Source organism: Delphinus delphis, chromosome 20, assembly GCF_949987515.2.
Source record: "Delphinus delphis chromosome 20, mDelDel1.2, whole genome shotgun sequence".
Classification (NCBI taxonomy): Eukaryota; Metazoa; Chordata; class Mammalia; order Artiodactyla; family Delphinidae; genus Delphinus; species Delphinus delphis.
Genome location: NC_082702.1, coordinates 6,903,622 through 7,139,379, shown reverse-complemented (window position 1 = coordinate 7,139,379; position 235,758 = coordinate 6,903,622). Strand labels below are relative to the sequence as shown.

The 235,758-nt window shown below is 51.0% G+C and overlaps 11 protein-coding genes across 36 annotated transcripts; 5 read left to right on the top strand and 6 right to left on the bottom strand.

Annotated features, from left to right (window-relative positions):
• Positions 1-8,605: 8,605 nt before the first annotated feature.
• On the top strand, positions 8,606-17,593 carry PTOV1 (PTOV1 extended AT-hook containing adaptor protein). 2 transcript variants are annotated; one of them, XM_060000042.1, is made up of 13 exons: positions 8,606-8,891; positions 11,799-11,936; positions 12,073-12,155; positions 12,224-12,281; positions 12,363-12,470; positions 13,976-14,131; positions 14,638-14,724; positions 14,809-14,882; positions 14,960-15,017; positions 15,178-15,282; positions 16,828-17,025; positions 17,112-17,182; positions 17,465-17,593. In XM_060000042.1, exons 1-12 carry the CDS (start codon positions 8,721-8,723, stop codon positions 17,121-17,123), a joined length of 1,248 nt encoding a protein of 415 aa, XP_059856025.1. In that variant the 5' UTR covers positions 8,606-8,720; the 3' UTR covers positions 17,124-17,182; positions 17,465-17,593. The 2 variants fall into 2 exon arrangements, with proteins under 2 accessions (XP_059856025.1, XP_059856026.1); XM_060000043.1 differs by lacking the exon at positions 15,178-15,282.
• A 131-nt stretch (positions 17,594-17,724) lies between these two features.
• PNKP (polynucleotide kinase 3'-phosphatase) lies at positions 17,725-24,277 on the bottom strand. 6 transcript variants are annotated; one of them, XM_060000040.1, is made up of 17 exons: positions 24,187-24,277; positions 23,768-23,931; positions 23,082-23,128; positions 22,432-22,743; positions 21,936-22,015; positions 21,799-21,856; positions 21,599-21,706; positions 21,118-21,189; positions 20,049-20,097; positions 19,862-19,932; positions 19,686-19,778; positions 19,502-19,598; positions 19,364-19,425; positions 19,000-19,109; positions 18,833-18,866; positions 18,684-18,745; positions 18,393-18,602 (listed from the first exon to the last, which is right to left on the bottom strand). In XM_060000040.1, exons 2-17 carry the CDS (start codon positions 23,916-23,918, stop codon positions 18,485-18,487), a joined length of 1,524 nt encoding a protein of 507 aa, XP_059856023.1. In that variant the 5' UTR covers positions 23,919-23,931; positions 24,187-24,277; the 3' UTR covers positions 18,393-18,484. The 6 variants fall into 6 exon arrangements, with proteins under 6 accessions (XP_059856019.1, XP_059856020.1, XP_059856022.1 ...); XM_060000038.1 differs by having other exon boundaries at positions 18,395-18,602; positions 18,833-18,920; XM_060000037.1 differs by having other exon boundaries at positions 18,298-18,602; positions 18,833-19,109.
• Positions 24,278-25,028: 751 nt separating this feature from the next.
• Positions 25,029-33,446, bottom strand: AKT1S1 (AKT1 substrate 1). 4 transcript variants are annotated; one of them, XM_060000357.1, is made up of 5 exons: positions 33,309-33,446; positions 29,042-29,427; positions 27,862-27,939; positions 27,595-27,764; positions 25,107-26,181 (listed from the first exon to the last, which is right to left on the bottom strand). In XM_060000357.1, exons 2-5 carry the CDS (start codon positions 29,418-29,420, stop codon positions 26,038-26,040), a joined length of 771 nt encoding a protein of 256 aa, XP_059856340.1. In that variant the 5' UTR covers positions 29,421-29,427; positions 33,309-33,446; the 3' UTR covers positions 25,107-26,037. The 4 variants fall into 4 exon arrangements, with proteins under 4 accessions (XP_059856337.1, XP_059856340.1, XP_059856338.1 ...); XM_060000355.2 differs by lacking the exon at positions 33,309-33,446 and adding an exon at positions 32,667-32,853; XM_060000356.1 differs by lacking the exon at positions 33,309-33,446 and adding an exon at positions 31,737-32,643.
• Positions 33,447-33,647: 201 nt separating this feature from the next.
• Positions 33,648-46,947, top strand: TBC1D17 (TBC1 domain family member 17). 4 transcript variants are annotated; one of them, XM_060000334.1, is made up of 17 exons: positions 33,649-33,806; positions 34,249-34,347; positions 34,554-34,628; positions 39,112-39,235; positions 40,019-40,226; positions 40,697-40,823; positions 40,927-41,085; positions 41,451-41,579; positions 41,656-41,759; positions 42,279-42,373; positions 42,830-42,946; positions 43,041-43,141; positions 43,220-43,319; positions 45,127-45,224; positions 45,391-45,507; positions 46,053-46,139; positions 46,221-46,947. In XM_060000334.1, the coding sequence occupies exons 1-17, from the start codon at positions 33,786-33,788 to the stop codon at positions 46,431-46,433; spliced, it is 1,974 nt and encodes a 657-aa protein (XP_059856317.1). In that variant the 5' UTR covers positions 33,649-33,785; the 3' UTR covers positions 46,434-46,947. The 4 variants fall into 4 exon arrangements, with proteins under 4 accessions (XP_059856319.1, XP_059856317.1, XP_059856318.1 ...); XM_060000335.1 differs by having other exon boundaries at positions 33,652-33,806; positions 40,712-40,823; XM_060000336.1 differs by lacking the exon at positions 41,451-41,579 and having other exon boundaries at positions 33,648-33,806.
• Positions 46,948-47,214: 267 nt separating this feature from the next.
• IL4I1 (interleukin 4 induced 1) lies at positions 47,215-86,853 on the bottom strand. Of its 3 annotated transcripts, XM_060000339.1 has the most exons (8): positions 53,513-53,555; positions 53,159-53,193; positions 52,831-53,069; positions 52,030-52,142; positions 51,216-51,417; positions 49,073-49,141; positions 48,594-48,730; positions 47,215-48,166 (listed from the first exon to the last, which is right to left on the bottom strand). In XM_060000339.1, the coding sequence occupies exons 2-8, from the start codon at positions 53,169-53,171 to the stop codon at positions 47,239-47,241; spliced, it is 1,701 nt and encodes a 566-aa protein (XP_059856322.1). In that variant the 5' UTR covers positions 53,172-53,193; positions 53,513-53,555; the 3' UTR covers positions 47,215-47,238. The 3 variants fall into 3 exon arrangements, with proteins under 3 accessions (XP_059856322.1, XP_059856321.1, XP_059856323.1); XM_060000338.1 differs by lacking the exons at positions 53,159-53,193; positions 53,513-53,555 and adding an exon at positions 86,239-86,853; XM_060000340.1 differs by lacking the exons at positions 53,159-53,193; positions 53,513-53,555 and adding an exon at positions 56,871-57,136.
• On the bottom strand, positions 61,016-86,375 carry NUP62 (nucleoporin 62). 2 transcript variants are annotated; one of them, XM_060000342.1, is made up of 2 exons: positions 86,239-86,375; positions 61,016-63,730 (listed from the first exon to the last, which is right to left on the bottom strand). In XM_060000342.1, exon 2 carries the CDS (start codon positions 63,664-63,666, stop codon positions 62,116-62,118), a length of 1,551 nt encoding a protein of 516 aa, XP_059856325.1. In that variant the 5' UTR covers positions 63,667-63,730; positions 86,239-86,375; the 3' UTR covers positions 61,016-62,115. The 2 variants fall into 2 exon arrangements, with proteins under 2 accessions (XP_059856325.1, XP_059856324.1); XM_060000341.1 differs by lacking the exon at positions 86,239-86,375 and adding an exon at positions 72,065-73,009.
• Positions 86,044-90,366, top strand: ATF5 (activating transcription factor 5). The gene is made up of 3 exons (XM_060000358.1): positions 86,044-86,289; positions 87,633-87,929; positions 89,162-90,366. Exons 2-3 carry the CDS (start codon positions 87,752-87,754, stop codon positions 89,821-89,823), a joined length of 840 nt encoding a protein of 279 aa, XP_059856341.1. The 5' UTR covers positions 86,044-86,289; positions 87,633-87,751; the 3' UTR covers positions 89,824-90,366.
• On the bottom strand, positions 87,941-157,809 carry VRK3 (VRK serine/threonine kinase 3). Of its 11 annotated transcripts, none has more exons than XM_060000343.1 (16): positions 157,759-157,779; positions 157,354-157,503; positions 156,763-156,863; positions 156,182-156,247; positions 151,040-151,176; positions 146,000-146,113; positions 144,403-144,597; positions 136,701-136,765; positions 135,314-135,380; positions 133,937-134,021; positions 133,555-133,660; positions 131,835-131,927; positions 129,215-129,347; positions 127,900-128,020; positions 121,475-121,533; positions 87,941-88,642 (listed from the first exon to the last, which is right to left on the bottom strand). In XM_060000343.1, exons 5-16 carry the CDS (start codon positions 151,173-151,175, stop codon positions 88,353-88,355), a joined length of 1,464 nt encoding a protein of 487 aa, XP_059856326.1. In that variant the 5' UTR covers position 151,176; positions 156,182-156,247; positions 156,763-156,863; positions 157,354-157,503; positions 157,759-157,779; the 3' UTR covers positions 87,941-88,352. The 11 variants fall into 11 exon arrangements, with proteins under 11 accessions (XP_059856326.1, XP_059856327.1, XP_059856329.1 ...); XM_060000350.1 differs by lacking the exon at positions 157,759-157,779 and adding an exon at positions 118,369-118,517 and having other exon boundaries at positions 88,517-88,642; positions 157,354-157,745; XM_060000351.1 differs by lacking the exons at positions 87,941-88,642; positions 157,759-157,779 and adding exons at positions 99,633-99,742; positions 118,369-118,517 and having other exon boundaries at positions 157,354-157,745.
• On the top strand, positions 102,162-111,513 carry SIGLEC11 (sialic acid binding Ig like lectin 11). Its single transcript, XM_060000359.1, has 9 exons — positions 102,162-102,269; positions 102,357-102,740; positions 102,859-103,188; positions 103,388-103,435; positions 106,543-106,800; positions 106,890-107,174; positions 107,413-107,509; positions 108,011-108,077; positions 109,814-111,513. The coding sequence occupies exons 1-9, from the start codon at positions 102,227-102,229 to the stop codon at positions 110,003-110,005; spliced, it is 1,704 nt and encodes a 567-aa protein (XP_059856342.1). The 5' UTR covers positions 102,162-102,226; the 3' UTR covers positions 110,006-111,513.
• A 458-nt stretch (positions 157,810-158,267) lies between the features above and the next one.
• On the top strand, positions 158,268-171,101 carry ZNF473 (zinc finger protein 473). The gene is made up of 5 exons (XM_059999261.1): positions 158,268-158,389; positions 161,719-161,874; positions 163,612-163,738; positions 166,810-166,899; positions 168,181-171,101. Exons 2-5 carry the CDS (start codon positions 161,833-161,835, stop codon positions 170,742-170,744), a joined length of 2,823 nt encoding a protein of 940 aa, XP_059855244.1. The 5' UTR covers positions 158,268-158,389; positions 161,719-161,832; the 3' UTR covers positions 170,745-171,101.
• Positions 171,102-183,815: 12,714 nt separating this feature from the next.
• On the bottom strand, positions 183,816-200,034 carry LOC132416382 (zinc finger protein 665-like). The gene is made up of 5 exons (XM_059999737.2): positions 199,952-200,034; positions 192,669-192,757; positions 191,591-191,717; positions 188,781-188,882; positions 183,816-185,662 (listed from the first exon to the last, which is right to left on the bottom strand). Exons 2-5 carry the CDS (start codon positions 192,699-192,701, stop codon positions 183,816-183,818), a joined length of 2,109 nt encoding a protein of 702 aa, XP_059855720.2. The 5' UTR covers positions 192,702-192,757; positions 199,952-200,034.
• Between the last annotated feature and the right edge of the window lie 35,724 nt (positions 200,035-235,758).

The window sequence follows — 235,758 nt, the reverse complement described above, 5'->3', positions numbered from 1 at the left end:
TTGCGATACACAGGATTCTAGTTTCATAAAGGTGAAAAACCACTGAAATGTGTAGAATAAGAAGTGAAGTACCCTTTCACATCTCATTCTCCCCTCTCACCCCAAACACTGAGCGAAGCAGCATCCTCCCCAGAGGCAGATACGTCAGTTTGGCGTTGGGTGTACATGCATGCGGTTGTAGACACGTTTATAGTTTCTTAAATGTTTTATGTAAATGAGGTCAGTTTCTATATGTTCTTTATCTTGCTTTTCTTTCACTTGAGTCATGACCATTTGTCCACATCATTCGTTACATGAGGCTTTATGTCCTGTTATTAAATGGTTGCTTTCCCTAGTCCATTAAGTGGACAAATTCCAATCCCACAGACCATCCCGGCGGCATAAGCTGTCTGTCTGTTGATATGTAACATCACTCAGTGGCTTAAAACAATAAGCGTTTATTGTCCTGCAGTTGCTCTGGGTCAGGAACCCAGGCCCAGCTTAGCTCGGGCCTCTGGCCCAAGGTCTCTCAAGGTTGCTGTCAAGTGGGCTGGGGCTGTGGTCTCATCTGAAGGCTCCACTGGGAGAAGGCCCACTTCCAAGGTCATTCACATGCCTGCTGGCCAGATCTGGTTCCTTGCAGGTGCCTGGACACAGAGCCTCAGTTCCTTGCTTGCTCTTGGCTGGAGGTCTCCCTTGGTTTCTCGCCATGTGGGCCTCTTCATAGGGCACCCAAGATGGAACCCACAGTCTTTTTGTAACTCAGTGGTGGAAGTGATGGCCTGTCGCTTTTGCCGTATTCTGTTCATTACAGCTATCGCTAGGTCCAGCCCACACTGAGGCTGAGAGGGTAATACAAGGATTATAATACCAGGAGGTGGGGGTCACGGGGGCCGTCTTTGGGTAACTGTGTAGTTTTCCACTATTATCAAAAATGCCGCAGAGAATCAGCATATACGTACATCTTTAACCCCTCATTTGTGCAGGGATTCCTGTGTGATACAGTCCCAGCTGGAAAATTTCAAAATTGAGGCGTATGCCAGTTCTGTTTATTTGCCTTTTTAAAGATTGAACTTATTTTTTGCATAAAAAAACCTTCTATGGTTCACACTTGTAGAGGTTCCAAAATCAACCCAATGCATGGTCTCTCCCAGCCCCCTCTGGAGACCAGTAACCAATCTCTTGTGTGTTCTTTCAGAGATCTGAACGAGCAGGTAGAAGCAAACAGAGAAGTATATTCATTTTCTGGCTCTTCTATCCAGTGGCAGCCTGCTTTATATTTTTGTAAACAGCTTTACTGAGGTATGATTGAGTTTGGATATATGTATACACTCACGAAAGCATCACTACAATTAAGGTAGTCGGCATCCATCACCTCCAAAAGTTTCCTTGTGTCCCTTTGTTTTGTGTGTGTTTGTGGGGGGTGGGTAGTAAGGACACTTAACAGATTTATCCTCTTAAATTTAAGTGCACAGTAGAGTGTCAGTAATTATGGGCACTTTGTTCTACAGAAGATCTCTAGAACTTAGTCTGCTTTATTCTGTAGATTACTTTTTTCATCTGACAGAGTATCTTGCAGGTTATACCCGGGCAAAAAGCCCTCTGTCCCTTTTATTTGGCCATGCCCTACGGCATGTGGGATCTTAGTTCCCCGATCAGGGATCGAACCCACGCCCACTGCATTGGAAGTGAGGAGTCAACCACTGGACCACCAGGCAAGTCCCCCTCTGTCCATTTTCATGGCCGCATGGTATTCCCCCTTGGAATACCACAGTTTTCTCAAATCAGTCCCCTATTGTTGGCCATGTAGAATGTTTCTGACCTTTTGGGGTGCCCATTTTATTTATTTTTTAGTGGGGTGCCCGTCTTAAACTGCAACAGAACTGCCCAGTTGCTCCCTCCAAAAAATGCCTGGCACACCAGTGATTGTACCAACTCGTATCTTGCCAGTTAACCAGTGTGGATCATACTGTACTGGAAGAGGCTGGGCAGGACACGGCCATCTCAAGGCACCTTGCCTCTGAAGGCGAGGAGACAGGCCTCTGGGCTTAGAGGTGGGTGAGGTCCGGGTTTTTCCAGTCTGGGAGTGTTTGGAACAGTACATGTTGCGGAGGTAGGTGGTGGCTGAGAGGCAGACGTGAGAGGTGTCCCAGTGACGAGGACGGGAGGGTCCCAGCCCCTAGTTGATGGCCCTGGGTGGGCCTTGGGCAGGAGCGACAGAAAGTTAAGGTGTTCACGCCTAATGCCCCTCAGTTTTTCCACCAACTAGGGACCAAGGGCTTCTGCTGAGATTAAGGACGAACCTGGGGGACTTCCCTGGCAGTCCGGTGGTTAAGACTTTGCCTTCCAATGCAGGGAGTGCAGGTTTGATCCCTGGTCGGGGAGCTAAGATCCCACATGCCTCACAGCCAAAAAACCAAAACACAAAACAGAAACAATATTGTAACAAATTCAGTAAAGACTTTTAAAATGGTCCACATCCAAAAAATCTTAAAAAAAAAAAAGAACAAACCTGGGCTTGTGATCTCTCTCTGCCTCTCCTCGGCCTGTGACCTCAGGCTCCTGCCTCACTGGTCCTTGGTTTCCCTGTCTGTAGAATGGGATAATAAGATTGTCACCCTCATGGCCTGGTGTGTAAGTCTTCGGTGAGCTCAGACATGAAGTGCTTAGCAGTGTCTAAGACATGTTTATTATTATTGCTTTTCCAAGAGTGATATATTTTTATTTATTTATTTTTAATTTTATTTTTTTGGCCTCACTGCGTGGCTTGCGGGATCTTAGTTCCCTGACCAGGGATAGAACCCACGCCCCCTGCAGTGGAAGTGCAGAGTCTTAACCACTGGACCGCCAGGGAAGTCCCTCCAAGAATTATATGTTTTTAAATTAAGTGATACAGGCTGGCACCAGCTCTGACAACCAGTCTGACCCACTCTGGTGTGTATGGCTGAGGATCAACCAAACTCTAGGAGGTAATCAAGGAACTTTATACAATGCCAGGCAGGAAGCAGGGGCCAGTTGACATTGGAGGTCGAAAATTTGCAGTTCATTTGTTTGGGAAATACTTACTGGATGCCTGGTAGGGGTTAGGGCTGTGGCAGGGAAAAGGTGTGGTCCCTGCCTTCCTGTAGTTGGCAGGAAGAAATCAGGGAGCTCACCTTGCAGACCCTGTTCTCTCATATCTGTAAGTTGAGGCTCTCATAAGCCAACCTTGAAGGGTCCTTGTGGGAATTGAATGAGAACTCCCGGTTTCATGCTTAATGAAAAGTACATGCTATTATGGGTCATCCTTTGATAGGTACAACTAAAGGGAAGGGCACAGTAGGTAGAGGGGACAGTGTAAACGAAGGCCTGGAGACTACAGACTACAGAGCACATGTGGTGGGTAGACAAATAGGATTAAAGAGCCCTGTGTGTGTGTGTGTGTGGTCAGATCAGACTATGTTATGTTAACAAATCCTTAAATCTCACTGGTTTAACAGAGGGTTTACCTCCCTCCGGCACTGCCCCACCATGATAGCCTGGGTCAGGCTGTTCCCTCTGGCGGCTCTTCTCCAACAGTGACTCGGGGGTCCTGCTGCTTCCATTCAATAACCAAACCCTCCTTAGTCTCCAACACTGGAAAGAGCAATAGAGCAAGGGCACGGGGAGCGAACACTGGCTCTTACCGGCCTGGGACCGGAAGTGACGCTCGCTCATGACGTCATGATGCTCATGCATACGCTCCCACAGGTGAGAACTCAATCTTCCCCTCCTACTGCAGGGAAAGCTGGGACAGGTGGCTTCCTGGTGCGCCCCGGAAGGGGAAACGGGAGAGTAAACACATTACATAACCTCTCTAGAGGTGTGGAGGGTGTTCTAGGGGGTTGTACACTTAGACCCAGAGAGCTGTGTGCTGGGTTCTTGGAATATAGCTGTGAATACGCCAGACATGGTCTTTGTCCTTAAGAAGCTCCCAGTCAAATGTGGGAGACACAGATAATTACAAATCATGATGAGAAAGCTTAAGGAAGAATGTATAGAGCTTGAAGAGTATGTATCAGGCAGACCCTTAATTTTTAAGAACATTATTTTGTAATTGCAAAAACAAACAAAAGAGAAACTTCAAGATGGAGATCACCTTACTCCCACTTTGTAGTATAAAGTGTTATTTGTCCATGTTGTCTTCATGTCCTTGTCTGTGCCACATACATACCTATTTGTACTCCCAGCTTGCCCTTTCAGTAAAAGCAATCAGATTGGTTAAACAGGATTATTTGAAAAGGACATTTCTATGTCAGGATAGGCTGGGTTATGCTGCAATAACAAACAACCCCCAAACTGCAGCGGCTTGAAATAGAAAAGGTGGATATTCTCACTCTCGCTACACCGAGGATCAGCTTGGAGCCCATGCTGAGAGATCTTAAACATTGCCAAGTGGCATGGGAAAGGCATAGAGTTCTCTGGTCTGGCACCAGTAATTAAATGCTCCAGACTGAATTCACATGTGTCATTTTTGCCCATACCTCGTTAGCCAGAATTAATTACATGGCCCCACTCAAATGTAGTGGGGTCAGGAAGTGCAATCCTTTCAATTGCTGGGCCAGTGGGGAGTTAGAAGAATATGGCAGATAGCATTAATGAACGTCTAAACACTTTAAATGTTTTATTTTCATCAAGAACATTTTAGAAAGACATTCATCTCTTCCCTCTATGTAGAACCAAGACCTTTTTGTTGTTGTTGTTTTTTCGCTGCACTGGGTCTTCGTTGCTGTGTGTGGGCTTTCTCTAGTTGCGGCCAGTGGGGGCTACTCTTTGTTGAGGTGTGCGGGCTTCTCATTGCGGTGGCTTCTCTTGTTGCGGAGCACAGGCTCTAGGTGCGTGGGCTTCAGTAGTTGCAGCACGCAGGCTCAGTAGTTGCGGCACACGGGCCCTAGAGCGCGCGGGCTTTAGTAGTTGTGGCACATGGGCTCAGTAGTTGTGGCGCACGGGCTTAGTTGCTCCGCGGCATGTGGGATCTTCCCGGACCAGGGCTCGAACCCGTGTCCCCTGCATTGGCAGGCAGATTCTTAACCACTGTGCCACCAGGGAAGTCCCCAAGACCTTTTCTTTAAGTATACGTCTCCCAGTTCTCATACAACGTCACATGCTTGTATAAACTGCACCCATAAACCACAAAGTCATTTATCATTTCCAGTTCTTTTTAAAAAGTGACCTGAGAGGGACTTCCCTGGTGGTGCAGTAGTTAAGAATCCACCTGCCAATGCAGGGGACAAGGGTTCGATCCCTGGTCCAGGAAGATCCTATATGCCGCGGAGCAACTAAGCCCGTGCACCACAACTACTGAGCCCGCGTGCCTAGAGCCCGAGCTCTGCAATAAGAGAAGCCACCACAATGAGAAGCCTGCGCAATGCAACGAAGAGCAGCCCCCGCTCGCCGCAGCTAGAGAAAGGCCATGCACTGCCACGAAGACCCAGCGCAGCCAAAAATAAATAAATTTATTTAAAATAAAAAGTGACTTGAGAACCTAAAGACACTTATCAAGCAAACTGCAGGCTGGACCTTCCTAGGTTTTTATGAGCTTTTCCGTTTAATCATTTACGGTTGCTTTGCTTGCATCTAATTTGGCAGCATTTTATTTTTTTTTTTAAGTAGCTCACTTTTATTCTTTCTAATGCAGGCAACCTGCTTTGCATACAAACAACTCTCTTGCATTAATATTTCATTTATCTGATAGGGTTAAGTTATTAACTTAAACATGGCTGGCATAAACAGGTTTGGTAACAGCTACTCCTCAGGAAGTGTACAGCTTAACAGATGGGAGCAGAATTGCTTTGTCATAATAGTAGCCAGCTAGGCTGGGTAGGTTTTACAGATAAATGAACAGTGGCTTGCAAACTGGCAAATTGGGTAAGCTAGATGGTTTCAGAGAGCTGTACTGTAATATTACTAATAGAATTTCAGCCTGTGTTTTCATTTCACATTCTGACATGTTGCCATTTTGCTCATGCTGGAGTGTATCCTGGCACACCTTTCTCCATGCTTAGACAATCCTAGGAATTCATACCAACACATGTGTCCTGATGGGATCTGAGGGACGGGAAGGCATCAACTAGGTGGAGGACAGAAAGGGCACAGAAGAGATCAGCCTGAAGAGAGCAGTAGGGGTCCCACCATGCAGGGCTTTAGAGAAAGAGTTTGTATTTAATTTTAAGGGCATTGGGAAGCCATTGGAGTGTTTTGATTAGCGGAATGAGAGTCAAGGTGGCAAGAATTAGGAGGCTGTTACCTAGGCAAGAGATCACAATGGCTTGGACCGCTAAGAATGGTGAGAACTGAGGATTTAGGGAGATTAAGGAAGAGAAGGAGGCTTCTGCCCCTACAGTTCTTTCTCCTTCCGGCTGCCAGCGGTGGGGTGTCCTGACATTGTCAGGGCTCTGGAGGTAACTGTTGATATCAAACTTGCAGTCTGGGTCCAGTGAGCACTGGTTCCCTATTTGGCCACAATCCAGGCCAGATTTGGGGCTCAGGTTGGGGCACCATCAGCCCTGGGAAACCCTTGGGCAAGCAGCTTAGTGGGTCAGGCAAGCAAGGATGAGAAATATGACCTTGCCTGGGGCTTCTCCTCAAATTTCATGTGTCTGTCCTCTCATTTGCTAGTTGGCCCTCATAGATCTGACCTCTGAAGGGATGGAGTGTCCCAGTCTTTGTCCACACACACCTCCTCGTGATCTCTCATTCATTCTCATCAATTCCAACACTGAAGGCTCCCGAAATTATATCTCCAGACTCCCCTATCCAAATTGTTCAGTCAACATCTTAAATGTACCTCATAGAAACAAGTGATATTTCCATCCCCCCCCCTCCCATAGTCATTTCCCTTTCACAAAATGACACTTCTGTACAAGCAAAAACCTTGGCATCTCTTCACCCCTCTCTTTCATTCACTCTCTGCACAAGTCCTTTCGGCTCCAGCTTGAAAATAAATTGTGAAAGTGACCACTTCTACTGCGGCCACCCTGCCTGCGATCCAGCCCACCTGTGCCTCTCACCTGGATTATTGCCATAGTCTCTTCTCTGCCCTCCTGCTCCACTATCCCCTATAATCTTATATTCAACACAGCCAGAGGGATCCTTAAAAAAAGATGTTAATATATCAACAATTATTTTTCAATAGGCAACATTTGTATATGGGAAGAATTCCAAATAGTCTAAAAGAATAAACTGAGTCTCCTTTCCACTCCTGTGACCCTTCCCCACTCCATCTGCTGCCTTCTCTCCTCAGAGGTGACTCTGGATCCCAGCTTCTTCTGTAGACTTGTAGTGACATTGTGTGCATAACTCTATGCATCCTGTGAATGATTTGTTTAAAATGTAAATGAGACTATGTCCCTTCGTTGGTAAAAAACCTTTTGCTGGTTCCCCAGCAAAGTGAGACTAAAATCCAAATTCCATCCCAAGGCTATAGGACCCTGCTTGTGGCACCTGGCCACTCTACACTTCCACAGCTCTCCTCCACTGTCACTCTGCTCCAGCCATACTGGCCCCCCTTGTTTTCCTTCCACTTTCAGGGTTTGTGCCCTGGCTGTTCCCTCATCTTAGCACACTCTTCCAGCCTATGTGGAGTTGCAGGCTGCCTAAAGGTCACTTTCCTGACTTCTCATGGTCACCATCCCACCCTTCTGTGCATTTTCTCTATAACACTTATCACAAACTGCGATTATTTATTTTCTCCAGTGGACCTGGTCTGTTTGGTCACCACGGTATACTCGTTGCCCAGCACAGAACTGGAAATGGTACTAATAATGATTTTAAAAGGAGAAAAACTACAATTTAGGTCGTTACTGTGCCAGATACCGATCCTAATACTTTATTAACTCATATGATCCTCATAACTATCTTAGGGTTAGCTATTATCCACATTTAAGAAACAAGGAAATTGAAGCAGTAAATCTTACACAACTACTAGTAAGTGAACACGCAGTCCTTTAATCGCTGAGTGAATGAGCGAATCAATGAATGGCCCCGAGAGGCGAGTGGCAAGGAGATGCAGAGGGAGGCAGGCGGAGCCTAGGGCCCGGGGACCAATGGGCACGCAGCTGTGACCGGCGGCGTCTCCTGGGGTTTCTGGCTCCGCCCACGCCGCCCGGCGGCCGCTGGGAGTTGTGGTCCCCTGCCCACCTAGCCACGTCACTGTCTTCAAACCCTAAGTCCTCTCCTTAGGCCTTGTACGACCCGTATTCCCGAACTTCTAGGTAGGTTCCCTGGCCCCTAGGCCTATTATTCCTCCTTTTCCTTACATGTCTTGATGCTCCCGGCTCCGCAGGTCTGGGTCTCGGGGCACGGTCTCCCCTGCCACCCCCCCCCAGCCCACTTGGTATCACCCTCTACGTTCATCTCCTCCGGTCACCCTTCGGTCTGTGTTTCCAGCCGCGCCCCCCTGAAGTGGTTTCTCTCACGTCCTCTCAGTTCCTCCCCTCCGTGCTCGAGCGACCCATAGTATCTTCCAATTGCCGTATTCCCCGCCCCACACACCCTTTTCCCGGGGCTCCCCCAGCCCTATTTTGGTACACCCCGGCCACGCCCCCTTGCGGACGCTATTGGTACGCGCCGCACTCCCCTGCTCGCCGCAGTGGTTTGGCCACAGCGACCGTCTCCGGCGGTGCGTCCCCCACGCTTGGTACAGCCCAGCCTGTCTCCCCCTAAGCCGCGCGCCCGCGCCTCTCAGTCGGTGGAGCCCCCAGCTCGCTCGGCCTGCACCAGCCATGGTCCGTCCGCGCCGTGCCCCACACCGCTCCGGCGCTGGGGGCCCCCTCGGGGGTCGCGGCCGCCCCCTGCGGCACCTCACGGTGCGCGCCGCCCGCTCGCGCTCCTGGCCGGCCAGCCCCCGGGGCCCGCAGCCGCCGCGGATCCGGGCTCGCTCGGCCCCTCCCATGGTGAGCCCCCCGCCCTTTTTCCAGAGCTTTCCACAGCCCCGCCCCCGCCGGCCCCTTTCCCGGACTGGCGTCTTTGTCCGCGGCCTCCCCCCTCGGGGGTTTCTCCGGTGACCCGAAGGGTGGTCCCGCCTGGGGCCGGCTTCCCTGTGAACCCCCCTGGGTGGTACGCGCCGGGCTCTCCCCTTTGTTTCGCATTCGGGATGGGGTGGCGAGGGTGGGGTACGGGGGCGGGAAGGGCTCAAATTACTGCTGACTCCGCGACCCGATTTAAACGCGGGGTGGGGGGCGGGCGGACGGCCGGCGTGCGTTGTTGTTTTTCCAATTGGAAAGTTGCTCGCTTTCCGGGCAGGAAATCTGGAAATGGGGGAGGGGGCTGGGGGGGACGGCGGCGAGAGGGCCCCGCGTCTCGCACTGGCGCGCCCAGGTGTTGCCCCCGGGGGCGTTCTCCCCGGGCCCGCACGCGTCTGTACGGCGCCCGTGGCGTGTGCGCCCAGGGTTTATTTGCACGCTCGCCCAGATGTTGGATGCCCTTACTGATGGCAGTAGGCCAAGTAAGTCCAGATCTTAAACATAAACATCCAGCTTTGCAGGTACGCGAAGTTACACATGCTTCCCGAGACCTAAAAGATGCACATACTTGTCAAAACTCTTAAGGTTTTTCTGGAGCTGTAAATCTACATATCCCGACGTTTCACGCACAGCCAAGCCGTGATACGCTTGCCCAGATGCGCGTTTTACCCTAACCTGGCGCTCAAGCTTCCTTCTTAAATATCCTGCCCCAACATTGTGCGTATCGGGGAGCTGTGGCAGCTCCACACTAGCCTTAAACAGGTTTTCTCGGATCTTATATTCAGGTACCCGGACTCGGAACACCTCCCTAAACTTAAACATCATCCTTCACTCCATTGCCTTCTCCGTTCCTTAGCGTTCATGTCTGCTTGTTCAGAAGCGCCTCCTGGGTCCTTAAACGTACATCTTAAAGCTTTCATTCTTCTTCCAGGTACTAAATAGGCTTCCTATGCAGTGAGCACCAGAACAGGTGTGGGAGGCATTTTACACACACCTGCCCAGATGTGAGATTTCCTTTAGGATTGCACGTAGGTCTAGCCCTTAAACGTGGTCCTCCACCTTGACACGCATCCTGCTTTCGGGGAGACCTGAGCTTAAGCATCGCTGGTTTTTACACCCCGGTTAAAACGTAGTCAGACTGGCCTCCAGACACAAGCAGAGTTTAAACAGGTGTCCCTGGTGCACACATTATCTGGGCCCTAAAGTGAGTTCACCTGGATCCCAAAGTCTCCTCCAGGTGTGTGATTTAACTGGTTTTCTCAGAGGTTATGGGCTCTGGCTGTGGTAACCTACACGCCCAGGGCTACAACAGTCTTTCTCCGTCTCGGACGCTCCGACCGTGTTCTTACACCAGGATGCTCTCTGCTCTTCTTCCTGATCTCTCACGGTTGCCTGAATCCCAGAGTCTCCTGCCCAGGGGGAGAGTGTGCTTGCTCAGGTTTTTATTTTGCTTTTTAAGCCCCTACAAAATACAGTTTTTCCTGCCTGTTGTTATTCTGGGGCAGAAGACACCTGTGTGCTTTATAGGAAATTTGGAAAATACTGATTAGTAATGAAATGAAAAGTAACAACCATTTTTTTTCTGCTGCCTGGAGGCACCTATTAGGAGGGTTTTCACCGGTTTCCTGCTGTCAGGCTGTTTCAAAGCCTTCCCTTGTTTGCTTTGAGATGTTTTGGGTTGAAAAAAAAGATAACTGGAGAGTGCCTTGTGAGTAAATTGTGTAGCTTTCCTTGGCTTTATTGCTGGGACTTCTGGTGTTTTGCAGATGCTCTCAAGACGTTGTGTTTGAGAGACCCTTCCAGGTGTTGTCAGGCTCTCTGTTGTAAATGTGTCCCCACCTCCCTGGAGAGTTCTGGTTCCTTCCCGCCTCCCCGTGGTCAGCCTGATGTGGCTGCAGCCTGGGCTGCGCTAGGGGAGGCGGGCAACTGGCTGGGGAGGTTGGCGGGAGCCAGAGAGGAGAGTCTGGATTTTCTCTCTCCTTTTTTGATTTTTTTAAAAAATTAATTAAATTACTTATTTATTTTTACGGCTGCACCGGATCTTAGTCACAGCACGCGGGGTATTTTGTTGCGGCACGCGGGCTTCTCTAGTTGTGCACGGGCTCCAGAGCGCATGGGCTCTGTAGTTTGAGGCACGCGTGCGCAGCAGTTGTGGCACGCGGGTTTAGTTGCCCCGCAGCATGTGGGATCTTAGTTCGCCGACCAGGGGTCGAACCCGCGTCCCCTGCATTGGAAGGCAGATTCTTTACCACGGGACCACCAGGGGAGTCCCTGGATTTTCTCTTGAGGGCCTGGGGAAGCTTTGGAAGGGTTTTGAGCTTGGATGGGATGGGGCAAACCAGTGTGCCAGACAGACAGACACAGCCCAGGCTGGCTTGTGTGTCGTGGGGGGAGCTTCAGGGAGGCTCTGGACCCCCAGAGAGCTGCTTCTGAGTTATCTCAATAGAGGAATCAAAAATTGATCAGCACTGGGAGGATGAGTGGGGAGCATCTCCTGAGGAACGTGGGGGGGGGGATGGCCCGCTAGGATGAGAGCACAGCTGGAGCAAAGGCTGGAAGGGGAAGCAACTGGTAGCTTTCAGGGACCCTGCATGGGCCAGTGTTGAGGTGACAAGTAGCCTTGGGGCGGGGAAGCGTCCTGGGGTGGCAGCAGGAAAAGGACACGGGGGGTCAGCCACTCAGGGTCTCAACCCTGGGAGAAAGGGGTTGGAGATGGCCCTGGGGGTTTCGCAGCTGGGGATCGGGGTCTCAATGTTGGGATGTCCCTTCTGGGGTATGTGGGGGACAGCTCCCCTAGCGGGCCCCTCAGCCTCAGTTTCCCTACCCCCTCTGCCACAGCAAGGTGCTCGGGTCTTTGGGGCCCTGGGTCCCATCGGGCCCTCCTCGCCCGGGCTCGCCCTCGGGGGCCTGGCCGTGGGTGAACACCGGCTCAGCAACAAGCTGCTGGCCTGGAGCGGCGTCCTCGAGTGGCAGGAGGTGAGCGTCCACGTCAGGTCCTCTTGTGAGTCTGCGGGGGGCTGGGGGCTGGCCCCGGGGTCCCTTCTGCCCCTGCAGGTGGGGGCAGGCCTGGGCACCCGGGCTGTGTCCAGTGACCCCTCCGCTCCCACCACAGAAGCGCAGGCCCTACTCGGACTCCACGGCGAAGCTGAAGCGGGCCCTCCCCTGCCAGGCCTACGTGAACCAGGGCGAGAACCTGTGAGTGGCGGGCAGGGGGCGGGCGGGCGGGTGGCAGGGCCGCTCCCCTGACCCTCTTCTTCCCGCAGGGAGACCGACCAGTGGCCGCAGAAGCTGATCATGCAGCTGATCCCGCAGCAACTGCTGGTGAGGCCCCACCCTCTGCTGCCCGCCCTGGCCCCAGAGCACCCGCCTGGCCCTGACCCAGCTGTCCCCTGTCGCCCCCAGACCACCCTGGGCCCCCTGTTCCGCAACTCCCAGCTGGCGCAGTTCCACTTCACCAACAGAGACTGCGACTCTCTCAAGGGCCTCTGCCGCGTCATGGGCAACGGCTTTGTGAGTGGGGCGGGGGTGCTGGGGGCAGATGGGCGGGGACAGGGCGAGAAGGGCCCCTTGGAAGCACCGTGGTGACCAAGTACGGCGGGAGGCAGAGCTCTGCTGGGACAACCCCAAGGCAGGTGGCAGGGTCCGGGTGACCTCTCCTGGGGGCATCCCTGTCCCTGGAGAGCAGAGGAGCCCAGCCAGCCTCCCGGACAAGCTGGAGCCACCCCCGGGCACGGGAGCGAAGGGAGAGGCCTGGGCCAGCCCTCCTGGGACCCAGGAGCTTGTTGGGGCCATAGCACATGGCAGGGACTTGGCATTTCGGGGTGGCCTGGAGGAAAGAGGGAGCCAGCAGTGGAGATGGTCTGCTGGGACTCAGTTTCCTCATCTGCGGTCCTGGGGCCACTGGGAGGAGTGAGTAAAGCACTTGAGGCGGTGACTTGAGGGCGTTGCGAGTGCTCAGGAAGTGCAAGCTGGAGAGATTGTTAAATTGGGGATTCAGACACAGGACATGGTAGGCGTGGTCCCTGCAAGCCTCTCAGGTCTGGGCCCAGGCTTCAGCCGCTGCCCCCACCCCCCAGGGCTCCGGCTGTGGGACGGTAGGTACTGGGAAAGGGTTGGGTTGAGGTGGGAGTAGGTTGTTGGCCTATGACTCAGCTCTGGGGTCCTCTCCCTTTCCTGGTCCCCTTTGGGACAGACCACCCTCCAGCTCCTGGCTGCTGCCTCCGGGGGGCGCTGTGTGCTGCCCTTCAGTGCCTGGGCGATCCCCTTTTCTTCTGGGTTGTGACTGGTGTGGGGTCTCTTGCCTGCCCGGTCACCCCTTCATTCAGCACCGTTTGCTTGGAGCCTGGGGCTCGCAGGCTGCAGGGAAGGTGGACCTCAGCACGCGCCCTCCATGGCCTGTCCGGTTATGCTCCGGGAGGGCCGACCGCACGTGGGTCCAGGAAGGCCAGGGGTGGGGTCCCTGAGCCAGCGGACCCTGGGGCTGAGAACGCGCATGCCCCACTGTCTAGACACCCCAGGTGGGGACGTCTGTGAGGCTCAGGCTCTCCCGCAGTCCCACCAAGGAGGCAGTAGCATCTTGTGTAATGAGCGTTTATGTGGCGCTTACTCTGTGCGCCGTTGTTGTGCTGTTTTACACGTGGGGAAACTGAGGTCCAGGGGTGACCTGCCTTAGGTCACACAGCTAGGAGGTAGCAGAGCCAGGGTTACTCCCAGGCAGTCTGGTCCTGCGTTTGTGCTCTTAACCCCCGGGCCTGGTGGCCTCTGTCAGCGGGGCCCAGCAGCAAACTCGGCAGGACAGGGATGACCTCGGGGCACGTGGGCGGCAGGTGGAGCCCTCTCAGGACCCTCACCCGGCACATGACCCCAGAGTCACGGTGCGGGGGGACACCAGGGTGCACGTTCACAGGCCCCCAGAACGACATGTTCTGGCTACACACCAGTCATTTAGGGTCCTGGTGTTAACCTTGAGGATTTCTGTCCCGTGATGATCGTTCCCTCCCCACCCCCGCCCACAGGCGGGCTGCATGCTCTTCCCCCACATCTCCCCCTGCGAGGTGCGCGTGCTCATGCTCCTGTACTCGTCCAAGAAGAAGATCTTCATGGGCCTCATCCCCTACGACCAGAGCGGCTTCGTCAATGCCATCCGGCAGGTCATCACCACCCGCAAACAGGTGTGCCCTTGGGCCCGGCCGCCACACGTGTCTGAGGCTTTGAAGGGTGAGGGGGTCGAGGGGTCTGACAGGGTGGTTCCCGGCAGGGGGGGTGCCCATGGGGAGCAGGGAGGCGGATGGGCAGGCGGGCACACTCGTGGCAGGAGGGTGACCTCAAATCCTGGCTCACACCTTACCAGCTCTTCAGTGACCCCTTCACCCAAAAGTGTCCCAGTTTGTGTGGCAAGTTATACAGCCGCCCAGTTCTTAGAGGCAGACCCTGTGAGCCATGTCCCCCAGGCTGATGGCGGGGGCTTGGCCCAGGGCATGGGGTGTGCTGGGAGGGGCAGGGCCCGCTCTGGGGAATCCTCTGGGCCTGTGGGCAGACTAGAGGCCGGCCGGGCCAGGCTGGGCCCTGGGGGCAGCAGGTAGATAAGCTTGGGACTGACGGACTGGGGGCGTGGAGGGGTCTGGGCAGCGTTCTTTGGGGAACTCCTGGGGCACCAGCCCACCTGTCTCCTCCCCAGGCAGTGGGACCTGGTGGCGTCGCGGGCCCTGTCCAGATGGTCAACAACAAGTTCCTGGCATGGAGTGGAGTCATGGAGTGGCAGGAGGTGAGCCCTGGGCGGGCCTGGGTGACCTCAGGACCAGGGCATCCTCCCACTCCTGACGGCTCCCCTCTTCTTACCCCCCAAAAGCCCAGGCCTGAGCCTAACAGTCGGTCTAAGAGGTGGCTGCCGTCGCACATCTACGTGAACCAAGGGGAGATCCTGTGAGTGTCGGGCAGGGGGTGGGGGCGGCGTCTCGGTGCGGCCTGGCCTCCTGACCCTCGTCCCCGCATCCCTGCAGGAGGACCGAGCAGTGGCCGCGGAAGCTGTACATGCAGCTCATCCCGCAGCAGCTGCTGGTGAGTGGGGGAGGGGCACTCGGCTTGCCGCGACCTTGGGGCCCTGGGGGGGCTGCCTGTCCAGCAAGCGGCGGTAGGCGGGGCGGGGCCTGCCGACGTGTGGCCATGAGGGGCTGGGGGCCCTGGCGCCTGGCCCAGCCACCTCGGGGCCTCCCTGCAGACCACCCTGGTGCCGCTCTTCCGGAACTCCCGCCTGGTGCAGTTCCACTTCACCAAGGACCTGGAGACGCTGAAGAGCCTGTGCCGGATCATGGACAACGGCTTTGTGAGTGGGCTGGTGGGGCCCAGGGCCGGGCTGATGGTGGGACAGACAGAGCCAGAGCCGCTTGGTGTTTAAAAACTGAAATGAGATTAAGAGCGGACGATTCCCCAAAACTGGCCGGGTGTGATGGTAGCCGTGGGGAAGGCGTGTTGGCTCTGTGCCTGGACATTGGCTCCCCTGGGGCTCTGGGCCATCCTGACCCCATTTTACAGATGGGGAAACTGAGGCTCGGAGGCTGTGCTGGCAAGTGCTGGGCGGGAACTTGGACCAAGTCTGGTTTGGGCCCCCGGGGCTGTCCCACCCTGCTCTGTCTGGGTTTACTCAGCTGAGGCTGACATCACCCCACGCGTCGACTCTGCTCCCAGGTTCTTACCTGCCGCCTTCCTCTTGCTCCTTTCCCCTGGGACAGGGTGGAAAACCTGAGGCTCCCAAGGCCCTCACCAGGCAGGGCATCTGCCTGCCTCCAGCCGGAGCGAGCTCTGAAAGCCCCTGGTGCTCACCTGCTGGTGGGCCTTGGCCAGTTCTCCCCTCTCTGCGGGCCTCGGTCTCTCCATCTGTGAAGTGAGGAGCTTGGGCCTCGTGCTTCTGAAGCCACAGCTGTCTGTGTCCGCTTTGTGGGTGTTTGCTGTACCAGGTCATAGCTGTCCTCGAATTAGCGTAATGTTTCTAAGTCAGCCGAAGTCATCATGGCTGTGCCACTGTGCATTTGAGGGGCTGGTTATTTAAGAGTTTAAAAGCAGGATTCCCTCAGGGAAACTAAGGCCTCGAGGACATGGCCGGTGCTCCCTCGGCGCACTCGGGCTTCCCTCGGCTGTTGGCTCGGGGGTGCTGTGAGGGGCTTCCTCCTCGATGCCTGTCAGCACTGGCCCCTGCAGTGGCACACAGGCCCGAGGGCAGGCATAACCCCTTCTGGCTCTGGGGGCCTGCGAGTCCCCAAGCTCTCAGCCTGGGTTTGCTCACCTGTAAGATGGGGACGGTGACCCCTGGGCCCTGGAGAGAGGATCCTGTGAAAGGCGTCAGGGAGCGATTGGTGCCTGTCGGCACTGCGGTCGCTGTGACGCTGAGCCATGTCCCAAGCCGCGGTGACGGCGGCATCGCAGTGGATCAGCGCCGCCCAGCTTCCCCGCCCTCAGCTGGCCCGGGGGTCGCAGAGTGGACGGAGCCCTGGTGCCCGGCCTCCTGGGGCCAGATTGGCCCCTGGTGTTTCTCCCCCGCCGCGGCCTTCCTGCGTGGTCGCGGTCACGGCCGTGGCTGGTCCCGTGGGCACCCTGGGTACTGGCTGGCCGGCGTGGGGGCCACAGTCTCGCTGGAGCTCGTCGGGCAGCCTCCTGGGCTCAGCTGTAGAGCCCACTCACTGGTCCTTGCGCAGGCACCTCTGGTGTCCTGTGGGAGTGTTGACAGGGCTGAGGACGGCAGCTGGGAAGGCCCAGCGTGCTCCGTGGTGCCCGTCTGCCAGGGCGCTGACCCGTGCGGTTTGCGCCCGTGTCTCAATGGGGAGGAGCGTCTGCGCTGAGGGCCCGCCCGTGACACTGTGCTCCACACCGCCAGGCCGGCTGCGTGCACTTTTCCTACAAGGCCTCGTGCGAGATCCGCGTGCTCATGCTCCTGTACTCCTCTGAGAAGAAGATCTTCATCGGCCTCATCCCCCACGACCAGAGCAACTTCGTCAACGGCATCCGGCGCGTCATCGCCAATCAGCAGCAGGTCCTGCAGCGGAACCTGGAGCAGGAGCAGCAGCAGCGTGGGGTGAGCGAGCGCCGCTGCCGGGGCCTCGGTCCCCTCCCCCCCCACCCCACCCCGCGCTGACTCCTCCCTGGCTTCCTCTCGCACAGATGGGGGGGTAGGGGCCACCCCGCCGGGCTGGGCCTCTCCAGGAGCCACGGACGAGGCCCCGCCGAGACTGGTGAGTGGAAGCTGGGCCAAGGACAGGATGGACCCTGGGAACTGCCTGGGGTTCGGGAAGTAGTGTGACCCTAGCCTTGAGAAGACCAGAGCAGAGAGGGAGGCACGCACATCACCCATGGTCCCAGGCCTCCTGGGAAACTCCAGCCCCGCTCCCCACCAGGCGGCGACAGGAGCAGGAGTTTCCAGTCAGGGGCAGGGAGGGCAGGGAGAGGCTCTTCTTGTGCCCGGGGCCCTGGAGCCTCACCTGTCCAGTCCCTCCCACTATGCCCCCTGCCCCCAGGTCAGATGCTTCTGAGCAGAGGCCTGTGGGGACTGCAACTGCCCAGTGAGATGGAGGACAGCGTCCTGAGATATCTCCAAGGACAGTCCCCACCCTTGTACGTTTCCCCAATAAAACCTTTTAAAAGCCCTTTGGCCACTGTGCTCTGTCCAGGCACCCTGGCTCGGGAGAGGCCAGGCCCCTCCCAACAGCAGCTGTCCTCAGACCCGAGTGCCGTCCCCGGGGGCTGATGGCTGGGCCCACCCCCGAGTGTTGACACGGCTGAGGCCTGGGAGTGTGCATTTCTACCATTCTCAGGAGAGGGGTCACCTCTGAGATCACTGTCACCTGAGCCAGGAGGGGAAGCTGCAGTTCACGGAGCTGCCAGGTCTGCAAGGTGCTTGCTGGGCCGTGCCGTCCAGAGTCTTTCCACAGCTGGCCGGCTGCTCCTGGGGTCCATCCCCCGACTCCCGGCGTTGCCAGGCTGCCCTCCTTGTCCTGCGGGTTCCACAAGCCTCACTTAGCTGGAAGCAAACACAAGGCAATGCCAGGCCGGTTCCAGTCCTCTGGCACTGGTGGCACGCGGCAGGCCTGGCCGGGCTCTCAGGCGCCCCTCGCTGCTGCAGGTCCAGGCCATAGCCCTGGGGTTCAAGTCCAGCATGCAGAGCACCTCATTTCTCACGGAATCGGAGCTCCAGCTCTTGGCCCCGGGTCAGTCTTGCTAAAACTCCGGGCTTGCTCTGCAGCTGGCAGCTGCGTGCAGCGAACTCCACTCGGGCCCTGCCAGCCAGGATGCCCTGGCGCCCATCTGGAGCGCCAGCAGCCGCAGGCTGGAGAAGCCGAAACCCCCGTCCGCGAGATGCAGTTGTCCCCAAGGTGGGCTGAGGGTTTAGTTTGAGGCAAAGTTGCCAGCAGTGCCTTCCTGGGAGACCAGGCCGGTGGGTCTGTGCTCCCAGCCCGGCTGGGAGCAAAATGCTGGTCAAACATGAAGAAAAACAGCATTTATTGTGGGGTGGGGAGCAGGTGGGGGTGGGCGTTGGCTCAGCCCTCTGAGAACTGGCGGTACAGCCGCTCGAGCTGCGGCGCCACGTGGATCCGGAACGGGATCTCCAGGATGGCGGAGAAGCCTTCGGCCAGCGTGGGGGCCTCGAGCTGCTTCCTGGCGGCAGAGGGTGGTGGGTGGAGGTGAGGCCCAACGTACAGGCTCAACCTGGCGTCCCTCCCCGCCCGCGGCGCCTACCTGTAGCCGTAAATGACGATGTCGGTCACGGGGATGTGAGAGGAGTCCGTCATGTCCCGGAACTGCGGGGGGCGGAGGTCAGGCTGGGGCGAGGGGGTGGGGGGCGGGCGGGATGTTGTGGGGGGCTGGGGAGGCGGAGGCCGGCTCACCCGGTTGTTGTGGCGTGCCTGCTCCAGGGTGGTGCTGAAGAGGAAGCAGCGGCAGGGGACGCCTGCGTCTCGGGCACACTTGATGTACCTGTGGGGGCCGGGGAAGTGGGGGGCTGGCAAAGGGCCCGGGGCCCACCCTACAGAGGCCGCCCCTGGGACCCCGGTACCTGGCTCGGCTCTGGATGTCCGGGTTCGTGTTGTCAATCACGACCCGTTTCCTTTGCTTCAGGGCCGCCTCGCACGTGGTCACGCAGCGCTGCCATGAGCCCAGAGTGTCCTGGGGGACCCAGAAAGAGGTCACGGATGGGGGCCAGGAGACCCAGGGGGACAGAGAACCAGAGAGGAAGACCCAGAGACAGAGGGGTTAGGGATCCAGGGTAGCGGGGAAAGGCAGGGAGAGGGGGGCAGGGACCTGGAGAGAGGACCTGGGGGCAGGGGGCAGAGCCAGAAAGAGAAGGACAGATGCGAGGGGAGCAGAGACCTAGAGGACAGCTCTCGGGGGTGGGGGCGGAGGGGCTGCGGATGTCCTACCCTGTTCACGTGGACGTATCCGGCCGACACGAGATGCTCCTGGAGGAAGGTGGACTTCCCAGCTGTGAAGGGCGCAGCATTAGTGGGGGCCTGAGAAGTCGGAGCAGAGCTGGGGCTTTTGAGGGGCAGGAGTCTCACCCCCAGGAAATCCCACGGCGACAACCACCTCGGGGTCTGAGCTTAAGAGGGAGCTGGACTCGGGGAGGCAGAGAGGCCCAGAGCAGGAGACGGTCCTCTGGGAGGGGCAGACATGATGAGCGAGACGCCCTCCCCATCCCTGCATGTCCCCCACTCTGCCCCCAGCCCGCCCCGCGGGCCTCACCGGGTCAAAGGCTGGGAGCTCGAAGCGGGCCATGGGCCATTTCAGAAAGAACTCCTCTGGCGTGGCGAAAGGCAGGCCCAGGTTGAGGGCAAACTGGGGGCAAGGGCACACATCAGACTGGGTAGTGGCTGGGCTGGGGGGTGGGGTGGGCAGGGACAGGGTAGAGCGAGCCTCACCAGGCGGTCAGCGCAAGAGAAGTCTTTCTTCTTGCGCCCAGGGGCCCAGTTGGCTGGGCGTCCAGCTGCATCTGGAACACATGGAGGATACAAACCCGTCTCCACCAGGAACCTTGGGGACAGGGGTCCCCAGCCTACCTGCATCAGCCCTGCGGACCCACACATTTCCCCACCCCCAGGCCCTTACCTCCCACAAAGACGCTGTCCCCGATGGAGATGGGCACGCCCTCGTTGGCCTGGGGAGGGACAGGTGATAGACAACTGGCAGTAAAGAACCTATTCACACATCTGTCCCCCCAGGGCACTAACGGGGCCTGCCGGATGCTCAGCTTGGTCTGTGCCCCACAGAAGGCCTATCTCTAACCTCTTATGCTCCACACCCAATCCATCAGTGAATCCTGTCGGCCCCGCCCTCCGGCCACTTCTCACCCCCTTTGCCGGCACCACCAACTCGATCCTGGCCAGCAGCACGTCTCTAGAATATTCGGTCACTCCTTCCGGGTCTCCCGGCTTCCACTTTCGCCGGTCTGTTCCCCAAACGGCCGCCAGAGGGCGCAAGTTCCCACTTACCGCGGCTCCGGACGCTCTCCTCCCAATCCTCCCGGTGGCCACCTCACTGTGGCCCACGAAGCCTGAGAGCCTGACCCCTGCTCTCTGACCTCATACCCCTCACTTTCCCCCTCACCCGCTCAGGTACAGCCACACGGGCCTCCTCACTGCCCATGAGCACACCAGGCTCGGTCCCACCTCAGGACCCTTGCACTTGGCGTTACTCCTACCTGGACCACTCTTCCCTCAGATACACACATGGCTCCCTCCCTCAGCAGCTTTGTATCTTTACTCAAGGGCACCTCAGAGAGGATTTCGCTGAGCTCCGTAGATAAAGCAACACCCTGCCTTATCCGCACTCTGCTATTCCACATATCTGTCAATGCACCTTCCCTGATCTGGCAGCAGGCAGGTTTGTCTTGTTCACTAATATTTTCAGCTCAAGAAGCTGCTGAACTTCAGAACAAACGCACACCCAAACGAATGAATGGATCCATGAGCGACTTCTCTCTCCACCACTGTTTTTGACAGTTTGTGAGCACCGGCCTCACATATCAACACTAGGACACGACAGCAAAGGAACTGAGAAGGCCAGGCTAGGGTAGGGGATGAGAGGAAGGTCATGCACCAGAGACCCAGAGTGGGGAGGCAGGGCAGAGAGCAAGGGGCCGCAGAGGGAGGAGAGCCACTGGGAGTCCGAAGCTCACCTGCCCCTGCAGGTGGTCCCACATGCCGATCACCGGCTTCCGGTACAAGCCTGCGTGCGTGGCCACCAAGACCTGTGGGTGGGGCAGAGGTTAGACACCATCCTTGGCTCCTCCTCCAGCACCCAGAGTCCTTCAAGGGCACATGGGTCCCAAGGATGCTACCCAGAACCTCACCAATCCAAGGAGAGCGCCCAGTGCCCTGGAACTTGCCACTTACAATGGGTTTGTCAGCATAACCCCACCTGGGGCCCACACCCCACTCACCCAGGGTCTCTGTTCCCCCCACCTCTCCAACTGGCTCACCATGTCATACCTTCTCCCTGGGTCTCTGTTCCCTCCTCTGTCCCATCTCACTGTCTCTGTTCCCCTCTCTCTGGGTCCCTGTGCCTGGCCCCCTCACCTACCAGGTTCCCCCCCCACCGCCCCCATCTCAGAGTCTCTGTCCCTCCACATAGCCCTTCAGCCTCCCTTACAGCCATACCTGAAAGGGGACCCCCAGCTTCTCCACCACAGCCTCCACCTTGGCCTTGAACAACTCCGCTGGCAGCTTCCCGCGTCCAATGCCCATCTGGTTGGTGAAGATCACCAGCTGGGAAGCGGACAGGTGTCAGCCGGCGCCCTCCTCATCAGGCCCGGACCTGCCCTGTGAACCCGCCACCACGCGCGCACGCGCACACACACCTTGTAACCCTCGGCAGCCAGTTCCCGGAGCTTCTGTGGAATCTCTCGGTACAAGATCCTAGGGCGGGCGTGGAAGAGCAACGTGACGTGGGGCCCGGAGTGCACCTCACCCACCCCTTCCTCTTGTCTCTTATCACCTCCAGTCACTGGGGCCAGTGGGAAAGACCTTCCCAGAACGTGTGGTGATGAGGGTCCCATCCAGATCAAAACTGGCCACCTGGCGTTACCCAGAAAAGAGGAAGAACGGCACTGTTACACCTCTGATCCCCCTCACTCACAGGCTGGTTCACATCAACCCTGCAAGCTGGGGACTATTACCACCCACCCCTTACAGATGGAGAAACTGAGTCACAGCGGGCCTACACATCTTAGGTAAGGACAAGGCACAGCAAAGATGTATCTCGGACACTGAGTTCAGACAGTGAAATCTTCACTCTACTATCTCCTATTCCTCCGGAGCCCCTCAGTATTCCAATCTTTAAAATGGGTTTCATATCCGACCCAGCCTCTTCCCCTGGCCTTTTTCACCTCGGACGGCAAGAGCCAGGAAAATCCAAACAGGAGCTAAGTTTTGTTTGGGTGTTAACTGCATATAAGGGGCTGTGCTCCCTCAGCGCTCAGCTTGGGCCTCACCTTGCCCCGGGGCTTCACACCAGGTGCCGTGAACACTAGCAGCTTCTGGAAGCTCTCCCAGCCAGGGGATGACTTCCTTATCCGCTTTTTCTGCTGTTCATCCTCCTCCTCCTCCTCCTCCTCCTCCTCCGGGGCCACAGGAGGGGTGCCTGGTGGAGTGTCTGGCTGGGATTCTGGCGTGTGAGCCTCTTCCCAGCGCAGGGTCAGCGGGTGGAGGCCATTGACCAAATACAGCGTGTCCCCCACCCCCAGAGAACCCTCCAACCCTGTTCTCAGCTCCTGAGTCCCGGCAGTTGAGGGGTTAACTCCCAGCTGTAGAGAGAGAGGGAGGACTGGAACTGGCTCCACCCCCAGCGGCAACCTCCTCCAATCAAATAACCCGGAAAAAGACTCGCCTTTCTCCACCAGCCAATCAGACCCCTAAGTCCCGCCTCCTCACCCTGTACCACCAATCAGGGCTCTGGGAAGGTTATAAGCATCCAGTCTTACCCAATTTAAATGGGTATGGATGTTTACCCCACTGAAACAGGCACACCTGTTCCCCTCCCAGAATCAGATTTTCCCAGTTGGGCCTGTTCCCCGCTGGGTAGCGATTCTCCACACCCCCCACCCCCACTCCACCCCCAGGCCCCTTGCTAACGAACTGGTACCTGTTTCACTGCCACCGTCCGAGTCTCAGGGTCAGCGACCAGCTCCACTGAGGATTGAGGGGGTGGAGTCAGGATTTGAATCCTTGTATGACTGCTTCCCTCCTTACTGGGGAGCATGGCCAGCTTCAAATCACAGTATGGGGCTACAGCACCCATCCGGCAGGAGGAATCAGTTTATTTCTAAGTAGAATTGGCTCACTCCTTGACATGCAGTACCCAGATAAAGGCCTTAACGACTGCCTGTGTCACTGGTCCTCGCCTAGGGGCAGGGCAGGTATTTTTCCGTATAGAATTGGCTTCTCCTTGACAACGCAGACCTTGGCAAGATGCAGGTTCTGGGCTTGGCCCTCTACCACCCATCTCTGCTTAGCAATATGCACTTTTCTCCGTAGGATCGGCTCTCTCCTTGACAAGGGTCGTGGCCTGATTCAAGCCTTCCCGGTGGCCTGTGAGTATCCTCTGCCCAGTGACAAAGTGTCTCGGGATTGACTCCATCCGCTCCCGCCCAAGGTGTCTGGCTAGTTCCAGGTCAGGCACAACCTTTTTCTTCCTGTGCTCCCCACATGCCACCTACCAACTTCAGGACTGGTTGCACCACGCAATTCCTGGACTACCTTTCCCATTGACTGTGTTCCCGCTCCTGAAGCGGACCACACCCCCTCCAGCTCAGGCTCCTCCCTGCCCACCTTGGTTTCTGGAGCACTTCCGGTCGGTAACCTGCGTCAAGGGTCCTCGGCCCAGCACCAGGGCTTGCCCACCCAAGGGCAGGAAGATGGGAGGCGCTCCCCCAGGGGGGCTCTCCAGCCACAGGCGGCCCTGGGCCTCCACCCTGGCCATCCTGGGAGCCGGCCTAAAGGAAAGTAGGTAAATAGGTTTGAGTGGCAGCCCTCAGTTGCTAAAGGAAGTCCCGCCTCCTCTCGCACTCTACACCAGAAATTCCCTTCATCAGCTAAAGGCTCCGGAAATCCCACCCACTCGTTGGCCTGGGGCTCGCGCCGTTTCCCAGGCGATAACGCCCCACTCCTTCCCTCCGGGACCCCGGACTCCAACTTCCCACGGCAAAGGCCGAGAAACTCTCGCGCACTCGCTTCGGCCGCACGCTCACCCTTGCCCGCCGCTTGGCTCACTCGCCGGTTCCGACCAGGGAGGGCCTGCCGGAGGCGCTCTGCTCGCAACTCGGCCGGCTGCTGCCTCTGTTTCTCCGCGGACGGAAATGGCTCGTCCTATCAAAGTGGGCGGGGCATTTGGCTCCGCCTGCCGTAAGCCCCGCCCTTTCCCAGATACAGTGCTCCTAAGGTCCCTCCGCTGGTCTGACCTTCGTCTCTCCTGATGCAGTATGAGACGCAGGCCAGTAGGGGGGGTAGATTCCCTGTTCACACATTTTTTCCTCTTTCCACGTTGAACTCTAATTTTCATTCCCTTTGCCGGAGACAGTTATAGCGGGAGGAGATTCTCGTTACTATTATTGTCAGTCGAAGAAACCCCGCCCCGACAGCAACCCTACCCTGGATGCTGCAGTTTTCTCATCTACAGTGTGGGGATAATCGTTTCCACTTTGTGGGGTTACTAGGAAGATTAAATGAGGTAGTACATGTAAATAACTTATAAAAGTGTCTAGGTGATAGTTTGCCCTAAGTTTTGTCTGTTGTTAGCATTCCATTGGTGGTGGTCTGATGGGACATGGGGATTCCGCGTTTACATCTTCGGACCAGGAGCCATTTGTTCTCTAACCTCCAGCTGTCATACGTTAGTCAGAAAACTCCCGGCCTCAGCTGGAGGTTCCTGGCTTTCCTGGGCACTATGTGGGCTCAGGAGACTGACTCATTAAACTATTCCGATCCCAACACTCAAAGCCCTGAAGATTGGGACTCCACGATCATACGAGGAAGGAATGGAATCCTTCCTCCCACCCCATGAACCTCTCTTTTCTTGTTCGTAAAATGGGGACGAGTCCAATTTCCAGCGTTGCACTGAGAAGCAATGAGACGCTGCTAATTTGGCTTCAGAAAATGTTAAATGAATACCCACAACACACCTCAGACTCATTTGTCAGAGGTAAAACTCTTTAATCTCAGAGCGCCCCTCCCAACTCCCGATCCCGACCCCCCACTCTCTCCCCCACACCAGGGCCGGAGAGTGAGGCCCCCTGCCCCCCACCTTGGGTGGACGAGGGCCCTTTAAGGCACCTGTGGGGGTGGGGGGAGAGGGGCGGGAGCTGGTAACGTCCTGGATGCAAGGACGGGTTTGATTGGCAGGCTGTTGTGGGATGGAACCAATGAGAGGGTGTCAAACGCAGGAACAGGATCGGGCCATCCCTGAGGGGGCCAGAGGGACAATTGTCAGGACTTCGGCAAAAGACGACCCCAGCCCCAGTAGTGTAAAGAACGTAAATTTAAGGCCACAGGCCAATCCTGGGCACAGGAAGAGGGTTGGCCACGCCCCCAGAAGTGGAACCAATCAGGCGGGGGAACTCAGGAAGGGTGATGGCTCTCTCGGGAGATTGGTCAAGCCCTTTACAGTGTTCGAGCCAATCAAGTGAAGGAGCTGCCCATTCACCGTGCTGAAGTCGAGGGCCACTACCCAATCCTGGAGCTTGACTGTGCTCTTTCAGGAATGGAGCCAATGCCGTGCGAGCAAAGCCCTTGTTGCTAGGCGGAAAACGACGAAGTTGGCCAACTAGCCACGTCCCGATCGGGGAGCGAGACAATCCCTTAATAGAAAGAATCTGTCGCTGGGCAGAGAGAAAACAGACCCAATCGGGAAACTGCACAGGCATCGCTCATCCGCGCGGGAGCGGTCGTGGGCTGGAAGGGCGGCGGGGGTTGGCAGGGGCTGGTCAATCCTGGTGGCCCGGGAGGCCGGTCCCGGATCTGACTCGGATTGGCGGGCCCCGGGGGCGGGGCAGGGGTGTAGTGTGGGGGTGGGGCGGACGCCGGGCCGGGAAGCTCCCTGGACCTCAGTATTTCCGCTTCAGCTTCTGGAAGTCGCTGGTGTTGAGCCGTGGCCGCGGCAGGTCCCCGAAGACCTGAGTGTCCTCGGCCTCCCGCAACACCAGCGCGCGCATGCTCGCCGCGATACGGTCCAGGTCCGGCGAGGAGGGCTGCGGGAACGGCGATACGGCCGGGGTCAGAGCCTACACCCTGGGCTCCAGGTCCTCTCCTAGCACTTTTGCCCCTGCGATGCCTACGGCCAGGAAGGCCCTTCACCCTGTCCTGCTCCATTTAGGGCTCTGCCACCCAACTCAAAACACCACCTCCTCAAAGAGCCTTCCTGCCCCTCTCCTCCCCCCCATTCTCCGCCTCCTATGTGCACACACAAAGGCCTGTCTCACCGCCGTCCTTCCACATAGTGGAAGTGCTGCCTGTCTGCTGACCATCACGGCTGTGTGCACCCAGAGGGTCTCACGTCTAAGGATCCGGGTTCGGGATTCAGTCAGGTTCTAATCAGGCTTCTGCCACCCACTAGCTGTCAACAGGGATTTTACCTCCTTAGGTTTCAGTCTCCCCTCGGAAAAACGGGGCTGATAACAGGCTCTGAGATAATCAGCACAGTGATTGCTAAAGAAGGGTGAACGACCATGTCACCAGCGCTGTAGAGAAAGGAGCCCTCTCACTGTCAGTCTCCACTGAGGAAGGGTCCTGTCATTCTGCCTGCAGCCCCAGCCCTAGCACTACCTCCCTTAAGGCCCCTGTCACCCTGAGCTGGGCCTAACGCCCAGCGGAATGGGAGAGGCCACGAACAGAAGCTGGACCCGGGCCCTCTCAGAGGCCAGCCCAGGACCCAGCACTCAGGCCTCAAAGGTTCAGTTAATTAACTGTGTTTCCACCAGTGATAAACAAGGACAGCAGCAGCTGATGGACCCTGCTAGTCTATAAATGAGGACACTGTGAGGTGTCATAGGGAGGGGGAACCATGGGATGCAAGGCCTCCTCCCTGCAAGTCCATAGCTCTTTTCCAGAAGTAAGCTAGGTTCCAATCCCAGCGCTGCCCCTTATGGGCTGAGTCTCAGGAAGTCATGTGTATTCTCAGTGCCTCAGTTTCCCCTCTGCTTCAGGGAGCTTTAGTGATGGGAGATAAGGACCCACCCAGGCCAGCCCAGGAACTCCATGTGTAGGACAGTGTGGGAGGGAGGAACAGAGGACAAGGGAGGTGGCACAAATTCCAGGAGGGGCCAGCAATATGTGGGGTGAGGGTGGAAGGTGATCTGACCCCTCTGAGCCTCAGTTTCCCAATCTGGAGGGGATACTAAAATACTTGTGCCCTGCGCAGACCACGTATTCTATAAACGGTACTGTTCCCGGAAATTAGAGGCTGCTTTCTCTACAAGGCACTGGGGCACATTACAAGGCTGTGATAGTTAAAACTGCAGCGCTCTAGCCCAAGAGCCAGCCTTATGAGTAGGAGGGGAGGATCAATCCTGAAAAACGTGGCATCCACGTCCAAGGGCTTCCTGGAGGAGAGAGCTCTGAGCCCTTCCTGACACCCTCCTCCCCACCTCCCATTTGCCCCTCACCGGCCCGTTCTCCTCATCAGATGACCGAGCTTCTGTCCTCTTCTCCTTGAAGGCCCAGACGGGCACGGACACGGGCAGGGACTTGGCGTACTGCTGTGTGGGCAGGGCTGAGGCTGGGGGCACTGAGTAGGCTGGGGGCCCAGCGGGGGTCTCCTCGCTCAGGCTGCCATCTGGGAGAGAAGGTGGACTTCAGCCTCTGTCTTCAGCTGCCTTCCTCCCAGCTCCCCACCCCCCTCTCCAGGGATGGGGACAGCCTGTGACACTCACCGTCCGTGCTCTCAGGGTCTGACTCGCAGAAGGGGGGCAGGTCCTGGAGCGTGGTATCCTCATCCATCACAAAGAGTCCTGTGGATGGCATTAGAGGCCCGGACCAGTTGAGTCCCGCTGGACTCCATGCGCTCGAGACTCCGGCCACTGCCACCGCCTCTCCGTTCCCCACACTGACCAAGCCCTTGCAAGCCTCGGGGCTTCTGGAATAATTATTCCCTCTGCCACGAACACCTTTCCCCTGGTTATCTGACTGGCCTTCGGCAGAAATAAATCCAGTTTCTCTCTATCTGGTACATCCCCAGGTGAAAGCAACTGGCTGGACGAACATGAAATCTGTAAGATCTGTTTGGGATGAACCGACTCAAAATACAGGCTGAGAGAAATATGAGATGATTATGATCCCTGTTTGACAAACGGGGACCTGGAGGCACAGAGAGATTAACTCACTTGCGCTTAGTCCCAAATCTAGTAAGTGGTGTCACCAGGATTTGAACCCAGGCCACCTGGCTCGAGTCTGTGCCCTTAATCCTATGAGGGTTTCTCCAGCAACAGTGAGGAAGTCAGCCGTTGGTAGTAACAGTAACAAATGAGTAACTACTTATTGAGTCCCCCACCCACCCACTGCCGGAGAACTCCTACTCACTCTTCAAAGCCCTAATGTTACAGCGCAGTCTCTGGGAAGCATCCAACCTCCACGTTTCCCCCAATGCAGCCAGTTGCTTCTTCAGCTGTTGCTTGTACCCCTGACTCCTCTTTAACTCCTGTCTTTGCTCTCACAGGCATTAGGCACCCCAGATTTGGAAACAATTCTGTTCTACTCATGCTCCTGGCTCAGGAGGCTCCCTCCCCCGCCATGGCCTCCACAGGGCACTGCTTCATGTCAGGACTCCAATTCCTTGGCCAGACCCAGAGTCCCTAGAGAAAAGACCCCAAGTTGGCTTTCTCTGTGCCCAGCGTCTCCCAGCACAGAGCTGGCTCTCAGACACGATGGAAGGAAACTGAAGCTCAGAGAAGAGAAATGACTTGCTCAAGGTCACAGAGTGAGTCACAGGCAAGCCTGCAGCTTACATGAACATTAGGGCTCAGAGACAGGCCAGCTGTACCCCTCCAGAAAAACCCACTGAGGAGGCAACTTACCAGGACCCCCCCCCCCGGCCCCTGCCCCTGTCCTTCTCACCTCCATTATCGCTGACACCCAGCCGCTCCCCAGAGGTCTCTGTCTCCGTTGGCTCGTCCTCATCCTCCTCATCTTCCTCCCTGTTCAGGGTAGGCCGAGGTGGGCTCCGTGCAGGGCTGGGCGGCTGCGGTGCTGGTGGGGGCATGGGGGGCCGGGCGGTGGCGGCTGCCCGGTGGGCCAGGGCGATGTCGTGGAGGCAGCGGCGGGCAGCCTCGGCCAGGGCCCCTCGACCGTGGGCTGCATAGGCGCAGGGGCCCGGACGGGGGGGCGGGGGGGGCGCAGCCGTCAGCAGCACCAGCTCCGTGCCCGTCCGGGCCCGGAAGCGCTCGGCAGCCCCCACCACGGCCTCCCACAGCTCCTCGGGGCGCCCCGACGCCATCCGCGCCCTGCGGGGCAGAGCACGACACAGTGGGCTGAGGCTTCGCTGACTTCGCCGTCCACACCCAGCCCCGTGTGTCCACCAGTCCCTGGACTCCACCCCCACCTCTCCTCTCCACCTGATCCCAGCTGAGCTCCGCATCTTCCCCCCAGCCCCATCCCTCATCCCCGCAGCCCAGCTCTCTCCTCTTGGCCCTGCCCTGTCCAACATGGAAGCCATCAGCTACACGTGACTAGGGAGCACTTGAGCTGTAACTGATCCAAAGTGAGAGGTGCCACGAGTGTGAAATCCACACGGGGTTTGCAAGACTTAGCACAAAAAGGTAGGATGTAAGATATCTCATGAGCAATCTGAAGTTGATTAAATGTTGAAATGATCACATTTATTTATGCTGACTAAATAAAATATAGGGTGAAAGTGAATGTCATCTGTTTTCTTTCCACTTTTTTAATGTGGCTCATACAAGATTTGAAATTATACAGGTGGCTCAGATCATATTTCTGATGGACGGTGCTGCCCTGGACCATTGCCCCAGCCTCCAGTCCAGCTGGCACACAGCCCCCCAGGGGGTCCTTCTACCCCTGCAGCTGCCTCTGCTCCTCCCCCGCATCCCCAGGACAAGGTCACAGCCCCTTAGCCCGGCGCTGGAGGGCCTGCCCCCGGCCTCATATCCTTACACGCTCCTTCAGTCAAGGTGGACCCCCTCTACCGGGACCACTTGTCCTCCATGTACTTGTCACTCCTGCACTCACCCAGAGCTCAGGTTGGCCCCTCCCCACCTGTGAGCTCCCACAATGTCTGAGTGACCCCCGTTCTAGCACATATCCCTCTGGGGAGCACTGCCTGGATCCACATCCATTTCCCCAGCCAGTGTGGGCGTCAGATTCATCTCTGAGACACCAGCCTTGCCCAGCACATGGTAGGTCTCAGAGAGCGGGGGTCGAGCAGAAAATGGGGTGCCAGCTGTCCTCTGCCCACAAAGCTCTCGCACTTCCTACAAGACTGTTCCGGCAGGTCCTCTGGAAGTCTTCCCTGACCCGCAGTAGGGATCAGATGCCTTCCCTAGACCCACAATGCCCTGGGCTACCTCCACTATAGCTCATGTCACACGAGCTTGTGACAGCTGTACCTCTGGCTGCCTCCTCCATCAGAATATGAGCAACCCAAGGTCAGTGATCTGTGGCCCCAGGACAGGTCAGCCCTAAGCAGACAGTCTGCTTGGATCCATCTCCTTACAAGGTGAGAGGAACAAGGGACAAGGGGCCTGGCTTCCTGCCCTGATGGCTGTGTGACCTTGCACCACTGAATGGCCTTCTCTGTGCCTGTCTTCTCCCTGTAAACCAGTGGTTGAGCTGGGCCTGCTGGGCCGCTGAGGAGCCTCCGCAGAGAGGCAGCAAGCTCCCCGTCACTGCAGGGATTCAAGCAGGGCTGTGATCTAGCCCTCTAGGGTCACAGAAGTTTGATTTCGATTCGCAGGCCCTTTGTGACTCAAGATCATAGAAACCAGTGTTTCCTAAGCACCTACTCTGTGCAGGGGCTCTGCACCTGTCATCTCCCCTCCTACCTGACCCACAAAGGTGGGAGCTGTTACCTTACATATGAGACAGTTGAAGCTCACCGAGTACAAAGCCCTTGCAGTGAGGCACAACCAGTACCAGTCCTGACAGACCCTGAAGCAGGTTTATACCACACCTCCCACAGGCTAGGCAGGGACCCGAGGGTGTCATCAACAATCTCATTCCACCCTCCCACCACCCCTGTGAGGGAGGAGCTATGATCACCCCACTTTACAGTTGCAAATGGAGGCCTGGGGAGATTCAGTATCTTGCCCGGGGTCATTTAGCTAGAGAGATGGACAGCTGGGACCTGGATCTGGCAACCTGCTCTTAATCCCAAATGCCATCCTGCCTACCTTATGGGGAAAGATTTATGATCTCCTAGTCCAGATGGGAAAAATGAGGCTCAGAGAGCTTAAGGCACTGACCAGAAGGCACACAGCTAGAAAGGGCAGAAGTGGGTGAGACTGCTGTCTGCCTGACTCCAAAAGCCAACAGAATTGGGAGCTGCACAGGGTCTCACAGCCACTCCTTGGGTCAGCCCCATCTGATGGAGGAAACTGAGGCTCAGGGCAGGGAAATGACTGGTCCAATGTCACAAAGCCTTGTAGTGCTAGGCCAGGGGGCTCTCACTCCCTTGGGACACCAAGATTCAACTCCTTTCTTAGACAACATCTCTAAGAGTAGATCAAACTCCTATAGCTTAGAATAGCTGAAAAGAGTGAAGTGGGGGTGAGTGGGTCATGAGGGTCCCACACACCTCAAAGAGGAGAAGGGTGACTCACGCAGCTCTCTCTGCCAAGGCTTGGGAGCTCTCTGGCGTCGGTTACCCAACAGGAGAGTTGCCAGGACCAACAGGAGAGTAGCCAAGCCAAGTACCCCACAGGAGAGTCTCCCACTCCTTCAGCTTCCGGAGGAAGTTCTGTATCTTCCAAGGAGCTTAGAGATGGAAGATCCTCCCTCCCCCCAAATGGAGGTGTTTAAGATTAGGGAGAGAGGGAGGTAAGACCTGTCCTCCACAGGAGGAGGAAGGGACAGGTAAGGTGATTGGCCTTTTAGGATGAGGTGAGGAGATGAAGTGAGGAAAGTGACTCCAGGAAGAGATGAGGAAAGAGGAAAAGCCCCCCAAGGAATGAGGGATGCTAGCGAAGTCCCCTCCCACCACCTGTCAAACTGGAAGTGAACCCCTCCCCCGCCCCAAGGTGGGAGGAACTCGAGGATGCACCCAGTGGCCGGGGGCAGGTGAATGTCCGGGGTCTTTCTCTACCGCTCAGAATCCCCATTTCGCCAGGGGGTCCAGGGAAAGACCCACTTCTCTAGGAAGAAAACAGGAAAGCCCGCCCAGGTGGGGGCCAGGACCGGAAGTCCCGCCTTTGGACGGGTGAGGGGCGCCCCGAAGCCCCACCGAGTAACCCCCCGACCCTGTGGACATGGTCCACGGCCAAAGTAAAGATCCTAGTGGGTCTAGAGACCGGAGGATAAGGCTGTCTAAGCGTTGCCTCGGGTCAGACACGACGGTTCCCGCGGGCGACACCTTTCCAGCGCTCAGCGTAGGGTCTCTGGGCGATTTCTGCCCTCTGACCTACGCTGGCTATACTCCTCCCGCGAGCGGCTCGCCCTCCCAGCACCCCTCTCCTCCGGACGGCCAAATTCTCCCCACACCGCGGTTCACAACGCCGCCTCCACTCACGTGCCCGTAGCCAGCATGGCCGGCCCGGCACCGTCGCCGCCCTCAAAAGACATGGCGGTGCCTTGCGTCACTTCCGCATGATTGGCCCGCCTCCACTCTGCACACTCCGCCTCCCTTATCTCGGCTGCCCGAGACCAACATGGCGGCCACGGGGGCTTCGCCGGATCACAGTGGAGCAATGGCGACAGCAGGGTGCCCATAAGAAAGATGGTGAAAAAAAAGCTTCAGCTTGCTCGGAAACATTTCCCCAAGAAATATGGGGAAAATGCACACGCACACTCAGGACCACAGTATACTAATGCAAGCGACCTAACGTCCCTCCCCCATAATAACCTCTTCCACAGAACTGGTGGAAAGCAGGGCCCGTTAATGACTTGGCAACCAGCCTGGCATCATTTGCCCATAAGGTATATATGGGCTCTCTCTCCAACCTAGCCCCCTCAGCACCAAGGCTGGCAAAGATCCAACATGGCATCCTTTCTTGCTTCGGTTTGCCCAGCTTCAATATGGCGGCTCAGAACGCTTTCTCTCGACGGTGACTCAGGAATTCGTCTGGGACCGCTTCGTCCCCGGGGATACTGACGGCTTCATCCCGTTAACCCGAGTCCTTCGGGGCCTCGTGTGATGTACAGCTCCTCTCACCTTTTTCTTTAACCGTTTCTCTCTTCTAGGACCTTGCTTTCGCGCCCCGCAGAGAGATGGGACTGCCCCGCATTAACATGGCCGCAGCTGACCGGCCTTGCCCGTGCCCTCGAGCAAAATGGCATCTCTTTGGCTTCGATGCCAGTACACAATATGGAGAAAGGAGTAGGCCTTTCCAAGCCAGTTTGAGCGAGGGGGTGGAGCTCTTGGACCCGCCCCCTTGTTTACTTCTACGTTAGGACTGTTTTGCTGCGCCTGCGCACTGGCCGCTCCACCTTTAGCGTCTGTGACGTGACTTGATACCTCGTGGTTCAAGTTTAACCACCCCATTCTGAAAAATGGTTACACCCATTCTTATTCTAGAACAGATGGGGACGCCACCACTGTCTGGGCTTGAGGGGAGTCTCCTATCCGGATGTGACAGCACGCTGACCCGGAAAAGGAGGGAGCCGGGGCAGTGAAGTCTCGGCCGCGGCTATGGAGGGCGCCGGTTACAGGGTAAGCACTGAAGACGCGTTGTTTCGCTTCCGTCTATGCGAAACGCCGCCCTCCGGTGGTCTGCTTCTTTCTCAGGACTTGCAGGGACTCTGGGAGCCCAGCACCTCCTTAACAAGCACACCATTCCCTTAATAAACACGCTGTCACCCTTCCTTCCACTGCCCTAGGGAGACCCATATCGTTTAGCCCCGCCCCCTGCGGCTCACCCAGTTTGGAATGCACTCCCCCTTTCTCCCCTCCCCATCCTCCGGAGTGCCAGAGAAGCCTGGCGCTATACAGGCTTCACTCCGGGCCCCATCCTCTAGGTAAATGTACCCTGGGCCCCGCCCCCAAGGTGAATAGCTCTTCCCCCGGATCTGCTCCCATTGGCTCTCTTTTGAGCCCCGCCCCCTGAGTGTCTTCCCACGCTTGGGCCCCGCCCCTCAATGGTTCCCGTTCCTAGGTGGTATTTGAGAAAGGAGGCGTGTACCTGCACACCAGTGCCAAGAAGCACCAAGACCCGGATTCCCTCATCGCCGGCGTCATCCGTGTTGTGGAGAAGGTAGGCCGGGAGAGAGCAGGGCTCGGGCAGGCCTAGAGCGGGAGGGAGGCGGCGTCTGTAGGAGTATAGTGTGGAGGTCAGCAACGGGAGGTTAAGAAGGAGAGGTGGCTTTCTAAGGCTGAGGGTCCAGAACTGGGAGGAAGTTTGGAAATATGGTTTGGGGAGTTTGGAGTGAAGCACTCCCAACCCCTCCTTTTTTCCCTCAGGACAATGACGTCCTCCTGCACTGGGCTCCTGTAGAGGAGGCTGGAGATTCCACCCAAATCTTCTTCTCCAAGAAGGTAGGCTACCTTTGCTTCCCCTTTCTCCACTTACTTTTTTTCTAGGTCGGGGCAGTGGAAAGCATTTGAAGGACTTGAATACAATTCCAGACCTACCCTAGGAGCATGTGTGGTCCTGGTTGGGACCTAAGTTCTCTCTGTCACTCACTGTTGTCTCCTCTGTGAAATGGGGCTGAAGATGCCCATTCACGGAAAGAGAGTAGACACTATGAGATTTGTGGCCATGGGGGTAGCTGCCTGCCTCCTCACCCCCTTTGCTTCTTGGGAGAGCTCTGCCAGGGTGCAAGAGGACAACTCAGCCTGTGGATTCAGGTTCCACGGGCTCTCAGCCCATAAGGACTTGACAGAGTGTGGCATTTTTTCTTGGGCAGTCTTGCCATCGTGTCCAGAGAGGGAACAAGACCTGACAGAGGCTACTCATCCACTTCGCCAGGATTCCTTCCTTCCCCGGGTACAACACCTCGCCCTTCTCATTTCCAGATGTCTCCTTGTCAGGCCCTTGTGCTGGATGGTGCTGGGACCCAGAGATGAATCCAACCCAGACACTGCCTAAGTCCTCCCTCACCCCTCATTCTGTTTTTGAGAAATTGAGGCACGATGAGAGGAAACCTCATCCTCTTAATCCTCTCCTGAGGTCAGAAAAGCTAGGAAGTATTGGAACTTGGATTTGAACCCACACATACTGACTCCAGAGCACGTCTCCTTCTGGGGAGCAGACATTTGGGCTAGGACTCTAGAGATGAGAAGCAGGCAAGAATATATTTCAGTGGGGACTTCTCTGGTGGTCTAGTGGTTAAGACTCTGCACTTCTACTGCATGGGGCATGGGTTCAATCCCTGGTTGGGGAACTGAGATCCCACATGCCACACAGCACGGCCAAAAAAAACCCCCCAAAAAACAATATATTTCAGGGACAGGAGGAAGAAGGGTGTTTCAGGGCAGAACGGAACGTGGGATATCTCTGTAGAGGGTTTTGCTGGAAAGATAGTTGGGCCTGAAATGCCAGGCTGAGAAGCTTGGACCCTGTCCTGGGGGCCAAGGTTAGCCTTGGGAGGGGAAAGGTATGGGTATGGAAAGCCCCATCTGTGGGATCATGTGGGAGATGGATGGAAGGACCAAATGGAGGGAGATTGGGGGCTGGGAGGTCGGGGAGGAGGCCAGTGTGACGGGCCAGGAAGAGAGGATGAAGCCTCAGCTGGGGCCATGGGGTTTCAAACGGAGATTCCAGAGCCTCCCCTATGGAAGTTGAAGTAGCAGCAACCAGGATTTTGCATTTTCACCAACCTCACAGGCAGTCTGAGTGCCTTTCTTAAGAATATTGCTGTCCTCTTTGGCGCTCTTATTTTCAAATAACAGAAACCCACTGAGACAGGCATCAATGGGAAGGACACATATAAATTCAGGATACATTCAGCTCCAAGGAACACAAAACTGAGCTGACAACACAGTGAGCAAACAAGTTTGTTTCTTTCACCTCACAAGACTCCAAATGGTATGAGGCTGCTGTCCTTGGCTAGTGACATCAAGGCTTGGATTGCTGAGAACCTACTGTGCTTGCTCTAGTGGTGTTTAAATGACCACTTCAGCTGCAGCCATTGCATCTGCCTTTTAAGGCAGGAAAAAGGGGCCAGCAGGGTACCAATCATATCTGTCCTTTTTATCAGTGAAAACAAGAGGTTTTCCAGAAAGCTTTGCGTCAGTTAGGAGTTGCATTTGGTTGTATGTAATAGAAACAGGAATACCAGCGACCTAAACAAGATAACAGCTCATTTCTCTCTTTTTACAAAGCCCAGAAGTCAGCAGTATAGGTTCGTATGTTATCAATGACTCAGCTTCCTTCCAACATTGCTCTGTAATCCTCAACATGTGGCATCTGTTCTTAAGGCTGCCTTCTGGTCCAGAAGGGCTGCTGGAGCTCCAGCCTTTTTAACTGTTTTTGTTCACTCTACATGTGTATCTCAGGTTGGCAAAAGAGCTCTGCTCATCATGATTACTCAAGGAAGCATGCTGCTAGAGCAGCCAGCATCTTAAAGGTCTCATTCCTTGTGGCAGAGGGAAAGAGATCTCTAGAAGTTTTTCCCTGGCAGTTAAACAGTCCATCTTGGAAGTGATATATCCCAGCCGTTTGGCCAGAACGAGTTGCATGTCTCCACTCAGCCAGTAGAGTTCAATGAGCTGTAATCCTACTGTATGCCCGAGGGGTGGAGAGCTGCAAACATTTGACAGACAACACACTAATTATCATTATTTTGTGTAAACACTGGCAAAATTATCAAATTCTTCATGTCACAAAACAGGGAGGGCACAGATGGCTTTGCCAGGGGCTGGTTTGGCAGCTTGTGGACAGTTGTCCCTGCCATTCCTTGGTCTTCTTTTCATGGCCCTGGTTGGCTGCCACAGTTCCAAACACCATGTCCTCCCTTGACAGCACATAGAGGCTAACCTGAATAGGGTGTTCACTCCTGTAGGTGCCTTTTTATCAGGAATTCCCTTCTTCAGACTCCCCGCGGATGTACCCTCAGCTTCCACTGGGCAGAGTTGGGTCCCTAGGCCATTCAGAAATGCAGGGAAGGCTGGGAAAGTGGATATTGGGATATTTCAGCTTCTGTTGTGGGAGTGGCTTGTCAGTCTGGAATATCCAGCAGAAATGGCTGTGGGGTAGACCCACAGTCTGAGTCCTTCTAATCATGCAGGGTTTTACTGCAAGAGTCACAAAACACTCCAGTTACTTTAAGCAGCAAGGGGTTAAATGCAGAGACGTGGAGGCTTACAGAATTTTTACAGAAGCTAGAGGAATAGGACTGACACTGCAGAACTGACCTGCCAGGGGAGCTGCGATCCAGTGAGGGCAGGGCTGTAGGGAATGGGACTGTCATTGGAGTTGTCAAGTTCGAGAATACTACCATCAGAGCTGCTAATCGGCCCCACTGCTGCCCCAGTTACCGCTCTGTGTGCAGGAAGATGAAGACAGAGATGAGACTCCTCCTTTTTCCTTGTCAGCCAAACACCAGCCAGAGTGGCAGGAAGTTGCCCTTATCCAATTTCCACTTTGTAGATCTGAGTGCATCTGATTGGTAGGCTCTTGTGCCTGGAACGCAACTTCAGGGGAGCCTGGGAAATGTTTTACCTTTCTAGCCGTTCCCATAGAGGAAGAAGACACACGAGCTGTGAATTCTCTCCCAGTTGCTGCAATCCTCACACATTTTGTCCCCTCCCTGCCCTCCTCCACGGCTCATGGCCAGCGTCATCGGCTTTTACTGCACTCTGACCCTCAGCATGGCCCTGCTCTGCATGGTTTCCCTGAATCTGCCCAACAGGCCCCTGAGCTCATGTCAATAAAAGCAGCCACCAGCTGGCCCCATGCTGGGCACTTCATGTTACTTTCATAACAAAATACGAGCCACCTATTTTTTTCTTTCATTCAGATAGAATTCACTTACCATCAGACTCAAAAAAATTCAAGCTTTATGAAAACTTAAAATTGTCAAAGTGCATAATTCAGTGGTTTTTAGTATTCACACACGTTTGCAACCATCACCACCGTGTAATTCCGGAACATTTCATCATCCCCGAAAGAAACCCTGTACCTGTACTCCCCTCCTCCAGCTCCTGGCAACCACTAACCTGCTTTCTGTCTCTATAAATTTGCCTTTTCTGGATATTTCATACAAATGGAATCATACTCTATGTGGTTCTTCGTGACTGGCTTTTTTTATTTAGGTTACTTTCAAGGTTCATCCATATTGTAGCATCTATCGGAACGTCCTTCCTTTTTATTGCTGAATAAAATTCTATCGTATGGATCTACCCATTTTGTTAATTCATCAGTTCGATGGACAGTGGGTTGTTTCCACTTCTTGGCAGTCACGAATATGCTGCTGTGAACGTTCACGTGTAGGTCTTTGTGTGGGTGTTCATGTTTATTTCTCTGGGGTGTATACCTAGGAGCAGAATTGCTGGGTCATATGGTAATTCCACGTTTAACCTTTTGAGGACCTGCCAGACTGTTTTCTACAGTGGCTGCACCATCTTACAATCCTACCAGCAGTGTAAGAGGTTCCAGTTTCTCCACATTCTCACCAACACTTGCTATTGCCTGTCTTTTTTTATTCTAGCCATTCTAGTGGGTGTGAAGTCGTATCTGATTGTGGTCCTGATTTGAGTTACTCTAGTAACTCCTACCTACTTATTTTAAGCACAGTGACCTCTGGCAGTCTGACTGCAAAGCACCCCAGCCCCTGCCTAGCTGTCTGCTTTTTATGTGGGGGTGCTTTGGTTAGAGCCACCGTGAGACTTGGCTTCAAATCCTGGCCCATTCCCTGGCCGCATTGGGTGACCGACCCTGAGAGCAAGCGCTGTGCCCTCTTTGTGCCTCAGTTTCCCTCTTTGTTCAATGGGGCTACCTCCCAGGGTGGCCTCGAGGCTCAGATCTGGAAACTCTGAATCCACAGTCCCTCAGTCTCTTTTCCTGTCTTCCCCCAAGGACACCAGTGGGGGAGACTCCTGCACCTCTGAGGAGGAACCAACCTTTGACCCCGGCTATGAACCCGACTGGGCCGTCATCAGCACCGTGCGGCCACGGCACCGCCACTCAGAGCCCACGAGAGGTAGACTAAACTGTTGCCCCTGGGTGGGGGCAGGCGGAGACACGACTTACCCTCAGTGGTCATGGCTCCATGGGCTGTGCTGCCCACAGTCAAGATGGCCACCCACAGTGGCCTCCAGTCCCAGGTGAGTGGGTGGGGGGTGCAGGGCGGTCCCCAGCCCAGGTCCAGCGTGGCCAGCGTCCCTGAGGTTTGCAGCCTTGCTCATCAGGCCGGGCTCCCTGATTGGCTGTGGGCACCTCCACGTAAGTCCTGCCCATGGAATTTCCAGGCTGTGGCGGTGATGGTTGCAGGGTGACAGGGTAATTCGGGCCATCCTGGAGTCGCACAGGGTGCTGGGGGCACCAGAGGAGGTATCTAACCCCGTAGGGGGCAGAGGAGTCTTCCAGGAACGGGTGGTGCCACAGCCTAGCTCTGAAGGATGCTTGAGAGTTTTCTCTCCCTGCAGAGAGAGCAGCGGGGGTAAGGCCAGAGGTGTGGGGCACTGGGTGTGTTTAGGAAACCACAGCCTTTTTGCTGTGGCTTGAGAGGTCTAGAGTGAAGAGAGGGTTGGAGGTGAGACAGGCAGGGTTGGGGGGGGGGGCAGGGGACAGACATGGGGAGCCTGGGGAGATTTGGGGGGCAGGCACGCATCCCCCAGGCTCCCCTCCAGTTTTACTGGGTTCCTTTCCCAGAGGGCCTGGGGCTGGCTCGCAGTGGGCTCTCAGGAGATGCCTGAGCCGCCTCTGGCTCCACACGCCCCCGCCTCCCGACCCCCACCTGCTCCCGACGCTGCTGTCCCCCTAGGTGCAGAGCCCAGCTCCCCCCGGGGCTCCTGGGCCTTCTCCGTGAGTCTGGGGGAGCTCAAGTCCATCCGCCGTTCCAAGCCGGGCCTCAGCTGGGCATACCTGGTTCTGGTCACGCAGGCCGGAGGCTCCCTGCCCGCCCTGCACTTCCACCGCGGGGGCACCCGCGCCCTGCTCCGTGTCCTCAGCCGTTACCTACTGTTGGCCAGGTGAGCCTTGTCCCAGGCCCCACCCCTCCAGGGATGCAGCCTGACTCTCTCAGGGCTGTGAAAGTAATACAACCCAGACTGATTTAAAGGCAGGAAAAAGAGACTTGAGTGGCTCGTGTAACTGCAACATCAAAGGGCAGTTTGACATCAGGCGGGACCCGGGTCCCAGAGTGCAGAAAGAGTTGCTCTTTTTCTTTCTGAGTTTGCTGTCATTCTCTGGGGGCCCCGGTGGGTAGAAAGCACCTCTTTCCCACATTCCAGCAGCATCTTGGGGCTGCTTCTCGTTGGCCTATCCCTGAGGCAGTCACCCTGGCCAGGGAGGTGGAAGGCCCTCGTTGACCAGCCCTGGGGCCTGTGCCATCCCTGGGGTCCAGCTGGGGTCTCAGGCCTGAGATGAGGGATTCCCCATGGGCAGTCGGGACACTGAGAAAAAAAGGAAAAAGCGGGCACCCTGCCTGTGTGTCACCCAGATGCCCTGCCCGCAGCTCCCCGCAGGACTCCCGCCTCTACCTTGTCTTCCCCCATGACTCCTCGGCCCTCTCCAACTCCTTCCACCACCTCCAGCTGTTTGACCAGGACAGCTCCAACGTGGTGTCTGTGAGTCCCCAGCGCCAGGCTGGCCGGTGTGGGCAGGGAAGGGCGGGCCGTGAAGGCCAGGCAGGGAGGGTGGACGGTGACCGCCCCTCGGCCCTGTCCCCAGCGCTTCTTCCAGGACCCCTACTCCACCACCTTCAGCAGCTTCTCCCGTGTGACCAACTTCTTCCGCGGAGCCCTGCAGCCGCACCAGGAGGGGGCCTCCTCTGACCTGCCTCCAGCCCCCGATGACGAACCCGAGCCCGGGTTTGAGGTCATTTCCTGTGTGAGTATCAGGGTGGACGCTGCTGCTCTTTGGCGGTCACCGTGGGCATGGGACTGCATTTCCCTGGGCCTCTGTTTCCCCAGTGAGATGGGGATGATAACAGCATCGCCCTCATCGGGTTTCATGAGTGACTTGCTGGAAGGTGCTTGTAGCCTGTGCACCTGGTGCCTACTATTACTGGGGGGGCTTTCCTGACTTGGGGGGTGACTTTTTCACTGACCCAGCCAAGGAGATGCTTCCTGCCCCAGACGTTCTGTCCGTCCGTGCAACTTAGAAGGGCTCTGAGCTGACTCGGAGTGGCCCACGGTGGGCTGGGGAACGCTGTTGGGCCGAGGCCCTGGGCTCACTCGTCCTGTGTCCCCCAGGTGGAGCTAGGGCCGAGGCCGGCTGTGGAGCGGGCGCCTCCGGTCACGGAGGAGGAGTGGGCCCGCCGCATGGGCCCCGAGGGCCGCCTGCAGCAGGTCCCTGAGCTGAAAGCCCGCATCTTCTCAGGGGTGAGGAGCCGAGTGGGTGGGCAGGGTCGGCGGGCAGCCAAGGGGAGGCCCGTCTGAGCTGCCCTCTGCCCTCCAGGGTCTGAGCCCCAGCCTGCGACGCGAGGCCTGGAAGTTCCTCCTCGGGTACCTGAGCTGGGAGGGCTCAGCCGAGGAGCACAAGGCCCACGTGCGCAAGAAAACGTGAGTGAGACGCTGTGGCTCCTGCCCTGCTGCGCTGCAGCCTCTGGCCTCCTGAGTCGACTGGAGGTTTTTGATCAACAGCATATCCCAGTGGGCGGCCCGGCACCGGCGCGCTACGCGTGCACAGACGGGCCGTCGACCTGAGCACAGCGGGGACAGAGGCAGTGGGCCAGGCCCTGCCCCTGTAGGGCCCAGAGCCCATCCCCGATGCCGTTTTCATTCTGGCGCCGTGCCGTTTCAGTGGTCACCGCTTTGCAGCGGGCTTCCTAACCCCATGGGGCCACCTCTCGTCGTTCCTGGTATATCTTGTGCCTCTGCCGTGTGTCCCGGTCCTGCCCCTGCTGCTCTCTGTCCAATGGGGGTGACAGACTTTGAACAACAACAAAAAAACCCCCCAAGGGTGTTGTGTGTCATGAGAGATGTGGGGAAGGGGAAGCACAGGGGCGGTGAGCTAGGCTGAGCCCTGTAGGATGAGGCGGCGGGGGGTGTCCCTACATCTCACTCCTCCGCTCCCCTCAGGGACGAGTATTTCCGAATGAAGCTGCAGTGGAAATCTGTGAGCCCGGAGCAGGAGCGGAGGAACTCACTGCTGCACGGATACCGCAGCCTCATTGGTTGGTGGGGGGCAAGGGTGGGATGGTGAGACCAGAAACAGCTGGGAGGGGCCCGAGGGAGCCCCCTGTCTCCCTAAGAGCAGGAGCAAGGCCATCTGTAGGGATGGAGGGGAGTGAGACGGGTGTGAGCAGGGGTGAGTGGCCCTGGGGTCGGGGATGGGGGAGCACGGGAGGGGAGCCAGGCTCCGTGGGTTCAAATCTACCACCTACTCACTGTGAGATCTTGGCAAGTGATCCTACCTCCCTGGGCCGCAGTCTCCCCATCTGTTGACGGTTTAGTAACTGTCAGCTGCTGGGAGGGTGTGGCGAGCTGGTGAGCGTGAAGCACAGTACCTCACGTGAGAGCGTTCAAGATGGTCTCTGGATGACCCACACCTGCCTAGGTGTGCTGGCGGCCGGCCGGCAGGGACAGGGCTCACCTTTCACGCCTTTGCGCTTTGCCCCCTGTCCCCACAGAGAGAGATGTGAGCCGCACCGATAGGAACAACAAGTTCTACGAGGGCCCCGAGAACCCGGGGCTGGGCCTGCTGAACGACATCCTCCTTACCTACTGCATGTACCACTTTGACCTCGGTGCGGCACAGCCCGGGGGCAGTTGCTGGGGGCTGGCCTTGCAGGGGGAGCGCGCTGCAGGCCTCGGCTGGGCCCTGACCCCATGTCCCCACAGGCTACGTCCAGGGCATGAGTGACCTTCTCTCCCCGATCCTCTACGTCACTCAGAACGAGGTGGATGCCTTCTGGTGTTTCTGTGGCTTCATGGAGCTCGTGGTGAGGCTCGGCAGGGCTGGGAGACAGGCCCCCTCAAAAGCTGGGGTCTGGCTCCTCACGTGGCCCTCCCTCCCACAGCATGGGAACTTTGAGGAGAGTCAGGAGACGATGAAGCGGCAACTCGGGCAACTCCTGCTCCTCTTGAGGGTGCTGGACCCTCCGCTCTGCGACTTCCTGGGTACGTGTCTTGGCGGGTAGGCAGGGGATGGTGGTGGGCCCACACACCTTGCTGCAGAGTCTCTGGGAGTGGCCACAGACAATGTCCAGGATGTTTGGACGTGGTGCAAGCAAGAGAAACATCCCCACAGAACCCAGAATTGATATGTAAAAGCAGGACTGTGGTTTGGAGCAAAACCTCAACGAATGCAGACGTGGGCCCCCTACCCCTGCCAAACGCGCCCCCGCTGCCTGCTGAGGTGGCTCCTTCGTGTGCTGTCAGGCTTTTCAGACGAAGGACCTGGGCGCAGCTCCTCACACTCCTCATCTCCAACCAGCTCTCATCTCCAGTCACCCCTGAGCCTGGATTGGAAACTGGTTCTCTGGGCTGCTGGGGCGGGGACTGCTGCATTTCGGCTTTTAAATTTGACTGCATTGCTTGTTCAATATAAAAAATGCAGGGAATTCACGTAAAGAAAAGAAAGTTAAAGTTGCTGTTGCTCGTACTATTTTTTTGAATGCAGATGATGATAAGCTAATTTATTTATTTTTTAATTTTTGGCTGTGTTGGGTCTTCGTTGCTGTGCGCGGGCTTTCTCTAGTTGTGGCGAATGGGGGCCACTCTTTTTTTTTTAACAGTTTTTTTTAAATTAATTGATTTATTTTTTGGCTGTGTTGGGTCTTCGTTTCTGTGCGAGAGCTTTCTGTAGTTGCGGCAAGCGGGGGCCACTCATCGCGGTGCGCAGCCGCTCACTGTCGCGGCCTCTCTTGTTGCGGAGCCCAGGCTCCAGACGCGCAGGCTCAGTAGCTGTGGCTCACGGGTACAGTTGCTCCGCGGCATGTGGGATCTTCCCAGACCAGGGCTCGAACCTGTGTCCCCTGCACTGGCAGGCAGATTCTCAACCACTGCGCCACCAGGGAAGCCCCTGGGGGCTACTCTTCATTGTGGTGCGCGGGCTTCTCATTGCGGTGGCTTCTCTTGTTGCAGAGCACGGGCTCTAGGTGCGTGGGCTTCAGTAGTTGTGGCACGCAGGCTCAGTAGTTGTGGCATGTGGGTTCTAGAGTGCAGGCTCAGTAGTTGTGGCGCACGGGCTTAGTTGTTCCGCGGCATGTGGGATCTTTCTGGACCAGGGCTCGAACCCGTGTCCCCTGGCATGTCCCCTGCATTGGCAGGCAGGTTCCCAACGACTGAGCCACCAGGGAAGCCCTACATTATCAGTCTTATCGACTACATGGTGTTCTGTCCATCTTAATGATGTATAAAAATAGATTTAACCTGACCTGCTGGACTTTCAGGTTATTTGTAGCTTTTCACCGTGATGAGTCTATATTCGTGGGTTATTTTTTTAGGTTAAATTCCAAGAAGTGATATTGTATCCAGTGAAGTACACATTTTTATATCTTTTGAAACATTTGTCTTCATCACTGCTTTCCCAGAAAGTTCTACCAGCTTACGTTTTTGCTAGCAGTGTACACGAGGGCCAGTTTCCTCACACCTCCCCCAGCTTTGGATGTTGAATAGATTTTTTCCCTGAGTGGACTGATCTTACTGCCTCCCTTCCACATGAGAGCGGAGACCACGGGGCTAGCTCACCTCATCTGGAGCCCGGAAGGCAGGATGGGAAGGTTCCTGCTGGCGCTGAGCGTCCCTGTCCCCGCTCTGAAGCTGTCCCTCCACTTGCGTAGACTCGTGCGGGTTCTTACAGCCAGGGTGACTTCTTAGAGTCCAGTCCGACCACCGGGCGCCCTGTGAATTAGAGCAGGATTGGAGTTGATTTTGAGCTTGCTCTGAGCTGAGTGCCGCCTCTCCCACCGCTGTCCTCCCCTAGACTCCCAGGACTCTGGCTCTCTCTGCTTCTGCTTCCGGTGGCTGCTCATCTGGTTCAAGAGGGAATTCCCCTTCCCGGATGTCCTTCGGCTGTGGGAGGTGAGCCAGCCAGTTGGGGTGGGAGGGCCGAGAAGGAGAAATGGATTGGCTGTACTGCCAGTGGATGGGGTAGGGAGGTTGGTGGGAGGTGGGCAGGGCGTGGGGCAGACCTGGGTGGGACCTGAGGCAGAGGCTTTGCAGTGACCCCTCCCCTGGGCACTGCTAGGTGCTGTGGACGGGGCTCCCTGGCCCCAATCTGCACCTGCTGGTGGCCTGCGCCATCCTGGACATGGAGCGGGACACCCTCATGCTTTCAGGCTTCGGGTCCAATGAGATCCTCAAGGTGAGACCGTGGCTCCCTCCCAGTCCCCTCCCTCCCCCTGCCCGTCCTGACCTGTGTGGAGAAGACACATCATCTGGGTGTGAACTCCGTGGAGGCTGGCCCTGCCCCTGTGCCACAGTACCTTTCGGTAGTAGGTACTCAAAATAGGATTGTGGAAAGTACGATTGGCTAAGCTGTGAGCACGGTGGCCAGGAGACGGGGTCTGTCTGTCTCCTACCCCATTATCCCTGGCTCCCTGCAGTGTCCTCACAGAGCATGTGGCCCATGCATGAGTGGGCCACCTGCCCCTGCCCCAGTGCATTAATGTGGGGCGGGGCCGTGGCGGTGGGGCTCGGTGCCCTTTTCCTTCCCTGAATGCTGCACCTGGCAAGCAGCCGGAGAGAACATGACCTCTCCTGATCCCCCAGCTCCACTGTGAGCCCCAAGAGGGCCAGCCCGGTCTGTCTTCCCTCAGTTGTACCCCAGCACGAGGCACAGAGTAGGTGCTGGGGCGGTGGTGGCTGGGTGCTTGCAGGCAGGCAGGCCTGACCCACCCCCGCCCGCAGCACATCAACGAGCTGACCATGAAGCTGAGCGTGGAGGACGTGCTGACGCGGGCCGAGGCCCTCTACCGGCAGCTGACCGCCTGCCGGGTGAGTCCCTGACCCCTCCCGATAGCCCCCCAACCCCCAGCAAACCTCTGACTTCTCGCTCCCTACCCGCCAACCCGCCAGGAGCTGCCCCACAACGTGCAGGAGATCCTAGGCCTGGCGCCCCCCGCAGAGCCCCAGAGCCCATCGCCACCTGCCTCCCCACTGCCGCTGTCGCCCACCCGCGCCCCACCGGCTCCGCCGCCCCCCGTGGACACAGTCCCGCAGCCTGACAGCAGCCTGGAAATCCTGCCGGAGGAGGAGGAGGAGGAGGAGGAGGAATGTGCGGACTCTTAACCGTGCTGGGCGAGGCGGCCTGCTCAGCACCAGACACTTTATCCAGCTCCCCCCCACGACCCCGCCCCTCCCGGAGGCTGGGGAGGGGAGGCGCAAAGAGGGGCGGGGCTCTCCACCAGGCCTCCCTTCTCTTAGCTGGTTTCTTGAAACTGACACTTTCCTATCTGGTTGGCCTCGAGTAGGTGGAGCGGGGAGGCCACCACACCGGCTTGGCTCTGGATCGAGAGGGGGTGGTGACTCGTGGTCTCCTCTGACCACTCTGCAGAGTCGATGTCTGACCACTGTGACCCTGACCCGGCCAGTGAGGCCTAAGACGAGGCCCCTTGCGGGTGAGTGGTGGCGGTTTGTGGAGGCAGGGCTCCCTTACCTGCTTGAGTCTGGGGCTTTTGGAGGAGTGAGGATGGGGTGCAGGGGCACATCCCGGACATAACCGAGATGGAAGGGCCTGCGGGGCTGCTCCCTCTGGGGCCCTACTTACCAGCTTCTTGTTATGAGAAAAATAAACTCGTGTTTAACCCAGTGTCGGCTGGGCTTTTTGTTACTTGCTTAAGGTTCCCACTGTGTCGTGACAGCCGTTGTGGGGCACTGTGATTAACGTTTACCGGTGGCGCAAAGCAGTGTCCATCCTGTACCTCCTACTCCCCCAAACGGAGCCCGCGGCCCAGGAAGAAGTAGGACAGCTTCTGGGGCTCCAGGATAGGCGCAGCCCCTTCTACCGCGAGGGCTAATGGTTTTGCTCCTGCAAATTGGGGAAGCGACTGAGCCAGGGAGGGGGCGGGACCACACTGCTGTTTCCAAAAATACTTTAATATTCGGTCCTCTTTTGGGTCGTGTGCGGAGCGGTGACGGCATGTAAGGCTGGAGAGTGGGTGCCCCGCCCCCTTTCGAGGCTGCGCGGGTGGTGGTGGGCGGGCGCCACGTGCACATGCCCCATGCTGTTGATGGTCCGGGGGTCGTTCCAGCTGCTGGTCCGGCCGTTGATCAAGACCGCGGCCCGCAGTGCCGACTTGACGGCCGTCTCCACCCAGCCGTGCGGGTAGGCCGTGTGCTCGCCGGCGAAGTAAATGCGGCCGTGGGGGACCGCCCAATCGTACTCCTGATCCTCGTCCTTGTCGGTTCGCCAGAGCATCGGGGGCTGCACCACGAAGCCGCCCTGGCTGTGCGGGTCCTCCGCCCAGCGCTTGACGATGCCGCTGCCGTCCCAGAGCCGGTACACGATGGGCCCGTGAAGCGCCGCCACGTCGTCGAGCGCCAAGCGCAGGGCTTCGGACAGGCTCAGGCCAGCGAACGTGGCAGCCGCGTCCGACCACGTGTACGAGGCGAGCAGCAGCGCGCCCTCGCCAGGCGGCGGATAGAATATCACGCGCGACGGTCGGTCGGTGTTCGAGTGGCCGCCTTCGATATGCTCGTCGTGCCAGAAGGGCCGGCGGAAGCTCAGGAACACCTTGGTGGCCGGCATGTAATGCAGCGCGCGCACTGCCTCCTGCCACTTGAGCGTCAGCGGCGGCGTGAAGGTGATGCGCTGCAGCGCGGGCCCGCTCACCGTCAGCAGCACCACGTCGGCCGTCAAGGACTTCTGATTCCGGGCCCGGCGCGAGGGCTCGAAGTACACGCTCACCTCGTGCGTCCCCTGCTTAATCGCCACGACGGGCGTGTGCAGCAGCACAGGCCCCGACAGCGAGCTCAGCAGCGCGCGCGGCAACAGGTCCCAGCCGCCCGCGATACGGCTGTACCTGCGGCGGGGCGGGTGCGTGACGGGCTCTCGGGCCCTGCATCTCCGCAGCGGCCCCTCCCCAGACACTCCCCGCTCCCCGCTCCAGTTCTCACTTGCCGCTTGCCTCTAATCCCACCCCTTCATCTACCCCGCCCTCGTCAGTCCCCGATGGCCCCCCGAGGCCCGGGAGCTGAGCGGTGTGACCCGGGAACCCCGCCTCGTCCCCTCAGGGCCACGCCACTCGCCAGGTACCTTTCTTCCCCTGGAGGAACCGGGATGCGGGGGCGAGTGTGGCGGGACCCAGCGCGCCTCTCTCCGCCCCCTGGGCCCCTGCCCCCATATCTACAGGCCGCGCCCACCCCGCCAGCCCCGCCCACTCCGTACTCGCCCCATCGCCCCCCGCCCCCCCCCCCCCCCCCCGGCGTCTGTCCAGCCCGCCGCCTCACCGGAGCCGGTCGCTGAGGCAGCTGTGAGCCCGCAGGGCCTCGGCGAAGTTGAGATAGAAGAAGCCGTCCTTGGACATCACGTCTCCCAGGAGCCGAACGGCAGGCTGGCTCAGGTTCCCCTCCCCGAGGAGGTATTCCTGGGGGATGGCGTGGCCCACCCAGGTCAGGGCCCAGGCAGGCTGCACCTGCCGGCTCCGTACCCCCTCCCACGGGGCCGCTCCCTGCGGAGCCTCTTACTTAGTTCAGTGACACAGCCGTGCTTAGTGCGGTTCCCTGGACCTCAGCGATACGGCCCCCCCCACCTTGGGACAGATGAGGGAAACCGAAGCCCCAAGAGGGGCGTGTCCAGCCCCGTCAGGCAGGGAGGAGGTGGCAGGCCCGGGGTCCCAGTTTCCTGCCTTCTGACTCCCCGCCCAAGGCCCCATGGACACCCTCCTTGTCGTCGTTTCTCAGACAGCGACACCGAGGCCCTCACTCACCAGGAGCGTGTGCCTTTCAAACTTCATCATTGCCTTTCTGCAGCCCAGTGTCCTGAGATCTTCGATGGCCTGTGGAGGGACAAGCAGTGGCGCTGAGCTGTGGGGACAGGACCGGGGAGGCCCCACCTGGGGTCCAAACCTGGCTTCTCTTCCTGCTCCTGCCCACGGCCAGCCATTTACCTCTCTTGTTCAAGCTGCCAGGATGTTGCCCGTGCTCGGCCCGCAGCCTTGCCCTCCACCGCAACTATGTCACCACCCTGGGAAGTCCTCCTGAGTCATTGCTACCCCTCATTCCCCGGGCGTTCGGTCCACCGGACAATGTCACACTCATCCTGGTTGGGTGTTATTTTGTCTGCCTCTGTCCCAGCCTGTGCGCTCCATGCGCTGTGTCCTTATGGACAGTAATTATTTGTCTCAGTCAGCGCTGTGTCCTTATGGACGGTAATTATCTGTCGCCTGGATCTTTGTGGGCACAGACGGAAGTGGAGTCCCTTCTGCCACCCACCCATCAGCCCTGACAGGGCATGACTGCTCACGGGGGTTTGTTCGCGGCGCCTCGCCTGCCCACAGCCTTCTGTGGCTCCCCAGTGCCTGGAGCTGCAGAGTTCCAGCCCTCAGCCTGCCGTTCAAGGCCCCTGCCAGCCCCTCGGTCACCATCTTTTAGGGCATCTTCAGGTCTACAGCACAGTGTCCAGTGCTCAGACCACCCTCGGGTCTCCCCCACCTCCACGCCCCTGCACTTGCTCACCCCCCTCATCTTTGCCGGGCACCCAACTGGTCATCATTCACCACTTTGTTCAAGCCTCATCCCCTCCCGGAAGCCTCGCTGCCCTCTGTTTTCAGCCCTCTCCTTTGTCCACCTGGCTTCTCTCTTGTGGCCAGGGAACTCCCCAAAGGAGGTGTCCCTTCACTCACTCACTCACTCACTCACTCACTCACTCACTCACCCTTCCCCTCACATTTCCCTAGGCTCCTTAAACTGGGCACTGCCAGGGCACAGAAATGGCCTGGACTAAGTGCCCACCCTGGTCCACGAGAGGAGATGGACAATTAGGAGCTCCCATAGGAGGCTTAGGCTGGCTCCTCCCTGAGGGCATCAGGGAAGGCTGCCTGGAGGAGGGGACACTGGAGCTGGTTCTTGAGGGATGAAAAGGGTTCCCTGGGTGGGAAAAGGAAAAGGCCTTCCAGGCAGGGTCAGTGGCATGGGTGTGGGACGGTGGACAAGCATAGTGCAAACGAAGGAGTACAGAGCTGAAGGTGTTTGGGCCACCATGAGAGTTTGGGGTGGGCAATAAAAATTTCTTGGAGAGAAGATGGGGCTAAAGGAGTGGGAGAGACCAGACTGCTCAGGGCTTCAAACTGAGGCTGAGGTGCTAGGGAGCACAGGGGGCTGTGAGCAGGGTGGGCCAGGGTGAGGCTGCAGGGAGAGGTCCAGGCCTGAGCTGGGGCTGGAGCTGGGGGGACAGAGAGGTAGGAACAGTGTGAGGCGGTTGAGGGCAGGACGGATGGAGCTGGGGCCTGACAGGGAAGGCAGGAAGCGAGGATGGCCCCTGGAGCTCTGCTTCGTGACTGGGGGTGGTGATGATGGCACTGTTGTGAGATGGGGAACCCAGGAATCCGAGTGGGTTCAGGGAAGCTGCCGCCGAGCTCAGTGGGAGCTGGAGGGTCCTGGGGGATGGCCAGGGGGAGACAGACATAGGTCTGGGTCTCAGGAGATAGACTTGGAAAACAAGCCCACAGATCATAGTTTAAACCAAAGGTGTAGCGGGACTTCCCTGGCGGTCCAGTGGTTAAGACTCTGAGCTCCCAATGCAGGGGGCATGGATTCAATCCCTAGTTGGGGAACTAAGATCCCACATCCCATGGGCCGAATGACGCAGCCTAAAAAAAACCAAAACAAACCAAAAAAACCCCAAAGGTGTAGAAAGGTGAGGTTGTTCTGGCCAGTGTGTGAGTGAGAAGGGGATGGGAGATGGGGATCATCAGGCCTTATGGGGAAACTAAAGATGGAAGAGCCAGTGATGGGAAACCAGAAGGAATGGGAAAAGGAAAGCTAGGCCAGGAGGAGGAAAGGGCATGGGACACCACAGCGTGGAGGACAGGGGCAGGGGGACAGGGCTGCAGGGCTCGCGGACGCGCCTACCCTGTTGAGAGCCATCTGGTAGATTTCTTCGGGCGAGTGGCCCTTCTCCTTGGGATGCAGCTTGTAGCCCAGCTTCTCAGGCATCTTCTCCACCACGTAGTTCCGCAGCTTCACCTCATGCACCTCTGTCCACGTGTTCTCGTCGTACTGGGTGAATTTGGTCAGATTGAGTCCCAGGCTCTTGCAGAGCGCATGGAGGATCCTGAGGGAGTGGGAGCCGCTGGTGAGGGTCGGGCGGGGGAGGTGAGGGCCCCTCTCCCCAGTGGGGCTTGGAGAAAGGAAGGGGGTGGGTGGGGCAGCTGGAGACGGGGCTTGGGGCTGGGCATGAGGCTGGAGCCGGGCTAGACTGGGGGTCCTCAGTGCCAGGGACAGGAATGAAAGGGGAACAAGGCTGGAAGGCTGAGGGCGGCGCACTTCAGGACTGGGTTTGGAGGGGGAGGTGGCTTTCACTGGGGATCAAGTAGGAATGGGGACAGAGCTGTGTTGGATGGGGGTGGGAGCTGGGGATGGGGAAAGGACCAGGGTCGGGGAAGATAGAGCTGGGGGTCTGGAAGGGCTGGACGCAGTGGCCTGAGCACTTCAGGGGTTCAGTGGTGGGGCTGGAGCCGGGAGGCCCGGAAGTGTCAGTCAGGAAAAGGACAGAGCTGGAGGTTGGGTCTAGGCCTGACTTTACTGGGGTGCCAGGTTTGGGGTCAGAGTTGAGGTTCGTGCTGGCACTGGAGCAGTGATTGAGTTGGGAATCTGGTTGAGACTGGGCTCAGAGGTAGGGGCTGGGGTGGCCCTGCGCCTGCCTGGCCCCCAGGTCAGGCCCCACCTGTGTGAGCTGGGCATGCGCATGGCTCCCAGCTCCCCAATCCAGCCGGTCTTCCGGTCCCGGTAGGTGAAGATTCGGCCCCCGATCCTGTTGTCTGCCTCCAGGATGGTGACCTGAGGGACGATGGGCAGCAAGCAGGTGCTTTAGCTCCTCCCACTGACTCCCCATCTCCACCCTGTCGCAGCCCCCACCCCACACCCACCCAATCTTCCATCCCCACAGCAGCACGGATGGAGATGAAAGAAGGATCTTTTTTTTTATGGGGAGGTGGGAGGGGCTGGTGGGAGAACGGAAAGTCATAGTGAACATGTACAATGTGACAATTTCCAGACTGCAGCAGGAAGGCCGCTGGCCAGATTTCAGAGGGACTTCCCAGCTCAGGGAGTGGGGAGATTTCTTCTGTGTACTGAAGCCACTGGCCTGGCCCATACTCATTCTTGGATTTCAGTGGGAGGGACAGTGGTTAGACTTCAGGGGGCACTCCCCCTTGTGCGGAGTTTCCATCTCCACCAACACAAATTCCCCCCAGGAAGTTGGAAGAGGTTTCAAGGGACTTTCCTCCAGGATGAGAGTGGGGCAGGGAAAGTCAAAGCCCTCAGCACAGACACATGTTCCCTCTGGGTTTCATGTTAGAGCAGAGGGTTCCAGGCCTCGCTCCCCTGACCACAAGGAAAGCATAGCTCCCTCTCTCCGCCTCCCATCACCCCCACCCCTCAACAGGGACGTGGCCAGGTCCCTGTACCCGGGACTCCCAGCCGCAGCAGGAAAGACTCAAGGTAGACAGCAAGCAGCACTTCTCACCTTGTGTCCAGCATCGCTGAGCACCTTGGCGGCCAACAACCCAGCCACGCCTGCACCAACCACAGTCACCCTCTGGGGCTTCGAGGTCCGATTGAGGCCCAAGGTCAGGACTCTGAGCAGCTGCTCATAGTCGGGGTCTCGCATACATTTCTCGAAGGGGTCGCGGCTCTGGGCAGTTTGCCAGTCCAGGGAGGCCGCCAGGCTGAGGAGGATGGGGACCAGGGCGAGGAGGCGCCAGGCTGGGGGGAAGAAGGACAGGGTCAGCGGGCAGCTCAGCGGGTATGTGGGGAGAGAAAAGCGGCTTCTGCTCCCTCCGCTGCTTACTTACCCAAGGAGTCCATGTCTCTCTGGGGGAGATGTTGTCTGGGTTGGAGGGGAAGCAGGGCCACTGTGACAGGAGCCTGTGTCCCCCCCAGCCTGGCCCACTGTGGGCTGCCCCGCGCCCACCTCAGCCCTCCCCACTATGGCCCTGGTCTCTCTACACGTGTGTGTCCCCTGTTCCCGGGCTAGCCGGCTCCTGGTCTCTGCTCACCTGTCTGCCCTCCTCTCCTGTCTCTCTTCTCTGTCCCGCCTTTCTCTCACCTCCTCTGGGTCTCCCTGTTTCTCCCTTATCTGCCCTGCTCAGCCCTGTCTCCCCCGTCTGTTTCTGTGGGGCCCAGTCTCTCTGCAGCCTCCTCGCTACCTCGGCCTCCGCAGGCATTAGCACCTCCTCTCTCCTCTGTCCCCTCCGCCTGTCTGCCGAGTCCCCCGTCTCGGCCCTTAAACTGAGCCGAACCCCACCCTCCCCTCCCTCTTGGGAAATCGAGCTGTGGGAAATGAAACTCCTTTCCTTGGGGGCGGGTCAGATGCTCAGAGTCTAGTTGAGGCTGGAGGGGGCGCGGCAGCGGGGGAAGGGGTTGGGAGGAAGCAAATCAGTCTGGCCTGCCCGAGCCCTTGGTCCCCCTGATCTGATCGCAGGGCCCCTGTGTCTGCCCTCTTCTCTGCCCTCTCTGCCTCTTTCATTCTCAGAGCAGGGGGAGAGGCGGCCTCTGGCCTTGGGACTGCGTGTGCCCTGCGACAGCCTCTGAGTCCTTCTCTGTGTCAGCCGTCCCTGTGCTCTGGAGGGCCCTCGCTGGCCCCCGCCACATGGCCGCTCTGAGCTCAGTGAAACGGGCACAGCAGGGGACTCACAGGCAGCAGCTCGTGGTCGGTGGCACGAGCTCTGGGCCAGCCTGCCTGGGTCCTGAGTCTGGCACCTGCCAGGGGGGACTTGGAGCAGGCCTTCCCCTCTCTTTGGCTCCGGTGTCATCTGTCAAGGTGGGGGCCGCTCCTGTGCTGGTGGGAGTAGGCAGTGAGTCCAGGTCGGGGCCCTGGGAACAGTAGCCGGGTCAGTACTAGAAGCTGCTTCTTAGGAAATGCCAGCTGCTGCCGCAGCGGGGGGTGCTAGAGGGATTCAGTGAAGGCCCCCTCAACCCCAGCCCTGCACAAGGAGCCCGTCCCCCCTGCGCTGAGAACCACTGTGACGCTCGGCTCAGGCTAGGGCTTCGGCGGGGGGCACCTCGGAGAAAGCGTCGAGTGCTTCTGTCTCTCTCCCTGGCTTTGGCCATCGCCACCCACTGTCCGTGGGCCCTTTTCTCCTCAGGGGCGAGGGGCAGGCAGTGGGAACAGGGTGACCCGGCTCCAAGGAGCCCCTGCGGGGCTCATGGCTTCGGGACTTCAGCCAAGGGGACCTATGGTGGGTCCCTTGAAGGGGGTGGGCAGAGGCAATCTTGGGGATTTTTCTGGGGGTTGGAGGAGAGAGCACCAGGCGAGTGGTAAGAAGGAAAGCCAGAGGGCAGCAGGTGCTCTGCAGCAACGAGTTGGGAAAATCCAAACAGTAAATCAAAGAGGGATGTGGTTTGATGGAGGTACGGGGTTGGAGGGGGTGCATACCAGTGAGTCAGAAAACATCTGATGTGGGTGGGAAGGCGGTGGCCAAGAAGGAAACACAATCAGTGAGCTGGACACTAAGAGAAAGCCAAGGGCGCGAGTCAGCAAAAACCAGCAGCGAGAGGGTTGCCGCTCTCTGAGGTGGCCTGCGCTCAGAGCTCTGCCCTGGGTAGAGGAGGAATCTGAGGCTCAGAGGTGGCCAGGGGCTGGGCAGGGGCGGACCCCAGGACTTGCACAGGCCTCAGAGCTGGCAGGCCTTCCCATCGCAGACCCCGCCTGCTTTATTCACAATGACGTAGAGGGTTGGCGTGCCATCGCGTCAGGACCTTACACACCTTGTGAGGGAGGGGAGCCTGGCCCGCGGCGGGGAAGGCACTTGCCCGGGGTCCCACAGTGGGAAACAGCAGAGCTGGGAGTCCACCTGATCCCAGGTCCCTGCCCCCACCCCGTCCCCTTCCCAGAGGCCCCTCTGCTCTACGGCCTCATGGCAATGTCCCACACAGAGAAAGGGAGCAGCAAGAACATGGAAGCAGAAAGGGATGGAGGCAGCAGAGCCAAGGGGCTCCCAGGGCATGTCTGGGCAAGGAGTGTTGGTCCGCAGAGCATCTAGGGGGGCCCTCCTGGGGTCCCTGGGTTGACCCCCTGGTCTCTCCTGCACAGGGTCTCTGTTCACAGTCCCCCCGGCTCCGGGCGCACCCCCAGTTCACCCCCTGGACTCTGTGGAAGGCGTGCAGCCTTACCCCAGAGACCCCATGCAAGGAGTCAGGTGGGGAGGCGAGCAGGACTCTCGGAGGCTACGAGGGCAAGGCCTGCTCGGCCTCCTGGATGCTGATAAGGTGACGGTGGGTCCTGCTGAGTACCGCGTGCCCGACACGCTACACGTTCTACTTTATTGACTCCAGTGACAACTCTGACAGGGTGGGTTGAGCTGTCCCCATTTTACAGTGGAGAAAACTGGGGCCCAGATCAGGCACCAGCTAAGGGGCAGAACCTGTGTTTGATCCCAGCAGCCAGGCTCCAGGATGGCTAACACTTGGTTAGCTCAGGCCCATGGACCGGGGATGGCGCCCGGGTAGGGGCTCTCCGTGTCGGTGCTATGCAGTTGGGACCGTTTTTGTGAGGAAGGTCCTGTGCATTGTAGGACGTTGAGTAGCATCACTGGCCTCTACCCACTAGATGCCAGTAGCGCTTGCCCCTCCAGGCTTAACAGCTACAAATGTCTCTAGACATCGCCAACCATTCCCAGAGGAGGGGGAGGCAGAATCGCCCCGGCTTAGGGTTTGGTTGATGCTGGGTGGAACACCCAAGAGCGGCCAGATACGGTCCACAGTCCAGTTGGCAGGAAGAGACATGCTGGAAGGCCGTACACCAAAGGTTGTTTTGGGGTCAAGAGATTATGAGTAATTTGGGGGTTGCTTTGGTAGAAATGACTGGATCTTCCAGACTCATTCCTGATAAAATCAGAGATTGGTGTTAGGGCTGAATTTACGGTATTAGGGTATGAATTAGGGTCAAAGAGTGGTTTGGATTAGGTTAGGTTTCCTAAGCTTGTGAGTAGGAGACACAGGACACACAGTGAGAACTGAGGGTGGAGGCAGATGGTGGGAAAGACCTGGGGCTTTTTCAACCCTTTCAGGTAAAAATTGTCTCTAGGGAGAAAACCCTACCTTATTTGGCTGGCTTCTAGAACCACAATGACAGTTCTAACGGGGTTAGGTCACATCCGAAGCAGCCAGAGACCTGGCCCCGCTCCCGCCCCCCCCGGGGGGCCCTCTGTGGCCCCTCAGGGCAGCTACTAGTGATGGTGGCCACAGAGATGGGCAACAGACAGGACTAGTGCCTTATATATATTCTTTCCTCTGAGTCAGTCCAAAGACCCTGAGTGGTCAGTATTAAAACTTTCCCCGAGTCTCAGAGGAGGGCAGGGCCTACCCAGGGGATGCCAAGGGCCCCAGACAGAAGTCGGAGGTCCAGACCTGGATGGGGAGGGGTGCAGAGGGCAGAGGACAGACCTACTTGAGGCCCTGATCCCTGGCCTGACCCCTAGACAGGGGCCCCCTTCCCTCAGAGCCCCCTTGCTCCTCCTTCCCCAGTTTCCAGAACCCCAGGGCTCTGATGGGGGGGGCACTCACAGCATGGCTGGCTCTGGCGGGCTCTCTCAGCGCCCATGGCCTTTCTGGTTAGCCCGGGACAGAAGTCATCGTTGGGCATATGTGAAACCAGGCTGAGTAGTGCTGGCTCTGTCCTGATTCCCTTGTTAGACCAGAGATGCCAGGGTCCTGGTGTGGGATCAGAGCAGTTGGGAGGCTGTGGAGCGCAGATGCCCCCTTCTCGAAAGTTTTTTATTACGGAAAATTTCAAACATATATAAAAACAGACTAGGATGATGAAGCCAGGTGTATTCATCGCCTCATAGCCTATCTTGTTTCATTTACACTTTCTCCGTCCCCCGCTGATTATTTTACAGCAAACCCCAGACATATTATCATTTTTGTAGGTGAATACTTGAGGATGTTTCTGTAAGACAGAAGTTGGCAAACTTTTTCTATAAACATCTGAGACTTTTGGGGCCACGTGGTCTCCACCTCGCCTACTCAACTCTGTCCTCCTAGCAGTCACAGCACGTAAATGGATGGGTGTGGCTGTGTTCCAGTAAAACTTTACTTACAAAAACGGGAAGTGGGGTCACAGTTTGCCAACTTCTGCGCTAAAAGAACAGAACTTGGTGGGAGGGATAAATTGGGAGTTTGGGACTGACATATATACATTGCTATATATAAAATAGATAACTAATAAGGACCTACTGTATGGACCAGGGAACTCAGTACTCTGTAATGACATATGTGAATAGAATCTAAAAGAGTGGATTTATGTATATGTAAAACTGATTCACTTTGCTGTATAGCAGAAAATAACACAACATTGTAAATCAACTATACTCCAATAAAAATTAATTAAAAAAAGATAAGAACTTATTTGCCTTTTCAAAAATAAAACTCCAATACCATTATCATATTTAAAAATGATATTAAATCAATGCTTACACTTCCCTGATTATCTCAAAACGTGTTTTTTTTTTTCTTTGGGCCACGCCATGCGGCATGCAGGATCTTAGTTCCCCGACCAGGGATCGAACCTGTGTCCCCTGCACTGGTAGCACGTAGTCTCAACCACTGGACCACCAGAGAAGTCCCATCAAAACTTTTTTTTCTTTTAACAGTTGGTTTGAATCAACATTCACAGAGCCCACACTGCACCTGAGTGATACTGAGTATCTTTGACAGGAAGTGTCACTTTCAGTTCAGTGGATTTGGGGGTCTATGTTCTTATAACCCAGGGTGGGGTCTGATGTGGCCCCATGGCCCCAGGCTAGGCCTGAGCCTAGCAGAGCAGCACACCTGGGCTCTGCCTCGGGGAAATCTCAGCAGGTCATGGGGTTGAACCAGGATGGTGTCTGGAGGTAAGGTGTGGGTAGCGCCCAGGTGGGTCTCTGGAGTGTGAAGTGACCAGTGCCAAGGTGTGTGAGGGCTGTGGGAGAGGCCCAGGGGCGGCTCAGGACAGTTATGTCTGGCTGGGGGTTGGCTGGTGTCCACAAGCAGACCTGACTTCTGAGAGTGAGGGATTTTGTTCCTGGGAAGTTCTGCAGAGAGCTGCTGGTCTGAGGGCAGACTTTTAAAGCACCAAGGCAATTTTGAGGTCGATTGAAAACCCTGGGAGCAGTGGTGTGCTGGAGCTGGCTCACACCTATTCACGAGAGCCGACCATTTAATTTTCGGATCTCTTTTTTGGTTTTGCTTTGCAAGCCATTATTAAAATATTTACAATTAATTTTATTTACTCAAAATTCATCCCTTAATTATCTGATTATCTTTTACTATTACATATATACTCTTGAGGTGAATTAGTTGCATCTACACAGTGTGTGTCAATTTCCCAAATTTGTGTTTGGTGACTTCATCTTGGTGGCTTGAAATCAGCCATAGTGGGAGAATTTACACCATGGGAATGGGCATATGCTATCGGTCAGGGCTTTCCCTGACCCTGGAGGGCTGACTGCTACCAGCACACCACTGCTTGAGACTCATTTGTTTCAACTTCCCTTTGGAGATCAAGGCTGCTCGACCTCTGGAAATCTCTGGTTGTTTCAAACATCTGACTCTTTTTTTTTTTTTTTTTTGAGGTACGCGGGCCTCTCACTGTTGTGGCCTCTCCTGTTGCGGAGCACAGGCTCCGGACATGCAGGCTCAGTGGCCATGGCTCACCGGCCCAGCCGCTCCACGGCATGTGGGATCTTCCCGGACTGGGGCACGAACCCGTGTCCCCTGGATCGGCAGGCGGACTCTCAACCACTGCGCCACCAGGGAAGCCCCAACATCTGACTCTTTGATCCCCACCTGTGCCAGATGAGGCAGGGGCATCATCCTGGGGAAAGGGCCAGGCCATAACGGAGGCAGTTGTTTGAGGGTGTCTTGGAGATGAAAAGCGAGCCGTAACCATAACCCCACAGTCGCCACTCTTACCCCTAAACAGGGAGAAGAAATGCCGTAACAGCTTACTGAGGGAGAGATTCACCTTTAAAAGCCTCTGACTGCGAATTTAGCCACCACGCTTGTCTTCATGTTAATTAATGAAGAGGAACTTAAGGAGAGGCCATTTGTCTGGACTGACAAGGAAATGCATCTGTTTTCTTCCTAGAAAGGGAAACTGCAATTACAATGAAGCCAGCATCCGCAGGGTGGTACCCAGTCAGCTGCTGACCCTATTGCAATCTTGGGAACGCCCCTGGCTCCCCCAGGAAGACACTGGAGCCATTCCCCCCATGGTGCCCAAGCACGGGAGCCCCCACTCTGGCACAGCTGTTGTGTCGAATTATTATAATCGCTTGTGTTCTTCAAAGTGGGGTGCCGAGATCCCTTGGGGTGTGGGAGGAAAATATTAGAACTTCAATTTGTTTTTATTTAAAAAAATACAACTATAAGAAAGCAATTAAGCTCCACTAATGTTTAATATGCAAAGTAACAGGTATATGCATTGGCAATGCAAGCTCAAGGAATTTTTTTTTTCTTATCGAGATTGTGTGGCCGCTGCCAGTGACCTCATGCGCAGAGAATTATCGTTCCATTTTTTTTTTTTTTGGCAGTATGCGGGCCTCTCACTGTTGTGGCCTCTCCCGTTGCGGAGCACAGGCTCTGGACGCGCAGGCTCAGCGGCCATGGCTCACGGGCCCAGCCGCTCCGTGGCATGTGGGATCCTCCCAGACCGGGGCACGAACCCGTGTCCCCTGCATCGGCAGGCGGACTCTCAACCACTGCGCCACCAGGGAAGCCCTGTCGTTCCATTTTTGAAACCCCAATGCTAGATCAGGATCTGGTAGGTAGTAGGTGCTCCAAAGATGGATGCTGAATGAATACATGTAGGTAAAACACTACTTCCTACTTTCTAAGGGGACTCAAGGCCTCCCTATCTCTCCTCAGCTTAGGTGAGGGAGTCAGATACGGGTCCCGGATGAAGTCACGGCTCACAGATGGCACAAAGGGCCACTGTTGCAGGGGCCGGAGCCTTCGGAGAGAAGCAACTGGGGTTGCCGGGGTCTCCCTCCTCTAGCTCGTTCCCCTCCCTCTTCCATGGCTTCTGCTGGGATGGGACAGTGGTTCTTAGAAGCCCAAGATGGCCTGAGGAAATGACTCATGATCATGACTTTGGGAAACTGGCCCATACATGTCCAGTGTCCTTGGGCCCTCCTTAGCCAAAACACGGCTTAGTGTGGCACAGGCTGAGGGAGGCTGGAGGGCAGACTTCCAACGCCCTGAACCAGGAGCAAGATCTGAGCGCTCGGCATCACTAGCGCCTACAGGGGCCAGGGTCAGAGGGAGAACGTCAGGCCAGTATCTGGAAATCACCCGATACAAAGCTGCAGCCCAGCTTTACCTGTTGCCCACTGTTGAAGCACAACTAGAACCCTCCGGCCAGCCCCAGGTAACAGGGAGAGGAGTGCCGCTGATGACACGCCTTGGGGATGGTGACAGATGACTGAGTATTTCCATGTACTGGCAGATATGACCCAGCTATAACGGGTTTCCCCCCCTGCTCCTCTCCTGCCATCAGCACCAGAGGAAGCCACGTTGTGAACACGTGTATGTGTGTGTGTACGTGTGTGCACGCCTCGGCAGTGCATGTAGGTTTGCTTGCTTCTGAATTTCAGACAAATGGCATCCCACTTGATCTGGAACCTGCTCTTTTCCCAACCTTCTTCTAAGTTATCCACATTAACAGCAGCTTTTTTATTCCACTATAAACTTTATTTTATTTAGAAACGCAACAGACAGCCGTAGGTATTTCAGTGCAGCAGAGTGTACAGACAAATACAAAAGACACCTGGGATACAGCTGGCGGGCTTCTGCCTTCTGCACACCGTGGGTCTATCTCACTGCAGCTGACTAGGTTTGCTTTGGCTTTGGGAGGTTCAGAATCAAGTCTGTGGCCACCTCTGGCACCCTGGCCACTTAACAGGCATCCTGTGGACTAATGTTTTATGCTGGTTTCATCTCTACTGTTCACCTGTTTGACAAGTGTGACAGGAATTGTGCCGAGGACACAAGGGGAACAAGAAACAGTCCCTGCCCCCAGGGGCTCACAACCTACTGGCAAGGCAGAGAAGTAAACAGTCGGCACAATACAGTGTGACGAGTGTAACCAAAGATGTGAGCAACCAAAGATGTGAGCTCGCAAGCTCAGTGTGGTGTGGGGCCCGCAGGATGCAGGGCGGCCACCTGACCCAGCTTCAGGGTGGCTGAGAGGGCTTCCCGGAGGAGAAGCCTGAGACAAGGAGACGAGGACGAGGAGGTGTGTCAGCCAGGCAAGGTGAGACCTCTTTTCTCAACACCTCATTCAAGTCCCTCATCTGACCTATCTCTCCTCCTTTGAAATTCTAGGTCCCACTGTCCGTTCCATTCACAAGTCACTTCTCTATACTGGTTACACTTATACCAGGCTGCTGGCTCCTTGAGGATGGAGATTCTTCAACCGTAGTCTTTTCTCCCTGCACCTACGACTGTGTGTTGGACAGGGTGGCCACGTGGCACCCCGGCTGGGAGACAAGTGGTTCTCAGGCAGCTCAGTGCTTCTCCAGCTCTTGGAGGTGGGTGGTTGTAGTAGATGGAGAGAGTCTAGGACACACAAACACCACACCTGTGAGGCTGCTGCCTGGACCGGCGCTCTGAGAATCCTTTCTATTCGCTAAGGTGGAAAGTCTAACCACAGAACAGTTCTCTCAACAGCACGACTGTTTGAAAGAAAGAAACATGTATTTCACTGCAACCCCAAATGGGACAGTAACTGCATGTCCCCAGTCCCGCTGTGCACCCTCGGGGCAGTGGCTCAGTCGAAGGTGATGCGGAAGCTGCGCTCCTGCTCCTTGCGGCGGCCCTCGCACACCTTGGTCACCTCCTCCACCTTCCTCTGCAGCAGGGCCGAGTTCTGGTCGATCCACTGCAGCGAGTCCATGTGCGCGTTGAGGATCTTGCAGATCTGCTGCAGCGGGTCGCTGGTGTCGGCGGGGCCCCCTGACGTGTTCAGATGCTCGATGATGTCCTTGAGGTCCTGGGCCATGCGCTTCAGCTGTGCATCGATGTTCTCGGCCAGCTTGTAGGTCTTCTCTCGCTCCTCGTCGGCGTGCTGCAGGTACACCGTCCCGCTCTGCTCCTTGACTGACTCCTCCAGCGGGCTCAGCAGGTCCTCCAGCTCCTTCTGCTGAGACAGGATGAAGTCAAGCTCCTGGTCCAGCCTCTTCTGGTCCAGCTTCACCTTCTCGACCTCGCGGTGGAGGGTGGTGATCTTCTCCCCGTTCTCGATCAGTGTGCGGTCCCAGGCGTTGACCTGCGTGGCCTGCTGTAAGAAGTGCCGTTCCTGGTCCTCCAGCTCCAGGCTCCACTTGTTGATCAGACTCTCCAGCTGGGCGTAGGTCATCGCGGGGCTGGCGGACACCCCGGTGGCTGCACTGGGGCCGGCTGGGGTGGTCCCGGAGGCCGCTGTGTTGCTGGGGATCCCAGCTGGAGCCAGTGGTTTTATATTCAAGGAGAAGCCGGTGGTGGCAGTGGTGGCGGTGGTGGTCGTTGCCGTGGAGGTGGTGGAAGCTGCTCCAGGGGCCTTCAGGCTGAAGCCCAACGTCCCCACTCCAGGCGTCCCTGCCGTGGTGGCTGGGGCACAAAGGGAGAGCCCGGTGGCAGCAGACGAGGCTGGAGCGTTTGCCAGCGAGGCAAAGAGCGAGGGCCCAGCACTGGCGGTCGTGGCGGTGGGTGCGGAAGCAGCCGGCTGTGTGGCCCCTGCTCCAGTGGCCACTGGCGTGGCCGGTGTGAAGGGCAGCCCGGTGAGGGCCGTGGGCTGGGCCGAACTCCCCATGGAGCCAATGTTGAAGCCGGAGGTCCCGGTCTGGGACGTGCCTCCACCCGTGAACGAGAAGCCCCCAGGTGTGGTGGACGGAGCAGCAGACGTGGTGGTAGGACCAAACACAAAGCCGGTGGGCGCCGTGCCCTGGGCTGACGTGACGGCGCTCGAGATGGCATTGGTGAGGGTGCTGCCGCCGAGCCCAAAGCCGCTGGGCTGCGTCGTGGCTGGGGTGGCAGCTGTGCCGCTCAAGTTTAGCTTTGGGCTGTTGATCCCTAAGGAAAATCCGGTTGCTCCTGCTGTAGGAGTTGTGGTTCCAAAACTGAATCCTGGGGTCTGTGTCGCCGGAGCCTGGGTGGTGAGTGAGAACAGGCTGGTGGAAGGGGTGCTCGCAGCTGGCTGGGAGGGAGTCCCAAAATTAAACCCGCCGGTGCCAGACGTGGAGAAAGAAAACCCCGTAGCAGGCGTGGTTGTTGCTGTCTTTGCAGCGCCAAAGGTGAACCCGCCTGTGGGGGCCCCAGTGCCTCCAAAATTAAACCCGCTCATGGCTCCAGACTCTGGTGGCAGCAGCTACTCCGGCTCCCAAAGCAAATCCACCGGTGTCTGCAACCTTGGAAAGATTTTTCAAAGCAGAGGAAGTGACATGATCAGATGACAGTTTTGGAAAGGCAGCCTCAGCGGTATGACGGATCCGTCTGCAGGGTGGCAGGACTCGATAGTTCTGATTAAGCAGCCACCCACCCTCTTCTCAATGTGTGGCCTAACCAGGCCCTGCTGAGCTAGTAAAGAAGGATCGGGATGCACAGCCCGTCCCGGGGGTCAGGCACTAGGAGCTGGAGGTGCTTGGGCCGCTCATGGCCACAGCCAGCACCAGCGGGAGCCCTGCTGCCAAGGAGGGGAAGGCCGAAGAGCGGGCGCCTGAACCGACCTCAGCCCCTGAGGAGGAGGTCGGATTCGAGGCGCTTCTGGCGAGCGGGGCTAGAGGCACACAAGCGCCTTTGGGACCTGCTCCGCAGGCCTCCCTGCTGACTGCAAGTGGGTGGGGGTAGGCTGATTAGGCACAGTGCCACCCCCCACGTGCCCTTCTGGACCTCACAGAGAGACGGGCCCCGGGAAGCTGAGCCGTACGCCAGGGCCTTGGGTGCCAAAGCCCCTCCCTGCGCATACCCCACACCATTTAGGAGGATGCAGGGCATGTTGGCACAGTCCCTCGCCCTCCTTCTAACTCAGGGGTGGGCACGAGACCCGAGTGCTCAATCAGTGCGCTTGCTGTCCCCGGCCGCAGAGACTGGTTCAAGGGGACATGGAGACACGAGTCGGCCAAGAGATCTCCCCCGGGTTTCTCTCCAGGTGCTACAGAGGGGCCTCCTCCACCTGCAGGTGCAGGGCACAGAGGATGAGCACCGGGAGGTGATGAGCTGCCACCAGAGAGAGCACAGGAGGGAGGGAGGGAGGGAGGGGAGAGAGCGCGAGACCCAGAAAATCCAGTCCTGCTCAGCAGCCCCACTCTGTCTTCCTCAGAAGTGCCACGAGCCAGCACGCCCTGTTCAGTTTAAGCTGACTGAGTTCTGTAATTTCTAACTGAAAAAGCTCTGAGCAGAGCCATCTGTTAGCTGGAAAGTCAAAGGTGACTTGGAGAGGAAAAGGTCAGTGGGCCTGAGTGATCACACGCTGAGCACCAACCGTCAGGCGGGATGCTCAGGGACACGATTTCTCACTACTGTCTGGCGGGAGGGGTTATGTCCCCACGTCCAAGATGAGGAAACTGGGCTCAGAGGGCTGCGGTGACCTATCAGGAGCTGACCCCAGGCCATGGGCCTGATCCACGAAGCTCCTCACCCAGCGCGGGCAGCAGATGACAGGGCGTTTCCCTGCACAGAATTAAGGGATCAATTAGGTATCAGATATAAGGGAAGATCTGCATTATACCCACTGACACGGCCTCTAACTATATTAAAGAAACGCAGGAAATGACAACAAAGGGAAGCAGAATGCAAATTTACTACTGCAGTGTGATCTTAGCTGTGGAAAAACAGAACTACTCTGACAAAGAGGGTTGGAAAGAAATACACCGACATGTGACTGGGGGCTGTCTTTGGCTGGTGGGAGTACAGGTGGATGGTCTCCTTGCTAATTTGCAGTAGCTTCCAAATGTTCATTCCATCTGTATGATAGACACATAATTGATAAGCTTGGTTTTTGAAAGAGACCTTCATATTACAGGGTGTAAATATACTCTGAAGAACCAGCGAACTTGTGTAGCCAGATTCTAGAATCACAGTGCGAGTGGGACAGATAGGGTGACTGAATTAAACAAACCTCCCCTAGGCTGGTGCTCAATCACACCTTGTCTTGCCCCAAAGGTGACTTGGGTGTGGGGAGGGGATGTACACCACAGGCTGGGCTAAAGGAAGCAGGGGAGTCGGCATGTGTAAATAACACCATGCCAGGTCAGGACCAAAGATGTGGTCCTCTAAAGACACCCATGTCAGACTTCCCTGGTGGCACAGTGGTTAAGAATCCGCCTGCCAATGCAGGGAACACGGGTTCGAGTCCTGGTCTGGGAAGATCCCACATGCTGCAGAGCAACTAAGCCCGTGCGCCACAACTACTGAGCCTGCACTCTAGAGTCCACAAGCCACAACTACTGAGCCCATGTGCCACAATTACTGAAGCTCGCGCACCTAGAGCCCGTGCTCCGCAACAAGAGAAGCCACCGCAATGAGAAGCCCGCGCACCACAACGAAGAGTAGCCCCCGCTCGCCGCAACTAGAGAAAGCCTGTGCGCAGCAACAAAGACCCAACGCGGCCACAAACAAATAAATAAATTTATATCTATCTATCTATATATATATATATATATATAAATAATATAAAGACACCCATGTCCTACTCCCTGGAACCCGGGAATATACTACCGTATGCGGCAGAAGGAATTTTCAGATGTGATTAAATTAAGGATCTTGAAATGGGGAGATAATCCTGGGTTAAACAGTGGGCCCTAAATGTCACCATGAGTGTCCTTATAAAATTGAGGCAGAAAGAGATTTGACTAGAGAAGAGACCATCTGAAGATGGAAGCAGAGACTGGAGTAACGCATTTTTAACTTGGAGATAGAGGAAGGGGCCATAAGCCAAGGAATGCAGGTGGCCTTTAGAAGCTGGAAAAGGCAAGGAAAAGGAATCTCCCCTGGAGTCTCCAGTAGGAACCAGCTCTCCTTGATTTCAGCCCAGTGAGAATGATTTTGGACTCTGATGTCCGTAAATACAGAGAATAAATGTGCATTGTTTTAAGCTGCTAATAAGTTTGTGATAATTTGTGCGAACAGCCATATAAGACACGAATACAGTTGGGGAGTAGAAAGTGTCTGACGGATATGAAGGGGGACCCCGTGACTCCCCAGGGCTCCCTGAGACTCAGCTCCCTCATCAGGGAAGTGCGAGTGGCCCCCACGACACTGAAGTATGGCCGAGTCGGGAAGGAGGTGGGTATGGTGTTAATGACCTCGGTCGCTGCACACAGGCACACGCTGCACCGTCACTCTGGGGCGAGCCCCTGGAAGCTGGTGAGGAAGGGAGGGAGGCCGGGGGTGGGTGTGAAACCAGCTGTGAAGTGCTTAGGAAAAAGACCTGGAGGTTGTGGCTGACCTCAAGTTTAACACGAACTCACGGTCAGCTGCCACTCTTCAGCGGGCCTCAGGCTGCATGATCCATTCCAGCGTCAAAATGAGAGTGGTGCTGGGGCAGCCCCGACAGCACTGTGATACGTACCCCCTCCTCAGCCAACTTCACACCTGTCCTACGAGGTCCTCGGGATGATGGCCACAGCGCACAGATGGGGGAGGAGAGGCTCAGACGGAAGTCACCCACAGTGGGCCCTAGAGCCCCGCCCCTGCACTGAAAAGCCCTCTTCATCTCTATTTCATCAAATGGGCACCCCCCACCATCCTGGCTACAGGGCAAGCAGCCCTGCTTTGGGGGCATGGCGGCTGTTCTGCACCCAGCTTCCACCCCACACCCTCATGTGCTTATTTTCCTTCCATTTAAAAGCAGCTGCAAGACAGCTCCCTGTTTCCAGACACGAAGTTGGTCTCCGAGCACGAAGAAAAGACCTGGGCTTGAACTCTGCTCCTGCTACTCACTAGCTGTGGGGCCCGGCGCAGGTGTCTCCTGAACCGCTCTGTGCCTCAGTTTTCCCACCTGTAATGAGGATACTCCCCTCACACGTTGAAGAATAAACACGGTCATGACAGGGGCTGCATGCCTGGCCCAGAGAAGGCATCCGCCAGTCCTGTCTCCTCTTCCCTCTGCGTAGGTAGCTGCCCCTCCACCTTCCACCGCAGACCCCTGGTTTTGTTCGGCCTCCTCCACACAGCCATGTGCTTCTGGGGAGAGGGGCCCGGGGCCGCCCGCCCTCCCAGTGCGCCTGCCTGGTCTGAGCCAGCAGACCTCAACTGGCTGCCTCCGACCCACCACCTCCTGGGACATACACTCAAAATGTAAGCTGATCAGACCACCAACATCAGTCTCTCTCCAGGGGCGGGATCATGACCTTGGCCTTTTTACAAAGCTCTTCTGGGGGCTTCTGACAAAGGCCTCTCTTCACTCTCGCCACAGCAAGTGCCTTAGCCTCTGGGACCACCGGCGCCCGGCCCTGCACCAGTTCCCTTCTTGCTCGAGAGACGCTCACACCCCCCGGCTCACTGCAGAGCCACCTCGAGCTGGGTCTGCTACCAGCAGCCAGAAGCATCTGAACTGTTACACCCACGTGTCTCAGTTCTCAAGACCTCACTCGAGAGAGCTTCTGCTATTTATAAGCTGCAGCTAAAATTTTTCAGAAAAGCATTTATAGAAAGTTCTTTGCTTTTTATACCACAAGAAAAACAATCTCCCATGGGGCCTTGTCTGGTTTAACGGTTCTATATTTATTAAACGCCTCATCTGTTTCCAACACGTTGGATGCCAGGGACCTACTAAGGAGTGGTGAACACGTCCTGATCCAGCCCACCCTGTGTGTCACGGCTCACTTATTCCTGACAGCAGGTCCATCTGACGAACGAGGAGAGTGAGGCCCAGCGAGATGACCTAAACCCTGAAGGCAGCCAGAGACGCGGCAAACGTCGGGTTTTCAGTACCAGGGCTGCAGGCAGGGGCAAGGCTGGGTCACAGGTAGTGGGAGCGGATGCCTGAGCTGAGCGTTGAAGGACGAGGGGTCAGCCCGGAGACAGGGAGGAGGGTCTGGGTGGAGGCAGAGAGAGGCTGACCAGCAGGTGTGGCTCTGGGGCCTGAGTACGCTGTCGGCATGGGCTGGAGGGAGAATGTGCGCGGGGCAGGGCTGAACCCTGCACATTCCAAAGAAAGGACTGGCCCTTGCCCGGCTCTGGGGAGGGACCCTCCAAGCCCTTGGAGCATCCTGCCTGACAGAGTGTCTCTAAGGTGGGCCTTGGGCCACACGGCATCAGCTTGCCCTGTGAGGGGGCTAGAGGCTGAATAACGAAGGTGACACGGTGCCTGCATGACTGTAGCTAAACCCACCCTGGACAGCAAGGCTTCCCTGGTGGGCAACGTCCCATGTGTGCTCACATTGCTGCTGGAGGAAGGATTAAGCCCTGTCTGTGTGACTCCCCTGGGAGAAGACAACTGGAAGCTTCCACCTGGTCTCTCCTGGACTCTGCCCCGAATACCTTCTCCCCTTACTGATTTTACCCTGTTTTGGTTTTGCTGTAATAAACCATAACTATAACAGCTTTGCTGAGTTGTGATCTGTCCTTCCAGCAAATCACAGACGCTGAGGGTGGTCTTGGGGACCTGTGACCACATTCATGTATGGTGCCATGTGACGTGATGGGAGAAGCTGGCAGAGCCACCGATGTCACGTGAATGGCCAGACCTTATCCTGAGGGAGCCACAGAGGGACTTTAAGGCAGGGGGAGGGGGGACTAACATGGTGGGGGATGGACTGGAGCAGTAGAGGCTGGAGGTGGGGCAGCTGGGAGGAGGCTGGGGGACGGTCTAGGCCAAGAGCCCAAGGCCTGAGCCAGGACCCTGGGGATGGAGAAGAGAGAATCCCAGGTTGGGACATGTATACATTTGCACCAAAATGAAACAAAGTGATAGTTCTGCAGGGTCTGTCCCGGTTAACAAAGCCACTGAAGACCAGAACTTTGGGTGTTTCTCATAAAACATGGCTGAACAAATACACACTATTGTGAAATAGTGTGAAAGAAAAGAGAAGGAGCTGTGAAAAAAAAGAGAAGGAAAAAAAGCCCTCTGCCCTCTGTGAGGGCTTTTCTACTTTTACCAAAGGGGTGAGCTTTCCTAACAGAGAAGCTGACGCTGCTTGGGGGCAAGCGGGGAGGCACAAAAACTGAAGTGGTGCCTTTTCCTGGGAAGAGGGGAGGGTGTGCCGGGGCCAGCTGCTCGGAACTGGGCAGCCGCGGCCGGGGTAGTTGGTCCACGTAGGACCCAGGCCCCGAGTGAAAGGGGCTGCCTTGAGATCACTGAGGGTGTTACTGGCAGAGCCACCAGCCCCGCATTTGCCCTCATTTTCCAAACCACATCCGGCCACCTGCATGGCCCCGGGGCGCCTGGGATTCCCACCTACAGACACAACTCACCCCCAGCTTCAAGGACCAGGGTTCTCTGCCATCACCTCCACCTTCGCTCAGGTCCACCAACCTTTAGTTTTCTGCCTCTCCAAACCTGAACTTCATCTACTTTATTCACTCTAGCATTTACTCAGCCCTACCCTGTGTACAGTGATGACAACACAGAGAGGAAAAATGGTCCGTCCCCCGAGGGGGGAGTCACAGAGAGCACACAAATTCTTTGCAGTACAACAGTCATTCATACAACTGGTTTTTTTGGTTTTTTTTTTGCGGTACGTGGGCCTCTCACTGTTGTGGCCTCTCCTGTTGCGGAGCACAGGCTCCGGACACGCAGGCTCATTGGCCATGGCTCACGGGCCCAGCCGCTCCGCGGCATGTGGGATCATCCCGGACCGGGGCACGAACCCGCGTCCCCTGCATCGGCAGGCGGACTCTCAACCACTGCACCACCAGGGAAGCCCCAACAGGTATTTTTGATCACCTGCTATGTACAGACGCTATTCAAGGCCCCGAAAATACGGCTGTAGATGAGACAGAGGAGTCTCTGCTCTTGTGGAGCTACATTCCAGCGGGGGAGACAGACAGGAAAACAAGACACAACAGAGAAATTACATGGCATGTTAGAAGAGGCTCAGCGTCACGGAGAAAAGACCAAGTGGGGCAAGGGAAGGGGAAGAGGGGACTCCGCACAGGGGTGAGGGGATTAACAGAGGCCGCCAGAGGGAAGTGCATCTGAGACCAGAGGGAGGAGCCAGAACAAAGTCCTGGGGTGGGACCAGGACAGCAGGAGGCAGGCAGGCGGCACTGTTACTGAGCCCTGGGCTCTCCTTTCCCTCCCTCCCTACCACAGCCCCTTTTCTTAGACACCAGGAACAGGGGTGTTTGGGAATGAATATGGGGGGACCTCAGCCTTGGACCAAGAGGAAAAGAAAGATTAAGAAGGGTATGGGGGAGGGGTTGTGTGTGGTGGACAGAATAACAGCCCTAAGACAAGTCCACACCGTAATCGCAGAACCTGTGAATATGTGACCTCACATGGCAAAAAGGGACTTCATAGATGTGATTAAGGATCCTGAGATGGGGAAATGATCCTGGATTATCTGCATGGGCTTTCAATGTAATCACCAGGGCTCTTATTGGAATCAGGAGGCAGAAGAGGACAGCCAGAGGGACCGTGACCATGGAAGAACGTTCCGAGAGCTGCTACACTGCTGCTCTGAAGACAGAGGAAGGGGCCATGAGCCAAGGAAAGCAGGTGGCCTCTAGGAGCTGGAAAAGGAAAAACCCAGAGTCTCCCCCAGTGTCCAGAAGGAACACAGCCCTGTGCACCCATTTCAGACTTCTGACCTCCAGAACTGTAAGAGGAAATATTTGTGTTGTCTTAAACGGCTAAGTTCGTGGTAACCTGTTACAACAGCAATGGGAAACTAATACAGGGGTGGGGGACAAAGAAAGAACAGGACGGAACTCAATACAGAGAAATGGATGGGAAACACATCCTGGAGTTGGGGTTGAGAAAGGGGCAGGAGTGAGGGGCGATGGGGCCAGGGCAGGCCTGCCTCTGTGCGTCGGGGCGTGATCGCAGGACCCTAGCAGCTGCGGAGCTACTGGGGAAAGAACAGCTGTGATCCTGAAAATCCAGACATCCCCAGCCACTGGGGTGACCTCATCGGGGTGTGGATGTGTGTGACACCCAGCAACAACAGGCCGTGTATGATGGAGGGGAGGGACAGGGTGGCCTGGGAGCACCAAGGAGGGCTTGTGGTTGTGATGGTGTCAGCCCCACAGGGCAGGACTTCCCTGTTTTGTTAATGGCTGTACCCCCAGCACGCAGAGCAGTGCCTGGCATGCAGCAGGCGCCCAATAAATATCTGTGGCTGACCGACGGCCTGAGAACCGATACTAACTACATTTACTGAGTGCCACCTATGTAAGCGGTACCCGGCCAGGAGCACTAGGGAGCAAGCGGCACACTAAACCCTTCCTGGATGGGAAACAAGCTCAGAGAGTTAATGTGACTTCTTCAAGGTCACACAGCAGCGAACACTAGTCCCAAGAAAGGAATCGAGCTCCTTCTGGGGCAGCGGAGGGGGAGATGTCAGAATTAAGTCTTAATGGAGGAGTGGGGTGCTCTGGGCCGACATGTGGCTGAGCAGCCGAGGGAGTGACACACCTCCAGGGCAGCTTCTGCACAGCTACGGCTGGAGCAGCAGGCTGACGGGGAGTGGGGTCGAGGGCCGGGTCACAGAAGCAGACTGGCAGCCAGTCCACCCACCGGACACAAAGCCGGGACCCCGCTTCCCTCCCATCCCCACCACGGCCCTTCACCTTCTCACCTCAGAAGTGACTCTCCCACCACGAGGCTCATCCCCCGGGGCAGAGGCAGCTGCCCCACATCCACCCGCTTCCTTCATAACAGAAACTCTGTTTCATTTGGGGCAGCAACGAATCCAGCCAAAGGACTCCATGTCCCACAGCTCCTTAATGGGGCCCAGGTCTGTCTAGTCCACTGATGGGCCGGGAGGAGGGCAGCAGGCCTGCAGCGGTCACGAGAAGTCCAGCCCATGCACTTCCGTGAGCTCTGCGGACAGAGGACTTTGCCCAACCTCTTCTGCCAGTCGCCCGGCAGGACACAGCCCAGCAACGAGAAGTGGGCGCTGCAGCCTGTCAGCCCGAGCGCCCACTCCTCCACTCCTAGCCCTGGGATCTTAGTTCTAAATTCATCCCCCGGGCCTCAGTTTCCTCATCTGAAAAAAGGGGATGACGGCTCCAGAATCATATGGTCTCTGTGAAGATAAAATGGTCTAATCCGTGTCAAGCACTTAGCACCGTGTCTGGTGTATTCTCGGGACCCAGGAAATGTTAACTTATTAATGCGGTTCTGGGAAGTGATGGGAGCAACCGCTCCCAGCATTCTGCCCACAGCCACCTGGTGGCTGCCAACAACGCTGAGCCCCGACAGCACCCAGGAAGGACAGGAGCTGTCTGTACCAACTACGTTTTCCCTTTGGAATTAGCTATTTATTTAAGACTTGGAGGAAGTGTGGCCACGGGCTCAGAGAGACCAGAGGAGGGGAGAAGACATGGGAGAGACAAGGCAGGAAATCAGAGACTGAGGGAACCGCTGCCCCTGGTCGTCATCAGCCCAGCCCAGCGCTGCTGAACGCGGCCCTGCCTGGGGAAATGTGATGCCCGTTGAGGCTCAAAGGTCCATCCTGGCCCGGCCCAGCCGGTACCTTTGCTGTGTCAGTGCAGGAACCCCCTGTCCCCTGCCCCCCACCATCATCTCCTCTAGGTTGTCTCACCAACATGTGAGACCCTGACTCTTGCTTCTTAAATCTCTCTTGAATCGGATCCCCTACTCTCCTTTGAGTCAAAGAAAACCCCTCTAAACCTCAGGGAACGGATAAGCCCAGAGAGCCTGCCCTTCAAGAATGGAAATCAGGGCTTCCCTGGTGGTGCAGTGGTTGAGAGTCCGCCTGCCGATGCAGGGGACACGGGTTCGTGCCCCGGTCTGAGAAGATCCCACATGCCGCAGAGCGGCTGGGCCCGTGAGCCATGTCCGCTGAGCCTGCGTGTCCAGAGCCTGTGCACCTCAACGGGAGAGGCCACAAGAGTGAGAGGCCCACGTACCGCAAAAAAAAAAAGAATGGAAATCAGCTGATCAGCGACGAGCAGCTTGCCAACCAGACCTTAGACAAGGCAAAGTCTCAGGCTCCAGAGCAGCGAGGAGGCCAGTGTGGCCAGACCAGTGTGCGGTGTGAAGCCACGATAGAGTTCTGAAGTTCCAGGATCTGATTTACGTTTTGAAAGACTCGCCCAGGTTGCTGGGAGGTGGGGTGGGGCAAGACGCCAGCAGTCGCCTGGCGGGGGCTGGTGGTGACCTGGGCCACTCTGTCTGGCTCTTACACAACTACCCTGCCTGGTGGGCCCGGCCAACCCCAGGTGCAGGAAACGGAGCCCCAGAGAGGGGCAGAGAGGCTTTTCTAAGCCAGTCTGCAGCAGGGAAACCTCAGTGCTCCCGTCCATGTAAAGGCCATCTCTCTCCCACAGCACAAGGCATCCCCAACTGGGAGGGTGGGACAGAGACCAGGTAGATGCAGTTTTCAACTGCCCTCTCACCTCCTTAAGCTGCCTGGGGTTCTGGTCCTAATTTCCTCGGGCCTGTTCCTCCCTGTGGACGGGCACACTACAGGCTTCTCACCTTCCCAGGTATCAATATAACGAACCCATATTAAGCATTAGAGACCTGTCTGGACAGACAAACAGGAGGCGTGTCTGTCTGTCTGCTGTGGGGAGGGGAAAGGATATGGAAAGCCTCACTGCCTGTCCTGGTCACATGAACTGATCCCTAAATGTCCCTGCATACTAACTGCCCAAGAGACAGTGTCACACGTGTTCCATTTCCCAACCCACCCAATGACATACTGGTCATTTTTTAAGATGAAAATTAAATTCTTTTTGTGAAAAGATAGTTTGTTCACATGGTTCTGTTCCAAAGGTACAAGAGGGAATTCCACGGTCTCTGTGATCCTCCCCTGCTCCGCACAGCTATCTTTCTTAAACTGGAGACAAGCTTTTAAGTTTCTTGTGCCTCTTTCCAGAGATTTTCTTTTTTTCTTTTTAAAAATAAATAAATAAATAAATAAATTTATTTTTTGGCTGTGTTGGGTCTTCATTGCTGCGCGTGGGTTTTCTCTAGTTGCGGTGAGCTGGGACTACTCTCCGTTGCGGTGCGTGGGCTTTTCATTGCTGTGGCTTCTCTTGTTGCAGAGCAAGGGCGCACAGGCTCAGTAGTTGTGGCTCGCAGCCTCTAGAGCGCAGGCTCAGTAGCTGTGGCACGTGGGCTTAGTAGCTCCGCGGCCTGTGGGATCTTCCCAGACCAGGGCTTGAACCCGTGTCCCCTGCACTGGTAGGCGGATTCTTAACCACTGTGCCACCGGGGAAGTCCCTTTCCAGAGATTTTTTTTTTTTTTTTTCAATGCGTTTAAGTAAATGCAGTTTGCAATCTCCCCATTGTACACAAAAGGCTGCATGTGCCAGAAGCACTATTCTGCACTCTTCTTTCTTCACTGACTATACTGTAGAAGTCATTTTAAGTACGCTTATTGTCCTCATTGGATGGAGGAGGAAATACTCTCACAGGGGAACTGCCATGCACCCCTCAGCTGTTTGCTCCTCGGGGTTGCCTCCAGCTAGTACCTAAATATTTCTTGGACTCACGAGGTTCTCAGCCATCCCTCTTCTTCCTTCCTTCACTGGAAAATACTCTCTCTACCCCAAGAACTCACCTCACGGCTAACGAGCAATTACATTCTCCTTCTCACTCCTGAGGCCCAAACCTGCACCTGAAGGAGCTCAGGTGGTGGGACAAACAGCAAATTTCCCCATGGGGAAAACGAATCAGGTTAGACGTGTGTGGAAAAGTCAGGAAACAACCAGAGGAGTAGATTTTTAAGGAAGATTCTAGAACCACTCTTAATATAAAATAATAGGACTGGACGAGCTCTGAGGATTACTCAGGTACTGGATCCCTTACCTTTTTTGCCAAAAACTGTTTTGTTTCCTTCTCTTGTGCTGAAAGATATTTTTCCCCCCTCTACCTAACCGCATTTTTTGTGTGTGTGTGTGTGGCCGTGCTGCATGTGGGATCTTAGTTCTCTGACCAGGGATGGAACCCGTGCCCCCTGCAGTGAAAGCGCAGCAGAGTCTTTTCCACTGGACCACCAAGGAAGTCCCCCAACTGCATTTTTAACATTTAAATTTTAACTACACAATCAATACATCAGTCCTCTCTTTAAAATATTGTTTTGGCCACCACCAACAAAGCTAAGCACCCCCTGATCACTATCCTTGATCCTGGTCCCCACACCCATGAGGTAGCCCGGTTAAAAGTCACTGTGTATCTGTTATCTACGTGCTCATGTGTACGTTCATAGCCAGAGGAAATGACTTTATACATATGTTTTCTCTACTACACAGGGGATCACACTGCATGTGTCACTCCACAATTTGTAGCGTTTCCAACAGGTTTCCCTCTCCTTCTGGCTGCTGTAAACCAGTCCGCAGTGTGGCTAGACCACATTTTATTTATCCGTGCCTCTACTGACGGACATTTAGAATGCTCCTGATTTTTTCTTTATTATAAACAATACTGCAACAAGCATACTCACTCATGCTTTCTCGGGCACAGGCACAGACACTCTTCCAGGGCAGATCCCAGAAGAACTGCTGGCCACAGGTACTTGCATTCTGGTTTTGCTAGGGACAACCAAACTGCCCTCCAACTTGCCTGTATGTGCTTTTATTCTAACTGGTGGTGCCTGAGACAACCATTTCCCTACAACCTGCCAGCACCTGAAATTAGGAAAGTATTGCCAACCTGATATATGAACTGCATTAAAAAAAAATAATGATAAAAGCACCAACCATTCAGCGCCACTGTATGCCAGCACGTGTTGGGTAATTCACAAACATACCTCATTCATTCAGTCAACAAACATCACTGAGACTTAGGACAGGACAGGCCTTGGGCTGGGCAAACAAAGACAATATGGCATGGCCACCCATCCTCAAAAACCCAGTGTTATAAATGTGATGAAGGAAAAGCTACCAGAATTGAAAACAGGTAGTCAGACAAAAACTTGTGCACAAACATTCACAGCAGCATTATTCCCAATAGCCAAAAGATGCCCCCATCTCTAACCACCCTTTGCCTCCATCACTCCACTCCAGCCCTACAGGCCTTCCTGCTGTTCTGCACACACGCCTAAAGCACTCCTGTCTCAAGGTCTTTGCACTTGCTGTTTTCTCTCTCTGGAACACTCTGATGGCCCCATAGCTCACTCCCTTACCTCCTTCAGGTCTTTGCTAAAATGTCACCTACTCAGTGAGGTCTTCCCCAGCTATCCTTAGGACCCAGCATCATCTGAAATACAATATATTCCATTTACAGACCTCGTTTGTTGTCTGTCTCCCCATTAGAACAACAGTTCCATGAAGGGCAGGATTTTGGTCCGTGATCTCCACTGCTGTACCCCAATATCTGTGACAGTTGCTGGTCACTGGGGGCACTCAGCAAATGCTTGTTAACCCAAAAAACAGATCCAGGTTGCTTTGTGCCAGGTACTATTCTACATGCTTTCCATGTACTAACTGGTTTAGTTCTCACTGCTTCTACCACAGGGTAGGTACCATTAGCATCTCCCTTTTAGAGTTAAGTAACTTGCTCAATGTCAACATAAATGTCAAAGTCAGGATATGACAAGGTTCCTGTCCTTAAATAATTCAGAGTTTACTGAGGGTAACAAAGAGATAAATTGTTGGACAACAGGTAGACACTGTTAAAAGAGCTTTGGTTAGAACCTACTGGAAGCCCAGGGGAGGGGCAAGGACACTGTCCTAGAGAAGGAAGGGATGTTTAAGCCTGTTTTGAAGGATGTGGAGGAGTTAGTCAAGGTGGGAAGGGGTTAGAGCAATGGCTCATTCCAGGCAAAAGCTCAGATGGGCAAGGGCTGCCTTGAAGAACAGTGTTAAATGCCCTGTGTGAAAACCACAAGATGCCAAAGAAGATACACAAATGGGTGATAAGCATGGGAAAAGCACTGTTAGCTGTTGGGAAATGCAAATCAAAACCAAAATGAGATACCAGTTTACTGGTGCCACTAGGATTACAATAACAAAAAAGGTGGACAATATCAAGCGTTGGTTAGGATGTGGAGAAACTCGAACCCTCATCGCTAGTGGGAATGTAAGATAGTGCAGCCACTTTCGAAAACAGTACAGCAGTTCCTCAAAAGGTTAAACACAGTTATCCAATGATCCAGCAATTCTACTCCTAGGTATCTCCCAAGAGAAATGAAAACATTTGTCCATACAAAACTAGTACACACATATTCCATAACAGCCAAAAAGTAGAAACAACCCAAACGTCCATCAATTGATGAATGGATAAAATGAAATGTTATGCAGCTTTAAAAAGGAATAAAGTATTGACATATGCTACAAAACAGATGAACCTAGAAAACTAGACACAAAGGGCCACCTATTGTACGATTCCACTCATATGAAATGTCCAGAATAGGCAAATCTACAGAGAGAGAAAGCAGGTTGGTGGTTGCCGAGGGATGGGAGCATGGAGAATGACCACTAAGAGGTATGGGGTTTCTCTCTGGAGTGATAAATATGTTCTAAAATTAGACTGTGGTAATGAGTACACAACTCTGAATGTATAAAAATCACTGAATTGTACACTTGAATAAATGGATGTGAATCATGCTTTTTTTTTTTTTTGCAGTATTTCAATAAAGCCATTAAACAAACCAACCAAGCATGGGATGCCAGGGAGGGGCTGAGAAGGCAGGGGCTGGGCAGAGCTATTTCTAAAGATAGGATCACACTTTCTTGTGGGGATGAGTACAGCTGATTGAGAATGGGCTGGGGAGGAGACTGTAGTTGAAATGCTCCAGTCAGCTGAGGCCAACAAGGGGCTCCAGTAGAAATGCAGCTTGGCACAGATACACCACAGATACAAGACTCAGTGAGGGGCTAAAGCACCAGGGCCAAGGGACTTTAAGACCACCACAGGTGGACACGTGTGAGAGAGAGAGAGAGAGAGAGAGAGAGAGAGAGAGAGAGAGAAAGAGAGAGAGAGAGAGAGAGAGAGAGACAGAGAGGGAGAGAGAGGGAGAGAGAGGGAGAGAGAGGGAGAGAGAGGGAGAGAGAGGGAGAGAGAGAGAGAGTGTGTGTGTAGACAGAACCACACACACCTGTGCTCCCTCCCCAGCCTCTCTTGCAATCAACACCAGTGTCCCAGTGGAGAGGCAGTGATGTCAGTGGGGGAGGGAGGCAAAGGTCCAGGTTGTGGCAGAGGCAGTTGCCATGGAGATGGTTTCTCTGGGAACCAGGTGAAAACCACCAGAGGTGGGGGGCAGGGTGGCTTTGATTCTGAGATTAGAACCAATCACAGCCCATACCTATCCCTGGGTATCAACCACCACACTAACACTTCTGGACATTTATTATGTGCTGTGCCCTGTTTGTAGTGCTTTACCTGTACTGACTACAACCCAAAGAGGCAGGAACTACCAGTGTTCCCATTTTACAGATGAGCAAACTGAAGCCAAGAGAACTTCAGTAACTTGCCCAAAGTCGCCCCGGTGGTTAGGACTGACCGAGGCTGTCTGGCCCCAGAGCTAAGCTGGGGCATCAGGAGCCTCTCCAGTGTGACCCTTTTCACCACTACACCCCCCCATTGCGTGCCATGTCCAGCACCCCCTTCCTGTTCCCTAATGACATCCCAGGTCACCTCTGTCACCTTCCAGACTAGTTTAGTGGTTCAGGTTTCACTCTCAAATCCAACTCAGTGCCGTCTGCTTTCCCTCACTGCAGGCTAGACTCCTGACGGCTTGGAGTGAAGCGGGGGCCTCAGATGCCCTTTCCTGCCCTGCGTCCCCCCGGCCCCCGCCGGAATCTGTTCCTGCTCTGGGTGGGGGCGGGCAGGAGAAGAAGGGCAAAGGGCTACTGAACAAACCTAACAGCTCTGAGGTCTAGGGCCCTGCTGGCTGCTGGCCCTCAAAGTCCCCCCTGGGGCAGTCCTGGGGGACCTCTCAGGCCTGTCAGGTGTTCCTGTTATGGTCCCCTGCCTCTGCCTCAAACCCCCTCTCTCTTGCTCCCTTGGCTCCCCCTATGACTGGCCATCCCAGTGGGTGCCAACTGCGTTCATTCAGGCCTTGCTACTTTCCTTTGTGCCCAAGCAAACCTGGGGGTATGGTGCATCCAAGCCCACCTCAAGGCAGGGGTACAGGCTGCGCTGCAGCTGCCCTCCACCTGCCATCCCCCATCGGGCACGAGGAGCAGGTTTGCTGTGAGAAAGGGAAGAGTGGCCCTGTACTCTCCTGCTGGGCATAAACAACTGAACAGAACACATCAGGCAAGGCCACCTGATTGTGATGGATCTTGACACGTCTCAACACAGACAGAAACACACTGTCTGAAGCACAAAAATGACCAACCATCACTCTCCTGGCTCAGAGCTGACGGCTGCTTCTTAACTAAGCACAGCGTCAGCTCCACTGACAAAGGACGCTGGTCACGGCCTTGCCCCTGCTCCCTGCTGGCCTCCAATCCAGAGCAAAACCCCTCTTCCCTGAACCCTCCCCAGTCACCTAACCCAGCCCAGCCCCTAAAAGTCCCCTCTGACACCCCCTTCCTGAGATGCCCCACGGGCCCCCAAGGTGGGTGGCCCCACAGCTGCGACAAGTAAGAAACCCAAATGGTTTGACTACATGTACTGGTGGTCCTGGGGGCATGGATGGCTGATGAAGGACACCAGCCCCCCTTCAGCAGGAACCCAACCTTCCCGGATGATTCCCTAGAGACCCCCTTCCCTGCTCCCCACAAACAATGCCCTCCCCAACCGCGCATAGGCTGGGCAGCTAAGTGAGACCGGCACCCTTTCAAGCTGGGTCAGTCCGGCGGGGGGTGGGGGGAACAGCTCAGGGGTATGTGTGGCCCCTGCACCGAGGAGTCCTCAGTTCCTTTAGTTCTCTGCTCTGGGCAGAGGATGACAGATGTGGGGTTGGGAGCAGCGGGGTAGGAATCACCGCACACAAAGGTCAGGGAGGGCCCTCGGCCCCAGCCTATCCACACTCGAGGTTTGTTGAGGTTTCCCTGAGTGACTCACCAACCTTTTAAAACTTGGATCTCATGGAGAAGTCTGGATTTCTCACTTCTATGAAACCCGAAGCTCTGCGCTGCCAGGCCGGCACTGTTGCAGGGCACATGGGCCGACCCTGAGCAGCACCGTGCCTGCAGGGACAGCTCGCTGGCGGAGCCAGGCGTCGTTCTAGGCCTTTTCATACGTTATCTCTGGTCTTCACCACTGCCCTCTGCTATTGTCCCTGCTCTTCTGATGTAGCACGTGGGGGCACAGCACCTTGCTGAAGGCCACACGGTGATAAGTGATGTGTCCTGAGCTCCAGGACACCATGCTGTCAATTACCTTCAGTTTACCCTGTCCACTCCCTATGGGCATATGAGGGACGGGTATGCCAGGGCTGGTGCTAGCCTTTAGCTCCCAGATGAGGAAACGGAGGTCCCGAGAGGGGAGGCGTGGCAGGATGGATGACGCTCCCAAACACGTCCACATCCTAGTGCTCAGAATCTGTGAACGCTACCCTATAGGCAAAAGGGACTTTACAGATGTTGTTAAATTAAGGATCTTGAGATGGAGACACTATACTGGATTTTTGGGGTGTGCCCTACCATAATCACAAGGGTCTTTATAAGAGGGAGGGCAAGAGTATCAAAGGAGGAGATAGGGGACATGATAATGGAAGCAGAGGTAGAAGTGATTCAAGGAAGGGGCCACGAGCCAAGGAATGCAGGCAGCCTCTCGAAGCTGGAAAAGGCCAGGGAATGGATTCTCCCCTAGAGCCTCGAGAAGGACCCCTTTTAGACTTCTCGTCTCCAGAACTGAAAGGGAATAAGTGCATGTTGTTTTAAGCCACTAAGTCTGTGGCAATTTGTTACAGTGGCCACAGGAAATGAAAACAGAAGATGACCATCGAGGGTGCTGGAGCTGGTGCAGCAGTATGGGGCCTCGCCAGGCTCTGAGAGCTGTGGCTGCCTCTGCTGAGGAAGATGTAGCAGGAGGAAGGGGAGGGAAGGGACTCTGGAGGACTCTGAGCCACTGGGCCACGTGGCAGACCTGTGTTCTGTGTGCCTGGCCCCTGCACTGCCCTTTCCCCAGCTGAACTGGCCTTGGCCTTCCTGCCCTTGTTTGCCAAGACACCCACCCCCAACCTCTGCCCTCCTGGCCTGCATGATGCAGACACCTGCCCTAGTGCCCCTTCAGAGGCCAAAGGACTGAATTCCCCAGTCTCTGTGCCTGAGCAACTCATTTAAAAATAAACTGATGCGGGACTTCCCTGGTGGCCCAGCAGTTGGGACTCTGTGCTTCCACTCCACGGGTTTGATCCCTGGTCGGGGAATTGAGATCCCCGCATGCCCCACAGCACAGGGCTGGGGGCTGTGAGGAATGATTCTTGGGAATGAGGAGGGTCCTGACTTACCCTCTAAGTGCTCGGGGAAACAGTCACACACACAGACATCTGCCTTCGAGGCGGCTCTGAAAGCAGAACAAAGTGGGGTACGAATACGAAGAGAAACAAACATGGGTTGACCTTGAGCTCCTAGTAAGTGCTGGGCTTTACCTACGTCATTTCATATAATCCCCTCAGCACCTAAGCCTTAAAGAGAAATAATTAATGCTCATAATTAGGCAGGCTCTGTTCTAGGAATTTTACATACATTGACCTATTTAATCCTCACAATAATCCTAGGAGGTGGGTCATCTTATCCCCATTTTATGGATGAGAAAACTGAATCACAGAGAGAAGATGTCACTTGCCGAGGGTCAAATAAGTGGTGTTGGGATGTGAACCCAGCAGGCTGGCTCCAGAGTCAAGGCTCTGAGCCACTTTTCACTTGATCTTAGCCAAAAGGTTGAGAAGCGATCTGAGCCACTTTTCAGAAGGCAGCTGAGGCCAAGGCAGGGTAAGGGCCTCGTGTGCACCCTTGGCCAGGACTAGGTGGTATGGGCTTGGGATTGAAACCTGGGTCCATCTGATGGAAAACTCGGTGCCTCTTCCATCACTGCAGGCCCGTCACCTTGACTGGGAGACCAGTTCGGGGTTCTGCGATAGGACAGGTGAGGAGGGCCTCCTCTGGGACAGGGGATGGGGAGGGTCAGGTCACAATCAACAGAATTTGGCAATTGTGAGCAGCAGCAGACCCGAGGTGAAGGTCCAGGCTTGGTGCCTCCCAGCAGGCTACATCCTGAGCTGGGGGTCAGGGACCCCACACATCTGAGAGAGGACATGCTCTCCCTGGGACCAGCAGGACCTTGGAAGCTATATGGCGGATGCCCAGGCTCTAACCAGCAGTGTGACTGTACACGACACCTTGCCCCCTGCAAGCTGAGCGGGTCAGCCTCTGTGATCTGAGTCTGTTCTTGGTAGTTCTTGGCATTGAGCCTGATTCTCAGGGTTCTGCACAGGTTGCTCTCCCTCCCCCTCCCCAAACCCCTCCCTTGCTGTGCTGGAGCCTCTCTCCAATCCAGGGCTTCACTAACCAGGAATGGTTGCCAGGTGCACAGGGCGGCCCCCAGAGAATCCCCCACTCCCCCGCCCTGTCAAACAGCCAGGGTGATGCAACCTGGCTGCAATTGCCACCTCACTCCCCAAGCCTGGCTCCTCCGCACTGAAAAAGAGTCCCCAGCAGCCCCACCCACGCTCCTAACCCCAGCTCAGGAGTTGAAGGGCCTGGGGCACCTGGACCCCAGAGGACTTTGTGAAGTTGGGGGAGGCCCAGGCATCTGAGTCCTGGATGGGCAACAGGTCCAGAGGTGGGTGTGGGGAGAGGGCTCAGGGTGCCAAGACCTGGGCTCACAGGCACCACTGATGACCCACCGCCCATAAATTCGAATATGCCCTGAAGGGCTGGGAGCTCAGTGTGCAAGCTGGCACCAGCAGAACTCAACTCTATGGGACCCATCAGATGGAGAGAGAAAAAGGCACAAGGGGCTGGGACAGGGGGACCAGGGTCTTCTCAGTCAGCAAACGCCGCAATCTACAAGCAGCAAGATTCCCACACTAAGTTCATTCCCAGGTATTAAAAAATATCCTACCTGGTCGTCCTCTCAAAACCCCACAATCCCCGTCTATGAGACAAAACCAAATGGAGGGACATTCCATAGAATATCCAACCAGCACTCTTCAAAACTGTCAGGGTTGTGAGAGACAAGGAAAGTCTAAAAAGCCTTTGCAGAGCAGAGGTGGCTACAGAGACGGACGACTAAAGTGTAAGACGGCATCCTGGAGGGGATCCTGGAACAAAGGAAGGGCGTTAGCGAACAACTGGTGAAATTAGAAGACAAGGTGGAGTCTAGGTAATAGGAACGTACTGATGTTGGCTCCTGAGCTGTGACAAGTGTACGAGCGAGCGTAATGCAAGATGTCCAGTGACAGAGACTGGAAGAGGGGTATAAGGGGACTCTGCACTGTCTTTGCAGTACATCTACAATTATTCCAAAATAAGTTATTTAAAGAAAAATACTCTACCTAGTCCACCTGTTATAATCTAGAAGGTCTTTTCGAAGAAGACTGGGGAGTGATTGTGCCCCCTCACTGCCAGCGGCCTGTCCAACAGACTCCCCTAATCCCACCTGCTATCGCTCAAATATCTACACTGAGGAGTGGAAGTCGGTCCTTCTTACTTAGAAGAACTTTAAAAGCACTACTGCTTAGCAATGGAGATAAAACATATCCAACTCAATAAAAGTAATAATTAAACCCCCTTATGTAGCACCTACTGTGTGCCAGGCACTAGTCTAAGCACACTTGACCTGGATTAACTCATTTAATCCTCAAAACAGTACTAAGAAGCAGGTACTATTAACGGCCACGTACCTCAGTCCGTTTCTATTAACTCAACTCCATGCTTTATTCTGGCACTGTTAATGGTAACCGAGGCACAGGGAAGGGAAATTGCCAGTAAGCTAGTAAGTGGGGTGTACTCAGCGTTTGAACCCAACAACTTGGCTCCAGAGACTGTACTCTTAACCACTACTCTATGCTGCCTTGGTAATAACATAGCCCCTATAGGGCAAGAGTTGGCAGAGTGGACAGTTAAGTATCATAAGGAAACATGGTCAGATCCCAAGAAAGACTTCCTGTATGCAACAGCAGCCCGTACGAGGGATATAATGTACAATACGATAAATATAATTAACTCTGCTATATGTTGTATATGAAAGTTGTTAAGAGTATAAATCCTAAAGTTCTCATCACAAGGAAAAACGTATGTGTTTTTTCTATTTCTTTAGTGTTGGAATTGTAGGAGGTGATGGATGTTCACTAAACTTACTGTGGTAATCAATTCACCAGGTGTGTAAGCCAAATCATTATGTTGTACACCTTAAACTTATACAGTGCTACATGTCAATTATATCTCAATAAAGCCGGGAGAAAAAAAGAGCACATGCATTTGGAAGGAAAAGAAAAAAAGCCTGTGTGTATTCACTCCCAGCTAACTCTCAAGATCAGGGTCCCCCACCTTCTTTGGATCTTGATTCAGTCTCATAAGCATGTGGATGAATGCAGGGTGGGAAAAGGAGGGGTTTCTGCTGCACAGGAAAGACCCACATCCACTTGGGGCTGGTGGAGGGTCCAGTGCAGGGGGAGGGGATGGCTAGGAAGCCTGATCTCTTTTAGTGATGCAAGTACAGATCTCCCTCTTTCTGGCAGAGTGTGAAGACTGATCTAGTGGGGGGGGGGGGCGCAGCCGAGGTAGAGGATCCTTCGAAAGGAAGTCTAGGGGAGGGGCAGGGACAGAAGAATGAACCAACGGGCCTGAAAGGAGTGCTAAGGATAAGGGCTGAGGAGAGGTGAGCAGGGAATGGAGAAAAGATAAGACTGAGGGCGATGACCGACTCCCTGCACCAAGATGGGGCTGAGCGTCCATATTTGAATGGGAGAGGGCAGGGATGGCTGGAAATCACCTTGGAGGAGTGAAGGAAACACAAGAACGACCTATTAGCAAGTGTTGCATGGTTAAGTGTCTGGGGCTCCGGCCACGGGGGTCGGAAGGGTTGACGCGAGACTCAGAGTTCCCTCCTACTGATCATAAAAGACGCTGAGCGAGCATGTAGGAGGTGGGATCTGGGTTTCACAGGAATGGACTTATTTCTCACAAACGACCCCACCAGGTACACTTGATTATTCTCCTTACTTTACAAATAATCCCCTATCTGAGAGACTAGAGAATTTACTTGTCCAAGGCCACCCTCGCCGGTCTCTGATTTGAACGGAGCGTGCTCAGTGACTCACGCCAGACTCTAAGCCACAAGAAGTGTTCTCCGAGTGGGACGGCAATTAAGGATAAAGAGATCAACATGTGGCTGACCGGAAATTCGCGAAGCAGGGGAGAAGAAAGGCGAAATGAACTAGTGCGGGTCTCAGGGAAGAGGAAGGGCCGAGTCACCAAATCAGAGGGAGCAGAGAGCCGGACCGCGGACCACGGACCACAAGGAGGAGGGGGCCGGACCCCAGAGTCAGAGGGAAAGAAGGGTCGGCACCCCCGAGGCTGGGAGGAAAGCGGGGCTAGATCTACAGGTCAGAGAAAGGAGAGGCCTGAATTCCCGGGGTGGGAAGGATGAGGGGGCCGGATCCCGGGATCCCCGAGGGCGGGCGGTCAGGCCCGCCTCACGGTTGAGGCCGCGCGGGGCGGGGCGCGGAAGGATCCGGGCAGGCCGTGCTGCGCCACCTCCGGTATATCTGTCCCCAGTCCACGGGGTCACCTCATTCCCCAGCCTCAGATCATGATTTCTCCTCACACTACCGCGACGCCACCTCAGCCCGCGTAGCCCCGGCCATGGCTCTGTAGCCGCGACCGCTCTGTGCCCGCGGCCAGTCTCCGCGCTCACCGCGCCTGCGCTCTCCGTTCCTACCTTCTTTCTTCAGCCGAGGCCGCCGCCGCCTCTCCTTTGCGCAGCCATGGAGTGAGTAACCGCTCGCCTCTCCCTCTCCAACGGCCTTTCCCGCCCTTTCGAAGCTCGCGGCCCTCACGACCGAGTCTGGGGCGTAGGGAGACGAGACTGAGGAATCACGGTCGCGCAGGCGCAGAAGAGGGAAGACGGGTCGTTCGCGCGCGCGGTCGAGCATGCGCACTCGGCCCGATGGGGGGAGGGTGCGTTCTTCCAGACAACGTTGGTGTTTAGACAGCACATGTGCGTTTGCGCCTGCGCACTAGTTCCCAGAGAGGGTGGTGGTTCCCCCCCGCCCTGAATGAGTCTGCGAGCGATTGCTCATGCGCATCTGTCCACCAGCGGTAGTATTTCTATGCAAAGGGCGGGCAGTAAGCAGCCGCACGTGCGCACTGACCCCCAGGAGGGCGGAGGCCTGAGGGAGCAATGGGGCCGCTACGGCGGTGGAGCATGCGCTTTAGCCCTCGGCGAGAGAGCCGCGTGTGCATGGCGGAGAGTGAGGAGCTGTTCTCCGCCTGCAGCCTCCACCCGCCCGCCTCCACTTTGCTCAGGCGCAAAGCACATCTTCCCTCCGTTTCATTCAGGCACCTCCGGGGAGCGGGGGGGGGGGGGGGGGGGCTGGTTTAGATTGACAGGGGAGAAGGCGGGACTTAGAAACGACCCGTTTAAGGGGATGGAGCTAGGATAAGAGGCGTCACGGGGGGTGGGGCTTGGGGGGGGTAACCCACGGTGAGAAGGGGCGGGACTAAGAAAACCGTTAGCTGAGGGGATGGTGTTTCTATCCGAGAAAGAGGCGAGGCCTCTGGGGAATCGTCGAGGAGGGGTGGAGCTAAAATAAACCGTGGGAGCGGGATTTGGAGGGACAGTGGCAATCACCGCAAAATTCAAAGGGAAGGGTGGGATTCGAACGGATGACATTGATGAAGGGGCGGCACAGGGGGGAATTCCCCTGGGAAGAGATTTGAGATGGACTCTAGGGAGGAGGTGGGGCCTAAAGAATGTATTTTAGAGGAAGAGGTGTGGCTGCAAGAAAATTCTCCTGGGATTGAGTGTTTTTTTTTAGTGAAACGGAATATTATGCGGTAGGTGGGAGGGACTTAAGGAAATTCCCCTGGGAGACCATAGGTTTGTGTATTGGAAGGATTGGGTCTGGGGAATTCTGAAGAAAAGCAAGTCGGGCGTAAAGAGAATTCCCTTGGGAATGGGTGGGGCTCAGATTTGGGGAAGAAAAGGGCAGATTTAGAATTCTGAAAGGGCAAGGAATCCCGGGGCCCTGGGGGTATGGCTTGGTTTCCCCGTGGCTTTGGCAGTAGGTGAGGCTGGCCCCTGACCCACTCACTTTTGTGTCACACTCGTAGGTACTCCGCTTTTGCCTTGGTGCCTGTCTTCGTCCAGCTGAGTAACCGCCAGAGCCTCCTGCCACTTGTTGGTGCAGCCTTCTCCATTGCCATCCGTGCCCAACGCCCGTGCTGCAGCCATGTCACTCCTGGCGACCCTGGGGCTGGAGCTGGACAGGACCCTGCTCCCAGCTAGCGGGCTGGGCTGGCTCGTAGACTATGGGAAACTCCCCCTGGCCCCTGCCCCCCTGGGCCCCTATGAGGTCCTTGGGGGAGCCCTAGAGGGCGGGCTTCCAGCGGGGGGAGAGCCCCTGGCAGGTAAGGGCAGGCAAAGAATGGAGGTGGGGTGAGCTGGGCTGTGGGGGGCAGGGGAGAAGAATTCATTCATTCACTTTTCACTCATTCAATAAGTATTTATTGAGCATGTATAATAAGTCAGGCACTGTCTTAGGTGCTGGGGATACAGCTGGAAACAAGACTGACATGATCCCTGCCCTCTTGGAGCTCACACTTTACTGGGGAGACAGACAAGAGACATATTAAACCATGATGCATGGGGATAAGTGGGAAACACTTAGTAGCTGAGCTTAAAAATGACAAGGGGGATTTTCCTGGTGGCGCAGGGGTTAAGACTCCCAATGCAGGGGGCCCAGGTTCGATCCCTGGTCAGGGAACTAGATCCCACACGCATGCCGCAACTAAGAGTCCACATGCTGCAACTAAGGAGCCTGCCTGCCTCAACTAAGACCCAGCGCAACTAAATAAATAAAAATAAATAAATATATAAATAAATATATTTTTTAAAAATGACAACAAGGACACGTTTAGAGCGGGGAGCCAGGAAACCCTCTCCAAGTCAGTAACATTTTGGCTGAGACCTAAAGAATGGTAAGGAATGAGCCATGAAAAGGGAAGAACTGGGCTTCCCTGGTGGTGCAGTGGTTGAGAGTCCGCCTGCCGATGCAGGGGACACGGGTTCGTGCCCCGGTCCGGGAAGATCTCACATGCCGTGGAGCGGCTCGGCCCGTGTACTGCAAAAAAAAAAAAAAAAAAAGGGAAGAGCTTTTCAGGTGGAGGAAACAGCATAGGCAGAGCTCTTGAGGCAGGAAGTGTTTTATTCATTAGTGTATCCCAAATGCTTGGTACATAGTGGGTTTTCAGTAATTAAAGATGAAACAGGGTGTGTTTATGTGTGATTTAGTTTGCCGTTTACGAGTAAACTAGAGGGTAAATCAAGAAACCACAGATGCAGGCTAATCGGTAAAGAGGATGTTAGAATGGTTGCAGAAATGGCTGGTTGACTGTTTTGTTGTTTGGGTCATTGGTTGGTTGACTGGTTCATTGATTCTTTGGCTAATTGGTCGGTTAGTTGGCTGGTCTGTTGGTCTGTTGACTGGTTTGATGATTCCTTGATTGGTTGGTTGACTGATTGGCTGGTTGGTGGTTTTACTCAACGAATGGGACGAATGAAGTAGTCGTGAGTGGGACCTGGTTGGGTGGAGGCTTAGGAACTCAAGGAGCTTTCTGTCCCTCCCTCTCCAATCCTCCAGGCGACGGCTTCTCCGACTGGATGACCGAGAGGGTGGACTTTACAGCCCTCCTCCCTCTGGAGCCCCCCTTGCCCTCAGGTGCCCTCTCCCCACCTTCCCCACCCCCACCTGACCTGGAAGCTATGGCCTCCCTCCTCAAGAAGGAGCTGGAGCAGATGGAAGACTTCCTTGATGCCCCACTCCTCCCACCATCCTCCCCACCTCCGACACAGCCAGCACCGGCACCCGCCCTCTCCCTTCCCCTCCCCCTGCCCACCTTTGACCTCCCCCCGACCCCGGCCCCGGACACCCTCGACTTGCTGGCCATCTACTGCCGCAGTGAGGCCGAGCAGGGGGACTCGGGGTTGGCGCCCCTGTGCCCCCCACAGCAACCCCCTTCTCCTCCCCCTCAACCCTCCCGCCCCACCCCCTACCCCAATCCTGCCGCCACCCGAGGGGACCGCAAGCAAAAGAAGAGAGACCAGAACAAGTCAGCAGCTCTGAGGTACCGCCAGAGGAAGCGTGCAGAGGGCGAGGCCCTGGAGGGCGAGTGCCAGGGGCTGGAGGCCCGGAACCGGGAGCTGAGGGAGAGGGCTGAGTCGGTGGAGCGGGAGATCCAGTACGTCAAGGATCTGCTCATCGAAGTGTACAAGGCTCGAAGCCAGAGGACCCGGCCCAGCTAGCTGGGCCGGGTCTTCAGGCCATAGCGGGCATGCTGCTCTTCGGCTGTGGCTCACTTCTGTTTCTGGGGCTGAGCTGGGAGGTCCCCCATCATCCCCCTGCCTCTAGCTGCCGTCCAAACTTCCCCTCCCCTCCCCCTCCCCTTTTATCCTTGCCTCCTTTCCTGTCCATTCTGAATTTGCTCCCCTCCTCCCTCCCCAGAATCATGGAATGTTTGGCCTTAGTCAACATCTATACCCTTCAACTAACAGCTGAGGAACAGAGGCCCATGGGAAATTGGGGGGGCAGGGGAGAGCTTGGAAACCTGGTCTCTCAAGCAGGGAAGTGAGGCCAGGAATCTCTGCAGAACGTCTATGCAAAGGAGGACAGGGAAGCCATCTGGAGACTAAGTCAGGGAGGGCTTTAAGAAAGCTGCCCGTAGAATACAAGCAAAATAAGCCAAGTGACCTTGGGGAACTACATTTGGGGGTGGAACCAAAAGGTGGCCCAGTTCACAGAGCAGGTGGATAAGTGGGCAGCTGGGGAGGTGGGTGGGTGGGTGGGAATGGCCATAATGGGTGACTGGGTGTTCCTTTTAGGTCTGGGAGGAAATCAGTGTTTTGTGAAGGTGTTGGGGGAGGGGCTGCCTCTAGGTGAGGGAGGGCGGGGACTGATCCTTTCTGGAGGTTGTGAGTGGAAATAAAATGAAGAATTTCCTCTGGCTGTGCGTCTTGTCTTTGAGAGGAGAAGTTGCTGGGAGGGCAGTCTTAGACCAAAGACGATAATGATAATAATGGAAATAACATAATACTTACGGTCAAGCACACACACCGACACACAGTCAAGGCCAAGGTGGGACTGATTGAACTGGTAAATGTACAAGACCCACTTTAGCTTCCATTTGTTACTTACGTAGACAGGGAAAAAAGAGAATAGCCAAAGGTGCGAGCTCCACGTGGGCCTTGTCACCAAAAAGGGTGACACCAAAAGGGGCTGGATGGCTGCAGCACAGTTGTGGGGTACCCTGTGATGAAGAGCCAGCCGTCTGAGCAAAGCTTCCCAGGGGAAGTCGGGAGGAAGTGGGAGGTGGCCTGGTAGCCATGGCGGAGACATTCGGCTACATCTGTTTTTTGAAGGCTTACTGTGTACCGAGTGCTCTTTTAAGCATTTTGCATGATTATTTCAGTCAACCACAAAGGAAGGTATTGTTAGGTTTTGGATGAATAACCGCAAACACTCATTCCATCTGTGTGGGCTCTGCCGGGCGCTGGCTGGGAGAGGAAGGGCTGGTCACATAGTGGTGAACAAAGTCATGTTTTCTGCCACTGTGGAACCTACATTCCGGTTGGGGAGACAGAGGTGATATAACTTGACCAAGTGTATTAGTTATAAATGCTTTTGGCTGCAAGTAACAGCAGACCTGCCCATCAGTGTTGTGCACGTAAGTTTTTTCCCACAGAAGTCTAGAGGAGAGGCTGCTGCTGTTAACTGAAGTCTCTCTGATTCTCTTGGCTTTTACATCATGGTCACAGGATGGAGGCCACAGCTCCAGGCATTGTATCTAAATTTGAGACAGGAGGTCAAATCTTTCTTAGCTGGCTCTGGTAGATTTCTGCTTACATCTCATTGTCTAGAGCTATGTTACATGGGTACTCCTAGCTGTAGGAATGGAATATGATTCAGCCTTAAAAAGGAAGGAAATTTTAACACATGCTACAACATGGATGAACCTTGAGGACATTATGCTAAGTGAAATAAGGCAGTCACAAAAGATAGTGTATGATTCCACTTATATGAGGTACTATTCAAGGTCCTCAAGTTTCAACCAGAAGTAGAATTGATGAATCAAATGGTAATTCTATTTTTAATTTTTTGAGGAAATGCCCAGCTGTGTTCCACAGCGGCGGCACCATTTTACGTTCCCACCACCAGTACACAAGGGTTCCAGTTTCCCCAATCTTTGCCAACTTAGTCTTTTCCTTTTTTTAAAAAAATTTTTTTTGTTTAATATTGAGTTGGCCAGGGCTTCCCTGGTGGTACAGTGGTTGAGAGTCCGCCTGACGATGCAGAGGATGCGGGTCCGTGCCCCGGTCCGGGAAGATCCCACGTGCCGCGGAGCAGCTGGGCCCGTGAGCCATGGCCGCTGAGCCTGCGCGTCCGGAGCCTGTGCTCCGCAACGGGAGAGGCCACAATGGTGAGAGGCCCGCGTACCGCAAAAAAAGAAAAAAAAATTGAGTTGGCCAAAAGGTTCATTATGGAAAAAACCCAAACGAACTTTTTGGCCAACCCGATAGTAACCATTTCTGATGGTTGTGTGGTGTATGCCTAAAATTTTTAATTCAAGAAGAATCAAGGAGTGTATTTAAATATACTGTCGATTAAGGCATCGATTTACCAAAGACCACATAACAGAGGCTTTAGTGAGATGGATTGATTTTCTCATGTAAATATCCACACTGGTAGGTGGGGCAGGGAGTAGGTCGGCCCTACCTGCTGAGGTGATCCATGGACCCAGTTTCCTTCTACCTTGTTGCTCCACATCTCCCAGCTCTGGTCCTCAAACTTGATTGTGCATCAGAATCCCCTGGACGGTTTTTGGAAACACAGTCCTGGGCCCCATGCCCCAGAGTTTCTGATTCAGCAGGTCTTGGATGGGGCCTGAGAATTTGCCTCTCTCACAAAGCCCCAGGTGCCACTGCTGCAGCTACAGCTGGTCTGGGGACCACAATTTGGGAACCATTCTCCTAAAGTGTCAGCCTTTTCAAGACAGTTGAAGCCAAGTCATCATTGCTATAACTTTGTTACGGAAAGCAGGAAAGGGCAAAGAGATACTGGAGAGCAAGCAGCCTCCTTTTAAGGACCCTCCTTTTAAGGATGTGAGCTGGGAGTTTTCCACATCTTTTCTGCTCCCTTCCTTTGGCTGAAATTTGTCACGTGGGAACACCCACCTGCAAAGTAGCCTGGGAAATATAGTCTCTAGATGGGTGGTCATTTTCTCAGCCAGAGCCTAGGTGGTCCTATTACCAAAAGGAAAAGGGGAAACTGGATGTTAGGGAGTCTGGTCATTAAGATAGAACTAAGAGAGTCAGCCAGGGTCAGGAATAAATACAGGGATGCAGGGGTTTCTAGGCCAGCAGTTCCCAATGTTGTCTGGGGACCTCAGGGTCCCCAAGGCACTTTCAGGTATTTTACAAAGTTAAAACTATTTTCATAGTAATAGTAAGATGTTGTTTGCCTCCCTCTCTCCCTCTCCCTCTCCCTCTCCCTCTCTCTCTCTCTCTGGAATTTTCCAGAGGTTATGTGATGTATGACATCGTTACTCTGACGGCTAATGGAATATGTGTTTGTGTATTCTCAATTTAAAAGTTTTGTAATTTTAATTGCTAAAACTGAAACAGGAAGGAAAGGGACAGGGCACAACCTTTAAAAGAATGACATAACCATAGGACATGACAAAAACTGGTTAGAACTAACTAGGTCCGAGATGTCAGAAGATTTGACTTCCAGTGGACCTTGAGCCTCATTTTAATACATTAGCATATGCTAAATGACACACCCACCAGCGCCATGACAGTTCAGAGGCTAACCATAAAAGGCCAAAAAGTGGGCAGTGGCCCAATTCCTGGAAATCTCCACCTCTTACCCCAAATAGTTGGAATAATCCTGCCACTCATTAGCCTGTGAAATTACCCAGCCCATAAAAACTAACCACTCCATTCTTCAGGGCTTCTTGCCTTCTGAGATGGCCCACATTTTGTTGGTGGAGTGTGTTTCTCTCTAAATAAATCCACTTCTTACCTATCACTTTGTCTCTCACTGAATTTTTTCTGAAGCGAGACATCAAGAAACTGAGCTTCATTAAGTCCTGAGACCAGGTGTGTGATCTCAATTAAAAGACTGTGGATTCAAGTCCCAATCTGGGTTCTGGCTGGGTTTGAGCCCTGGCACGTGGGACTATAAATATTGATAGATATAACCCATGCAAACAAAAGTTCTTTGGGGTCTCTTATTTATTTAAGAGTGCAAAGGGGTCTCTGAGACCAAAAAGCGTGAGAACTGCTATGTTCGTATTTATTTCTACTTAAATTCAAGTCTCGACACTTGGGCCAGCCAGGTGTTGTGAATTGGGGCTGAAATTCCACCTGAGGGCTGACCTAGCCAAAGGGGCAGGTTTTGCCCTTCTCCACTCGACAGTAAAACATATTTATTTGTGACAGTGCTGACATTTACCTGAGCCAAAGTTATGAAGCACCCAGTATCAAATACTGATTTTCAGACAACTGCCCACCCGCTATCAACTCCCTTTCAAAGCTGCCGATTCAACCACACCCAAAGCAAACGTTCCTGGTCTCTCGGCGTCTCTGTCTTAGCAGGACTCCGCCGCCAGGTGGCGCTGTGCCCCGCTGTGAGTGGGTTAACCTCCAACCTTGACTCAGCCCTAGCCCGTGATTTCCTTGGGGTCTCCTCTCGCCCCGAGGATCCGGTTTACTGGGACTAGAAGCCCTGACCACGAATAGAATTCCCAGAACAGAAAGCGACAGGAGGGTGCAGGCGGTCACGAAGGGATGTGGCCATCCTAAAATATCCACTCATTCCTTCATTCCACAGTGTTCATTAAATGCCTCTGTGCACCTCCCAGAGCTCACATCCCTGTATGGGAGGACGGACGAGACCTCAAATTCACCACCCTGCCGGTACAGGAAGGCCTCCCAGCCTAGTCTGGCGCGAGACAACCCGGGGTGGAATCCAGGCGGCTGTGTGACCTTGGGCAGCTCGCTTAGCCTCTCTGTGCCTCAGTTTCCTCTGCTCTAAAATGGGACTAATAGCACCTGCTTGATAGGGCTGTCTGAGCATTAAGTGAGTTAATAGTTGTAAATCACTTTGAAGGGCCTGATGTATTTGTTAAACCAATTGCTAAAAATTCCCACTTTACAGAAGAGAAAACTGAGGATCACAGTAGGGGAGTGAATCACCAAAGCCACATTTCCCCACCTAGGGAGATCTCTGAGTTGAGTCCAGTGACCTTGATTCCATGACCAGAGTTTTTCCTCGGCATTGTGCTTGCGGTAGAAGTAAACCCAGTTCCCTTGGCGTAGTTGGCGGGGGGCGGGGAGCTGCCAAAGCCAGTGAAATACTGCAAAGGAGCCCAGGGTCCAACTAGACAACAATTAGTACTGGAGCCACAGCTGAATCTAGCGTGGGGCCCTGTCTCTGGGTCAGTGGAATAGCCAGACAAGTAAATAAATCATTTTCTTACAATGAGCGACATCCAGATTGCAGTAAAGGCATAAAGAGAAAGTAATGTGAGCTGGTCAGTAAGTGTTATGGAGCTATACTGCCTCTTCAGTACTGAACTGTGATGAATTATGAAGTAAGCTTGGGCGTGGCATTAAGCCTCCTTCAGGAGAAGGGATCTAACAGGGCCAGATGGCAAAGGCCAGTTACATTAACAGGTCCCGAGATTCCTGTATCACCTACGTATGCTGCTCTGTGGTCTTGCCCTGAATGTTCAACCGTGTTCAAGTTCCACCTGGAGTTCCCAATGACCATCTGACCAAGTGTACTGGGTTGGATAGTGTCTCCTCCACATTTATGTTCTTCCCAGAGCCCCAGAATGTGACTTTGTTTGGAAATAGTGTCATTGCAGATGTAATTGGTTAAGATGAGGTCACATTACAGTAGGGTGGGTCATTCATCCCATATAACTGATGTCCTTACAAGAAGAAAAGAAACACAGAGACAGACATGCAGGGAGAAGGCCAGGTGAAGACAGAGGCAGGGATGCATCCACAAGCCAAGGGATGCCAGAGATTGCCAGCAGCCACCAGAAGCTGGAAGAGGCAAGGAAGGGTCCTTCCCTAGAGACTTCGGAGAGAGGAGAGCCCTGCCAACACCATGATTTTGGACTTCTAGCCTCCAGAACTGTGAGAAAATACATTTCTGTTAATTTAAGCACCACATTTGTGGTGCTTTATTACGGTAGTGCTAGGAAAATAATCCACCAGGGGGTAAATGACTCAGTCCTGTTTCATAGCTGGTTTGTGTTACTATGTTGATAATAGCCAGAAATGTGCTGTTTCTGTATTAGTGGCCCTGAGGACTTAAAAAAATTGTGTTAAAAATACAAAATATATAGCAGCACTGTTTACAGTAGCAAGACAGGGAAGCAACCTAAATTTCCATCGACAGAAGAATGGGTAAAGAAGATGTGATATATATATATACACACACACAATGGAATATTACTCATCCACAAAAAAGAATGAAATAATGCCATTTGCAGCAACATGGATGGACCTAGAGATGATCATACTAAGTAAGTCAGACAAAGAAAGATATCATATGATAGCGCTTATTTGTAGAATCTAAAAAAATGATACAAATGACCTTATTTACAAACCAGAAATAGACTCACAGACATGGAAAACAAACTTATGCTTACCAAAGGGGAAAGTGGGGTAGGGATAAATTTGGAATTGGTAATTAGCAGATATACACTACTATATATAAAGTAGGACCTACTGTATAGCACAGGGAACTATATTCAATATCTTGTAGTAACCTATAATGGAAAAGAATCTGATAAAGGATAGATATATATGTATAACTGAATCACTTTGCTGTATACCTGACACTAACACAACATTGTAAATCAACTATACTTCAATAAAAACATACATAACATGACATTTACCATTTTAACCATCTTAAACTGTATAATTCAGTGGCGTTTAGCACGTTCACAGTGTTGTGCAACCATCACCACTATCTCGCTCCAGAACTGTTTCATCCCCTCCCCCACCCCCAAACAGGAAGCCTGGACCCGTTAAGCAATCACCCCCAAAACCCCTCTCCCCCCAGCTCCTGGAAACCATCCGTCTGCTTTCTGTCCCTGTGGTTTTGCCCAGTCCGAATACTTCATATAAAAGGAATCATGCAATATTTATGTGCAAGAACAGAGCCCTCAAAGACATCCAGTTCGTAATCTTTGGAAACCTGTGAATGTTAATTTCTATGGCAGAAATGACTTAGCCTATGTGATTAAATCAAGCATTTTGAGATGGGGCGATTATCCCGGATTCTCTGCATTGGCCCTAAATGGAACCACAAGCATTCTCCTAAGAGGGAGGTGGAGGGAGATTTGAACACAGAAGAGAAGCCCGTGTGATGGAAAAGCAGATGAAAGCAGAGGCAGACAGAGAAGGTGCTACGCCATTGGCTTTGCAGATGGCGGAAGGGGCCTTGAGGCAAGGGGATGGATTCTCCTCTAGAGCCTCTCAAGGGAGTAGGGCTTCCACTTCAACTTAAAACAACCCAAATGCATTCTCTTACGGTTCTGGAGTCTAAAAGTCCAAACAGAGTCTCAGGGAGATAAATCAAGGTGTCAGCAGGGTTGGTTCCTCCTGGAGGATCTCAAAGGTGAATCTCTTTCTTGCTTCTTGCAGGTTCTGGCGATGGCATCACTACCATCTCTTTGATCATCGTCTATCATTTACCTCTGCTGTGGTCCATGCTCCCTCTGCCTCTGTCTTATAAACTTGTGATCACAACGAGGCTCCACCTGGAGAATCTCTCCACGCCCACACCCCCCCCCCCCCACCAAGAGCTTTAATGTGATCACACCTGCAAAGGTCTTTTGCCCTGCAAGGTAACACGTATTCACACGTTCCGGGGATTAAGACGGGGATGTCTCTGGGGGCCATTATTCAGCCGATCACATACACTGTCTTCTGGAACCCTCCACCTGGAATGGGACCTAGGAAGTGGCCAAATTGGGCAGGTTTTATGCTTTTTAGGCAAAGAAACAAAACTGTGAGGAATTGACAGGACAAAGAGACTTGGGCTTTGGGTGCCCAATTAGTGAAGAATCTAGTGAGAATTTAGCCTTGGGGTAGTAAATTAAAGAAGTAACGAGGTTTGTTCACACAGGCTTCTCGCCTCGAATTCCCTAGGTCTGCTGATAAGGGTGTCCTTCTCCCTCCAGATGTGGGGAGGGCACCTTTCACTTGAGAGATTTATGTCCTGCTCTCAGGGAAGCAGAAAGGAGGGTCAGAGTGTCCTCTTGAGTTGCTCGTTTCTATTTATTTATTTATTTTTATTTATTTATGGCTGTGCTGGGTCTTTGTTGCTGCGCATGGGCTTTCTCTAGTTGTGGGGAGCGGGGGCTACTCTTTGCTGTGGTGCGCGGGCTTCTCACTGCGGAGGCTTCTCTTGTTGCGGGGCACAGGCTCTAGGTGCGTGGGCTTCAGTAGTTGTGGTATGCGGGCTCAGTAGTTACGGCTCGCGGGCTGTACAGCGCAAGCTCAGTAGTTGTGATGCACAGGCTTAGTTGTTCCATTTTTCCCGGAACAGGGCTGGAACCCGTGTCCCCTGCATTGGCAGGCAGATTCTTAACCACTGCACCACCAGGGAAGTCCTGGCAGTTTCTTGAGTAACTATAATGCAAAATAATCAATATGCCATTGAAGCACATTTTGAGATGGCCTGCTCTGGGCCCCAAACACACTTGCACACGTACACAAGCTGACACACACCCATTTGGGTGTTATTCATTGTGAGTCCTGGGGTAAACTCTCCACCCTACTATTTCTCCCGGGAATGGTGGAGCTCTATATCCAGGCAACTGGACCTAGTTTTCAGGCCAAGGAGGCCCAGAGGCAATGACATCTCCCATGGAAGAGAAAGAATAGTGCTCCTGACTTTGGGTGACAGCTTGGTCCTCAGCACTGTGTCCATACCATGTGGTCCTGAGTCTCCCAGAAATCCTACCAGTGGCTGACCTCCCCACCCCCATTCTTTCTGACCATCTATTGGAAAAGCAATGAATAGCCTACTTGATTTGAAAGAAGGGAAGTTTTCGGGGCCTGTTTTGCAATTCTGTAGAAATTGGAAAACTGACTCCAACCAAGACAAGGCAGAGCGATCGAGTCAGAGACAGAGATCCTGGTTTCCCTTCTCCTCAGAGCCTGCCCCCAAGGCCTGCTCTGCATGGGGTCCAGGCCGGGCTGTAGACGACATTGTAGCAAGTGCAAGAGGAGGGATGGGCACCTTGGTACCAGCTGGGACCATTTAGTTAAAAGTGATGTTGCCTCCAGGGACGTCCATGTTGGTCCAGTGGCTAAGACTCTGTACTCCCAGTGCAGGGGGCCCTGGTTTGATCCCTGGTCAGGAAGTTGGATCCCATATGCTTCAACTAGGAGTTCACATCTTGCAACTAAAACCAAACCAAACCAAAACAAAAACGTCGCAAGGAAGATCGAAGATCCTGCCTGCCTCAATTAAAAACGAAACAAAACAAAAACATGTTGCAACAAAGATCGAAGATCCGTGTACCACAACTAAGACCCCACACAGCCAAATAAAAAAAAATGAATATTAAAAAAAAAAAGTGATGTTGCCTCCTGTTTGAGAGACAAGCGATAGGGAAGTAAAGTGAGAAACTGGTTGTAGATGAAGAGGAACTGAGGATTTCCTCTGTGCATTTTCTGTGCTTTTCAGGCTGCATTTATCCCATTTCCTTTTTATGTATTTGTGATAAACTCAGCAATTTTCCCGGTCAGCAACTTCCCATCCTAGACAAGTTCTGGGCTCTTTGAGAGCTGACCACTGCAGGTCCACCAGAGGGCGCTCGAAAAGGCGAGCGCTGGTCCCCAGGATGGGCAGACCCAGGCAGGTGGGCACCGTCGCCCCCACTTAGGTAAACGGTGGCTTTCTGCACCACAGTCTGAGGAGGAGGAGGGAAACAGACTGTTCTGGGGATCCCCAAGACCACCCTGAAGTTTGATGATTCATTGGAAGGACTTAAAGAATTCAGAGAAACTGTTATACTCAGGATTTGTTACAACAAAAGGACACAGGTTACAATTTGCCAAGGAAGGAATTCCCTGGCCATCCAGTGGTTAGGATTCCGCACTCTCACTGCTGGGGCCCCGGCTTCCATCCCTGGTGGAGGAACAAAGATCCTGTAAGTCACGCTGCACGGCCAAAGAAAAAAATTTAGAATAGAACAGAATAAAATAAAATCTGCAAAGTTCACACGACAGGGTCCAGGGGAGGCCAGGCACAAGGTTCCGGTGGTCTCTCCCAGTGAAGTCATGTGGACAGTGCTTAATTGTCCGAGTGCTATGGACTGAATCCCCCCATCCCCAATTCATATGTTGAAGCCCTAACCCCCTCAATGTGACTGTATTTGGAGATAGAAACAAGGGGGTAATTAAGGTTAAATGAGGTCATAAGGGTGGGACCCTTATGCAATAGGATTAGTGCCCTTATAGGAAGAGACACAGAGACACCACAGTTCTCTCTCTCTCCCTCTCTCTGTCTCTGACATGTGAGGGCACAGTGAGAAGGCAGCTATCTGCCAGCCAGGAAGCAGACCCTCGCCAAGCTAACACCTGGATCTTGGACTTCTGGCCTCCAGAACTGTGAGAAAGTGTTGATACATTTCTGTTGTTTAAGCTGCCCAGTGTGTGGTATCTTATGGCAACTCAAAGCTGACCAATACACCCAGCAACGATGTGTGACAGCATTTGTGGAGTATAAACCTTGGTGTCCAGCGTTTTTACTGGGGGTCTGTTATGGGTTGAATTGTGTCCCTCCAAAAAAGATGTTCAAGACCTAACCCCCAGTACCTGTGAATGTGAACTTATTTGGAAACAGGGTCTTTGCAGGTGATCAAGTTAAGGTGAGGTCATTAGGGTGGGCCTAATCCGATATGACCAGTATTCTTATTAAAAAATAAAAAGGAAATGTGGACACCGAGACACACATGCCAAGGGCTTAGGATTCCCTCCCAGGAGCTGGGTAAAGCCCACGCCTCTCTTTGGATGAGGTTAATTCTTTACTACATGTATTGCCAGTCACTTGAGAAGTTGGGTTAGATGCCAGCAGAGTGGTCCCAGATATGTGTCCTTCATTCCTATGTTGTCCCGACCCTCAGGAGAGGGACAGATGCTCATCAACCCAGCCTCTGGGCAGTGCTGACCACGCTCTCCTCTTAGGGCAGGTCTGAGTCTGGAAGCTTCTTACAAGTGCTGCCTAAATCTTTTGCAGGCCCCTGAGCAAAATGAAAATGTGAGGTCCCTTTGACAAAAAAAAAAAGCAGGAAAAACCTTTTTCCTTTTTTCCATGGACAGTCTATCAGTCATGTTTTGTTTTTCTCTTAACATTAAAAAAAATTGTCTTAAAATACCCATAACATAAAATTTACCATTTTAACCATTTTTAAAATAGATTTATTATTTATTTATTTTTGGCTGCAATGGGTCTTAGTTGTGGCATGCGGGATCTTTCGTTGTAGTGCACGCGTTTCTCTCTCGTTGTGGCGTGGGCTCCAGAGCGCGTGGGTTCTGTAGTTGCAGCACTTGGGCTCTCTAGTTGCAGTGCACGAGCTTAGTTGCCCCATGGCACATGGGATCTTAGTTCCCCAACCAGGGATTGAACTGGCATCCCCTGCATCGCAAGATGGATTCTTAACCACTGGGCCACCAGGGAAGTCCCTGTTCATAGTGTTTATATTTGCTAGTTAACGTCCAATCCCTTGGGCTTGACTTGGGGGATGGGCAGTGCAGACACTCACAGGCACCCACTCAACTCAGCACACTCCAGACCCTCTCTGTGCCCAAGTGGTGGGATGGGGGTGCGAGGGTGGGCCCAGAAGCTGTCTCCAGATCCAGGACGTCCCCGGATTGACCGCGTGTGATTCAAATTTCCAATCCCCCCGGCGTGCACTCCTTATCCATTAGACTTCACTTACAAAATGCAAACTCAAAGATAAAATTATTAAGAATTTCAAGATGGCAACCTCAGAGCATCAAACCCCAGGCGGGAAGCCCTTCTGAGCATGAAGCCGTGTGCAAATGTTCCACTTCGTACTGTGGAGCTGGGATCCTTGTGTGGACACATACACGGCCCCAAGACAGGCAGGGAGGTGAGTAGACTTTGGAGAGCCTGGGTGGGGGCACTGGGTTTGGGGTCACGCAAAAGTGAGGCAGGATTTGTGAGGTCATACCCTCCACTGCCTGCAGCCCCTGCGTGCAGTAGCTGTTTGCCTGGCAAATGAATGAATGAATGAATGAATGAATCCCTGCTTCCAGCACCTCACCTGGAGCCTTTCCCCGCCTGTTTCCTGGGAGAGCCCCGCTCCTGGCACCGCCCTCCCCCTAGGCTGACCCAGGGTGGCTGCTTCCTGGGGTCAGGGTTTAGAGCAGCCCCGTATCCTCTCTCTGCTCTGGTGCTTCCGTCTACGAAAGCAGAAGTCAGAAGAGATGTCTTCCAGACATTTGCAGTTCCGAGCTTCCTCTTTCACTCATCTGTGGATGGTAACTGCGCCCCTCTCCCCCAGAAGCTTCCTGTTGGGGCTTCCTCCCCGGACAGACAGGCAGGTCCAGAAACTGGACAGTCCTGGAAACTCCTGGCCCCTTGGACATGGACAGGTTGCTGCTGCTGCTGCTGCCCCTGCTACGGGAGGGTGAGTGCGTGGATAGTGGGGAGAGCAGGGTCCCGGCCGGGACAGGGCTGGGGCTGGAGCTGCAGCTGAGCCTCTGTGTCCCCCCAGGGTCCCTGCAGCAGGATCCGTGGTACCAGCTGCAAGTGCAGGAATCGGTGACAGTGCAGGAGGGTTTGTGTGTCCTTGTGCCCTGCACCGTCTCCTATCCCTTGCTTGGCCAGACCGACTCTACACCCATTTATGGTGAATGGTTCCGGAAAGTGGATAGACCATCCCAAATGGACCTTCCCATGGCCACAAACAACCCGGGCAGGGGAGTAAAAAAGAAGAGAAAAATCCCATTCCACCTCCTCGGGGACCCTGGGGCGAACAACTGCTCCCTGGGCATCACAGACGCCCGGAAGGGGGACAGTGGAAACTATTATTTTCAGCTGATGAGAGGTGATGTGAAACATAGTTACAAAAATAACCTGCTCATTGTGAACGTGACAGGTACGGAAGGGTCCCCAGGAACAGATAACAGGGATGGGGGGGAAGGACGGACCCCCCTGTCCCTCCACCTCTAAGGGGGACATTGGCGCATGGTCACATCAGGGCTGGGCACACACAGGGGTCCCCTCTGCGGTCTGGCTTCTCCCTCTCTGCTCTCCAGCGCTGACACGGACCCCCGATATCTACATCAAGGAGCCCCTGGAGTCCGGCTCTAGCAGCCACGTGACGTGCTCCGTGCCAGGGGCCTGTGACCGGGCCACGCCGCCCACCATCTCCTGGACCGGGGCTGCCCTCCGCCCCCCGGGACTGGACTCGAAGGGGGCCTATAACTCCTCGGAGATCCTGCTCACCCCCGGCCCGCAGGACCACGGCACCAACCTCACCTGCCGGGTGACCTTCCACAGGGCTGGCGTGAGCACGGAGAGGACCGTCATGCTCAACGTGTCCTGTGAGCGCGGAATCAGGATGGCGGGGTGTTCGCGGGGCGGGGAATCGGCGCCGGTGACCCGCAGGCCAGGGGCTGGGAGGGTCTGCCGGAAGGATGTAGGCCCTGTTCTGCTGTGCTTCCAGTTCTGTGCCTCCTGGGGTGTGGGGGGCGCGGAAGGGTCAGCTCTGACTCTCTTCCTCACTGCGTCTCTCTGCCCTAGACGCCCCCCAGAACCTGACCATCAGCATCTCCCGAGGAAATGGCACAGGTAGGAAGGGAGGGCTGTGGGGATACAGTGGGGATGGGAGAGACGGGAGAGCCCCCATTCACTCCTAGACAGATTGTTTTTTATTTACTATTCATTTCGTGCGAAGATGATTTGTCAAACATATGCAAATTATGAGGAAACACCATAAAAGGAAGACCCGGGGCTTCCCTGGTGGCGCAGTGGTTGAGAGTCCGCCTGCCGATGCAGGGGACACGGGTTCGTGCCCCGATCTGGGAAGATCCCACATGCCGCGGGGCGGCTGGGCCCGTGAGCCATGGCCGCTGAGCCTGCGCATCCGGAGCCTGTGCTCCGCGACGGGAGAGGCCACAGCAGTGAGAGGACCGTGTACTACAAAAAAAAAAAAAAAAAAGGAAGACCCGGGTGGTACTTACCACCCTGGGTAAGAACTGGAAGATCATCTCCACCTTTGGAGCACCCGATTTTAGCCCCTCCCTTCTGGCCTCGGAGAAAGCCACTACACTGAATTTTGTGTGATTCTTCTTTTTATTGATTTCATTTTACTTTATTTATTTAAAAAATATGTATTTCTTTATTTTTGGCTGCCTTGGGTCTTTGCTGCTGCACGCGGGCTTTCTCTAGTTGTGGCGAGAGGGGCCTGCTCTTCGTCTCGGTGCGCGGGCTTCTCTTGCTGCGGAGCACGGGCTCTAGGCGCGCGGGCTTCAGTAGTTGTGGCACGTGGGCTCAGTAATTGTGGCTGGCGTGCTCTAGAGCGCAGGCTTGCTAGTTGCGGCGCATGGGCTTAGTTGCTCCATGGTACTTGGGATCTTCCTGGACCAGGGCTTGAACCCGTGTCCCCTGCATTGGCAGGCGGATTCTTAACCACTGTCCACATTAGGACATTCACAATGTGGTGCAACTACCCAGCTCAACCTAATTCCAAAACTTTCCCATCACCCAGAAAGAAAGCCCTGTACCTGTTAAGTACTCAAGTCCTCTTCTCCCCTCTCTCCAGCCCCAGGCAACTACTCATCTACTTTCTGTCTCTGTGAATTTGCTATGAATTCTGGACATTTACAGAAATGGAATTATACCATATGTGGACTTTTGTGTCTGGCTTCTTTCACTTAATGTGATGTTTTCAAGGTTCATCCGCATTGTAGCGTTGATCAGAACTTCCCTCCTTTTTATGGCTGAATAATATTCCACTGTGTGGATGGACCACCATCTGTTTCTCCATCCATCTGCTGATGGGCATTTGGGTTGTTTCTACCTTGTGGCCGTTGTGAATGGTGCTTCTCTGAACATTCCTGGACAAGTAACTGTTTGAGTCCCTGATGTCAATTCTTTTGAGTCTGTACCTGGGAGTGGATTTTCTGTGGCAGAGCTGCCTTGACTTTGGTGTGGCAACATCTCATGATCTTGACTTTCACCCACAGTGCTTGGACCTGTAATGACCATGTCTCCTTGTCGACAGACCATTCCACTGCGGAACTTAGTTTTCCATTCCATTTTTGTTTTTGTTTTTCTCTTTTCCGTTTTACTTTTTTTTTTTTTTTTTGCAGTACGCGGGCCTCTCACTGTTGTGGCCTCTCCCGTTGCAGAGCACAGGCTCTGGACGCGCAGGCTCAGCGGCCATGGCCCACGGGCCCAGCTGCTCCACGGCATGTGGGATCTTCCCGGACCGGGGTACGAACCCGTGTCCCCTGCATCGGCAGGCGGACTCTCAACCACTGTGCCACCAGGGAAGCCCTATCCATTCTACTTTTGACAAGCGTTTGAGTTCACTGATTTTAGTTTTCCTGGGAATGTCCCTTCAAACATTCCCCATTCCCTGGGCGAACAGAATAGCCTTTCTTTTGGGCAATCCTTCTAAAGCTTGATTGAGCACACACATTTCTCAATGATCTTGTGACAATGAAGATTCTTACCCTGGAGGCCCAGCAAGGCCTGCAAATCTGCATTTCTAACCAGCTCCTGAAGGGTGCTGATCTCCTGGGTCACAGTCCCTACTCTGAGTTATGAGATTATAAGCCTTAGGGCCAGGAGCATAATTGTGGGGCCTCAGGGATGTATATATATATAATTTTTAAATTAATTAATTAATTTGGCTGTGCTGGGTCTTAGCTGTGGCATGCAGGATCTTTTTTTTTTTTTTTTTTAGTCATGGCATGCGGGCTCTAGTTCCCTGACCACGGATCAAACCTGGGCCCCCTGCCTTGGGAGCACGGAGTCTTAACCGCTGGACCACCAGGGAGGTCCCTCAGGGATGTCTATTATCGATGCCACTAGATGAGGCTATGACAGAATAGCTCTGGAGTGGCCACATGTTGCCTGGGACAAGAGGAATTTGTCACTTGGGGAGTCAGTGTGGGAGGGACTTCATCCTGGACACCTCTTCCTTCCTCTGTGAATTTTAGAATGCGAGATGTGAACGCCCTATTTATCCTGAGATAACCGGGGCAAAGGAGGTGAGGAGGTAGAGACCAGGTCCTGAAGAGCCTTGAAGGATCTGGGACTTGAATTTTGGATACTTGAATGGCTAATGGTGAGCAGTTTAGGAAGGAAGGAGAGAAACGTGGATGAGGGCAAATGCCTCAGAGAAGTTAAGGGGCAACCCGTGTCCATGCACAGATGGACAGATGAACAAAACATGGTCTATTCGGACAATGGATGGGATTCAGCCATGAAAAGGAATGAGGCACTGATACACGTAGATGACCCTTGGAAACATCATGCTGAGGGGAAGAAGCTGGATATTTACACGCCATGGCCGGAAGAGACAAATCCATCGAGACAGAAATTAGTGGCTGCGTAGGGCTGGGGTGATGGGAGGATTGCGGGTGGTGGCTAAGGGGTGCAGAGTGTCGTGGGGGGTCATGAAAATGTTCTAAAATTGATTGCGGTGATAGTTATCGCATGACTTTTAGGTGATATGTAAATGGAGTTGCATGGTATGTGAATTATATCTCAATAAAGCTGCTTAAAAAACTACTTGTGGGATTCCTTCCCAACTTAAAAAAAAAAGTAGAAAGGAGAGAGACATAGAAACAGGGCTTCATAGCCTGGGCTCAGCTCTCTCTTTCTCTCTGTCTGTCTCTCTCTGTGTCTCTGTCTCTGTCTTTGTCTCTGTCTCTCTCTCTCTCCAGAGCTGAATTACCTGGGGAACGGCTCATCTCTTCCTGTCCTGGAAGGAGAATCTCTGCGCCTGGCCTGTGTCACCGACAGCAACCCCCCAGCCACACTGAGCTGGTCCCGGGGGAGCCGGACCCTGAGCCCCTCACATCCCTCGAACCCCGGGGTCCTGCAGGTGCCCCGGGTGGTGTCGGGCCATGAAGGCGAATTCACCTGCCTAGCTCAGCATCCTCAGGGCTCCCTGCGGACCTCCGTGCGTCTCTCCGTGCAGAGTGAGCTGGGAGGAGGGAGAACACCCAGGGAGAGGACACTCAGGTCCGGGGGAGGGGAGGGGCACGCTGATACTTCTCCTTCCCCACAGACGCCCCGCAGCTGCTGGGACCCTCTTGCTCCCAGGAGGAGGAGGGTCTGCACTGCGACTGTTCCTCCCGAGCCCAGCCGGCCCCCTCCCTGCGCTGGCGGCTGGGGGAGGGGCTGCTGGAGGGGAACTTCAGCAACGCCTCCTTCAAGGTCACCTCCAACTCGGCTGGGCCCTGGGCCAACAGCTCCCTGAGCCTCCGCGAGGGGCTCAGCTCTGGCCTCAGACTCGGCTGCGAGGCCCAGAACGTCCACGGGGCCCAGAGCGCCACTGTCCTGCTGCTGCCAGGTCAGGGGGCCTGTTGAGGGCAGAGGCTTAGGGGGAAAGGAGTCTCCATCCTTTGCAGATGGAGCTTGTGGGGAGAGGGGCCTGGACGGGAGGGGAGGAGAGACAGGGGTGGGAGCAGAGTTCTGTTCTTTGGCTGGTTGGGGGCTGCAGAAGAGGAGAGCTCAAATTCTGTGGGAGGAAGGGGCACGAGGGTCCTGGGGCTTGGAGGGGAGTCACCCTACACCCCGATCATCTGCAGGGAAGCCCAAGCTTGGAGGAGAATTCATTCTGGGGGCCGTCAAAGGAGCTGGCATCGCTGGCCTGCTCAGTCTCTGTTCCTGCCTCATCTTCTTCACGTGAGTGTCATCTCTTGGGGGAGGGAGGCGAGTGCAGGGGGCGGGAAGGGGTCTGAGCCCTGGAGTCCCAGGCAGCCCCCCCTGGAGGAATCTGGGTGGTGCAGGGTTTTGGAGAACTGGGCCTTGAGTCAGGGAATCAGAGCAGGGTCTGTCCCCACCCCTCCATCCCAGCCATCCGTGAAGGGCGCCCGTTCTCATTATGAAGGTCAATAAGGTGAGGCGCACCCCCTACCCCCTGGCCTCGGTCAGCCCTTCTAGCCTCTTTTTTTGTTTTTTTAAAAAAATTTTTCTTATTTTTGGGCCACACCGTGTGGCACTTGGGATCTTAGTTCCCTGACCAGGGATCGAACCCATGCCCCCTGCAGTGGAAGCTTGGGGTCTTAACCACTGGGCTGCCAGGGAAGTCCCAGCCCTTCTAGCCTCTTAAGCAGGGAGGACAGTAGTCGCCCCCCAAGCTCTGAGCCAGCTGGGCTGCTGAAAGGTCCTGGCTTCCCCTTTCAGAGTGAAGACCTTCAGGAAGGCCCCCGGTGAGAAGGATGCGCCCTCCATGCTGGGTCCCACCTCCCAGGTGAGTGACGGGCGCTCTGTCCCTCGGGATTCCATCTGGCTATCTCCCCAGCATGGCCATGGCTGCAGTCCTCTCGATGACTTAAGACGCTCATCATGACCCACACAGGCTTTTCCTCTTGGACCCTATCAACACAGTCACCCAGCCCAGTGACCTGGGAGTCACCCTTCCCTCTGCTCTCTGTCTCCTCTCTCAGAGCCAAGGACCACCCAGCCATCTTACTGATTGTACTCAGTTCCAACTGGGCCCTCCCGACCCCTACCTCCTCCTTTCTCTCTGGACCGCTGACCCACTTTCCCCCCACTTCCTACCTCACCTCCCCAAGACAGGATGCCACAAGGCTCTCCCCAAAATAATTATTATCTACTATCAAGTTTGGGGGTCCCCAAGACAAGCTCAATTTCAATAACTCACCAGAAGGACTCACAAAACTCACTGAAAGCTTTTATACTCATGGTTATAGTATATCACAGGACAAGGATAGAGATTAAAATCAGCTAAGGAAAAAGGCACATGGGGCAGAGTCCGGGGTAGACCAGGCATGAGTACCCAGTTGCCTCTTTCAAGTGGAATTGTGCAGAAAGTGCTTAATTCTCCCAGCAATGATGTGTGATAACATGTATGGGCTACTGCCAGACAGGGAAGCACACCTGAGCCTTCACATCCAGAGTGTTTTTTCTTTTTTTTTTTGGCCACACTGAGCAGCTTGTGGGATCTCAGTTCCCCGACCAGGCATCAAACTCATGTCCTTGCAGTGGAAATAAGGAGGCCTAACCACTGGACGGCCAAGAAATTCTCCCATACCCAGCATTTTTATTGGGAGTTGGTTACGTTGGCATGGCTGACTGCCCACATGGCTTAGTGTCCAGTGTCTGCAGAGGTGTGATACTGTGGGACCCAAAGCCCCCACCATCTGTCACATTGTTATACCATCGAGTGTGGGCCAAGACCCGGGTGAACACAGACACTCTCATCAGTCAGGATATTTCAAGGGCTTAGAGGTTCCCTCCCAGGGGCTGGGGCAAAGGGTCACATTTTCTTTGGGCAAGGTTAACCCTTTCTGGCACAACAAGATCCTTTGATTTTAGGGTTCATAATGCAATTGGGTGATTGTGTTTGCCTGAACCTCTGAAATGCTGAGTGGTCCCTGAAGGGCCATCCAGGTCTGAGCAAATCCCTGTCCTCACACCATCCATCCCATTTTTGTCCCATCTTAATTTGCAATTATATAGTAATATAATTGACTACTGCTTTAATGCCTGCTCCCCGCCATCCCCCCACCCCCACCCCAGCAAGTTGCAGGAGGTCAGGAATGGTGTCTTCTTTGTTCCTCACTGAATATTCAGAGCCTGGCACCAGGGGAGCTCTTCCATAAGGCAGCACTGGAGTCAGAAAGATCTAACATACACCTTGGCCTTACCAATGACTAAATGTGTGATTTGGGGATATTTACTTAGCTTTGATTTCTCCACCTGATACATGGGGATAATAGTGTCTCCCAAGTAGACTGTTGTGAGGAATCCAGGAGACTGGCAACTAATTACTAAGGGCCAGGCATTATTACTCTCAAGCATTTGTTGAATGAATGAATGAATGAATGAATGGGGGCCTCAGCCAATGTCTGGAATGAATAGATGAAAGACTGAATGTTCAGTTTTCAGGTTTACTTATGGACCCCACTTGCTCTCTTCCAGCCCTGTTATCCTAGTATGACCCCCTTCTTTCCCTCCACTCAGGGTTACCAGCATGAGTGTCCTCCAGGCAGCCCCCGGGACCTCCCCCTACCAGTGGTGGCCGCCCCCACTTCTGGGGTGGAACGGGAGCTCCATTACGCCTCCCTCAGTTTCTACATGCTGAGGCCCTGGGAGCCTCAGGACCAGGAGGCCGCCAGCACCACCGAATATGCTGAGATCAAGATCCATAAATGAGGACCCCCAGCTCTGGAGACCTCCCCCGACCAGAGCTCCCCAAAGACTCTCGGCTGGGCTGTCGTTGGGCTGCATCGCATCCCTCTGCCCCACCTGCCCCTCCCCCTCCCCCTCCCCTCCACAGGGACCCACCCCTGGGGCACTTCCTCCTCCCCACACATTGTATACTGGCCTCTCTCTGAGCCTGCTTCCTGGAAACTCAATTTGTGTATTTTCTCAGACAAAAAAAAGTCATTCGCTGATTATCTGAAATCAATGATTCAAGGGTACCTCTTGAATTTTGTGTCCTTGATATTTTGGTTCTCCTTAAGTTTCTGGTTTTGCAGAATCTGCTTATAAAATTCCTTGCACTTCCAGTCTGTGTCCCTTTACATTGTAATATAGTTTTTACGGGGGTCACATCCAACTGATTTTGTTCTTTTTTCCATTGAGTGTCCATTTAATTTTTTCCATTGTTTCCATTCATGAGGAAACATGCCCAACAAGAGCATTATGGGCCAAGATAGGGAATGTGTTTTGGGCATAAAGTTAATAACTTCATGCTGATGACTGTTCTTCAAATTGGAGGTGTTGAAGCATGTAATTCCATCTTTCATACCGGATTTTGCTTTGCCATTTTTCAGGGTCATGTTGCATCTCTTGATCAATGACCTTTAAAAATGGTGTCCACCGACAAAACAAGAGCATGGTTGCCACTTTTTACCCCTTTCCTCAACATGACACAAGATGGTTCCATGTGCTCTCATGCTGGCAGAGTATTTGGTAACATCTGTGTAAGAGGATCACATTCTCCAAGACATGTAGTCTTTTTGAAAATATCATCGTGGGAATGCCACAGTAATTACCCACTTCAAGTCAGAATTTCTTCTCACAGATGTTGAAAACAAACAGATGGTTACCAAAGAGGAAAGGAGGCAGGGAGGGATAAATTAGGAGTTTGGGCTGAACAGATACACACTACTATATATAAAAGAGATAAACAACAAGGACCTACTGCATAGCTCAGGGAACCATATTCATTATCTTGTAATAACTAATAAGGGAAAAAAATCTGAAAAAGAATCTATATGTATATATGTATAACTGAATTACTTTGCTGTACACCTGAAACTAACACAACATTGTAAATCAACTATACTTCAAATTAAAAAAAAAATTTCTTTTCCTGTTCTAAGTCATGTCTCTTTTAAGAATAGCCTTGACACTTCAAGAAATTTTCCATCAATTCTTTAAACAACAGAGCACTTAACATTGTTTTCTGTTCTTTTTATATATTGATTTTTGGCTGCCTTGGGTCTTGGTTGCTGCGCGCAGGCTTTCTCTAGTTGCGGCGAGCGGGGGCTACTCTTCATTGCGGTGCGACAGCTTCTCATTGCGGTAGCTTCTCCTGTTGTGGAGCACGGGCTCTAGATGCGCGGGCTTCAGTAGTTGTGGCATGCGGGCTCAGTAGTTTTGGCTTGCGTGCTCTAGAGCACAGGCTCAGTAGTTGTGGTGCACGGGCTTAGTTGCTTCGCGGCATGTGGGATCTTCCTGGGCCAGGGCTCGAACCCGTGTCCCCTGCATTGGCAGGCGGATTCTTAACCACTGCGCCACCAGGGAAGTCCTCTGTTCTTTTAATTTGCATAATTCTATGGCTAAACAAACCCTGGAAATTATAAGTAAGCAATGAAACATGCTTACCCCCATGGATTATTTCATTATTTTTATTTTGGCCGTGCCGTGTGGCTTGTGGGATCTTAGTTTCCCAACCAGGGATTGAACCCGCACTCTCAACAGTGAAAGCACCGATTCCTAACCACTGGACTGCCAGGGAATTCCCATGGATTATTATTATCTTCTTCTATAAATTTTATTTATTTATTTATTTATTTATTACTTTTGGCTGCACTGGGTCTTTGTTGCTGCGCACAGGCTTTATTTAGTTGCGGCGAGCGGGGGCTACTCTTTGCTGCGGTGTGCGGGCTGCTCATTGCGGTGGCTCCTCTTGTTGCGGAGCACGGGCTCTAGGCGCGGGGGCTTCAGTAGTTGCAGCACGCGGGCTGCAACTAGAGAAAGCCCACCCAGCAATGAAGACCCAACGCAGCCAAAAATAAATAAAATAAGTTAAAAAAATAAATAAACTAATAGCAATTCAGTTTAAAAAATATATCATCTACGTTTCACAACGTAGATGTGAAACATCTACATCTCACAACGTAGATGTGAAACATTTCACAAACACCGAACATAATTTGCATTTGTAGACTCTCCACCAAAGCAGTAAAAATTTCCCCATTAACTTCCAACTGGGTGTTAAAAATAAGACAACAGGCCCAAAATGGAGTTGCTTATGCTAAGCCCCACGTCACCAAACAGAGACTCCATGACAGTGTTGGCTCTTCCAGAAATGGCATCTTAAACCATCAATCAGGAATCATCTGATCAGAATTAGTTAAGCAATGTGCCTGACAGACCCCTGCAGTCCCCTGAAGAAAAGCAAGTTTGCAATAAGCAACCTGCTTTTTTTGCCTAGTAGAACTTTCTTTCTTTCTTTTTTTTTTGTGCGGTACGCGGGCCTCTCACTGCTGCAGCCTCTCCCGCCGCAGAGCACAGGCTCCGGACGCGCATGTTCAGTGGCCATGGCCCACGGGCCCAGCTGCTCCGCAGCACATGGGATCCTCCCAGACCGGGGCATGAACCTGCGTCCCCTGCATCGGCAGGCGGACTCTCAACCACTGCGCCACCAGGGAAGCCCAGCAGAACTTTCTTGTTCCTGCTTCCTTCTGCCTCTAAAAAGTCTTTCAACATCTGTTCTATCTGCTCGACAGGATGCTGCTCAGTTCAGGAATCACTGAACAGAGCCGATTAGATCTGTAAAAGGTACTCAGCTGAATTTTAACATCCATAAGGAAGTCTCTGCAAACACTTGCCATCGTTTCTGAGGTCTCATCCGGAAGGAATTTTACTTGCAATAGCCTTAGAAGCAATCCTTTTTCATAAGAAAAATATTTCACAAGGGAAGGGAAGTGATTTGTCCTTCCCAGCTGCCTACTGGGCGGCCCCTCTTGGAGATGAAACCCCACACCTTGTTAGGGAACCACTGACCGAAACTGCCCGCCTTTGCTAAGCACAATAATAACCGCTTGCATGAGTTGTCTCATGACAGGAGGTCCTGATAAACAACACGGTGCTTGCGGGAGAATTCAGGAGGGGCCAAAACGAGGGAGGAGACACCAGTCGGTAATATGTCCTGCCAACCTCCCACAAATCCTCATGCTAGAATCCATCTTGGCGGAGAGATGCGTGCACCACCAGGAAGGACCCTGAATCAGCCCAAATATGGGCACAAGCAAGATGCTTGGCCAGAAACAACCCGGAAACTAACCCCATCACCATAAACCTTGAGACCGCGAGCCACGTGGCAGAGCCGTTCTCCGGGGTTCCCTTACCCTGCTGCTCTCCGCCGGGGCGCCCCTTCCCAATGAAGTCTCTTGCTTTGTCAGCACACGTGTCTCCTTGGACAATTCATTTCTGAGTGTTAGACCTCACTCTCGGGCCCTGGAAGGGGACCCCTTCCGGTAACAACTTGAGTTTACTGAAGGCTCAGAGGTGCCCTGCAGTAAAAATTATTTTAAAACGCACACCCCCAGCACCACAAATGTCTCATTAACCTTGAGCCAGGGTTTCATTTTGGGGCAGAGGTGGGAGGGAGGGGACAGAGGACAGGTTCCAGCCACTGTCGGCCACATGGTGGCCTGTGAGTCACTTCCACTCCCCTGGGCCCTGTGATTCTCATCTAATGCCGATGACCACACTCTCCTCTTTCAGAGGTTGGGGGATGAGCTACCAAAACCTGGGCTCTGGAGACAGATTAAAGCGGGCTCATTGACAGGGAGGGAAATTGCCCACCTTCTCGCTGCTCTGCCACGATGGACATGGGACTCTCCCATTGTCTGAGCAGCGCTGGGTCTCGCTGCCTTTGCTCGCTCGGAGAGAAGGGTGGAGGACAGGGGGCTGCCGGACTTTGATGCTGGACTGGCCAAGTGCACCGAGGGCAGGATGACGGGAGGGGCAGGTGTTGACTATGACCGTCCCTCTTGCCTGATCTGGGGCCCTGAAGGGTGGCTGACGTCTCTTTTGTGGACTCATAAACACAGAGGGGCTGTAAGTAGGAGATTTTCTGATGGGTTTTCTCTCTCCTTAAGGACTACCTCCTTCTGGAAAGGATTATACACACTTCCTTTCAGCCAGGAAACGATCATCAGTCTGCCAATCTCCTTTCCTCTCCTGAGCAGGGAGAGAATCAGGGCGTCTCAGAGCAGTTTCTTCCCCCATCCAGCCTCTGATTCTCCCCATCTCAAAGCAGGGTGGATGGTGTAAGATATCCAAGGTCCAATTCGGGGAGGCGGGTTTATCCCCTCCTCCTCCTTAGCCTCTCCCAGTCTAATCATTGGCCACGTGCTGCCGGCCAGCCTGCCTCTGACATCTCTCCCCAGGCCCTCCTTTCCTCTAACTACCCTCCCACAGCTTCCTCCCTGGTCCCTCTGAGTCCAGGCTCCCCCCAAAGGTGCCCTCCTGTCCCGAGGCCTCTCCCTCTCCATCACAGCCCGAGCTTTGTCTTCAGAGTGCCAATCACCACGTGAAGTCGCCTCCTTGAACACCGTCTCCTCCCGCTTGACTGTAGGCTCCGTCAGCTCAAGGACCTTGGCAGGTGTGTTTGGTTCATCTGGATCCTCTGTGCAGCATGATGCATGTCATTCAGCATGTGCTCAAGAAACGCCTGCTGAATATTTCTCGAATGAAAGGAAGGGTGAATGTATGGAAGAGAAGAAGGGTAAGTGGATGGGAGAATGAGTAGTAAATGAATGGATGGATGAAAGGGTGAGTGGATGGAGGGATGGATGGACAAGTATATGGAGGGATGGATGGAGGGATGGATGGAGGGATGGATGGAGGGATGGATAGATAAGTGAAAGAATGGATGGATGAGTGTCTGCCTGAAAGTGTGAATAGATGTATGAAAGAGTAGATGGCTGGGTGAAAGCTTGAAGGGATGGGTGGGTGGGAGAAAAAAAAATGAGCTAAAGTTTTCCAAAAGGAACTTCTTTTGCAGACACTCAACCCTCCAAGCTCCAATGAAACCATTTATTGCTACAGCATAGTGGTGCCAATGGCAGCGTCCTTACTGAGAGGACCAGCCCAACCCCCGTCTGTGAACTGGGGGTCTTCTCGGTCCAAAACGCCAGTGGCTGGTGGGAGACAACGGCTGAAGGGAGGGATGGTCAAAGGAGGGAGTTCACAGTATCTGAGCCTAATTTCCGGGTTCCCTGAGGCTGATCTAGACGGATGATCTAAAGAAGTGGCAGGAATGCACATTCGAGGGATCTTTCTAGAAGCTTGTCTGTGATTCTATAGCAGTCCTTGAGTCACATATCTTCTTTTTTTTTTTCTATTTCAAACTGCAGGCTGAAAGTTCTAGAAGACGATAAAAATGGCTGTCAGTGTCATTCATTCAAAGAGCACCCTTTAAGCCCCTACTGTGTGATAGGGGCTTTCTACTTTCTGGGGATGCGAGATACCACCACGAACAAGAGGAACAAGAAGACTTTGCTGGGCTTACAATCTGGAGGAGAAGCGTGGAGACACGACAGATTAAACACGTTTCCCTCCAGAAGGCGACAAGGGGAGGCCTCGGGATCTGAGAGGCAGTGATGAGAAGGAGCCGGTCATGCAAACCGAAGGGGAGGGGCTTCCCTGGTGGCGCAGTGGTTAAGAATCCACCTGCCAGTGCAGGGGACACGGGTTTGAGCGCTGGTCTCGGAAGATCCCACATGCTGCGGAGCAACTAAGCCCGTGCACCACAACTACTGAGCCTGCGCTCTACAGTCCGCAACACAACTACTGAGCCCGTGTGCCACAACTACTGAAGCCTGCGCTCTACAGCCCGCGTGCCACAACTGAGCCTGTGAGCCACAACTACTGAAGCCCGTGTGCCTAGAGCCCGTGCTCCGCAACAAGAGAAGCCACCGCAATGAGAAGCCCGCACACCGCAAGGAAGAGTAGCCCCCGCTCTCCACAACTAGAGAACGCGCACAGCAACGAAGACCCAACGCAGCCAAAAATAATAAATAAATTAATTAATTAAAAAAGAAGGGGAAAATCGTCACAGACCATGCGAATGGCAAGTGCAAAGGTCCTGAGGTAGGATTGAGCTTGGCCTGGCCTAGAATCTGAGGGGTGGTTGGGCGCTCGGGCCAAGGCAGAGGCAAGATGATCCTCAAGTTACTCCAAAGTCCCCGGGCTCCTTAAGGAGCATCTCTTCATTAAGTTCCTAACCAAGGGACAAACTTGGCAGTGAGTAAGTGGTCCCCAGAGAGTGAGCTGTAGTGATCCTGAAAGGGGCTGTTCGGTCTTTAGCTTTTAAATTTCCATGGTACTGGGGGTGGGGGACAGGGAGGTACTGTAAGACAGGCCAGCACTGACGGGAAGGCTGGACTCACCCACTCGGTAAATATGGGTGGAATATTTATGAGCCAGGCCAGTGATGTGAGTGGGAAGCACAGAGATGCAGAAACAGACGTGACCCGGCCCTCCCGGAGCTCACCGCCAGCAGGTGACCAAACTCTGGGGGGTCCGGGCAGAGGCAGAGCCCCGGAGGAGAGGGCTAGAAGAGACTTAGCAGCCGCCTGCAGGGACAGGGCTGGGGGCAGAGAGGGGTGTGGGAGGACCCAGAGGTCTCTCAGGACAGCTGGGGGTTGGGGGGACAGAGACCGGGAGGGTGGCAAGCTGGGTGGAGGTCGCGCCTTCACTTTTGGAGAGTGTCTGTGACTAAGGCAGGGAGCCTGCTAGGTTACTGAGCAAACAAACAACCTGGCATTTTTGGAGTGCTCTGCACCCAGGCACTGTGTGAAGAGCCGGACACACGTGTTACCTCGTGGTTTCAGCTCTGGGATGTGAGGAAGGGTTGCAGGGCTGAAGAAGCACCTGTCGTCAAGGTGGCAAGAGAAGACCACACTGTGGGAGCCAGGCTGCCACCCACAAGGATGCTCCTCGAGACGCACGCGGGCCTGCTTCCTCGGCCACGGCGCTGCTGGTAGCAGGCGGCCTGTGTGTCGCACAACAGGGGGCAGCATCCCCGGCCTTGACCCCTGAGATGCCAGCAGCACCTCTCCTCAGGCGTGAGCACCAAAAACGTCTCCAGACACTGCCAAATGGCCCCCGGGGGAACACTGCCTCTGTCTGAGAACCGCTGAGTTGGACAGACACTGAGCTTTGAATCCAGACAGACATGTGAGAGAAATGACAACCCCACGGACAGGGGAGGGCCCTGGGGAAGCTGCTCCTCAGAACCCATCCATGCTGCCTCACCAAAATGAACCGTCAAGGGAACTGAGTTTATAATTTTGACCTTCCACAGATTCCCGTACGCTCTCACGCAGTGCTAAGGGGAGTGTAAATGAGTGAGCACAGCCCCCGGGGAAGAGCAATCTGCTTATCTCCTTTGAAAGAAATCCATCCTCAGGCCTGTGTGCACACGGGTGTTCAAGGTGTTTTGTCTGGAAAACAAAACCCTGGCAAAGCAAGCCAACACCCAGCCACTGGCGTTACAAAGAGCATCCTTCATCGCCACCATCGAGGAGCTGCAAGACTGTGGGGGAAGGAACCAAGCAGTATGAACTGCCCTTCCCCATTATCCCAAGGAATGGCCATGTGGGCTCAGTGGAACCACAACGAAAAAGGCAAAAGGACCAACACAGCCCCTTTTATAAAGATGTGGAATGTTTTGTCAGTGTGCTCGTCCACGTGTTGCACTGTGTGGCTTTTCTACTTCCTGGGCGTTAGCTCCCCTACTTCCCTATGTGTGTGCTTACTGTAGTCAAACGTTAGAGTCGTCACACACACACACACACACACACACACACACACGAGCAAGGTGAGGCACTGGACACAGAGCCAGGGGTTTTGGTGGGGGACAGATGGGGTTTTTTGGGGGGTGACCCAAAGGAAAGCAGAGACTGCAGGTGGATGGGTAGAGGGATGGAGGGATGAGAAAAGGGACAGAGAAAGACAGAGAGACTGACAACATCTCGGTGCTAACTTCCAGGCCCCGAATCCAGTCACACCTAAAGCTTCCCCCTCGGAACATTCTAGTGACAAGGGCCAATCAATTGCCCTTTTCCTTAAAGCCAGTTTGAGTCGAGTTCCTGCTACTTGTGCTACTTGTGATGCCCGGGGGCTGGAAGGTTCAAGAATCCTGTGGAAAAAGGCAGCAGCTCACTGGGAAGTTGGCCCCTGGAGTATAAACATCAAATGGCATCGGTGGAAACAGCGGTGGGAGCTGGGGAGAGGGTTAAGCCTCACAAACTCTTCCCACTGGAACGCACCTAGGGTACCACCTGGAGGTCCAAGGGGTCGTAGGCCGACACCCGCAGATCCTGAAGCAGGGCTTTCAGATTGTTCCTCAGGGCGGTGTAGGGCGGCTTCTCCTCGTACTTGAGGGCCATCACCACCTTCAGGTACTTCTGCAGGGTCTCTGTGGTCAAGACACGGGAGGAGCCTGAGAGGGGTACCCAACCCAGAGCCTGAGGGGCTCTGCCTAGAGGGTCTCAGCCGTGGTGCCCATTTGCTCAGTGCTTCCTCTGTGCCCGGCACTGCCACGACCACTTAGATTTGAATTGTTTTTTGGGGAAAACATCAAACATAAGCAACAGGAGAGCGGTACCATGAACGGCAGCGTATCCGTCACCCCGTCTCGTCAGCTGTCAACTCATGCCCATCTTGTTTCATCAAAACCCCTACCCTTCCCCGTCCCGTATTGTTTTAAAGCAAACCCAGGCTGATTATACAATTTTATCTCCGACTATTTGGTGGGTATCTAGATGGGAGCCAGCAAGCTTGTACGCCGGGAATCTCTGTGGCCAGGACCCAGCTCAGCTGTTCTCCCACAAAAGGCCCACGGAAGGCAGGAAGCCGATGGGCGCAGCTGTGCACCAAGACTGCTTTATTTATGGACTCTGCAGCTTGAACGTCAGACAGGTTTCACGTGTCACAAAGTCTTCTCTTGACTTTTTTCCCCAGCCATTTCAAACTGTAAAACAATTCTTAGGGGACTTCCCTTGCAGTCCTGTGGTTATGACTCCGCGCTTCCACTGCAGGGGGCACGGGTTGGATCCCTGGTCAGGGAACTAAGATCCCGCAAGTCAGGGTATGAGGCCAAAAAAACCCCACAAAAACTTAGTTCACTGGCTTACAAAACCAGGCTGGCTGCCCCAGGGACGGAGTTTAAAAGATAGAGGCTGTTTTAAAAGATAAAGCCTTTTTGTTGTTTGTTTTCCCTAAATAGCACAATGCCATTATTACACTTTTTAAAAGTGCCAATTACGAAACCAATACAGTAATCGTAATAGCTCCCACTTGAGCAAAGTCTGTCTCAGGCTGGCCCTGAGCACGTTTAATTAGGGCTGCAGCAGAAGCTAAGGCAGCACCCCTGGGCCCAGCTCTACACTAAATTCTCGGGACAACCCTCGGGAGGTGAGGGCTATTATTGGCCCCATTTTACACGTGGGGAAGCGGAGGCTCAGAGAGGCTGGTAAACCTGGGGCTGAACTTCCTTCTGGCCCCGCCCACCCCAAGCCCGGCCCCACCAGCCCCACTGGCGCCACCAGCTCCACTTCCCCGTGACTGCCTTAGCGTCAGCAGAGCTGCAATAAACTAACCGTGGGGCTCCTTGTCGTTGTTGTTGTTGTTGTTTTTTGGTCATGCTGGCGCAGCTTGCATAATCTCAGTTCCCCGACCAGGGATTGAACCTGGCCGGGCCCTCGGCAGTAAAAGCCTGGCATCCTAACCACTAGACCACCAGGGAACTGCCAATGGGGCTCATTCTTACGGAGCAAGAGCCCGAGGCTGGAGGGGAGAGTGACCTGAGCAGCACAGACATGATCTGAATCCAGGGATTTCAGGTAATTTAAAAATGAGTCCTGGGCTTCCCTGGTGGCGTAGTGGTTGAGAGTCCGCCTGCCGATGCAAGGGACACGGGTTCGTGCCCCGGTCCGGGAAGATCCCACACGCCGCGGAGCGGCTGGGCCCGTGAGCCATGGCCGCTGAGCCTGCGTGTCCGGAGCCTGTGCTTCGCAACGGGAGAGGCCACAACAGTGAGAGGCCCGCATACCGCAAAAGAGTCCTTACAGACTGGAGCGGATAAACTATCCTTTTCCGGCTGTCTTTCCGCCTCATGTTTAGAGAGCAATGTAGACGTCCTACAGCAGGGACGCTGGAAAAAACCACTCCCCCAAACGAAACAAAAACAGCCTCAGTCTCCAGTAAGAGGGATTGGCTTTAAAAATGACGGTTTACATGAAAAGATGCTCAACAGCGCTAATCATTAGAGAAGTGCAAATCGAAACTACAGTGAGGTTATCACCTCACTCCGGTCAGAATGGCCCTCAGCGAAAAGTCTACAAACCATAAATGCTGCAGAGGGTGTGGAGAAAAGGGAGCCCTCCTACACTGTGGGTGGGAAGGTAAAGTGGTGCAGCCACTATGGAGAACAGGATGGAGGTTCCTCAGAAAACTAAAAATAGAGCTACCATATAAACCAGCAATCCCACTTCTGGGCATATACCCATAGAAACCTCTAATTCATAATCATACACACACCCCAGTATTCATAGCATCACTATTTAAAGGAGGCAAGACAGGGGAGCAACAATGGAATGTTACTTAGCCAGAAAGAGAATGAGATAATGCCATTTGCAGCAACATGGATCATCAAGCTAAGTGAAGTAAGCCAGACAGAGAAAGACAAATATCATATGATATTGCTTATATGTGGAATCTAGAAACAAACAAATGAAATTATAAATAAGACAGAAATAGAGATATAATTAGAAATACATTTTATAATATAAAATATAAATATAAGATGTATTTCTAATTATAACCAATCACTCACATACATATATATGAGTATAGATATGTATCACTGAAGATATAGCATTTCCTTAACTTCTGTAAAGCATTCGTAGTTTTCTGTTTTTAAATTTTTAAAAATCCTGTTTTTGACCCGTTAAACGGATTTCAGGACTAATGAGTCAGAACTGTAGTTTTAACTGACGTTAAGTGTATTATACCACAATTTTTAAAAAATACCCATAAAATTCTACAAGTATTGACACAGAAATCTCTAAGGTATCATCTTCTTAAATGAAAAAGTAAGTCAGAGACCAATATACGTAATATGATTCCATTAAAAACCCCCACACATTAAGTGTGTGTGGTTGCATGTGTGTGTGTGTTGCTGTTATTATTGTTCAGACACACTTCTGAAATTTGGGGGAAGATTTCTGTTTTTCTACAAGGGGCACAAATACATGTGTGATTTGGAAAACTCAAAGAAGGAAAATAGACTGGTGTAAAGAGAGGCATCCCCGGGATGGGCCTGAGCCCCGGTCCCTCCAAGGCCCCCGCCTGCTCCCTCCCCTAGGGACATACCTGAGGTATTGATCCAGCGACTGCGCTGTCTCACGAGGCCTTCTGGGTTGTCAAGAAACCTGAGAGGACAGAGGTACATGTGAAAGGCCTTTTAGGGAAGGAGAGCAACGTTCTGAAACAGGATGTCTGGTAGATGTGCCCTAGTTCTCGTTATTCACGGTAGTCAGGCCTTGGACACTGAAGGAGCAAATTCTGAGCCAGGAGTTTACCAGAAGCACAGTTTCCAATCGCAACATCTTTACCAACTGATCAATACATCACCTGGTTTTACCTGTGTGCCTAAAGACATCTTATTTAATATAATGTTGATCCATTCACATGGATCTCTGGTCCAACAGCACTGAAGGATGCTCATCTCACACATGTATTTCCTTGCGCTTAGCACTTCATCACTATGCTTGGGGCCATTTTAAACAGCAAAATCCCCCCCCAAAAGCATAAAAGTGTGGAAAATGTGGCACTAAACAGACCACATGAAGGACACTTGTGAGCTGAAACAAGAAGGCAGAGTGTCGCCTTGTTCAGCCTCGGCTAGGATCACGTGCGTCGGGCAACTCAATTTTCTCCACTCTGCGTGTCTGAGAATGACTTTGAAAGCCATTCAAAGTATTGATTTTGGGGTTACAAATACATTTTAGTGAAGAGGTCAATTCACAAATACAGAATCTGTGAATAATGAGGATCAACTATCTATCTGTCTATCCACACACATATTTGTATACATACACATGTATAAACACACAGACACACACACACACCCTCTTGGACCACTCAAGAAAAATGAAAGTTGCGGGGGAGGGATAAACTAGGAGGTTGGGATTAATATATACACACTACTATATATAAAATAGATAACCAACAAGGACCTACTGTACAGCACAGGAAACTCTACTCAATATTTTGTAATAATCTATAAGGGAAAAGAATCTGAAATAGAATATAAATATGTTCATGTATATATTCATATACATATCCATATACATATAACTGAATTACTGTGCTGTATAATGAAACTAACATGCTGGGGACCTTCCTGGTGGCGCAGCGGTTAAGAACCTGCCTGCCAATGCAGGAGACACGGGTTCGAGCCCCGGTCCGGGAAGATCTCACATGCTGCGGAGCAACTAAGCCCGTGCACCACAACTACTGAGCCTGCGCTCTAGAGCCTGTGAGCCACGACAGCTGAGCCCTCGTGCCACAACTACTGAAGCCCGCGCACCTAGAGCCTGTGCTCCGCAACAAGAGAAGCCACCGCAATGAGAAGCCCGCACACCGCAACGAGGAGTAGCCCTGCTCTCCGCAACTAGAGAAAGCCTGCATGCGGCCACAAAGACCCAACGCAGTCAAAAGTAAATAAATAAAATAAATTTATTAAAAAAAAAAACTAACATGCTATTGTAAACCTACCTCAATTAAAAAAAAAAAAGCAAGAAAGAGAAATGAAAGTTCATCCACTTCCTTGGCTCCATCCTCAGAGTCCTGGCCTCCTGTATCCTCCTCTGGCCTGGACCACCGGGCTGGCTCCCCACTGTCCACCCAGGCATGGGGTGCTGTCCTCCCCTTCCCCGCCCCACAGCCCACAAGTCCCCAAGCCCCACCTTCCTGCTCCCTAGCACTCTCTGCCCCATCCCCCGCTCTGTCCATGGCTCTAAGCCCAGCTCAGGCCTCACCCTTTCTCCCTGGACCCCAGCCTCCTCCCCAGCTTTCCATGCACCCCCCCCCCCCCACAGCCCCAGAGAGTCTTTCTATGCCCAGAGTGGACTCTGCCCCTCCCTGCTCGCAGCCTTCCTGTGGTTCCCCAGTGCCCTGTTGGGAAACCTCTGGCAGCAAAGCCACCAGCCCCTGTGGCTTTGCCTCCCTGGCTTCCTCTCCCTCCATCTCATACTCCAGTCACACCAAACTCCTTCTAGCCCAACCAGGTCACACATCCACCCACATCCCCTGGCCTCTGTACATAGCTCCTCTGCCTTTGGCAGCCTTTCCCCACCTTGACCCCAGTGAGTGGCTGCTCTCCCTTCTGGACATGGCTTGAGGGCTGGTACCCTGGAAGCTTCCCCTGGACCCCTGCAGGTTGAGGAAACAGATCCCTGCCGAGCGTCTGCACACCCTGCGCATAGGTCCACGGGTCTCCTACAGCAACTCTCATATGTGCACAAGAAGGGCTGGGTCTGACCCTTGTCTCTCCCCAGCAGCCTCAGGATGTATGTGGTAAATGATTGAGCGAGCGAGTGATGGCAGAAATGGGCTGTGCCAGCCTCAGGACACTGTAAATTGTGTGAGCAATTCTCCCATCACAGGCTGTCACTGTGTTCGCGGGACCTCCCCGCCCAGTGGCAGCCTTGAGAGCAGGGACCAACTCCGACCGGAGTCTGTGCTTTCCCTGCTGGGGGCCTTGTACAACAGAAAGCCATGGGGAATCAAATTGCCTCTCCTCTTTCTTTTATTCATTAATTCTGTCATGAACTAGAACTTTCAAAAAAATGAATACATATTTGCTGAGTTAATGGAAAAAAGCCACGCACACCAGTAAGACGTCGGAGAGGACAGGTTAGGGCTCCGGAAAACGTGCATGTGTCAACACTGCCCCCTTGTGGGCCCTTTGGTTACTGCCTCAAGTCAACCGACAGAGGCTGGGTTGGGGGTGTTTAGAATGAGTCCCACATCACCACTGATGCTCCCTGTGGAGTATCTTCATGTTCCCCGCCCTCCCTCTGTGATCGTGGCTGGGATCTGGGGTTCTGGAATCTTACTTATTCTGAAGTCATTGATATGAAAGTGATTACTAAGACCTATTTTATTTACTCTGCGTCCGACTTGGCAAGGGCGGAGTCTCTTAGTGAAGCATGTCACAGTCACATTTGTTTAACTCCTGTGAAGGGGAAGGTGGGAGAGCGGTGAAAAGGGAGATACGACTGTTCTTAGGAGTTAGAGGAGGTAGGGGGAGGGAGGATCCAACCCAGTGGAGCCTCAGGAAGCAGGTTCAGAATGCACGAATGAACGAACAGAGAGTTCACACATGTGACATGCTGTCTATCCAGAAATCTTGCCTCGCCTTTGTCTGCCTGGGAAACTCCTCGGCAGACCGGGTCAGGCGTCTCTTGGGTAAGGGCTCCCAGGGGCCCGAGGCCAGGTCACGTGGCTCCCCTCTGCTCCCAAAATGCCCCGGGGCTGCCTCCACCCTCACAGGCACCAATCACTTCCTGCCTGCGTGTCTCCTCCCGGCCCGGGAACCTCCAAGGCTGGGGCTGCCTCTGCCTGACCCGTGTGCCCACACGGAAGCCCAGGCCTGGGTGTGCAGAAGGTTCACGCCTTCTTTCCTTAGTCGTTCATCCATCCTGCAACTATCTCATGAGCACCCACAACGTGCCAAGCGCTGTACTGCGAACAACACAGTGACGAGAGAGCTGACGCGGTCCCTGCCTTCAGAGAAATCCGACTAAAGGGGGCACTGCGGAGGAGTCCGCTACCTGGCGCCCAGTGTCACTTCTCCCCTGTGATGGCAGAATCCCAGGGGTCCGCAGCCACAGGCTGGAGACATTTCCCAGCCCCCACTGCAGCTCGGGGTGGCCACGTGACCAAGAGGCATGTCATTTCTGGTCCTGCCCTCTAAAAGCAACGGGTGTCAGTGGCACTAGAGCTCGCACCCAGTATGAGGGGGGCCGAGGTACCCCACAACCCTTGGTCTCCTACCTTGGGGCTGTCAGTGAGAAGGAAGTAAAGATCTACCTCGTTTGGGCCGCAGTCTTTCGGGGTCTCCTCGTAAGAGCAACTCAGCCTCGTCACTAACACAGCAGAGCGCTTCAAGGAGCAGCTCACAACTTCAGCCTCACTCAACCGCTTTAGCGGCTGGGCTGTGGGCTCCGGCTACCTGTGTTGCTAATTCTGTGACTCGTTTTCACCTGGCTTCGATGCAAAAATGGAAAACTACTGGAAAACCAGAAAATAAGTGCAGAAAGAAACGAAGAAAGCAGGGAAATGGGCTCATGTTCTGGCAGGTTCTGATGCAGAGGAAACCTGGGAGCTGAAGGTTGCTCTTTCTCTGTCTCTTCGTCCTTCAGCAGAGATGTTGGGGCATATTAGCACCGAAGTGGGACCTCCTACTTGCCTCACTGCCTTTCTGGAGGTGATTCATCTGTCACCACTGCCATGAGACCTGCCCTGGCCTTTAAATCTGAAAGAGCAGGCATGCCCACACCCTGACAGCCCCCCGATGGCTACCCAGGGTTCCGACCTGATGGCCCCCACCGTCTGACCTCTGCCTTGCTGTGTGTTTCACTATCTCTGTACTGTCTATCTCCCCCATTAGAGTGTGAGTTCCCTGAGGGCAGGGATGTTTGTCCTTAGTTACTCCTGTATCCCCAGGCCCTGGAATAGAGCCTGGTGCATGGGAGGTGCTCACTGAGTATTTGGTGAGTGGAGGATGGTAACAACCAAACACCACCAATCCACGTGCGATGGGCCTCCCATACTTGGGAGACACTAGCTTCCAGGTGAAAGGGCCTCCTCTGGAGTCAAATGACCTGGGAGCAACTCTAATCAGCTGTGTGACCTGGGCTGATTACCTAAGCTCTCTGTGCTTTCAGATCACGAGAGCACTTACCTCAGAGCTGCTCTGAGGATGACACAGGGGAGCATTGGGCGCACTGCCCGGCACAGGAAAGTATACAATAAAGGTCAGCCTTGAACAGGTCATTACAGGCAGGCCAATGTGACAGGCGTCCCTTCCTCTGAGCGTGAACAAGCAGGAGACCTGATGCAGTGGGGGCGAGGGAAGGGCTCCCCGGGGACTGACGACTAAGCTGAAACCTGAAGGAGGGTGAGATTTGGGGCATGGCATCTGGGTGTGCGTTCGATCAGCATAAATCAAACATAACACATTTCAAACACAACATATTTTTCAAGGACACAGCTACACCTAAAATTAATTGAGGAGAAGCACTGCGCTTCTTTAACAATGTAAAGTTTAAAAAATATAGCAGTGAGTGAAAGAAAGAGAATGAAATTTAGAGCACAGTACCATTTATGCAAGTTAAATACACTCATCATATGTTGTTTAAAGACATAGACGTGTCTATACAAACTTATTTGAAAGCAGTAGTCAGAAGCAGTAAACTTGATGCACGTGTAATGATGGGGTTAAAGTGTTGAGTGAAAAAAGCCAGAAACAGGTGAGATTCAGAACAGAATACCATTTATGCAAGTCAGATACACACAGTGCCACCACTGTCATGCAAGCTTAAGGATACAAGTACATTTACGCAAGCATGTAGGTACGACATATATTCATCAAGTATGTGTGTCCACAGTTGAGAGAAGGAAGTTGGGGGATAATAAAGGGGGCAAAATAAAATGAGACAGAGGCTCAACAGGAACCAACACCACAGCATGCTGAGGACTGAAAAGTACGACAGACTCAATGCTGTTCACTAGAGAGTTTTCCCTCTTCCCACTCTGCACACTTTTCCTGGATAATCTCTCATCCTCTCCCAGGGCTTCTGCTGACAATTCCTGAGACACTGCTGGGGTCTAAGGCTCCGTTTGGACTTCATTCCTGCACTTCAGATGGGAGAGCCAACCATCTCCTGGATGGCCCCTCCTGGATGACTCCTCTTGGGGCAACTCTCATGCCCCAAGCCTACACCAGATCTTGAATCCCAACGTGTGGACCTGCAGAGCTTCCCTGTATCTAGCCGTCTACTGTCCTTGGTGCTGAAGACCAAAGCCCGGTGCTTGCTTCCCTCTGGGCCCAGCTGCCCTCTGTCCTTGGTGCTGAACCGCGCACTCAGCAGCACCTCCCTTGGCACCGAGGTGCCCTCTGTCCTTGGTGCTGACCGCGCACTCAGCAGCACCTCCTTTGGCACCGAGGTGCCCTCTGTCCTTGGTGCTGAGCATCTAACACAGAATCAGCAGGACCCGGCGCTTTTACATGCAGAGGTGAGGGAAGCATGTAAGAGGCTAGTGCTGCCAGATGCCGAGGCAGGGCCCAGGCCAAAGTGTTCAGGTTGCCTGTGGGTCCCCGTGGGAGCGAATGACTCATGGTGTCCTGTACACTGTGAGCATTTTCTACAGGCCAGGCTCTGTGCTGAGTGCTGCGTACCTGACTCCCCCGAATCCTTCCACAGCCCCCTGAGGTGGGTGCTAACAGGATCCCACCTGAGGGAGGACACTGAGGCTTGTGGAGGTTAAGCTGCTCACCCGACACCCTGCAGCAGTGGGGCTGGAGTCTGACCCCAGGCAGTGTGGTTCCAGAGCCCACGCGCCTGTCTGCTGCGATGGACGGTAGAGCAGATTCCCGAGAACTGCAGAGGCCTTGACTCTGCCAGATGCTGCCTCCCCCTCTTTTCTGTTCCCTATTGGGTTCTGAGCTTCAGTCCCCCCTGCAGGGGTGCTCGGCAGTGATGGGCTCTGCTGACCCCCAGACTCACTTCTGTTTCAGCTTCATGATATCCTCGGTGTTGGGAAGGCAGTTCGTCCATGGCAGGGTCCCATAGAGCCACTTCAGCAGACAGTAGCCCAGGGTCTGGAGGTCACCGCGGCGGGAGGGCCCTGGGGAGGGAGGGGAGGAGGTGGCGGCTCAGTCCAGATGTCCTGCTCACTGACACGCCCCCCCTTCCTTTCTCTCACGGACTCAAGCATGGGCTCACACACTCAGCCACCCAAACATACAGGATCTCGTCTGTTCATTCACTTCTCACTCACCTACTCTCAGTCCCTCATGGGTCTCTCGATTACTCATTCACTCCCTCAGCCATCCCTTCATCTCCGCTTTCACTAGCTCACTCCCTCATCTACTTGTCTTTCATTCATGCACCTATTTATTCAATGAGTCCTCAGAGCCCTGTGTGCCAGGCCCCTTCCCACATTCTTAAAACACAGATAAGAGTTTGGTAGGGTCCCAACCCTTGACAGTCCAGTGGAGAGACAGTTATAGCGTGGGATCATCTGGGTTATAGAGGAGACAGAGCAGCGCATGAGGGAACGCAGAAGGATGGGCACTGAACTCAGCCTCCCTCAGTAGGGGAGGGCAAAGGAGACAGCAGGGTTTGATTTTTCTTCTGCTTCCTGAACCACATGATGTAGACAACACTCCACATAAGCACTCAACGAACACTGAGAGTTGACTCTGCCAGACCTTCGCCCTCTGGTGCTGGAGGCACAGGCACCATCGCTTCCCTGGGGGAGCTTAGTGTAGTGGGAGGATGCAGGCAGGCACATGGATGGTCATATCAAGGGGTTTGGGAAGGAGAGGCCGAGACCTCCTCAAGGAATCTTCTTCTCAAAGTGCTCTCTTCTCTCCCCATACACCTTCCTTGGATAATTTCATTCCCATCCCTGGGCTTCAACTGACAACTCCTGAGATACTGCTGACATCTGAGTCTCCATCCAGACCCCGCTCCTGTGCTGCTGACGTGGACAGCCAACTGCTTACTCAACAGCCCCTCCTAGATGACTCCTGGGCAACTCTCACGTTCCAAGTCTAGAGAGATCCTGAACGTGAACCTCTGGAGCCGCAGGGCTTCCTTGCAGTCAACTGCTCACTGCCCTTGGCGCTGGACTACTGCCCCACAATGCCCTCATGTGTGTGGGCGCTATCCATGGTCCTGAATCCCTACCGTGGCTCCCTGGCTCAGTCTGACTCCTGTGTTTGGCCATCTGCTGTCCGTGGCTGTGAAAACCTACAACTGCCCTTGTCCGAGAAGCATGTCTCCATGGTCCCGAATCCCTTCTCTGGCCTCTTACCACATCCCTTGTGCAGGTCCATGCTAATGAACTCAAGGTCCCCCTCATGTGGAGTCCTGCTGCCTTCGTTGTAATCCACGTGTCTGCCACCTGGCGAATAGCGGAAGGTGAAGCCGTAGCCTGCCAGGGTCACCTGTGTGGACGTGGGGAGAAGCCATACAGTTTGAAGGTTAGGAGCTTGGATTCTGGAGTCAGAGATTTCAATCGTGGGTGCAATTTGAAACATAATGCCAAACAGTACACAAGGGTGTGCAAAAACACAAACCAACTGTCCCCATCACTGCTCAGCCCCCCTAAACCCACTGTCCAGAAGTAACCATTAATATAGATTCTTACGTGTTATTTCAAATCATTTTCTTTCAATAATCAGTAAACACATGTGGTCCGGGAGGGGGCTCTAGTTTCCCACACGTGGATCACACTCTACCTCCTGCTGGACACACAGCTTACTGCACTTCAACAGTGTATTAACTCTAGAGCCAGACAGACCAGGTTCCAATGCCAGCTTGGCCCTTTAGTGGCCATACAACTTTGGGCAAATTATGAAACTTCTCTGTGCTTTGATTTCTCCATTTGTAAAATGAAGATATGACAGTCCTCACCTTGCAGGGCTGTTAGGAGGCTTAACTGAGTTTAAAACAAAAAGCCCTTATCTACTAGACACACACAGTTAGCCACATCAGCTTTTTAATGGCTGCATTTAAAAAAAATTTAATTAATTAACTAATGTCTGTGTTGGGTCTTCGTTGCTGCGCGCGGGCTTTCTCTAGTTGTGGCGAGCGGGGGCTACTCTTCACTGCAGCGCACGGCTTCTCATTGCAGTGGCTTGTCTTGTTGCAGAGCACGGGCTCTAGGCACGCAGGCTCAGTAGTTGTGGCGCACGGGCTTAATTGCTCCACAGCATGTGGGATCTTCCTGGACCAGGGCTCAAACCCGTGTCCCCTGCATTGGCAGGTGGATTCTTAACCACTGCGCCACCAGGGAAGTCCCTAATGGCTGCATCTTATTCTGCCGAATGGAGAGTAGAAAACTGTTGGCTTTGTCCATGTGAGACCTACATCTTTTTCTTCTGGTCACAGTTTGTGATGGTTAACTTTATATGTCAGCCTGACTGGGCCACAGGGTACCCAGACATGTAGCCAAAGGTTATTCTGGGTGTGTCTGTGAGGGTGTAGCTGGATGAGATGAATATTTAAATCAGTAGGCTGAATAAAACAGACTGCCCTCTCTAGTGTGCACGGGCCTCACCCAATCAGTTGAATAGAACACAAAGGCTGAGTGAAAGGGAATGAATGCCTCCTGCCCGACCACATGAGCCGAACATCAGCCTTTTCTTGCCTTTAGATTTGAACAGAAATATTGGCTCTTCTTGAGTCTCGGGGCTGCCAGCTTTCAGACTGGAAATCACACGATCACCTCTTCTAGTTTCCAGGCCTTTGGATCTGATGAGACACATTATCAGCTCTTCTGGTCTCCAGGCTGCCGATTGCAGATCGAGGTCCCTAGATCAGCTTCCATAATTGTTTGAGGCAGCTCCTTATCATAAATCTCTCTCTCTCCCTTATATACATACGCACACACACACACATTCTATTGGTTCTGTTTCTTTAGAGAGCTCTGACTAATATGGTTCCAGGGTTTTTCTCTGGGATCACCCCTCTCCAGTTCTCAGTCCATGTGTCTGAGGTGGGGCTCACCTGATCTATTTCCACTGGGGTTGCTCAACTGAGGGGATCTGAGCCTCGTTTGCTGGTGGTTATTTTGTCACCACAGGGAAGACAGTTTGCCTGATTATGAGCAATGCAAACACAAGAAGAGCCCAGAAAGGGAAGCGCCAGCTTCCCAATGACTGGGTCTGAGTCCTTAGATTCAGCCACGCTTGAAGCCAGTGAAGTCCTAGATTTTTCCACTCCATGGAGCAATAAATTGCACTTGGCCCTTTTTAAACTTTTTTTCCTTTTCCTTTTTTGCTTAAGGCATGTTAAATTGGGTTTCTGTCATTAGCAGGGGTAATTAGAATTTACTTTAAAATACTAATTAGTACTCTACTGGGAGTATAAATTTGAGGTTTTCCAATTTTACTGTCACAATCAACGTTGTCAGGAACATTTTGTACATGTATCTTCGAATATATGGACAAGATACGTTCCTAAAAGAGGACCCGGTGGATCAAAAAACATATGCATTTGAATTTTGACTGCTATATTCAAATTACCTTCCAAAAAGTTGCCCATTTCATACTTCCAATAGTATGTAAAGAATTCCTAGTTCCTTACATCCTTATCAGCAGGAGATACTATTTTTCTTTTTAATTTTGTCCACCCAAAGGGTAAAAATAGTGTATTTTAAGAGTAATTGCTATGACTATTAGGGAGGTTAAGCATCTTTTCATACATTTAACTAACCTGTGGATTTCTTTTTCTACGAACTGCTTTTTCTATCCTTGTCTATTTTTCTACTAAGTCACTTATCTCTTCTTATTTATTTGAAGGAACTCTTTATACATGACGGATAGCAATTCTTTGTCTGCAATAAGCATTGTGAAATAAACGCAGGTTTTGAGACAGGTGAGATCCTGAGCCCAGAGAGCCCCCAGGATGGAGGAGGACCTGGCTATTACCTGGCACAAGTCCTCTGGATTCACAAAGATATTCTCAGCTGTCACATTGCCGTGAACATACTCATTCTCATGGAGGAACTCCAGGGCATCCAGCTGGGGGGAAGCAAGCAAGCATCTCCTGAGCAGCAGGCTGACACAAAGAGGCTCTGATGCAAAGCTCCGGAGGGAACCCCCACTGTTGGGCCTGGGGTCACGTGTTGCTGCTTGTGAGGGGGTGGTGGTGGCGGTGGTCCAAGCCTGACTACTCCTAAGTGAAGCATCAGCACACCTAAGCATGTCTTCTAATTAGGTTTTTGAAAAATTCAGCATTAAAGCCGATATTTGGTTTTCCACTGACCTCTTATGTCTATCTCTTGGCTGATCTCAGGAGGGGAAGAAGCTGGTTACTTATTGACCCCCCGCAAGAAAGAAAACCCAGCACTCATGTACATCAAAGAGGTTTTTTCTCATTTGCCCTAGGAAGCAGAAATACATTTAGCTAAGTAATTTATATTCTGATCTCTAGCTCTGACTTTTCCATTGAGCTCATACATTGAACTGCCCAGGTACTCCTTACATCTTGATTACAACCCAAGCCCCCGTCGACTCCAAGGCTCTACTGCCCACCAAGTTCTGCTTGTTCAATCTCTCCATCCCCACAGCCCAGCTCCTCCTCAGGCCTGGTCCTCTCTGTGCTGACCTCACCCAGCCTCCATCTCACCCCTCCGGCCCGTCCCCACACGGCCCACAGGGTCTTTCTACACCCAGAGCTGACCCTGCCTTCCCCTATTCCCAATCCTCGCGTGGCTCCCAAGCGCCCTCGGGACAGAGTCCCGGTTCCCCAGGTTGGTGTTCAAGGTCCTGCGTGATCTGGTCACTGCTGAGCTCCCACACCACCCTCAGCTGTTACCTTTCCCCTCTACACGTCCCACTGCAGACACTCTGAGCGTAATGACCTTCAGGACTCACCTGATGTGTCACTCCCTTGCCACTTCCATCCCTCCAGCAATTTACACTGGGTCCTCTTATTCTCCATCACTTCTAGTCAAAGCACTTTCCACAATTTGTGCAACTGTGATTTAATATCATCCTCTCCCACTAGGCATAAAAACCATGACTGTGCTGCCCCCCATGGTACTCCCAGCCCCTGGGACAGTGTCTGATTCCCAGCAGGGACCTGATAAATATTTAATGAAACGATGGATGAAGGAAGGAATGAATGAACAAAAGTCTTGTGCTCTCTCTCCCACACCAGCCTTTGCCTAAGCTATATCCTTGGCCTGGAATGTTCTCCCATGCATCTCCACTCCTACTCTACCCAGCACCTTGCTATTTCCCACTCTTGACTTAGAAATGACCTCTACCAGGAAGTTCAACTGAACCCCTCAATTTAGGCTGGGACCCTTCCTCCAACTGCTACGGTCTCCTGACAATACTTATCACTCTGTTTTTTTTTTCTGGCCGCGTTGCACGGCATGCAGGATCTTAGTGCCCCAACCAGGGATTGAACCCGCGCCCCCTGCACTGGAAGTGCAGAGTCTTAACCACTGGACCGCCAGGGAAGTCCCACTTATCACTCTGGTTCTAACAGCCTGGTGTTCAGCTGTGTTGGTCACCGTGCTCGCCCCAGTGCCCAGCAGAGGGAGGTGCGGGCTGAACGTGTCAATGAGCAAACAGACGGATAAACTAGGACCTGGGGGGCCATCCTCTGGATGGGAGCCTGCAACTCTCAGGGACTTACCAGCCGGCAGGCCATCTGGAACACAGACCTCACTGACATCACATGCTTCGGGTAGTCATCCAGGATCGACTGAAGGCTCCTCCCCAGGATGGGGAACACCAAGAACCTGGAAGACATGAATGTCCCAGCAAGTGGGAGAGATGACCAGGGGAGGGGATGGAATACAAGCCACCAAGGATGCGGTGTGGCTGGGGGCTACCAGATCCCGGTCCTGGGTGAGATGAAGGTTTCGGATTGGTAGGGGACCAGCCTGGCTCAAGGCTGGGGGAAGGAAGGAAGCAACTATCTGGCCAATGGCTCCAGGGTCCCAGCCATGCCTGGGCATGTGACAGGGAGAGAAAGGAAGGGGCCAGTGAGGCGAGTGGCAAGTGAAGTGACTCACCTGTACTTGTTCTGGTGAATGCCAAAACCGACGCAGGTGGGGATGGCCAGCTGGGGGGTCGAGTGCAGCTTTTTCCACTTGTTCACTGTGGGAGGCAGGGGCCTGAGAGGTTAGGGCCCACCTGGCCCTGCACCCACAATGAACAGCAGCCTGTTCCCAGACCAGAAGCAGAGCGCGCCCGAGCCCAGGCCACACACTGGGTCTCCTGGTTGGTGATGTCGCCTCTGTGGGTGCATGACAGCGAGGGGGGTGACGATAGGGGGTGTGAACATGGGAGAAAGCACTGACAAATCTGGAGTGAGTGGAAAAGGTAAGAGCGACAGCGTAACCTCTGAATTCCCATGTAGAGCTAATGAGATCGGGGAGTGTCTAAACTGGTCAAGGTGTCACTACATGTCCGCCCACCTTCCAGGATCTCAGTTGGATGGTATGGATCCAGCGGTGTGCTGATAAAAGTTTAACAGCTGGTTGTCTGGGGAAAGATAGCCTTGATCTGTCGTGTTTGCTGATTTCTGTGGTGTAAATACTTCCCAGTATGGCCAATTTCAAGCTACCAATGTGGTAGCATGGAAGACTGAGGTAGAAAGAGGCAGTAGCGTGCCCTTACATGGTATTTCCACCACACAGATACAGTGAATGTAAACAACCTCAATATAGATAGTAGGGACTTCCCTGGCGGTCCAGTGGTTAGGACTCTGCGCTTCCGCTGCAGGGGGCATGGGTTCAATTCCTGGTCGGGGAACTAAGATCCCACACGCCAAGAGGCGTGGCCAAAAAAAAAAAAGTCTAGATGATAGAAAATGTAGACAAATAATTAGGAAGGGATGGACTTTGAGTATTTATTATCCTTGCTCCTAATTTGACTGTAAATTGATAAAATTAATTTATGATGACTATGTTTTATTTATTTATTTAAGATGGCTATGACTGAAAGCTTGCAGGGCAATTTTATTATTTTAAAATTTATTTATTTATTTATTTGGCTGTGCTGGGTCTTAGTTGCAGCACGCAGGATCTTCGTTGTGGCATGCGGGATCTAGTTCTCTGACCAGGGACTGAACCCAGGCCCCCTGCATTGGGAGCACGGAGTTTTAACCACTGGACCACCAGGGAAGTCCGATGGCTATGTTTTAATAACTGGCTTGCAGTATTTGTGAAAATTTAATACTTGGCGCTCAAGAGCTGGTATGACAAGCCAGCCTCAGCCCATTGTCCGCTGTCTGTCCTCTGGGGCTTGAGGCCCGAGGGGTGATGGGAGCAAACCTGGGCCTTTAATTTAATCCCCACCCTGCCCACACCTTCAGGGAGAAGCCAGTTGTTTTGACCAAGCCGGTACCCCCAACTCTTCCCCCACTTGCCCACTTCCCTGAGGAATACCTTGCAAAGGCTTGGCGGCCCGCTGGAAGAAGTTCTGCTCATTGAACAAGCGCCCATCCTTGGCATCCTAGTGGAGGAGGAGAGGGGAAAAGGCTGTCACACTGGAATCTCTTAGGCAAGGGCTCCAAGGTCATCACTGGCCATGGATTACCCCAGGGTAATGCCAGCAATAACCCAGGTTCCCCAAGTCCTGCACATCAGAACCAAATTCCCTAGGGTGCTCCATGTGAACATATATCAGAGACTTTGAGTCACTGCCCAGGTTCCTTTTCTTTTACAATAGGATCTACAAGTTTTCCCTAGACACATGCCCTTCAGCTAAAAACTACATTTCCCAGTCTCCCTTGCAGTGAGGAATGCCCACATGACCAAGTTCTGGCCAATGGGGACGTGAGCAGAAGAGACACGGGCAACTTCCAGGTTATGCCCTTAAAGGGCTAGGGCAGGCACTCCCCTTCCTCTTTTCCTGTTCCAATTGGCTGGAATGCAGATGAGATGGTAGGAGGTGGAGCAGCCATCTCAGCCCATGAGATGAACGTTATAGATTGAGGGGCCTGGAGCAACAAGAGAGAAGGAAAGTAAGCCCCTGGTTTATGGAACTATCATATCAGCCCTGGACCACTGCCCCCAGACTGTTAAATGGAAAAGCAATAAAATATACTTGTTTAAGCCATAACTAACATTGGGTCATTTTTTCCAAGCAAACCAAATATTTTAATTAAACACAACTAGTACAGCTGGGTTCTTCAGGGCACAGGGTCAAAGAGAACTGGGTTCAAATCTCAGCTCTGCCATTCACTCATTCTTTCTATAAAGCACCTATTATGTGCCTAGTATTGTTCTGGGCATTGTCAATACAGCAGTGAACAAAGCAATTTTCATAATGGGCGTCCCTGGGCAAGCGACCGAGCCTTTATTTCCTCATCTGTTAAATGGGAAACACAGTAACCACCCCACAGGTTTGATTATGAAACTCTTAGCCCAGGGTTGGGCGCAGGACAGGCTCTCAGCAAGCAGGTGCTATCACTCATCTGCGAGCCTGGTTCAGGAGCACCGGCTCTGAACCACTCACACGGCTTCCATCTAGGGCCAAGGGAGGGCACCCAACCCAGCCGTCCCAGGTTTCGGGCGCTTGCCCAGACACACAGCCAGAAAGCATCAGAGCCAGGGCTCATGGGTGGACCCGACTGCGGTTTCTGAGGGGCCCCATGTAGAAGAACCCAAGGCCCAGAGGGAAACGTGCCCCACCCAAGGTCCCACTGCTCCTTGAAGGCCAAGGCTGTGCTCTCTGGCTTGCCCAGCCCACAGAGGGGCTTGGAGGTCAGTGGTGCATTTGCTAAAGCCCCAGGCCAGCCCCTCAGTGCTGCTCCCCCCCGGGGCCACTCACTAGTTTAAGTGAGAATCTTTGTTTTCCGAGACTTGACTCGCAGGCAAAGGTGGAGTCGGGCTCAGCTGTGGATGGACGAAAGGAGCAAGGTTATCATCTAGAGGGAAGGTCAGGGTCAGTGTCCTGAGTAACGAGCAGCAGCTGTGGTTAACGGATTCCCACAGGGTCAAGTGCATTCTCGACTTTCATGACCTGCTCCTTCCTATTTTCAACAGCTTCTTTCTCTCTCTCTGTTAATACACAGCTGTGCACAAAGGGTAATTAAACATGAGACTGCTCTCCTCCGAAAGGCCTGCGTGCAAGGCTGAACCTCGGCTGGTGTCTGCGAATCAGCTGGGAAGGTTCTAGGATTCCTAACCAATAAAAGGGGCTCCCGGTGCCCAAACCATTATGCTGAACACCTGCTTTCCTTCTGAGAGTAGAATTTTGGTACCTGCCAGGCAGAGAGTGCCTGTGGGACCAGCATCCAACAATAATCCTGGGCACTGAGTCTCTAATGATCATTCCTCTAATGAGCGTTTCATGTGTGACGTCACAGCTTGTTATAAATCCCGTGTGACTCTAAGGGGAGGGGACTCCGGAAGCTGGCGCTGGTTCCCCCGGACTTACCCCATGTGCTTTATCCCTTTGGTGACTGTGCTGTATCCTTCTGCTATAATAAATTATGACTATAGGCTGAGGCCTGTGGGTCCCCCCAGTGAATCACTGAACCCAGGGGTGGTTCTGGGGCCCCTGACTCAGCAGCTGTATGCATTTGTCTGCATATATGGGTGTGTGGCTGAACCACACCGACTCCATCTTGTCAGGGTCACCTTAGGCCCACTGTCCTACCCCCTCCCCTTTCTGCATGACAGAGCTCTAGCCTACGCATGAGGAACGCACCCAAGCCAGATAAGTTCCTGATTAACTTTAAGCCTTCCTCTGAAAACTGGAAGAATGACTTTTGCTGACACAGATGGTTCACGGTCCACGAGGAATAATGGTTATGAGACCCCCCAGGGGAAGCAAAAACCCAGCTCCTGTTGGCGCAGACGTGCTTCCCCCTTAGAAGTCAGATTCTATCTTTAGCTTTGGCCCCTTTAAATCCCCTGTACCCCTTCTGGCAGCACAGAGTGCAGCTGCAAATGCTTCCAGATCGCTGTCCGCAGGATCCTACCCGTATGTAAGGTACCCACAATAAACTTCGTAACTGTACTTTATGGAGCTGTACACTTCGTTTTCTTCGATCTCAAAGTTCCTTCTCAGCTCAGGGGATACTATTCAATATCCCCGTCTTTGAACAATGCATAAGTACCGTGTGATGGACGCAGATCCCCTTGGAGGAGGACCTGTTCCCCTAGCCCCACGCAACCTGGAGAGGCCACTGCAGCAGCCTTCAGTCCCTCAGGGATGCCCTCAGCTGCAAGTCCCAGGGCGGCCTATAGCCAAAAGCTGATGGAGGGGGATATAAAGGCCCAGCCGTGCTGGCCTAACTCAGAACCACACTGAAGGACTGCTTCTGCTCCAGAGCCCCCATGGGGCCAGCCGCGGCGATCCCTGGGCTGCTCCAGCGCTCTATGTCTCCCCCCTGCCCCACCACTTCCTCCCCCTCCCCTCTGCAGGTGCTGATCCCTGGGGCACTTCCTCATAAACACCTGCATGCTTGCCCCATTCTGCTTAATTACAAACCCTGCAAAGTCTACTGCCCCATGCTAAGTGTGGGCTTTACGCACATTGTTTCCTCTAATGCTCAGAACGGCCCTAGGAAGGTCTAATACAATGTTATTGTTATTACTATTACGGTGGCTGTCATCGTTAGCTCCATTTTTTTTTTAAGAGACAAATGGAAAATTTTATTTGAGCCAAATTTGAGGATTATAACCTGGGAAAAGCATCTCAGAAAGCTCTAAGAACTGTTCCCTGTTAGCTCCACTTGACGGACGAGACGAGAAAGCCGAAGCTTACTGAGGCCAAGTGACACGGGAGGCTTTGTGCCACGTAGATCCGGGCTCAAGCCCAGCCCCTCCGTCAACTCTGTGACTTGGTGTGAGGTGCTAATCCTCTCTGGGCCTCCGCCCCATGTCAGTAAAGTAGGACTAATGAAGCCCACCCCTGAGACTGGATGCAAGGATTCAGAGGGTCGGCAGGAATAACAACAGTACCAGCTGAGCAGGAATCATAGCCAGCTTCACCCGTTTTTGGTTTTGGCCATGCCGCGTGGCTTGTGGGATCTTAGTTCCCTGACCAGTGACCGAACCTGGGCCCTTGGCAGTGAAAGCATGGAGTCCTAACCACTGGACCGCCAGGGAACAACCCCAGCTTCACCCTTTGTATGAGCTGCTCAATGATGCCCCCACCACAGCCCAGCATCACACTGGGCACGCCGGGAGCGCTCAGCGTGTGGCAGCTTTTAAAATATAATCAGCCGAGGGCCCACAGCTGGTAGGCGGCAGAGCGGCACTGGCCTAGGTCTAGCTCACCCCCAGGAGCTCATGAACCGAACCATCGCCATCCATCCCAGCTGGCTCTCTGCATCGTCCTCCCTTTTCTCTCTTCTTTCCCACCCTTCCTAACCATCCAGGCTGGTGTTGTCTGAGACACTGAGCTAAGGGGCAGGGAGGTGACAAAGTTACCTAGAAGCCACCCTTGCCTTCAAGAAGCTCCAGCTGGAGCCGGGCAGGAACCAGGGCTTACAGATTTAAGGCCAAAGGTGACCTGAGCCCAGCCTAAAGGAGGGAAATGTGGAAAGATCATGGATCTTGGGGGAGAGAGGCGTCCTTCCCACCTGTGCGGAGGGGGTTTGGGGGGGATCTTTGAGGGGCATGCTGGAAATGGCCGGGGCACCTCTCAGGCATAAAAACAGTACCTGCCTCAGAGTTACCTCAGGGTCCGAGGAAAAGCACCAGTCAACGAACCACATGCCTGGCACTCGGAAGCAGGCAGAACAGCTGGTAATTTAAATATGCTTTTCCTGCACTGCTCTGCAGATTATGAAGGGCTTTTCCCCTCCACTCTTCTCACTGGCCCTCCCGCCGACGCCGGGGAGTCAGCTGGGCAATTCCCATTACACAGAGGAAGCGACGGAGGAGGAAGGGCAGTGGGCTTGGCCGAGGGCCTCAGCAGAGCCGGGCTGTAAACCTGGCTCCAGACCCTGCGACCTGGGAGACCCCTGCTTGATGCAAACTTGATACGTGTATGGAAAGTCCCTACGTGTGACAAATGCAGACAGGGGTGTGGCAGGCAGGCAGGTGGGAGCCTCTGATGGCCAAGAGACAGGCGACATTGAACTTGGAGCAACAATGCTGCGCTGGGATCCATCATAACCAGAATAACAACAGGAAGCGTTTATACGGTGCTTTTGCTATTTTCCTGCTCATCGTTCTACTCATTTAACTCTCTTAACGACAACCCCGTGAGGTCGGTGTTATTACACTCTCCATTTGGCAGGTGAGGAAACTGAGGCGCAAGGTCATGACATCCCTCGAGGAAGATCAGACAACGACCTGCCGGCAGAGGCAGAAGGCTAACTCAACCGGTCTGCCTATGCTTTCCCGCCTCCCCAAACCTGGATGGGGACTCCGGGCATCCCAGGCCCCACCGTCAGCAACACCAGGATCCTGACGCTTCCTGCGTGGGTTTCCAGCCTCTGAGTCTTTGCCTGTGCCGTGCCTCTGCCTGGCCTGCCCTTCTCTGGCCCAACCTTTGTTGTGGGCACAGCTGAAAGGCGCTTAATAAAAGAATAGTGATTCCACCCGACAGTTACCAGCTGACAGGGTCTCTCTGTCTTTGGAGGGCACGTCCGGGACGGCCTGACTCAGTGGTTCTCAACCGTGGGCGGTTCTGCCCCCCAGCGGGCATCTGGCCATGTCTGGAGACAGTTTTGGTTGTCACGACTGGGAGAGGGGATGGGTGAAGGTCGAGGATGCTGCCAAACACCCTATCGTGCACAGGACAGCCCCCACAATGAATGCCAAGGGTGCCAGGGCTGAGTTAACTGTGTACTTAAAACAAGCCCTAAAGGACCCCTGGGGAACCGCTCGAAAAGGGAGGCAACCATTCTCCCAGAGCAGCTGAAACTGAGGACCAGGGAGAGGCTCAGGGCAGCCACTGGGAGAGATACGTCGTGTTAAGGGGCTGCAGGTAGAGAGAACCAATGGCGAGTCTTTGTAGGTGTGATTAAATTAAGGGTCCTGTGCTGTGGGGACTGACTGTCCTGGATGATCCAGGGGGCCCTAACGTAATCCTACAAGGGTCCTTATAAAGAGGGAGGCAGAGGGAGATTTGACCACAGAAGAGGAGAAGGCGATGTGATGGTAGAAGCAGAGCCTGGGGTGATGTGCTTTGAGGATGGAGGAAGGGGCCACAAGCCGAGGGATGCAGACGGCCTCTGGGAGCTGAACAGGCAAGCAAACGGATTTGCCTCTGGAGCCTCTTGGAAGGACTAGCCCTACCCATATCTCTTTTTTTTTTTAATTTTTTTTGGCCGTGCCACGCGGCATGCAGGTTCTTAGTTCCCTGACCAGGGATCGAACCCGTGCCCCCTGCAGTGGAAGTGCGGAGTCTTAACCACTGGACCACCAGGGAAGTCCCTTCACCAGTATCTTAACTTTAGCTCCGTTAGACTGATTTCAGTCTTGTGACCTCCACAACTAGAAGAGAATAAATGTGTGCTGTCTTCAGCCACTAAGTTTATGGTGATTTGTGATGGTGGCCACAGGAAATGAATACAAGCCCCGAACCTCCATCCACAGGGGGGCAGGCCGAGACTTGAATCCCAGTTGCTTCTCAGAAACAATTCTCCACGCATACCGCAGCTGCAGGGATTTACATGGTTGCCTCGGTGACAGGTCTCCCAAACTGGGCCAGGGAGACCAGGGAGGATGACGTTATAATTCAGTGTTTCACAAAGTAAGAGCGCGTGCCAGCTCACAGGGCTGCTATGGGAATCAGGTGAGCTAACAGACATAGAGAACTTAGCGGGGGTGGGGGCGCAGAGCGGGCTGGAAGCATCAGCTCAGCTGCTATAATAAAAATCACCACTCTGGTTGCTGCTGCTGTTGTACTCTCACTGTTTTCAACTACATCTTCCCAACTGGTGCAAACTGGCAGAAGCCAAAGGCAACCTGTCCTGGGGGAACGCCGCCCTGAGGCACATCTACACGCAGCCCCCTCCCCACTGTGCCCGAGCCAGCACCCCGACCTCGCACCGGGCTGGGAAGGGGTCTGATCAAACAACCCGAGACACAAAAGGTGAAGACACACGGCCCAGAGCATTTCCTTCCTAACCTTCCACTGTGGGTTTCTGATGTGAGGACACAGCTGGTTTTTTTTTCCTTCAGATGCCTCCTGCCTTGTTTGTCTTTCTTCTCCCTCTTCCTTCCCGGTCCTCTGGGCCTCTCCCCATCCTCTCTCCCCAGCCTTTCTTGTTGTTGGTTCTGCCCCTCTATCCTTTCTCTTCCTCTCATTCCTTCTCACCCCGATTCCCTCCTCCTCCCTCCCTCCCTCCCTCTCTTGTGGTGTAATGGTTACGAATTACACCTAGGTTCAAATCCCAGCTCTGTCACTTTGAGGCTGTGTGACCTTGGGCGAGTGGCTTCCCCTCTCTGTGCTCCAGCTGTAAGATGAAGTAACATGAGTGTCTCCCTCCTAGCGTGGCTGGGAGCATTAAATGGGCCCCAGAACAGTGCCTGGCATGGAGTGAGCGCTCCCTAGTGTCCCTTTATGCTCTCCTCTCTCCCTCCCTCACCCTCTGTCCCTCCATGACTAATGCTACCTACCTCCGCCTGAGAAGATCCCTTTACCGTTTTCCAAGCTCATTGCCTCTGTCCCTTCTCACCATTTGGGACCAACAGCCCCAGGAGGTGGGCAGGACACCACCTCTCACTTTCCCAACTGGGACATCAAGGCAGAGCTGCTCGCCCAGGCTCACTCAGTGTGCCAGAGCCCAGTCACGACTCCACCTGGGTCCGTTTTTTCTTTTTTTTGGCCTTACCGCACGGCACGTGGGATCTTACCTCCCTGACCAGGGATCGAACCCAGGTCCTCTGCAGTGGAAGCCACTGGACCACCAGGAAGTCCCCACCTGGGTCTGTCTCAAATGTGGCTGCCCTGCCCTCCTGCCCAGGCTCTAAGGCAGGATGGCCAACCTGAGGCTCGAAATTGCCGGCACCCGTGTCTGGCCGGCCGGTGCTTCCAAATCAGAGATTTCCTCTCAAAATCCCGATCTCTGGCTTTTCCTGCAAGCTTGGAAGCTCTCTGGAGCCAGATCTCTGTCTAGTCATTAACACCCCTGGGCTTCATTTTCCTTATCTAGAAAATGGGGATAATGACCTTGCTGACGTCATGAGGCTGTCGTGAGAATTAAACGGGTTAAGAAGTATAAAGCAAACATATGTCCACGTGAAAACCTGTACACGCACGATCACAGCAGCGTTATTCATCATGGCCCGAAGTGGACACAGTCCAAACATCCACCAACTGATAAATGGATCAACCAGATGTGATATATACACACCCTGCAATCTTACTCGGCCATAAAACAGAAGGAAGTTCTGACAAAGGCGACAACATGGTTGGACCTTGAAAGCATCGTGCTGAGGGGAAGAAGCCAGACAAAAAAGGCCACAGAGAGTATCGCTCCATTTACCTGAAATGTCCAGAATAGGCAAATCCAGAGACATAAAGTAGATTAGTGGTTGCCAGGGGCTGGGGGGGGAGGAGGAGAGTAACTGGTAAAGGTACAGGGTTTCCTCTTGGGGTGACAGAAATACTCTGGAACTAGATGGTGGTGATGGATGCGCACCATCGTGAATCTACTAAAACCCACTGAACTGTAGACTTTAAAATGGTGAATCTTACATGAATTTTATCTCAATTTTTAAAAATGCAAAAAAACCTCATAAAACCACATAAAGTGCTTAGAACAAGGCCTGGCCTGGAGTAAGCACTCAGTTAATGCTAGGTTGATTAATACTAACATTTCCAGTGCAGTTATCTTTTCCTTCATTGTAACAAGTTGTCTTGCTGCATTTTTTGTTTAACTGTTGTTTTGTTTAACTTTAAAGCCCAGCCCTGCTTCTTCCCGTCCCACTGATAAGAAAGCCTGGAGCTCCCTCTTTTGGTGATGGCAGAGATTCAAACCACATGAGGCCCTGGCCCGGGCAGAACCCTCACCCCAGCCCTGCCCCTTAACCACAGTAAAAACCGGGGCTAGGTGCTCTTCCTTGTTCTCACAGAGCTTCTACCCCCACCAGAGATCTCAATTACACAAGCAGTAAACCTTTCATATCCTCATCGGTCTCAACATTCAAACCAAATTTGGAGGGAGGGTCCATCCTATCTCTGCAGGACAGACAGACAGTGATCACTGTCCTTATCTTCCGGCCACACTGGGCCTGCACTCCCACGTGACAACAGTAGGTGGCGGTGGAGAAGAGTGTCTTTATCCAGGGCACATGCGCTTTGGTTGGCCACAGTCCCCACCACTCCCAATCGCCTGACTCCCAGCCTCCTGCACTCATTTACTCTACCTTCCCAGCCGCTGTAGGTGCATAGGTTTGCAGTCCCAGCTCTAAGAGAAAGCTGCCTCGAGGCAGGTCTGCAGCTGGGATACAGCTCCATCTCCATTCTCAGAAAGTGGTTCCCTCCCCTTTGCCTTGGCTCCAAGATGGCCCGACCCAGCCCAGCCCAGCCCAGCACCTGCCCACCTGTGGACAGAGTGTACCTTCATAGAGAATGCCCTGGCCATCCCTGCTCTGGAGGCAGCTCAGCTTCCAGTGCTGCCCACTCTTGTCTATCAGCACCGTCCTCTCTGGCAAAGCCTTGAGCGAGGTGGTCACCCGGCTCCGCTTCAGTGCCTGAGGGCTCTGCCTGGTTGTCTGAGGGCTGCTCTGGGAGGTTGGGGATCTGCTCCAGCACCCTGCAGGAGGATGGTGAGAATAAAGAAAAGGCGGCATCCGGGAGAGAAAAGTTGGGTGGGTAATCAGACGGCACTCATAATACTGTTCATTTATTCATTTGTCCATTCAACAAAAGCTTCCTCAGACCTTCCACGGATCCTGTGTGCTGAAGCTGGGGACCCGGACGTGAGTTGGATCTGGACCCTTCCCTTGGGAGCCTCTAATTTGGTGGGGGAGACTGACCTGGACACAGCTGGTCAGAACTGAGTCTGAGACAGGGCAGTACAGAGGAATATGAGAAAGAGACTGACAGTGCCTGCAAAAGTCAGGGGAGGCTTCATGGAGGAGGGGACATTTGAGTTGGGTCCTATTGGACGAGTAGAAGTTTGCCAGGGAGGAAAAAAAAACCATTCCAGACATTCAACCCAAAACATCCTAAAACAGGACCTGGTTTTGTGCTGAGCATGAAGAGGGACAAGACATTTGTTAGACTGAGGCTGTGCCTTTGAGGGGCTCCTAGACTGGCAAGACAATGCGGGCGGTGTGGTGAGATAGGGACACAGGAAAAGATATTCCCTGCTCCACTCCTCCCAGCCGCCATCCACCCAAGGCACAGATGGGATGAGGCCGTGGGGCCCAGAGATAACAAGGGAGAAAGAGGAGACACCGAAGGGCTGTGACTTGAGATCCGAAGACCCAGTGGGAAGGAGACGGGCATATGGTCCTCACCCTTCCCTGCTCACTGGCTGGCACAGGGAATACACAAATGAGTCCACCCGGTCCCTGTCCACGAGGGACTCTCAGTCCAGCAAGCGAGGCAGAAAGGGACATAGAGCCTGGAGGAGACATGAACTCAAATGAGGACATCACTGGCACTGTGGGAGCCCAGACAAAGAGGACAGAGAGGCTATGGAGGGAGATGAGGTGGACTTGATCCAGCCTATGGCATTCAGGAAAGGCTTCCTAGAGATCTGACCCTGAGTGCTGGAAAGAGGAGAGGCCCTAGGGCTGAAGGAACAGACTTAGCCAAGACCAGAAGCTGAAAACCCTAAAAAGTATTTCCAAAAGTGAGTTTTCTGTGTACAGGGTTGTGGTGAGAGCTAAAGGAGGAACCAGACCATCGTCTCAGAGGTCAGGCTGAAGAGCCCAGACAGTGGGGCGATGGGGACGGTAGGGGGCTGTGAGCAGGGACCGGTGAGGTCACCTCTGGCCATGTAGGGATGGACTGGAGGGGGAACCTGTGGGCTGGAAGGTGGGGGAGGATCCTGGGAGGAGGGTCCAAGCAGGCGTATGTGATGCCTGAGCAGAGGCATGATGCCTCAAACATTGTCAGATGACCCTCCTTTCCCCCATATTGAGCAGAACTCTCATCTTTGGGTTTCTCACAGGTACTGAAGGTATCTTCAGATTCAGAACTCTCACCTTCTGAGAGAAGGGATGATGGGGGAGAGGAAGCGCAGCTGGGCCATTTCACTTTCTTGGGAGATATTTCAGAACTGGTGTTCCTCCTTTTCTTTGAGCCTAGAGAAAGGAAGACTGAATGCAGACTGGAGTTACAGAAGTCCTTTCCAGGAACCATTAAACCAGAAACCTGAGGTCATATTCAACACTCTCTTCCCTTTGACCCTCACAGCCAAGTTTTACTACTATCACCTAAATAATCTAAACAAACTTTCCTTTGTTTTAGTTATTCTTTCCTGAGAGAGGCTTAGCCTCTCTTTTATATCCTCAAGCACTTTATCACAGTGTGGTCTCCTTTAGGTAATTTCTTCAGATCTGTCTTCCAGTTCACTGTTCTCCTTCAGAGTGTCTAGTCTGGAGTTTAAATCATCCAATGAGTTTCTGATTGCCATGATGATATTTATTTTTATCATCAGAGATTTTATTTGGTTCTTTTAAAATCTGCCTAATCAATCCTAACTAGCTTTCGTTCCTTCACTGTACCTTCAATTACTTCTTTTATTTCTGTAAACATAATAAATGTGCTTTGTACATATTCTCGTCTGTTAATTCCAAGGTCTCTGGTCATTGTAGGTCTGATTCTATAGTTTGTGTTTCTCCTGGCAGTGGCTTGTTTCCTGGTATCTTTGTTAATTGGTTGGGAGCTGATGTGCCTGTTGGAAGTCTAAGGTCTGTCTTCAAAAGATGTTCCACAAGAAAAGATTTGGCTCTGCTGGGGCGGAGGGCACCCACCACTCATCACTTTATACTAACTTTTCTGCTTGTATTTTTTGGGGGCCACACAGATCAGTATGAATTCTGGCCCCAAACTGGTTAAGGATGTGAGTTCTTGGTTAGGAGTTCTCAGAGAGGACATTTTTCACTCACAATCAAGGCTGAGACAGACAAATGTCTCCACATGTTTTCTCTGTGGAGCAATTTTTTTTACCACTGAAAAGTCCCAGATTTTAGAGGAGGTTTCCAATCGCACCCCTGTGCTGCTCAGGCCCTATGCTTTGTCTCCTGTACCCCATAATGACCAGCACACAGCCCAGGACCAATACCCCCCATAGCATTTGCTCAGCCCTGTGGGTCTGTGTTTTCTTTCTTTTCTTTTTTCTTTTCTTCCTTCCTTCTTTTCTTTCTTTTTCTTTTCATTCTTTCTTCCTTTTCTTTCTTCCTTCCTTTCTTCCTTTTCTTCCTTCCTTCCTTCCTTCTTTCTTTCCTTTCTCTGTCTCTGTCTCTGTCTCTGTCTCCCTCCCTCCCTCCCTATCTATTTATTGCCTGCATTGGGTCTTAGTTGCGGCAAGCAGGATCTTTTGTTGCAGGGCGCGGGCTTCTCTCTAGTTGTGACGCATGGGCTCCAGAGCAAGCGGGCTCTCTAGTCGTGCGTGAGGGCTCCAGAGCACATGGGCTCTATCGTTGGGGTGCGTGGGCTTAGTTGCCCCATGGCATGTGGGATCTTAGTTCCCTGACCAGGGATCGAACCAGCGTCCCCTGCATTGCAAGACGGATTGTTAACCACTAGACCACCAGGGAAGTCCCTGTGTTGTCTTATTGCTCACTTCCATGTAATTACCTTACTTTCCTACCATTCAGCCCTATGAATATAAAGATATTCTTTATATTTTATCCAGCATTTTGTGCTGTGCTGAGCCATAAGGGACTTTTCCTTATCATCTAGTCTGCTGTACTACTAAAACCAGAAGTCTTCTTTCAGTTGACATTACCTCAGCCAGCATACTTGGTCTCTGGACTCCTGGAATGGCCTCCTAACTGGTTTCCATGCCTCCAATCTACTTTCCACACGTAGCATTCAGAGAGGTCTCTTCAAAATGCAAATCATACTGTGTTTCCCATTTGGCGGAAGTTCTTCCATGGCTCCTCACCACATCAGTGATTACTAAACTCCTTACCCATGGTCTACAAGGCCCCACGTGTCTGCCCCCAGTACAGCTGTCCTTCTTTACTTCTCCAACATGTATGGCTCTTCCCCATACCATGCCTCGATGCCTGAATTCCTGTTCCGACCCCCTCACCTTGCCCCCAGTCTTCACTTGGCTAACTCTTATCATCCCTAGATCTCGGCTCAAACATTACCCACCTAGGGAGGCCTTCCCTGACCCTCCCAGAAACACATCTCCCTTATGTGTGTTCTGTGGTCCATCCATTGCCCTTCTGTTATCATGCACTCAACTAATAATTGTTTATTCAATGTCTGTTTGCCTTACCAGCCACCAAAATCTCTGAGAGAGCAGAAACCAGGTCCATCTCACCTGTTACTACATCCCTGGGCACAAACACAGCACCTAAGTACACAATAGGCAGTCCAAGTATGTTTGTTGCCTGATGACTGGGTGAATGAACAATGAGTGAGGCCCAAGGCTGGCATTAGCGAAGGCTGGGGTTAAGGACTCAGGCTCTGATGGATGGACCTAGAGATTATCATACTAAATGAATTAAGTCAGACAGAGAAAAACAAATATCATATGATATCACACATGTGGAATCTAAAAAAAAAATGATACAGGACTTCCCTGGTGGTGCAGTGGTTAAGAATCCACCTGCCAATGCAGGGGACACGGGTTCAAGCCCTGGTCCGGGAGGATCCCACATGCCGCGGAGCAACTAAGCCTGTGTGCCACAACTACTGAGCCTGCGCTCTAGAGCCCACGAGCCACAACTACTGAGCCGTGTGCCACAACTACCGAAGCCTGCACGCCTAGAGCCCGAGCTCCACAAGACAAGCCAATGAGAAGCCCGCACACCACAGGAAGAGTAGCCCCCACTCACCGCAACTAGAGAAAGCCCGTGTGCAGCAACGAAGACCCAACACAGCCAAAAATAAATAAATTTATATAAAAACATGATACAAATGAACTTATTTACAAAACAGAAACAGACTCACAGTCTTCAAAAACAAACTTACGGTTACCAAAGGGGAAATGTGTCGGGGAGGGATAAATTAGGAGTTTGGGATTAACATACACATCACTATATATAAAATAGATAATTAACAAGGACCTACTGTACAGCACAGGGAATGCTACTCAATATTCTGTAATAACATATATGGGAAAAGAATCTGAAAAAGAATGGATATATATATATGTATAACTGAATTACTTTGCTGTACACCTGAAACTAACACAACATTGTAAATCAACTCTACTCCAATATAAAATGAGAATGGGAACCAAAACCATACACTAAGGATGAGGAGAAAGACAGGAGGAGCCTGGGTCCCTTACGGCATCATGGGGACACCATCCGTACACTGAACTGTCCCCTCCAGACTTTTTGTTAGAAAGAAAAACAAACCTCATTTGTTTAAACTCTTGAAGTAGTGTTTTCTGTTACTTGCAGCCAAACACACTCCTAAATGATAAAACGAACGTTGCTGAACTTTCTGCCACGTATGCCAACTTCCTTCTGTGGCCTTCAGATAAGCAAATCCACTTCGATTTACCAATGTAGGATCTGTGCTTGGGCTTTCCATTGGCTGGGACCTACTGCTGATATTTCATTCATTCAGTCAACCAATCAATAAGATTTCTCAGCACCCAACTCTGTATCAGGCACAGTCCTGGATGCTGTGCAAACAACAGAGCTTACAAACCACAATAAACTCCTATCCTTACAGAGCTTCAAGATGAGGAGCAATATAAATGAGTAAAATAATATATTTAATCCAGTTGATACTTACAAGTACTGAAAGGCAAGATAAAGCAGGGGCAGGGGACAGGGGCTGTCACATGTAGGAGGATGCAATTTAATTAGAGGTGTCAGGGAAGGCCTCTCTGAGCAGGCAACAATTGCATAAAGACCTGAAGAAAGTGAGAGAGGGGGTCATGCACCAGATGAGGGAAGAACCACCCAGAGAGAGAGAACAGCAAGTGCAACAGCTTAGAGGTCCAGGGTTAGGAGATGAGCTCTGAGAGACAACAGGGACCTGATCATGTCAGACTTAACCTGGGAAGGTAGTGAGCAGGGGAATGACAGGGTCTGACTTTGTTTTAACAGGGTCCATCAGGCTGCCACTTGAAGAGAGCTGCAGGGAACAGAGAAGAAGCAGGGAGACCAGGGGAAGAAAGCTTCTACAATATTGGTGAGGTGAGGGTGAGATGGATCAGGGTGGTGGCAGGAAGTGGTCCAATTCAGCATTGAGTTTTTTAAAAAATAAATTTACTTATTTATTTTTGGCTGCATTGGGCCTTCGTTGCTGCTCACAGGGTTTCTCTAGTTGAGGCGAGTGGGGGCTACTCTTCATTGTGGTGCACGGGCTTCTCATTGCACTGGCTTCTCTTGTTGCAGAGCACGGGGCTCTAGGCGCAAAGCCTTCAGTAGTTGTGGCACATGGTCTCAGGAGTTGTGGCTTGTGGGCTCTAGAGCGCAGGCTCAGTAGTTGTGGCACACGGGCTTAGTTGCTCCGTGGCATGTGGGATCTTCCCGGACCAGGGATCGAACCTGTGTCCCCTGCATTGGCAGGTGGATTCTTAACCACTGTGCCATCAGGGAAGTCCTTGGCATTGACTTTTAAAGGGAGAGATGATGAGATCTGCTGGAGGGCTGCAGTCATGGGGTGGGAGAGAAAGAGGACTTGAGGATGACTCCATGGTCTGAGAAGCTGAATAAGCTGAACTGCTGTTACCTCGATGGGATAGTCTATGGAAGGGGCAGGTGGGGGGTGGCAGTCATATCAGGAGCTTAGTTCTGGGCATGCGGAGACACTTATGGGACATCCAATAGATGTCAAGCAGGGAGTCTGATATATATGAATGTAGATTTCAGGGGAAGAGTCCAAGCTGGAGACAGAAATTCATGAGTTGTCAACTTCAGAGCCACTAGCCCGATAAAACGCCAAGAAACTCTGTATAGGGAGAACCTGAGCTCTGGGCTTCTCCGGTATCCATGCAGGGTCAGGCAGACTGCAAAGGTGTCTGTCCTTCCTTCCCAAATGCACACACGCACGCACACACATCACCCCTCCTAAAGGGAGAAGCATAAAGCCCCGGTTCTTACCTTGGGAGGATGACATAGACGGCTTGACAAAGGTCTGGGACCCCTCGTGCTCCTCTGTAGGCAGAGGTTTTCCGCAGTAGGGGCAGAATTTGAAAGTTGCTTCAACATCTTTGCCACAGTCTGGACAGGAGATCATGCTAGAAAACAGAAGTGGGGTCGGGGGACAGGAAGCTGGAAGAAAACTTAATCCACTGCCGACGAGTAGTCACCTGAGTTCCCCATGATGATGAGATTACAGAAAGAAGAAAAGTTATCATACCTGGAATACCCTCTCTCAGAAAGTGGCCACTTCTTTTTTTTTCTTTTTTGGCTGCACTGCATGGCACGTGCGATCTTAGTTCCCTGGCCAGGGATCGAACCTGTGCCCCCCTGCAGTGGAAGTGCAGCATCCTAACCACTGGACCGCCAGGGAATTCCCAGAAAGTGGCCACTTGTAAAATGAGTTCTCAGGGACTTCCTGGCAGTCCAGAGGTTAAGACTCTGCACTTCCACTGCAGGGGGCACGGGTCTGATCCCTGGTCAGGGAACTAAGATCCCGCGTGCCGCATGGTGTGGCCAAGGGGGGGCGGGAAAGTGAGTTCTCGCCCCGTGTCCAGCCTCTAGCCACCTGTCTCTCCCTAATGGCCCAGGGCAGGTACAAAGCAGAACAAATGCAGAGTGAAACTGCAGCGCTCACAAAAGATATGAGAATGACTTGAGGTCAATAAAAGTTCTGCAGAACTGCTCCAATCACGGAAGCATTGAGGATCTTCAGCTGTAATTGTGATGCTCATTTCTTGAATCATGTTATGGGGAAGGTAGAGACCATTAGTGCTCACCAGATATCCACATCCTCCCCTTCACTTCCCAGGATCCTCTGCAGTGAGATTGGGGCCACTAGTTTTGGCTACTTCTGGCCAATGGGGTGTGAATGGAAGTCACTTCCCGGCTGAGGCAGTTAAGAGCCCAAGTACCTCCTCTGTCCACCCATCCTCTGCAGGGATGGCCCAGATGGTCCATACTCCAGATGGCATAGGTACAAGATGAAGCAGGGCTGCCTGGTCCATGTCACAATCTCATGATGCGCAAATAAACTTACATTGTATTAAGCCACTAAGATTTCAGGGTTTACTTGTTACTGCAGCACATCCTACCCTATCCTGACTAACTTAGAGGGGTAACGGGTGTTCACTACGTTATCCTCTAAGCCTTGTGTATTTCTGCAATACTTCCTAATACTTTAAAAAAATCAAAGGCAAAATTACACATAGAGCCTACAACAAATGAGGATACAGCAGGTGTATTCATTTGCTTGGGCAGCCACAACTCAATACCATGGACTAGGTGGCTTAAACAACAGGAATTTATTTTCTCACAATTTTGGAGGCCAGAAGTCCGGGATCAAGGTATCAGCAAGTTTGGCTTCTTCTGAGGCCTCTGTCCTTGACTTGCAGATGGCTGCCTTCTCACTGTGTCCTCACACGGTTGTCCTTCTATCTGTGTTCTAATCCCCTCTTCTTATTGGACTAGGGCCCATCGTAGTCTGTTTGAGTGGCTATAATAAAATATCACAGACTACTGGGTGGCTTACAATCAACAGAAATTTATTTCTCACAGTTCTGGAGACCGGGATGTCCAAGATCAAGGTGCCACCGTGGCTGGGTTATGGTAAAGGCCCTCTTCTGGGCTACAGACTGACAATTTCACCCTATGTCCTCACATGGAGGAAGGGGCTGGGGAGCTCTCTGGGTCTCTTTTATAAGGGCACTAATCCCATTCATGAGAGCTCCACCCTTACGACCTACCCACATCCCAAAGGCCCCACCTCCTAATACCGTCACATTGGGCATTTCATTTCAACATATGAATTTTGCGGGGGGACACAAATGTTCAGACCACAGCAGGCCCACCCTAAAGACCTCGCTTTAATTACCTCTTTAAAGGCCCTATCTCCAAATACAGATGCATTCTGAGATACTCAGGGTTAGAGTTTCCTAAAAATATGAATTTTTGTGGGATACAACTTAGCCCATAAGAGCAGGATGAAACTAGTTCATAAATGAAGCAGAGAAACTCAACAGGGATGACAGTGCAATAGGCATTTCCAATGAATATACTTTAAATAGCAAAAGAAAAAAGCAAAATTATTTTGTTTTTTATTCTAAGATTCAGTGTACAGTCCCAGTTATAAGCTGGGATATCAAAATAGAAATCAAAATAAACTTGTGCTCGTGACTTCATTTTGCCTTGCAAGACAAAGTTCTTTTCTTTTTACTTTCACTTATTTATCTTTGACAAATAACAACTGTCTATATTTAAAGTGTACAACTTGTTTATATATGTGTGTATGTATATATATATAAATAATTCTAATTTGCCATATATATATATGACACATTAAAATTATAATGGAGTGATCATAGTTCAGACATACAAAAATGGAACTGGGCAGCGACTGAGGATCTGGTCTCAGGACTTTCCTGCAACACTGAGAACTTGAACTTTCTGTGAACTATACCTAACCCAAGGACACCAGCCATTTTTAAAACAACATCTGCTTCCTGGAACCTTGTGTCTCAGGGCTGTTCCCCCTTGTATAGATGCAACCATTCTGACCCCAACCAATCCTTGCTTAACAAACACCCTACTTCTTGCCAGCTTGATTTTTTTTTTTAACATCTTTATTGGGGTAAAATTGCTTTACAATGGTGTGTTAGTTTCTGCTTTATAACAAAGTGAATCAGCTATACATATACATATATCCCCGTATCTCCTCCCTCTTGCGTCTCCCTCCCACCCTCCCTATCCCACCTCTCTAGGTGATCACAAAGCTGGTATCCCTGTGCTATGTGGCTGCTTCCCACTACCTATCTATTTTAGATTTGGTAGTGTATAAATGTCCATGCCACTCTCTTCATCCCAGCTTACCCTTCCCACTCCCCGTGTCCTCAATTTCATTCTCTACGTCTGCATCTTTATTCCTGTCCTGCCCCTTCAGAACCATTTTTTTTTTTTTAGATTCCATATATATGCATTAGCATACGGTATTTGTTTTTCTCTTTCTGACTTACTTCACTCTGTATGACAGACTCTAGGTCCATCCACCTCACTACAAATAACTCAGTTTTGTTTCTTTTTATGGCTGAGTAATATTCCATTGCATATATGTGCCACATCTTCTTTATCCATTCACCTGTCGATGGGCATTTAGGTTGCTTCCATTTCATTTCTGGCTATTGTAAATAGTGCTGCAATGAACATTGTGGTACATGACTCTTTTTGAATTATGGTTTTCTCAGGTTTGCCCAGTAGTGGGATTGCTGGGTCGTATGGTAGTTCTGTTTTTAGTTTTTTAAGGAACCTCCATGCTGTTCTCCATAGTGGCTGTATCATCTAATTATAATTCTTGATAAACAACTAATGTAACTAATTGTGGCTTTGCAGTTTTTGCCTTTAGAAGCTTCCTTCATTTGTAGTCCAGTGGAACACAATTCAAGTTGCTTCTTCTTTTTTTTTTTAATTGTAATACGTATATATGTATTTCTTTATTAGGATGCCCTCAAGTACTTCTTGAATCTGGGTCTCCTGGGCTGCAGTCCTAACAAACCCCAAATAAATCCCTCTTTATTTCAGTCAGTCTCCGTTTCTGAAAGTCTGGTTAACAGTATACATTATGAAACGATCACCACAATCAAACTAATTAACATATCCATCACCTCTTATAGTTCCAATTTGTGTGTGTGTGTGTGGGGGGGTAAGGACACTTGAGATCTACTCTCTCAGCAAATTTCAAGTATACAATTAGTTATTATTTACTATAGCTGCCATGCTATACATTAGGTCTCCAGAATTTATTCATCTTATAATGGGAAGTTTATACCCTTTGATCAATATCTCTTTTCCCCCACAGCCTCTGGTAAGTACCGTTCCACTCACTGTTACTATGAGTTTGACAATTTTTTTTTAGATTCCACATATATGTCAGATCATGCCATATTTATCTTTCTGTGTCTGGCTCAGTCTAATTAAAACCTTTTCCTTTATTCACTGTAAAGACTGGTTTCTGTTGAGAATGCAAACAGTAGAGTCCTTAAAATCACAGGCTCTGGTCCCAGGCTGCCTGGATTTGAATTCCAGATGTGCTCCTTGCTGGGCATGTTGCAATACATTTCTATCAATTGCTAAGAACAGGGGCCCGGCCCACAGAAAGCCTTTTATGTTAGTGGTTGTTATTACCCTATCATGCCCTGTATCCCACTTATCATCTTCCATTTGTTAACGTTTCTATTCTTCTCTTTTCTCTTTCCATATCCTAAGTTCTGAGCCTCTCAGGTCTCTCCATTTCCTCTTGGTGCTAACTCATGGAATTCCAGTGCTTGCCCTTGAAACACACAGGCCGTCCAAACAGCCCATGAAAGAAATCTCAACCAGAGGAGAAAAGGGTTCCTCTTCTCCTTGGCCTGCAGAAGAGCACAAACCACGCTGTGGCATAAAACTGCCTTTCTGTTATTTTACACAAGTTGTGTAAGACATATGATTTCAAAACTGCTGCCAAGTGTTCTTTAGCCTCTAAGAAGGTTGTAATCCTGATTGGTCGTGTGACTTAATCATTTGCTTTCCTGGTAATAACATTTAAATGGACATCTCTAGCTTTTCGAAGATATAAATACTGGTGAGCATTTTTTTAAGCTAGAAGAGTCACCATCACTTCTCCCTTCAGGCCATGACAAACCAGAAACCCTTGTGTGATGTTGGAGCCACAAGATCAAAACTGTCTAGAGGACAGCTACCCTGGAGAGTTGCTCCAGACTTTGTATTAGTGAGAAACTGGTGTCTGGGTTAAGCTACTGAGATTTGGGGGTCAATTGTTACTGCAGCATGGTCTAGCCTAGTCTGACTAATACACTCAAGACTGTGCTAGGTTACTTATGTAAATAAAAGTTTGAAAATTTGAGGCGGTTTCAGTGGAATTTCCCCAGGTGCCAAGTGCCGTCGGATAAAGACGGCTTTTAGGAATGGGTAAGCGCCTGGACCACTGCCACGCCGCTGATAACCTTTCTCCTGGGAGTGAAGTCTGCGAGCAGTAACACACAGGAGATGCAGCAGGAGCAGGCTGTTGGTGGGGAATAGGACTTAAGGGGCATATGTCCCAGGGGATGGTACCTTTATGGGGTCACGGTCTGGCCCTCAGACTCACTGGGCTGGAAACTCCATCTTAACTGTGTCCTGTAAGTGAAAAGAGGTGGAGAGGCTGACTCAGGTTTGCTGCACATAAGTAAAAGATAACGGTTGGGACTTCCCTGGTGGCGCAGTGATTAAGAATCCGCCTGCCAATGCAGGGGACATGGGTTCGAGCCCTGGTCCGGGAAGATCCCACATGCCACGGAGCAGCTAAGCCCATGCGCTGCAACTACTGAGACTGTGCTCTAGAGCCCACAAACCACAACTACTGAGCCCACGTGCCACAACTACTGAAGCCCGCGCGCCTAGACCCTCTGATCCGCAACAAAAGAAGCCACCCAATGAGAAGCCCGCGCACCTCAAAGAAGAGTAGCCCCTGCTCGCCACAGAGAAAGCCTGCGCGCAGCAACGAAGACCCAATGCAGGCAAATAAATAAATAAATAAATATTTATTTTTAAAAAAGATAATGGTTAATGTTTATTGAGCATTGGCTATGCAGCCAACATGTGCTAAGTTTGTTCATTCACTCATTCGCTCAATAATTATTCACTGGGCTTCCCTGGTGGCGCAGTGGTTGAGAGTCCGCCTGCCGATGCAGGGTCCCACATGCCGCGGAGTGGCTGGGCCCGTGAGCCATGGCCGCTGAGCCTGTGCGTCCAGAGCCTGTGCTCCGCAACGGGAGAGGCCACAACAGTGAGAGGCCCGCGTAGCGCAAAAAAACAAACAAACAAACAAACAAAAATTATTCACTGAACTCCTAATATGTGCCTACTACTGGGGATACAGCAGCAAAGGAAACAAACAAGGCTCCTGACCCGACAAAGCTCATTCTAGTGGGGGAAGACAAGTTTAATAAATAAGTAAGCAACTGTTTAATACGTCACGTGGAAGTACAGCTATACTAAACTCTCAATAAATATGTATGGAAGAAACAAGGAAGTCTCAGTGTTGAAGTCACCGGTCCAAGGTCATATGGCTAGCTCAGGACTCAGAGCCAAGGCTCCAACACTCAGGCCAGTCTTTATCATTCATTCACCCATTTTCTTTACTTACTCAACAAACATTTACTGAACATCTGCTATGTGTTAAATACTGTGCCCCTCGTGGAAGAGCTAAAGATTAGACTCTAACTTAGGGCAGGAGGGCTAATCACCTAGGTGACGGGATACGCCTCGGCCCCGTCCTCCGCGGAAACCAGGGATGACGTAGTACCACGGCGGGGCGTCTGTCGAACTCCCCATTAGCTCTGCCCGTCTCCGTCGTAGCCACGCCTATCACCAAGAGCCCGAAGAAGCTGGGGACACTTGGAGCCGGCAGGTTATTTCGGAGACCAGAAGCTTCTTTCATCCCGACCCCCGACGCCCGCTCCCAGGGGCTCCGCCTCCCACAAAGAGTCGCGCTCACGTCACAGGCACCACGACCGAACTCTGGCTAGGGTATCAGGAGACCTCCCCCTGCTCCGCTTCTCCTTCCCCTCACCTCTAGATTTGGTGAGCGGAGCGGGGAGACATATTTTTGCAGCCAGACCCTCAGACCCGCCAGGGAAACTGCGACTCACCTTCTCAGTTGCCCCGCGAAAACTTCCGCTTGGGCGGAAGGCGCTGCGCGCGCACCCTCTCCCTCGCGGAAGGACTGCGGCCGCGCAGCCTACGCAGACCTCCGGCTTGCCCGCGGGCTGTGCCTTCCTGGGAACTCCATTTCCCAGGCACCTTCGCGGCAGACCAGCCCTCTGACTCAGGGCTGGGGGAGGGATTTTCCCTCATCGCCCAACCCCATTCCACATTCTGTGGAACGCTTCCTGGTTCTATTGCGCATATGCCAACGTGGAGCCAATCGTAAGGAGGGATGAACTACGAAGACTGACTAGGTTGTCCTTCAAAAGCTGGACTACAATACCCAGATGCCACCTGATGCCGAGTCTCTTTCTACTCTATTTCCCAGTGTGCTCAGCGGGGCCTCTAAGGACGAAGAAGAGAGTGGAGATGGGAAGACAAGAAAAGGCGTCCGCATAGCTCTCTGGGAAACGGGGTCCTGGGGCTGGCGCGGAGGATCCTGGGTGGGGAGTAGCTCTGAAGAGATTCTCCCGGTAACGGAAGTGGCTGTGGGGAGGCGCGTGTCCGAGCAGTTGGGTCTCCGGCTCCCACCCGTTTGGGGTCGAGTCTTTTAACCTGGCTGACCGCAGTCTCGAGGTGAGGAGACGCCGGGGCTGGGATCGCTCAAGACGAGAGGTGACGGAATGCTTTTGGGGAGACTTCGGCACTGGGCGAGTCGCCTTGGGCTATGGGTATCTAGGTGGAGTCTTGAGCCCTTGTTCAGAGTTACAAGCCAGGATCTTGCTGAAGTGGTTTCCAACTCTCACCGGCAGCCCAGAGAGGATCGATTCTATTTTATTTTATTCTTGGGTGAGGAAACTGAGGCTGAAGGAGGGGGGTGAGTTGCCTGAAGTCTTTGGCAGAGCTGAGTCGGATCTTGAGGGATGAATGAATGGCAGTTCCTTAGAAAGTCAAGATATTTACCATTTATTTGGGCGCTATCTGTGTGCCAGGCGCCGCTCTGTCCTCGCATTTTCTCTTGTCAGCTCCGCAGCCACCAGGATCATCTCGGGAATCAGAATTTTTCAGAATTTAGAGAGTTAGTAGGGTGCATGTTTCATAACTAGGCAACACCCCCAAGCGAGATCTGGGGCAATTCTTGGAAATCGAGTATTTCTGCCGGAAAAGGCATGAATACCCACACTAAAGGGGAATAAAGAATATACATAGCCTATGGCAATTCGGGTTCAGATTGGCTGCCAATTTTTGAATAAAGTTCTGGTTTTCAGAGCCTTACGTTTTCAGAATTGTAGACAAGAGATTGTGGATGAGTTGTATCTGCCCCATTTTGTACATGAAGAAACAGGCACAGAAAGGGTGAATGATCTGGCCATGGTCCCACACCAGGAAGAGGCAAGATTCCCTGACTCCAGGGCCTAAGGTTTTCCAGTCCTATTTGTCTCAAGTTATTATGACAGGCTGGGTGACCTTGAGCTTCGCATCAGGGCTCCAGTTTCTTCCCTCCCAGGGCTGAGAGTGTATGAGATGTGGACAGAACGGGATCTGGAAACTGTACGTAGAGTTCTCAAACTCAGATGTCTATGAGCGTCAGGCAGATAAGGAAAAGGAGAGAAGAGGTCTGGGTGAAGGCTGTGGGGCATCTGGGAGGGCTCACCCCATCTAAAGCGGGGTGCGGGGGTAGCTCTAAACGGCCTCCAACAAACTAGCTTCATGGGAATGCAGACCCCATGTGGCCAAATCCTAGGATTTTTCAGAAGCTGGAAATCAAGTCTTTAGGTGAAATCTCCCAGCTTTTAAGTTTGGGATTATTTAAAAGAATTTTCTGTCAAAACAGTGCCAACTCAGGCCAGATAAGACACCTGTGGGGCTTCCCTGATGGCGCAGTGGTTGAGAGTCCGCCTGCCGATGCAGGGGACACGGGTTCGTGCCCTGGTCCGGGAAGATCCCACATGCCGCGGGGCGGCTGGGCCCGTGAGCCATGGCCGCTGAACCTGCGCATCCGGAGCCTGTGCTCCAAAACGGGAGAGGCCACAACAGTGAGAGGCCCGCGTACCGCAAAAAAAAAACACCCCAAAACAAAAAACATCTGTGGATTGGACATAGCGAACAGACTTCTGGTTGCCAAGGGGGAGGGGGGCTGGGGGAGGGACAGATTGGGAGCTTGGGATTAGCAGATGCAAACTATTATATATAGACTGAATAAACAACAAGGTCCTACTATGTAGCATAGGGAACTACATTCAATATCCTGTAGTAAACCATAATAGAAAAGAATATGAAAAAGAATATATATATATATACACACATATACTGTATGTACATATATATATAAATAACGGAATCACTTTGCTGTATACCAGAAACTAACACAATATTGTAAATCAACTTTACTTCAATAACATAAAATTTTAAAAATCTGTGGATCAAATTATACTAAAAAGTCACGGCTTAACCTCTGTTGTGAGGGAAATCCTCGTTGGGTAAAATGTTAGCACTTATTATAGGTCTACCACATTCCCTTATCTGCAGTCACAAAATCTAGAAAGCTCTGAAAACCAAACATTATTTTCCATGGATTTGGTGCCCGCAACTGATTAGAACTGCTGTGATTTATTACTTTTACTTATCCTACCTAGAGTGAATATTGATACCTCTGTTCTAGAAATATCAAAGTATTCAATTATGAAATGCTCCCGCCAGCGCCCTCCCCCGACCCCACTGCATTGGGATTCTAATGAAATACACCATATATATGGTGGATCACCTTTTTTTTTTTTTTAAGAGTTTTTTTTTTGGATGTGGACCATTTTTTAAAGTTTTTATTGAATTTGTTACCATATTCCTTCCGTTTTATGTTTTGATTTTTTGGCCATGAGGCATGTGGGATCTTAGCTCCCCAACCAGGGATCGAACCCACACCCCCTGCATTGGAAGGTGAAGTCTTAACCATTGGACAGCCAGGGAAGTCCCTGGATTATCTTTTTTTTTCTTTTTTAAACGAATACCCATAGCTCTTTATTTATTTATTTATTTTTTGCGGTACGCGGGTCTCTCACTGTTGTGGCGGAGCACAGACTCCGGACGCGCAGGCTCAGCGGCCATGGCTTACGGGCCCAGCCGCTCCACGGCATGTGGGATCTTCCTGGACCAGGGCACGAACCCGTGTCCCCTGCATCGGCAAGCGGACTCCCAACTACTGCACCACCAGGGAAGCCCCTGGATTATCTTCTTAAAATCTGAAAATTTCTGAATTCAAAGCATACCTGGCCCCAGAGACTTAAGAATTGTGGACCTGTGTCGTTGCTGATTCATGATATGGAATGCTTTTGACACCCCACAGGTATATGCTACTTAGGAAATACACAGTGGCCACACCAGTGGTACAGTGTTTTGCATACTATGGGTGATGAAAATAACTCGGGGGGCAGTGACCATAATTTTTTTTAATGAAGTAAAATAAAAACAACCAGAATGGTAAACATCCCAGTCCATCCTACTTTGTAAGATGAAGTATTGTTTCATGAAGCTTTTGTTCAGTTATGTATGCAAATGAGTAGTCATGGTATATATTGTCTGTGTTACTGTGGGTCATGGTTTAAAAAAAAAGGTTGAAGAAACATCAACAGTCTTGGAGGCTCACCTGGACTCAAGTCTTAGAGATGAGAATCAGAAATATCAGAAGCATCGTCCCAGGGGTTCAGTTAGAGACACATGTGTTCTGTCAACAAATATTTTAAAAATCCCTACTGTGTGCCAGGCACTGTGCACACAGTGGGGAGCAAGACAGAAGGTTCCGCCAAGGTGATAGATCTGAATCTCCACCTCTCCCAAGTGGGTATTTACTGGCTGTATTTACTGACTGTGAGTGCCAAGAAGGGTTGTGAAGTGGCCTTGAGGGCTCTGAAGCACAGGAGGAACGTGGGGCTGGGTGGTTTCAGTAAATAGAATTGTTGTGGTTCCTGCAGGGAGACTTATGTTCTGACTCCTCCTCCTGCTTCTGGAAGTTTTGGGGGCTCCTCCAGCGTGGCCAGAGTCAGCCCTAGGAGGAAGGGACACTTTCTCCCAGGAGGGGGAGCTTAATGGAGGACTCGGCTGCTGGGCCCGCATTGGCTATGACTGAGGTGAGTCAAGGGTCCCTCCCTATCCTAACCCATCATCCCCAAAGGCTGCACAGCTGGCCTGCCTTGTTCTGGCTCACTGTCTTATCATGGTCCCCAACTCGATCTTTTTTTTAAAAATTAATTAATTTATTTATTTTTGGCTGCGTTGGGTCTTCGTTGCTGTGCGCAGGCTTTCTCTAGTTGCAGCGAGCGGGGGCTACTCTTCGATGCGGTGCGCGGCCTTCTCATTGCGGTGGCTTTTCTTTGTTGCAGAGCATGGGCTCTAGGTGCGCAGGCTTCAGTAGTTGGGGCTTGCGGGCTCCGCGGCATGTGGGATCTTCCCAGACCAGGGCTTGAACCCGTGTCCCCTGCATTGGCAGGTGGATTCTTAACCACTGCACCACCAGGGAAGTCCCCCAGCTCGATCTTCTTAAAGAAAAGCCCTCACACTGTCGCTCTCCTGCTCAGTATCCTTCCAGGAATCCTTATTGCCTATAGGATAAAATCCAGGTTTCTGAGCCCATCCCTGCGTGACCTGGGTCCTGCCCCCCTCCACACTGTCTTCTCCGTGTCCCCACACACGCCGTACTCCCTCCTTGGCCTGGTGGTAAAATGTTACTCTGTACTTTCCAGCTTCCCGCCTTTGGTCAGGCTCCTCCCTCTGCTAGAATATACCCCGCCCACCATCTCTGGCTGGTGAGTCTTCCACAACCTTCAAGACCCAGCTCATTCCCCCCACTTTCCCTGGGCAGCGTCAGCTCCTCCCCGCTCTGGTCTCCCATATCACCCCTGCTGCCTCAGCTGTAGCACAAATCCACCCGGATGGGGTGTCCCTGACTATATCTGTCAGCCCCACCAGACTTGGCGCTCCATGGGTACAAGTACTGATTGGGACTCATCTCTGGGTCCCCAGGGACCATCACCGGTTTGGCACACAGGAAGCCTCAAGATGTTTTTTGTTTGTTTGTTTGTATTTTAATATTTATTTGTTTGCGCTGGGTCTGAGTTGTGGCAGATGGGCTCCTTAGCTGCTGCTTGGCAGCTCCTTAGTTGTGGCACGCATGTGGGATCTAGTTCCCTGACCAGGGATGGAACCTGGGCCCCCTGCACTGGGAGTGCGGAGTCTTATCCACTGCGCCACCAGGGAAGTTCCTCAAGGTGTTTGTGGAATGAGTAAATGAAACAGAAACAGGCTCACAGACACAGAACAGACTTGTGGTTGCCAAGTGGGAGGGGGTGGGGGAGGGAAGGATTGGGAGTTTGGGATTAGCAGATGCAAACTATTATATATAGAATGGATAAACAACAAGGCCCTACAGGGAACTATATTCAGTATCCTGTGATAAACCGTAAGGGAAAAGAATGTGAAAAAGAATGTATATGTATAACTGAATCACTTTGCTGTACAGCAGAAATTAACATAACATTGTAAATCAACTATAATTAAAAAAAATTTTTTTTAATTAAAAAAACTTAAAATCTTGAACAAACACTGAAAAAAACAAAAGCCAAGGTAGATGGATGTCAAGATCAGGCAGACCCACCTCTGTGACCTTGAAGGAACCTCACGTCTCCTCTTCAAGACTCCTGTCCTTTCCTAGAAAATACGGGGATGCCCAGTGTCTTGCATCTGAAGGTTCTCACAAGACGACTTTTGCCAAAGGCCTGGGGCATGGGGGGCTGGGGGTGCTGAGTAAGCCGTTGGCCCCTCCCTGACCCCAGCCCCGCAGTCATCACTGACAGTGTGTTGCATTCCAGGAATTTGCGACCCTCGAGGACGTAGCCATGGACTTCACCTTGGAGGACTGGGAGCAGCTGGGGCTGGACCAGGGGGACCTGTTCTGGGACACAGCACTGGACAACTACCAGAACCTCTTCCTGCTGAGTGAGTGTCCACCTCAGCCCCAGGGGTCTGTCACTGCCCTGCTCGGTGATCACCCGTGGCTCTCTTGTCACCCATGGAAGGGGCCCGTGCCTCCTGAGCGCCTCAGACCAGCGTACTCAGCTGGCCGATTCTGCAACATTGGCAACGCCTGGCGACCTTTTTGATTGTCACCAGTTGGCAGTGGTGGGTGTGCTCCTGGAATCCAGTAGGTGGAACCCAGAGGTGCTGCCACATATCCCAGAATGCAGGGATTATCCGACCCCAAATGGCAGTAGTGCCCAGGTTGAGAAACCCTGATCTGGCCCCTGCCTTTCCTGTTATCATAGTAGAAGAATTCCTCCAGCTGACACTTAGGGATCTTTGCATTTGCTGTTCTCTGTCCCCTCCCTGACTCAGGGCTTCCCCTTTTTTCTTTTTTCCCTTAAAAAAAAAAAAAATTATTTCTGGCTGTGTTGGGACTTTGTTGCTATGCGAGGGCTTTCTCTAGTTGCGGCGAGTGGGGGCTACTCTTTGTTGCGCTGTACAGGCTTCTCATCGTGGTGACTTCTCTTGTTGCAGAGCATGGGTTCTAGGTGCGTGGGCTTCAGTAGTTGTGGCACGTGGGCTCAGTAGTTGTGTCTCGCGGGCTCAGTGGTTGTGGCGCACAGGCTCAGTTGCTCCGTGGCATGTGGGATCTTCCCGGACCAGGTTCGATCCCTGGTCCGGGAAGAGCCGACATTGGGATCCCACTTTGGCAGGCGGATTCTTAACCACTGCACCACCATGGGGCTTCCCCTTTTTAAGACAAACTGCAACCCCATGAGCACTCCCTGCTTTTCCCCTGCCCGGCTTGCCCACTGCTCCTTCATGTTCTGACCGCTCATTTTATGGTCTGTCTCCCTCTGCTAGGATGGGAACTTCCTGCGGACAGGGACTCGTGCTGCTCCCTGGTGGAGCCCCCGTGTCCGGAACGGACAGTACCCGCTTTGGGGGCTCAACGAATAGATGAGTGAGCAGCAAGAGCCGCTGTGTCAGGAGCTGGGTCTTGTGCTGGGCAAGCGCTTACAGTCCTCTCCTCCCATCTTCCAGTCACCGTGCAAGGAAGTCTGGCTCTCTGTTTTCTTGATCCTCCTGAAATCGAGATTCAGAGAGGGGAATTCACCTTCCCAGCTCTGTGGGAGTCCCCAGGAGCACCCCGACATTTGGTGATTGACTAGGAGGACTCTTGGGACTCAGCGAATGGTCCTACTCACGGCCATTGCTTAATTCCCCCAGCGACCAGGTGCGCCAACACATATGAAATGTCTACGAGGATGCTCATTAGAGACCCAGCACCCAGGTTCTTTACCGGGGGCTGGTCGCATAGGCACCCTCTGCCTGCCACATACCCAAATCCTAGACTCCCCGAAGGGAAGCAGGCATTTGGGCACAGGGAGCCCCTCTTATTGGTTAGGGAATGCTGGAACCCCCCACTCCCGAAATCCAGGTTCCCAGACACCAGCCAAGGGCCAGCCTTGCGAGCAGGCCTTTCCAAGGAGAGCAGGCAGCCTGCGGCGCTAACCGTTCTCCCTGGGCTGTGAACAGCAGTGTCACCCAGGGAGGGAGCGGCAGGGCTGAGACACTAGGTGGAGCCTGTGCTGCTCTTCGTCCATGTCACCTCATCCTGATCAGCTCATTTCCCCTTCTCAAGTTCCTTGCTTCTTTCTTTTCCAAAAGCAGAAAAAATAATTTATTCCAAAAGATTTTTAAAAAGGAAAAAAAGGATTACACACTGAAAAATATCATTTCATGTAATTTTATTGCATTGGGGCAGATTTTCTCTAAACTGCTCAATGTACGCTACAGAAGCAGCTTGTAGGAGGTCAAATCTCAGTGTCTGCAATTTTTAAATTGCAATCCATGGTAGAAATGTGTTTCCCTTGACTCCCTGGCACACGTTTGTGTGTCTATATATATGAGTGGCGTAATCGTTTGCTATGGCGCTCTTGCAGATGCCACAAATGTGGCTGAAAACAGCACACACTGACTGATGGTTCTGGAGGTCAGAAGTTTTTTGTTTTTTGTGGTTGTTTTTAATTTATTTGTTTTATTTTATTTTTGGCTGAGTTGGGTCTTCATTGCTGAGCACGGGCTTTCTCTAGTTGCAGCGAGTGGGGCTACTCTTCGTTGTGGTGCGCGGCCTTCTCACTGCAGTGGCTTCTCTTGTTGCAGAGTACGGGCTCTAGGTGCGTGGGCTTCAGTAGTTGTGGCACGCAGGCTCAGTAGTTGTGCCTTGCGGGCTCTAAAGCGCAGGCTCAGTAGTTGTGGCGCACGGGCTTAGTTGCTCCGTGGCATGTGGGATCTTCCCAGACCAGGGCTCGAACCTGTGTCCCCTGCATTGGCAGGCGGATTCTTAACCACTGCGCCACCAGGGAAGCCCCATGGAGGTCAGAAGTTTGAAGTGGGTCTGCCTTGGCTGAAATCCAGGTGTGGGCATGGCTGGTTCCTTCTGGAGGCTGTAGGGGAGAATCTCTTTCCTTGCCCTCTTTCAGCTAAAAGATGAAGCCTACTTGCTGGGCTCATGACCTCTCATCTTTGAAGTTAGCAGTGGCTTTCTCCCCACTGTAGCACATTTCCCCAGGGATTACAACTCTGTGCTCCCTTCCTTGAGAAAGTTTGCAGGGGGGTAGAGTGCGGGATTGAGCTCTGGGACCCCAACACACTTCACGGGGCCTAGCCCACGGAGGCCTCTGGCCGTGTGTGGTCCATGGGTGAATGAATGAATCTCAGATGACCAAGGAAGTACCTGCCTCTCCCTGGCCACTCTGCTCATTCCTCAAGAGCTGTTACAGATCCTTTGTGTTCCCAGGCCCAGTTGTCACAGCTCTGATCATTCTGGATTGTGACTGTCCAGGTCCCTCTCCTCCACTGGACTGGGAACCCTGTAGGGCAGGCGTTCCTGGAGTCACCCAGTGCTGCATCTGGTCCTTGGGAGCCGTGCGCTGGATAAGGTGCTGAATAGTCAGGAGAGCTGGGAAGTTCCCACTCAGTGGCTGGATGACCCTCCATGCTGCTGTCATCTGGTTGGTGACAATGCTTTTCTCTCCCTTCAGATTCCCCCAGACCCAACCTGACCTCCCATCCAGATGATGGGGAAGAGCTGGCGGCCCTGGCGAAAGGAAGCCCAGAGTCAACAGGCCCTGGTGAGTGGGCAGAGAGGGCCCACCAGCACCCAGCGAGCAGGAGGGTGGAGGGGTCGTGGGGTGTGGCCCTTTGTGGGCCCTCCATCTTTGGACCTCCATCCCACCCAGTTTGTCTACCCAGACAGCTTGATTCCCTGCTTCCGGGCTTCACTCTGCCTTGCACTGGCTTTAGGTCCAGGACCCTCACCCAGCATGCCTTATCTCTGCCTGCCTCTGTGTTCAGCACATGGTTGTCCTGTTGCCCTTCCTCTGTCCCCTCCACATCCTTCCAGACTCAGCAGGGGTTGGCCTTCCATTCCCTGAGTTGGTCTCTCCACCTTCTTGCCTTGTGCCCCTTGAGCACTGTGGACCCCCTGTCTACCTGTTTCACCGCCCTTTCATTCAGGCCCATCCTTCCTTCCTGGTCCACAGGGCCTAGCAGATGGCCCATCTGTTAGTAACTCAAGCCTGGGCCTAAATGCTGCCAAGAGCCTTCGGTCTGCCCTCTTCCAGGCCACGGTTTCTCCAGGGGATCCAGTCAAGCAGTGAGGATTCCCAGGTGTTAACACTGGTTGAGACATCCCCAGGAGGAAAAAGCAGAGGCAGGGCCCTGCCTGGGGCACTGGAGGCTTTTCTCATTGTTAGGCTGTTAACATGAGGAGAAGGACCCCTGAACCAGAGGCCACGGAGTGGAGGCTGCATGGCTCAGTCTCAGCCTGCACCCCAGCCGTCAGCCTGGAGCTCTATTCTCTGCTCACCTCTCGTGAGCTTGTGAACATGGACCTTCTGTAGCCTCCCGTTGAGCACACAGGTGTTTTCACATAGGCCCAGGCTCCTGCAATCGTGGATTTCTGTTTCTGCCACCTTAACATCCAGGCTGGTTCCAAGCATGTGTAACCATGTGCAAACCACCTTTGGATGTGGTTACAATGATAACCACGTGGTAACAATCATATTGCATTGTTATCATTTATACCTCTTTTCCATTGAGTGCACTTCTCTAGGAAGTGGGCCTTAGCTGATGGGGGTGATGGTGGAGAGTATCCACTGAGAGCCTCCACTTCTCTGTGGAACCCTCGAGGTTGCCCAGCTTCCCTCTTAATCCTCCTGGAAATGGGCTCTGTTTCCTGTGATGCCAGTTCCAGCTGGATCACCACTCTGGCCCCGTCTCCTTCATCTCCTTGCCAGATAGGCCTGACTCAGGACCCATCACCTGTTCTCCCTTTTGTCTGCTCTCAGCGTTCAGCTCCCGTCTTTAACCCCCAGGGCACAGGAGACATTTGCTCTTGCCCTCTCTTTCAGACACTGCTGAGGCCAAGACCTCTCCTCTGCCACAGGACTTCTTGGATGAAGGAATCTTCCAGGAGATTACTGAGATGTTTTCCAAGGATGGCCTCTGGAACTCCCATCTGGAAGAAGCCTACATAGATCAGAGCTGGTTAGATAGTTTGCTTGGAGATCCGGAAAGTCTTCTGAAGTCCGATATTGTTACCAGCAAGGAAAGTCCCACAGAATGCAAGAGCCACGAACTCGAGAGCCACAAACTCAAGAGAGGCCTTGGTCCCAAGTCCCTCCCTTTCCCAGGAGCAGGTTCTGTGACTCCTGATCTTCCTGAAAGGAGCCTGACACCCGCTAAGTCTCAGGAAAGTGGGAAGGACTTTGGGTGCTACTCAGACCAGAGCCAGCAGGATAACATCCAGGGAGGGGAGAAACCTTATAAATGTGGTCAGTGTGAGAAGAGCTTCAGCCAGAGCTACCATCTGATCCAGCACTGGATTCTTCACACTAGGGAGGACCCCACTGTGCCTCAAGAGAATGAGAAAGATGTCAACCAGAGTTCTTGCCTTTTTGTGCAGCCAGTGTCTCACACAGGCTCCAAATCCTATGTGGGTAACAAGTGTGGGAAGACTTCTAGTCAGAATACATACCTCCTGTGGCATCAGAACATTCACAGTGAAGAAGAACCATGTAAGAGTCAAGACAGTGATGGTCCAGCAGGTCAAGACTCACAGCCTGTTGAGTGTCACAAACCACCCCCAGGTGGCAAATCCGACAAATGTAATGAATATGGTGAGAGTTTCAGCCAAACCTTTCATCTCACCCGGTATCAGAAAACTCACACTCGGAAACTCTACGAATGTGCCAGATGCAAGGCAATCTTCAACTTTAACAAATACCTCCTCCAACATCAGAAAATTCATGCTGCAGAAAAGACCGCTGTGTGTCAGGAGTGCGGGAAGGCCTTCAGGCGAAGCTCCTTGCTTGTCAAACACCAGTCTGTTCACACTGGAGAAAAACCTTATAAGTGCGACGAGTGTGGGAAACGCTTCAGTCATATCCTGACCTTAAAGACCCACCAGAGGGTTCACAGGGGCGAGAAGCCTTACGAATGCAACACATGTGGGAAAGCCTTTTACCGGAACACTCACCTTAATGAACACCAGAGGGTTCACACGGGCTACAGGCCCCACAAGTGCCACCAATGCATCAAGAGTTTCACCCGGCCCTCCCACCTAAATCGACACCTATCCATTCACGCCATAGAAAAGCCCTACAGCTGTGCAGAATGCAAGGAGACCTTCAGCCACAATGAACACCTTGTTCAGCACCAGAAAATCCACGCGGTAGAAACCCCCTACGAATGTCAGGAGTGTGGTGAGCGCTTCATTTGCCACTCTACCCTAACTTGCCACCAGAGCATTCACACCAGAGAAAAACAAGGACTCGACGAGAGCAGGAAGATCTTGAATGAGAACCCAGAGCACAGAGAGCCTCCAAGGGTCAGTGAGAAGCGCTTTAAGTGTAACAAATGTGAGAAAACCTTTAGCTGCAGCAAATACCTGACTCAGCATGAGCGGATTCATGCCAGGGTGAAGCCCTTTGAGTGTAACCAGTGTGGGAAGGCCTTTAGCCAAAGTTCACAGCTCATCCGCCACCAGAGGATCCACTCTGGAGTGAGGCCGTATGAATGTAGGGACTGCGGGAAGGCCTTCGTTCATAGTGCCTCCCTTGCCAAACATCAGTCCACCCATAAGAGTGAGCACCCCTTTCAATGTAACAAAAGTGGAAAGACCTTCAGCCAAAGTGCATGTCTCTCAGAACATCAGTTAATCCAAACTGCAGAGGAGCCCTTTAAACCTAACAAGTGTGACGAAGTCTTTGCCTACAGTAACCACCTTGTTCAGCATCAGGGAACTCAGGCAGGAAAGAAGCCCTTTGAGCAAAATGAATGCGGGAAAACATCACAGCAGAGCTCGTGCCTTTCCAAGCATCAGAGAATTCACACAGGTGAGAAGCCCTATGAATGTGGTGACTGTGGGAAAACTTTCAACCTGGGTGCTCAACTCATCCGACACCGGAGGATTCACACTGGAGAAAAGCCTTACGTTTGTCAGGAATGCGGGAAAGCCTTCAGCCAGAGCTCGTGCTTTTCTAAGCATCAGAGAGTTCACACAGGTGAGAAACCCTACGAATGTGGCGACTGTGGGAAAACCTTCAGCCTGGGTGCTGCACTCATCCGACACCGGAGGATTCATACTGGAGAAAAGCCTTACGTTTGTCAGGAATGCGGGAAAGCCTTCAACCAGAGCTCCTGCCTTTCTAAGCATCAGAGAGTTCACAGTGGAGAGAAGCCTTTTGTGTGTGCCGAATGTGGGAAAGCCTTCACCCAGAAAGCAAATCTGATGCAGCATCAGAGAACTCACACTGGGGAGAAGCCTTATGCTTGTGATGTGTGTGGGAAAGCCTTTGGCCTTAGAGCCCATCTCAGTCAGCATCAGAGAATTCACACCAAGGAGAAACCACATCAGTGTCCACATTGTCAGAAAGCCTTGTGCTGCTGCTTAGGTCTTAGCCGACATCAGTGAGTTCACACTCCAAAGTAGCAGGTAGCAATTCTGCCCATGGCTACTGGGTGGCAGCAGGATCCCAGACATCTGAGAATGTGTTCATCCGAGGCCTAAAGTTGAAACCATCCCAGTGTAAGCCCCTCCCCCCCAAGAGTAATAAATCTCTTTATTAATAAAGATTGATTAGAAAATTTGCACACATGAGTTTCATTAAAACAATGAAAACACAAACATTGAGAAGCTGTGGAGCTTTTGAAGTCAGAGTTAGACTGGAGCCAGTCTGCTGAGTTAAATCCCAGCTCTTCCATCTGCCACCTAAGTGACCTAGGGAAAGTCATGGAACCTTTCAGGGCTTCAGTGTCCTCATCTGTAAGGTGGGCAAAATAATAGCTACCTACTTCATAGGGCTGTTGTGAGGATAAAGAGATGTGAAGCACTTTAGAACTAAGTGCCCAGCACATAGTACTCACCAAGTGTGAGCTACAAACACGCATCAGATATAACAAATATACACTTTTACATTAAAAGGAAGAGAAAATTAAGCAACCCTCTATCTTTATTTCACTGCAGTTAACGTTATTACTAATAATGTGCATGCCTTTTATTTTTAAAGTTTTCCACCAAAATATCCTTGGCTTTGTTGGATCCAAAACCCCAGCACTTTGCTCTTAAAAAAAAAAAAAAAAAAAAAAAAAAAAGCCTAGCATTTTTCTTCCCTCCATCTCTCAGCTCTGTCCTAGTACTTTCTTTCTTTTTAAATTATTTTATTTATTTATTTTTTGGGCTGCATTGTGTCTTCGTTGCTGCACACGGGCTCTTCTCTGGTTGCGGCGAGTGGAGGCTACTCCTTGTTGTGATGCACAGGCTTCTCACTGCGGTGACTTCTCTTGTTGTGGAGCATGGGCTTTAGGCACGCAGGCTTCAGTAGTTGTGGCACACAGGCTCAGTAGTTGTGGCTCACGGGCTCTAGAGCGCAGGCTCAGTAGTTGTGGTGCACGGGCTTAGTTGCTCCGCGGCATGTGGGATCTTCCTGGACCAGGGCTCGAACCTGCATCCCCTGCATTGGCAGGTGGATTCTTAGCCACTGCACCACCAGGGAAGCCCTGTCCTAGTACTTTCTTAACCCACAAAAAGCCAAGAAGAACACGTAAACTAACATTGCATGGCAGGAACTTTCCACTCCTAACCTCCCAAACCTCTCACTCAAAAGGACCCCCTCCCATATCCACATGCCACCCCTTCCCATAATCTCCTCCTACTTAAAGTTGTTGGTTAAATGATGAGACCCAGTTTATCGTGAGAGTGAATACCGTAAACAGCTGGATTCAGTTAGGAAAGCTGCTTTGGATGTTGCTGTCTCCACACAGTTCACACCATTTATACAGAAGATGTGCTTGGTAGCAAAAACTGTGATGCACAGAAAAGACTGCTGGAATGTTCCTCCTTTACCAGTTGTCCAAGGTGGCCACTCACCAGGCGCTTCCCTAGGCTCCAGGGTGGGGAACACCAATACGGTAATCCCTGCCCTTGCCTTGAAGCTTCTAGAATCAAAGGGAAATGGATAGCCTCGTTTCCATTGCCAAGTGACATCTTAAAATACCACATTCTCTTATATGACAGCAATTCCCCTGAGGATTGTTGGCGAGCCCAGTGAGGACACAGTCCTTCCTGTTGGAGCCCCAGAGTTCACTGCTCACCTTGGCCAGGCTTGTTCTACGGCTGAGTCTCACCGCAGGGAACCACACTGCCAGCTCTCTTGATGGCACCTCCTCGGCCCTGAGCTTTTGTGTCCCACCAGCTAAGTGACCCAGTCACCTCTTTGCTGAAGCACAATCTTACAAAGACATTGGACTCTTGACACTTTTAATATTCTTTCATATTTTTGGTGCTAAAAAAAGTTCAGGAGTATGTGCTCTGGGCCCTTAGGATTTTCAAACCTTGCACCTTGAGTTGTGCTGGTTGGTTTTGTCGTTGAAACTGGGACCTTGTTGGCTGACCGTTCACACCACAGTGGGGAGTGTACTGGTTTTCAAATGGCGGAAACGTCCAACTCCCCACCTGTTGTATCTGGGCAACAGGCCTGATAGATACCTAAGGGGCAGGGCAGGGCAGGGGCGGAAACTCAACTTGATAAGTGTGTTCAACCAAGAGTTTTGACACCACAGATAGAGGTCAGAGGTCTTGTAGAAAGTTGGCAGCCATTGTGTGTGGGGGGAGGCGGGGGGGCATCTATGTAACTAGTGACCTGTGTTCTGCAGGCCAGTGTAGAAACGCCCGACCTCATGTTTGCGTGTTGGTTCTCTGATTAAAGTTTTGAGTTTCTAAGTGTTGGTTGCTTTTCTCAGCTCAGTGCCACACACCTGGGCAGAGGCTGGGCATGCACAGTCACTACCTGCCAAGTGCTCACATTCTAGGACGGGAGGGCTCCTAATGGTGAAAACCACCCCACGATGAGATGGTTAAATCTGTTTTCCCAAAGTCTGGGAGGGGCAAGGACCACCAGGGAACCACTCAATTTCAGTTGGTCCTCAGCACATCATCAACTGGCACTTTTCCATTCTCGTGCAATCCTACTTGATCAAGGAGGAAGCGTGGACGGCATGTTTATTCCTCTCTAGTTACAAAGACACAGTAGGCCTCAGGCTCAGGCAAGAGTTGTTGCTAGAATTTAATATTGTTTTGCTCTCCTGGTACTTATTTTACTTCCCCTCTCCCCCTTTTTCCTCTACTGACAAGAGATACCAGTTTCTCACTCATGGTAGTGGTAGGAAGTCCTCTTTAAAAACAAATTGATCTGTTTTGTTTTGTTTTGTTTTTAAGCTGATTTAAAGGAAAATGCATGGCACACAACTACAGCAAAACAAATTGACGGTGGTATGTCATCGAATGAGGTTGGGGAACACCCGGCTAAGGCCTAGCATCCTGCCAGTGGACTCTTAATTGTATCCATCAGGATGAACTAGATTATGCTATGGTCACACAGTTGTGTGTCAGATTTTGGTGGCTGTTTATTTCCCTCATGTCATGCTACATGTCCACTGTGGGCTGGCAGGGGTGGGGAATGGGGTGGGGCTGGCATCTTACTCTATCCAACCCGAGAGACCAGTGTTCCCTTTTTGAGTCTGTTGATCCCTCTTGGTCACCCCAATGAGAAAGTAGCTTTAACACTTAGCCTCTCCCCAGGACCCCAAACTCTGCACTTTGGGTGGGCAATGCTATCCACTGAAAATGTGCAAATAGTAATTTTCGTTGCATTTACTTTTACAGCAAACTTCCATTCACGGCAAGTGATACCAATTGTTCAGTCACAGTTGCGGTTGAAAGTTTCAAAGGGGATGGAAATAAATAGAATCTTGGGACAGGCAGTGGCGTCTTAGGAGGATGGAAAGGGGCCGCTCTGTATAAACCAAGGAGGTGGGATGTGGATGCCTAATGTTGAGAAGATACTGTTCTAGGAAATTCGTACCTAGGAATGGTGGTTGCAAGGAGCTGGAGAAAGGGGCAGTTTTACAAGCTGAAAACAGTTGTGGGGATGGGTGGTGGTGATGGCCACACAAGTGATGAATGTATTTAATACCATTGATCTGTACACTTACAAATAGTTAAGATGGTAAATTTTATGTGTATTTATCCACAATAAAAAATTGACAAAATTAAATGGATCAGAGATATATCTAAATGTAAGAGCTAAAACTATAAACTCTTAGAAGAAAACATAGGTATAAATTTTAATAACCGTAAATTAGGTAATGGATTCTTAGATATGACACCAAAAGCACAAGCAAAAAAAGACAAAAAAGATAAATTGGACTTCATCAAAATTAAAAACTTTTGTGCTTCAAAGGACAACATGGAGAAAGTGAAAAGACAACACAAAGAATGAGGACAAATTGTTGCAAAGCATATATCTGATATAGCACCTGTAGCTGGGCTATATAAGGAACCCTTATGGCTCAATAGTAAGACAAATAATCCACTTAAAAATGGCAAAGGATCTGAATATAGATTTCTTCAAAGAAAATACACAAATGGCCAATAAGCACATGAAAAGATGTTCAACATCATTCGTCATTAGGGAAATACAATCCAAACCACAATGAAATACTACCCACTAGGATGGCTATAATCAAAAAGACAAGTATTGGTGAGGATGTAGAGAAACTGGAACTTCATACCCTGCTGGTGGACTTGTAAAATGGTTCAGCCACTTTGGAAAACAGTCTGGCAGTTCCTCAAAAAGTTAAACCTAGACTTACCCTATGACCCAGCAACTACACTCCTAGGTATTTCCCAAGAGAAAAGAAAACACGTGTCCACATAAAAACGTGTACATGATTGCTCATATCACCATCATTTATAATAGCTTCCAAGTGGAAACTAATGTCTATCAACTGATGAACTGATAAATAAAATGTGGTATAATCCATACAATGGAATACTGTTTTGCAATAAAAAGGAATCCAGTACCGATAGATGCTACAACAAGAATGAACCTTGAAAACATTATGCTAAGTAAAAAGATCAGATATAAGAGGCCCCATATTGTATGATTCCATTTAAATGAAATGTCCGGAATAGGCAAATCCACAAGACACAGGAAGTAGATTAGTGGTTGCCAGGGGCTGGGGAACGGGAGGCTCGAGAGAGGCCGGCTAAGGGATTTCTTTTTTAGGGTGATGAAAATGTTCTACACTTGGGACTTCCCTGGTGGTCCAGTGGTTAAGACTCAATGCTTTTACTGCAGAGGGCATGGGTTCAATCCCTGGTCAGGGAACTAAAGATCCTGCATGCCTCGTGACGTGGTTAAAAAAAAAAAAAAGTTCTAAACTTGTTTGTGGTGATGGTTGCACAACTCTGCGAATGTACTAATTATTTGTGCTGTGAATGAAGAAATGTGCTTCACCCTCCATCACTGAAGGCTTGTTACCCTGGAGGCAGCCTCTGGGGGTCATCTTCCCCAGAAAGCCCTTCCAAAGTGGGAGATCTTGCCCCACGTTTTGAACCCTCAACTGTCTGAACTGTGACTGAACCCAATTCACAAGGGTCAGATCAGGGCTGGGGCCAGCAGGTGGGACATAACAGCCTCGGTTGCTCAAGCATCTGCAAAGAGGGCTGGGAACCCATTAAGTGTAAATGAGCATCACGTGAGCAATAATCCAACCTGTCATTCAGCTCAGCTTTCCTGAGCTCTAACCCATGAGGATGCAGGACATTACACTTCTGTGCTCCATCTGATAATGATCTTAGGCTCCCTGTTCCTGGACCATGTTACAAGAACGGAGCTTCTGAAGAACTATGGCCAAACAGGATGCCCCCCCCCCCCCACCAAATTTGCTTTGAACATCCAGACTGATGTCGGCACACACACACACAGCAAGAAGGTATGAAACGATTTACTAGTCACACAATGTGACTTTCTTTAGGGAGCAGGCAGGCTTCCCAAGCTGGTTCGAAAGTGGCTTGAAAGAGAGCAAGGACCGGCTTGGGGTTAGTATAGTGGTTAATGGGTGGGGCCAGGGTGAGGGTTCCTGCCTTTGGTTTGAACTTCCCACTGGCACCAAAAGAGGGCACAGCCAGGCTTTCCAATCTGCTTCCCCAGATGTGGGACACGGGAAAAGGGAGGGGTGAGGCTCAATGCTTTCAGCAAACATTGATAAAAACGGAGTTGGGAATTCCCTGGCAGTCCAGTGGTTAGGACTTGGTGTTTTCACTGCCTGTGGTCCCAGGTTCAGTCCCTGGTCGGGGAGCTAAGATCCCGCAAGCTGCGTGGTGTGGGCCAAAAAAAAAAAAAAAAGAAGAAAGAAAGAAAAACGGGACCTCCCTGGCGGTCCAGTGGTTAAGACTTTGTCTTCCAATGCACGGAGTGAGGGTTTGATCCCTGGTCGGGGAGCTAAGATCCCACGTGCCTTGTGGCCAAAAACCCAAAACATAAAACAGAAGCAATATTGTAACAAATCCAATAAAGACTTAAAAAAAAATGGTCCACATCAAAAAGAATCTTAAAAAGAAAAAGTAAAAAAAATAATGGAGTCACTCTTTATTACATGAGGACGTTTTTTGTTGTCTAATAGCATTTCGTTGCTTGGCTTTGAAAATTATGTGTAGGCCTACCTATCTGCTGGTGAAAGAAATCCCAACAAGATAGAAAAGAGTTGTTCCCTTTGTACCATAAGCTGCATAAAAGCAGATCTCCACTGAGTCAGAAAACTTCCGTGCTTGATAAATTTCAGCTGTTACAGAGGGACAGAAAGACCTGATAAACTCACCAGGAAAACACGGCGTCACAAGGCTTGGGCCATCCCATTCCTGAGAGATCATTTACACCCGTTACGACAAGGAGTGAGAGCCAAAAAGTGACACATGCTTCAGTTTTGTATTACTCATAAAACAATAATAACGATAAATTTCTTATTACAAAACATTTACTAATTACCTTCCTTAGAAAGTTAGCTTAGAAACTGAACTGGTTCAACACCATTTAATTCAGCCAATGAGTCCCTAAACCAAGAATGAAAGATCAGTGAACAGTCCTGGACAAATCTCTTCTCTGAGCCTCACTTTCGCCCGTGGACTCAAGAAGGATATTGGATAGGAGGATTCTCAGGACAGTCAGCGAGTTCCGTCTACTCCAGCTTCATTGGCTCAATTCCACCTGAGGTCCCGCCTCTTTTCCAGGGTCGCCCTCCCGTCCACGCCCATTCCAGCCAATTCCCGCTCTAGTCCTGCTCATAACCTCGCCTCATAACCCCGCCCCTACAACCGCCTCGCCTCAAAGCCCGCCCCCCTTCCAGCCTCAGGCTCCTTGACGGCAGGCCCCAGCCTCGCCCAGCTTCTTATTCCCCTCTGTCCTCTAGATCAGCGGTCCCTAACCTTTTTGGCACCAGGGACCGGTTTCGTGGAAGACAAGTTTTCTACTGACCTGTGGCGGGCGGTGGGGTATGGTTCAGGCGGTAATGAGAGCAGTGGGGAGCCCCAGATGAAGTTTTGCTCGCTCGCTGTTCACCTCCTGTTGTGCCGCCCGGTTCCTAACAGGCCATGGACTGGTGGGTACACCGGCCAGAGGGTTGGGAACCCCTGCTCTAGATGGCCTAAGACTCCGAGACCGCTCCGAGCCTCTCTTCTGGCCAAAGACGGGGAGGACACAATGAGTGTCATGGACACTCGTATCCTGAAGTACCTGGCAATTTGGTCTTGGACTGAGAGTGGGTCCCCCACAGACAGTCCCCACGAAGGCGGTGCCGCGGAGTGCGCAGCCCCTGTGCCATGAATGCCTCTGCGCCTGCGCAGGCTCCCTAACTACATTTCCCAGGTCCTCGCGGGATTCCGGCTCCTCAGGGCGACGGTTCTCTGAGGGCAAAGGCGGAGGAAACCCTGGAGTTCCGGGGCGGCCTCCGCTTTGGGTACAGCGGTGTCAAAGGCTTCTTCTATCTTCCGTAGGCGGAGTGGTGAAGGAGAAGGTGGTTACACAGTTCGTTTCCTCTCGACCAATCACAGGCTGCGTTCTGAAAGCTAACCACCGCGCGTCCGTTGTCAGGGCAACCGTCAATTCCGGAAGCCTGTCTTCGTGACAACTGTCTAAGCACTGACGCTAGGCGAGGGGCCCTCTTTATTTATTTTATAAAATAAATAAATAAAATTATTTATTTTTGGTTACATTGGGTCTTCGTTGCTGCGCAGGCTTTCTCTAGTTGCGGCGAGTGGAGGCTACTCTTCTTTGCCGTACGCGGGCTTCTCATTGCGGTGGCTTCTCTTGTTGCAGAGCTCGGGCTCTAGGCGCGTGGGCTGCAGTAGTTGTGGCACGCGGGCTCAGTAGTTGTGGCTCGCGGGCTCTAGAGCGCAGGCTCAGTAGTTGTTGCGCACGGGCTCCGCGGCATGTGTGATCTTCCCAGACCAGGGCTCGAACCCGTGTTCCCTGCATTGGCAGGCGGATTCTTAACCACTGCACCACCAAGGAAGTCCCAAGGGGTCTTCTTTAAAGGCGTTTCTAAGTAGTAGGGATGCTCAACAAAACAGCGTGCTTTGCTCATAAAACTTAATGAAAAATGTGTTACAGCACAAAGAAGGGAGAAAAACTGGGTAGGGCGGGACTGAAAGGGTTGATGTGAGGAAGGTTTCTCAGGGGAGGGGTCTTGAATAAGGCTTTGAGGGATGTGTAGGAGAGCGCCAGGAAGAGAAAAAGGAAAAGTGCTATCTTTATTTATATATCCGGCCAAAATTTAAAGCTGTATGATATACTTACCTTGAGGGAGTGGGGAAACTAACATTCTCTTACCGTGCAAGTGGGGATGGGAATGGCTCAGGCTTGAAATAAATCAATCAGTCAGTGACTATTTTCTGAGAACCTACCACGTTCCAGGCAGTGCTCTAGGCGCTGGAGATATAGTGGTGACAGACACAAAGGACCTGCCTTCAGGGAGTCAGAGCAGGCAGTAAATAGGGGACCTATAATAGGAAATTACGGTAAGTACTATGAAGTAAACAGGGAAGTGGCTGAGATAGGAATGAAAAGGTGATCAGGCAATATAATTATTTGAGAAGATAATTGTGAAATAAAACCATATAAATCTCAAGTAAATTGTAGGGAAATATTAATGTATAGCAGGTGGAGCTTGCCTTACCTGTAGATTTCTTCTTCCTAGTGTTTGTGAGGTTGAGTTGGGGTTTTCTCTTACTTGCCACTGAAGGCATCCTGAAGTACTAGGATAAACAAGATGAATGCCTTGTTTTGGTCCTTTTGGCTACTTGAGCTAGTAAACTGTCTTTCTTGTTTGAACTCTTTTAAGTTTTCTGTTATTTGAAACCTAAAACATCTTTTGTAATATAGCTTATTATTCTCATTTAAAATATGAAGAAACTGGATCAGACAGCAAGGCAATGGCAAAGGCAAGATTCAAAATTAGGTTCTCTTAGACTAAGAATTCAATTATTCTACGTCAGTATGTTAGTACAGGAGGGGTGAATCTTCGAGAAGGGAGTGGACCAAGTGTGCTGAGAAATTTACATATATGGTGGAATATATTAGGATGGGTGATTTAAAGATGCTACACTGCTGGCTTTGACGATGAAGGGGCCACAAGCCAAGGAATGCAGGTGGCCTCTAGGAACTGAAATTTTATACCATAAGCCATAAAAATGCAGAAGGAATAAACATTTACTTGTTAAAAAATCGTAACAGTACTAGAATAAAATATAGAACTTTCTTCATAATCCTGGGGGGGGGTGAGGCAGGTTTTTCTTAGTGTGAAGCTGGTCCAAGAACTATAAAAGAAAATACAGATAGAGTTGAATACCTAAAAAGTTTAAAATTCTGTGTAGCAAAATACACCATAAACAAAACTGGAAGAGAAATAATAAACTGGCAGAAAATATTAGTAATGTATATACCAAAGAGTTAGTATATGTAATACATAGACTTGCTCCTATAAATCAATACAAAAAGGCAGCCCAATTAAAAATGGGCAAAATATATAAATAAGCAATTTGAAGAAGGCAAAACATCAATAAAAGCATAAGAAGATCATTAATCTCCCTACCAATAGGACATTTTTACTTATTAGATGAGAAATGTTAAAAATAATAAAAGACTAATACCGAGTATTTGTGAAGGAAGTGGAGGAAAGAAATAGGCACTCATGTACACTTTCAGGAGTTTTGTAAATTGGGTCATCCTTTTTTGGAGGATTATTTAGCAATAACTATCAAAATTTTAAACATGGACATTCTGTGATCCCACAAGATTACTTCTAGGAATTCATCTTATAGAGATAATTTGCACAAGTGTCAAATAATATATGTCCAATGATGGAAAAGAAAATAAAACAACCCAAATGCTCATTAATAGAATTTGGTTAAATAAATTCAAGAAACTCTAGCATGAACTATTATGCAGCTGTTAAAAGTGGCAAATGATGATACATATATATATACATATATACATGTGTATATATTTTTGTACAATATGTACTATATATATATTTTGGATTGTCATGGGAAAATATTAATATTATATCAAGTGAAAAAAGTCACTTAAAATCACGTCTGTGATTATGCCATATAAATAATATTTTATGTACATATATATTTCATGCCAACAGAAAAGGAGAAACAACAGAAAACAGTCTAGAATCTTTGGAATGAAGATTTATAGAGAGCCATAGTGTTCTTCATTCTTGTGTTGTTTGAATTATTCACAATAAACGAGTATTTCATCAACCATGAAGGAAGTCACAGAAGAAATACCTGAGCAAAGACTTTTAAACATGGTAACTACCAGTGATGATGTTGGTGAGATGCAGTCCCATCCACTGCCAATCAGATGCAGAAATTTCAGGAAGCCATTAACTATGTGCACAGGGTCATTAAAATGTTCTCTCTTTGACCCCACAGACTCCCCGCCAGGATTCTACTTGGGAGCTGGTAGGGTGCTCAGCCTAAGACTTCAGTAGAAGGGATGTTTATAAAAGTCAAAAACTGGAAGCAACCAAAGTATCCAACAGGGGACTGGCTATTACTAAACACAAACTATGCAAAGCCCCCAAACATCAGGTTGTTAAAGAGTATTTAATGACGTGGGTATTTAATGATATCGGTAAATCATATTTAATGATAGGGGCCTGTGATATAAAGTTAAGTAAACACAGAAGTATGCTAAACTGTATATTAACTATGTCCCAGATTTATTAAAGCGTTATAATACTGTGATTAAGTTTTAAAAATAGCAGAAGTATACCAAAATGTTAAGAGTTATCTCTGGGTAGCACTGGCCTTTGCATAAAATCTTCTGGATTTCTTGGATCTTGTAAATTTTTTATAAAAAGCATGTATTGGTTTTTATAATAAGATAATAAACATTATTTTAAGAAGGAAATGTTATATGTGAAATGTGTTCAATCCCAATAGAAGTTCAGTGCATAGCTCCTGGAGCTTGACTACTTGACCTTGAGTTCAGGCTCCATGACCTCATAGCTGTGGGGCTTTGTCTACATTATCAGCATGCCTCGGTATCCTCATCTGTGAAATGGGATAATACAGCCCTGAACATATGTGGTTGTTTGAAGAATGAAAGGAGTTCACACGTACCAAGGACTTAGCACAAAATTGGCACACAGTAAGTTACTGAAATCACTAGCCATTTTATATGTTTGACATGGGAAAACATTATATGATTGATGTTCAGTGTTGGTTATAATGTAACAGAACTGTAGTCCTCACTTCCTAGCTTGCTCCTGGTAGATTAGGTCCAGCCCCTTTAGAAAGCAATGTAACAATATGTTCCAGGAACCAAGAAAATGGTTAGAGTCTTGATTCTGTTATTCCCATCCTGGGAATTTGACTTAGAGAAATAACCCCCCCAAAAGGAGAGAGGAAGTTAGCATGGAAATGCTCATTATTACATGATTCATAATTGGGAAAATTGGTGAATAACCTGTGTCAATCTGGGGCTTAGAGCAAAGTCTAAATGGGGGCATGGATTTATAGATTATTCTATGCCCACCAGTGAAACATCATTAGCCCTAATAATGATGAGGATGGAGTTTACGTGGTGACAAAAGACAATGTCATGGCCTCTGTTTGAGGGCAAAACAGAGAAGCCAAAATTGTTTCTGATTACAATTAAATAAAGTAACACTTATTTTAAAATGATATTCAGAAGGAAAGATGAAAAAAATCAAAACAACCTGACTTCTGAGGATGGCCAAGTTGTAGGTGAGTATATAGCTTTTTGTTTTATGATCCAAAATTTTCAACATTAAAAAATATGGGGGGCTCCCCTGGTGGCGCAGTGGTTGAGAGTCCGCCTGCCGATGCAGGGGACACGGGTTCGTGCCCCGGTCCGGGAAGATCCCACATGCCGCGGAGCGGCTGAGTCCGTGAGCCATGGCCGCTGAGCCTGCGCGTCCGGAGCCTGTGCTCCGCAACGGGAGAGGCCACGACAGTGAGAGACCCGCGTACCGCAAAAAAAAAAAAAAAAAAAAAAAAAAAATATGGGGCTTCCCTGGTGGCGCAGTGGTTGAGAGTCCGCCTGCCGATGCAGGGGACACGGGTTCGTGCCCCGGTCCGGGAAGATCCCACATGCTGCGGAGCGGCTGGGCCCGTGAGCCATGGCCGCTGAGCCTGCGCGTCCGGAGCCTGTGCTCCGCAATGGGAGAGGTCACAACAGTGAGAGGCCCGCGTACCGCAAAAAAAAAAAAAAAAATATGGATATGGAATACAGAGTGAAACGAAACCAGAAAGACATAGACCCAAAAATGACTAGTGGGTCTCTCTGGCCTGTGGGATTATGGGGAATTGGTATTTTAGTTCATACTTCTCTACACTTTTCAAATTATCCTTTAAAATAAGCTTATCTTATTCTACTTTAAATTTTTTCCTGTTATAAAAGTGTATGTATTATTTTTCTAATAGAAAATACTATGTTTCAAAAATATGAGGGAATAAAAACCTCCTTTTGAGCATGACTAAAATCAGAAAATGATGTCTAACAGGGCAATTACTTTGTAAAGCACAATTCCTGGAAGTGGAAAAGACAGAAACAATAGGACATAAGAAATGGCTGGAAATATGTGAAACATATTCCATGTTTAAGCCAACTGCAGATTTTTCAGTGAAATTTGTAGCTTAAAGTTTTAAAGGAAAATCACCTGGCATTTACCTTTAGTTACATATATTTGTGACTTTTACTCTAACAAATGAAAATGAATCTTTCCAGCTGTGTTTGTTTCTTCTTGAATTTCCAGGCTCCAATTTAACACATAATGAATAAATTTTAAAAGCTCAGAGAGACCTTATTAAAGATCCCAGATGAAGTTGCATCCTATGTAAACCACCCCATACCTACCACCATCCAGGGACGTTGTAGGGTTGAGAAATGGGGGGGAAGCTTAGATTTTAGGGGGGAGCCCTTTAAATGATCAGAAGCTGTCTCTGCTGGTGATAAACAGTGCCACCCTCCTTCTAGGAGGCAAAAAAGGAACCAACTATCTCAATATATAGTGTTATGGCTCCTCTCTGGGAAGAAGCTTCTACTGCTGATGAAGGCTGAACGGAACCCAGCAGAAGAATCACCAGTTTGTTTCATTCTCAGGCTCTCTAGTCAGCATGAGTTCTCTGATGATCACTAAGCTGCATGTTCCAAGCAAAGGCTTTCTCAAAATTACCGCAGACATAGCCATCATGCACAGTGTGAAGTCTCTGATGTTCGGCCAGGTGTGAACCCCAGCTGAAATCCTCTCCGCATTCTTTACATGCATAGCGCTTACCACCCATATGAACTTTCTGGTGTTGAACGAGGTGTGAAATCTGGGCATAGGTTTTCCCACAGTTCTTACATTTGTAGGGCCTCTCCCCGGTATGAATCCTCTGATGCTGAATGAGGTGGATACTTTGATTGAAGGCTTTCCCGCATTCCTTACAGGTGTAGGGTTTCTCGCCGGTGTGAATCCTCTGATGTTGAGTTAGGGATGAGTTGTGACTGAATGTTTTCCCACACTCCTTACACTTATAGGGTTTCTCGCCCGTGTGGATCTTCTGATGCTCGATGAGATGGGCGCTGCGGCTGAAGGCTTTCCCACACTCACTGCACTCATAAGGTTTCTCTCCGGTGTGAGTCCTCTGGTGTTGGATGAGGTGGGAAATCTGGGTGTAGGCTCTCCCGCAAATTGTACACTCATAGGGCTTCTCCCCGGTGTGAATTCTCTGGTGGCGCATAAGTGAGGAGTTCTGGCTGAAGGTTTTCCCGCATTCGTTACACTTGTAGGGTTTCTCACCAGTGTGGATCGTCTGGTGTTGAGTAAAGGAGGAGGTGTGACTGAAAGCCTTTCCACACTCATTACATATATAGGGTTTCTCCCCCACGTGAACGCTCTGGTGCCTCATGAGGTGGGAGATCTGCGTGTAAGCCTTCCCGCACTCATGACACTCATAGGGCTTCTCACCAGTATGAATTCTCTGATGCTGAGTCAGGGATGAACTGTGGCTGAAGGCTTTGCCACACTCGGGGCACTCGTAAGGTTTCTCTCCAGTGTGGACTCGCTGGTGCTGGGTCAGTGATGAGCTGTGGCTGAAGGTTTTCCCACACTCGTTACACTTGTAGGGTTTCTCACCAGTGTGGATTGTCTGGTGCTGAGTCAGGGAGGAGGTGTGACAGAAAGCCTTGCCACACTCACTGCATTTGTAGGGCTTCTCCCCTGTGTGTATTTTCTGGTGGCGGGTGAGGTGGGACACCTGGGAGTAGAACTTCCCACACTGGTTGCATTTATAGGGTTTCTCCCCAGTATGGCATCGCTGGTGTTTGATGAGGGAGGAGCTCTGGGTGAAGGCTTTCCCACATTCCTTGCATTTGTAGGGTTTCTCTCCAGTGTGGATCCTCTGATGCTCAGTGAGCGATGAGCTCTGGGTAAAGGTCTTGCCACATTCGTTGCAGGCGTAGGGCTTCTCTCCTGTGTGGATGATGTGGTGCTGGATGAAATATGAGCTGTTGCTGAATGCTTTCCCGCACTCGTTACACTTGTAGGGCTTCTCTCCAGTGTGAATTCTCTGGTGTAGGACATAATCCGAATGGTAGATGAAGGCTTTCCCACATTCCGTGCAGTTAAATGGTTTCCTTTGGTGTTTCAGGCTCTTTCTTGACCTGGTCCACTTCTGAGGATCCTCTCCCCCAGGCACTCTTTGCTTCCCAAGGAAAGCTGAGGTCTGCCTGAAGTGTCTCAACTCGCCATGGGTGTTTTCCTCGGGAGTAGTAAACAACCATCTCAAATGCCTCTCCTGCTTTCCCTGGTCTTCCAGTTGACGGCCGCATGTCCAGGAGTCCCCCAACTTGGTGTCTCCAAGCACTGCCCTTAAAATGCCCTCCATCTTTCCCATTGGGGAAGCCACGTCTTTGGAAATACTCTTTTTTGGAAGTGTCTCCTGAGTAGTTTCAGAGTTTGTCTCCAAGTCTGAAAGAAATGGAAAATATGAACTTCATCTGTCCCAGGACAAAAGAAGCTGGTTATTTAGATCTGGCATTGTAAATTTTTTTTTTTTTTTTTTGGCTGTGCGGCTTGTGGGATCTTAGTTCCCCAACCAGGGATGGAACCCGTGTCCCCTGCAGTGGAAGTGCAGGGTCCTAACCACTGGACCGCCAGGGAATTCCCTGACATTGTAATCTTAAAAAGAAAGATTTCAAAGTTTATATTGCTAGTTCTAAAGGCATGAGGTAGATAGATTCATGTTGTGACATGGAAGAATGGTCTCAGTATATTCTAAACATGCAAAAAAAATGAGTTGCAAAGCAGTTTATATGCACAGTGGTTTCTTAGCCATATGTGTAATACATTTTCACAAATCGATAAGAAAAAGAGAAACAATCTAATGAAATAGTGAAGCAGGAATGTGAATAGACATTTTGCAGAAGAAAAACAAGTGGCTGATAAATATGTGAAAAAGATGCTCAACATCAGTAACAGTCTAAAAAGTCAAATTTCTCAGATGCCATTTGACACTTTTTACATTGGAAAATATTAAAAATATCCAATGTTGGCAAACGAGCATGGTAGAAGCATTCTCACACTATGTTGGTGGACATGTGCAGGGAAAGAGTTAACAAGAAGGTCCACTTTACTCAGTTTTTATCTCTGTAACCATGGCAATGACCCTTAGCTAAGCTCTGAGAATTGAATTCCTGGTATTTTACATAATTACTGGTTAATGATCTTTTTCTGTGTGCTCAAGACGATGGGTCAAAAGGTACTAGGCTGTCAGCATTGTTTACTGTATAATTTGCTGGGATTTAAAAAAGAAAATCAATATTTTCTTGGCCACGTGGCATGTGCGATTTTAGCTCCCTGAGCAGGGATTGAACGCACGCCCCTTGCATTGGAAGCCCGGAGTCTTAACCAGTGGACTGCCCGAGAAGTCCCAGCATTGTTTACTGTAAATGGAAGATTCATGATGCCCGTCTGGTGCCTGATTTGGGGTCTTCACCACGGCTGGTCATGTAGCAGGTATGTGCTAATGATATCAAGCATCTTTTCATATGCTTACTGATCATTTGTGTGTCTTTGAAGAAACGGCTACTGAGATCTTTGGCCCATTTTTAACTGGATTATTTGTCTTTTTATTGTTGAGTTGTAAGAAGGATCAGTTCCTTATCAGACATATAATTTACAAAATTTTTCTTGCTTTCTGTGGGTTGCCTTTTCATTTTCTTTATAGTGTCTTTTGAAGCACAAAAGTTTTAAATTTTGATGATGTCCAATTTATTTTTTCTTTTCTTGCTTGCTCCTTTGATGTCATATCTAAGAAACCATTGCCTAATCCAATGACAACAGGATTATTTTCAAAATCCCGCAGAGCAGTTAGTTGCTATGACTCTGTTTGGGGTGATCCCACAACCATCCACTAATTTGGTGATTTTTCTGGAAGGATTTACATGACTCAACAACAAGTTGTATGCACAGCTAAAATTTCTTACAGCAAAGTATGTAACAAATATGTGTGTAGGTGAAGGCTAGAGAGATGATGTGAGGGCTTCCATGTCAGCCTCTCTCTGCAAGGGTCACTTGGATGTGCTTTTCTCTACTGATGTGAACTTCGGAGACACGTGGTAGAGGTCTTCACCCAGGGAAATCCACTTGAGTCTTAGAGCCTAGAGTTCTCTAATTCAGTCCCCAAAAGAAATTCAGTGAAGTGGGTACTATCAGTGTCCCCAGTCAATGTCCCCACTTGACAGATAAGCACCAAGAGCTTAAGTCACTTACCCACAGTCACATGGCCTGACAGTGGCAGAGCTGGGATTTGAACTCAGAGAGTCTGGCTCCAGAACCCACACTCTTAACTGCCACATGAACAAGTGCAGTAATAGCAGCTCAAGCAAGGAGCTGTGACAGCACCGAGAAGGGGCAGGTCACTCAGCCTGGAAGTCAGGGAAGGCCTCCTGGAAGAGGAGACCTGTAGCCTTGAGGATCATGAAGGTGTCTGCCAGGCAGACAAAGCAGGGAAGGGTGTTCCAGGCAGAGGGAACAGCATGTGCACAAGCCCAAAGGTGGGAACACACATTCAAGTTCAGGGAGGAACAGGCACTTCAGGGAGTGAGGTCAGGGCGTGAGGTACCAACACCAGTGGATGGTGATGAGAGATGAGGCCAGAGACAGAGTAGGCTGGATCACACAGGGCCTTGATGCCAGGTGTGTGGCTAGGACTTTGTCTCAGGGGCACTGGGGAGACAGACACATGAGGGCTATGAGCAGGGGAGGGACGGGATCTGGGGCTGTGTGTAAGATGAACCAGAAGACTGGAGGCTGGGAGGCCAGGGAGGAGGCTGGGGTGAGGGTCCAGGTGAGGGTCGCTGAGGGCTGAGCCAGGGCTGTTGGCGGGGGGTGGGGTGGGGAATGGGGAAAGAGAGCGGGCAGGAGGGACAAGACTGGGGCCTGATGGGCTATGGTGAGTGAGGGGGTAGGAAGGGGTAAGTACTGGCCCCACAACAGGATGGACAAGTGATGGAAAAAAAGATGCTTCAATTCCCTCCTCTGATGAGGTCACGGGCCTGTAGGGGCAGAAATCTGGTCTCTTCCTGTCCCCCAACACGTCAGGCCAGATCCCACTTCTGGGTCTCTTACACAAGTGATTTCCAATAAATAATCATAACGATAACCATTGTAGCCTCTTCTTTTTTTTTTGGCCACGTTGCGTGGCTTGTGGGATCTTAGTTACCCGACCAGGGATTGAACATGGGCCCACAGAAGTGGAAGCCCAGAGTCTGCCATGGAACTCCCCATCGTAGCCTATTCTGAGCAGAGGGTTCTGTGTGCCCTCTGTATGTATTAACTCACTTATTCTTCCCAACCCCAGGTGCTATTATTGACCCCATTTTGCAGATGAGGAAATTGAGGCACAGAGGAGCTAAATGACTTGCCTGAAGGTCACACAGCCAGGAAGCGGTGGAGCTGGGATTTGAACCCAGCACCCACAGTGATAGCCTGTATGGTACACTCCCTCACTCTCAAACGACCGTCACTGATCATGACAGATGGAGGGTAGGAAGACAGCTCGCATCTGCTGGACATCCTCACCCACCTGAACAGGTAACTCGCCAGGCTTCTCTCCTCTCCATCCTGGGCTCTTCCCCTCGCTCCAGACGGGAGATCACATCGGGTTTGGACCCAGGAAGCCCTGCCCCTGAAAAAAATGTGAGACTTGGCCATGGGTGCCGCAGTCACAGGGAGGCCTCAGGGCTGGGCCCCAAGCCCTGGGTCTGCAGGGGAGATGCATACATTGGACACCTAATGATTAGAAGATCTGCAAGACTCGTTTATTGAGTGCCTACTACATTCCAGAGAGAACCTGAGCCCTGACATCACTGTTTAAGGCTCCAGCGCTGTGTTCAAGTTGAGTGAAAAATACACATAGCATTTCAAGGACTTGATATGGAGAAAAAAGGAAACAATCTCACTAATAATTCATAGACTGATTATGATGTCAACATGTGCCTAAATGATCATATTTTGGCTAGGCTGGGTGCAACAAAACAGATTACTAAAATTCACCTCATCTGTTTCTTTTGACTTTTTCAGGCCTGCTGTCTTTGAGATCACTAAGTCCTCTCTTCCTGCAGTGGGGGAATATTACGCCCCCAGGAACCTCAGCATGTGGCCTGATTTGGAAAGAGGGGCTTTGCAGATGTAAATGGTTAAGATGGGGTCCTACTGGATTCGGGCAGGCCCTAAATCCAATCACTGGTGTCCTTATAAGAAGAGGAGAGACACACAGACACATTTGGAGGGCAAAAGGCCAGGTGAAGATGGAGGCAAAGATTGGGGCGATGCAGGTACAGGGCAAAGAATGCCAAGAATGCCACGAGTCTTCAGATGCTGGAGAAATCCAGGAAGGCCTCTCCTCAGGAGTCTTCAGAAGGAGCCCGGCCCTGCCTGCACCTTGGTTTTGTGCTCCTGGCCTCCTGAACTGTGAGAGAATACATTTCTGCTGTTGTGAGTCCCCAGGTTTGTGACAATTTGGTACAGCCGCCCTAGGAAACAAACATACTCCCTAATGATCATTCCTGTGAGCAAACATGCTGAAAAATCGCTCCCACCTTAAATGGAGAAGCGGGAGGAGGAAGAGAATGGAAGGGGGTAACACTGAGGAGGTGGGCAGGGGCCAGGTCACATAAGGGTATGAAGGAGTGGGTACAGGCCATGCCCAGGACTGGCCTGGTGACTGGATGGGCGGAAATTGTCCCTGAGATGTGGGATCCGGAGGAGGAGTGGGTCCAGGGGAATATGGGGAGCTCAGTGGGGACAGGGAGCATGGATCTCCCCAGGGAGGTATTCTGCAGGCCACCAGCAGCACAGATTGAAGCTCGGGAGGCAGACTGAGGGGACCTCATCTGTATGTGCAGATTGTGCAGAAAGGGGTTTAACACAGCAGGCTGACTGCTCTCTGTGGCAAGGCCTGCTCGCAAGGTTGCCCTTGCTGGCATCTGGGAACCTGGGTTTCAGGAGGGTTCCAGAACTCTCTAACTGATAAGAGGGACTCCCTGTGCCTGAACTGTTTGTTCAAAACAATGTGTTTTCTCTCCTGGGCATATATCCAGAGAAAACTCTAATTCAAAAAGATACACGCATACCCTACTATGTATAAAATAGATAACTAATGAGAACCTATTGTTTAGCACAGGGAACTCTACCCAGTACTCTGTGGTCACCTACATGGGAAGGAAATCTAAAAAAGAGATGTATGTATACGTATAACTGATTCACTTTGCTGTACAGCAGAAACGAACACAACATTGTAAAGCAATTATACTCCAATAAAAATAAAAAATAAAAAAAAGGGCTTCCCTGGTGGCGCAGTGGTTGAGAGTCTGCCTGCCGATGCAGGGGACACAGGTTCGTGCCCCGGTCCGGGGAGATCCCACATGCTGTGGAGCGGCTAGGCCCGTAAGCCACGGCCACTGAGCCTATGCGTCCAGAGCCTGTGCTCCGCAATGGGAGAGGCCACAACAGTGAGAGGCCCACGTACCGCAAAAAAAAAAAAAAAAAAAAAAGATGCACCCGTATGTGCATAGAAGCACTATTCACAATAGCCAAGATGTGGAAGCAACCTAAGTGTCCATCAATAGATGAATGGATAAAGAAGATGTGGTACATATATACAATGGAATACTACTCAGCCATTAAAAAGAATGAAATAATGCCGTCTGCAGCAACATGGATGGACCTAGAGTTTTTCATACTAAGCAAAGTAAGCCAGAAAGAGAAAGACAAATACCATATGATACTTATATGTGGAATCTAAAATATGACACAAATCAACATATCTACGAAACAGAAACAGACTCACAGACATTGCGAACAGACTTGTGGTTGCCAAGGGGGAGGGGTGGGGGAGGGATGGACTGGGAGCTTGGGATTAGCAGAGGCGAACTGTTATACATAGGATGGTTAAACAAGGTCCTACTGTATAGCACAGGGAAATATATTCAATAATATATTTATATCCTGAGATAAATCATAATGGAAAAGAACATGAAAAAGAATACATATGTATGTATACCTGAGTTACTTTGCTGTACAGAGGAAATTAACACCACATTGTAAATCAACTATACTTCAATAAAATTTAAAAAAAAAAGAAGAGGGCAGGGGCACAGGCTGAAGATTTTGTGGGACAGGCAGAGGACTTGGGGCCCTTGGGGATGCTGGGACTCTGGGAGAAGCCAGCAGAGAGACAGAGAGATGGACAGGTGCCGCCCAGGAGGGTCCGGTGAGAGGTGCAGAGAGGACCCCCGTGAATGCCCACAGTTAAGCAGTGGGTGGGCATGGAGGAGATGAGGGCTGAAGGGGGCATCCTGCCTCTTCCTGGGAGGGAAGGGGGCAGGGCCTCACCCAGCGAGAGAAGGTTCTGGTAGTTCTCCAGCATCACATCCCGATACAGCTCCCTCTGGCCAGGCCCCAGCTGGCCCCACTCCTCCAGGGTGAAGTCCACAGCCACGTCTTTGAAGGTCACCGATTCCTGCAAGGGCCAATTTTATATCATGGACAGGCACGTCTTTCCAGAACTCTGGGGTGGGACAGGTCACGTGTCAAGAGCCTACCACTTGTTCCCTGCGCTGGAACGGAACGTTCTGACTTGGCAGATTGGGACGACTGAATTAAACCGGCCCATGGGAATGTAAAATGTCTAGGTAGGGCAGCCGTTAGCCCACAGGCACCTTGGTAGAAAGTAGAACAAGGCCCCCCCACCCCCACCCCCGCATTCACATGACTCTTTACTGCCATCTGTTGGAAAATTATTATAATACACCAATTATTTCTAGCATGTGACAGTTGACTGCCATCTGCGTGTAAATTGCTATAATCAATATACCGATGTAGGAGGTGGAAGATGCAAATCATGCCACTGAGATGAGGCACCCTTGTGCAGTACGTAACCTACACACCTGTACATGACAGCCCTGAGAAACACTTTTTAAAAACTACCGGACTTCCCTGGTGGTCCAGGGGTTAAGACTCCGCTTTTCCAGTGCAGGGGGGCACAGGTTCAGTCCCTAGTTGGGGAATTTCTGCATGCTGTGCGGCGCGGCCAAAATAAAAAACAAACTACCAGTCATGGTATGTCGGAGCTACTCCTAAGTCGCACTCCTTCCCACACTCCAGCTCTGATCCCAACCCTCACTCCTGATTCCAAGAATAAGGCTCAGGATGAAGCAAAACCATCCACTGTCCACTTCACCTGGTAACCAAAAGGCTGCTGAGCATTAGATGATTGATTTTTAGACGGTGTCATAATGTCCCATCTCAGAGAATCCTGCCCCAGACCCCGCACCTCCCAGTCCCAGAGAAACTCCCATCACTGTATCTCTCCCAGTATTGGGAGGGGCAGAAGATTTTGGCACAGGCAGAGACGTGGAAAGCCGTCTGGGGTCCACAAAGTCATCTCGGGGAAGAGGGAGCCCAGACTCACCTGGCCTTTGCCCGTCAGGGTCCTGATGGCCATTGCTGGGTCCCAGGCATGCACCTCACGAAGAAAGAACCAGGCCTAAGTCTGCAAAGCTACAGGAGGAAGATGGAGCAGAGAGGGGGTCAGTTCTGGCCTAGACAGACAGACACTTTGCCAAAGATGCCTCATGACAGAGGGGTCCCTGGTCTCCTGAGAGCCAAAGCAAAGGCTCAGGGCAGGGTGCCTGAGGCCCCCGTTCTTTTTTTATATATATATAATTTTATTTTATTTATTTTTGGCTGCATTGGGTCTTTATTGCTGTGCGCGGGCTTTTCTCTAGTTGGGGCGAGCGGGGGCTACACTTCGTTGCAGTGAGCGGGCTTCTCATTGCGGTGGCTTCTCTTGTTGTGGAGCACGGGCTCTAGGTGCGTGGGCTTCGATAGTTGAGGCACGCGGGCTCAGTAGTTGTGGCTCGGAGGCTCAGCAGTTGTGGCGTGTGGGCTTAGTTGCTCCACGGCACGTGGGATCTTCCTGGACCAGGGCTCGAACCCATGTCCTCTGCATTGGCAGGGGGATTCTTAACCACTGCGCCAACAGGGAAGTCCCGAGGCCCCCATTCTGTAGTGATCACCACTAGTAATCAAGGGGCTCAGCTCACTGCACCCAAACAGCAGCTCTCAGAGAAGTAACTACAGTTATCCCCAGATGAGGAAATCCAAGGACAGGAGGCCACGGCCATTGCTCAAGGTCATAGAGACGTCAAGTGTCAGAGTGAGATTCAAACCCAGAAGTCTGCCCCCAGAGCCAACCCCTCCTTTTTTTCTTATAAATTTTAATTTTATTGGAGTAGAATTGATTTGCAATGTTGTGTCAGTTTCAGGTGTACAGCAAAGTGAATCAGTTACACATATACATATATTCATTCTTTTTTAGATTATTTTCTCTTATAGGTCATTACAGAATATTGAGTAGAGTTCCCTGTACTATACAGTAGGTCCTTGTTGGTTATCTATCTTTTTTTTTTTTTTTTTTTTTTTTTTTGCGGTACGCGGACCTCTCACTGCCGTGGCCTCTCCCGTTGCGGAGCACAGGCTCCGGACGTGCAGGCTCAGCGGCCATGGCTCACGGGCCCAGCCGCTCCACAGCACGTGGGATCTTCCCGGACCGGGGCACGAACCCATGTCCCCTGCATCGGCAGGCAGACTCTCAACCACTGCGCCACCAGGGAAGCCCGGTTATCTATCTTATATACAGTAGTGTCTTATAATTTTTAAATTGTGGTGAAACACAGAAAAGATACCATTTTAACCATTTGAATATATACAATTCAGTGGCATTTAACACAGTCACAACGTGTGCAACCATCACTGCTATCTAGTCGCAGGACATTTTCATCATCGTCCTAAAAGGAAACCTTGTGCTTAATCAGTTACCCCTGAATCTCGCTTCCCCCATGCCAGCCCCTCCTCATAACCACTAACCTTTCTGTCTCAATGGATTTGCCTGTTCTGGACATTTCATATCAATGGAACCACACCATATGTGACATTTTGTGTCTGGCTTCTTTCATTCAGCCCAATGTGTTCAAGGATCATCCATGCTACAGCATGTCATCAGTGTCTTATTCCTTTTTATGGCTGAATAATATTCCATTGTGTGGATGGACCACATTTTGCAGAGCTCCTTCTATCTGTCCTAAAATCCAAGCAGTATCCAAGGATCCTGGACTCCTGCTTCAGATGTCATTTAAAGAAGGATTCCAGCTGTTGAGATGAAGTTGAAGAATCCTTTACAAAGAGAAGTTGGTGCTCAGACTGTGGTCACCCCCATTCATTCGTCAAACATGCTCTGTGCCCCATGTGAGTAACAGGCTCCATTTGGGGTTCTGAGGGCAGAGAGATGAGTGAGATGTGATCCTGCCCTCGAGGGACTTCCTGCCTGTGAGAGAGACAGGCCTGGACATAGACCAGGTGGTGGGCTGAATAATGGTCCCAAAAGATATCCCTGGGATGCACTGCTGGGCATATACCCTGAGAAAACCATAATTCAAAAAGAGTCATGTACCACAATGTTCATTGCAGCTCTATTTACAATAGCCAGGACATGGAAGCAACCTAAGTGTCCATCAACAGATGAATGGATAAAGAAGATGTGGCACATATATACAATGGAATATTACTCAGCCATAAAAAGAAACGAAATTGAGCTATTTGTAATGAGGTGGATGGACCCAGAGTCTGTCATACAGAGTGAAGTAAGTCAGAAAGAGAAAGACAAATACCGTATGCTAACACATATATATGGAATTTAAGAAAAAAAATGTCATGAAGAACCTAGGGGTAAGATAGGAATAAAGACACAGACCTACTAGAGAATGGACTTGAGGATATGGGGAGGGGGAAGTGTAAGCTGTGACAAAGTGAGAGAGTGGCATGGACATATATACACTACCAAACGTAAAATAGATAGCTAGTGGGAAGCAGCCGCATAGCACAGGGAGATCAGCTCTGTGCTTTGTGACCACCTAGAGGGGTGGGATAGGGAGGGTGGGAGGGAGGGAGATGCAAGAGGGAAGAGATATGGGAACATATGTATATGTATAACTGATTCACTTTGTTATAAAGCAGACACTAACACACCATTGTAAAGCAATTATACTCCAATAAAAATGTAAAACAAAAAAGATATCCCTGGGATGAACTTTTAAAAACAATTAATTAATTAATTAATTTTTAAATTTTTGGCTGCCGTTGGGTCTTCTTTGCTGCGCTCAGGCTTTCTCTAGTTGCGGTGAGCGGGGGCTACTCTTTGTTGCATGTGCGGGCTTCTCATTGTGGTGGCTTCTCTTGTTGTGGAGCACGGGTTCTAAGCGCGCAGGCTCAGTAGTTGTGTCTCATGGGCTCTAGAGCACAGGTTCAGTAGTTGTGGCGCTGCGGCTTAGTTGCTCCGCGTCATGTGGGATCTTCCCGGACCAGGGCTTGAACCCGTGGACCCTGAATTAGCGGGCGGATTCTTAACCACTGCGCCACTAGGGAAGGCCTGGGATGAACTTTTGATGTGATTAAGTTAAGCATGTTTTCTTTCCTTTTTTGGGGGGTGATGAGTTCCTGAATGCAGCCAGCCTCTCCTGACTCAGAGCAGAGCGGGTTGTGTGCAGACCACACCCACTTGTAACATTTGTAACAGAGCCAGGCTGTGAGTTCAGAGCCCCAGCAAGTTCTTAGAAAAACCAAGCTAAATATGTGACCTTTCCACAGGCTGCCTGGAGGGATTGATATCTGTGGGCTCCGGAAAGCCCCATACACTGCAAGGTAGATAAGAAACACTAGGTTTGAGTCTTCGGGCAGGACTGTAACCCCAGCCTGGAACACTGCCTCTCAGGTTAAGCATCTTGAGATGGGAAGATGATCCTGGATTATCTGGGTGGACTCTGAATGCAATGACAAGTGTCCTTATAAGAGGGAGGCAGAGGGAGATCTGACACGGAGGGGAAGCCCATGTGACAGAAGCAAAGAGGAGCAGAGTCAGAGAGACAAGGCACTATGCCTCTGGCTTTGAAGCCGAAGGAAGGGGCCACGAGCCACGGGATGCAAGCAGCCTCTAGAAGCTGCTAAAGGCCAGGAAACGGATTCTCCCCTAGAGCCTCTGGAGGAAGCATGGCTCTGCTGACACCTTGATTGCTGCCCAGCGAAAACCAGTTCAGACTTCTGGCCTCCAGAACTGTAAGAGAATATTACATCTGTATTGTCTGAAGCCCTAAGTTTCTGGTAATTTGTTAGAGCAGAAATGGGAAACTAACACGGTCCAGAAACAAAGACTCAGAGCCTCACGTGCTTCCAGGCTAACAGCTGCACGTACACCCAGCTACACAGGAACGCACCCACCTGAGGGCTGAAACCAGTGGGTGAAATTTTGATGAGGAACAGAGGCTTAACCACCTCCTCATGAGTCACTTATTACAGCAGTGCCCCCTTATCCGCGGCTTCGCTTTCCACGGTTTCAGTTACCTGAGGTCAACTGTGGTCCAAAAACACTGAATGGAAAGTTCCATAAAGAAACAATTCACAAGTTTTAAATCACACACCATTCTGAGTATCGTGATAAAATCTTGCGCCGTCCCGCTCTATCCCACCCGGGGCATGAATCATCCCCTTGTCCAGCGTATCCTGCCCCATAGTCACTTAGTAGTTGTCTCGATGGACTGTCGCGGTATCACAGTGCTTGAGTGCAAGTAACCCTTATTTTACTTAGTAATGGCCCCAAAGTGCAAGAGTAATGATGCTGATAATTCGAATATGCCAAAGAGAAGCTGTAAAGTGCTTCCTTTAAGTGAAAAGGTAAAAGGTCTCAATAAAGACAGAAAAAAATATCAGACTTCTCTGGTGGCGCAGTGGTCAAGAATCTGTCTGCCGGGACTTCCCTGGTGGTGCAGTGGTTAAGAATCCGCCTGCCAATGCAGAGGACACGGGCTCGAGCCCTGGTCCGGGAAGACCCCACATGCCACGGAGCAACTAAGCCCGTGCGCCACAACTACTGAGCCTGCGCTCTAGAACCCACATGGCACAACTACTGAGCTCGCGGGCCACAGCTACTGAAGCCCGTGCGCCTAGAGCCCGTGCTCCATAACAAGAGAAGCCACCGCAATGAGAAGCCAGCGCACCGCAATGAAGAGTAGTCCCCGCTCGCCGTAACTAGAGAAAGCCTGCACACAGCAACGAAGACCCAACACAGCCAAAAATAAATAAAATTTTAAAAACAAAAGAAAAAAAATCATATGCTGAGGTTGCTAAGATCTACGTTAAGAATGAATCTTCTATCTGTGAAATTGTGACGAAAGAAAAAGAAATTCAGGACTTTGCTGGTGGTCCAGTGGTTAGGACTCAGCGCTTACACTGCCATGGCCCCGGGTCCAATCCCAGGTCGGGGAAGATCCCACAAGCCACGTGGCCAAAAAAACAAAAAAACAAAACCCCCCCAACAAACTGCAAAAGTTACAGCCACAGCGCATAAGCATAAGTGCTTTACAGAAGAGGCATTAAATTTGTACAATGAGATTTTTTGAGAGAGCCCACATTCACAAAACTTTTATTACTGTATATTCTTAAAGTTGTTCTATTTTATTATTAGTTATTATTGTTAATCTCTTACTATGCCTAATTTGTAAATGAAATTTTATCATAGGTACGAATGTTTAGAAAAAAACTGTGTGAAAATTAATAAAAGTGAACCTCATTTAAAGTGGAGTTGGGGGACTTCCCTGGCGGTCCAGTGGTTAAGACTCCACCCTTCCAATGCAGGGAGCGTGGGTTTGATCCCTGTTCAGGGAAGTAAGATCCCATATGCCGCGTGGCGCAGCCAAAAATTAAATTAAATTAGATTAGATTAGATCAGATTATTTAAAAAGTGGAGTTGGGAGGCCAGGAGGGGAGTTCTCAAGCAGCACCACTCCACAACCATCACAGGCCCTAATGGAAGAAGCTTCAGCAGGAAAGAACCATCTATTATAGGCCCCAACCAGAAAAGATGTACATTGCATCCCCTACAAGAAATCAACTACCACAGCAACTAGGCCAATGAGAAACCATCACCACTCTGAATTCTCACTTTTCTCTAATGGACTTTCATTCAAAAGAACTCCTCTCAATTTCCTGTGTTTTTTTTTTTTTCTCTATAAGATAAAGTTCCTCTCTTGTTTGTTGGACTTCCTATGGCTTTTGCTATAGCCTGCTTGTCCCGAATTGCAATTCTTTGCTGTTCCTGAATAAGCCCATTTTGCTGGTAAAACAACCCGCTGCTTTATTCTTTAGGTTAACAACAGTATATAGAGGGTTCAGTACTATCCAAGATTTCAGCCATCCACTGGGGGTCTTGGAATGTACCCTCCGAGGATAATGGGATCTACTGTAATTACAAAACGAAGAGGATAACTTTTTTTTTAATTAATTTAATTAATTTATTTATTTTTGGCTGTATTGGGTCTTCATTGCTGCGCGTGGGCTCTCTCCAGTCGCGGCTAGCAGGGGCTACTCTTCGTTGCGGTGCGTGGTCTTTTCATTGCGGTGGCTTCTCTTGTTGCGGAGCATGAGCTCTAGGCACGCAGGCTTCAGTAGTTGTGGCACACGGGCTCAGTAGTTGTGGCTCCCGGGCTCTAGAGTGCAGACTCAGTAGTTGTGGTGCAAGGGCTTAGTTGCTCTGCAGCATGTGGGATCTTCCCAGACCAGGGCTCGAACCCATGTCCCCTGCATTGGCAGGCGGATTCCTAACCACTGCGCCACCAGGGAAGCCCGAGGATAACTTTTTAAAGGGGAGAAACTTGGCAGATGCCACCTTAGCCAAGTGATCGAGGCCAATGTGACCAGTGATGGGCAAGCGGACATCACAGGCTCCTGCTCTGTTAAGGACACAGCATCATTCCTAAGGTATTCCTGCCAAAAGCATGTAGGCTAAATCTAATCACAAGGGAACAACCAACACATCCAAACTGAGGGACATTCTAGAAGTACGTGGTCTGCAATCTTCAGAATTGCTAAGATCATGAAGGTCAAAGAAAGACTGAACTGTTCCAGGTTAACGGAGACTAAAGTGACGACAACGAATGCAGTGCATGACACGGGATCTTCTTTTGCTATTAAGGACATTATTGGGACAATTAGCAAAATCTGAAAAAGGCCTGCAGATTAGCTAATCAATAGTATTGTATGGATGTTCATTTCCTGATGTGAGCGTAGTGCAATGGTTTTGGAAGAAAATGACTGTTTTTAGAAAAGACACACAGACTTATGGAGGCTGGGGGCACGCAGAGGCCCAGAGAGAAGGGGACAGACACAGAGAAAGAGAAGCAAAGACACAGGGAGAGAGAGAGAGAGGCAGAATGGGGGTTGGGGTGGTGGTGGGAGATTAGAGAGGGGAGATGAGACCCAGAGGGGCTAGGGCTTTCGGGTCAGACATCCCTGGTTTCACACCACGTCGACAACTCAATCGGCATCGTGATCTGGAAGAAGTCATGGAATCTCCCTTGCCTGTTCTTCACCTGCTAAGTGAGGAAAAGGTACGTTCTCCCTCCTGGGAAATGGCCGCAGAACCGCACTCGTCTAGACTCCTGGAAAACAGCGGGCTCCCAATTCCTGTGCGCTGAGTCCATGGCCGTGGAGCTCTGGGTCAGCCTCACGAGTGACAGGAGGGGGCGGGGCGCCGCCCACAGCGCCCTTCCCCGCCCACCCAGGCAGACTCGGTCCGCCTCCTGCGCGCCTGCCTCAGTCAGCCCACACCCACCGGCAGCCTCTCGGGTCCGCCAGTTCGGAACTCACCTGTGCGCCTCCGCGGGTTGTGCACGGCGGCCAGGCCTTCCCGCCCTCCTTCGGGTCCCAGAAGGCGCCTGCGCGGTCGCTGTCTCGGAACCTCAAGTCCTGGTTCTTTAAACTGCGCTCCGCAGCTGGACTGTATTTCCCAGAAACCACTGCGGCTCACGCTCCTCTAGGCCTAAGGTCTCTGAGGGCAGGGGAATGCTGGGAAATGGAGTCCTCCAGTAGAACGTGGGGCGGGAGAAAGAATGCTGTAAACAGCTACTTTGCAGCTGGCCGAAACATGGTATTTGGCAACTGTATGGCTGTACTGGCATCGTGAATATTTCCATTATAGCCAGAGTTTTTCACTGCCCTCCACAGGAGGCGACGTCATAGTCCAGTTAACCCATCTAACTCAAATTTCTCCTACCAAAGCAAAAGTTTTCAAGACACCACCTAAACTGATGGTGAATGAATCGAGACTCTGTTACTTAATTATTCAATTTCCCTGGGCAACCGCCTTCCTGCTTGGCTCAGTTTCATCCATCACCTCTTAAAGGGCAGCGTGGTAAAGGAAATAGACCCCTATAGTGGGAGCTGGAGATGGCCAGGAATGCAAGGATGCGCTGGGTTATTATAAATTCGTCTCTTAATATATCAGAATAATAAAATCCTGTTGCCGAAACTCAGACTCTGTTCATCGGTGCTGAATAGAAACGCGGAGTCAGAGTTTTGGGTGAAGTAGAAAAGAGTAGCTTTTATTGCTTTGCCAGGCAAAGGGGCCACAGGGGGCTAATGCCCTCAAGACTGTGTGACCCACCTTGGAGTGGGTAGTGAGGAGTTTTATAGTGTTCAAGGAGCAGGGAGTGATCAGCTTGTGGACAATTCTCGGATTGCTTGGCATCAAAGTGAAGTTTCAAGCATCATCATCAGTCTTCTGGTTTCAAACAGTCTAGGGTCTATGTTCTTTTATTTTTTTAAATAAATTTATTTATTTTATTTATTTATTTTTGGCTGCGTTGGGTCTTCGTTGCTGTGAGTGGGCTTTCTCTAGGTGCGGTGAGCATGCGGCCACTCTTCCTTGCCATGTGCGGGCTACTCATTGTGGTGGCTTCTCTTGCTTCCAAGCACCGGCTCTAGGCATGTGGGCTTCAGTAGTTGCAGCAAGTGGGGCTCAGTAGTTGTGGCTCACAGGCCCTGAAACACAGGCTCAGTAGTTGTGACACACGGGCTTAGTTGCTCCGTAGCACGTGGGATCTTCCTGGACCAGGGATCAAACTGATGTCCCTTGCATTGGCAGGCGGATTCTTACCCACTGCGCCACCAGGGAAGTCTACCTCTACTTTTTTTTTTTTTTTCATTTTCTCCTCTTTTTATTAAGGATTACATAATCTTCACAGAGTTGTGAACATTGCTGCAACTTTAAAAACAGTTAACTATAAAGCATCACACAAATGAAACCTCTTTTTATGAATTCTTTGAATTCAGATAAACTGAGTCACTCTATAACCCTTACACACACCAAAATATAATAATTTTTATATTGACAGTCACATGTTCAATCTGGTTGGGTCTATCATATTGACAAATGCACCTGTCTCCATTTCCCTTTCCCTAAAATTGGGGTGAATTTGGCTTCAAAGGAACTACTTTTTTTTTTTTTAACATCTTTATTGTAGTATAATTGCTTTATAATGCTGTGTTCGTTTCTGCTGTATAACAAAGTGAATCAGCTATATGCATACGTATATTCCCATATCCCCTCCCTCTTGCGTCTCCCTCCCACCCTCCTTATGCCACCCCTCTAGGTGGTCGCAAAGCACCAAGCTGATCTCCCTGTGCTATGCAGCTGCTTCCCACTAGCTATCTATTTTACATTTGGTAGTGTATATACATCAGTGTTACTCTCTCACTTTGTCCCAGCTTACCCTTACCCCTCCCTGTGTCCTCAAGTCCATTCTCTACGTCTGTGTCTTTATTCCTATCCTGCCCCTAGGTTCATCAAAACCTTTTTTTTTTTTTTTTTAGATTCCATATATATGTGTTAGCATACGGTATTTTTTTTTCTCTTTCTGATTTACTTCACTCTGTATGACAGACTCTGGGTCCATCCACCTCATTACAAATAGCTCAATTTCGTTTCTTTTTATGGCTGAGTAATATTCCATTGTATATATGTGCCACATCTTCTTTATCCATTCATCTGTTAATGGACACTTAGCTTGCTTCCATGTCCTGGCTATTGTAAATAGTGCTGCAATGAACATTGTGGTACATGACTCTTTTTGAATTATGGTTTTTTCAGGGTATATGCCCAGTAGTGGAATTGCTGGGTCATACGGTAGTTCTATTTTTAGTTTTTTAAGGAACCTCCATAATGTTCTCCATAGTGGCTGTATCAATTTACATTCCCACCAACAATGCAAGAAGGTTCCCTTTTCTCTACACCCTCTCCAGCATTTGTTTGTAGATTTTTTGATGATGGCCATTCTGACCAGTGTGAGGTGATACCTCATTGAAGTTTTGATTTGCATTTCTCTAATGATTAGTGATGCTGAGCATCTTTTCATGTGTTTGTATATCTTCTTTGGAGGAATACCTATTTAGGTCTTTTGCCCATCTTTGGATTGGTTTTTTTTTTTTTTTTTTTTTGATATTGTGCTGCATGAGCTGCTTGTGTATTTTGGAGATTAATCCTTTGTCAGTTGCATCGTTTGCTGTGCAAAAGGTTTTAAGCTTCATTAGGTACCATTTGTTTATTTTTGTTTTTATTTCCATTTCTCTAGGAGGTGGGTCAAAAAGGACCTTTCTGTGATTTATGTCATAGAGTGTTCTGCCTATGTTTTCCTCTAAGAGTTTGATGGTGTCTGGCCTTACATTTAGGTCTTTAATCCATTTTGAGTTTATTTTTGTGTACAGTGTTAGGAAGTGTTCTAATTTCATTCTTTTAAATGTAGCTGTCCAGTTTTCCCAGCACCACTTATTGAAGAGGTTGTCTTTTCTCCATTGTATACTCTTGCCTCCTTTATCAAAGGTAAGGTGACCATATGTGTGTGGGTTTATCTCTGTGCTTTCTATCCTGTTCCATTGATCTATATATCTGTTTTTGTACCAGTACCATACTGTCTTTATTACTGTAGCTTTGTAGTATAGTGTGAAGACTGGGAACCTGATTCCTCCTGCTCCGTTTTTCTTTCTCAAGATTGCTTTGGCTATTCGGGGTCTTTTGTGTTTCCATACAAATTGTGAAATTTTTTATTCTAGTTCTGTGAAAAATGCCAGTGGTAGTTTGATAGGGATTGCATTGAATCTGTACATTGCTTTGCGTAGTATAGTCATTTTTACAATGTTGATTCTTCCAATCCAAGGACATGGTATATCCCTCCATCTGTTTGTATCATCTTTAATTTCTTTCATCAGTGTCTTGCAGTTTTCTGCAAGGTCTTTTTTCTCCTTAGGTAGGTTTATTCCTAGGTATTTGGTTCTTTTTGTTGCAATGGTAAATGGGAATGTTTCCTTAATTTCTCTTTCAGATTTTTCATCATTAGTGTATAGGAATGCAAGAGATTTCTGTGTATTAATTTTGTATCCTGCTACTCTACCAAATTCATTGATTAGCTCTAGTAGTTTTCTGGTAGCATCTTTAGGATTATGTATGTATAGCATCATGTCATCTGCAACCAGTGACAGTTTTACTTCTTCTTTTCTGATCTGGATTCCTTTTATTTCTTTTTCTTCTCTGATTGCTGTGGCTAAAACTTCCAAAACTATATTTAGTAACAGTGGTGAGAGTGGGCAACCTTGTCTTGTTCCTGATCTTAGAGGAAATGGTTTCAGTTTTTCACCATTGAGAACAATGTTGGCTGTGGGTTTGTCATATGGCCTTTATTATGTTGAGGTAGCTTCCCTCTATACCTACTTTCTGGAGAGTTTTTATCATAAATGGGTGTGGAATTTTGTCAAAAGCTTTTTCTGCATCTATTGAGATTATCATATGGTTTTTATCCTTCAGTTTGTTAATATGGTGTATCACATTGATTGATTTGTGTATATTGAAGAATCCTTGCATTCCTGGGATAAACTCCACTTGCTCATGGTGTATGATCCTTTTAATGTGCTGTTGGATTCTGTTTGCTAGTATTTTGTTGAGGATTTTTGCATCTATGTTCATCAGTGATATTGGCCTGTAGTTTTCTTTTTGTGTGACATCTTTGTCTGGTTTTGGTATGAGCGTGATGATGGCCTTGTAGAATGAGTTTGGGAGTGTTCCTCCCTGTGCTATATTTTGGAAGAGTTTGAGAAGGATAGGTGTTAACTCTTCTCTAAATGTTTGGTAGAATTCACCTGTGAAGCCATCTGGTCCTGGGCTTTTGTTTGTTGGAAGATTTTTAATCACAGTTTCGATTTCGGTGCTTGAGATTAGTCGGTTTATATTTTCAGTTTCTTCCTGGTTCAGTCTCGGAAGGTTGTGCTTTTCTAAGAATTTGTCCATTTCTTCCAGGTTGTCCATTTTATTGGCATATAGTTGCTTTTAGTAATCTCTCATGATCCTTTGTATTTCTGCAGTGTCAGTTGTTACTTCTCTTTTTCATTTCTAATTCTGTTGATTTGTCTTCTCCCTTTTTTTCTTGATGAGCCTGGCTCATGATTTATCAATTTTGTTTATTTTCTCAAAGAACCAGCTTTTAGTTTTATTGATCTTTGCTATTGTTTCCTTCATTTCTTTTTCATTTATTTCTGATCTGATCTTTATGATTTCTTTCCTTCTGCTAACTTTGGGGTGTTTTTGTTCTTCTTTCTCTAATTGCTTTAGGTGTAAGGCTAGGTTGTTTATTTGAGATTTTTCTTGTTTCTTGAGGTAGGGTTGTATTGTTATAAACTTCACTCTTAGAACTGCTTTTGCTGCATCCCATAGGTTTTGGGTCATCGTGTTTTCATTGTTATTTGTTTCTAGGTATTTTTTGATTTCCTCTTTAATTTCTTCAGTGATCTCTTGGTTGTTTAGTAGGGTATTGTTTAGCTTCCATGTGTTTGTATTTTTTACAGTTTTTTTTTTCCTGTAATTGATATCTAGTCTCATAGCTTTGTGGTCAGAAAAGACACTTGATATGATTTCAATTTTCCTAAATATACCAAGGCTTGATTTGCGACCCAAGATATGGTCTATCCTGGAGAATGTTCCATGAACACTTGAGAAGAAAGTGTATTCTGTTGTTTTTGGATGGAATGTCCTATAAATATTAATTAAGTCCATCTTGTTTAATGTGTCATTTAAAGCTTGTGTTTCCTTATTTATTTTCATTTTGGATGATCTGTCCATTGGTGAAAGTGGGGTGTTAAAGTCTCCTACTATGAATGTGTTACTGTCAATTTCCCCTTTTATGGCTGTTAGCATTTGCCTTATGAATTGAGGTGCTCCTATGTTGGGTGCATAAATATTTACAATTGTTATATCTTCTTCTTGGATTGATCCCTTGATCATTATGTAGTGTCCTTCTTTGTCTCTTGTAATAGTCTTTAAAGTCTATTTTGTCTGATATAAGACTTGCTACTCCAGCTTTCTTTTGAGTTCTATTTGCATGGAATGTTTTTTCTATCACCTCACTTTCAGTCTGTATGTGTCCCTATGTCTGAAGTAGGTCTCTTGTAGACAGCATATGTACAGGTCTTGTTTTTGTATCCACTCAGCCGGTCTATGTCTTTTGGTTGGAGCATTTAATCCATTTACATTTAAGGTAATTATCAATATGTATGTTCCTATTACCATTTTCTTAATTGTTTTGGGTTTGTTTCTGTAGGTCTTTTCCTTCTCTTGTGTTTCCTGCCTAGAGAAGTTCCTTTAGCATTTGTTGTAAAGTTGGTTTGGTGGTGCTGAATTCTCTTAACTTTTGCTTATCTGTAAAGGTTTTAATTTCTCCATCGAATATGAATGAGATCCTTGCTAGGTACAGTAATCTTGGTTGTAGCTTTTTCCCTTTCATCACTTTAAATAGGTCCTGCCACTCCCTTCTGGCTTGCAGAGTTTCTGCTGAAAAATCAGCTGTTAACCTTATGGGATTAACATATAACCTTGTATGTTATTTGTTGCTTTTCCCTTGCTGCTTTTAGTATTTTTTCTTTGTATTTAATTTTTGATAGTTTGATTAATATGTGTCTTGGTGTGTTTCTCTTTGGGTTTATCCTGTGTGGTACTCTCTGTGCTTCCTGGATTTGATTGACTATTTCCTTTCCCATGTTAGGGAAGTTTTCGACTATAATCTCTTCAGTGGTCCAGTGGTCCAGTGGTTAGGACTCCACGCTTTCATTGCCGAGGGTGTGGGTTCAATCCCTGGTTGCGGTGCAGCCAAAAAATAAAAAAATAGAAAAAGAGAAGTGATGAGGAAAGTCCTTACCATTATAAGTTCCTTCCAGTTGATGGGTACCAACCTACCCATCCCCTTCCCCTTACCTCTAGGACCTCAGCTTCTACATCTCTCCCTCTCTCTCCACTCCAGCCTCCCTGGCCTCTTCAAGGTTCTGTGAATATGCCAATCACAGTCTCATCTCAGGCACTGCAGTCGCTGTCCTTTCTGCCTACAGCCTTCTAGCCTAGACTTCTACCCTTTCATAGCTGCTTCCCCTCTCCTCCACATCTTTTCTCACGTGCTGACCTTTCAGTGACATCCTTCTTGGCTGTCCTACTTTAACCTGCAAGCCCTGCCCCTATTCCCAGTACTCCCCATCCCCTGGTCCCTGCTTTATTTTTTTTCTCTGTAGTATTTGTCGCCATTTGACATGTTATATTTTACAGTAAAGGGTTAACTCAGCAGGTCTGAGTTTTCCAAACCCTGCACATTCCAAAAAAAAAAAAGGCTTGGTTCTTGCCTCCTTCCTGGGAGGTAATCTCTAAGTCCTTGGAATATCCTGCCTGTTAAGTGTGTCTTTCTTTACTTGGAAGCCTTGGGTCACACCACACCGTCTGTGCTAACAATGTGATTCATGGTGGTAGCCTTGGGCCAACACAGTAGCAGCTTGACCTCTGGTGGGGCTGGAGACAGAATAACTGAGAAAAGCCACTTGGGTGCTCCTTGCCTATGTAACCAACCCCAATAATATATTAATAGTTGGTAAAATCATTGGCCTGGACTCTTCAAAAATGTCATCATCATAAAATCATCATCAATGCAATGCATCATCAATGCATCATCAATGCAATGCATGATCCCAGAACAGATCCAGCACTGAAAGAAAACTAGCCATGAAGGGCATGACTGAGACAGTTGGGGACATTTTAATGAGGTTTGAATATTAGAGGATAGTATGGAATTGATTAAATCCCTAGGTACACTCACTGTGTAAGAGAATGTCTTTCCTTGTTTTTAGGAGATTGCCTGATTGCCTGCTGAAGAATTTAGGGTTGAAGTATCACTAAGTCTCAAATGGTACACACACACACACACACACATACACACACACCCCAAATGTGGCAATGTTTACCATATAGTGAAATGCTAAGAATGGTGTATAGGTGTTTATTGTACTACTCTTGCCAGTTTTCTATCCATTTGAATTTTTTCAAAATATAAAAATCACTTTTTTTAAAAGCTGAGAGTTTAAAAATGACTGATGTTCAGGCCCCGCCCCCTGATATTCTGATTTAATTGGCATGGGCTGCTGCCTGGGCTCCTGGATTGTCTTAAAAGTTCCCCAGGGGATTCCAACCTGCAGCCTGAGTTGAGACCTCCTGCTCTAAGCTTTTTCTGTGAAGGTCCAGACAGTCAATATTTTCAGCTTTGAGGGCCATATGGTCATTGTCCCTACTCAGCTCTGCCTTGGAGAGCAAAAGCAACATAGACAGTAAATACATGAATGGGTGTGGCTGTGTTCCAATAAAACTTTATTTGCAGATTTGGCCCCCAGGCTATATCTTGCCAATTCCTGCTCTAGACAGAGACGCAAGATGCAGCATAATCATCTTAATAACTAACATTTATTGAGCACTTACTGTGGGCTAACTGCACCTTCACAGACCTCTTTATGGTTCTCAGTGACTATGGGGTGAGTGCTATTATTCCCATTTTACAGATGAGCAAACCGAGGCACAAAGATGTTAAATAGCTTGCTGAAGGTTAGCCAGGCTTTGATTCCAGGGCAGTCCACCCTCAGGACCTCCACTGTAATTTCTACACCTCTCTCAAAGGTCTGGAATGAGAACCCAAACTCACTCCCTGTCCGCCAGCTGAGAACAGACCTTCCAGGGTTTAAAGTTCCCAGGAAGGGGCCTGGTCAAAGGGGACTATACACATTTGGACTTTTTTTTTGGACAGCTTTACTGAGACATAATTCACATACTATACAATTCACGCATTTAAAGTACACAATTTGGGGCTTCCCTGGTGGCGCAGTGGTTGAGAATCCGCCTGCTAATGCAGGGGACACGGGTTCGAGCCCTGGTCTGGGAAGATCCCACATGCCACGGAGCAACTGGGCCCGTGAGCCACAACTACTGAGCCTGCGCGTCTGGAGCCTGTGCTCCGCAACAAGAGAGGCCGCGACAGTGAGAGGCCTGCGCACCGCAATGAAGAGTGGCCCCTGCTCACCGCAACTACAGAAAGCCCTTGCACAGAAACGAAGACTCAACACAGCCAAAAAATAAAAATAAATTAAAAAAAAAAAAAAAATAAAAATAAAGTACACAATTTAACGGCTTTTAGATTATTCCCAGAGTTATGTAACCATCGTCACAATTTTAGAATATTCATTACCTCTCCCTGCCCCCGCAAAAGCCCTGCACTCCTTAGTATGCATTGTTTTTTAAAGTTTCATATTCACTAAATGGTAGGGCAATTCTAAAAATTGAGATAAAATTTAATTTTTTAATGTAATTAAAATGATTGTTATTTCCTCCTGATTCTGTGACTACTGCATATTCGTTATTAAAAAGGGGAGGGAGGGAAAAAGAAAAGGAAATGGAAATCCACAGCAATTTGACAAGCATAGGCAAGAAAAGCATACATCACCTTCTGTTCCCTTATCCTAGGACAACCGACATAGTATTCTGCGAATCTACCCACCTCCCCACCCCCATTCCTCTTTCAGGGCTCGCTTTATACAAACTACACACACACAAATATTTCATATCCTTAAAAAAAAAATGGTGGGCTCTTCCGTGGTGCCCTTCTCCCTGCTCCATCCCTCAAAGTGGGGTGAGGTTCCTGGGGCTTAGATCCGTCCTCCCACTCCAGTCCACAGAGCCCTCTACTGCCCTCCCGTTGGGAACTGTCTTAAAGGCCACAATGATTTCCAAGGACCAACCCTGAGAGTGGCGTCCCAGGAGCTGCTGAATACAAAACCAGGAGAAACCTCATGGGGTGATGGTTACGAATATAAGGGTCTAAGCTGGATGTCCCAGGTTCAAATCCTCAGCTCTGTTATTCCTAGCTGTGTGACTTTGGGTATGTCGCCTAACCTCTCTGAGCCTCAGCCTCCCCCTCTGTAAAGGGTAGATCACAATACCGCCCACCTTGATGACCTGTCCTAGACTTTTCTAGAACTCTGACACAGTAAAGGCTGTACAGCGTGTTTGCTTTTATTTTTACATCAAGAGAAGGCGTAATGAACCGGTGGAAAGGGAGGAAGGGAAAGGGGGCTGGAAAAAGGCTTTCCCTCTTAGCTCCTACCTCTAAGAGAATTAACCATTAAGTTGTTTGTTTGATTCTTGATAAAGGATGCCACAAGGTCCAGGTGCTCTATCCCTGGGGGCGAGAGGGGAGGAAATTCCAGTGGGTCCCTGCGAGAGCCAAGTGATCCCCTCCAGCTCCCTCCGAGATTGGCCCCGCCCTCCCCCTTGGGGGCGTGGTCCCCAAAGGGTCGGTCTCCCGGCCCAGCCTCGGGCTGCCCCACTGGTCCCTTTCTCCACCGTGCTAGGTACCCTCCCCGCCCCAGCACTCACCCACTCTCCCCACAAAGGCGTTCAGCGCGTAGTCCCGGAAGAAAGGCCCCTCCATGCCCAGCAGCAGGGCCCGAGCGCGGGCCTGCAGCTGCTTTTGATGGAAGCGGTCGGGGATGAGGGCGACGCGCAGCTGGCTCAGGGCCTCCCGCACCGAGTGGTCACAATGCAGGCAGCCCCAGCCTCGTCGGGCGCTCAGGTCCAGGAGCAGCAGAAGGGCTAAGGTCAGAGGCATGGCACGGCCTTTGTGACTTCACAGAGAACCCGGTCGGCCCCGCCCCCCAGCCAGGGGCGGAGTCAGGGAGGCCCGGGGAGAAACACTCCGTGAGTGCGTGAGTGCGCAGGCGCGCGTTTGCTGAGCACCTACTTTGTGCCAGGCGTGGAGCTGGGAGCTAAGGAGAGAATCTCAAAAACCAGAGGTCTGCCCTGCCTTCTTGGATCTTACATTCATTCTTCAAACTTATGTGTATTGAGCACCTACTATGTGCCAGGTCTGCTCCAGGAGCTAGGGTTAGAGCTGAGAAAAACAGGAGATCCCTGCTCTTTTCAGAACTTACATTCTTCAATTCAACAAATATTTATTGAACACCTACTGTGTACCGGGCCCTGTCCTAGGCGCCTGATGGAGCACTGAGGCAAACAGACACAGTCTCTGCTCACGTGGAGTTTACAGTTCAAGACCTGTCAATGGAGCAGCCATTATCTCCAGCGGAGTGCTGGAGATAGACTGAATGAGATGGACACAGTTCCTGCTCATGGGGTTCCTTCTAGCAGGAGTGGAAGGATGTGCACGGGAGAGAAATGTAAAACCTAGTAAACAGATTAGTAAATAAGATCATGACAAACCGCGTTAAGTGCTGGGAAGTAAATAAACCATGTGATATATCATGAGTTCCCAGTACGCTAGTGCCCGGAGGTCAGGGTTTGTGTTTCCTGCCCTTGTCCAATGCCTGACATGTCCTAGGTGCTCAATAAATATTTATTGAATTCAATGAATCCACAGAAGAGGAAAACGCACCCTGTTTTTTCCCTGGATTTTTTTTTTTTTTTTTGGAAAAATCTTCAAACCTAGAGAAAAGCTACAAGAACAGTACGATAAACACTTGAATATGCCTTATTAACACTTGCATCCACTGTCTCTCTCTCTCTCTCTATGTATATATTATATAGAGATTGTTAATTTCGATTAAAAATGGTCAAAGGATTTGAATAGATATTTCTCCAAAGAAGATATAAGAATGGCTAATAAGTACGTGAAAAGATGTCCAACATCACTGAGCATTAGGGGACTGCAAGTCAAAACCACAATGAGCTACCACCTCACCCCCATGAAGATGGCTACTATCTAAAAAACAGAAAATAATGTGTTGGCAAAGATGTGGAGAAATTGGAACCCTTGTGCACTGTTGGTGGAAATGTAAAATGGTACCGCCGCTATGGAAAACAATATGGACATTCCTCAAATAATTAAAAGTAGAATTACTATATGATGAAGCAATTCCACTTCTGGATATACATCCAAAAGAACTGAAAGCAGGGACTGGAAGAGATCTTTGCACACCCATGTTCTTAGCAGCATTATTCACAAAAACTGAAATGTGGAAACAACCTATCAATTAACAAATCGGTAAACAAAATGTGGTATATACATGCAATGGGATATTATTCAGTCTTAAAAAGGAAGGAAATTCTGACATATGCGACAACACGGATGAACCTTGAGGTCATTATGCTAAGTGGAATAAAGCCAGTCACAAAAGGTAAATACTGTATGATTCCACTTATATGAGGTATTGAGAGTACCTAGAGCAGTTAAATTCACATTCAGGATATTTAACATTGGCTTGATCGGTTCAACCATATTCAGACTTTCGTAAATGCCTCCTGACTCTTCTCTGCTTCAATATCACCTCCTCTGAGAAGTCCTCCCAGATTACCCCCTCCCTGTAAAGCATGCCTGCCTCTTTACTCTCTATTTTAGGGATCGGCAAACACTTTCTGTAAGGAGCCAGGTTGTAAATATTTTCGGCTTTGTCGTCCATAGTTCTCTTGCTACTGTAACAGGAAAGCAGCCACCAACAATATAGAAATGAATAGATGCAGCTGTGTTCCAATAAAACTTTATTTATAGACACTGAAATTCGAATTACATATAATTTTCACGTGTCACAAAATATTCTTCTTTTGACTTTTTTCAACCCTTTAGAGATGTAAAAGCCATTTTCAGCTGAGGAGTCATGGTTTGCCATTAACTCTAATTATCCTGTTAGTTTCTGCCGTAGCTCTAATTACAATTTAAAATTCTTTTTTTGTCTTTCTCCTATATCTCCAATAAACCCCTTGAGGCGAGGAACCACATGTATCTTGTTCACCAGTATGTCCCCAACCCCTAGGAGGGAATTTGTAATAGATTTAAACTTAGATTTAAAAAAATGGAGCCTCAATTCAGTTATTGGGAACCCTTTAAACATGTTTGGAACAACGTAAGTATGGGAATCTACCTCTTCTACTGTAAATGTTATGAAATCTAAGTAGAGATCAAATGTTTTTAGTGAAAAAATTAGTGTCCGCATTGACCTGGGCTGTCCTGAGAACATTTTGAAGGCTTAGTACAATAAAAGGTAAAAAAACTCAATAATTTTTATATTGGTTGCACGTTGAAGTGATGGTTTTTTGGGCCTATTGGGTTAAAGAAAATATTATAATTAGTGTCACCTGTTTCTTTTTACCTTTTTAATTTGGCTAGCAGAAAGTTTGAAATCACATGTGGGGCTCGAATTATATTTAAATTGGACATCGCTGGTGCCTAATAGGTATCATTTGAATTGAATTAGGTGTGATTAAAGTAACTGGGGTTAATGGGGAGAATCACACAAGTTGTAATGAGGAGATTAGACCACAAGGGGGTGCTCACACCACACTGAAATTCTCTTTTTCCCACCTGAAAATCTCACTCTTGGCTTCCTGCTGCCCTCGCCTAACCTTTCCCAGGATTAGCCACTTATAATAATAGCTAATGCGCTGCAGATGATACTTTGAGATACGAACCGAGATATGAACTTGCCCGGCCTTTCCCCTTCCCCCATTACCATGCCGCAGGCAGGCAGTAGTGAGTCAAGGGGCTATTTGCCCCAAGGTAAGGAGTTGTCAGAATGGGACTGAAAATAAATGTGGGGAAACAAAAGCTGCAAATTCCTCCGCTTCTAAGCCCTAAAGCCTCAGGTCCAGGTGGGAGGCAGGAAGAATCTGGAAGCAGAACCGGTTTTGTTTCTCTGATGATGTAGTCACGCTAAAGGGCCATTTGGTAAAACTTCGTTAACTTAATTACCTGCGGATTTCACAACCTGGCAATTCCACTGTCTTTGGTGAAGAGGCTGAAGAAGTTCTCACGCTCGCCCATCAGGGGCAAAGATGTTCATCCCAGTGCTGTTTATAGTGGGGGCGGGGGGAGAGGGTGAAAGGCAAGCTGGTGTCCATCACTGGGGAGGAGGAGGTGCAGGGGAGGGTGGAGGTCCAGGACGGAGGAGTCTGTGGGTGCGAAGCAACAGACCAGGCTGTGCACACAGCAAGAATGCATCTGAGTGAAATAGTAAGAAACAACCCAATACTGTTGATACAAATGTAAAATTTATATGTCCCAAACAAAAATACACAATGTGTAAGAGCACCTACAAACGAAAGAACCACAATAAACATGATAAAATAGCGACTCTGGCTGGGAAGGAAAAGGAAGCAAGTGGTGAGGGCAAAATGGAGTAAATGAATATGAAATAAATAAAACTAACACTGGCTTTTGTATGAACCAGGTGGTTAAGTGTGCCTCTGGGGTCAGACTGCCCACTTTAATTAATTAATTAAAATTAAGCTCTGCCTCTTAATTACTGGGGGCCTTCCGTGAAATTAGGTAATTTCTCTGTGCCTCAGCTGCCTCATCTATAAAATGGGATAATAGGAGTGCTGACATTACATTACGGGGTCGTCCCGACAAGAATGAAATAACATAAAATGTATAAAGAGTTTACATAGTACACAGCAAGTGCTATTACCTGCCGGCTATTTTTTATACATTTTATGAACTGACGATCATTTACTTAATCTTCTGCACCTGAGGTTGTTAGAAATGTAAGGGAAAAGGGAGGCCCTCTGAGCTGGAGGGGAGAGAGATGCGAGAAGGAGAGAAAATAAAAAATTTGGACATGAATGCGGGGCCTTCTGAGTCTGGCAGAGGTGAGGCGACATGAAAGATGCATGCTGTATCAGTGTGGGCTGGGTTACGCTGCTGTAACAAAGAGCACAAATGTCTCAGTGGCTTAAAACAGCAAACTTATTTTTTTGCTGTGTCATTACGGTTGGCTGGTCAGAACTCTGGGGCGGGGGAAAAAGAGGAGAACCCACAGTTGTTCTTAAATGCTTCCACCCTCAAATGACACCTGCTTGTTGGCCAAATTGAGTCACAAGGCCACATCACCCTTCACAAGAGTGAGGAAGAATGATCTTTTATGGGCCCAGAAGGATTGAGAGTTGGAATATTTGTGAGCAGCTTGACTGACCAGCTCAAAACCCTCTTTAAACTTAGGGACCTGAGAGCTGAGAAAACTCATCCTGAACGTCTGGGGCTTGCTCAGAAAGAAGACAAACCTGTCAGAGAAGTTCCCTCATGCCATCAGGGTGGGGCAGTGTAATAGTCACCTACTGCTGTAACAAAGTACTGCCCCCCCCCCAAAAAAAAAACAACAATAAGCATTTGTTATCTCACAGTTTCTGTGGGTGAGGAATTGGGAAGTGGCTTAGCTGGACTGCTCTGGCTCAGTGTCTCATGATGTCAGCTTGGGCTGCAGTCATCCATCAGAAGGCAAGACTGAGGCTGGAGAACCTGCTTCGAAGATGGCTCACTGGCAAGTTGGCCCTGGCTCTTGGCAGAACGCCTCGTGTCCTTGCTATGTGGGCCTCCCCACAGGCTTCTCAAAGGTCCACAGGATAGAGTATCTGGCTTCCCACAGAGTGAACATTCCAAGAGAAAGCCAGGAGGAAGTCGTCATGTCTTTTGTGACTGACCTAGCCTCCGAAGCCACACACCATTACTTCTAGTATATTCTGTTAGAAGCAAGCCATTGAGTCTGGCTCACATTCAAAGGAAGGGGAATCAGCCTCCACCTTTGGAAGGGACGAGGGTCAAGGAATTTGTGGATATGTTCTAAAACAGCTGCTGGCAGCCGTATGGTGGAATGGTGGTGTGTGCCTTTGGCCATCAGAAGCCTCCGTAAACGTCCTATAGGCTCCGGGGCACAAAGGAAATGGGGTAGAGACTGCTGGTTGCCACCCAAATCGGATCCCCCCTTGAGCATGCATTAAGTACCACACATCTTCCTAGCTACTCATATACGTTCATTCAAGTCATTCTCATGACAACCACACGAGGTCATAGAACAATACCTTACATGTATTGAGCCCTTCCTAAGTGTCAGGCACAGTCCTAAGTGCTTTACACGTATCAACTCATTTAATCTCACGACTCAGTGAGACAGGTACTGTTTTGACTCCCATTCATAAGTAGGAAACTGGATCAGAGAGGTTAAGTAACTATTCTAAGGTGGCACAGCTAGTTAGTGGGAGGGCTGGGCTTTGAACCTGGGCAGTCCGGTTCCAGGGTCCAGGCTCTAGAACACAACTCTGTATTATAAAGAAAAGACTTTATGCGCACATTGTGATTGTAAAAAGTGGTACCCGCGGCTCAGATATTTTCAGAGGTTTTGCTGTGCTCCGTGAACCTTGTAAAGTAATTGACATAAAATAGTGTATCGCCCAAATGAAGGCATGACTTAGCATATTTAATGGGCATGCCTCTTTTTTTAAAAAAAAATCACCATTTGACAGATGTGAAAACTGAGGCTTAGCAGGGTCAAGCCACTTGTGCTGGGTCGCGCAGGTAGAGACAGAAGCAGGAGTCGGACCGGGCAACCAGGTTGGGGTCCTGACCATGAGCCCCGCTGGGCAACACTAATGGCCCTGTTTGGCGTTGGCTGAGGCAGGCAGAAAAGAATGCCAGGGAAACGGTTGGAGGGATTTGGCTTTGAGCCCGGTGGAGGAGGAGGTGGAATTAGAAGAGGCCGTGCCAGCGCCTGGGGTGGGGATGGGGGAGGGGGGCTGTTTCCCACCATCCACTGTCCGTGCCCAGCCCCCTCCCCAGTCCACATCGCGTGGCTCCAGAAAGAGTGGCCTGTTCCCTAGCGCTGCCGTGGGAGGAGAAATTGGGACAAGCTCTTTGGAAAGCTGGCAGGATCTACAAGAGCTGGCCGTCCGCGTGTCCCCTCTGTGTGTACCGGTGAGAAACGGGTGCACGCGGCCGCCAGGGGACACGAATGCCCACAGTCCCCACTCTGTGAGGATCCCAAGCCGGAAACCACCCAAATGTCCGTCAACAGGAGACTCACTAGATAAACCTACTGTGTTTTTTTGTATTGATTAAAGTGCATTCCTGTTTTCATGGGTTTTTTTTTTTCATTTAAAACTAATAAGTGCTTCCCTTCGTTTTCTAGTAACTCGGTGTAAATATCAGGTGTTGCAGCTTTACGGTTTTTTAAAATTTTTTTTAAATTTTTTTAATTGAAAAATTATTATTATTTTTTCATTGACATTGTCTTTGTAAAATATTTTAGATACCGTATTCTTTTTTTTTTTTTTGCGGTACGCGGGCCTCTCACTGTTGTGGCCTCTCCCTTTGCGGAGCACAGGCTCCGGACGCGCAGGCTCAGCGGCCATGGCTCACGGGCCCAGCCGCTCCGCGGCATGTGGGATCTTCGCGGACTGGGGCACGAACTCGTGTCCCCTGCATCAGCAGGCGGACTCTCAACCCCTGCGCCACCAGGGAAGCCCCATTTTCACCATTTTTAAGCGTACAACGTGGTGGCATCTAGTACATTCACACTGTTGTGCAGTCATCACCACCATCTGTCTCCAGAACGGTTTTCATCTTGCAAAACTGAAACTCAGTACCCATTAAACACTAAGTCCGTTTTCCCCCTCCCCTTAACCGCTGGTATCCAATATTCTACTTTCCGTCTCTATGAATTTAACTACTCTAAGTATCTAAGATAAGTGGAATCATGCAATACTTGTATTTCTGGGACTGGCTTATTTCACTAATGTCCTCAAGGTTCATCCATGTTGTAGTATGTGTCAGAATTTCCTTCCTTTTTTTCCTTTTTTCTTTTGTGGCTGTGCCCAGCAGCATGTGGGATCTTAGTTCCCCGACCGGGGATCAAACCCACGTCCCCTGCAGTGGAAGCGTGCAGTCTTAACCACTGGACCGCCAGGGAAGTCCCTTCTTCCTTTTTAAGGCTGATTGATATGACATTGGTTGGATAGACCACATTTTGTGTATCCGGTCATCCATCAGCAAACATGTGGATTGCTTTGACATTACGTGTTATGTCCTTTTCTGGATGTGTGTTATATTTCACAATAAAAAACTTCATAACTAAATAATGTGCATCAAAAAACTAAAAGTAGAGTTGCCGTATGACCCAGCAATCCCACTCCTGGACATATATCCAGACAAAAGTACAATTAAAAAAATACACGCACCCCTATGTTCATAGCAGCATTGTTCACAGCAGCCAAGACATGGAAACAACCTAAATGTCCATCAACAGATGAATGGATAAAGAAGATGTGGCATATATATATGGATATAACTGAGCCATAAGAAAGAATGAAACGATGCCATTTGCAGCAACATGGATGGACCTAGAGATGATCACACTAAGTGAAGTGTGTCAGACAGAGAAAGACAAATATCATATGATATCACTTATATGTGGAATCTAAAATATGACACAAATGAACTTATCTATGAAACAGAAACAGACTCACAGACATAGAGAACAGACTTGTGGTTGGCAAGGCGGAGGGGGCGGGGGAAGGAAGGATCGGGAGTTGAGGATTAGCAGATGCAAGCCATTATATACACAAGGGATAAACAACAAGGTCCTACTGTATAGCACAGGAAGCACTATTCAATATCCTGTGATAAACTATAGTGGAAAAGAATATGAAAAAGTATGTATACGTGTATATGTAAAACTGAATTACTTTGCTGTACAGTAGAAATTAACACATTATAAATCAACTGAACTGCAATTTAAAAATTAAAATTAAAATTAATGTGCAGTGCTATTTGCTGAATTAATAGTGTACACACTGTCTCTCTCTCTCACACACACATGCACACGCGCACACACACACACACACATCCTGGCCTGGGCCTTGGTGTTGCCCCGAGGCAGAGCTGGGGCCCATCACCTGGGGCATCTCTGGGGTCACTTCTGCCCTGGTTCAGTGAGTCTCACACCCACAGGGTGGGGCACTGTTACACCCACAAGCTACTGTTACACCCACAAGCTCCAGGCTCCAAATACTGTCACACCCACTGTCCGGGTTCCTCTCAACTCTTGTCACCCAGGCTGGGTGGGGGGTTATGACATTTCTGTTCAGACTTTGGCTCTGAGGCTGCTCCTGGGGCCAGAGCGCCCCACACCCTCCCCAGGTCCTTCCTGTTCTTCAAGCTCTGTCCCTCACTCTGTTTTTCTCTCTTTTTGTCTTTCCCTTTGTCTGGTCTCTGTCCTCCATCTCTGGATCTCCATCTTCCTGTGTCTCTCCTTTTCCTTGGCTTACTTTTTCTTTTCTTTCCTTCCTGGCATCCTTTAACCTCTGTTCGGGGAGCCACACACTTGCTGTGTGACCTTGAGCAAGAGCCTTTGCCTCTCTGTGCCTCAGTTTCTCATCTGTACCACAGTGCTTGCAGGGCCAATGTGAAGCTGGAGGGAGTTACCATGTGTCCCAAGGGCATCTGGTGTACAGCTAGTGCTCAATCAAGATCACAGCCAACATTGGCAACTCTGTGCCAAGCCCTGGGCTAAGATTTAAGACATAATGATTCATTTACCCCTCACAGTATCCCTATAAAGGAGGTAAGGTATTGCTCCCAGTTTACAGATGAGGAGACTGAGGTTTACAGGCTAGACTTGCCCAAAATCAAACAGCGAGTAAGTGGTGGGGCCAGAATTTGAATGTAGGTCACCTGGCCCGACCCCTAACCCTAAGCTATGAGACTTCTAGAGTATTAATTGTTATGTTTATCAATAAATATCAGAATTTCTGAGGTACTACTGACACCTGGGGCTGTATGATTCATCGTGTGGGGGCCATCCGTGCACTGTAGGATGTTCAGCTGCATCTCTGGGTTCCATCCACGAGATGCAAATATCACCCCCATAAACATAAGCCGAAAGCAGCAGGAGAGGTATTTCATTGATCTGCTCAGAAATTCTGATTGGGGAAGACTCAGACTCTGTCCACTCCCCTAGCCTCCTCCCTGGCCTCCCTGCCTCCAGTCTCCCCAACCAGCCCATTCCCTCCAGGACCCCAGAGCTGATCCTGCCCCTCCTTTGCTCACAGCCCTCTCATAACTCCCCAGTGGCCCCAGGACAGCGCCCAGCCCTTCATTGGAGACACCTGGCATCACCCTCTCTTGCACGTCTATATCACCTACGCCCACGAGAGGCGGGCACTCGGGGATAGTCTGACTCACACCTCCAGACTTTGTGCAGGCAGGTCCCTCTGCCCAGAATGCCCTCCCCATTCTCTCCTTCCCCACCTGCCCAGTGGACTCAACTCCATGCCTGAGTCACAGCCTGGCATGTGCCCTTTGACCAGCTACTCCAGTCTAGGAATTCAGCCTTCAGATAACAGTCACACATGAACTTGAAGAACCAAGCACATGGATATTCACCTCAGCACTGCTAATCCTAGCAGATTAGAGGGGAAATAACCTAAATGTTCATCAGGAGGGGACTTCAGATAGATTCCAGGGAATAGACTGTGGATGGAAGCGGAGAGCCCAGCAAGGAGGCAATAGATAAATCAGGAGGTGATGGTGGGCTGGACCAGGGTGGTGGCAGCTGGGTAATGGGGAGTGGTGGAAACTGGAACATATTTTTGAAGGTACAGGCTACAGAACCTATTGACAAGTTGGTTATGAGATGTGAGAGAAAGTGAGGAATCCAGGATGACTCCAGAGGTTTTGGCCTGGAAGGATGGACCTTCCTCCCCCTGAGACAGGGAGACAGAGAGGAGGAGGTCTAAGGATGGTGGGGTAGGCTGAATAATGACACGCCCCCCATAGATGGCCAGGGCCTAATCACCAGAATCTGTGAGTATGTGACTTTACATGGTAAAAGGGACTTTGCAGTGGTGAGTTACATGAAGGATCTTGAGGCAGGAAGATGATTCTGGATGACCTGAATGGGCCCAGTATCATCACAAGCGTTCTTATAAGAGGGACGCAGGAGGACCAAAGGCAGTAGTATGAGATGTAACCATGGAAACAGAGGTTGCAATGGGCCATGAGCCAAGGTGTGCAGGCAGCCTCTAGAAGCTGGGAAAAGGCAAGGAGACAGATTCTCCCCTCAGAGCCTCCAGAGGAACCAGCCAACAAGCCCTGTCGACACCTTGATTTTAGCCCAGTGAGACTGATGACAGACTTCTGGCCTCCAGAACTGGAAGAAAATAAACTTGTGTTGTTTGAAGCCACGAAATGTGTGAGAATCGGTTACAGCAGCAACAGGCAACGAAGACAGAGGGGGAGAGGTTAGGAGTTCGGCTCGGGACAGGATGAAATGTCTGTTTGACACCCATGGGGAAATGTCAGGTGGACAGGTGGGTGAGTGAGTCTGGGGTTTAGAGGAGAGGTCTTGTTGTGAACTAATGAATGAATGAAGTCATCTCGGTCACTCCAGAGGGATCAACGGCTCCCTGTCTGCTCTCCCTACCCTGCCCCCGCCAGTCCATTCTCCATTCTTTGCTGTAGGGACCCTTCTGATACAAAATCCCATCCTGTCCTCTCCGCTTAAAGTGTCCGGAGGCTCCCTGTGAGCTCAGGATTCAGTCCACATTCCTCGCCACTGAGCCGTGCCCACATCTCCAGCCTCACCTCACGCTCCATCCTGCTTCTCTCCAGCTGCACTGACCTTTCTATTTTCTGCGTGAACCTTGTATCTTCCTGTTACGGGACCGTTGCCTATGCTGTTCCCTCTGCCTGGACCACCTTTCCCTCCCGTTCTACCTAATAACTCCTGCTCACTCTTCAAGTCAAAGCTCAATGAGGACACCTCCTCAGGGAAGCACTCTGGATGGTCCCAACAAGGTCAGATCCCTCTGTTACATATTCTCAGGGCATCACGCATCTTTCCATGGAAGCCATCGGCAGGGAGGGGATTTTACATAAGAAGGAAGCTCTAAGAGGACAAGAACTTCCTGCCTGCTGCACCCCCAGCATCTAGACCAGCACCTGGTACACAGTAGGTGCTCAATAAATATTTGTTGGATGAGTGAATGAATGAGCAAATGTATGAATGACAAAAATAACAAGGATGTGTACTGACAGCCACGGACTCAGAGAGGAAGGGATAAATGTAAACCCTTTGGCAAAGGAAGTATGGGCTGGGGATGGTGTGAGGGGAGAGAAGGAGACGGATTTGGAGAGAAAGAATGATAATAACCTTGGCTGAGAGAAGGAAATCCAGCCAAGAGAGTGGAAGCTTAGTCCAGACATAAAAGGACTCCCCCTTTTTTTTTAAAGAAGATGTTGGGGGTAGGGGTTTATTCATTAATTAATTTATTTTTGCTGTGTTGGGTCTTCGTTTCTGTGCGAGGGCTTTCTCTAGTTGTGGCAAGCGGGGGCCACTCTTCATCGCGGTGCGCGGGCCTCTCACTGTCGCGGCCTCTCCTGTTGTGGACCACAGGCTCCAGACGTGCAGGCTCAGTAGTTGTGGCTCACGGGCCCAGCTGCTCTGCGGCATGTGGGATCTTCCCATACCAGGGCTCGAACCCGTGTCCCCTGCATTAGCAGACAGATTCTCAACCACTGCACCACCAGGGAAGCCCCAGGACTCCACTTTTAAGCTGCATTGTCCAATGTGGCAGCCAGTTGCTACCTCTCGCTCTTCTTTTTTCTTAAAATTTATTATTTTTTATTTATTTACTTTTGGCTGTGTTGGGTCTTCATTGCTGTGCGCAGGCTTTCTCTAGTAGCAGCGAGCAGGGGCTGCTCTTCATTGCGGTGCGTGGGCTTCTCACTGCGGTGGTTTCTCTTGTTGCGGAGCACGGGCTCTAGGCGCGCGGGCTTCAGTAGTTGTGGCTCGAGGGCTTCAGTAGTTGTGGCTCGCGGGCTCTAGAGCGCAGGCTCAATAGTTGTGGCACAAGATAAGGAAAGGCGCACCATGCAGGTGAGGCAGGAGATAGACAGGCTGCAGGCTGAGCCGCTGGAATTTATCCTCTGTGGACAAATACTCCAAGATGAAGACAATAGCAGGAGAGAGGAGCTGAGCCGTGCCCAGATAAGAGATAAGTAGACCACATATTTCTCATTCTCAAGGTCAAGGAGACCTTCCCAACTACACATGTACAGAAAGGCTCCTCAGAGGTCGAAAAGGGAGGGGACGCCTTCCCATAGTAGGTGCTGTCAACCTACCCATAGGCCTCTTTGCTAGAATCCATCTTGGCTAAAAGATGTGCGCGCACGCAGGGGAGGACCCTGAGATATACGAAATACAGACTCAGAGCCAGGCAAAGCAAGATGATTGACCAAGGAAACCCGGAAGAATTGTCCCATATAAGTGATTCAAACTACCATGAGGGCGCGACTCCCTCTCTGAGCCCACTCATTTGAGTCTATTCACACGTACCCTTTTTCCTCCTAATAAACCATTTACTTGTTTCACTACTTTCCGTCTCTTTGTGGGAATTCATTTCTACACAGCTGATGGGCCAGGGCCTTGTCACTGGCCAATGGTCCCTGGTGGTCTAGTGGCTAGGATTCAGCCTTCTCACCGCCATGGTTTGACTTCAATCTCTGCCTGGGGAACCGAAATCCTGCTTCAAGCAGCTGCAGGCTGAGGCCACCTGGGATCACAGGGACTTCTGTTTTGTTCGGTGCTGTATCCCCGGCGCCTGGCACACAAGAGATACCCAGTATATATATTTATTGGATGAATGATGAATGAATGCATGAAAGAACGAGTAAGTGCAGGAATGGAGTAACCAGGACACGTGCTTGTCTTTTGAAGATAGTAATGGAGGGTTAGAGTCCCGGCTGTGTGGCTTCGGTCAGGCAACGTCAGCTTCTTGGGTCCTGGTAGCCAAGGGGAAGAGAATTTGGGTAGATGGAAAACCTGTTTATAATGATCTGACCCTGGAACTTAACTCTGGTTTGCCCGTAAACACAAAATACTTCTTGCTCAGTCTGAGTTATGCCAACTGTTCCAGGGCTGTGGCTGGCATGTACATTGAGAGATTTTGCTCCATCGTACTCTGAGATCGTCAGAAGAGTTGACCGCAATTTTGGAAAAAGATCCCACGTCTGACAGCACAGTATCTCCTGGTTTTTGACTTCATACGTATCCCCGTGTCAGGCTGGGTTTCTAGCTGTTGCTTTCACGTTGATTGTTATCCGTACATTGTCATCCATGCAAGCCCTGGCTACTTCTTTATGTAGGCTGGGTCTCAAACTTTAATGAACATATAACTCCTCTGGGGGGAGGCTGTTCAAAGGCAGATTCTGATTTACAGGGTCTGGGATGGGGCTGGGGAGTCTGCATTTCTAACAAGCTTCTCAGAGTTGCTATGCGGCCGGTCCATGGATTGCACTTCCAGAGTAAAGTTCTGGGGTGGGGTTTCTCAGCCTCTGCACTACTGACATTTGGGGCCAATGATGCTTCGTCGTGGGGCAGCCCTGTGCATCGTAGGATGTAGCAGCGTCCCTGGGCTCTACCCAGCAGCACTCCTTACCAGTCATGACAATTGTCTTAGTCTGTTTGGGCTGCTATAACAAAATACCATAGATAGGTAGCTTATCAACAACAGATATTTATTTATCACAGTTCTGGAGGCTGAAAGTGGAAGATCAGAGTATCAACACGGTTGGGTGAGGGTCACAGACTTCTTATTGCATCCAAACATGATTGTAAGGGTAAGGGGGTTCTTGGGGTCCCTTTTAGAAGGGCACTAATCCCGATTGTGAAGGCTCCATCTTCATGACTTAATCACCGCCCCAAAGTCCCACCTCCAGGTACCATCCCTTGGGGATTAGGATTTCAACATATGAATTTTGGAGGTACACAGACATTCAGACCTTAGCAACAAACAAAATGGTCTTCAGACATTGTCAAGTGTCTCCTGAGTGACACAATTGCTCCCTGTGGAGAATCACTGATCTAATTAGAAAAAGATCAGAAAAAGTTTGACAACTCTTGTTCTAGAATGTTCTTAGCAGCCTTATTGTAATACCCCCAACTGGAAATTACACAAATACCCATTCACAGTTGGATGAATAAATAGACAGTGTTGTATTCGTACAATGGAATGTCATCCAGCAGGGGCTGACAAACTTTTTCTGTTGAGGACCAAATAGTAAATATTTTCAGCTTTCTGGGCCATATGGGCTCTGGCACAGCCATTGAGGCATGCAAGCAGCTACTGACAACAGTAGATGAATGGGAGTGACTGTGTTCCAATAAAACTTTATTTATACAAACAGTCAACAAGCTGGCTCTGACCCCCAGGCTGTAGTTTGCCAACACCCACCATACAGCAATGAGAATAAACAGTCCACAACATAGAACCTTGATACATTATGTTAAATGAAAGGGGTACAGACTGTCCAATTCCATTTATATGAAATTCAAGAACAGGAAGAACCGAAAGAAAAAAAAAGAGAGAGACATGAAAAGAGAAAAAGAACAAGAGGAACTAATCTATGGCAATAGAAGTGAGGACAAAGGTGACCCTTGAGGGAAGGAACATGAGGAGAGCTATCCTGATTTTTTAATCTGGCTTCCTGGACATGCTTGCTTTGTGATCATTCATTGAGCTGTACACCTATGGAGTGAGTCCCCCTTCTGTGTGCATATTACTGTAAATAAAGATGGCAGGGGCGTTGGCTGGGATACAGCAGCTGGGACTCACTAGAGGCCCCTGATCTCTCGGTGGCATAGGGATCTGATGGCTTCGCAGCCTCACAGCTGTTGGGGCTTCTCAGAACCGCTGACAGAGTGAATTCGACACGGTGTAAAAATTCTCAGATTCTTACGAGAACCACACCCCCATGAGTCTACTCCCTTTTAATCTCACCAGTTTCAGACCAGGAAATGAGCAGGAAAAAAACAAATTAAACACCTCCAAGATACCAAGGGAAATGTCGTAAACACCAGGCGGTGAAATTTATATTTGTTACTCATAGGAGAACACAGTCAACTCCTCTCCTTCAGGCTATGACTCGAGTGACAGAGAGACCTTCCCAGATCACTCTATCTAGGGGAGCAGCCCCTCACCCCACCACTTCCTGTCCCCCTTCTCTGTTTGTGTTTTGCCTTAGTGTGTGTGAGGGGTTGAATTGTGTGCCCCTCAAAAGGGTATGTTGTAGCCCTAGCTTCCAGTAGGTCAGAATGTGACCTTATTTGGAAATAGGGTCATTGCAGATGTAATTAGTTAAAATGAGCTCATACTGGAGCAGGGTGGACCCCTAATCCAATGTGATCGGTGTCCTTATAAAGAGAACACCATGTATAGACAGAGATGCACAGGGATAATGCCATGTGACAACAAAATTAGAGATTGGAGGGGTGCAACTGCAAGCCAAGGAGTGCCAAAGATTGCTGACAGCCATCAGAGGCTAGGGAGAGACAAGGAAGAATTCTTTCCTACAGGTTTCAGAGGGAACATGGCCCTGCTGACAATTTGATCTCAGGCTTCTGGCCTCCAGAACCATGAGGCAGTAAATTTCTTCTTTTTTTAAAAAAAATATTTATTTATTTATTTAATTTATTTTGGCTGCATCAGGTCTTGGTTGTGGCATGTGAAGTCTTAGTTGCGGCATGCATGAGGGATCTAGTTCCCTGACCAGGGATCGAACCCAGGCCCCCTACAAAGTCTTACTCACTGGACTACCAGTGAAGTCCTGAGACAGTAAATTTCTATTGTTCTAAGCCATCCAGTTTGTGGTACTTTTATTTATTTTTTTAATATTTATTTATTTATTGGCCACACACATGGCATGTGAGATCTTAGTTCCCCAACCAGGGATCAAACTCATGCCCCCTGCAGTGGAAGCACAGAGTCTTAACCACTGGACCACCAGGGAAGTCCCTGTGGTCCTTTTTTTAACGGCCACACCAGAAAACAAATAGAGTGTGCATTACCATCTGACTTATTTACCTTGTTTATTCTCTCCCCACTGGGATGTAAAATCCATGAAGGTAAGGATTTTTGTTTGTCTTGTCCACTCCTGCATCACCATGGACTAGCACAGAGATTGTCATTAGTAGGTGCTCAATAAATACTTGTTGAATCAATTAATTCATTAATTTTGAAAACGTAGAGTGAGCACTTTCTTTATATCAATGCACTGCGTGGACAGAGAGGGTGTCTAAGGCATTGATGCTGCCCTTGGTGAGCTCCCACCCTAAGAGGACAATTACAAAATACAGACAAAAATAACTAGACAAGTCTGCATGAAATGAGTCTGGAGGACAAGACTCTGGAGATTTAGGAGATAGAGCAGTGAGGGTTAGGCGATGAGGGAACACTTTAAGGAGGAATCTGGAGTTCAGCTAAGCCTTGACAGGTTGAATTATGTCCCCGCCCCACCAAAGATGTTGGAGTCCTGACTCCAGGGACCTGCAAATGTGATCTTATTTGGAAACAGGATCTTTGCAGATGCTCAAGTTAAGTTGTGATCATTAGAGTGGACACTAATCCAATATGACTGATGTCTTTATTAAAGAAAAGGGGAAACTTGGACACAGACACATACAGAAGGCAGATGATGTAAAGACATGGAGAACATTATCTACAAGGCAAGGAATGCATGAGACTACAAGAAGCTAGGAGAGAGGCCTGGGACAGATTCTCATAGCCCTCACAAGGAACCAACCCAACCTACACCTTGATTTTGAACTCCTACATTCCAGAACTGTGGGACAATACATCTGTTGTTTAAGCCACTCAGTTTGTAGAACTTTGTTCTAGTCATCCCTAGCAAACTACTACAGATGGGTGAAATTCAGATATGTGGAAGAGAGAGGTTGGGCATTCAAGGTGAGGGAGCAGACTGGGCAAAGGTAAGGAGGCAGGAAACCACTGGGCTTACACAGAGAAGAAAGCACAGGTTAGTTTTATGGGGCTGTGGCATGCAGTATTATAGGGTGCTGCATCTCTAGGACACCTAACCCAGATATCTTAACCTTGCATCTCTAGGACACTTAACCTCCTTCTCAGTTCCAGACACATATCTCTTCTCCTGGAAGAGGGGATATTTGAGTTAGGTGTTAAAGGATGAATAGGAGTTCACCAGGGAGAGAGGGGGAGGGAATTCTGGGTAAAGGGGGCAGTGTTTGTGCAGAGTTGAAAATTGAAGGGCTGGGATGTTGTCCTAGAAGCACTGGGGAGCCCTGGGAGGACTGAGCAGAGGATGAGCTCTGGGTGTAGAAAGACCTGGGACCACATGGGGGACAGGCCAGAGGGGAAATCTGGAGGCCTGGGAGGAGGATGGGGTAAGAGCTTGAACTGAGGCTGTAGCCATGGGGATGGAGAGAAAGGCTTGGGCAGAGATGGGAGCCAGAGGGCCCAGCTGTGGGAGAGGTGCAAGGAGGAGAGAGACAGTGATGACGGTGCCTCTGTTATCTAACCTAGACAACTGGATGTATGGAGAAGCCATTTACCAAGAGAGAAAATACAGGTATTAGAGCAGGTTTGGCAGGAAAGATAATGAGTCTTGTTTTAGGGTAAGTGCACAGAACATTTATGAGAGACTTCCTTCCAGGATGTCTGGCCCCAAGAGGTGTGGAATTTAAAGAGTTAATCCCTCTGCTATTTGGAAAAGGAAGGGCTTGGCTGGAGTGTCTTTCTCTCTTGCCCCTCCTTTATGTCTCTGGGAATAAACATATGTCAGATAACCTAGTCAAGAAAGCACCTAGCACTCAGTAAATAATCATTAGATGGTAATTAAGTGTGTATTCTTTTTAATGTAATGAGTGGAATGGTTGGAATTTTTTCTCATTCTTGCCACTTCTTTATTTCTTCTTCTCTTCACCCGCAGTGGGAAGGCAGTTGTCTGGCATAATAACACGTTTGTGTAATCTTAAGAAAGGCAGTCACTTCTGCAAGAGACAGGTTGATTTCCCTGTAGATACTTCTAGAACTTTCCACGAAAGGGAAATGTTGCATGTCTGTGCTGCCAACATGGTAGCAACCAGCCTCATGTGGCTGTTGAGCATTTGAAATATGGCTAGCAGGACTGAGGAACTGAATTTTCAAACTTATTTAATTTTAATTCATTTAAACTTAAACAGACTTATGTGACGAGTGGCGACCATGTTGGGCAAAGTGGTCCTAAAACTAAACCTACTCCGCAGGAGGTGTAAAGAAATACCCTACTTTCCTCAAAGACACAGAAAGCCTCAAGGACTTCTGAGGTGGCAGTGGAGGGGAGATAAGAGAGATAGAAGAATAAAAAAGAGGGACAAGCTGGGAACTTTCTATGTGGATGACAGGAGTGTGAATTGAATCAGTCAAATAAAAAAGGCACACATCCCTACTGGAACTCAGAAAGAAAAAGACAAAAAAACCCAATTCAAATATGGCCAAAAGATCTGAACAGACACTTCATGAAGGAGAAAATACAGATGGCCAATAAGCTCATGGAGAAATGGCCAACATCATTCGTCATCAGGGAAGTGCAAATTGAAACTGTAATGAGACACAGCCCATCTGCCATGATGGTTGATATTAAAATAACTGACAGTGTTAAATGTTGGTGAGGAGGTGGAGCAACCAGAATGCTCATTCACTGATGGTGGAAATGTAAACGGCAGGCAGAGTCATATCCCCCAAAGATGTCCACATCCTGATCCCCAGGACCTGTGAACATTACTTTACGTGGCAAAAGGGACTTGGCAGATGTGTAAATTCAGGATCTTGAGTTGGGGAGATTATCTCGGATTATCCAGGAGGGTCCTGAATGTCATCACAAGGGTCTTAGTAAGAGCGAGGCAGGAGCGTCAGGGTCAGAGAGGAAGGTGGAAGCAGAGGTTGGAGTGATGAGGCCAGGAGCCAAGGAATGAAGGCAGCCTTGAGAAGGGTTGGAAATTAAAGTTCCAGATCTGTGCTGCTGACATGGTAGCCACAAGCCTCGTGTGTCTATTGAGCATTTGCACTATGGCTAGCGACACTAAGGAACTGAATTTTCAATCTTATTTCATTTTAATTCATTTAAACTTAAACAGACTCATGTGACTAGTGGGCCGCCATACTGGGCGATATGATCCTAAAACTCAGTCTAAGGGATGGATTAGAGCCTCCAGAAGAGACACATTTCCGCTGACACCTTGATTTTAGACCTGTAAGACCCATTTCAGACACCTGACCTCCAGAACTATATAACTTGTGCTGTTTTAAGCTGCTAAGATTGTGGCAATTTGTCACAGCAGCAATAGGAAGCTAATACAGCCACCTCAGGAAAAGATGTGGCATTTTCTTAGACATTAAACCCACATCCACTCTGTGACTAAGAAATTCCACGCTAGAGAAATAAAAACATGTACCCACAGAAAAGACTGGTAAAAGAATATTTTTGGGGGGTAAATTCTATAATAATTTTATTTATATTTTTACGGGTATCTTTTTTTAAACATCTTTATTGGCGTATAGTTGCTTTACAATGGTGTGTTAGTTTCTGCTTTAGAACAAAGCGAATCAGCTATACATATACCTATATCCTCATATCTCCTCCCTCTTGCATCTCCCTCCCTCCCACCCTCCCTATCCCACCCCTCTAGGTGGTCACAAAGCACCGAGCTGATCTCCCTGTGCTATGCAGCTGTACTGATAGCAGCTTTATTCATAATAACCCCAAACTGGAAATATGTGTCCAATAGCAGGAGACGGGATCAACAGATGTGTACGTCCATGCAATGGGATGCCACACAGTGATAAAAAGGAAGAGACTACGAATTCATACAGCAACATGGGTGAATATCAAAACCACTTTGAGGAGTGAAGGAAACCAGACACAAAATATTACCAACTGTAGGCTTCTGTTTATGAAAAGGTCTAGAACAGATAAAACTTAATCTAGGGTGATAAAAATCAGAGCAGTAGTTGCCTGGGGTCGGGTGAGGGGCGGGGTGGAGTCAGGGATTGACAGGGAAGGAGCATGTGGTAACTTTCCGGGGCATGAAAATGTTCTCTATATTTTCATAGTTGGGTATATATTTGTCAAAACGTATCGAACGGTATCTTTAGGACTTGTGCATTTTGCTGTATATACATTTTACCTCAAAGAAAGAACCATTGAAGAAATAACAAACTAGCTGATAATGTGTGGATGAAGTGTATAGGATGAACTGGACTGATGTCTGCAAATTATTTTAGCGAATGGGCAGACTGCCATGCTTCTCAACTTCAGCGTTATTAACATTTGGGGCCAGAGAACGCTTCGTTGTGGGGGACCGTCCTGTGGGTTGCAGGATGCTAATAAGATTCTCTCCCACACACACAGGTTGCGACAATAAAAAAAAAAGACTTCCAGACAATGCCAGATGTCCCCCCAGGAGCAAATTTGCTCCTGGTTCAGAACCACCGAGATAGAGCGAAGGAAAAAGGGATACATTTGTAATAAAGCACATACGGTAAAATGGTACAACTGTGGGATCTAACTGTGTGTTCATTGCATACTTGTTTTCAATGTTTCTATGTGCTTGAAATGTTTCATAATAAAAATTAGGGAACAATGCACGTGCCCTACGATCTACCAGTACTAGTACTAGTATCCACTAGGGAGAAACAATTGCTCTGTATTCATAAGGAGACATATATGAGAACATTCACCATTCCCCCATTTCCTTATTTATAATAGCAAAACGCTGGAGACAATCTAAGGGGTTCTATCAATGTAAGTGTCCATCAACCCCATCAACTGGGGGTTGTGTACAATAAGCCGCGATGCGTTTGTGTTACGGAATTCTGTGCTGCCTTTTTTTTTCTTGAATGAGAAAGACATGAATGGACTGACACAGAGAAATTTTTAGGACATATGATCAAATGTAGCGCTGCCTGTAGAACTGGGCAACAGAAACTACAAAAGGGGCAAGGGAATTTCAGGGGTGATGCATCTGCCCTGTATTTTGATCGCGGCGGTGGTTACACCACTGTCAGCATTTGTCAAAACTTCACAGACTGTACACTAGAAAGAATGAATTTTACCTAGGAAAACTATACATATATCTATGATATGATTATACATTTGTCTATAAATTATACCTCATAAACGCAACTTAATTATTCTGAGAAAGAGTCCGTAGGTTTTATCAGATGCTGAAGGGATCCACGACAAAGGAAGGCTTGTCTGGTGTGCAAAGGTGAGCTCACGTGGGTGAGGTGTGGGCATTGCCTGAATCACCTGTCACAGTGGGAATGGAAGAAAGGAAAAGAAGGACATTCCAAGGAGAGGTCCTTGCATGGGCTCAGGCTGGGGCTCAGAGGTGGGTCCTGGGACAGGTGTGACCCCAGGAGGCTGGAATGCAGGGGAGGGGGAGACGAGGAGGCAGGAGGCAAGTTGAAACCAGATAGGGACCCTTGGCATATATAGTTTCCACCCTGTCACCAGGCTATTATCATATACAGCCTGCTATATATTCATTAATGATACACCTGACTTATCTGCCCCCTCAGCCTGCATTTCATTCAGGTTAGCAGATGGTTCTGGAGGCCCGAGGGACACCGGCCGCTGTGTCGGGCTCCGAGGAACCCGAGGGGAACCGACCCTGGTCCCTGTCCTTGAGGAGTTCCAGCCCAGCGGGGGAGATAGACAGCTGAGTGCCCTCACCTGGGGAAGAGGCTATACTGGAAGGACGCCAGGCGCTGGATGACAGAGCAGGAATTGCCCCTTGATCTGGGGCAAGTTGCTTCACCTCTCTGAGCCTAATACCCAAGACAGTTTTATATTGCTGCATAACAAAAAATTTAGTGACTTAAAATAACACATATTTATCATTTCATAGTTTCTGTGGGTCAGGAAACTCATAAAATTACATAGTAAACTTTTTGTGAATACACACCAAAATATTACCAGGGGTACATCTGGCTAGGGAAATGAGATGGAGGATGCTGGTCTATAAAGGTACCTGCAGACATCATTCCAATCCAGTGTGATCAGAGCCCATCCATCCATCCATCATCAGTCCTTCCGTCCATCTGTCCAGCTGTTCCACCATTTATGCATGAATTGATTCTTCCATCCATCTGCCCACTTATTTATTCATTGTGTATACCTCCATGCATTCATTTATTAATCCATCCATTCAAACATCTATGCCCTCATTCATTCATTTATTCCACCAGTTACACATCCATCCATTCATGTGTTTATTCATCAGTATCCATGGTCATGTGATCTTTCCACTCCAAATGTCACCTCCACAGGGAGCCTTTCCTGACCCCCTTTCTGAAAGAACATACCCCACCCCTTCCCTCTCTTACCTTCCATTGCTATTTCTTTGTAGCCCTTGCTCTGACTTGTCACTGTGCTCTGTAATTATGTGTTCACTTGTTTGGTGTCTGTGTCCACCACCCAGAAAGTATTTGTTGAGGATCTACAGAGTGCCAGGCTCTGTTGTAGGCACTGGGAACACAGCAGGGGACAAGACGGACAAAAGTCCCCACCCACACAGAGCTGACATTCTAGTCGGGGGCTTCAGACAATAAACAATAAGTGTAATAAGTAAATTACTGGCAGGTTGGAGAATGCTTAGTGCTGTGGTCAAAGAAAATGTAGAACAGGTGAGGGGTATCAGGGGTCCAAAGGAGAGGTTGCTCAGAGAAGTCCTCATGGAGGAGGTGGTATTTGAGTAAAGACTGGAAGGAGATGAGGGAGCCAAGTGGTTTTCTAAGGGAAGTGCATTCTAGTAGAGAGAGAATGGCATGTGCAAAAGTCCTGAGGCAGGGCTGAGCCCTGTGTGTTTGAGAAGCATTGAGGAGGCCAGCATGGCTGGAGCAAAGTAATCAAGGGGGAGAGGGTGGGAGCTGTGGATAGAGAGGGGACAAAGAGGGCCTGTTGGTATAGGGCCTGTGGGACCTGGTGAGGACTTTGCTTTAACTTTGAGACTGGACCCAGGGGTGGGCCCTGAGCAGAGGAGGGACAAGATCTAACTTAGATGTGAACAGCTTTCCTCTGCCTGCCATATAGGAGTAGATTAATATCTGAATTCTCTGAGGGCTGAGACTATATCTTTGTTCACTCCATCTCCTTGGCTTCCAGAACAGGGGTCTGCAAACTACAGCCCACAGGCTAAATGCTCCCACTTCCTGTTTGTATAAATAAAGTTTTATTGAAACAAACCCACACCCATTCATTTACATATTGTCTATGGCTGCTTTCCTTCTCTGCCACCAAGTAGAGTAGTTATTGCAGAGACCATCTGGCTCTCAAAGCTGAAAATATTTACTGTTTGGCTTTTACAGAAAACGTGTGCAGACCCCTGGTCAGGAACAAGACCTGGCACATGGTAGGCACTCAGTAAATATTTGTTGTCGCATAACTGAGCCTGTCACTCATCTGTGACCCACACAAGGCTGCCAGATTACTCTTGTCTCAAAGCCAGTTCCAGTCACATGCAGGAAAACAACAGCCCAGGGACCAAAAATAAAATACTGGAACCAATCACATCTTTGCCACAGAGGAATTGCCCAGGCAGGAATACAGTCAGGACCCACAGAGAAACTTAACACACTCTTTGTCCCTTTCTTTTTCTCTATTAAGACTTGGGGCTCCTTAACCCCTGCCAGGCATGGAAACTGCTCCCCCATTTTTTTCTCACTTAAAAAATCCCCCTAACCCTCTTCCATAGAGAAGCCCCCTCCCTGACTCTCCTGTCTCCTCCCGTCTCAGCTCCAACGTTTCGTTTCTGTACATAAACTTAGCTCCCTGCTGTTTTTTTTTCCCACACTTGTGCTGCCCATTACTAAGATTCTGCATAACAAGGTAGTTATGAGTTACGAATAATGGGGCTGTTTCAGCTGGAAGGAATCCCGCTGGTAACTGAAAAAGCTCCCACACTCCTATTTCCTTTTCTTCTTATACACAGTTATCCCAGTATTCTATCCATCCCCATTTTCCGAGTTCCCTCTCTACTGCAGTTTATCCTGCACCCTCGGGACCCAGAGAGGAATCAGACCTGGTCCCTCATAGCCAAGGACTCACAATTTAGTGGAGACAATCCCAGTGCCTGGGGTGAAGAGGTGCATGCATGGTGGGGATGCCTTGACCGTCAAGGGAATGAGTTTGAAGTTTTATCCTGAGGACCCTCTCTGGCAGACTTGGATGGAGGCCAGATGGAGGGCTCTGAGGCAGCAGAGTGTCTCCTTCTGACCTGGTTTCCTGGGTCTCAGCTACATTCTGGTGGTTTCACATAGGGATCCACAACGCAAGCTCTGGGGCCAGGCTGCTTGGGTTCAAATCCAGGCTCTCATGCTTTCTAGCTGTGCAGTCTTGGGCCGTTTTCCCTCAGTGTCCTCACCTATAAAATGAGTATGATACGAGTACCTACCATTTAGAGTTATTGGGAGGATTATGGGACTTAATACATATAAAGAGCTTAGAACTGTGCCTGGCACACAGTAGGCACTCAGTAAATATCAGCAACTATTAATGTGCTTAGTACAGGCATCCAGCTCGTAGAAAACCCTCAGCAAAAGGAAGCTCAATATTATCCTTTGGTGATGTCATCACTTACCCATATAGATCTCCAGTTTAGACCCTCGGTGGGAATGATGACATCACTAGTTGCCAGGTAGATTTAATCCCAGAGGGTGTTGATGACATCACCAGTCACAAGGCAGGAAATGGTTAGAATGTGCATGCCCGAGGCTTCCTTCCTGTTTGAACTTCTCTTGTGTCCCAGGCCACACTCTTCCCTGGGGCACATGAGATTTTCATCTATTTGAGCCCAGTTTTCTATCAGTCGAATGCAGATAATAAAAGTATCAATCTCGTAGGATTGTTGAGAGAATCCAATGAGTTAAATACATACGAAGGGCACAATGTCAAGCACACAGTCGGCACTCAATAAACAGCAGCTCCTGTTAGCCTCACGGCAGGAGGCGTCCACGGTGGACACTCGGGCCAGAGTAACAGGTGCTCTCCTCTCTGTCTTGGTTAACAGCACAGACTCAGGAATCTGACCTACTGCAGTCTGAGCCCAGATCTGCCATCAGGAGCAGGTGGGAGACCCTGGGCACATTGCGGGACTGTAAAGTGAGGTAATGACAGTGCCAACTCATAGGACTGGCATGAGGAGGCATTGACATGATGGTCATGTTCCCAGCACACAGTCAAGCTTATACCCGTGAGCTGCGTTATCACTGAGGATGTCCTTGGAACGGTCCTCCCCTCCTTGGAACTCAGTTTCCCTGTCTGCAAAGAAATGGGCAGTGGCCATGGCAATCTCAAGGCTTCTTGCCTACAAGGACTCACCTTTGCCATTGCTGAGCAAATGCGTTGGGAGTTGGATGCTCTCACTTGTATCTGCTCTCAGCCCAACTCCAGCTCTCTCCTCCTGTCTCTTCATTTCCCACCTCTTACCTGTCTATTTTTCCCTTTCTCTGGCATCTTTCCCTTGCTCTGGACTTTCTCTCTTGTTTCTCTCCTGCATGCTATCAGCAGGCCATTTGCAGAGCAATAAATATCAACAGTAATCATCATCATAATTTGTTTATTTAGTCTTTCCCCGAGGCCAGGACTGCTCTAAGCTCTTTGCATGTATTAACTCATTTAATTCACACAATACAAGGACTT

Bases quoted from the DNA above. Each gene is read 5' to 3' on its own strand.
- PTOV1 (XM_060000042.1), top strand. From the start codon at position 8,721: ATGGTCCGTCCGCGCCGTGCCCCACACCGCTCCGGCGCTGGGGGCCCC. The intron at 14,132-14,637 runs GTGTGCCCTTGG...TCTCCTCCCCAG, and splicing joins TCATCACCACCCGCAAACAG to GCAGTGGGACCTGGTGGCGT. The intron at 15,018-15,177 runs GTGAGTGGGGGA...GCCTCCCTGCAG, and splicing joins TCATCCCGCAGCAGCTGCTG to ACCACCCTGGTGCCGCTCTT.
- PNKP (XM_060000036.1), bottom strand. From the start codon at position 23,918: ATGGCCAGGGTGGAGGCCCAGGGCCGCCTGTGGCTGGAGAGCCCCCCT. The intron at 22,016-22,431 runs GTGAGGCCCAAG...GGGTAACGCCAG, and splicing joins GTGTGAAGCCCCGGGGCAAG to GTGGCCAGTTTTGATCTGGA. The intron at 20,098-21,117 runs GTGAGCTTCGGA...GTCCCTCCCCAG, and splicing joins GGGACCACCTGCAGGGGCAG to GCCAACGAGGGCGTGCCCAT.
- AKT1S1 (XM_060000354.1), bottom strand. From the start codon at position 29,639: ATGGCTTCCATGTTGGACAGGGCAGGGCCAAGAGGAGAGAGCTGGGCT. The intron at 27,940-29,041 runs GTGAGAAGGACA...TGCCATCCACAG, and splicing joins GGGTGTCAGCGATAATGGAG to GACTCTTTGTGATGGATGAG. The intron at 27,765-27,861 runs GTGAGTGTCACA...CTTCTCTCCCAG, and splicing joins AGACCCTGAGAGCACGGACG to ATGGCAGCCTGAGCGAGGAG.
- TBC1D17 (XM_060000334.1), top strand. From the start codon at position 33,786: ATGGAGGGCGCCGGTTACAGG. The intron at 40,227-40,696 runs GTGAGCCTTGTC...TGTGTCACCCAG, and splicing joins CGTTACCTACTGTTGGCCAG to ATGCCCTGCCCGCAGCTCCC. The intron at 41,760-42,278 runs GTGAGTGAGACG...CGCTCCCCTCAG, and splicing joins GCCCACGTGCGCAAGAAAAC to GGACGAGTATTTCCGAATGA.
- NUP62 (XM_060000342.1), bottom strand. From the start codon at position 63,666: ATGAGCGGGTTTAATTTTGGAGGCACTGGGGCCCCCACAGGCGGGTTC.
- IL4I1 (XM_060000338.1), bottom strand. From the start codon at position 86,452: ATGCTCGACCGCGCGCGCGAACGACCCGTCTTCCCTCTTCTGCGCCTG. The intron at 52,143-52,830 runs GTGAGAAGTGCT...ATCGTCCCTCAG, and splicing joins TCAGCGATGCTGGACACAAG to GTCACCATCCTGGAGGCAGA. The intron at 48,731-49,072 runs GTGAGTGAGGGC...GCCATCCCCCAG, and splicing joins TTGAAAGGCACACGCTCCTG to GAATACCTCCTCGGGGAGGG.
- ATF5 (XM_060000358.1), top strand. From the start codon at position 87,752: ATGTCACTCCTGGCGACCCTGGGGCTGGAGCTGGACAGGACCCTGCTC. The intron at 87,930-89,161 runs GTAAGGGCAGGC...CCAATCCTCCAG, and splicing joins GGGGGGAGAGCCCCTGGCAG to GCGACGGCTTCTCCGACTGG.
- SIGLEC11 (XM_060000359.1), top strand. From the start codon at position 102,227: ATGGACAGGTTGCTGCTGCTGCTGCTGCCCCTGCTACGGGAGG. The intron at 102,270-102,356 runs GTGAGTGCGTGG...GTGTCCCCCCAG, and splicing joins GCTGCCCCTGCTACGGGAGG to GGTCCCTGCAGCAGGATCCG. The intron at 103,189-103,387 runs GTGAGCGCGGAA...TCTCTGCCCTAG, and splicing joins CGTCATGCTCAACGTGTCCT to ACGCCCCCCAGAACCTGACC.
- VRK3 (XM_060000345.1), bottom strand. From the start codon at position 151,175: ATGATCTCCTGTCCAGACTGTGGCAAAGATGTTGAAGCAACTTTCAAA. The intron at 135,381-136,700 runs GTGAGTGGCCCC...CTCCTCCACTAG, and splicing joins AAAGATTCTCACTTAAACTA to GATGCCAAGGATGGGCGCTT. The intron at 134,022-135,313 runs GTATTCCTCAGG...TGCCTCCCACAG, and splicing joins GGCCGCCAAGCCTTTGCAAG to TGAACAAGTGGAAAAAGCTG.
- ZNF473 (XM_059999261.1), top strand. From the start codon at position 161,833: ATGGAGGACTCGGCTGCTGGGCCCGCATTGGCTATGACTGAG. The intron at 161,875-163,611 runs GTGAGTCAAGGG...GTTGCATTCCAG, and splicing joins CCGCATTGGCTATGACTGAG to GAATTTGCGACCCTCGAGGA. The intron at 166,900-168,180 runs GTGAGTGGGCAG...CCTCTCTTTCAG, and splicing joins CCCAGAGTCAACAGGCCCTG to ACACTGCTGAGGCCAAGACC.
- LOC132416382 (XM_059999737.2), bottom strand. From the start codon at position 192,701: ATGGCCATCAGGACCCTGACGGGCAAAGGCCAG. The intron at 191,718-192,668 runs GTGAGTCTGGGC...TGGCCCTTGCAG, and splicing joins CCCTGACGGGCAAAGGCCAG to GAATCGGTGACCTTCAAAGA. The intron at 188,883-191,590 runs GTGAGGCCCTGC...CATTTTTTTCAG, and splicing joins CCAGAACCTTCTCTCGCTGG to GGGCAGGGCTTCCTGGGTCC.